Source organism: Dermacentor andersoni, chromosome 5 (genome assembly GCF_023375885.2).
Source record: "Dermacentor andersoni chromosome 5, qqDerAnde1_hic_scaffold, whole genome shotgun sequence".
Taxonomy (NCBI): domain Eukaryota; kingdom Metazoa; phylum Arthropoda; class Arachnida; order Ixodida; family Ixodidae; genus Dermacentor; species Dermacentor andersoni.
The window spans coordinates 171002865-171291222 of record NC_092818.1 but is presented as its reverse complement, the minus strand read 5'-3'; the positions used below and the strand labels follow the sequence as shown (position 1 = coordinate 171291222).

Sequence of the window (288358 nt, the reverse complement as noted above, 5' to 3'; positions counted from 1 at the left end):
TCAGTTCCTGCGGCGTCAAGAACCATGGCGAGTTTCGCTTTTCGCAGTTCTCTTCTGCACCACATGGGTCAGGCACAATCCAGTCGGGTATTTTCTATTTTCCATTGTATCTTCGTTTCGTCTTTTCACTGGGCTTTCCTCCTCGTCTGCACTACTACTGGTAAGTGTCGTTTACACGGGACTGGTATTACGACTGTGTCCTCCAGTGTTTAACAAATAATCACTGTCTCGTTACAGCTTCTGCACTCCTGTTTTAATTGTGGTCCACAAGCGTACCCAACGCGCTCTTGCACGACTCTACGGTCTGCGCTCCAAAAGATTACTTCGGGCACGAGCATCACCTGTTCCAGGAGCGAGTGCTATTGCTTCTACATTCCCTCGCCAGTGGCGTCCTGCTGGTAGACTGTGCTTGTCTCCTTGACCTGCACTACTGGTAAATGTCGTTTACACGGGACTCTTATTACGACTGTGTCCTCCAGTGGTTAACAAATAAGCACTGTCGTTACAGGTTCTTCAATTGCGGTCCACAAGCGTACACAGCGCGCTCTTGCACGTCTCTACGGTCTGCGGTCCAAAAGACTACTTCGGGCACGATATCACCTGTTCCAGGAGCGAGTGCTATTGCTTCTGCATTCCCTCGCCAGTGGCGTCCTGCTGGTAGACTGTGCTTGTCTCCTTGACCTGCACTACTACTGGTAAATGTTCTTTACACGAGACTCGTATTACGACTGTGTCCTCCAGTGTTTAATAAGCACTCTGTCGTTACAGGTTCTGCACTAATGTTTTCGACCGCGGTGGGTATACCTAACGCGCTCCTGCACATCGACTCTCCGTTCTGCGCTCCAAAGGAGATTACTTCAGGCACCAGCATCACCCGTTCCATGAGCGACTGCTATTGCTTCTACGTTCACTCGCCGACAGCGTCCTGCTGGCAGACTGGACTTAGCCTGGCGCCCTTGCACTTCTGGTAAATATCGTGTACGCGACTGTACTGCGCCTGCGTGTTTTCGAATGGCCAACAAACAGGACTTGTCATTTCAGGTTCCCAGTGTTTGCTGTCGCTTGTGGCGCAAGAGAAACGTTCCAGCACTCTCATTTACAAGAACATTCCTGGCCTCGCCTCACGAGCAACTATCTTCAGCCCGGTCGTCCTGCCGCGTGCTCTACACAAGCTTCCTCACACTAGTGAACGCGTCGCACGCCTGTCTTGGCGGTGTCCTGAACTGTGTTGACGGCGTGTTCATGCTCTGAAGGACTGCGTGTGGTCACCGTCCCGAGACCGTCCATCGGATGTGCTCCTACAGTTCGCTGTTGCCTTTTTCCGCAGGCATGTTTAAGTTTTGTGTAGCAAGCTTTTCTGTTTTGGAAGAGTGGCACGTTGCTCCGCGAATGGATAGCGCTTCTAGAAATCTGCTTATAATACGAACCAGAGCAGTAAAGGTCGGGTTAAGTGGACACCACTCAGTACTTAAGGACTGTCGATGTTTTCATGAGCCGATCTGTAAATTTTTGGTGGCGAGAGTAATGGACATTCATTCATTGCGCTCTTTCGTAGTGTGTGTGTGTGTGTGTGTGTGTGTGTGTGTGTGTGTGTGTGTGTGTGTGTGTGTGTGTGTGTGTGTGTGTGTGTGTGTGTGTGTGTGTGTCCTACTCTGTGCTCTTTTTTTTTTTCGATCGAGAACGTATGACATAAGCTCCGCTGCTACCTGGCGCACTTCGAATATTTTGTTTTGGTAGCATTTCCAACGTGCTGATAGGTTTGATCGTTTACTATCGTCTATGTGCATGCGCTTTTCGACTGTTCTAACCGCTGGCTTCTTTGGCTTTGGTCCATGGGTTGACCTCTGTGCTCGTTTCAGCATTCAGCGGATTTGTTCAGGCGCCTTTCTCGGGCCAGAAACGGTTTCACACATTTTCGGTTCTTCCACGTCGCTCATCACTGACTCGAAAAGATTAACATGCCACTACAAAAGGACACAATGTCAATGAATGGGAAAGGGGAGGGTGGTTATTCTCGCCAACAAAGACTTCCTGATTTGCTCATGATGATAATGACGTCCATCTTTAAGACTGGTTGGTGGTAATGGTTACCGGGTACGCTGTTTCTAGTTTTTTGGTGTCCTTGACTCATCAGATGCTTTGATGGATCTACAAGATTCAACTTGTGTATTACCTGTCGTTTGCTTATCGGACAGTGCTACCCGCTGTCGTCGCTTGTTCACCGCTTACACCGCGCCGTAGTTTGATATTTGTGTCCACAACTATCGCGTACTCTGCAAGATAGATAATACTTAAGCGCCATGGCGCCCTTCACGCGGCTTTTACGTCGTTGCCTGCTGGCTGTAGTTCAGATTACGCACACTTGTGTAATTTCGTGATTAAAGTTCACCGCGTGAGCCATTGTCAAACAGCTGCTTCGAAGGGGCTACATGTACTCCCATTATGCCAAGTCGTGTGTAAACGTCTTGACAAGTGACGTACACGAGCACGCTCAAAGAAATCTTGATTAGAAAATGTGTCCGCTTTACTGGTATTTATGGTGTTGAAGCGAATTCAGTTTACCAGAGCTTCCCCCGTACTTTTTTTTTCTTGCTGTACGCTGTGTCTTTCCATTGCTCTTCGCATGCATCTGAATGCGTTTGCGTTGAGTAGTGGCTGAATTTGCACATGCTACCACTTCTGTCCTAATCTCGATATAAGGACGCACACTTGATTTATTACGAATTACTTCCATTGTCCTCAACCTGTAATAACCTTACCTCTGCGTTGCTCGATAACCAAATAAAAAATAAGCACCGTCCTTGGTAGATGGTTACGTATGCCGCATTGCTCTGCCTTTTTTTTTTCGCTGCTTTCATACGCTGTGATGAAAGTCGAGCAACCACGCATGCGCGGTTGTGCTCGGTCGAATGCATTTTTCTTAACCTCTAACATACACGCAGCGCAATGGAGCCTTACTGTAGAAAGTATTTTTATTTTCCATCTTCAGTTATACGACAGTCCTGCAGTTGCGCCACACAATACTCGCAATCAGTTCACGATACGACCAGTGTGGTGATTTGGACTTCTTGATATGCATCCGCCGTGGTTGCTTCGTGGCTATGGTGTACGGCTACTAAGCACGAGGTTGCGCTATCGAATCCCGGCCACGGCGGCCGCATTTTTATCGGGGCGAAGTGCGAAAACACCCGTTTACTTAATTTAGGTACACGTTAAAGCACCCCAGGTGGCCCAAATTACCAGAGTTTCCCACAGCGGCGTGCTTCATCAGAATGTGGTTTTCGCACGTAAAACCTCAATTTTTGTTCGTAGGTGTCATTGGAGGCTCTTTTTTTTTTTTTGTCTAACGCAACTAGTACGTGGACACAGAAAAAAAAAAACCCACACGGCACTCAATAGTTCGCAATACGACAGCGATGCACGAAATAACTGCACATTGAGGTCATGATATTGGAGGATGTGACGTGGTCTAAAAATGTTTTAGTCCCTTCTGTGCGTTTCGCATCCAACTGGGGAAGTTCGAACACTTGCGCGCTTTCTCGTTTACTGAAAACAAATGCCGGAATCGTTTTTTTCCATCTCCCAGCGAAGGTGCTCTGCTGCACTTACCCATTTCAGATAAGTTTTACAGTTTAAAGGTATTTGAACTTTATTTTATGCAAGGAAGTCTGTTACTGCGCCTTGACTTATACTGTTATTTACGGTTTCCTGATGTAAGAAAACTGTTCTGTTTTACATTATTATACGTCGAAGTATCGTGAAGATAAATTATCTGTGCTATGTAAATTTCGGCATGTATTTAACATGTATTTCTGTACAAATGCATAAATGTATGTTAATGCACTGTATATATGTTGCTGTTTGCAGTATCTGGGATTAAGTCCAGTCAAGTAGCATTTAATCGCTTTTAATTCCGTTTACTTAACAGTCATGTTTCGCGCTGGTTGTATTGAGTATGCATTGCATTAAACTGCACGTTGTCCAAATCATCTGTCAAAATAAAACTTATTCTTGCTGCCCGTCTCACAAACTCCATGTAGTGAAGACTGTCATGCCAACCAGCCGTAATGGCACATCTGCTGTCTGCAACTGGTCAAGCGACACCGACTGAATGGGAGCATCACTGGGAGCCATTCCGAGTGTAGGAAGACTGACTTTTTATGATCGCTCTTTGTTCTCCACCTTTCCGTTGCGTTGCTAGCAAAGACAGAATGCTGGCGTTTTAGGACACTAACATCCGGAATTAAAATCGGATATCCGGACACAATCTTAAATAATGGTTTTCTTTCACGCACGTGGATAACCGTGACAGGACAGTACTTTCACAACCAACCAGAGGTACTGTACATGTAACGCCCAAAGGTGTACCTGGCCCGGTGGCCAGTAAATGGGACGTAATATTGTGGGCAGCTTCGGCCATAGCATGTTAACGGGCGACCACACACACACACAGTTTGTACAATTCTTCTGTCGTGCCTTTTGCATCAAGGTGCAAAACCAACTTATCCATGTATCCATCTAAATAGTTATGCACATCTCGATTTGCAGCTGCTGCGGTAGCCCATGAATGCGGGGAGAGCAAAGTCGCTAGGGAAATGATTGGGGGCACCTTAACGAAATCGACAAGTCAAAATCAAAAACCGTCCACGACGGCGTCTCTCGTAGACGCTGTGCGATGTTTGGACGTCAAGAATGTGTGCCGACTGAAGAAAGGCTGCTGCGGGGTGCTTCCGACGATTACCCTAGCTTGTTCACTCCTTAGCATAAAGAAAAAAAATCTTGTCAAAAACCCGAATCAGTCGTCGCTCGTCGCGACTAAACGCTCTTCGGAAAAGTCATTTCCAGGCGACGAGCGGCTACGCTTTATCAAGAACACCGATAACGCTGGCGGGACAAGCATTGTGGCGAAGTTCAATGCGCAGGGATAGGTTCTAATTATTTTATTTTTGTTTTGTTGCCCTGATCAAGCGTCACAGGGGGAAATTTGAAAAGTTTAAGGTCAGTACGCCACGTGGTGGCATTCACACGAGCTAAAACCTCGTGTCCAGAAAAGCTGGATAGGAGGTGAAGATTTCTCGCCAAAAGTTACGTGGAAAATAAATTGTGGGCTTGCGTCAAAGTAAACCACGATAACTGTAATAAGGATTTCCTAGCATTCAACAAGCTCTGCATTAACGTGCTCTACATTTGGGATCAAGGGCTAAATGATAGTTTCGTTACGAAAAAACGGTGATGCAAGTTCGAGCCGTGCAATAACCAGACATCAAGCGCAGAAGCAAAACCAAAGCGGAGATGCGTGAGCGATGGCGTTAGCCTTAGCTGCCAAGTCCCCCAAATTTTTCGTAATATGTACGAATTGGGCTCGTCCTATAATTTCACGAATGTTTCCAAAAGCTTTAGGAAAGATAGATTTTGTTCTGAGGATGTTTTAAAGATGTCGAAGGATGGGGCAGCTCGTAATACCCGTGCTGCCTTTATAGCCTCCGAAATAGACCGGTTATGTTTCAAACAAGTTTATTCGGTCATGTTCCTGAACGTGGCGAGATCGGCAATATAGATATCGCTGAAGTCATTGTCAGGGGCATAGCCAGATATTTCTTCTGGAGTGAGGAGGCACTTGACCTGAGGACTGCGGGGACGGAATGTTGCATGTTCTATTATGCCAGGCATCGTGACACGGAAAGCTCGGGGGGGGGGGGGGGGGGGGGGAAGGCACGTGTGACCCCCCCCCCCACCACTCTGGTTATGCTGCTGGTGAATGTTATCGAAATACAATGCGTTGCCTTTCAGTCTTCGCTGTTCCCAGCTTCCCACTAAATAAACTGCGTATATAGCCCACGAAAGGTGCGTGCTCAGAAGCTTTTAAAACATGCTGATACCCGTCCCCCCTGTCACCCCCGCTGCATTCTTTTTAATTGTAATGTTCGCAGATTGGCGGGTACGGTGTTAGCGCTTCTCTATTAAGATAAATCAGACAGTCACTTCATAATACTACGGATTTTAAGCAGAACTTAATATTAAATATAAATGCACGAAGTATTTTAAATAATATTGTACTGAGGTTAAACTTGTAGAACTCGATCCGCACGTAACGACTCTTACAGAAAAGGGGCTTAAGAAGCGACAAGAGCGATGACGTGGTTCTTCAATCTTGCAGTGTTTTTCGTAAGGACAGGACAATTAAGGGAGGAAGTGTTGCCGTTCTTGTGAAATCTTCAATCCAAGCAGTTATGTTAGGTAGCGTCACTGACCTTGAGTGTTCTTGCATCAGGATAACTCGTTGGGGTCCCTCCGCTACGCTGTACGCGTTCTACATACCGCCAGACACTGCGCCTATTGCCAGAGCATGACACAATTTGAGAATAAGAAAATTATCCTTGTAGATGATTTTAACTCTCCAAATGTTAATTGGAAACGCCTTCAGCCAAGCCGCAAAAGCATGCTCTGTCATGATTTAGCTAAAATTGTGAGAGCCTACTCGTGGACAAGGTTCTTATCGTTCACTATTAGGCCTACTCTTTTTATGTCGTGATTTTACTGAGCACACCATCATAACTGAAAAAGTCTCTTTGATCATCATCTCGTAAATGTTACTATACCCCTTGTTGACTATCTATCAAACACACTAAAGTACAGAGCTTCAGGTATTACTCGAGAGCTAATGATGCCTACATTGTTGAATACATGGCAAGTTGCCTTGCTGACTCTAGTGAAAATGAGGGTGATGTTGACGTGTTATGGAACCGATTTAGTATGCGTAATCACTTTTTAAATACATTCGCACCAAACGAGCGGAAGAACGTTTCTAAACGTATGCCTTGGATCACGAGTAAAATTATTCATCCAGAACGCCAATCAAAACAAAGGAAAAAGAGTAATCCACAGTCTAGTGTCATTAAAGAGCTTCAGTTTAATGTGGTCTGCCCTTTAAGAGAGTCAAAATATTCTGTTTTAGAGCAACACCATCAACCCGTCTTTAATGACTAGTACACTCCTAGTAAGTTTTCGAGCTACTTAGATGACAGCCAAAATAAAAAAAAAAGGGGGGGGGGGGGCTGAGAGGTGGTGTAGCACACGTTGTATAAAGGTATAAAGCACACGTTATAAACAGGGATAAGCTGCCTGAGAAGGCTCGCCAACATTTCGATAGGAGGACCTATATTCGTTAAAGACAAGACAGCAGAGGCGGCAGTGACAGCGGTGAGTGCAAGAAGCATGTGTGTCAGATCTTATTCAATGGAAACATAGTTACCAATTTATAAAGCGTTTCTCAATATTTCAACAACTTTTTGCATGACGTACGTTTCCTTCAAAGAAATATTCATGGTGAGTCTCATCAAAGAGTGTTGTTCAGACCCGCAGACGTTGCCTTAATTTCTTATTCTGGTGTGGTTTCTATGATTCCGAACTTGAAAACCAAATCCTCTTCTGGTCGCGAAGGGCTACCTAATGTATTTCTTCTCCACTATGCTGAAGTTGTCGCTCAATTTCTCATTTTGTTGTTTCAGTGTTCGCTGTTAACTGCAAAACTACCCAGTAGGTGTAAGATGGCTTGCGTTAATTCTTCAACGCATTGTGGAATACCTCGAACAAAACTTTATACTAACAAATTTTGAGCATAGATTTAGAAGAGATTATTCAACCATGAAGCTGTCAGTTACAGTAATTCATACATTCGCGGCCGCTCTGGATAAAAATAATCGCATCGACGCCATAGTCTTATATTTTAGCAAGGCATATCACATAGTTATTCATCAAAAATTTATTCTAAAAGATAATCTGCTCGACATACTAATAGCATCTATTGAATATTACTTGACAAGACGGGCTTAGTTCGTCTGGGTGGATGGGCACAATTCGAGCCGTCTTCCTGTCTCATCAAGTGTGCCCCAGAGCACCGTTCTCGCACCTTTGTTGTTTTTACTTTATTTAAATGATATTGTTAACATATAGTAACATCCTGAACACTAATCAGACTGTTCGCAGACGACTGTGTGTTATTCCGTGAAGAACTTGTACTGGTGATCAAAACAACTTGAACTCAAGTCTTGATCCTATTACGGAAGGATAAAAAAGGAGAAAGGAAGAAGATCGCGAGACAATAGCTGCTGCGTGTTGTTGCTGGTTAGCCATCTTAACCATAGAGTTTCTCACTATAACACCTAGAGGGAAATCTGGCGCCACCATGTATGGGAGTTTCCTAAGAGGTGCTGTGCCGTCATAGCAATGACGGTATATGCGTCTGCGAGGCTTGCGTTGGTTTGTGTTGAAAGAGGCTTCGTCTAAAACGTGGATATGGCTACAGAAATAACGCGTTCTCAAAGTGAAATCTTCATAAAAGGTTTTCATTCAACCATATTACATCTTCCAGTGAAGTTTACTCACCTGTAATGCATAACCAAGGGAAGAAAAGCAAGAACAGACGACAAACTGTTCCAAAGCGAGCGCGAATCTTGTCGTCTGTTCTCCAACTTTAGCGGTCCGCTGATACTTTACACGTTTCATATAATTGTACATACAATAACAAGTTCTTATAATTAAACAAAACATTTTTTTGTGTAATAATAGAGCTAAAACAGCTTTTTACGTGCTGTTTTAGTAGACAATGAATCATTGTGACAGACGGAACGGTGCTTGCCAGGCAGGTGTCCTTGCCTCCGAGAACGATGCCGATCCGAAGCCACAATATACCGGCATTCCCATGCATACCCCAGCGCAGCAGCGCCAGATTTCCCTCTAGGTAATGTAGTGAGAAACTCTACGATCTTAACCACAATGACTCTGCTTGTATATATATTGTAAATACAGTCTGTCTGTGCTCCCAACATCCCCGTAACAATATTTTAGATGATATTTGAGAAGCTGAAAAATAAAGACTAATTATCTAATCAGGCGGAAAGAAAAAAAAATTGGATATCTCCAAGCGACGGCAAACAACATTACCTTGCTTCTGTCCAGCTACGTAGCTGGATGTGATGACATGTACGTGGCATTCGCATACTTTTAGACTCTGGCTAAAGTTAGCTGGGACACCCTTATAAGTTAGCCCTTGGCCTGAGAGTACATTTACCTCCTCTGTTCACATGGAACACACTCAAAAAAATTAACACTACATGACACCATCGCAAAAGACGACACAAATTACACGATACTATCGAGTCCATTCTATAACTCGGATTTTGATAAAAACACTTTCCAGTTTTCCTTGCTTCCACGCACAATATCCGAGTGGAAACGTCTATGTGAGTATTACTGATTATATATAGATTGCGAATTTATTTATTCTGTCGTGTATACAATTCGTTAGTGTCGTCTTTTCATTCGTATATTGTACTTAACTAAAATCTTTTACTCATTCCCTTTCATTCTGTTTTCAAAACTTCCTTTCATAATTGCCATTTTCTGTTTCGTACGTTTTTTCCTGTATTTGTATTTGTATTTTCAACCTTTCTTTTTACCCGGGCGCCAGCATTCGGACCTTAGGCTTGCTCCTGGGCATGTTAAATAAACTATTTATTTATTTATTTATTTATTTATTTATTTACTCATTCATTCATTCATTCATTCATTCATTCATTCATTCATTCATTCATTCATTCATTCATTCATTCATTTTGTTGCGCCGCGACTATCGCCTCCAAAGCAGGCGAAGAAGAAGATGGTCTCACGTGCAGGTAGCCCGAGGAGAGAACACGCCAGCGCGCTCGACTTGAGAAGCCGCGGTGTCGGCCGCTCCCGATATCCCACTGCACCGTGGCTGGCCGGCCTAAATAAACCGCGGTCACGGCGGCTACCTATTCGCGCAGCTTTCCCACAATTTATTTATTTATTTTGTGAGGTGGTTTATTGGAGTCGTCATGCGATAGCCAGAAAAGTCGCGGCTTCTAAAAGGAAGAAGAACGGCTCTCGAAAGTTGCATCGCGTGTCGTGCGACCAGTTCGCCCGCCCAGCTGAGCTGTCGTTGCTGCCGCTGTGTTTGTGGCTATCGCTCGACGACTCCAATAAACCTCGTCACAATATTTGGAGGTGCGACTTACGCCCGGAAACCTGGAACTTTCTAGTGCCGCTCTTCTTCCTTAATATTTATGTATTTATTTATTTATTTATTTATAGCAATATCTTCGCGCTCCTTATATTGTTTGCCGTATATCCCATGACTTCTACTTCCTGTTGTCTTTATAAAATTGTGTTCTATTGTGTGCATTCCACTACTAGATTATGTCTCTGTAGTTTGGGGCGGAACGTGCAAATTTATTTCTGGCCTCGTTGAACGCGTCCGGAATAAAGTGATGTCTATTTTCAAACAACGCTATTGCCATTCTGACGACCATAGTCCAGCCCTCTGAAATATAGGTCAACTCACTCCCCTAAAATCAGCACGTATTAGATCAGACCTTTTGTTCCTTTATAAGGTAATCGATGTCATTACACATTGCCCAAATCTTGTTGATCATGTACAATTTTCTGTGCCGCAAAAGTGTACCAGGCAGCATTCAGCGTTTCCTGCGTGGTCTTGATGCATGAGGGACTGTCTCATGGCTCGACTGCAAAAAAAAAAAAAAAAAAAGAAAAGAAAAACATGTAATGAGTATTCTGCCTGTATTGACATATCTAGAGTTTATTTCCTGTGTTTTGTATAAATGTAGATAAACGTATTGTATGATTGACTCCCTTTTACGGCCGCCTACTTGGTTTCTGTTTCCCTATTTGTTTTCCTATCTCACATTTTTTTGTCTAACACATTTGCCTTCTATGTACATATTGTCTCGCGTATTACTCCTTAAGTGCACCAGTACGAAGGCTCCGTAGCCGTTACTGAGCACTATAATAAACATTTCATTGGTTATTTTATAATTGTTCTTACTGCTGTTGTTGCTATTGTTGTTGTGGTTGTTGCTGCTATTGTTGTTGCTGTCGTTGCTGTTTTTGTTTAAACGGGCTCACTCTAATGGAAAACCAGAATTCTGTCATACTAGCGTAAATCTCATACTATCGTCTTTCCTTATTTTGTTCATCGTGCAATGTTGACGAGTGTTGTTGAAGTAAGCGACCTGGGTGTGCTTCTTGATTGTACGTTAAGCCCTCAGCCCCCTCTAAGCGCGTAACATATCTCAAGGCCTGCGCGAGCTCGGTACCGTCTGCAGACTTACAAGAGATTTCTGCACCCCACTTCCCTTTCCCAAATTGTTTACATACATCTGTCTCCCATTACTTGAATACGTCCCAGTGGTGTAGAATGGCACAATCAGTTCAACTAACATTATAATTGGGTGTGTGCATAAGAACTGCACGGGTATATATGAACTTCATTTTTTGACCTTACTCACCAACAACTTTTCAATTCTGAATTATCGTCCTACACTTACGCTGAAGCGTACATAAAATTGTAGGCTCTCTTAAGAGGTGAACGGCGAAAGGCTGCTCTTCCTCCTCTTATCATTCGCCTCTTTTTGTTTGCCTCTTCTCTTTCTCTTCTTTCGTTTAGTTATTACTGCTCACTGCTAAGCATTTTTAGTCATTTGTAATCAATTGTGGTCATTACAAGCCGTCATTAGCCATGTTGGTCATATATTAGTCATTAGTAGTTATTACAACTCATTTCAGTCATTATTAGTCATTATTGGTCATTACTAAGCATTTTTAGTAATTTATAATTAATTGTAGTCGTTACAAGTTGTCGTTAGACATGCTGGTCATTTCATAGTCATTACTAGTAATTCCAAGTCATTTCAGTCATTATTAGTCATTACTGCTCACTATTAACCATCTTTGGTCATTTGTCATCGATTTTGGTCATTACAAGCCGTCGTTATACATGCTTATCATATCATAGCCATCAGTAGTCATTACAAGTTATTTCAGTCATTATTAGTCATTACTAAGCCTTTTTACTCATTTCTAATCAATCGTAGTCGTTACAATTCTTCGTTAGACTTATGGGCCATTTTGTGGTCATTAGTAGTCATTACAAGTCATTTCAGTCATTATTAGTTATTACTGCTCACTAGAAAGCATTTTGTCATTTGTAATCAATTGTGGTCATTATAAGCCGTCGTTAGAGATATTGGTCATTTCGTAGTCATTAGTAGTCATTTCACGTCATTTCAGTCATTATTAGTCATTGCTGTTAATTACTAAGCTTTCTTTGCCATTTCTAATCAGTTGTAGTCGTTACAATTCGTCGTTAGATATATTGGTGACATTGTAGTCATTAGTACTAATTACAAGTCATTTCAGTCATTATTAGTCATTACTGGTCATTACTAAGCGTTTTTGGTCATTTGTAATCAATCATGGTCATTACAAGCCGTCGTTAGCCATGTTGGTCATATGTTAGTCATTAGTAGTTATTACAACTCATTTCAGTCATTATTAGTAATTACTGGTTATTACTAAGCATTTTAGTCATTTCTAATTAATTGTAGTCGTTACAAGTTGTCGTTAGACATATTGGTTATTTCGTAGTCATTACTAGTCATTGCAAGTCATTTCAGTCATTATTAGTCATTACTGCTCACTATTAAGCATCTTTAGTCATTTGTAATCAATTGTGATCAGTACAAGCGGTCGTTAGACATGTTCGTCATATCATAGTCATCAGTAGTCATTACAAATCATTTCAGTCATTATTAGCCATTGCTGGTCGTTACTAAGCCTTTTTAGTCATTTCTAATAAATTGTAGTCGCTGCAATTCATCGTTAGACATATTGGTCATTTTGTAGTCATTAGTACTCATTACAAATTATTTCAGTCATTATTAGTCATTACTGGTCATTACTAAGCATTCTTAGTCATTTCTAATGAATTGTGGTCATTACAAGCCGTTGTTAGACATATTGGTCATTTTGTAGTCATTAGTAGTCATTACAAGTCATTTCAGTTATTATTAGTCATTGCTGGTCATTACTAAGCCTTTTTAGTCATTTCCAATCAATTGTGGTCATTCTAATAAATTGTAGTCGTTGCAATTCATCGTTAGATATATTGGTCATATTGTAGTCATTAGTACTAATTACAAATCATTTCAGTCATTATTAGTCATTACTGGTCATTACTAAGCATTCTTAGTCATTTCTAATGAATTGTGGTCATTACAAGTCGTCGTTAGACATATTGGTCATTTCGTAGTCATTAGTAGTCATTACAAGTCATTTCAGTTATTATTAGTCATTGTTGGTCATTACTAAGCCTTTTTAGTCATTTCCAATCAATTGTGGTCATTCTAATAAATTGTAGTCGTTGCAATTCATCGTTAGACATATTGGTCATCTTGTAGTCATTAGTACTCATTACAAATCATTTCAGTCATTATTAGTCATTACTGGTCATTACTAAGCATTCTTAGTCATTTCTAATGAATTGTGGTCATTAAAAGCCGTCGTTAGACATATTGGTCATTTCGTAGTCATTAGTAGTCATTACAAGCCATTTCAGTCATTATTAGTCATTGCTGGTCATTACTAAGCCTTTTTAGTCATTTCCAATCAATTGTGGTCATTACAAGCCGTCGTTAGACATACTGGTCGTTTCGGAGTCATTAGCAGCCATTATTAATCATTACTAGTCATTACTAACCTCTACCAATTTCTATTGTAACGTTATTCGCTAATCGTCACTATCAATCATTTTTCATTCTTCAATCTGTCTTTAATCTGTCTTCATATGGCGTGATGACGCTTCGGCGGACACTCACGTGGTCGGGTTTTCTGACACAAACTTCGCCATGAGCCTAGAAAGGCTTTCGCCTTAATATTCGTCCTACAAAGTGAAGCCAGCGGCAGCCCCAAGCTTTTGATCCCCGCTGCCAATGCTATTCATCACACTAGCGTTGTGAAAGCAAGGGCTCGCGGTCAGCTAGTGAGATCAGTTCATGTTTATCTACGCGCGCGAGACAACATGCTTGTTAATTTAATTTGTAGGCGAATGCTTACTGCAGTTGATGCCCCATGTAAAACTAAGAACCTCGCTTCGTATAGCTGTCCAATACTACAGTTGTCAGTGCTTCGAATTTCAAGCGAAACTGTGGTTTTCTTGCGCTATAACACGTGCCAACAGACAGACTGCGATCGTTGCTATATGCGCTTCGGGGTCGCTTCGTACAATTAAGTTTATTTATCATCATCTTCGTGTGTGCACGGATTCGTCCTTCTTTGCCATCTTTCTTGTCCTTTATGCCCTTTCACCGTCACCCAGTATAGAGTAGTCAACCGGACATTTGCTCTGGTTAGACTGCTTTCTATCTGACACATTTGTGGCTTCCTCGAATCATGTTCATGTCTCTGTCCGTGTTGTTCGCCACATTTCGTGACTTTATTTTGTTTGTTCTGGGACGAGGAGTAGCCGGTGCCACCTGAAGTCGCCAACCTCTCCTTTAAAATCATGTCCATAAAGGAAACTCCCTGCCTTTTCTCTCCTGCTTCAGCTTATGCAAAGTTCTCCTGTTACAACAACGAAACCGGCACGCCACTCGACTCGATGTGACATCACATTTCTTCATTCGTCACAGTAATGTTACTTCAGCGATCTCGTAGCAACAGTAACGAGAAAGAGCTGCGTGTCTACACATGCGCGCTGTTTTATCTTTTTTAGGCGACCGTTTTTCACCATCTAACCGCTCTTACAAAGTTCGCTCGGCGCAAGACACGCGTACATTCATCCGAAATTTCCAGAGTGTTGTCGCTGATCCCACAGCAAAATAGTTTTATCTGATCAGGTTGCTGGCGCGCGACGCGAATGGTGGCGTATATACATCCTAAAAAATGCGCGCGCGCACCAGCAATTACGCTGTATTTCACGATGAGTCATGTATAAGTAACCGGTTGCACTCGAGCCGTCAATCAAATTTCTGCGGCCGACGACTGTGCTCGCCGCTGTCATGGTGCTTCGTCACTTGTTTATCTGGACACGAGTTCACTCAATAGAGCTACGTTCGTGACTCGTGGTTTACGCGCTGTCTGCTTTCTTGCAGTCACTTCAACGTGACAACGTTTCTCTGCGGTGATAATAGCACGCACACCACGCCGAATGTGTTAAGCAAGCCCTTGAACCCCAGCGCCGTCCGTTCATGGGCGGAATGAATCGACAGGCAGGTGCGTCGGCCACGCATGGCAAGTTCGCATCGCTTCTCGTCGACGGCTGCTGGGCTGCAAGGAGGGCGAAGAGGTGGGCAAGGCCGGCAGTGCGGCCTTCCTTCTCTCCGCGCGCAAGTGGCCCGTCAATGCAAGTATCCGCAGCCAAAGGGGTGGCAGCGTTGGCCGAAGGGGAATTTCTCCAAAGCCAAGCAAGCACGAAAGAAAAATGCAGATTGGCTGCGCCCCGCAGCTCCTGCTGTGCATCGGCGAGGGCCGCCGGCCTGTCCCGGGGATTAACAGCGGCAGCCGTCTGGGTGGAAGAGCAGGGTTCCGTGCATGTACGCTTGACGTTGGACGAGGTCTTCGCATATGCAGTCCTGTTTCCCCGGTAGCCTGGACGACGAGACTCGCGGTGCGTTGGCGAGGAGCGAGTCACGTGCGCCCGTGTTCGATTCTGGCTGATTTGGAGAAGCAGTGCTGTTGACGACGAACAGGGCGACGCTGCCCAACTGAGCAGAGCACAGCCGAGTGTTCCGCACGGCGTATTGTAGAAATATTCGAGTTTGGGAACAGCTTATGCTTGTTATTTTATTTCGCCGTCCTGGAAACGTTGAAAACTGATGATATGAATTATATTTGTTTATTGCTTCTTTTGTAGAAGAAAAAAGTGAAGTTGATGAGGCGCCTACTACGTCAGTTTCTCCACAGCAGTTGAATTACAAGAAAACTATAAGTGGATTTGGGTGTGGCATTCTTTTTTATCTTTATTTTTGTGTTTGTCAGGCGCTGCAGAAAAGTGGCGACTATAAGGACGTACAACACCCAGCTCTGCCCAGCTCTGCTATGCGTCACTGTACAGCTGACTGGCATAATAGCTGTTGTCAGTTTACAAAATAAATGTTGGAGGCCGCCTTCATATCCATGAAATATTGATCAGCTTATTTCCCAGAAAACGGTGTGTGCGGCAAACTAATCTGAGCCACGTGAAAGAGCACCAATATCCTGCGCGCACATCGATGCAGCTTTACCAAATAACTTAAGGATCGGAGATTGAGCATATGTGTCCTCACTCTCTCATTCTTTCTTTCCATCCTCCGAAAGAGAGAAGGTGTAAGGTGTTCGCCGCGGAAAGAAACGGCAGCGCCCGTCGGATCGTCCCCTCCTCTTCTTCGGGAGCCAAACCTGTTTGGAATGCCGCAGCGTCAGAAGGGGCCGACCGCCGCAACGCTGTACGGTCAGGTCCCCCGCCCTTTCCTCCCTCCCCTACTCACTCGCCCTCTTCCGTCTTGGCCGGCGGGGCCGCGAGGAACGACGCCGTCGCCGCCGCGGGAAGCCCAAGAAACGAGAACCAAAGGACGATAATGCCGGGTGAGTTCGGCTCCGCCAGCCGCCGTCGGGTCCCATGGCGACCGCCGAGACACCGCCACCAAGCCCTTGCCTGAGGCGTTCTTTGCCGCACCTTGGTTCGAGCCGTGTGGTGCAGGACCTCAGTGCGCGACCATGAGGATTACGCTCGCCGGCGGGTGCATCGCCGCGCTGGCCGTGGCGTGGCACCTGGTCGTCGTCGCGAGCGCCGATGCCGCGGTCGCCGCTAGCGCTGGGAAAAGCAGTCCAGGTGAGCAGGTTTCCGGCTCTTGCTTCCGAGCTAGACGTGCCGCTGCCGTGGCCCGTCCCCACTTGGGCCGCCCCTGGGAATATCGACGGAGTCGCGCGGGACGGCCGACGCTGACCGCTGGTCGCTTCTCGACGCAAGGGCGTCACGACGGCGGCGCCTCCATGTCGCGGTCGGTCACTCGGTGTCACGCCGTGCGTGAGGAGCGCCAGCGTCAGCTTCCTTGAGGGCTGTTGCGATGACAAAAGCAATGCGCACACTTGCATCTTCGGCGCCCCTAGATAGCAAACGATGTCAGGACTTTCAAGAACCCAATACATAACTCTGAAATAAGCTTTCGGAGAGCATCAGGGGCTGATTTCAGCACTGCAGAGTTATCACTTCCGAGCGCCCTTGTTAGGAGCATTCCAATTTCATCGTGCTCACTTGATTGCGCTGTTCAAACTATTCCATACTGCTAAAAACTAATTGCCATCAATACATTGGTGTCGCTTTAGCTTTGATGTTCCGTAATCACAATCAGAAAGAATAAACAAGTTTGGTCGCCGGTGCGAAGGAGCTACCTCGATGACCCTGGGTATCTGTGGCTCTACGAGCTGCTTCCTGCACTTGAGTCGTGCGGGAGGACTATTACTGCATTTTTCTTTACTTCGTGGATGTGAACCGACGTAGGGGCAAAAAGAAACAAAATAGAGCATGTCGAGCGGCAACGATGCTAATGCAACTGAAATGGCTAGGTCAATAGGCAAGGTTCTCAAGCAGAACCTGAAACCAATGCAAACAAACCTTCGTTCTATCATTCAAATGGTTAGGAAGGCAAGGACAAGCCTCTCTACATATATATATATGCAGGAATGACCACCGATCATCGAACTTAATTCCAGCCCTTCATGTGATATTACGGAACAGTACCTGACTGAAATTGAAAAGTTCACAAGTGCTGCCGTTACGAAACACCAATTATTGAGTCAAACTGTAATTTCGATTAGTCACAGTTACAATACGCCACATGGGATACGGTTCTGTTTTTTTTTTTTTTTTTTCGTATCAAGGAACGTTCCTTTCGTGTTTTGCGCACTGGCACATATCTGCCTCTTTAGAAGTAAACTGAAATGTACTTCACTGCACGGCTAGTGCACACCTGCGTTGTTGAGATGTTCGGTGATAAAAAAAAAAAGGTGTAGAAAAAGAACACCTGCGCCTTTAGGCGCTGTTATAACCTCAAGGACGGGCAGCCGGATAAGTCGCCTTCAACAGAGAGAGCTCGTGCTTATATATATATTTTGCCCTTGACCAAAAGTATCCTTGTCTCCAAAGGGTGGACGTTTGTGACGGATGCTAAGCATCTCAATTAATTCAACTTGCGATTCTTGAAAGGCGTAAAAGCTTGAAGGGACTTTGTGTTCCTTTGACAAGATGGTATAGCACGTAATAAAATAGAGAACATGAACGTATAGTCTTATGTAAATGAGAATTAGGTTCTTTCTTTCGCAAAGGTGTTGCAAGGAAAGGGAAATAGAAAGCTTTGCACGTAATACTACAAATGTCACATATTCACATGCAAAACAAACAAGGGCCAGATTCAGAAAGATTTTCGTTCGTAAGTTCTCCTTGCCTTTGGCCGTCCCCCTTCACTAATGATAGGCCCAATAATACTACGAGCAGTTCTAGGGTAAGAAGTGAATACGGGCCCAAAAGTCATTAATAGGAGATGATCGAACTCGTTAGGGGCATATGATATGACACAGAATGCAGTGAGTTTAATCCACTCGCGGCTACTTTCACATCACATTTCCTTCTATGGACGCTGCATGCAGAGGGCTGACTGTATGCGAAGTGCATGCATTAATGTCGACTGTGAATTTGGTACAGCTGCACACACTGTGCGCATATATCAAATATTTGAATTGGCAACTATAAGTTGCGCAATCAAAACATGTTTTTGATTATCGTCAAAAATTAAGTGTTAATGTTTTGTCACCCTCTCTTGCTCGAGGTTGGTCTCCATAGCCTCTTTCGGCGTCTGACGATATCTTTTTATACAAGGGCAATTATATTGTCCCTTAATTTATGTTCACAAGGACGTAACATTAGTATGTTGAGGGAATTAATCATACATAGACATATGTTAGTGACATGTTCCTCTACCTGTAACAGCGCTTGAAAGTTGAACGCCAGGCGCCATTTGCGTTGACAACATGCTTATCACGTACGACTGATATTATCATTCAGCAATGACACATCCGATGCAAGTAAGCAAGTTGCTGTTGATTAATAACAATACACCGATAGGAAGGAAGGATACGTTAAAGCCGGCTATCCCAGCACACTGTTTATCGATTTCTCTATGAACAGTCACACACGTGCCAGAAACAAAGAAACACACAAACTCTACGAAAAATAAGTATAAACAGTAGACAAAACCAAACTAAACAAGTAGAAACGACACACACGCTCTAGAAGTCATTGTACACTGTTCAATAAAAGCCTTACTGTATACGTAACACCGTAATGCCATTTTTTAAAGTAGTCTATACATCAAACACTCAGTTTACATAGTTCATAGAAATGTACAAATCAACTCAAATAAATAAGGTTGCTGTTGACAGGAAAATTCCGTAGAACGGTCAAGGCACATCTCGCTTTAGCGTGGCATGACCATGGGCCAAGCATTTTTCTAATAGAAAATTTATTTGTCCAAGTGGCTTATCTCGAAAATGGACTCACTGTTGATCATATTGTGGGAGGTCTGTGAGCAAGTGCTCCACGGAAACGTCTGGAGTGTTCGAGCATGCGCATTTGCAGGTTGTCTCCTTTCCCACATGGCGTAAAAAGAGAAGTGTGTAGGCCACGTCCAGTAATAAACGGTGCAGAAGGGTATAGAATTTGCATTCAATCTTCAGTTTCACAGCAAACCGCAGAGTCTACTCGACGCAGACAATGACATGTTTAACCCCTTCTCCTCACATAGTTGTCCTACGCATCTTACGTAGAACGTTCCTGGCCTCAAATTGAACGATTTCGAGAAGGGTTATCACATTCCAGGAGTAAGCATCCGTTGCCATCCGGTCGGCTACCTAGTTGCCAGTTATACCAGTATGACTGGGAATACATTGCGAGTGAACTCTATGGCATGAATATGAATTGATGGTCAGTGTATTTGCTACTGCATACAATAGCGAACAGGAGCTGGCATTAAAAAAAAACAGTATCGAACCAAGGACTTAGGGGCTGCAATTGAGTCAGAATATGTGACCCAATTGTTATTTACTCCATTATCAGCAATGTATGTTTTTGCCGGGAGAATCCCAAATCGTTCTGCCGAAGTAAAAGACGTCTTTTGCGACAAACGGCAACTGCTACTTACGTTGTGCGTTGAGACGTAAAAGGAAGATGTGGAACTTGTCTCCGTTGTAGATCCATCAGTAAACGCGAACGTGTTGCGTCTCGCAATCGACCGATGTGCAGGAGCGTCAGAAATTTTATTTATGGTGGATGCACTGCCGATTTTTTTGTCAATTTCTGGAATTCTATTAGGCACAAACGGTATCGCCGAAATGCCAAGGCGGAAAATCCATGTGTGGCCGAGGTAATTGACTTTCCTGGGAAATAATGCACTGGTGATGAGAGCAAAATGCGTTGCATATTCGGGCAGATCCTTGAGGGAAAATAGTCTGCGATTTATTATTATCGTGTTGCGTTTTTAAAATGACCAATTGTCGAAGAGCTTCTTCAACAACTAGAGCTTGAACAGGTAATTCTCTGGCCTCAACTATAAGAGAGCAAGCGATATTAAGTGAAAGTACTTCGCGTAGCAGGGTTTCATCAAAATGGTTAGCTGTGACCTCCCAAGAAATTCACGCTCGGAGCTCTTCAGCACTTGATGTACAAAAATAACTGAGAGCTAGAAACAAATCGACTGAACTTCTGCGCATGTGTCATGCAGCCCCTGGCAAAGTAATTCATGACACATATGCGTCCGCTTTTAGAACAGCTTTTAATAAACCCGAAGGCAGACCTTAACGCAACATACAGTTTCATTTTCATTCCAGGCACTCACCTACGAAGTGTCAAAGGTTTGCTGTAAATCTGACTATTGATAATTGGCACGCAAGAATTTGTGTCTTCTGACACAGCAGTGTACGCTGCACGGGGTTCTGCCATACCAGGGCATGATGTCATTTTCAAAAGCTATCGATGGGGCTGGCTTTCGAATCTCGCAAAACTTCATACACGGAGCATATGCCAGAAGCAGAAGCGTCATCTGTTTGAGTTCCCAACAAACTTCTCAGTTATACGTCCATCCGAGCAGTATATTTGCGCTTGACATGTGCGGACTCACTTATTCGGCTTCTAGAACCATCGATAAGTATGGATTTATACTGACTTCAAGGGGCGAGGCTAGAAACGGCATTGCTTGACGTATAAACACAGCTTGAAGTCTTACATTCTCTAGAAAGAAGTTGGACGGTCCTGCTAAAGAAAAAACGTCGAGGAAACCTGACATTGAGTGGGTTCGTTTGCCAAAAACAGCGAATTGCGAAAAACGTGCGCTCAGGTTCTTACTTTTCGTCTCAGTGGAAGCGGAGGTTGGGCGGAATGAATCGACAGGCAGGTGCGTCGATTCATTGGAAAAGGGACTGGTTGAGCGAGTAGCCGCTTGAGACGTTGGCTCAAGCGGCTACTAAAGTAAATGTAACAGAAAAAAGTAACGCCACTCTGCTGGACATCCGAACATTTTTGAGTTGCACTTGGACTAACTCATACCAGCATCTTCAGCCTGCTTCCACTCGCAGATTCTTGAGCACATCAACACTCAGTGACAGCCTATGAATTAAAAGAATGTATGTACGCTGTCCAACTCAAACAAATTTGCATGGATGCGCCAGCCAATTAGGTTCGCTTATTTACCTGACGTCAAGCGATTGCGCTTGTTTGACACAACTGTTTTCTTCGTACAAGTGGGTCTTCGTGTCAGTGGTTTTAGGATGAAACCTGAACGCCTTGGGCAATTTTATGGGCGTTCGTTATACATTTGCTTAGCCATAGGTGACATTTCTTTTGGAACAAATAGCTGTTCATGATTACGTGGCACTGAGTTTTGCACTGGCAGAAATTAAAGAGAAGGAACTAGGACACAGAAAGACAAAGTGCGAAACTACAAACTCAGTATTTTTGTTAGAGAACACGTTAATATACAAAGTGATCGGTCTGTGTATTAACGTGTTCTCTAACAAAAATGAAGAGTTGGTAGTTCTGCGCGTCGTCCTTCTTTGTCCTTGTACCCTTCCTTGTAAATTTTTGTAAAGTTTTCCGCGTTGTCGGAAAACTTAAAAACAGAAGAAAGAAACAAACGCATTCCGCGCAGCTATCACGCTGATGTTTTTGTCGGCAATTTCTCGAATCGCGTTCCCATTTGGTGGCTTAATTTGCGCCTGCTGTCCAACCTCTTTCGTTGCAGCGAAGTGAAGAGCGGAGGGGCTTACTCTCTCCCTCCGGGAGGAACCTGCCAGTTAAACACTTAACCGCAACGTTACTCCTCTCTCTGTGGAGGCCGGTCGAAACGAGATGGGACAGTGCTACCTGTCGAGAAGGACAGATAAGACCGAGGGAGGAAGAAGAGCCGGGACGACGCGCTGTGTCGTTACGCGCCGGGTTACGTCGGCGTCGACGCTGAGCGATGACCCGCGACCGTCACCGATGAGGGGCCGCAAGGGGAAACATCGATGAGCGTCCCGTTCACGGTGCGATGCGCGCGCGCGCCTCACCGGATGCACTTCCCCCCTTGTCCGCATTGCGCAACCGCGAGACTCTCGCTCGTTGGCTGGCAACCCTACGGGCACCACTGCTAGAGGCCGCGTTGGGACCCGCCCAGAACCGTACAGAGAGAGCGAGAAAGAGAGAGAGAGAAGCGATAAGGGAAATGCAAGGGAAGGTTAACTAAGCCGAGCCCAGTTGGCTAGAGCCTGCACTGCAGGGAAGTGGGAAAGAAGAGTGATAGGAGAGAAGAAAATTTCACAGTATGCACGCATGCCCGCACAGCCATGCACAAGCGTTCATCTTTCAGTCAGTCACAGGCGGTCATATGAGCTGGCAGACCTCAAGAAGCGCGTAGCAGAACTTTCGTGGTCTTCCCCATCGCAGACGTACCAAGTCAGGGTTCCAGGATTTTCTGCTTTGCAATGGGCCTGTCATCTAGTTTTCCTCAATTTTATTTGAAGCGCGACAACGGAGACAGGAGATGTAAAACGAGGCTTCCAACAAAATTCAGCACGAATCGCCATCTTACTGTAGTTTTCCTAGAGCAGTCGACGATCATGAATCTCATCTTCGTGTCACAGGCACTCACGCAACAGGTGATTTAAAGAATATCCATCTTCCAAAGGCGCTCGGGTTCAAAGCTCGTGGGAGAGCTAACTGGTCAGTGGTCGAGATAACCAAGAAACGTTTAGAGTACCAGTTAAAGAAAATCAGGAAGGATCTTCACAGGCGTAGGTAACTTTATGAGATGAGGCAGATAGACCGTGTGCTAGATTACGATATAGTAGCACATAGGTAACTTGCAAAGGCTAGGTGGCTATTTGTCGCCACCCAGATTTTAAGGTGTCATTATAAATCATCAGCATTGCCCTTCTTTGGGTGTGGCCTTGGACCACCTAAGGAACACGAATCAAATGAGCTTTACATGTAATACGCTCTACACCAGCCCCGCATGATGTCATGATTCAATGTTCTGGATTAACCTCGTTAACAAGTTATAGCCAGGCTAACCTGAGCAGTGTGAAGGCAACGTGATTATTTCCTATAGAGCCTTGTAGTATTGTTAGACAATTCACCTAAAACGCCACCTTGAGCTAACTAGCTCTGCGTACTTCATTAATCTTTAACAATCTTTGTCTGCCACTCGCGTGGCCTTTGTTGGGAGCATTATACAGAGAGATGTTTTTTTTTTTTTTGCTTTTTACGTTGGTCATAACCCTTTATGTCCGCGAATAGAGTGCAGAGTCCCGGATCGATACAGAACAACGCAACTGTCCATGCGATGGCTGCTAAGGGCACTTCTGTTCCCTTCATTGTGTGCCACGACAAAGTGGGCATAAATTGTTATCCATAACGCATAAAATGTTCCACCTATGCTGTGAAGCCTGCTTTGTGTGTTGTATTAATAAATCTTTCGTGGCATCTCAACCGGCGATGGTAGCGACGATTCACGAAGCGCATAAAAGAAGATTAGATCCGCGCAGTCATGAATCAAACACTAATGACGAACGAATGAAACAGCAAACACTAGGTGAGTGACGCCACCGAAGAGACTAACTGCGACGTCTGATAGTGCAACTGGAGCAAATCGCATGCGAGAATGGATAATTGCAAGGTCGCAAAGTGAAAATAGGCGTATGTTAGTACTACTGTACTATCGTAGTGAAGGCTTTTGATGATGACAACGAACACTTCAGTTTTATCCACCTTGCTGCATCAAAGCAGCAGCTGAAGTGCATATGTGTACGTACTATATGTACTATGCTCCCAGATGACAGCGAGGGACGACGTCATACCATTGAACAATAGCATAACAGGGAAGACAAATTATTTTCGAGAGCTGGACCATATGCCGAGCAATCAAACCCTTTTAACCGTCACCTTCATAATCTTGTGGACCCCAGAAGAACGTTCATAAAACATGGAAGATATGCGAATTAAACGCTTTTTTATATATTCAGTTAGTCTTGAATGTGCGGTTTGAATTAAAATGACTTTAACTTCTTGTAACGGATCATATTCATTGAAATGCACTGAAACGTATTGTTTTCGTCGCCGCTTGCCATATGCGGAGTTGACAATAAGAAAATGTTTTAATTTGTTCTCGTGGCTAGATCATTTTAATTCTCAGCTTATTGCCTTGCTGCTGGTTAGTAAATAAGTGTGTCAGAACATGGGCTTTCCGCCTCTATTCTAATTAAACTGGCAAACTAACGAAAGTTGTCACGTTCTATATTTTCCGCATTTTGTTTCGGAATTCTTTCTAAAACTCGGATTTGTGCTCACCTGAGGCAAACAGTGTAAAAGGGAACAAATGGAAAGGTCGTTCCCTCAGCACATGGTAGTGAAGCAACAGGGGCACTTGAGCGATGCGACACGAGGTTCGTGTGTACGATTCACGTTCGCAACAGTGAACAATCATTGCATCCCTCTTGCAGCGGGGGAAGGTATGCGCACGCTGACGCAATAGACCCATAGGCGCTGACTGAAAAGAAAAGAACGAAGTCCACAGAACGCCTTCTTTATCTCGCGTGACCGCTTCTGCGGTATGACAGAGGCACAGGCGCGAGCAGGCAATCCGCTTCACTCGGCGCTCCCCATTCGACCCCCCCTCCCCCCGATACGCAACCGCACGGGGGTTTGAGGTTGCTATCCGCGCTCGCAAGCGCAAAAGCCGCGCTCTGCTGCGCGCACGGAATATGGAGATGGGTTTGCTGGCGGGGGACTCTGAGATCTTCCGTGGCGGAGAGACGCTCCAATACACGGAAAGGTTTCCTCGGCGACGGCGCACCCAGAGACGACAGCAGCAAGGAAGGAAGCGAGGACTGATAGGAAATCGTGAGAAACTTGAAGGAAATGTTGCTCTGGTGGGTCACCCACTTGGATACTTCACAAGCAACTTTAACAGCACTGAGGACGTGACGCCACAGTAAGGCTCGCCACTGAACAGACATCGTGGGAGTGCCACAGCGAGCCTAGAGAGGCGTTGTGATAACGTCATTGTGATAAGTAACCTGGTTGAGTGGGCGAGAAAGGAGGAGGAAAGAGAAAAGTAGAAGGCAGGGAGGTTAACCAGAATAACGTCCGGTTGGCTACGCTACACTGGGGGAATGGGAAAGGGGAAAACAAAGATCACAGGGAGAGAGAGGAGGAAGCTTTCGTATGTGACAAAGGGGTGGAGTAGTACAGAAAACAGGCGGTGTGCAGACTTTCTGAGTCCATGGCGTATGCAAAACAAAGGGCCGCGATAGAACAGCGAGTGACTGGTGGGCGTGCCCGACAGCGTCCTTTCTTATCAATCTAACAAGAAAAATTATTGTACAGTGCTCCGCAATTGAAACGCCATACTCGGAGCACGTGATGCTGGCGCTTTTTGCGCTACTGAAGAGAGCTGGGAAAACCTTTGTGACGTATTGTGACTGCATTTGATCTCCTAGTGATCACCCAGCTCTCTCCGGTGGCGCAAAGAGCGGCGGCCGTCATATACGGTCTGGGTATCGCGTTTCAATCGCTGAACGCTGCACGCTTAATGGTTTACAAGTTATATCTTACCTGTTCGTGCAGTGGATAGGCAGTTCGAGAGCTTAAAGAATCCAGGTCACGCGGTTCATTATACTGACTGTGCTGGCGGGCTGTTAAGCAGGTGAAACAGAAAAGGAACCACAACACGATAAGATGTTGTGCACGCTTCAGCAAGATAAGAGTTCGGGGATTAGGATCCCAGGGGTCTCGCCATGGTCCCTTTTGTCAGGACAAATTTTAAAAATAGTACTAATAAAGAGACATGAGACAGCGCACACCTTGGCAATATCGCAGTGTGTTCAGTCTGCCCTTAATCTGGCAGGAAATGTCCACACGACATCGCCCTTGCTAGCTCGCGTGTTGCTTCGTGACTTATATCAAATTAGGTATTGATTCGACCCTCAACGAAAAAGCACGCATCCAAACACTATCGTGCAAGGGTCAGCATGCAGCAAGAGGAACTGCCCACCCCATCCTATACATTGACAGCCTCTTCGATCCGCAGCTGCTACGCGTAATTTGTAACCGGCCGCAGTGCTGCACGCGCGGCTCGGCACCGCAAGTCGTGCGTCCGATGCACCAATGTCAAGCGCGGCACGCCCGTTTCGCGTCGTCGTGACCAGCGAGCAAAGACAACACCGTAGCTGTGTGCAGCTGACGCCCCCCAACCCCTCTTCCTGCGGATGCGAAGTCGTGCCGACGAATGACGCCGACAGCGGGAGGTTACCGCGCCGTCAGGTTTCCTTCCTCGAACACCACCACCCTCGCCACCTTTCTTACTCACCCACCTTCTCACGTGCACACACCCAACTCCCCTGCCCTGCAGGACTTCCTGTACGCCGTCTCAGCAGCTCCATGCAGTGTAGCGAAAGCTGCAGGTACCATCAGCCAATCGTAAACGAAATCCAGAAGGACTCGCCCATGCTCGACTCTAATCTTTCCGTGCGCGACACTGTTTGAATGGAACGATCATCACAAGATCAACTACGCGAAATTCTCAAGCCCTTCCTCTTCTAAGGCGCCGCAGCCACTACTACCAGTTAGCAATGAACTGCCGGTACAGGTAGCTTTGACTGCACTGCACGCAGTTGGCAAGGAGAAGCCGACGCTTCCTTCCTTCCTTCCTTTTCTCTGCGAAGCACTACATCTGGGCGTCCCGCGTTCGTTGTCATTGTTGTCTTCCTTACGGCCTTTCCTCTTCACTCTTATGACTGTTTACGGGGGCTTGTGCGACGAATCGCAGGTCGACGTCCTCACCCCTCGACGCTCTCACGTAAAAGCGAGAGTGCGACGAAGAAAAACGCGTAAGTTGCGAGCTTCCCTTTGTTTTTGCCGGTCTGCGAATTGCGAGTGCAAGTGGGGGGGGAGGGAGGGGGGGGAAGAGAGATATGCCAAGACGATTTCAACATTACGGTCTGTGCGTTCACGGTACGCTCGATATTCATTCTATACGTATATAATATGCGTGCGCTACGTGCTGGAATCGGTATCGCGGGATGTCGTGACGGAGTCATTGAAGGGAATGTTTGTAGATGGAGCCAAGAAGGAATACGCGGGACCGAACGTGCAGTGCCTTTATTTTCGCCCCATTACCTATCATTGAGATGTTCGTGATCGAAATCGCGCTTGCCGAAAACGGTATACGCAAGGACGCCGCAAGCGATAGCCAAGTCGTGACACTTAAGGAATGTCATTTGCTTGGTCCCGTGCTTGTGCTAACCTTGAGCGTACACCGGCCTGCAGCCAGTGTCGGCAATCATCATTCTCGAATGCATGACCCTTCGGGATCGCTTCGTTGCAGCTATCTGTGCTTGCTTGCTCCTACAGCTTTAGAAAGTTTGGCATGCTTCATTTTATATTTCGTTTGGATATGATTGGCTCGCTAACGGTTCTTAAGTTGTATTCTCACGTCTTTATAGCTTATGACGGTGCGTGAGTTGTATGCGACACACAGACAGACACACGCACGCACACGCACGCACGCACGCATGTAAGTTTACAGCATGCGGCTATCGGCAAGGCCTGGTTGTACGGCAACACATGATTTTAAGAGTAGCATTGTAACAAACTTCTCATGGTTGTGACAATAAAAATATATTAAGAAATATAGTAAACAGTATAAAATGAAAACAAGCAGCATAATTTTAATGCCAAATACACACACTATCAGTCAAACAGAGAGGCGGAGAGACAGAGAGAGAGGCAGAGGAAACTGGGGTCATACGGCTTCTTCCGGCCGTGAACCAAGGCGCGGCGTCGCTTGAATCATGTCTCTCCCTCCAAACTGGAATTCGGCGTGACGCCAACTCTTCGTCGCGGCATCGAGGTCGCCGATACTACGACGACGACGACGAGCGTCTTCCTACACGCTCGGTTTCGAGGTGAAGTTCAGCGTTTTGAAAGAGAAGTCCCGCTCCTCCGCGACCTGCTTGCCGAGGCAGTCTGCGTACCAGTCAGAGAGCGTCGCTGCGCCCTCTTCGATATTTGTGGACTACAGCACAAGTCCTGCTTCCGTTTCCTATACGTCCCGATACCACCTTAAAGAGCCAGCATGGGTCAGAGCCATCATTAACTACACTATTAACATGGGCCTGTATTCAGAAAGAATGTTTTTACGCTATAACTGTTCATAGGAAAATGCACCAGACAATCGTGATGTTGGACATAATATTTACGAAGGCAATTGGCCAATGGCAAACAGTTCTTACGAACGAAAAGCGTCGTGAGTTTCACATATGGTCCCTTTACCTTCTGTCGTCTTCTGTCACCATGCGTATATTAGTCTCGGAAGGATATATCAGCGCGGACACTGAGGCGCCGACACCTCTTTTTTTTCTTTTCGCCGGGAAAATGTGAATAAACCTCCAAGGTAGCCTGCCAATTTGGCGGTCGATGCTACAGTTGTGCGCGGTAGCGGCTACATTTAGCGCTGGAACTCTGGCAACCAGGCATCTTGAACTTTTCGACAACCTACTCCGAACGACAACCTACTCCCTAATCCTCTAATGCGGGTTCGACCTCCAGCTCGACCAATACTGGAGAATTTCGCTTCGCTTTTTAACCAGTGACGCCTTAGGTTGACGGGAATGCGGCCACTTTCTTTCGATCGAGCGGCCGTGGCGCTTCATTCTGAGTTTCTTGTTAACCGCAAGGAAGGAAGGAAGGAAAAAGTGGAGAAGGAAGGCATGGAGGTTAACCAGTTTAGCTTAACCGGTTTGCTACCCTACACATGGGAGCGGGATGGGGGGATGAAAGATGGGGAGAGGAGATAGAGAGAACATAACATGGCACACACATCGTTAGTTACAGTCTGTCACTCTTGCGCGATACGTGACACCGCAAAGTACTACACGGTGCCCATATGGTGCCTTCGCTCTTGCACTGGGCTCGAAAAAGAGCGCAACTCGATCAATTCATGAAGAACCCGTCGACGCAGCACAGTAACGTTGTAACTCACGATGAAGCCCATCCTACTAATGGCAAATGTGACTGTTACCACGCAGACAAACCCTATCGAGAACATCAACAGGAACACAGGAACAGTGCTATTGCAAGTGCGTACACCAAGATGAAGTGGTTGTTATTAATGTACAGAGGTCGAGTTCGCAAAGCTTTTCGCTCGTTGGAGCTGTTTCCAATCGACAGGCCGCTTGACTTCGCTAATAATATGCCCAACGTGGTGATTGGCTGGCACCTATACTTTTACGAACAGAACCTCCCTGCCTTTCCTGTCTTCTCTCTCTCTCTCTCTCGCGCGCGCGCGTAAGGTTTTTTTTTTTGTGTGTGTGTGAATAAAGGCCAAGCTCAGTATAGTTGCGGCCCGGTTCGTTCTCTCTTCGAGAAGCAGCCATACCCCATCGAAGGTTAAATATCAATCTTTTTTTCAAGGAATGTCTTATTTAATTTTAACTGTGCTAGCAATGTGTTACCAAAATCACAATCTTATATATGAGTCCTGGGATGTAAATTGTCTTGTTGACACTTTATCTGTTCAACCACGCCTCATCTGTTCATCTGTCCGCAGTCGCATGTGAAACGGAAGCTATATACGACCACATTCCACGTACAATGTGTGTTTGCAGCTGACCTCGTGTGCGTGTATGCGTTCAAGCGTACGGCATTCCTGCGTGCTCAACGTTCACTGGAATAAATTTTCACAGTAGGTAATTGTGGGACCACGTAATCACATATAATTCAGCCGGCAACGCTGATATACAATCCGCTCACTTAGCTTCGGGTTTTTCTTGACCTGACCTATCCTCTTTGTGCGTTGGTCCTTGTTTACGCAGGAAATGAGTGGATTATTTCCGCAATGCATTATAAAACTTGCTCTTTCTCTGTCTAGATTTTTGTCGTTTTTTTTTATAGCCAACGATGCTTAATCGCTCTCACCGGAACAATTTACAGCGTCCCACAAACATCTCGACTTGCGCTATTAATTTGTGCAAAACCACAGCCGAGAATATGTTTTCATGAGGTCACAATAAATGTCTTCTAACAAATTTATAACGTAATCATCGCTTTCCATGATGACCAGTTGTAAGTTTTCCTAAAAGGGCTGGACACCCTGCTGGCATATTCTTCCTTTGCATACGAGGACTGCGTATGGGCGAAGCTGAGCATAGCGTTATGGTGTAAGAACGGCGAACTTTTGCACACTTGATGCTTTTCGTGTAAAGATAATTAAAAAGTACACGTTTTCAGAATTCAAATTAACTTTTAAGGTATAAATAAATTGGAAAATAAGACACTGGTTGGTTTGCTCACACTACGTGTTAATTCCCACTACAATTCTGGTGAAGTTCTGGTAACGAAGGGATCGCAGAGCGTTCACAGAAGAAAAAGTATTGAGACCATGGACTCGACTGTCATCCGCTCAGAGGGTCAGAAGAGCGCTGTTGCCCGTTTTCAAGGCGTATGAGCTCTGGGACCACCTTTGATTGCAATTGAACGCTGTTGTATGTACATGTGCATCACTTATTATCCCTTTCCTTCTCTCTTTCCTTTTTTCTGCCCCTCCCCCAGCGTAGGGTAGCAAACAAGGTGCAACGTGGTCAACCTCCCTGCCTTTGCTTTTCTTCTTCTTCTTCTTCTTCTCTCTCTCTCTGGCGAAAGCAGTTAGCCTAGGTTGATTCGTATTGCTAAGAAACCCTATAACGTTATTTACACGCAAGGCGCTTGTCACATTCTAAGATCGCCTTCGCAGTTTCACATCGAAGGCATGAGGGGCGCGGCAGACTGCAGTCTCGTGTATCCGAGCCGCGCAGTGACGCAGCACTGCGGATGTCATTAGCAAACAATGCGGACCCAGCGTTGCGTCACACATTGCAGCGGGACGCGGAAGAACAGCGGTGCGTCCCCACTCGCGCACACAATCGGATACGTTTGCGCCATCGAATGACGCGAACGCTGCCGCGTCCGTTGTGCCGCGCGGGGTACGAGGAAAGTGACTGGACACTTCGGTTACGTGTGAGGCTGCGGGTCAGCAGGGCCGCGCACCTGATGACAGTCGATGGAGGCATGTTTGCCGGGTCCTGACACCGTGCGCACGGAGCGTGGCCGGCACATCAACATGCGATGCCCTGGCGGTTTGCTTTCGTGCCGACTTCCGTGTGCTTATACGCTTCGTCTTCATAGGGACACCAATTTGACCATCGTACGAGGCATGTTCAAAATTCGAGGACTGTTTGGTCATAAAAAATGTATATCTTCGTTAGTAAAAGCTTTTATTGAAGGTTTTAGTTTCGGCCAAACCTACTTCACTTTTCTACATAATCGCCGTTAACTTCTTAGCACTTTTTAGCACATTGTGTAAATAGTGGTGCATTCGAGAAGAGGAAATTTATCAGCCAGAGCACTAATTGTAAATCGTCGATCAAATTGCAGTTCTTTGTCCACTTGCTGAACGATTTCATCGACCTTGATACTGGGCCTGTCCCTCCGTTTTTCATCATGCACATTTGTGCAGCCATTTTTTGAAGCTTCGACACCATTGTCAAACCTTTCCTTCACTGGTTTCTGTGGGTCCATAAAAAAGTCACAACTCCCGATGAATTTGGGCAGCTGTGATCCTTTTGGACACAAAAATCGAATACGGCACATAATTTGCAGCTGGCGGGAGCAACGAGTTTCGCAGACATTGTCGTCAGCATTCGCTGACAAGTGGACGACTATACTCAATCAAAATAACTTTCAGTGCCTTCGGAAACAATCAACAATTGGCGCTGCATGTGTTCAATTTTGTTCTAACTCGCCAATATTTAAATGTAAGAAAACGGTTTTTACTTTTCGAATAAGCCTTATAATTAAGAGTACCTGCGAATGAAGGATTCGAATGAAACATTGATGGGTTTTAACGTATCAAAATAACGTATGGTCTATGAGAGGTGCCGTATGAAGGGCTTGGTGACTCTCAAGGCGTCCCTGTGCAAAAGGTTTGGCGCTTCAACTCGTCATTCCGACTGGCCAGCCGTGGGTTTCAAATTGAAACCTAAATTTAGTTCGAGACATTGCCAGCAGAGAGACTAAAGCCAATGCTCCGCTCAAGTCGGAAGAATCGCTACGTAAAACCTCACACAGCATCTTAGAATGTCGCGTCACCCAATATCGAAAGTTAAAAAAAAACACAAATTATGTAACTCAACGTAGAGCAATACAAAGGCTACGAGAGACGGGGTAGTGGGGGGCTCCGAATTAATTTTGACTACTTTTATAACGCGCACCCAAAGCATGCTGCTCGACTGTTCATGCCTTCCGCTTCCCTCAAAGTACACCTGTCGCGGCTGGGAATTGAACTCGCGACCTCGTGCTGCTGATGGCTGGAATGCCGGTCCGGATGGTTGCCAGTCCAGCGAAAGGTTCGTCAGTTGAAGTTGGCCTGTCATTTCAACTATTCTCAACGTTGCCGACTATCGAAGCGTCCGCTTCGGGCCACCTGTGCACGAGGCAGCCGGATTCGTACTGCCAAGAGCCTCCTTTGTTTCTCTCCTCCAACTGAGTTCTCGCTTCTTTCTCACTTTCACTCTTTCTGTCTCGAAGTGCGCCGCCAGGTCTTCTTGGTTCAGAAAACCAGACGTGCAGGGAGGGAGGAAGGGAGAGGGCATTACCACGGCAGGTCGTTATGAGCTGGCTCCCGCCGGTTAACTTTTCTTGTTTTCCTGTCTATGGCGTGCTGTCTGCGCCTGCTGGGTGGCTCGGTTCGGTCATAGCACCTCTCCCGGCGGCATCTGCATAAACAAAGATTGGCCAAGAAGGAGGAAGGCGAGGAGGGGAAGATCGCGAATTCCGCGCGTGTCGTTCCGGCTATTCGCCGCGACGACCGCAGCTGCGTGCGACGACGAAATAATCCGGCCCGCCGCCTCACGGCTCGCAGCCACGCCGGCGAAATTCCTCAGCGGGGCGCCCGCCGGGAGCAGCCTGCTCTCGGCGGTCCTCCGGCTGGTCGCCAACCTTAGTGACGACCCTCACAGTCAGAAATATAAAAAAGCAAAAAAATAATTTAAACAAATGTCGCTGTTCCTACAACCTGGTCAGTAAGAGTAATGAAAAAACATTGTTTAACGTGGTCTCAAAGAGCTATAATAGTTGGCTTTGGGCGACGAACTCGTCCCGCAGTGTTGCCAGTAAATGTGCTAATAATGACGCATACAAGCACGATTACTCCGAAAGTGCCGCGTGCATGTACGCCGACAGCTCAAGCCTCAACCTCGTCGCTGTATCATAAACTCGCCCAATTAGCTATCCTTTGAACAAGCGTCCTTTGAAGCTGCTTACAGCGCTAATCAGGTGGCCGAGGTGCCTTACCTTTAACTTCATGTCGGGCACCCAGAATGGAAGGGCACCATGGCTGTCACCTTTCAAAGGCAGTCGCCGCAGGTCTTCCACACCAGTTTTAGAGTCATTTCCCTTACTGCACTGCGAAAACAATAAAGAAAGGTTCGGTAGCCCGCCGGTTCAGAGGAAGAATGTCGTCCGTGTTGAAATCGTGATGATTCTCCATAGTTACGTAATCGGTCAGGAATGTCGCGCCTAATTTTTCTTTGTCTCATTATTGTCCGACCATGCAAGGAGAAATGGCAGGAGGAGGGGCGGAGCTAAGGGCTGAAACTGCACGAAAGGAGGGCCGCTCTAGCCGGAGGACCGGACGAGGTCACGCTCAGCGGGGGGTCGAAAGCGTTGTCCGCGCGCGGAAATTCCGCCAGATTCGTGCCGCAACGAGACGAAAGAGAACCAGAATGTGAGAAGAGAGAGGCAGTGCTTCTTACCCGCTCGTTTCGTGTGTTGCGTGTTTCGGGCCCGGTCTAATGACCCAAGGCCGCCGCCAAGGAGGAGCTGTTGACACGGCAGGCGTCAGCGGCCCGGCGCCGTAACACAATCGGCCTCACGATGGCACACACGCGGCTGGAAAGTCTGCAGGCCTATACGATGGCTTGTTAGCTCTCGCTATGTCGCGTGGCTCCGAGCGCGCCTGTAATTGGTGGAACTCTTAACGAGCGCCCGCGGTGCAGGGAAAACGAGAATGGTATCATATGGCTAATCTTCTGCAGTGCGCTGGCTGAAGCTAATAATTGGCTGCGATCCTGCAGAGAAGCGTGTTTGCTACACCCAGCCGCTCCAAATGCGACGGAAAGGGCATTGCTATATAAAAGACAGACGTGTTATAACGTGCCCCCAACAGCTCGCCACTGTTGTTTCTTTTTCTTCTTTTGTGCATTAGACGCTCACTGTGCACGGCAAGCATTATACTTGGCTATGCTTCAACGTAGGGTTGCTTCTAGCTGTATATACAATCTCTCGCGCGTTCTGTATACTTCTCTGTGGAAAAGAACAGTTTTCATTCCACTGTGTACATGTGTAACTGCTTGCTGGAGCTGCGATTTCGTCCTTGCTTCAACCTCTAGCCAATTTTTCATGTGCCAATATAATGACGCATAGGCACTGGCTGTTTATTAAGTACGGCGCGTATGTACGGTGACACCTCAAGCCACAACTGCCCCCCTCCCCCCCTCCCCCAATTGTTGACTAAAGAATGAACGCTGTCCCAAGAACCGCTTGGTGCGGCATTTATTCTATATACCTATACTATTGCTCATGGCAGGTACTTTGTTACCACTTTACCTCCCCCTCCCCTCTCTCCCCAGCGTAGGGTAGCCAACCGGATCTTTTTCTCGGGTTAACCTCCCTGCCTTTCCCCTTTCCTCTCTCTCTCTCTCTCTCTATGGCAGGTAGTAATAACATGCTGTTGGGCTAGTTCGTGTAGTATAACGTGTAAAACGAGCAGCGCGAACAAAGGTGTGTACGAAAGACATGCATTTACCATCTGTTCTTCCTTTTTCCTGTATCTTTGTTCGAGTTACCCATTTTAAATGCACAGGCGCGTCACACGAAACGACAGCACGGGCACACAACGCCGGCTTCATCGCGCGAGCGATATAGGCGACGTCGACCAGCAGTCGTTTACGTTGAAGCACAACACTAGCTGTACTCGCAGAAGCGCTGAACAAGGTGCAGCCGATTACTAGAAGACCGCCAGAATAAAAGGAAGAGTCACTGGCGTCACAAATTCCTCCAGTGTTGCGGGGGTGAGAGAAATCATTGCACTAACTCTCCTGCCCATGTCTCCATGGCTTGTCTCCTCCCCCGTATTTTCCCGCAGTTGGCGTGATTCATAAGCAAGCGGCGGCGCTTTTCTCTACACGCACGCGGCTCCATTTAAAAGCGCCGTCGACGCCCGTTCCCCTCCGTTGGGTCGAGGGTGACAAAGAGGCCCAGAGGCAGGGCCTCACGCTTTCCCTCTGCTTATGCAAGCATGAGCGCTCGCTGTAGACTCTAGGAAGGTCTAGAGGGGCAACGAATGTTGTCTGAATGACGTTGAGAGACTCTGGTGCATGCAACAGTATTCTGGGTTCTGACCGACGGCCGAGAATCGGAAAAGGCCAGTCATCGGCATCTCTATACTGGCCCCTTGTGTACTGTCACGGTGCTCGAGCTTTAAGGTTTAAGTAGAAGCACTCAAAACCGAATGCTCGTACATGATCTCTCGCCAGCCGGTCTCGGTGGTGCCACCAAGGCCAGCGAGAATAACGGGCAGCTCTCGCAATACAGAGCTATAGAGAGAATTTAGAAGGCAGGGAGGTTAACTAGAAGAGAGACTTATGGTTTGCTACCCTATACTGGAAGAACAGCAAGGGGGGAAGAAAGGAACGGAGAAGGAAAGAAAAGTTATGCAGATCCAATGCACACATTGGAATATCTGTGTGAAGCGAAGCTTACGTGAAGCAGTTAATTATAAGTCATTCATTTTCTCCACGGTGTTTTCCAGCATGGCGATTACTTGCCTGTCGGGCAAGAAGGCAAGACGCAGACACGCGATCCAAGCGACCGCAGATTACACTGTCTTCTGGGTACCGGCCCATTTTACTATTGGACTATCTCCAGGATCGGCCCACTTGGCTCGGCGAAAAACCTACCGCAGTAAAGGTAGCACCGAACAAGCTCAGGGAGTTCAGACAAAGAAGCACAGAAAGCTTCGCTTTAGTAAAAATCATTACGCGCTTGAAGGCGTACACTTGTACCAATGATATTTACGTACCGCTTGTTATTTCACTGCGTAATCCTGCACAGAACACAACTGGCCATGGGCACACCTGTAGGTGATGTACGTATGGGGCCACCTATAAGCCGATTCGCGTGCTCTCCTACTTGTCATCTATTGGGAAAGACAGCGGCACCCAGCACCAGCTGCCATAGTCACCAAAGTCTGGGAGGCCCCTAAAAGAAAGCTTCACCGTAAAGAAAGCGCGTTGGTAAGTTCTAAATATTCCCTATAGCGACATATATGAGCTCGTGAAACTGCGGGTGTGAGCGGGATTGGGTACATTGTACTTGTATTATTTGCGCGCTTTGTCGAGTGCTCCGGTGCACCCGTATTTTTTCCCGCCATCCGTTATTTCTTTGGCATACTGCAGTGCAGCAATCTGATACCTATAAATATTCCGCTTGGTTTATAGTACTGCGGCGAGAAATAGCCGAGGCCCGGTCCTCCAGCCTTGCATATATGCCGCGGCGAATAAAAGGCCTGCAGCGGCGATGTCATCTCGCGATTGGCGCAGTCGTGGGTCGAGGGCTAGCTGCGACGGGAGTCGTGTGACACTTAGGACGGGGCAGGTTGTGTTACCGACCCCGCGGTGAAGGCGGGGCGTCGCTTGTCGGACAAAGCTGCCGGAACGAGGACGACGCCGCGCGCGCGCGCAAGCCGAGGATGAATCGCCGAGGTGCCGTCGCTAACCTGGTTGTGCCTCCATCGTGACGCACGCTATTATGCCGACTCTCTCCGGCGGCAAGAAAGCGCGGCCACTCACCTTCGGCGAGGGCTTCGTGGGGGCGCGGTCATCTGAGGCGCGTTACTTCAGCTCGTTCGTACGGCGCCACGAAGTATTCCGCAGTAGAGAAACTTTAGCATGGAAAGACTGGGTGCACGCGTTTCCGGCGGTGTATATAGACTATTTTATGGAAGTGTTTAGGTACCGCCATCGTGGGCTGTTAACGCTGCTGTTTTCCGTCTATAACGACGAAGTGTACGTAGCTACCGTCGATTCGCAAGCATGAGAATAGTAGTATAAATGCATTCAGCGTTTCATCACCACGTTACGCCACTGTACATATAATAAAACACAGAAATAGTTTGCGTAGCAGCCCAAGATGGCGGCGCCCGTGAAGCCAATATAAGATCGTGTATACCGTATTTAGGAATGATCGATGGTAGCGCGTCCACCTTCAGCGCAGTCGGCTTGTGATGCGTACTCACAATACAGCGCCGTCACGCTGCTCTCCATGCGTTAAATATAGGATTTCATTGCACGAAAATACAAAGATATCGAATGTTTGTGCCTCGCAAAGTCCTCGAAGAAATGCGAGTGGCACTCAGACCACTGCATTTCTCGTTTCTTTTTTTTAGTTTCAACTGTCTACTGCGTGGCTGATAAATACCCCAGCGTTTTTCATATGCTATGTCAGATGCCCTCACCTATTTTCACCTGTTACTATCAGTGCTTGCTACGCTGCTGCCAACTGATTAAAATACTAGTGTTCCACACGTTTCAGTATATGACTGAGTCAACTAAAAAAAAAGTGCTCCTCTAGCTTTTTGTGGCCCTAAACCAAGAACAAAACCAACCGACCGCAACAACAAGCGCATTTAATGAGTTCAGCATATCTTACTAAGCTCATAATAGCGGCCTGTAAAGGAGCTTACCTTCCCAGCTTACAGTCACGTATAATAGTAACAGCAACTCGTATCGCGTTATCACGGAAGACGTAACGCGGCTGTTGCTGACCGTACCATTAGCCAGCAGCTAACGAAGTCAACGCGTATAATGGTTACGAAGCGTCCGGACGAGCGCGGAGGATCAAAGGTGTGCCGCTTTAATTACACTCCGGGTGGATGAAACAGCTTCGGTTACCGTCGCTGTTCGTACATGCGAACCGCGATTCACGACCACGCATTCCGCAGAAAGAAATAGGCATTGGTTGCTGTGCTCGCGCTACGCGGCCTTTTACGTACGCAGAGTCGTGCAGACACCGCACACAAGAGTGAACATATGCGTGCAATAGGCAAGCATAATCAAAAGAAAACTGCGATATAAAATAAAGGAGTACAACCGAATGGCCAACCCATGCGCGCAAGAATGCTGACTACGCGCGCCGGTTCACCCTTTCGGTGAGGGTGAAGGGGTGGGGAAAGGGACGGGGGAACGAACCAGTTCACACCGGTGTCATGATGTGGGCCACGAGCGTCCATTAATTAAGGCCGCACAGGAATGGCCCTGAAGGCAAAAGGAAAGCGGAGAGAGAAAATAAATCAAGGCTTCGTCGAGGCATACGCCTCTTACACAAAGCACCGCGCGCGGTCAGCATTAGCAACTCGCGCGTCCGTAGAAAAGGAGACCCTGAAACGTGCTACAAAAGAAGTAATCCCGTGGGCGGCGCGCGACCGGACATTATTCGCGGAGCTAGAAAATTAGAGGCGACGTTGCTGGAGCGTTATATAGTGTGGTTTTCGTTGTGTGTGGGCGTGCGTGTGGGGGAGGGGGTACAATTTTGTGACTTCTTTGTATGCGTGTGTGTGTGTGGACTGATTTATATAGGTAAGAACTCCCTCAGGACGTAATAAATGAAGTGCAAAGTGCTTGATAAAGTCGTGAAGCTTTGCCTCTTCTAGTAGGTTTCACTTGACGTTGAAGCGTCACTTCATCGTTCGAAATTGTTCGATGTCTAGGCTTAGGCCACTAGCCCGCTATAACGGGGAAAAAAAAAATACGCCAGCCAAAGGGCCGCACTATATCTCACGCACTAAAAAGGAAGCGACAGCTCTTAGTTTGTTTCCATCAAGTACACAGGAGAAACGCATGAAGGTTTCCTTTATTTCTATTGCTTGAAGACGATTAGAATTATTTTGCTGCACTTAAAAGAAAACTCCGCATCCTGGCAAATTAGAATCATATATGTTTGTATCTATTCGTAGCGACAATCCTCCCAGTTAAACATATTCTATCTTTCTACCTTTTTTGATAGTTAAGCCTGTCTTGGGTAACTAATGAATGTAAGTGCATGATGACTACAGGCAGTGCAAAACAGACGGAAACAGCGATTAGATGGTCATTTATCACACCTCTAAGTACTATTTATATCCACTGAGCTTGACCTTCTATCTCTATGCAGGCTCGCTTATCCCATTCATCCATAATTTCTTTCCTTCGGAGAAATAGAAACTTAAGATCAGACGGACGAAGCAAAGAACCGATGGAAAGGTAGAAAAGGACACTCGTGCGAAAGACGCGACACTTTTTTCAACATTCGTCCTTCATCATTCCGTTAGAACTAAACGGGATGCTCGCGACAGCGGGACCCTTCTTCCAACAAAAGAAAAGGTGGAGCCGGGGGCGAGCAACGGGCAACACCATCATCGGGGCAAGGACACCAGTGGCGTGCGGGCGGACAGGCGGTTCTCTGTGCGTACATAAACAAATACACACACGCGCGCGTGTGCGCGCGTGTTTCGGGCAAGGGGATCCGCCTCGCATTCAGCTCCAGCGGCGCGTGAGCTCGGCCGCGGAGTCTTGGGAACAACCGTACGATTCCACACAACGGTGGCGGCGGCTCTCGGCCGGCCTCCGTGGCGCGCCTACCGCGCCCGAAGAGAGGGCTCGACTTGCGGCCGAGCGTTGCGACGCGCAGATTGAAGCGCCTCGACGAGGGAGATAGTGCGGCATTGTTGGCTCGAGAGACGACGCGAGGGCGATATCCAGAGGACAACACGGTCTCCTGCGTTCAGTGGCGCCAGACGAACGCGATCCCCGCGTGCTGCGCCAACGCGCAGTTTTCGTTCTTCTGTGTCTGCGCGAGGCCTGTGTTTATCAGCCCGCCTCTGTCTGTTGTTGTTGTGAGGAAGCGTGCTAAGGAGTCTATAGTTTGCGAAGAACATTGCGATTACGAACTCGGTAGGCACGCAGTGTGCTGGAGATTCACGTGCGGTATAAGTGACACAGCAGACTTCTGAGATGTCATGCGTGCAGGGCTTGCTGGCTTTTCCCATTCCGTAAGCCATCGTATAGCTGAAGGCGACGAAGGGGTTAAGGACAACAAGCCTACGAAAACAGTTTTAGCCATAATTAGTGCTGCGCGGGATCCTGTGCTGTGCCGGTGTGCGGTGATCGTGAGCGGCTGTGACCGTGTGTCTGCACCCCCTTATGACTCTTTCTCCATTTTCTTCTTGTCTTTCTACCCCTACCTCCCCCGTACCACAGAGCAGGGTAGCACACTGGATTTTCTGTTTTCGTTAACCTGCATCCTGCATGCTTTCCTCCTTTCATTTGCTCTCTCTCTCTCTCTCTCTCCGTTTCCGTAGATGTTCACCTCTCTCTCTTTTCCTGCGTAAGCAAAGTTTACTTGCACTAACACAAGTCAAGAAATACAAGTATTTAATGTCGTCAAAGAGTAGCCTTCGTCTGATGTCGGTTCAGAGTTACCTGTATATAGCGTTACAAATGAAATAATTATCACTTTCTTATTAATTAGGAAAAAGTAGGTATGTGATATATATATACGGGTTCAGGAAGGGTTTGTCATGTGAGACACAGCTTTTAGAATTCACGACTGACCTGCATTTAGACATGGACCATAATGTACAGATTGATAGCCTATTCCTTGACTTTTCCAAGGCGTTTGATCGCGTAGCCCATTGCCGCCTAATTTCAAAGTTAAATGCACTAAGATTGGATTCACTGACACTAACTTGGCTCCGGAACTTTCTTTCTAATCGCCGACAATTTACTATCGTTAACAACCTTTGTTCGCCCCTTTCCTATGTCACTTCCGGCGTGCCACAAGGTAGCGTTCTTGGGCCGCTACTATTCTTAATATACATTAACGATCTTCCTAATAACTTAACATCCCGAGTGCGAATATTCGCAGATGACTGCATTATTTACCGCCCTATAACCAGCCCCGATGACCACCTCATTCTTCAAAACGACCTTCATCTCATATTGGATTGGTGTAACACTTGGTTAATGAATCTTAATTCGTCTAAATGCAAAGTAATGTCTTTCACCCGTAAACACTCAATCTCTTCCTTCCAATATAACGTAAATAATAAACCAATTTCTGTAGCTACTTCCTACAAATACTTAGGCATTAATCTCACACCAAGCCTTTCCTGGGCCCATCACATTACTACTATATGTGCTAATGCTTCAAAATCACTGGGGTACTTACGCCGAAATCTACGTAATTCGCCCTCTAACATCCGTAAGCTAGCTTATCAGACGTTTGTTCGCCCCCAGCTCGAATTTGCCTCCCCAATCTGGTCACCCCATCATAACAACCTAATCAGCTTATTAGAATCAATTCAAAATAGGGCCGCCAGGTTTATCTCGCGTAACTACACTTACAATTCAAGCATCTCACAAATAAAACTTGATATTTCACTTCAGCCACTAAGTACTCGACGCGATTTTGCACTCATATCATTATTTCACAAGTACGTTCATGCGGATAGAAAATCTTCTTTACGGCTTGAAGTCGCACCTTTCACATCTCGCAGATTACATAATCACCTCAGCTTCACACGCATCTACGGGAGCACACATGCATTCAACTGGTCGGCGCTTCCTCGTGCCATTCGATTGTGGAACGCTCTTCCTGATTTCATCGTCTCTGAACCTCATCCCGATAAATTCCGCCAGCTCATCATTTCATATTCCACCGCGTAACTTCAATAAAGTGCACGATGCTTTTTTCCTTTTTTTTTCCAGTTATGTGCTCTCTTGTTTACGAGCTCATTTCGCTTATTATTCTTGTATTCTTTAGTATTGTTTAGTATTTGTACTGGAGTGGCAACATTATTTTTCATTGTTTATTAAAGAAACTGTATCGTTTGTTTTTTTTCTAATATGTACACTCCAGACCTTGTTATGTTGTACAATGCTTTTAATACTTGTATAAGATAGGCATATATTTTTTTCACTGTCAATTAATAATGTATGTCTATTATGTTTTTTATACGTTCTATATACTCTGTTAATATTATTGTAACGCCCCCCTTACCCAATGCCTCATACGAGGCCTGTAAGGACATTGTTAAATAAATAAATAAATAAATATTGCATGAATTGCAATAAAAGAGAGCGTACGAACGCACTGATGGTCACCAAGTTGGTCAAGGTTCTGCATGCTCCCTATATTTGTGTAAAATTTAGCCTTTCTCTAAATGCCACGCACAGTACAGGATCTCTAGACGCGCAGCGGGAACGAGCAAGAATTGCAGAAGGACTTGCAGTGTGTTATTGCAGTGTAGAATTCTGATTATCTCGTGACACGCCAATACGAACGTGCACGGCTTCTTTCCAACGTATCCTCCGTCGCGCTCAGCCGAGCACAAGTGGCTCCAGCTATTCAGCCAGCGTCATAACACGAAGGCAGCTTTAACGACACAAAGAACCAAGCGGATGAGGAGCTTGATCATGATGAATAAGATAAACCTAGACTGCTTACGCCCGGCTGGAGCTATGTGAAATAGGCACTGAGGCAAGCAGTGTGTCGTGCTTAACAGATGAAAGCGGAGACGAAGAGAACACAGGGGCGCCTGATACTACGACGGAGGAATATCATGTTTGCCAGTGCAATGTCGCCGGTTCGTTTCCTTTGCCAGTATCTCACGCGAGAGCTGACCTCGCTGCACCTATGTAGCAATGTTTGACTTGTTTACAAAACATTTGTTGGCGAGCGTTTTGGAGCTTTTGCTTCGCGTCTTGGAGTTTAAATGGCGAGTAGAAATATGTTTCCACAGCGCAGAGCCGAGAAGCCACTAAAGATTACGTACCTCATCCTTTAAGAAATTACGGAAGCTAGGTGTACTCTATAAGTTACATTTTTCGAACGTACAGAGACTCGCTTAAAACAGTAGTTGCATCGAGGGTAAATGCAATGATGTCATTACGTAACTATCTACGGCTCCCAGAGCTAAGGACAACATCAAGACACAGTCTTTGCTGTTTTACATTTCCTAACAGTGTTAACGTTGTGCCGGGAACACAGAACCTCTGCTCACAAACTTTTTCGTACGGAAATGCCATAATATTGGCCTCCGTCAGGGTGATCGTCATACGCGTAAATGGCGGGTGCCCAAAAGTGAGCTATTAAAGAAGCATTCTGACGTAGCAGGCGCTCTGCGAATAGTCCCTGGTTTAGATGACAGCACTACTTTTTCAGTGGCGTCATCTGTGATATACGGTCGCCACACAAACAGCGGACAAGTTCGCACCTTCCGGTAACTTCGCAGCCGAAAAAGCGCAGTCACGCTCTCAAACCATTGCTGTGCTCAAGTTCTTTTTTTCTTTTCTCATACCTTCAAACAATCAATCGATCAAGCAAGCTTATAAATGGACGAAAGAAAAAGCTGCAAGGAGAGAAACTGACATTAGTCCCAGAGCGCCACGCACGCAATGATGTAAACACGGATATCTGGCGCTCGCCTGCAGGCGGCGTCAGCGCCACTTGGTCACCAGAGCGGCGCGCAAGGATGCGATCTCCGAGTACGCGCCGGGAAGCCGTCCGATTGAGTGGCCGATACACGCCAGGGCTTCGAGAGGGGAACGCGAGGACCACTGCACGCGCCCAGAGACGGATGCGGAAGCGAAGACGCCGCCGCATTCCGAAGGGCGCGCGAGCGGGAACGCGGTTCACTGGGTCTCGCGACCGACCTCCCCACCTCTTCTCCCCGAGAACCCGATGGGCGTCTTCCGCTGCCACTGTGTTGTACCAGCGCATTGGGCGAGACACCGCGGCGATGCGTACGCCCTGCTGGTGTGCTCGTTTTTGCTGCGCTCTCTCGTTACTTGTTCTTGCAGTGAATAGTTTTCAGTGGTTCGTCACGCGAGATCTTCTACGGTATGCGTGCGTGGCGATCATTTCGAGAAAGAATCGATTCATGTCCGTTCGCGTCGATATTTATTTAAGTCTGAGATGCCCGGTAGGTAAATTTGGGCCAACAAGCGGATAGTACTCTTAATTGCAGGCGCAACTAAGCGACACAGATCGTCCGAAAACGACAGAACAAACGGAATACTTCACATACATATTATATCATTGTTTAGAAAAAATTCAATTAGAATTCCACGTTGTACACCAAGTTTCTATGTACGTCTCGGAATCTAAAAAAAATTCTTATACGCATTGAGAAAAAGCAAAAATACCAGTAACCGGCATTCACTGCAGCGTTATCCTGCTCATATATAATCAACGATATTGACAGCTTTATATATACTGATAGAGGTATCACATGCACTCAGAGCGTGAGGCCTGCACCTAGCCGAATGTTCTTGTTTGACACTAAGTATTTTGCTGCGACATCATGGAGTCTCAGAGATGTGATCGGAGGGATATTAAAGAAAGGCGATGACAGGACCCCAAAGGTAACATTTCTGGAGCACAAATTAGTACCACCAACAAAGATATAACATCATCGCGGGCCAAATCACAGCTTTCTCTTATGATTACGACTTGCGTGCTTTAGGCATACTGCTGACGCCACACGCCTGTTATTGAGAATGAGTTTTCTGTTTAAGCTATGCAGTAAAATGGCTTAACTGATCTGTGCTTGGACCACGACTTCAAAGAATTCGTAAGCCCAATTCACAAAGCTTTTTGTTCGTGAACGCTTTTTGCCATTGGCCAGGGTCTTCGCTAATATGTTGAGCTTCAGGATTGGCTGGAATTTGCTCTCACGAACAATTCTAGAGTAAGAACATTTTGTGAATACATGCCCAAGATCCTAGCCCGTATTCCCAAACATCATTGTGCTAGAATTGTGCGGAAGAGCGCAGACACCGGCCAGTAGTGATGTAGGACACATTAGCCACGGACGACCGGACGAGTATTAGCGAAAGCAGGCTGCCGATAGCAAGCAGCCCTTGCAAACAAAAATCTTCACGAATTCGGCCACCGATCTTCACTGACTGTGTTTGTGCAAATTTCCCCGGACACAAATGTGCGCATACCGTAAGGCATAAGCTGGCACTGACCTACGTACAGAACATGACACTACAGGAGACCTCTCTGAACTGATTTTACCGCACTCTCCTAGTGTGTCAGATCAAAAGGGTAAAAACAGTCTCAATGGTGTGAAAGATGACACAGGTGCCAGCAAAGTATGTGCGCTGATAGCTACCTTCTGGACCTGTGAAGTGCAACACAGCTAAAATCACTTTGGGTCGCCAGCTTCTCAAGTTGGCGGTCAATCGAACAAAAGCTTTCTTTGCATTACACGTGCACGCTATAAAGGAAGCCACAGGCAATGGAGCGTGGCGCACGCGTTTATGGCCTCAGCAAGCGTGAGGTTGGCACTCGCGCTTCCGCTTAGCCCGTAATGATGGTCGATCTGCTACGGACGCAACAGTCTAGTGGTCGCTCCCAAGCGCATATATATATATATATATATATATATATATATATATATATATATAGCTCCCATCCAGTGAATGAATGCATCCGGGCAGCCGAACACGAACGCAGGGGACTGGGACTGACTTCTCTGTTATATAGTTCTTGCGTGACGACTGCCATTGTTCTTGCAGCGTTCTTAACATGAACTGGCTGGGCAAAATTAGAATTCAGTGCTCTATTAAGCGCGTGAATGGCGTCATGAACGCTTATCGACATTTTCCTCATTAAGTGTGCATATGAGCCGTCACTAAGCAAGGGAAGAGAGCGGACTAGTTCGTGTTCTACAAGTATACAGTTGAAGCGCGAAGGTAGGATTAACAGAGCCGGATGGACGGACGCCCTGGACAAACACTAACTTCTAACAACTTTATTTTTAAAACGGCACGAATATATATACACGGGGGACAAACAGTAAGAACCAAGAAAATGACAGTCACTTAAGAATGCTTACCTGATTTTAATGCGAAACATGACTTCTCTAATTAATTAGTTGCGTCCATGATACGTGACGTCATACACACATGTTCTTCACAAGTCTACCTTAATCCATTTTGCTCTAATTTGTACCAACCTTAATCCACACCACTTTACTCCATCATAATCCATCTTAATCCACCTAGTTTTAGTTTATACCAACCTTATAAAGCACCTTAACCCACCTTGCTATAATTTGTACCAACCTTAATCCACCTCAGTGCACTTTGATCCACATTATTTCACCTTCACTCACTTTAATTCACCTTCATACACACCATAGGTCACCTTACTTTAACTTGTCCTAACTTCAATTCCCTTTGCTTCACCCAATTAACATTCATTCACTTTAATTTGCATTAGTTACCCATAATTACAACTGAGTAACGTTGCTATATAATTTACTATCTTCTGTATTACTGCTGACATCACACAAGACGCTGATAACGTCATATTCTTGTTACCACACGTTGCCAACAACGTCGGCTTTTCTGCCTCATGGGACATGTAATGCTTTCGTATTAAAAACTGGGGAGAAGGAGGACCAAAAGAACAAGCTCACTCCAGCACTACGGCACGGCAGAACGCTAGTTCCTTTCGAGAGTCCCTTTCGTGCCGCTTTGTGTATTTGTGCGGTTACTTGGGTGAGTCCGGGCGCCGTGGAAATGACACATAAGGATTCTGTCTCGCTGATGCATTCACAGCGTATGTATCGGGTCCGCTGTTTTTCATCGTCATAAGGAATGTTTCGTATCCTCACACCTGTTTTTGGCATCTATCTACCTCGTTGCTGTATGCGTGCGTGCGTGCGTGCGTGCGTGCGTGCGCGCGCGCGCGTGTGTGTGTGTGTGTGTGTGTGTGTGTGTGTGTGTGTGTGTGTGTGTGTGTGTGTGTGTGTGTGTGTGTGTGTGTGTGTGTGTTTCTTTGTAGGCTAATCAGAGTACGGACAAGTCCTAGCCGCTTCATAGAGTTACGACACAGCTATCACATACAACAGCCCTAACTTTTTTAAAGCGACAGCTTTACTGGCCGCGAACTTGCGATTTCGCCGGGGCGGTGCTCCAAGGAGGCACATGACGTCACAGCACGCGCCTCGCCGCGGATATTCCTTTCTCTCTCTCCCTAGTCACTACTGCGCATGCGCCACTAGTAGAACCGAACCACAGTTGTTCCACCGCCGCCGTTTGGTATGACATCACACCGCGTTCCTCGTCGTTGCGCTCGCCTCCGCTCGCTTCGCCAGCTGCGTCGCATGCCTGATAAGTCGGAGGATTGAAAAGGAGAGCTCGCGTGCGCCGCAGCCACAGTTGAGGCGGCAGTGTGGACGGCGACAATTCTGATAAACAGGAAGAGGCCTGGAATCGACATCGGAACGAGATGAAAAGGAAACGAATCGCCCAGGAAACAGAGCGCCGAACGACTGGCTAAACGCCGCAACATAGCTAGACAACCAGACTAACCTGGACTTGCAATCAAGATTAACCAAGGCTAACCATGCATGCTATGCCTTAGCGTTCGCTATGTATATCCTGGCATAGCCGAGCTAAGCCACTGCCAATTTTTTATCGCCTTTAGTGAGCACGTTTTGTCTGACATCGTGTCAGTAATAGCACAGAAGTTTACAACCATAACAAAGCACACAGCACTAAAAGCAAATATCGTCCGTTATAATCAACAGACCAGACTATAGAAAGAAAAAAAAACTGCACAAAGTATCATACTTTGTCCGAATGTCTTTCTATAGGTACGAATTGCTACACTCACATGCGCGTAAGTTGTGCAATCGTCCATATAATCCCGGCCGGTTATACACAATTCTTGCAGGTTAAATAATCCGAGTGCTTCCTTTTCTGCATAACGGGTAGCCAGAATGCTTGCCAAAACCACACCAAGCTGTCTAATGTCTTGCTTTTTCTTCCCTTCTTTTTCCTAACTCGGTCAGTCGGCCCAGGCCAACCGCACCATCAGTGCGTGCCCATCCATGCACCTCTGAAGCGTGACGAAGACGGAAACAACCGAGAAACATGCAAATATTCTTCATACCTGTATCTATTGACCTACACACCTGCTTAGCGGTTCGTGAGGTCTGTTTTGTTTTGGTTTGGTTTGATTTAGAATTCTTTTTCACATGCTGAACCACCGTGTTGCCGGTAAGGACGGCGCTTAGCGTTGGGCTCCGAATTAAAGGGCTTTTAAATCTTGTTCTTGTGCATTAGCGAAATGGCGCTACGCACTCTGGTGGATCGGCCATGGATCGGGCGGTGAGAAAACTTATTATTAATTTGTATTTATTATTATTTATTACTATTAGGGAAATAAAACGAAATAAGTGTTCTGTGAATATGAATTCAAATGTCTACTATTACAGATATGAATGATAAATATCTAAGTATTACAGTAAACATTACGTGATCACATGAAGTGGAAGAACGACTTTAGCATGCGATTCCTTTTGTCTCGCGCAAAAAGTTGCAGAGGGCTTCACAAACGTTCCTGTGGCTATAACCCAGTACGGTAGCCTCAAAGGAATTTACCGGAAGAGTCACATTAGGACCAAGGTTTTGGAAGGTTCTTTTAAAAACATTTTTCGTTGAATAATGAACCTTAATACGTGAGCGCTTTTTTCCTTTTCTTTTTGTGTCTGTGTTTGTGTTCGGCCACACATATAAATGCCATCGCTGCGGCCGGAAATTGCACCCTCGACCTTTCCACTGTCTGACCACCTCCGTAGCAGTCGCAAAAAAAATGTCACTAATATATTCGTCCCGATAGTGCATATGCATACCGCGCTAAGATACGCTTCGTTTCCTACTCTTTTTTTTTTTTTTTTGCTCAACATTGTCGAATCAAAAGATCGAATGTGTGGCCAGTTACAAATAGTGTTCTGAAATAAATACTTGTCTGTATAGAAATATACTTTTAACGATTTTATCTATGAGTAGAGGTCGTCCCGTATAATGCGCAGAGTTTCAAGCAGCAATGTTAAGCTGTCTGTTCGCATTAGTTTCAAATTTAGTTCACTAATAATTTTAGGGATGTTTTTAAGACCTGTAAATTTTAACCCGCCTCCAATAGACAAGCAACCTTGAAACTTCTCCAGCGCACGCATGAACTTGCATCTTGACAAGCACGATCATTCTCGAATGGCAAACGTTTTATTGCACCAACAAGCATCATTGGCTAAATTCAGATTGGCTAAATATGGATTATTTCGTACGGCTCGTAAAAACACAACGACAAAATACATAAAATGTGTTCCTCCTAATTCACACTTCGTTTTACCTTGAATTGCTTGACAGTTCGGAAAAGACATGCTATTGCATACCCCATAGTGCGCCAAGGCGTAGTCAACAGAAGTTTTATCATTTCTAGAACGCCCGTTCAATTACCCCACAAATGTGTAACATCGTTCAGATATTACCTTCTAATGCCCCACATACTATCTAAATTTTATGGCGTCTGTAGCTTCAATGATTCTCTCAATAAACGATCGTCCACATTTATTTCAGGATGTTTGGAGCACACGTTCTGATGTGGGTCGATGTTCTCCACAGCATACAGTTGCAATACGAGCTTCATTGCAAGAACGAGGATAACCACAAATCTATAATCAGATCATGCACATCTCACCACTATACCGCATAGCGCACTATATATCATGCACGCGCAACGAAATATCTGCTGCGATATATCGCTAGCTCCCACACTCTGCTCGAGCCCATGGATGTCTGGCTCGGTCCTCGCAACAGCGTCGCCATACGCCAAATTATATTACGGCCTCGGTGTAGCGCTGGAGCTGACGAACGACCTGAAGCTCTTGCGCAACTTAATCGTTAGGAGAAACGAGCACCAAAAAAAAAAGTAAACTCGGGTGACACCACAAAAGTGACGAGTTTCGCGAACGCTCCTCGGGCTAGGTGGCGTTGGTTTCTTTCGGTCTCCTTAACCACTTCGCCAGAGGCAGAGACGGCGCCTGGAGAAACTATAGCCGCGAGGAGACACGCAAGAACGTGCGCCTTTGCAAGACGAAGCCTTCCGCGAAGATGTGCGCCGCTAAATATAGGGGACGACTGCAGTGTGCGGTGTCTTCCTCCCATTCCCGTTGTACTTTCGTGTGTGGCGTCTGCGAGGAACCGGTGCGGTGGCTGCGAGGAAACCGGCTCTCTCCGGTCGCTGGATCTGGCCGTGCATGCATAAGTTATATGTCCGCCGGCGCCACGCACCGCAGCAGCCGAAACGTGGCTCGCGTGCGTGTCCATACGTGTGCGCTACGTAGCCAGGAAGCTACCCGTCGGACACGCCTTTTCTCGTCTTTGCTTCGTTTCATCTTGTTATCCCGAGACGCACCCAGACCGTTTCGCTTCTCGCGCGCCGTAGTGCGCGCTCCATATTGACACGCCAGCTGGAGGGCCAATACCGGGGCCTTGTAATTGCGTGAAAACTACACGCGTGTATTCCTATCGCAGCGCACGTAACCGCGCGTTATTGCCACGAACTGGTTTCGGCCGCAAGTGACTCGCTCCCCCGACAACTTATTACGCCAAGACGCCGGCCGCGGGGCACGGTGACGTCACTGTTTCTAATTTTGTAACTGGTGAAGTGGCTCGGGGGCCGGATTCGTATAGTGTTCGTTGACATAGGCTGCGCCCAGAATGAACGTCGTGAAAACCTTATCGAGGTAATGTGACAATTCCATTCCGATTCTTTTCCTTTCAGAGTTTCGCCACATGGTGTGAGTGCCACTCCGCCTTAAAGTCCCTTACTCCGCCTACGTTATCACCGCTATCTATCGGTCGTGAGCGGTGGATGATAAGAAGATAAAAGAATCGAGCGAAAGGAACCTTTACATTATACCGACCCTTGTAACAGTCACATGGATCGCCGTTCAGTCCAGATTAATACGATGGCACCAAGCAGCATGAAATGGGGTCGGCGCGGTGCCGTGACAGAAATATGAGGTTGCTATAGTTGGCAGTTTCTACGAAGCACAGTCTTCATTGTTATGCGCGTAAGTGGTTTGTGAACCTTGGGTCACCTATAGCTCGGCAGCACGTATTATGAATATCGGGTAAGCTTGAATCTGGGGTCGGTTGCAGACCTTGTGAATCTTAGGACAGAGGCCTGGATCAGCCTCGGCGCACAAATTGTTAAGGACAAAAAAAAAAAAAAAAGAAACGCTATTCACGGAAAAACGATACTCTAATTTCCAACGGATGTTTCAGCGAGATCATCGTTCACAGTAGGAAAACTGATTCGAAGTGCAATGAGCGAAGGCGGAGGCGCAGCGTAGTACCATCATGGTGTCCTCTCCATTTAGTCTCTATCCTGTCACGCTGCAATAGCCACGTTCTGATATTCTGTAAGATGGTAGCCTAGTGTTCTACCATGGGAATGCACATTAAGATTGAGCAATCTTCCTCGGGCTGACCTCCCTACTCCGCCCACCATATAAACGTTCTCTGTATCCCTCTTGGAACTGAGATTTAGCAAGCCGACATCTGAGCTCTAGAATGAAGGAAAAGCAGGCACTCTCAGGCTTTTGTTTATTCAAATTATAGCTTACGTATCCTTCGTTTTGCGTTCAACACTTGCTGGATATCATCATAGCAAATTGTATCACTATTCAGCCGGCAACAGTTTACCTTTCATAAAGCTGCGGTTAGATGATATAAAATAAAAAAAACTAAAAGACCCGGGAAGCAGGGGACAAACCGTTAAAAAAGACGGGCGCGGTCTGTCCGAAACAATGTGCTATTACCGCGAGCGAAGCAAATCGAGCACGGGTATTACGTGAGTGCGAGCGCTCGCATGTGCGTTCGTGCGTGCGCGTGAGCTAAGTGAAAGCTACGCGTACAGAAACACAATGGCACCATCATTGAGGCGATGTCGCTTAGCGTTGCGCTGCCCCAGTTTTCGAGCCGGCGAGAACGTCATCAATGAGTTCGCGTTTGTTATGAAGTCATGCTATGTACTGACGTGGCTTTGTATATGCAGAGGGCGCTGAAATGAGTTGGCCATTGTCCTGTACAGGCAAGAGAAGTTGACCAACGGTGTCTTTAGTTTGCCCTTGCCTTCGCACGGGACCGATTGCCTTTCCAGCTGGTGTTCTACGAACTAATCGCCGGACGTTAAAGGAGATATTGATTTGCTAAAAATAACAATGAAAGGTATTTAAGAATAAAGAAAAGCGGAAGGCAGGAACAAGTGGGCAGAACACTGAACAAATCACACAGAGTAAAGAAGTTCGGAGTGTATATAGGTAGCCGCCACTAAACACTTGCTGATTTGTTCCAGGCGTAATCAAGCTACGCCTATAGCTACCCAGTTCTAACGAACTAAGGCCACGAAAGCCGTTTCGTATAGTCAGCGTCGCTTGTTTGTGCACGGCTCTCAACTGTCACGGCTTTCGATTTGTTACGGCTCTCCCAGGGCAGGGTGGCACGCACAGCGACGACTAAGAAAACCGGCTCGTAGATCCACTTACGCATTTATGTAGCCTGCCAAATCAGTCAGCATCTTGTTTTACTACATTTCCAGGGGTCGAATTCACCATGTTTTTTGACGGTAAAGGCTGTTTGCTATTGACTAGGGAAGCGTCGTAGTACTGGAAATTTTGCGCCAATAGATGTGCGAGAATCATGCACGCAAACACAACATGCAGTGACAACGAATGCTCACATGGTAGCAGGAGGGCCTCCATCAAGACCGAAGAGGGCTTTCAGCGTTCGTGCATTATTTCCCATCGACGTAGGTTAGATCATGCCTTCCGCACGCCCTTTCATCGACGCACCAACCGAGATTTAACGCTTAACTACAGCCCTCTCGCCAGTGAGACAGCTAGCCTTTATTTTTTTTTATTTTTTTGATAAGCGGAAGCGGAACTCTCCGCTGAACCGAGCTGGCCGCGTTCTCGAACAGTATAACCAGCCAGAGCGCCGAAGTTAACCTCGACATTCTCGGAACCAAGAGAGCTGGCATGCCCCTTTCAATGACTGCGCAAGAAGCCAGTGTGGTTTGGCAGAGCTTAACGCCACAATTAGAACGTCATGCCAACCGCTGCAGTGTTGCACCTATAGGGAGATTGACACGCCCTTCTGGCGAGTGCGCACGGAGGCCCTGTCGGTTACCCGAGCCGGCATAGGGCACCTACGCGCAGCCGGCCCGAAAAGAGGAGGGCGACTCTGCCGGCGGACCTGCTCTCTTTGTATCGCTTCTCGGACCGGGCCGAACGTTCGGCCGGGGCTCTCCTTTGAGACTGTCCGCGCATTCTCGGCGACCGCTCTCGAGTAACAGCGGTGCGCACGCGGACAAAAGAATCCCTGGTGTTCTTCTCCTCAGTCGACCGAAGACAATCGGCGATTCATCAGATTCTATCGCGTGCCCTTCTTGAGAGAACGAAGAAAGGGGCCGCGGAAAAGCGAAGCGCCTTTCTCATTCCCGCAGCACAGCGTCCGCACTATTGGCGACAAAACATCGCGGAAGCGGGAAGTGACATACTGGGCAGAAGATGGGGGAGAATAAAGAAAATAAAAACAATTGCACTTTCCTCGTCAAGCGCGGCGGTCGCAGGCTGCATTGTGTCGACGCTCCGCTTTGTTATGCGAATCTGCACGTCCCGGCAGTGTCATAAGTGGCGCGGTTTTTCGCGAGGGACAGCGGAGCAGAGACGATGCTTACTCGATATGCTTCTTGTTTGTGGGTCTCAGGAGACGAAGAAGATGCGAGGGGTAGTTGCGTATGCCGAGCAGTAACTTTCTGGTGTTGCTATATATATACATATATATTTCGTCTCGAAAGTTTTCTCGCCCACAGGCAATCTCTCTTCGCATGCTTCAGACGGGGACATACCCGTCTTTTTACAGTCATTTTACATTTAAAGTCCGTCCGTCCGTCCGTCCGTCCGTCCGTCCGTCCGTCCGTCCGTCTGTCTGTCTGTCTGTCTGTCTGTCTGTCTGTCTGTCTGTCTGTCTGTGTGTCTGTCTGTCTGTCTGTCTGTCTGTCTGTCTAATCTAATCTAATCTAATCTAATCTCCTCGTCCCCCGCCCTCCCTACACAAACAGGTCCCCCCCCATTTAGCGCTGTGCTCTGTTACTAGAATAGAAACGGCTTAAGCAGGCGAACGATATTCAGCTTACGACCAAGAGCAGCCCAGTAGAAAGTAACTGAGTCGCTGAGTCACTGGCGGTGAAGTGCCGTAACCGTAAGAAAGTATGTGATGAATGGAAGAATACTGTCGTGTGAATATTTTGGCGCATGCGGATGGTTTTTGATCCCAGTCTCTCGATCCCTGTCTTAATCGGCGAGTTAATCAACGGTCTCAGAGAAGTTAGTGTTCGATCGACGAATGAACTAACAGCAGATATACAGCTGGTCAACGACAACAACAAAAAAAAAAACATTCGCACAAAGCAGGCCCGTAATAAACGCTACTGGTACTGCCCTTCATTATGATTTGACTATTTGAATACGCATGTTTATGTCGTCTTTCAAATACCGCATCACTGCATCTGAAAGTCCCCATACTTGTTTTCCTATTTTCCTCTTCTTCATTCGTTCTAATTGTCGGACCGCTTTTGCATATAAAAAAATCAAGAACATTTTTACGAAGAGACAGACATCCTTAACAAGTACCAGACTGAATAGTCACAGGATGATACTATAACTTGCTTCTACTATTTGTAATTATTGGCGCTTGTATATTACGTGTTATACTTTTTTTTATCCTGTGCTTGCATTATTTTAACTCTGTGTAATTTCTGATCTGTTTATCTGCTCATCGCAGTCTACATCACGGCCGCTTGTGTGTGTTCGTGACTTTGTTTACAAGCTCATTATGCTGCAACTTGCATTTTACTTTTATATCGATATATTCATGGGTGTATAGGACTGTGTGCTGTGGATTTCTGACCCTATGACGTGGTTTCCTTTCATTTTCTAGCATATATGTTTATAATGTTGTTTCCGCTATGCGAAAAGGAGTAGCCGTCATCATTATAAGGTGATTACGTCTCTTTCTGTTATTTTCATTTCAATAAAAAAAAGAAAGACCGTGCTTATACGAAGATAATGGGTCATTTAAGAATACGAGCAGCATAATTTTTATTGTTCGTACAACACTTCTATTCTTTTATGTCAGAATCATCGACGATCTGTCAATAACAGACTCCTCAGAGAAGAAACATCGATGACGCAGATTCGCGAGTTTACAAATTCTGAACTTTTCCAACCGTCAACTGCAATTGACGTTGCGATCCCTCATGGTCCGGCTCCAGCGGTTGAATTTCGATGGGGGCGAAATGCCAAAACACTCATGTACTTAGATTTTAGGTGCACAGCAAAGAACGTCCCATGGTCAAAATTAATTCGGAGTCCACCTGTACGGCATGACTCATCATAAGATCGGAGTTTCGGCACTCAAACCTCCATAATTTCATTGTTGAAATTTTAAATACAGGTGAGAGAGCAGGCGGGTATAGCTGATGTTTTAGTGGATGCTAAGAGGAAGACGGGATCTTGTCGCATGCCGCGTAATGCGTCGAACATACAACTGATTGTCCACTAATATAGAGTAAAAGAAATTATGTCAAGGCAAGGGAAGCTCAGTCGACCACGGTGGGTCGAGATTAGGAAACTTGCAGGTACGGGCGCATTGTCATGGTGAAAGACAGGGGTAATGAGACTTGCTGGTGGAGGCATAAGTGGCATTCATACTGTAGTGAACATGAAATAATAAAGTTACGATCGTTTGACGATTCAACATCTGTTAAAACTTCACTCTCTGCAGATAACCTCACTTATACTGTGGCTACCGTCCAATAATTATGCATGTTGTTGCCTTGCGGATATAGGGTGTTGCGCGCATTCAGTCATAGAGGATGATACGTTTTATTTTGCAAAGGGGAGCGAAGAACTGCAGCGGAAAAAAAGGAGACCAAGACATGAAAGCCGCTCTAACAACACATTTTTCGTCGTTGCAATTTTGCCGTCAGTCAGGGCGTATATTCTTCGGTCGACATAAGTATTTGGGTCACAAGTTTGCCTTTGGCAAGGGAAGATCGAGTGACAGATCTTTCAGGAATGACGAAGTACAAATGGCAGTCAAAGTTATATTTTCGCTCGCAACCGCGAAGTTTTATCCTGTGTTCAAAATATGGTATATTTACCAGGAGCTAAAGAAGGCCTCCGTGTTTTTTTTTTTTTCCCGTACAAATTTGCTTGTCCATAGTTTCAGCCTGTCTTGTACCCCGTTTCATCAACTGTCTGCAATGCAGCGAAAGCTACGGGTCTCGTCAGCCAACCCGAAAAGATAGCCGACCAACCAAGCGAAAAGCCGACCAACCAACCAACCAACCAACCAAGCGCCCTGCGTTGTCTAGGCGGCAGTGGTCATTGGGTGGAAACTCAAATATATATAGTCGAACAGTCAGCAACTTTTTGAGGATAAACGTCAGCCATAAATGTTAGAACCAGGGCCACCAAGACCACATCGCATTGCAGATTTTACACGGCGAGCAATACGAGAGGCGGAATGGAGAGGAGGAACGAACGCCATGTATACGCGAGTCGCGGGCACCGTGCACACGACGTGCGTCGCTCCCAGACGCCGTGTTTTGGCAAAGGCCGGACGGCGAGCGCATCCTCGCTTCTTCCAACATGCCGCACGGCCGTCAGCGGTGCGCGCATGACGTCGTCGAGCGCCTCGCACAGCACCGTTTCGCGGTCGCTGCGAAGGTCAGCATCGCCGACGCCGCCGAGGAAAACGAGGCGCCGCGGCAGCAACAATGAAGCCGGCGGGCCGCCTTTCAGCGCAAATGATGGGTCGCGGATGTGGGTCAGTGCGGTGCGCCTGCTCTCGCTTCTCCCTTCGCGTCGAGAGGCTGTGTTTATACGTTCCGCAGTCACGGTAAGCCACCGCTCGCGCATGCATCAGAGGAGCGTAAGGTTCGCGCGGCCGGATTCGGCGACGTTCCGAAGCCGTGGTTCCTGACCTTCCCGCCGTCGGCAGACATTTTGGGCTCAAGCAAAAACACGGCTAGCGCGACCGTAACAACGTACAGTTCCTCCTGCTGGCGCTGCTTGTGTTGTGACGTGGTTGCCTTGTGTCGCATAGGTCTTCAGCATTCGTTCGGTGTACATGCTCGCCGGAACAAGCAACTTCGTAATAGATGTCAAAGCGCGCATACAGGTGCATCGCCGGCTGGGAACAAGTCGAGCTCATTTTTTTTTTTTTTTCTGGCGACTACACGCACAAAAAAAGAAAGGCATGAATGGTGATCTCCGTTACAGACGAAGCAAAAGCGGGATGAAGTACCTTTTACCAGACCCACGTTTGACTTTTCTTACCATCAGAAAACTAGTGCATAGAGCGTAAAATTTCAAGTGCGAATGAAACTTCGAAGGAAATGTGCGCTCACGCCTCCTGCTTTTTTGCAAACGCCACTATGATATTTTATGCGGTTGGTTGCCCCTCCTCAGGGGATAGCAACATAGCTTGCTCTTCGTTTATAGAGACCAATCTACTAGTGAATAATCAATATAAAACTAAAAGTATTCGTTCAGTGACACGGGGGCATTATTCGAGCGGTCAATTGAAGACTGCCAACTTTTCCTTGTTCTTGCGCTGAAAATTGGCGTAGGGTAGAACATTCAACTTTCTTGGCAAGTAACAGCTACAGCGATACTCCAACTTGCACTACTGCCGGAATCATTACTTCTACGCTTGCTTACCTGGGGCTGAATTCACAAATCTTCCCATTCATAAGTGCTATTTGCCATTGGCCGGCCACCTTCGCTGGTCCTACTATTGTATGACCAGCATAACAATGGCTGGAATATTCTCTTACGAACAATGATAGCGTAAGAGCTTTTTGCGAATACGGGCCCTGATGTTCATTTTCACACTGGACGCCCCTGAGGAGTGCAGCAGAATGTGCACACAGCGAACATGTCTCAAGTGGTTTGCGCGCAACTAACTGACGCTAGGCGACTATGCGTTCAAAACTCACTCACTGACGTCTACTGAGCTATTTGCGCCCAGAATGATGCACTGCGTTTTACCTTGTACGTCTTTGCGCACCTAACGTTAACTTTCTGTCTCGCGTGCTATAACGTTTTCACTCGTAGGGCCCCGCAATGTGCCACTTGCATCTCTTCTGTCCGGCGCACTTCTAATGGAAATTGAGAGCGAAGAAAACAACCAAAACGACCGCGGCGATTACATATATCGTACATCTAGGCCAGCCGAAAAAAGGTGCAAGAGAGAAACACTGGCCGCAGGCGTTGTTGCCGCAAAGCTTGTAAGCAGTGCACGCGGCACGATCTGCGACGTTCTATGGCGCCCATGTAGGCCGTCGAGCTCGGTCGTTCGTTATGTGCGCGGGCACCTCTCTCTCCCTCCCCATCTCTCTCTCTCTCTCTCTCTCTCCGAGTGCGTGCGTTTGCGTCGTGCGAACACAAATGTGCATACATATATGTCGATGCACGCACACGCTGGAGAATATCAGCGGCAACGTCACTCGCGGTCTTGCTTCCACCACCGGTGTCCATTCCCTCGCACATGCCCGAAGAAAGCAGGCCAAACGGGTACACGCGTTTAAGAAACAGCGGTCGTCCGCCTCGCTTGCGACAAGCACGGCCTTTGCGTAAACTCGCACGCGATGTCTGCTTTCGGCGAAATCCAGCCGGGCGGCCGATTCTTGCTGTTGACGATGGGGCTTTGCTTTTTCACTATACGTATATCACTGCATTCGCGTATACGCTGCACCGTCGGCTGTCACGCCTTGACTCCCACTTTTTTTCTCTCCCACTTTGATATACGCTTTGTCATAAGGTACTGACGACGTTTGTGTGCAAGCGCTGAGGAAAAACATGGACTTTCTGTTTCTTCGATACCCTACTTTTCTTTTATATTCGAGTTTTATTAGTAGGTTTTTCTGTAGAGGGTTTCCTGTGCACCGAGCCAGCAAGCATACGTCCATACGTGTTTGTGCCCGTTGAGAGGAAAATCTGTTACAAACGTTAAGGAAACGTAATGCACAGCCTGCAAGCAGCGCGTGAGGCTCAGATATAAAAGAACATTCGTGTTTATTTTTTTTTTTCGTCTTTTTTTGTAGGTACTTGAAAGGCGTAAGCGTTGCTGAAATAAGGCCAGTGGTTAACCGCTGCTTTCAGTAAAGCGAACATTAGCGTATTAACAATACGCATCGGCTATTTTTGGTGGGTGTTCGCACAAGAATTTGCCTGACTGGGTGAGGCTTGCTCAAAGCTTGGTACGGTTAGTCGAGAGCAATTTGTTTCTTCGTGAATCGCAACAGCTTCTTATTAAAGATACCACAGAGATTATATACACTGTATGGAGTATGTGTCGGACCCACATTTGCAAAGGAATTTTTGTGCGCACACTGAAAATTGTTTGTTCGAAAATGCGCCGATCAAGCGCTACGGGCGACTGACGCAATCGCAAGGGCTCCAGGTAATGCCTAGCAATTTTTGCGAACAAACAAAATTGCAATTGCTAAGTCGGCCGCTGTTCTTTAACATGAGCTCATATAACGTAAAATAAAGAAAACGTCTAGCAAATAAGAAGAGTTATTAAAATGTCAAACGTTAGCTATAAACCATGCCCGATGTCTGTTTGTGTATTTAGTATGGTGCGAAGAAAATAAATTTGTTTCCTACATTTATTTATTTTGTTGTTTTTTCAGGGACAGCTGACTTAGAAGCAGTTCCCGCAGAGTCATCAACTTCATCAACACATAGTCAAGAAAGTGAAACCGTGCCAGAACGTTTAAGGCCAGTCGCTTCAAAGAACTCCTTATTACTTAATGACGCAGCTTCATTAGAACTTTCCAGTTCTTTTTCAAGTGTTCATACATCGTCTGTCACCACAGTTTCCGAAACATCTAAACTGCCATTGGTGCTGCGCACGGAAGGATCTCAGGAAACGGACTTTACTTTGCATGATTCAAAACGCAAGCAGCACTCTGTTACGAATGAGCCATCCGTGGCAGTAACTGTGGCAGATAAGCCACAATCAACGACTGAACATGCGGCGCACACCAGTCAAAACAATCAAGCGAGCGCGGCTCACCCATCAACGCTATCGTCGTCATCCAGCAATGGAGAACGGGAGCAAATTGTGGGCTCTATCTCCTCCTCAGCTGAACCGAGTATTCAAGACGAGCTGTATAACGCACCCATTGTTCCTAGGAGTACTGCCAGCGTAATGTCGGCTATAGAGCTGCGTGTGGCCGAAGTCACAACGCTACCGTCTTTTACCGCGGAACCAGAAGGAACAGAGCCGCAGCAGGACGATTCCGAAGATGCTTCTCTGCGCGTACTTCGCAGCATTCATCCATCCAGCGCCACACCGGCCCACGTGGTCCACCACAGCCGGAGCCGAGAGGCGACGCCCGTGTCAACGGCTGCCGCTGCCACCGAACGGACTCGGGGCGGCGGCAACGGCAGTGGCGGGAACCCGTCCATCGACAACATCCTCAGCGGCATCATCCAGCTCCTTGGCGGCGACATGAACCTCCCTCGACCTCCGTCAATGCGATTGCCGCCTCCTCCGTTGCCACCGCATTCCCCTCAGCAGCACCATCACCACAAGCCGCCGTCGAGGATCAACAACCGGGGTCCCCCCAATTTCAACTTCCCGCCGCCCCCGCCCCGGCCGCCGCAGCTACCGCCGCACCCGCCCCACCCGCCGCCGCACCCTCCGCACCCGCCGCACTCGGCGCCGCCGCGACCGAGACCAAGCCTGCCGCACCTGCCACCGCCGCACCCGGGCCACTTCGACACGATCCCTCGGCCGCCGCCGCCCAACTTCCACTTCCCGCCCGTGAACCATCCGAACCACCCGCACCACCCGCAGCAGCACATACACATAGTGCCTCTGCCACACCCGCCCACAGTCTACCCGACGCCGTCGGACGTGAGTCAGCTGCTGGGACTCAACGAACCGGACAGGCAACAGCGGCCCCATCACCACCAGGACGACCACCAACGGCCGCCGCCACCGGCGACGCACTACACCGACCAGTACGAGGCCACGCCCGCCTTGTCCGAGTCACCTCCGGCCAACAATGAACCCGAACAGCCTACCATGCACCGGGAGACTGTTCGTGACAACGGTCCAGAGGTGATGGCAACAGCTACCGAGCACTTGCCTCCCAGCAAATCTACCATCGTGCTCATCCACGAGGCACCTGTGTCTTCGTCGCCGGTCGAAGAGGTGACACCGACGAGCGCGAGTGACGACGCCGCGGTAGAGGAGACGAGATACGAAGGGGACACCAGGCACGACGTGAGACCTACGATGACGGAAGGTGATCTGGAACCATCTGGCAAAGTACCGTCGGGACCAGTGTCGGGATGGCTCCCTGTGTTCTTAGACTCTTCTGTTAGAGCCAATAGTTCCAGGGTCAGTGTCAATACGGCCGAGGAGCCTGAAATTATCACAGAACCCACTGAGCCTTCGGTTTTCGATATTACCGTCATGCATTCCATTGGAACCGTGAGCAACGTCGTGACTCCTTCTCAGACAATCCGACCCACATTCTCGACCACTGCGCCGTCGGTAGAAGTAGAAATGAGTACAGAAAGCAGCTCGACCGATGCTGACGAAATTGAGGCGACGCAGCCTTCCGACGGAGAGGCCGAACCACCGTCTTCATCGCCCACCTCGAAGACTTCAAATGCAGAGAGGGAGCCAGAAGTGATCTACGGAACTCCGAAGCTCGAGAGCACGCCACCGACAGGTCCGACTACTACGCTGCAACCCAGTCTTCGCTCGACGACGACGGTTGTGCATTCAAACACGCATACTGCCAGTGAAAATGAATCAGACGTGGTGATGACTTTATCTGGAAAGGGAACACTCGTGCCGGATGTGACCCACACCAGGCCGCCAGTGAAGCACAATCAGTCACCCACAGGAAGACCGATAGTGATCCCGGTGGAGATCGAAGATGTCAGGCCAGTGATCGGTTTTCCTCCGGAATTGTCTCTCGGTTTGCCGAGACCGCAGAACGGCCACGGTTCGCAAAGACCTGGCGGAAGCACGTCTCGTCCACGGCCCAAAGAACCAACGGGTCCACCGCGCAAGACTACCTCGAAGCCTGGGTCTTCTCCACGAAGGAGACCTGGCTACCGGCCAAAACATAATGCTACCTTGGTGAGGTAAGTGTTCTAGCGGAATATTGCACTACACTCGAATACAGTTGCATCTTGTGGAAACAAATACAATTCCTTCCAGAGCAAAAAATAATCAAGTTTATGTTACTATATGCATATCTAGCACAAGCTTTGTCATGTTGGGTAACTTGACGTGAACGTTTTAATCATTGCTGTAAAGCTTGCTGGCGTATAATAATAAAAAAAAAAAACTTACCCCCCGCCCTTCTCTCGAGCCATTCTTGCTATTTGCTGTACTTAGCCTATAGAGCGCAGACAGCTTTTGAACGTCGCGTATTTGACCATACAGTTCATAACTGTAACCTGTGAACAATTGCATGAGACCCACGGCGATCAGAGCGTATATAGGTATAAGACGAGCAGAACTACTAAATGTTTTAGTGGAGTTTTATTGAATACCGAGAAAAAAAAAGTATTCGAAGCAGGAAACAGATACTGGCCCTTTTGGGCAACGTTATACCGGCCATAAGTGAGCCAAATTCACAATGTCATATTTTCGCTCCCAGAATCGACACCTGCATCGTTGGTGACGACTCGACGTGCGACTCACAGCTGAACGAGTGGTGCAAGGCCGAGCTTGGCGTCAGTTCCTGCCACTGCAGACCGGGCTTCACTAGGACAATACCCAGGGGACCTTGCGGCCGTTAGTACCATTACTTGTTTTTGCTGCCACGAAAATACGGGCATGTTTAACTTATTAGTTTCTCGCAAGGAAACAAGGCTTGGGGTAGATGCACAAGCCAGAAAATGTCATCCACATAAACTTAGCATCAAGCTAAAATGAAAACCAATGCGCGTTCGCTAGTGTAAGAAAGCTTCCCAGTTTGACGACTTCGGATCAGAACGCGTTCTTTAACTGCGGAGTTTCCTTTTCGAGGAACCTGCATAATATTCCTCGCTAGCTTATTACCAAACAAAAGTGAATAGCAACTTTCCATGCAGTGATAAATAGCGGTCGAACAAGGAAAATCTCAGGGATGGGAAATAAGGAGCACCTTAACATGGGGACTAGTTCACCGCGTTCAACAAGTCAACTTGTGGAAACGTTGGCTTCAATGACACCCTTCTTGGACGACTGTTGATCAGTTCAACTTTCCTCACGGAAAGTCAGCTGGCGTTGATTCCGCGTCAGTCCAGTATTAAGCTTTGTTTCCTTCACCATTGCCGAAAAATGCAAGTGTCAACAATTAGCGTTAAACGCGCATGTACCATCGCGCGCAGGCATTCATCAACAGAGCGCTCCTAAAGCACAGAAATGTAAGCATCGTTAACTGCTGTTTAGAAAGGCAACGTCATTTTCTTTCATCAACATCGGGAAATAAGGAGCACCTTAACATGGGGACTAGTTCACCGCGTTCAACAAGTCAACTTGTGGAAACGTTGGCTTCAATGACACCCTTCTTGGACGACTGTTGATCAGTTCAACTTTCCTCACGGAAAGTCAGCTGGCGTTGATTCCGCGTCAGTCCAGTATTAAGCTTTGTTTCCTTCACCATTGCCGAAAAATGCAAGTGTCAACAATTAGCGTTAAACGCGCATGTACCATCGCGCGCAGGCATTCATCAACAGAGCGCTCCTAAAGCACAGAAATGTAAGCATCGTTAACTGCTGTTTAGAAAGGCAACGTCATTTTCTTTCAAATCAACATCGTTTCAAAGCAATCGTAATCATCACCACACGAATATGTTTCGCTAGGTTGAATCACTTTCTGTTACTGAGCAAAGCTCCATTGCATTGCCTTAGCCGCTTTGACAGCCTTACAAAAATGTACAACGCAGAAACGGCTACCACTGCTTGAAATGAGCGACTAAACGTCTTTATTTCAGCACGATATAAAATAAAAGGGAAACGAGGAATTAATGGATGTCTCAGTACCTATGTGTTCATGTAAAAGATTACATATCACGGAACAAAGGAGGCTCCAGTAGAGGGACTTCCTGTGCAATAGGTACTAGTCCTCTATATCTCGCCCTCTAATCTACGGAAGGACTACAGCGAGAATTTTGGCACTGCGTTACATCGATGGTTCTTTACTGTCTTGCTCTCACGAGCTTTACGTTGAGTTGAACGGAGAAGAAATTCTTAGTAATTTCGTTTTGTGCATAATTTCGCAGCTGTTATCAACGTTGGCCTCACATTGAAACTCGACCGGCTCGGTGATCAAAAGCTGGTGTTCACCAGACATTACAGAAACCCGGAATCGGAAGACTACCGGCTGCTTGAGTATGAAGCAAAGCAAGCGGTAAGTTCTGTGACCTCTTTTCTATCTCTCTATTTCTCTATTTCCTCAACAACAAGGTGCTATAGCAAAAAAAAAAGCCACGCAAAGTGCGATGTCGAAAATTTGTTAGAATAATTGCTGACAAGCTTTCTGCTTGAACCTGCGCGTTAATTATATGTCAGCAATTTGCGACGACCGCATTTAGCTTCGCAATGGTGAAATTATCTTCGTAATGTATTCTGCTGAATCGTGTTTGCAGAACTAGTTAAATAGGGGCCCTGGCCAATCGTGATATTAGGAAATGTTGCGTATTTGAACCAGCTGAAGGGACGTCAAAATTTCATGTGCCCTCGCATTAAAAATATTGGAGAGGCCTGCAAGTTGAAAATGTTGGCAGTCCTTTACAGAACCATAGTCTCTCAACAGCAGCCCTTACTACCTAAAACCTGAAACTCTGGACGATGTTGGTAGTATAAGTCACAGAGACTTGCTGCACAAATCTGTTTAAACCAAGCTAGTTTCTGAAGCAAAGCTTCGGATAACACGTAACAAGTTTCAACGGACTCCTGCATAACCCTGCATCAATAACCCGTTGTTTTCTTTTCCCTCCATGCCTGTCTCTTGGCGTACTGCAGCTACACAGCCTGTTCAGCAAGTCCAGCTTCTCGCGGCTCTTTGTGGACGCGACAGTGAACAGGTTCCAGTCCGCCGGCAGCAAGATCATGATGAATGCCACTGTGCAGCTGGAGGACAACGACATCACGCGCGTGCCTTCGGTCAAGCGTGTTCTCCAGCACGAGGTGGTGAACATGATTAACCGCCGAAACTCGAACATCGGAGAGAGCAGGCTTTACGTCGACGGGCTTCTCAACTCGGGACTTTCGGTGGACGGTGAGAAAACGATGAACGTCTTTCGGGACCTATGCCGCAGGCTAGATATCGTCTCATATATATATATATATATATATATATATATATATATATATATATATATATATATATATATATATATATATATATATGTGTGCGTACTTTTGTTAGTTTCTCTCGCTTCAATGTATTAGACGCTTTTCCCTCAGCTTCTAGCCTTAAGATGTTACACAATAGCGCTTCGCCTCCTGTAATATGGATATGAAATAATCGCGATGGGAAACACAGTTCTAGGAATCATCCTGGAAAACCTAAACGGGGAAATAAGCGATTATATAGATTTCACACTCCCTGCCAACCTTGCAGCATTGTGCCGGTTGTAGAAATGTTGGGTGAGTAAAATTCAGTGGTTAGTGACGTCCGGAACCACTCTATCTATGAATAGAGAAAAGTCAAAGAAACAGGCCAACCCAGTAGCAGTCTGGGAAAAGCGAATAAATTTAGGCTGGCTAGACCACGGGAAAAAAAAATGAGGCATCAGTACAGGAGCAAAATAGTAGCATACAGATAACGAATGAGGACTTAACTGAAATAATTTCAGACACCACAGCTGAAGTCTGAGGTAGCGCTCAAGAACAGAAAACATCCAAGGAGCCCTAAGCAACGAAGTACCAAAGAATAAAATGACGGAACATGAAGGACCCCAACATTAATGATCAGGCCGAATTCGCTGAACTGTCAAAATTGATTAAGAGGAAACAAAAATCGATATAGTAGCATTGAAACACATTAGGAAGAAGCAAGCGTGGAAATCGATAGATCAGCAAGAAGCTGGAAGACTGGCGTTCGCAGGGAAAAGATGTGCGCAGTGAAATACTGAAAAAAATGTCATCAGTGATTTCGATTAGTATATATAACAAAGGCAGCAAAGCATTGATATGCTGAACTGTACGATGCACAGGAAATCAGCGTAACTTCAGGCATACAGCCCATAGTTGCCAGGGACGGGAGGTCAAACAACATGCAAATTATCACATGATTCAGATGACCCACGAAATAATTTTAATAAGAACGATTTCCCCGGTAGACTATAAGTCTAAAATTTTCAGTTGCTAAGAGTCGCTCTGGTGCAAAGGATAATAAGCTTATTTGCTAAGCGTGAAGCTATAAACAGTAGCGAAAGGGTCCTTGTATTTCCTTCCACACACGCAGACGTGAACGAGTGCAACGACGTGGGTCTCAACGACTGCTCCAAAAACGCCGTCTGCGAGAACGTGTTCGGCACGTTCCGCTGCACTTGCAAGGCGGGCTACACGGACAAGTACCCGGACACCAAGTGGAAGAGCGGCAGAACCTGCAACGGTGAGCGAAAGTTTGACACTCTACCTCCCTTTTGGCCGCTGACGTTGCTACATGCTGTCGGTTGATGTGCGTGACAGATAAGGCGGCACTTCGGTCGCTTTACAGTGCACAATCTTAGGCATATGCACCGTATTTAGACGTCCCCATTTCGGACGTCTAAAAAGGACGCTAAGGCTTTTTAGAGTGCGAGAGTGTGCAAGCGGTTCCTGGAAAGTTAGAATAGATCGTCAGAGTGCAGCGAGGTGTTCAGGAGACTGTCGGGGATTTTCCAGATAACGGTTCAGTGCAGCGATACTGGAACTTGATGTGACTCATATACCGTATTTTCGCGATTCGAAGCACCCCCCCCCCCCCCCCTCTCTATTTTCGCGAAATGTTTGGAAAAAATTTACATGCGAATCTGAGCACCCCCATATTTGTTAGGAAGAACGCGTAGCCAAGGCCGCCAAACGCGCTTGCTCACCCTGGAATCATTGCTCGGCGGACCTGCAGGCACGCGGTCGATGCTTCTGTTGGACGCGTTTCGCGGCCATCTGACCCCCGGAGTTAAAGACAAAGCTTTGGAACATCAATAGCGACTTGGCTGTGATTCCGGGTGGCATGATGCCAGTGCTGCAACCCCTCGACGTTTCAGTCAACAAGCCCTTCCAAGCCAATCTCTGACAGGAGTACGAAGAGTGGGTGCGAAACCCTGACCGGAAGAAGACGCCGACGGGAAAGCTGCAGAAAGCGTCCCCATCAACCATCGCAAAGTGGATTTCGGACGCTTAGAAGAGGGTCCAAGTGAACGTTGTGGTCTAATCATTTAAGAAGTGCTCGATCACAAACAACTTCGACGGAACGGAAGACGACCTGCTGTGGGATACCGAGAGCAGCGGTTCAAGCGGTGCGACGCACTCGAGTGGCAGTGATAGTGACTGAGCATCCTACACAAGCGATGGGTTCACTGTCAGCACTGACTTTTTTTTAATGTTTGCAAAATAAACTGTTATTTCTCGCACCCGTCTCGTCGTGATGTCGCAGCGAAAAGAGGGCGGGGGGGGGGGGGGGGGCGGTCATTCTTGATTTTTCGAATCTAAGCACCCCCCCCCCCTCACTTTGGGTATCGCGATCGTGAAAAAGGGGGTGCTTAGAATCGAGTAAATACGGTACTTCGTATTTTGATACCTAATAGAAAACGTTCTTTATCGTTCCTTTTTAATCACTTTTCTGTGATCCACGTTTGTACGGGGCCGTAGTTGCACCATTGATGGGATGTTCTGAGTGGGCGCCTTTTTAGCTAACGTTTAGTTCCCCAGAACTACTTGTTATTGGTCGGCAACTCTCGCTTATGTGTTCAGTGTCATGAGTGACCGGCGCCTTTTCTTACAAAGTCCCTGTCGTACAATTGCATTGTGGACATGGGCTCCGAGGGCGAATTCACAGAACATTTAGTGCACAGGAACTGTTTGTCATTTGCCACATGGATTCGCTAGTATTATGTGGATTACAGTTGATCGTTGCTTGTAGTAAAGAATTGTTTTAGCGTACGAGCTGCTTTGTGAAAACGGGCCCAAACATCTGCGGACTGGAAACCGTAATGCGTGGCCTCACGAACAGGATATGAATACACGGAGTCTGGCTCACAAAGTTTTTCGCGCTGAAGGCGCTCTTTATTATTTGCCTAAATTGGCGTGCTGACCATCACTTATGAATAGTTATAAATATTTATTAATTGTTATGCAAATCTACGTCCAGGCAGTGTGCCGAATCCTACCCTTCATTTGAACAACATGGTCGTCGTCACAAAGACCATCACTGCTCGAAACAGGCGCCCCTGTGCAACCTAGCCACCGTGTCTGAGGTTGGCACCAGGGCATACAGACGATACCACGATAAAGTGTGCGTTCAGCCCGCTGACAATGCTTGTTTTTTTTTCTTCCATTTAGCCTGCGCACCGGATTACTGCAACAACAGAGGTGACTGCCGTATTGCGAATGGACAACGTGAATGCAGGTACTGGTTCCAACCGCACCATTCATTATCTACGTTAACTTCCTCGTAACGACTTCGTTTTTGTAAATCAAGTCACGTCGAAAGCCCCATTTTGCATGTATTCTACGCGATGTTACAGAAATCACACTGAGTGAGGAGGACAAAAACAAAGGAAGCAGGGAGCTAATGCGATTAGTGAACGATTTGCTACCCCGTTCCCAGTGAAGAAGAAAATGATACAGAAGGACAGTGAGAATCTGTAAGGCCTACAACGTCACATAAAGAACATAGGGAACAATTGCTTGCGTTGTTAATCGTGCTTTGTTGTGGTAGGCGCCGTGATCTCCCTCGCGGACTTAATTTTGAAGCTGCGAGCTATTTTTCAGGCGCATTTCATGTCTCGCTACCACATCGTGTACACATGGCGGTTGCCATCTGACCAGTATAACGTACTCTCGTTTACGTACTCTCGTGCGAATACGAGAGTAATAGGCTCCACATGTGTTATGAACCGAAGTGAAGCAAAAAAGATCGCGTCAATAATTAACACACTCAAAAACCCTTTTTATGCATAAAAACGCATAGTTAATTCGTATTCGTCAAGAAACATCTGCCGTCCCAACTCACATTACCAAACGAAACAACCGCAGTCGTGCAGCGGACGCGAGATTCCAATAATATGAAGCGACTCAGAAATTTTGACAGCTGGGTTCATCCCTGTCAAGTCCAGTTAAGGGTTTACCCATACTCACCTCATTGGCAGGACATGCGACACATGCGTCGTCGTGGAATATTCTTGGAGAAGACTGACCTGTAACGGAATCACGATTCTCTTTGCAGTTGCCGTGGAAAGTACATCGGTTCCAGGTGCGACATTGACGGAGAGGTGCTGGGTGTGGCGCTGGGAGCCTCGGTCACGGCGGTCATAATCATCGTTCTCACCCTCGTCTGTCTGTGCCTCTGGAAGTGAGTGTACTTGTACGCATACGCATATAATCGGCGTTCTACAGCCGAATGCTATACCGCTTCAAGCGACGCCGTGGCAGAAGCTAGCGGATTAATCTGGTCAGCCTGTGTGTTACTTCCATTGTTCTTATGTAAACCGAAATTTTCACGGGCGTTCCCCCATCAACCTTGATAGGAATGCGGTCGCCACGGCAGAGATTTAACTCGCGACCTCTTGCTTATAATAGTTTGTGGAACGCCCAGTCATTGTGCCACTGTGGCTAAGAAAAAAGACTAAAATGAACCTTGCGATGGCACAGATTTTACAGAGCGAGACGGCGAAAACGGGCGTCAAGTTCGCTACAGCCGTTGCTAGGGTATTACAGCAAGCGCTGGCAATCTTATCCGATCAATGCGTTCCCTTATCGCTGTAATGACTGTTCCTCGCTTCGCTCGCGCCAGCCACCTGGGCAACTGCCCGGCAGTTTTTTTAGCGAAAAGAACGATCTCGTTCAAACAGCGAGTGACGGAGCAATTCGATGGACGCCGTAGATATGAAAAGCCCCGGGTGACGTGCACTTATCATCGTCTCCTATGTGCGCAGCCGTCGTTGGAAGCGCGAGCAACACAAGGCGGAAGTGATGTCGGCCCACTCGGTCGGCAGTCTCGGCTATCTCAGCAAGGCATCTACGCTGGGACCGGCCTATCGCGTCAGCGTCGAAGACAGACTACGCTGGCAGCACATCGCCGACGCCATGGGCAACATATACGTGGTAACGACGTGCTGCTTGGCTCTCATGGAGGAAGGAAAATGTTGGGAGGGAGCATCGCGCAAGGCGATTGAAGCCGGGTGTCGTAGCCCAACACGTGATGGCTCGTCAAAGTGCGCGGTTGGTTTTAGTGTTCCGGCTCTGCAGACTGAGCCACGGCGGGGCAGCCGAAGAAGCACGCACCAAATAAAGACAACTGGCATAGCTACTGGGAACCAAACGTCTCAGCAAATCCCGACTCTTGCTCCGTGATCTCGACGCAAGAGCCACCACTGTGTAACACTGTGTTACACAGTGTTACACAGTGGATTACACCACTGTGTAAAGGTTTGGCTTCCCAGAGCGTTCGCTTGCCAAGGCTGCAGCTGCGTGACGTAATGCTCTCTCCTAATTTTTCTTTCCTCCATGTTGGCTCCCCTCTTATACATGTGGCGAACTTCTTAAATATAGCCTTCTTTTTTAGTTGTTTACTTCGTCTTGAGCCTGAGCTGTTTGAAACTAATTAGGGATGAAAACATTTATGAGGACATCTCGCTTACACCCAAATTTCGTTTATAGCCATTCATCCACTATAATTCAACTTTTTTTTTTTGCTTAGTAGTAATACGACGAATGGTATAAATTGAGTGGCATACTGTAGATCATTTTTATTTTGCCTCTGCGGACTTTTGACACATGCACGTGCATTGCAGAAGTTATGTTGGGGATTCAGAAATAGTGGAAAATAAGGTGCCGTCTTCTAGCTACTACGCCTCCACAACGCTATTTGCCACTGACGTAAAAATAATTATAAGTGCCTTACAGCCAACCAAGATGTTCTTTGTGTCGGATCTATATTCAGGACTGCGAACTGCCCAAGTCACGACGATACGATTACCTTGCGCCGCAAGATGTTGGACTGGTATGGGACTTGCGCGCCTTTTCTGCGAGATACTCTAAGCGTATACCTTTTTTGATGCCTGGTACAAGGTTCAGGGCACCAATAGTGTTCCGCTGCAAGCTCCTATAAAGAACGCTGCAGCCTTGTTCACAGGATACAAAAGCGATGTGTTTTGGGATTATTGACAATACACCACTGCTGCGTGTGCCACGTTGACAACCTATTGATTTTTCAAGTGTGAAAGAAATACCTGCGCCAAGAAATAGGAGGAGTCGATACTCCGTGAAGTTAGTTACAGCGGAATATATATATATATATATATATATATATATATATATATATATATATATATATATATATATTATAGTATAATGGTACGCTTCCTCAGCCTAGCAGCGGCTATATTTCAGTTGATACGGGAACTATCGAACACACTCTCTTCCTCTCCTTTTTCCATTTTAGCACGCACCCGCATTGATTTGTATCACGCTCTCACCACAACGTTAAATTAGCCGTCATTCAACAACTGGGGAGCATTACTGCCAACTAAAGCGACGGACAAATGACCTATCGATAATTAATGGGAGGATACATGCATAGGATGAGCAGACTTTTTCTCGCTGAAAACGACTTGAACGTCTCTATGTTAATTGTACTGCGTGCCTGTACTTCGCAGCAACCCGAGGCTTCGGCTCCACCGAAGACACCTCCCGGGTTCGCCACCCCCGGCCGAGTGCGCAGTCCGAGCCCTCAAGAGGAGAATCACTACAGCCACATTCAGAGGCCGCGCTCCAGGGGGGCCATGTACGGCCCACCACCGGTAAGCAGCGTGATCGATACGAACTCTACGCATTGACGGCAGCTAACGCACAAAACAATCCGAGTTCACACGACAGTCTTTCTCTGCACTGACATAACTTTCGATGAAATAGGTGCATGCATGCCACAACGTTTTCATTACACGCTGCCGAACCGAATTCGTTGCACCGGATGCAAACTAAGCAGACGATACGCATCCCGCCTTCTAAATTTTGTCTGTGCTTCTCTGCGCTCTTATGACCAGAACTACGAAAACGCAGCAACCATGGCACCAAGAAATATGACCTGACACCTTAACTTCGACATTATGAAACCTTCATCGAAGCAAAGTTTTTAATGTGGCTGTTACTTACAGTGTAAAGAATGCAGTATCAATTCCGTAAGTGATCTCTTTCTCGACATTTTGCTAGTTAAATATATAGGCTAAGCCCCATATCGCCTTTCATCTCTTTGTTTGCTGTATGTTTCTTGTCTTTTATCACTAACGCGACCATGCGCTAAACCAGATCAAAAGTGCATTACTGCAAAATTTAACCCGAGGTCCCGGGTTAAAACTGCGGAAGCAGGGCTTAAATTCTGGTGCCTCAGAGAAGCTGAGATCCCTCCCAGAGTGGAGAGATGAGGCGAGCAATGGCGTAAATGTTGCTAAGGGTACACCCATAAAATGTTAAAATGTGTTAGGGCCGTCCATGGCCGTCGCTTCTACATGTTGTTTCGAGGTCTGTTGTTCCGCGTACGGGCACAGTTCAGATATGATTTTGAATTCTAATATACGTGTCATTGAAGTCTAAAGCCATACCTGCTACTGGGATATTGGCTTTGAACAGTACGGTGTGCGTTTCTCGTCTTTTCTTCGTGCTCTAGCCATCTCTTGAAGTCTCCAGAGTTACATTCCACTTCTCTTCGTGTTCTTCACCCTCGCAGAGTCACAACCCGTACGAGTACGAGCCCCAGAAGAGGGAGATGTACGCCCCGGTCACGCCATACTACAAGACGGCGTCTCACCACACCATGTATTCCTGAGCGCAGTATTGCCCGGCGAGTGCGCCGCATCTCGCAGAAAAGTGACTGCAGCAGTTCGACGTGAGCCAAATGCGCGCGTGAAGCGACAGACGTGCGAGCAGATCTACGGGAGCCGCGAGTGCAAGGGCGTGGCCCTGTGGACACCATGTGTCCCGACTTGCTTCCATCGACAAACGATCTGGGACTCCATAGTGCGCGATCCCGGAATTGCTACAGTGCGTCGTCCATTGACGGGACGCAGTGCCATCGCTGCAGACCTATCGGTGCTGCTGAGTATTTATGAACCACGAGTGCAGTGAAAGGAGCACAGAAGTGGGACGACATGGCGGATCTTAAACTTCTCGCCTGCTGCAAAATCGCGTTGGAGTGTGCCTATCCTGTAAGGTATAGCATAGAGAACCGGGTGGACCTATACACTATAGTGGATATGGTGATTCGACAGTGAAGCGACGAAGCTGGTGGACAATGGGATCGGGGATGAAAGCTAAAGGGCGACAGGAGTGGTCAAAAACTGCATTTCCCTGCGGTTCTGACACGCAGTTTTGCATTCTGGGGCGCATCATGGTGGCCGCAGGCAGAAGCTCTGACGCAACCTTCCATTTCCAGGCTGAACGTCGAGGTTTGTTTTTCATTGCCGCCATGGCCCGCATACGCTGTTTTCATCCGTTACGGGGTGAACCGACACGCTTGTTCGCTGGAACGTCTCCATAAGTGATGTGTGACGCCACGTGACGTTTTCATTCCCTTATTTCGGCGTTATAAGCGCACAATTGCAGGCTGTAACAGTAGGCGTAGGGTACACGTTTGGTGTCCCAACCGTTAGTGAGCTACAAGTACATCACATATTTTCATGGGGGCTTGCGCAGTAAAAAAAAATTCGATGTAGAATTTCAGTTCTGTAGATTCGTTGTTAGCGATTTCACAAGCACGTCCTGGCTTAAGTCGACAGTGGAGATTATTTTAGAAAACCGGTGATGTATGTTTCGTTCTTTCACTGCCACTGAACCGAAGCTCATGACAGCACTGTGCTGTGCAACGACTTCTTTATTTATTCTTTTCGCTGTCAGGAGCGTTACAACACTGAAAGCCTAACACAGAAAAAGATTAAGACTGCCAAGTATGCGCTGCATGGTTAGCGAGAGAGAGAGCCGCGTAAGGTTAGTCTAGGCTGTAACAAATTGCCATAATTGGTATATAATTTCGGGACTGAACCTACCCCGAGCAGAAACGCCTAACCTATCTCGCACATCTCCGCACATTCGCACATCTACGCTTAACCACTTCTGTGCTCCTTGAGAAGCGCATGCTACAGTGTACAACTGACTGCTGCAGTTTAAGCAGTGTATACATGTGGTCGAACGTACTACATAGTCCCAGAGATGGCTTTCGTACGAACCAAGACTGTGGCTTTCAACAAGCGTCATTTTTGTGGACCTAGAAAAAGCACGTCCGTGCGCGTGTGTTTGGTATATGTTCGTGCGTGCTTGTCTCTGAGTGTAGTTTTTTTTTTTTTTTCGGAGTGCAAGATGTGGGCGTGAATGATATTTTATGAGGTGATTTAACCGCACACGCTACCTGTAGTCCGTGATCTAGGGGTGGTAACGTGAGTCCTAACTATCGCGTAATTTATCAGAAGCTCACAGCACGGCCTATGTGCTAGTGCAGACACGCCGAGTCGGTATCCGAGTGAGGTAACGTACAAGTATTTTACAGCGTCAGTTACTGTATTATCTTAATGAAGAAAGCCTTAGAGGGGATACAAATAAATTGTGCATCTTCACTGTCGTGCGCCTATACCAATAGGGTTGCTCCGAAGGAGAGAATGGATTCCTACGACTGCTCAGTGGACTCCGGCGCCACGAGCGGTCTGGTAGCATCGCGTATTTTTTTTTCTTTATTCTGGTATTACTTGTGTCAGTTCATGGTTCTGATTGCATTTGTTTGATACAAGTCATCGAACACCCATAAGACAATAAAAGTGATTCGCCGAACCATGGTTGCATCTGACTTCTTTAGAACTAGACAAACAACCTAGAAATTTGTTTAATAAGAGTGCACAATTATACTAGTTCTCATCAACTGTTCATACATACATATAGGGCGCAGTTTTCTCTTTGTTTTTACTTTGTCTAATATATATGGCCCCATGCAGTTATAATCCTCACTTGAAGGGCAACTCCTGGTTCTTGGGAGGTTCATAGTATTATGTGCCCTTATCATTTACGCGAAATACAAAGCCTTGGGGCATTTTGTTTCTAGGAAATTAAATTTCAAAACATCGCGCCGCGTCTACGCTTATTGCAGCACGAGCGATCCCTGTCCGTTCGTTCCCGTTTAATTGGCGAATCGACGCTGTTAAACTCCGGAAGTTTCGAAAAGATGTCACTCTCGTTTTCACCACACTTCGACCAACGCACATACTACTTGCTGAAGCAAAAGATCCGCCATTAATATGCGTGACGTCTTCGCGAGCTCACTCAGAACGTCGGCGCGCGATGGAGTTTTTGTTTTGATTCGCCCCTTGCACATGAGTCTGCGTGCATGCGCTTGCGTTGTTTTACGCCATACGTATTAAATTGGCGTGTTGTATGGGGGCCAGTTACAGAGAGAGGAAAAGCGAGGAGAGGACAGGCAGGGAGGTGAACCAGACGCGCGTCCTGTTTGCTACCCTACATTGGGGGTAAGGGAATGGGGGAATGGAAAGAGGGAAAGAAGAAGAGAGCGAGAACTGAGTGCACGTAGGAGGATGCACAGGAAATCTAAAAAGTCATTGCTCTTGAAACCTTCTAAACGCTTCCGGAGGTGCCCTTTATACCCAACAAAACACATTTCTGCTATCAGTATTCGGAACAGTAATCGTTCGATTTATCCGAATGTCGCGTCAGGTGCATGCGCGTGACAGAAGACGAATCCTATAGTGGAATGCGCGGCTAAATTTGACAAACAAGATCAACAGCAATGAAGAAAGTTTCTCACGAATGGCGGAGCGCTGACTGCGACTGCATTGCGATTTAACTTCTCGGGTCCGACAAACGCGGGTGCGCCAACATGACAAAATGGTCTGTAATTTATTTATTTATTTATTTATTTTCAAATACTGCAGCCCTATTCAGGTCTATTGCAGGAGTGGAGTTCAACAAACACAAGAAACAGACAAGAAGGTAGTAGAACATAATAACTAAAAAGAAAAAAAGGACAGCAATCTTATCACACTATAGTGCTTCTACAAAATCTGACAGTGCCAATTCACGAACAAAACCAGGTTACTCGTTCCAGCAATGGACAACTCTCGGGAAATAACTGTATTTTAGCACGTTAGTGCGCGCAAAGAAAGGCTTTAGGTTGAGGGTGTGACGACGTTTAGTTGGAAAAGCATACTCGATGTAATCGTCACCGGATAGTCGATAAAACGAGTGAATAACTGAATCTAATAGCTTCATGGAATCGACATGCCACCTTGTGCATAGAAGAGATCAATTCAAAGAATTCATTGTGGACGAGGCCGAAAAATTACGATCGTAGCGATGACAAATGAAACGAACAGCCTTCCTTTGTACCGATTCAACTTTGTTAACGTCGCACACTTTATGCGGGTTCCAAACGCAGAAACATACTCTAATACAGGGTGAATGAGTGCTTTATACGTTAGTAATTCAGTGTATTTTGGCGACTTATATAATGTTCGTCTTAAGTAACCTAATTTTTATAGTGCTATAGATGTAATGTGATCAATATGCTGTGACCACTGCATGTTGTGTGAATTCCAAGGCATTTGTACATCTGTGCCCGGGGAACTATTGCGTTGTTGAAAACGTACACATGCTGTGAAGGGAAATGGCTGTTCCTAAATGACACTACTACGGTTTTTCGAAAGTTAATGCGCACCTGCCAATTCGTACTAGGTGCAAAATCTTTTGAAGGAATCCTGAAGTAAGGTGTTATCACTAGGAGAAGAAATCACCTGGTATAGGACGCAGTCGTCGGCATAAAGACGGAGTTTTGACTTAATATTGCTGGAAAGGTCATTTATAAATATTAAAAATAACGAGGGTCCCAGAACAAAGCCTTGTGGGACACCTGATGTTGCATTTACAGTTGAGGACGAAGTGGAATCAAATGAAGCAAATTGAGAGCGATAGTCAAGAAAGTTAGCGATCCAGTCGATCAGTGGTGGATTATTTAAAATTACGTTTAGTTTACTTAGTAGATTGTTGTGTATAACAGTGTCAAAAGCTTTGGAAAAGTCTACAAATAACGCATCACACACACACACACACACACACACACACACACACACACACACACACACACACACACACACACACACACACACACACACACACACACACACACACACACACACACACACACACACACACACACACACACACACACACACACACACACACACACACACACACACACACACACACACACACACACACACACACACACACACACACACACACACACACACACACACACACACACACACACACACACACACACACACACACACACACACACACACACACACACACACACACACACACACACACACACACACACACACACACACACACACACACACACACACACACACACACACACACACACACACACACACACACACACACACACACACACACACACACACACACACACACACACACACACACACACACACACACACACACACACACACACACACACACACACACACACACACACACACACACACTACAAATAATGCTCAATGGCTATTCGTAACGCTTCCAAATAAGTCAGAAACGTTAAGACTACGCGACAAATTGCACTTAAAATGTTGCATATACCTTCAAACTATGGAACATCTGAAACGCAGAGTTCTCTTGGGACATTGGACAACCTAGCTAATAGCAGCAGCGTGGTACTTTGGAATTTTTGCTTAGGTTTTTCTTTAAAGCTGTATTTGATCAACACGCATTTACCATCGCACATAATCATGGCGTATTGTCCCCCCTTTGTTCGAAAATTTGATCTCAGTTGCAGTTGTATGTCAGTGCAGCTTGTGTGTCTCAGTGTCAGTGTCAAGATGCTTTGTTTAACTGCACCGAGGACACCGAGAAACAAGCTACAAATCTTGTATGATGCACGAAAAGACATGCGAAAAGAGGAGGGTTTAGTAATTATCTGCAACATTTGCGTTTAAAGCAGAAAAGTCATAAGTTTCGCAAAGCATTTCGCTTAAAATTTTCTCTATTTTCATGAAATTTCAACCATGTTTCGTGCTGTTGTTTTAGGAGCCTGGGAAACATTTCACTTAGTGGTAGTATGACATCCTGGAACGCTTCAATGAGCAACTTTCTCCAAAGGTTGTAACGAACCTACACAGAATAAACATTTACTTCTCATCACTCAATCAGAACATTGCTTCGTGCGTCAAATAAATAAAAACACAGGGTCCCGCATAATTTACCCAGGGTACCGGGGGAAAACAACTAAATGCCATAAAAATAAAACGCATAAAAATTGGGAGAAAATGACTATTCAGTCACTGTTTTCAGAGCACATAAGTAACCGATACAGTGCAAATTTTCGGCACACGTCACCAAAAAGTGGCCCTTCGAAATATGAAACATCTGCTGCTGTTGTTCCTGCCGGGAAACAAGTAACAGTGTAGCTCTTATTTAGAAACAGCCTCAAAATGAAATCGATGAAGTCAGAATTACCACATGCCTTTAGAAAAAATTCAAGTCAGTGTTCTATTGCTATTGAAATGGCTCGTTCAGCCAAGGTCCTGTTCACAAACACATCTACGATAAGTCGTGATTACGCAATGAGATTCGACAGTTTATGAAGTTTGATTAGGTTTTATGGTGATAAGATGGACTGCAACGCTATTATTAAATTATGGGGTTTTCCGTGCCAAAACCATAGTGCAACGCTATGTAAGCTATCTCTAGATAGAGATTGAACGATTTCATGCCGTGAAGCACACCAGTCGTTGGGCGCAGCTGATTATCATACTTTATTGGGACCTCCCCCTCGCCCGTAGGTCAAACGTAGTAAGCTGATTGTGTTTTCAAATAGGGATATAACGACCCCCCCCCAAAAAAAACTGGGCATGATGCAAGTAGCGCAACCTGACATTTGTTAGGGCGGGAACTGCCCAGCGCAAAGCCTTCTCGGCAACACGAGCGTGCATAGCGAATCCCGCACGTCGTCCTCTACAGCGCGTACTGTTGCGGTTGTAAGCACGTCCCAGTTTCCGTGAGGTCAATCCCACCGCTGACTACCACTGTTGCGAAGTCCGGGGGTCCGTGCAGCCAACGAAGTTTCCATCGATGGTGCCGTGCAAGGCGCCGGGAGAGAGCAACGTTTAAGAGAATGAAGAAAAAGGATCATCTTCAAAAAGGTACATGGTTGAGATTACAAAACGGCTCCAACTATCGGAGCACACTACGGTAGCATCTTAGCATGTCCGAGTCACACTGTTTCCGAGCGTCCTCTCCTCAGCCGTCTGTGAGCTGGCGCCCTTTTCGGTGAACCCGGTCGGAAACGCACGCACATCACTGGACACAAACAGGGAAAGCAGCGGGAACGCACGCTGACTCCGATCCCCGGCGTGGTCATGCCAGTTTGTGCGGCTGACAGGTGACAACGGACCTTCACTACGGCATGCACAGGCCAGTTTGGCCTGCTGACAGGTGTGAAGAATCGTAGCGTGAAGCGTGACAACTGCATGTCGCCGGGGTGACATGCCCCCTCTGTGCGGCCGCCGGGCACAGCAGTACCGAGGAGGCACAAAAGACAATTCTAGTTGCCTAAGCGAAGATGCGTGCTAAGAAAAACATAGCTTACGTGGCCACTCTAGCAAGAAAAAAAATTTTGCTTGAGCTTCAGTTTTATTGGACTTTCCAGCCTGCAGACAAAAATGCCTGCTTTTAAATGAGTGGGGGGGGGGGGGAATGGCATATTCTGCCCCCACACTTTGCACAGTGGGGCTGCAAGTGTCCCCCTTGAACCCCCCGCCCCGGTAAATACGCCTATGCTCTGCTATATACCTAGACATAATGCCTGTGACGATCTCGCTTTCGTCTTTGGTCGAGGGAGAGAACGTCCGCAGGTAGCTCGACCCCTCTTCGCATCACTGCAGTGATGTGAAGAAATGACAGTCATGCTTTCCATTTCTTTACTTCGTTAGTACTAAACCGGTAGAAATCAGTGCTGCAGAAAGCTCCAGAAATCCCTTTGCAACTCCTAGTGCATAACGAGAACTTCCGAGAGCCCCTTTTTTAAGCACGCACGCTAATTTTGCTAGCAGTAAACGGTATTGTATGTAGTCTGTAAAACAAGCTTCATGATCGATTGAAACACAAGTGGCACCTACAAGGTGTTTCGCTTTACTTAAGCCAAACTTTAAAAATATGCAAATGCCACGTAGCTCGACCGAAGATATTTTTTTGCCGTCACTTGGAGATACTCTGATTAATTATTGCATTCCACCTAATTACATTAGTCTTAATTAATCAACTTCTCAAGTATTATAATTAGATGGAAAGTGTCATTAAGATACTTGCAGAGCAACATGAGAAACTCCCGTTACAGCTTTCTGTTGCTCAATACATGCTACATAACGTTTATCTGAGCATTAAAGAAGCCTGCGAATACACACAAAGTGCCTCAAGCGGCCAGACGCGCGGTAATTTTGCATGTATTCGTGGGCTTCTTTCACGTTTGGAAAACCAATTTTACGTAGCACGGATTGAGTAACGGAAAACTGTATAAGGAGTTTTAAATGTGAAGCATTTCTTGGCTAACATTGCCACTTTTACAGTACCTATCTACTTATCTACTGGTGCTCTCATGGTCGTTTCATTGACTTGGTATGTACTAAAATTGCCTTAGTATGATAAAACTGTAGACGAACATCTATGACCGGTCATGACATGAATATCATGGCACGTGCATCATGTAGGTCATGAAAGAGCCGCCTACATCTTGGTGCTCTCGTGGTTGGTCCGTTAACTTGGCAGGTACCAAACTGGCACAGTACGACAAGAGTATGATGAACATGATAGGTCATGGCATGAATATCATGACACGTGCGTCATGTAGGTCATGAAACAGCTGCCTACGTCTTGGTATGTACCAAAATTGGCATAGTATAAGAGTGTACGATGAATATAAATGATAGGTCAGGACATGAATGTCGCGACATGCGTATCATATAGGTCATGAAACAGCAGCCTACGTCTTGGTGCTCTCATGGTCATTTCGTTAGCTTGGTAGGCCCATTGCTTCGCATGACATCAATTAGCACAGGGCATGGGATCTGCCGGCATTTTTCATGTTGCTCTAAAATTTTCTCAAATGTCCCCAAGTGACGGCAAACATTACCTTGGCTCGGTCCAGCAATGTGGCATTTACATATTTTTTAAAGTTTGGCTCCAGTTACGTGAAACACCCCATCTATATATATTCTTTCCGCCTACAGGTACTGCGTGCATGTTGGCTTACTATTACGAAGTATCCTGACTTTGGCTAATCCCAGGCACCTTGTGGTAGGCCATTTCCTGTCTCGCATTGTTTTGAGCCTCTTGAATAAAATCTAACCCAATTGTCCGGTGTGTGGGATCAAACCTCGGCCACACAGCGCTGACGACCTAACCGTTATGCCACAATGTTTTTCTGTTTGCTGAGGCCACAATAGTTCTTTACTGCAGATGTGGTTTTATATGCACATGTATTTCAATGCTTGGCCAACGGAAAAAACTGTCCGCCCGTTCCCCAAGACGATCACTTTCAAGATAGCGCCCATAGCAGCAAGCGAATTCACCTTCGTGCTACCTTTTGCTTCATCACGAGCTATGCGGCGAGAGAACACAGAGCACACAAAGCTGTCAGCACTCGCTGCACTGAGCCCCCATCGCAGAGCCACTTTCAAGATTTGGGACCGTGCGTCCCTCTTCAATGCAAACAAAGCGGCGACAACACAGAGCACACGGCAAGTGAAGTTATCAGCACTCTGCACTCTGTCCCCATCGCAGATTGCCTTCAAGATACGGCCCTCGCCAGACGCAACCGCCACCAGTGTGTTGTTGATCACGGTTCATAATGGTTCGATGCGGATGGATAAGGCATTGAAGAGCAATAACGGCTTATAATGATCACAACGTCACAAGCGCACCTGGCGCTGCCACTTGTAGTTTGCTTGCGTCAATTCACCTTGCGCCACTGTCGGCAGCAGTTTGTGTCGCCGCAGCGCTGTCATATACACTGGTCGGATCAAGCTTCCTAACATTGATAATGACACCAGGCTGCGTGGTTATGAGCAAGTGGCACAATGCGCATCTTTAGACAACTCCCAGGGAAGTTTCTGTGTAAATTATTTCTCTGGCTACCACAGACTTCCATTTCACAGAAACTATATGCGATCGCCTGACATGGCTCAGCATGTCTCAATATTACAGCCTGGCTTGCAGTTGCTTTCTGTCAATAAATGAGGTCATCCTGTGAATATTATGTTGTTTCTAGCACCATTCGAGGCCTCTGGGTCACTGAGCCCCATAAGAGAGGGATACCGCTAAAGGTGAACGCGGCCAGCTGCAAGGCGCCCACCAAATTGCCTGCTGCAAAGAAACAAGAACGCTCTCTGCTTCATGTGCAAGTCACACTATCTGTCGAATTCCTCAATAAGTTCCATTCGTTTCCACTGCTTATTTTCGTACCACTGTGGAAGGTAGCTTTCCTTCTCTAAAGCTGGTTCTTTATTCTGTGCCTCTAAGAAACATGCTAAAATTAAATTCTGTGGTTACATGTGCGAAAACCACAACACAATTACAAGGCATGTTGTAGTGGGGAACTCCGGATTCATTTTGACCACCTGGGGTCCAGTAACATACAGTGCACTTCAATCTAAGTACACAACCGTTTTCGCATTTTGGCCCTATCAATATCCGCCTGCCGTGGCCGGGAGCCAACCCGCAACCTCAAGCATAGCAGCGCAACCCTATCACCCTTAAGCCACAAAATGACGGGCAAAGATGTATGCCACAGCCAATGATGTGCTAAATGGTCGAGTCCAAGTTGCCCAAAGGCGTTTAGGAGTAGAAATAAGGCTTAGTGCAAACGCATACACGGATGGCAGCCTAGATCTTCTACCAAGATCGAATTAAATAGTACCAAAAGTCCCCGTGCCTCCCATATTTAAATAAAAGGCATGGGTAGTGCACAGAAAGCAGATGCAACAGTGCCTCGAGAGAAGTCAATGGGATAAGAGCATGTTAAAGTGCTTTTTAGCAAGCAAACTTGATTTGCGTCAATTTATAATACCACATTTAGCTGGTCATGCGAAAATGGTAAAATCCATATACTTGTATACAAATTCGCTGCTGGCAAACCGATGCTTAATGAGCCGCAACATTAATTTTTCGAATTTTCCTATTTTGCAAGGTTGCTGCCACAATGGTAGTTTGTACATTTGTGAGATGAACATATGCACAAATGGTATTACGTGATCATTGTAAACCTCTCAACTAGTGGCCCAGTAGCAGTGAAGGCTAACCAAATTCAGCACTGTATGGACCAGCCATAAATATGCTGTCATGGCAAGTCCACTTTAAATGCGAAGCATTTCTAGGAAAACATTTGCCGCTTTGACAATATCTATCTATCTAGCTGCCTAGGTCTAGGTGCTCTCATGGTTGTTTCATCAACTTCGTAGGTACCAAAGTTGGCACCACATGACAAGTGCGCATGAAGAACACAGATAGGTCATGACATGAATATCATAACAAGTGTGTCATGTAGGTCATGAAAAAGCCACCTATATCTTGGTGCTCTCATGGTCGTTTCATTAACTTGGTTACTAAAATTAGCATAGTATGACAAGAGTATATGATGAACATAAACTATAAGTCATGACATGCATGTCAAGTAGGTCATGAAACAGCCACCAACGTCTTGGTATGTACCAAAATTGGCATACTATGACAGCGTATGATGAACATAAACGATATGTCATGACATGAATGTTATGACATGCGTGTCATGTAGGTTACGAAACAGCCGCCTACGTCTTGGTGCTCTCATGGTTGTTTCGTTAACTTGGTAGGCTCCCTGCCCATTGCTTCACATAACATAAGATTCCCACAGGGCGTGGGATCTGCCGGCTTTTTGTAAGGGTGCATTCACAATTTTGCCACACTGTCCTCAGAGTTACATTAGCTAAACAACACCTGTGCTGCATCAGTCTTGAAGCCATTATTGGTGTTCATATAAAACAGAAGGGGAAAAAAAGGAATACACCATCACACTAGGGTGGATTGTAATTTTTTACTTTCATAACACCTACATTATGAAGGAAACATTGCATAAAATAGTGTTTTAGAGTGTACAGAGCTTCCAATACAAAACCAGCCAGCTGTACCTGGTCATCTTTTCCCCATAATGACAACTTTAATGTGCAACATATCTGCTGCAAAATATTGTCAGACAGTATACGTTAAACCAAACCTTCCCATTCGTTCCAAAATGTGGCAATTTACATTCGGCTGCTCCATGTTTTGCACTGTCAAGACCCGTGCTCCGAAATCAACGCCTTCTACAAGCTATCAACATCGGCAAACGTCTACAAGTTCCACTCGCAACAACTTAAATCACCTGTTCAACAAGACTTTTCCTAAAGACAGACCCTTCTAGCTTCCTCGCCTTGCAGTGCCTTGCAAATAAAAACATCAGCTCAATAAAACTGCCTCACCGTAGTGAACAAACGTCTACAACACTTAATCCAAAACATTGTAGAAAGGCATCCCCATTGAGAGGACCACCCTTAGAGGAGTACAATTGACAACTTTCACTGCACGATGCATCTTTGATAAGCTTTATGTTCGTGATAGACTTTTCCAGGAGGTGGCTACAAGATGCCTGTCCAAGTTCCCAGTCACATTAGCTTCAATAGGTCCGCAGCATGAAACCAAGGGCACTTCATACTTCGAGGCCGCACAGGTAGGTCTTCTTGCCCTCTAAGCAACACCAATGTTACTTATCCTCATGTCCTTCAAATTTCAACTAGTTTAGGCTACATATCACAATGCTGTCATGCTCTGTAGTTTCCACAGACATTACATTTCTTTTTCTCTTCTGGGCAGCGTGGCCTTGGAGCCAGAAGTCTTGGTCCACTCGTGTTCAGTCCATACTTCCCATCACCTAGTGTTGTGGCAGCATTTGAAACGACTGAACGTGGCTAAAACCAGACCACTTCAAACAAAAGAGGGAGAAAGGGGGCATTTGTGCATTGTCATATACGCACAACCTTGCCATAAACCTGCGTGCATTTCAATCAAAATTCCTTAGTCCATGAGGCATCAGTTCGCAAACATTGCGTCGCTAAGATCTTCCAGTCCCCAAAAGACTGAACATTTCATTTCATGGTGGCACATGAAAACATGCACATACGAAGGACTGCAATTAATCACACAGCGCAACAACGCACGGAGGGAACTGAACACTGGCCAGCCAAGGGCGATGGATATCACTCCCCCCGTTGCAAGCATACCACTCCTTCCTGCCATCATGGCATCCACTCTTGCTTAAGCTTTTAAGCACACCACCAGGTTTCACATAAACTTTGACACTTCAAAAATAGAGCACAACTATAAAGTTGTGCACAAGACTGCACCTCTGCTTCCAGCAAAAGGCATGACTCTGGTTACCACTGTTGCACAACTGCAGAGGTTATTCATCTGCATGGTCCAGGGCTACACAATCTAGGAAAAACTTTTTTAAAGGTGAAGGTGTGGGTGGAGGAGAGGGTGCCTAGCAGACAAAGAGTGGGAGTTAAAAAACCAAGAGCGCCAGTTCTGGACATTGGTTAGGGGGCAGCTGTAGGTTACTAAGAATGGTAAAAGGCACAAACAAGAAAAAAATAAAACGAGGTGTGTGAAATCAGGCAGCAAGGGGCAGCAGCAGAAAGTCTTCACTTTTCCCTGTCACCTTTTTCACTCAAGTAATAAACTGGTAATGTCGGGGGCTCTGTTTTTGTGGTGTAGTAGTCCTTGTTTCCGATGATGGCAGGCAGGAGACAAGATCGCATTGATCATCTCCTCCTTTGCAACAAAATGTCTGCAGCACAGTAGCCTAGTTGCCATCAGTTTGATGTAGGGCGGAATACTTGTTCTCCAGGTCAAGCTGTAGGTGATGCTGCGTAGGGTCCTCCCTGTTTCGAAGGCCGTGCTTGACCGACGTGAAGCTGTGATCAGCATACTCCCGCCTGCAGCAACAGCATGAAGATATGTACGACTAAAGCATGGCCACAATTTCATTACTTAGCTCTGGAAGAGTTGGTTTATATGAGTCATTTGTTGCTATAACACATTGATTTTCCATTTATTTACACTAGCACTCTATTGTCTTAGCCTTAATGCTAGAACATTTTTGAAATTGCTCAATTACAGTTGGTCTGCACTGTGGCACAACAAAAGGTGCCATTATGATAGCAAAGTTTGTGAGCATCTGCTGAACATCCACTGTTTTGCAAATTTTCTCCATTGCAGAGGTACTGGCGACCATAAACATTGGCGTTTGTGCTATTTAACTAGAGATTAAGCCAACTGCACACCAGGAACAAACATTTAATCAAGTGCCTGAAGGATACAAAGAATGAAAAGCACATTGAAAAGCGGGACATACAGTGGATGCGGTTGATCACTGGTACCATTGCTGAACATTGCTGAAGAGCGCTGTTCATGTACACTAATCTGTGCAGCGAACAGCTGCTGTGCGGTGGCCTGCCTGCCTCGACTTTCCCATAAACCAACAGACACCATAGATCCAAAATTTGCATAGAGCTGCAATTTTTGTAGTCTTCAGTTTTGTGGAGTTGCAAATAGCAAGTCCAGGCCTAATCCGGGCCTGACTGAAGTCAGGAATCAACCCGGGCCCAAATGTCCCAGGCGCGAGCCCGAGTTGACAATTGTGAGCATACCCGGCCAGCCCACGCCCGTGCAGTGCTCTAGCACACAGTTTACTGCCCCATTCTCCTTGAGTTCTTGCAGAAGTACTGAAAGCTGAACAAGCTGGTATTGATTCATATTAACTGAGCAACAACATGGGGAATAAGAAAGAATAGACATCAAAAGCACTTCAGTACTTGCAAAACAGTTCTTGCAGTTTGAAAAACGGTGTAGTTCAATATTTATAAGCATAAATAAAACAAAAAGCAGGACCTTCGACTAGTAAAATAATACTCATTTATAATGTCAACTAACAATGCACAGTGCAACCACAATCATAGGCTAGATAGAGTTGATTTAATAAAGCATGAAGCTCAATCTATTACTTTGATGCAGGCAAATATTGTATTATGGTCACAGTTAGTATAAAAGAAAACTTGTACCACGCATTCTCGTGTAGGGACCATATCTGTGTAAAGGCTGCACCCCTAATAATTTGGGTCTAAGTATGTAATAAAAAGAAATGCACATCTCAATGACATTGCGAAACAAGTGTGAAACAAAGCTTTTTGTTTTTCTGCAAAGAATTTTGCAGCATAGCGATTACTTGCCAACATGGAAAATTAGCAAGACATGGCAAATCAGCAAGGTGCAGTTTGGTATTGCAGTCTCCAGGAATGGCCCACTTTACTCGGTCAGAAGTTGACTGAGCCGACAAGCCAAATCCAAATAAGAACGCATAGAAAGATTCGCTTTTGCGCTTGAAAGTGTATACAGTCTCCGTCTGAGATCTTTCGGATTCCCTAGGGGTAGCAAAAACATTCTAAAAATGAATGCATGCCTTTTACTGTCCCAAGGGGCTCAAATCGCCACAGGCATGTCCGATATAGCTTTGAAAGACTGATAGTACACTTATTAGGCTTATCGGTGCTCGTACTGTGACAGCACACAGGCGAGTGCATGCCTGTATGATTAAGGAATACATACTGTGTCCCGTGACAGTAGCCCCTTTTCACTCTCGGTATGCTTCACCACAATACTATACCTACTCGCATAATGATTGAACTTTCTTTATCAAAAAAATTGCCGCAAATTCAGGGGTGAGATCACTACGCGGGTTAAATTTCTCGCGAAAAGAAAATAATTTTTTCATCCCGCATTTGTTGCGGGATCACAACAGGTCAACAAAGAGGCGGCTGCCGCTGTAACAGTAAGGGACACCAAAACAAAAATGACGGCCGGTGGAGCAAGCCGAACGCCTTTTATGCGTTGCATATTGCAATCACTCAGTTCAGCCCTTGGGCGCGGCCGGGCAGCCACCATTGACCTTTAGCGCAACCACGTGACGTGACGTCACGACAGCCGGAGGAAAAGCTGGGCTCCAACTCGCGCGGTCGCAGCCACCACCTGACTCCCGCTCCTCCCAACTCCCAAATATGCAACGCAATCTTGGCTTAACCAAGCTAAGCCTGGCCATTTTTTCTTTTCGTGTATACATTACGTACATTGAAACAGTTTCTTCCGTATCTGTAATGAATAATATCGTTAATATCGGCAAGTGTGTGGCAACAACGTAGCCATGTCCACTTTGAGGGGACAGAAACAGAGATGGCTGTGCTTAGCTGCTAGTGACATAGAAACATATGGCGGGTATGCTGCGGAAACTGCAGCATTTGTCTTCACTACTATCCTAATATGGCACATTTCCGCTAAGGGTGGGCGAATATCTTAGCTGTGTTACAAGCGTCGGCTTATGAATAGGGTACACTTCTAACGTATCAGTGTAAACATGGCTGCTATCATTGCCACTCACAATTTATTGCGTGCCCACGAGTGCAGACGAGAAGAACCGAAAGGCGCTTTTTTTGTTGTTGTTGTTGACCACAACCATTATAAAGCCTACAAATAATAAAGCCAAGGCAAGTTTGGTCGTAGCCTTTTTTCCTTTTTCATGGAAGTGTGGAAAGTGATGAAAGGAATAAAATGGGGGCATTTGCTTCAGAATGCTTGATCGTGCAGACTGCTTCGTATGTCTTGAAGAGTTGTTCGCACAGCATTCAAAAGCGTTCAACAGACAGTAAGCGTGATCATCGTTAGCTAGACTTCGCACACGACATATCACTGCGGCAAGTTCGGGGTGCGATCATTACACAGGAAAGAAAAAAAAAAATCAAATTTTGATGACAAAATTGAGGGGTGCGATCATTATGCGAGTGCGATCATTATGCAAGTAAATATGGTACATTGCATATGCTTCACCACTGAAATGTGGCAAAGATGACTTTTGGAAACTGCTTTTGCGCAACATGTTGTGCTCTCTGCGTTTTAAAGCAATCAGCAAGGATTACAAAGGCGGAGTTGAAGCCAGTGCTGTTTCTATAAATTTAGAGTCGGCAGAAAGCTCAGTGACTCGAAGAACAGGCGCCACGCTATCCACTTGCGTGTAAGTGTTCACGCAGCCTGAAAGCAAATGCAGTTTTTCATGGAAAGCACTTGCTACCGCGAGCTCCTGTTGCACTTCTGTAAATTTAGTAGAACATTGTTAATGAAGGTCGATTTAATTGCATAAGATGCAGTTGAATCTAATTTATAAAGAAATGGGATATAACAAAATGTTCCTTCAGCCCCATCTGTTGCCAGCCGCATTTTAATGCGGCAGAACTTCCCCAACAACAGATAGGATGAGGCACTTTTTTCCCTAAAGCAACTTATCCTTCTTGCAGGGAAGTTTGCTCTAGAGGAACGAGATGGCGCTTTCGCCAGCATGCAGGATGTTGCCTCAGCAAATGCACAAATACAAAACCTTTACCACTTCTGCCCTCCTACTGCGCGATACGCTGTTGGAAATGAAACTGGGTGTTCGCTAACACACTGTGCTCCGTTCATGCTGCACAATGCAGAACTTTAAAGGGAAGGCATCTGCAGTGGTTGTGCGCCAAAATAGTGACTTTCATATTAAGGAATAGAATGACTCTGTGTGACACCAAGTCCCCGGGCACGTGCAACATAAGGACTGCATGTGTTGCCGGCCACCCCCTTCGTGATTCGCAGCTTTCCTCGAGGACCAGAAGTGGACTCTTCCACCAGTGTTATATTGCAAACCTAAAAAAAAAAAAAAAAAAAAAAAAAAAAAAAAAAGGGGGGGGGGGGGGGGGGGGGACTTGAACCCCAGAATGCTGGCAAGAGCCAGTACCCCTCGTTAAACAGAGGCATAGGGAGTAGGACCGCTTCCTGGCACATTAAGTTTCTTGCACTTTATCTACACATATCCACCCCAACTTGCACACAAACTTACACCCGCTGTATCGCCCACGTATCAAGAATAAGTGAATGGGCTCACTTTCTAATCAATGCACCGAAGCATGGGTGACATCGACTGCACTGTGTAGTCACACACCAACGTTCACAGCTGAACATTTCACGACAGTTCACAGAGTGAAAAAGTGACTTGCAATAGCATGTCTTTGCTACAAGCTACAAGATCATCTGCGTTCCAAGCCTTGTGTGCAGCAAGAACAAACCTATCACAACTGAGCACACGCGTGAGTGATAAGGCAGAAAATAAACAATCAGATAGTGACCACACCAAGGAACTTTACGGAGTCAGAAACATTACAAGCCCTTGATTCAAAGTGATTGCCAAAAAAAGAAAGAAGAGCCAAACATACCGATCCTGATTTAATTAATAGGTGTAAAGTTTGGAGAGCTTAGAGAGCTTGGAATATATTTCTAGTCCAGCTTTTAGTACAAGCATCATATATGCTGCTCGCACTGTTGGGACAAAGCGTAATGAGCACCGAAAGTGCTGACATGTCCTCTGAAGCTGTGACCAAAGCTTTGTGTCATCCACACAGCCACGGTCTACGATATCAGCAGAAACAGGTTTGCTAAGCTGTACAGGGCATGATGCACATCCATTGTAAAACTGAGGCAAGCGATGGGCGTGTCACCATGTGATACATGGTGGCGCCTATGAAATCACCGAGAAAAGGGTCAATAAGTAACCGGCCATATTGTGCTACATACTGTTTTATGGCGATAGCAATTATATGGACACTCCAGGCAAATTTTTGCCATCACCATGACGTTCCGTATGAAGTCCAAGGGCTATAACACCGTCACCGCATGCCTTATGTTGTATGTGCGAGTGAAGGCACGTGAGGGAAGCTGACAATCGCGGCTCAATCTGGCGAGCGCAAGGGAGGACGGCGGAGAGCAATTGCGCCGTCTTCTGCCACACGAAAGGCCGTGGGGGGATGGGAAGGAGGCAAGGGCGGCGGCCCTGGGGCTCCGGCAGCAAATGCGTATTTTGCGACCGGGCGCAAGGGGAAATCAACGATTGCGGCTCAATCTTGCACGCGATACGGAGATAGTTGGGGAGGGACGGGGGCTTCTACACCTCTAGCAATGCATACTTTGCACGGTGGCGCATAGTTTGTATATTGAAAGCAATCTGCAGACGGCTCATACCTTCGTGCATGCTGGTATCTGGCTGCTGTTTGCATTGAAGCGATACACAGCATGAAGGTCACTTCGCTCACTGCTGCCACCATGCTTGCTCCCGCCAGCGTTTTGACAGCGAGTGTCCACGGCCATGGAGTGTGATGGGTTTGTGTTTGCATATGTGCACTGACACCGTGCTTGTTATCAGTTAGTAAGCGAATGTTTCCAACTTTATACGGCCGATAAAACTGCTATCCTTACTTCTTATTACTGTGTACTAATTTGCTATTGCAATTGATGCTTCGCCTTTCGGGTGAAAGTGCAACTTGTTTGATGCAGTTGTGGATGCTGCCATGCATGGCATTTTAATGTCTAGCAAAATGGTGAACAAAGTAAGCTGGCATAAATTCTGTTCAGCAAAGCTTTACAAAACGCGAAAAAACCAGCGCTCATCCTGTAGTGAATGACAGATTTTTTGGGTGCCCGATTTTTCGCACGTCTGATAATTCGGATGCCTTAACGGCACGGCCATGCACCTTGAACAGAGCCAATGTATAATGATGTCTAAAATTTCTGACACTGAAACCTTTATGCAGTCTGGACATTTTGCTGTGACTGCAGGTTCGCAAAAGCATTAATTGAAGCCATCACTGCATGAAAGCAGCGCTCTTGCACGCAAATCCACTGGCAGCCATAGTAGCCATATTGTGTTGTCGCTACCCCTAGCTGCTTCGAAGTTCACTGCGAAGTTTCCTGTTGTTCGGTGCCATGTTTTTCATCGAAAAGACTCGCTGCTGTCAGCAATGGCGTTGACTCTGCCTTTGTCATCCTTGCCAATGGCTTCGAAGTGCTGAATCACTACCATAGGTTGACGATAAAGAAGAAAGCCGCCTTTATCAAGCAAGTTGAGAGAGGCCGGTCACAAGCCGACATGAGCAAGGAGTGAGACATTTAAAAGCAGGCGATTTAGGATTTCCCCGAAAATATGGCGAAGATCTTGGAATCGGTATAACAAGTTACAAATGTTGGTCTCAGGCTATATGCTTTTGGACGCGTGGGAAGTGGCGACAACACACTCTTCAGAACTATTTTTGCCATGCAGGCTTTACACTCGGTGCTGAGAGGGCCATCTTATCTGAAAATAATGACAGCATGCCTGATAAGACACTTTCCATTTTAAATTAGAATTAAATTCTGGGGTTTTATGTGCCAAATCCACAATCTGATTATTACCACCTGGGGATCTTCAATGCGCCCAACGCATGGCACCATGGGCATTTTTGCATTTCACCCCCCATTGAAATGCAGATGCCGAGATTTGATCCCGCCACCTCAAGCTTAGCAGCGCAACACCATAGCCACTGAGCTACTGTGGCAGGTAGTCACTTCACATAGGACTTTGTGATCAATGACCTGCGCTCTGCTGGTATTGCGATTCCCACTGAGATAACATTTGAATGATTCATCGACACTACCAATGAGCTCAACCCCTGTGCAGAATTAACCCACGATAAAACTGAAAATTCCAAAACTGAAAATTAAGAGCCAGGGCCTGCGCTGCCGACGAGCTCTGAATTGACATGAGCGCTGATGACTCTGCCACCAGTGTACAGTGATGGCATGACCAGCCGAAGTTCAAGCAGACATTACGGTGTGTAAGTGGAACACCATACAAAAGCGAACTGACAAATTTTTCAACCCACTAAGGCAGTAAAAGGTGGGGCTCTGACTGGTGTTGTAGAGCCCAGTTTAAGAGGCATATCATTCTGTCTTTTTTTTTATCAGTGGCTCTTTTTTGGAGGTGTCTCAATGATGCATCGGCACAGTTGCAGTGGCCTGCTACTCAGTCCTTGAAAATCTCCATACACAAAATAGCAATAAAATGATGCGTTTCCTACATGCAATAGCTTTTTCGAACTGCCTGACATTTGTGGACATTTTAGTGGTCCCTAGGGAGTTAAAAAAATCGAACATTGATGGTAATATAGGTAGTCCACAAACTATGTGAGAAGTATGGCATATGTGAAAGTATGTTGTATGCAGATCCGTTGTAACGGGTGTAGGCTGTGGTTTTAGACAATTGAAGTTCCTTTCTTTGTCAATTATTGCTGCTTATAAGCATAGACCGCATATAATGTAAGTCACAGGACTCTAGAATTTCCGCACTACAGTTAAGCCTCGCAATAACGAAATCGGCAGAGAACAAAAAAAAATTTCTTTCCCGAGAATTTTGTTGTTGCGAAATGAGACAGCACAGATAGGTATTGGGTCACAGAATGAAACTTTACTGTCAAAATTCCGTCAGCCCACATTGGCAAGCTTTGCTCGAAGACATACAACTGCACTGCTGACAGTACGTACAAAGTGCGCTGCATGCATTGATCAGCAGTGGCAGCACTGCCGTGGAGTAGTATTCTCAGTCAATTGCTTTCAGAGATAATCATTCTTGTGAGATATTGCTTAACTCTGCATCGGACACAGAGCAACAGTACTCCACATATGCAGCAGCATTTCTGTAGCGCACGCTGCTGCCTGCCCATAGGCGCTGGTGCCGAGCACAAAAGTGATTGTATCTCGTACAGTCGAACCCGACTATATCGAACCCGTTTACATCGAATTATTCTATATATCGAACAATTTCTGGTCACGGTATAGTTACAATGAGTATATATAGCAAAAATTACGCTTACATCGAACAAATATTGCAGTGACTCCCGATATATCGAACGTCAAGCGGCGGAAAAGTGCCCCCAGAAGTTGGCTTTCCCTCGCGGTAGCGGGGAAACCCGGCGGTGCGGCTCCATCCAACCGCTCTCCCTACCGTGACCGCGCTGACGTGGGAGTGCGCACTACACAACATAGAACACCCAGACACGAACACCATGAGGGAGCAATGGGAGGCACTGCTGTCCAGCTCGGCCCTCGACGACCAGCTCAAGCTGATTAAGAGAGCTGAGAAGATGGCAAGAGCCAGCGGAGCCCTGGACTAAGGGCCCCAACCATTAGCTGTTTTTTTTTATTATTATTATTTTAATAAAGTTTATCTATCTATCTATCTATCTATCTATCTATCTATCTATCTATCTATCTATCTATCTATCTATCTATCTATCTATCTATCTAACCTCGGGCTGTTCGGGCGAGCCGTCGACACTCACCCTGTCGCGCATAGTGAAGTCTATTATCCTCCCTCTTTATCATCTTTCACTTCCCACTCCCTCTCCCCTGACGACGCTTCGCCGTGCTCCCTCACGGGTTGCAGAATCAAGCGTCCTTCCTTTCTTTAGATCACAATCTATCTTTAGATCACAGCCAATCAGAGGTTTTTGTGCGCTCTTCGTGCAAGATGGCGAAAGTGCGAGTTGTCTGGCTGCTTCTCTGGTTTATCGTGTTTGCGCCTTGTGGGCCTTCTCCCGCAGTGTTGCCGTGATGAAGCGGCAGAAATCGCCTTTCGTCGTGAAGATCGAAATCATAAATCGCGTCGAACGCGATGTCCCCGCAGCGTGCAAGATTCCGAGGAGCACTCTCAGCACGATTAGGGCTAAAGTGGCCAGACTCGCAACCCAGTGCCCATGGCGCCCGACGCGTACGCACGGCCGTGTACGAGGCGTTCTTCATACGTGCCGGTTTCCGCGTGCTCGGTGATGACTGTAAATTCTGATGAATGCGACGAAGCCGTTGCCGGTGTTGCTGAAGTTTGGAGCGAGCTGTCAAAATTTCCGGGACATTCGAATCAACGGTGGACGAGTTTGTGAGTGCGAGTGCGAGTTTGTGAGATGAGGGTGTCGCGACGACGGTAGATCCCGAAACGAAGACTACATCGCCGACATCGTACCGAGCACAAATGAAAGTAGGCACGTTGAGGAAAGCAACTACGGTCCTTTGTCCACATCCTCCGAAGTGATTGGTGCACTCGCATTAGTCCGGTGCTTCTGCGCGAATGCGGAAGGTTGCGGCCTCAGCAGACAACGTGGGGAAGTGCGTGCGTCGCAGGCAGCGAAATTGCCCTAGCAGAAGAAAATGCAGGACTAATTTATGCGAAACTAAGCTAGTTTCGTCAATAAAGTGATTTTATAAATGGTATGTGCTTTTATGACATCCAATTATTTAGCAGGCTTATATCGAATTATGCTCTATATCGAACTGATAGGCGTTTTTTTGCGAGTTCGATATAGCTGGGTTTGACTGTATACCCGAAGGCGATCGGTCGAGATTATGGCCCCTTCACGCAAATCTATGTCCAGCGCCGAACCCACAAGCGATGCCTGTCGAGTGGCACCAAAACCAGCGTTCTCGAAGAAAGGAATGTGTATTCCTGGATGATCTCTCAATCACGGACCAATGTGTGGCACTCCATGCTACGACCGCCATCTCGGGCACCATAAACAATTCCATGTCGGTGGGACGTGGATTTTCTTATTTTTGCTGCATTTTTATCGACGAGGCGCAGATTATGTACTGCAATAGGTGTGCGAAAACCGTCGTCCCATGCCGGTAGCAACATGCGTGCCCCTTCAAATAGGTGATCAACAAACAAGATGACGGCCATGACGTATTTCCAGCACACGCGGTCGCTTCTGGTGCTTGGTTGTTTTTGTAAACAAAAATGGCGGTGCCCATACAAGTGTAATGTAGTGATATTTTGCTCAATTTTAGCGCAAAGCAATAACATTTGAACACATTATGGAGTCTGCTAATTTCCGGCAAATTTCGTTGATGCAAGATTGTAGTACAGTGACATTTTGTTGTGGAGAAGCACAAAATGGATTGAATCCTATGGGCGTTTGCCGGGGATATGAAAATATTTCGTTGCCGCGAGAATTTCGTTGTGGCAGGATTCTGTTATCGCAGGCTTCGACTGTATAATAGACAACTGATAATTCCCACCCCACGAGGAACGTAAGTAAGTCCAAACTGTCAAATGTCTGAAAAATAACGAATGTATCCAAAAAAGATCATTTTATTTACGTTTTAAGGCCCCTGTGCGAGGAATAAGTGGTCGATTCCTTGCTGCACGCATTCCCGTTTACATGCAACCAAGTACGTTTGATGGCGGGAGAATGTGCTCAAGTATTTCAGCACACAACACCGTGCTTTCGACGTCTGCAAAGTCTTCAAATGTAATGGCAGCAGAAATCGGCACATTACAGCCTAGCAAGTCACCAATGATGTCCACATTTGAGCTCATTGTTGTAGGCGGCAGTTTCGACTCTTTAGTTGCGAAGTAGGGCTTATTCGGACTACGAGGGCACTGTTGGTGTCATTTCATGCGGCCTGTCTGGAACGCAAACTTAACAAACATGAACTAACAAACTTAACTAACAAATGGCAAGAGCAGCCAATGCACGGGGTTGCCGGAATCATGGCCTGAATAGCCGGAATAGGATGTTATGATCGCGATGTTGGTGCGACCTATAATTCAGGCGAAGCCTCCAAGATTGGCATTTACAGCTAAATCTCTGAGGCGTAGTGCTCCGGCCAATGCAAAGCCTCAGGGATTACTGTCTAGCATGCAATCTCTGAGGCCATACTTGATGCCTCATCGAGGTTGCCAGAGGAGTTAATGGCGGCAGAGTCGTCGTACGCTACAGCCACAGATGGAGTACAGATAGCTGAATATAGAGCTGGCGGCTGTCCAAAATATCAGCCGTCTTTACAATTTGGTGGTGCCATGCAGCGATTCTGCCCCAATTACTGAGCATATCCAGATTATCGGTGTCCAATTTATCGGCCAGTGACTGTATAACCAAAAGAACATTTATCAAAAGGCTGTGCATGTGCAAAACATCTTGACCAAGCAGCTATGTTTGTTTGGGAATCGAAGCATACGACCGGGATGTGCTTGCATTTCGTTGGTGAGGTCCTTTGCTTTCCAAATGCTTTACAGCCACTGCGAAGCATTCCGTTGACAATGCACCAAACTGCAACTTTGGCCGCTGACTCCTCAGGAGATGATGCTGTTTTGGCCCAGCCGGTGGAGGTGTCAGGGGCCATGCCATTGCAAGGAAGCTTGCCCTTGTTATATGTGGTTACCCATTGACGGCAGCGCACATGAGGCGGAGTTCGCGGGCAATCAGCCAGCAATTATTGTGACTGCATATAGCAAAATTTTACATGCGTGAATAATGGTAGGAACGGTGGAAGCTTGCGTGTGGGCAATGTTCCGCACTGACAAATTTGTGCAGCACAGTATAAACAGACAGCGTCGCGGAGTAAAGGTCGCATGTGAATGCGAGATGCACTGATGGCCACCACTGATTTCTCAGCAGTGGCGAAGTTGTAAAAACCAACAAACTGATTTTACCATTGCAATTTGTTTGTCCAGCTTGCCCAATAATTCCGGCATGTTTATGATCTCGATCATGTCCAAAAAGATCAGTCAGCAACTGTGTTTACTTTCTGCACACAAACTGAAAAAAAAGCCGAAGAGCAACAACGCGTATACATTTGGTGCGGACCACATGTTGCCTGACAAGCAGTGGGGGCAATGAGGTTTCTTTGTTGCCTAGGCAACCCCCAGCACCCGTTGAGCCAGCATACTGTCCCCCCCCCTCCCATCCCTCCCTGTTCATTTGCTCACTTCGTGTCTCCCCCTCCTCCTCCACATCACCCTTGTCAATATCTGCTTTGCCGGTGCAACTTGTTGCAAAGCGCACTCGCTACCTCGTTTGTTTGTGAAATTTTCCTGGAACCACATTACAACCGGTATTTTATCTTGCACGACGGCGCTATAAGCAGTATGCATATACATTGAGCTCTATGGGAAGATAAATGGGAGTCGGGAAAGACCTCATTACATCTAGTTCTGCGCTATAAGTCGTCCCGTTACAAGTGGTCCGTATGAGGCATGTTGATTTGTTTTTGAGTCGTTGCACCTGAACCCACTAACTCAGCAACTATAACGGCTTCAATGTCCACAGCAGGGCACTCACCTAGGTGCCTTGGCATCGATGGCAGCCCCCAGGGTGGGGAACTGCTCCTCGCTAGTGAAGTCGTAGTTTTGGCGCACAGGTCGACGGGACCCCTGCGTGCCAGAGGTACGTGCGGCGGAGGCGGCAGCACCTGAGCGCAGGTGTGGTGGCCGGTATGCACCACGGACCTCCTTGGGCTCAGTCTCTGCTGTGGAAGAATGCATCAAGAGATGCCGAAAGGATGCACACTCCATTACACTAGGTGACTTGCAACAAAATTTCACTTTGGATAAATTTGCTATGAATCACTAGCGCAGTTGAAGCCCCTTATAATATTTCAGTGCCAAGAAAATCCCATTCTTATAACAGGGTTGCACGAGACAAACAGAAGGGACAAATATCCAAACATTTTATTTAGACAAAGAAGTACAATAGAACCAACCCACTTATCGCATTGCCACCAACAATACTTGAATGTAACAATATTGGCTATAACAAATCTGGCTGCTGGGTGTATGCACTGCAAAAAAGAATAAAAGGAATGCAAAATCCAGAAAAAGAAATGAGCATGGGCAGGACATGTAATGAGGAGGGAAGATAACCGATGGTCATTAAGGGTTACGGACTGGATTCCAAGGGAAGGGAAGCATAGCAGGGGGCGGCAGAAAGTTAGGTGGGCGGATGACATTAAGACGTTTGCAGGGACAACATGGCCACAATTAGTACATGACCGGGGTTGTTGGAGAAGTATGGGAGAGGCCTTTGCCTGCAGTGGGCGTAACCAGGCTGATGATGAAAATCCAGAAAAATAAAAATAAGCAGGTGCGGCAGAGGTGTGGGGCACACAGGCGAGTGTGGCGTGCCTACTATTGCATGCCTTTTACTGCCCTAGTAGCTAGCAAAATTTGTTGATGTGCTTTTGTACGGTGTTCTGCTTGCACGTGATAATGTATGCTTTACTTTTGGCTCGGCTCAAGTCATTAGTGTACCCTGATGGTAGTATTATCAGTGCTTGCGTCAATTCAGAGGTCGTTGGCAGCACAGGTACTTGCTCTTCTTTTTTGAGTTGTCCGAACCTGCCATCATCATCATGTGACTTGATCAAATATTCACGTGCAGCCAGCATTGTCGCTGTGCGAGTAGATCTTTGTTTGCACTGATGGCAAAGAGCAGGGGTCTTTTCATTGTTGCAATCAGCGTCATTTGCCATCAGTCAAAGGTTCTGAAATCAGGAGGGCCATGGCAAGTTCATGCAAGGCCCTAGTCACATGACATTTTTGTGCCTGCCGTGTAAATCAAAAACAAGTCATGTAAGGGGTTGCTCGAAGCTAATATATATTGATGTGTGTCTACGAATGGCGTCGGGCGACACATAATAATGGCGACACATAATAAAGGCAAGTTTGGTTGTAGCTTTCTTTTTGTCATGGAAGTGCGGAAAGTGATGAAAGGAATAAAATGGGGCATCTGCTTAAGAATGTTTGGTGCGTGCAGACCGCTTGGTTTGTATTGAAGAGTTGTTCGCATAGCATTCGACAGATGGTAAGTGCGATCATTATTAGCTAGACTTGGCACATGACATCGATGCGGCAAGTTCGGGGTGCAATCATTACACAGGAAATAAAAAAAAGTGAATTTTGACGACCAAATTCAGGGGTGCGATCATTACACGAGTGTGATCATTATGCGAGTAAATATGGTAGTGGCGGCCCGATCACAGCATCATCGAATGTCGGTGTGTTCTTTATTCGCTCCACTGTGCCTTTCACGACATTTTCCGTTGTTGTCGAGTCGGCATCATCTCTCCTTGCGGAGTTTTCTTTTTCGTTGTGACCGTGTTTTGCATGCCACTACCATCGTGCGTTACAGTGATGGCAACGCCGGCAGAGTGGCAGAAGTACGAAGCCAAGAACTTGGCGACTAAAGTGGAAATTTTGCAGGCTTTGAAGAATGGCAAATCGCGACAGCACGTTATGACTAAGTACAATGTGAAGCGGAGCATGTTGGGAACGTATGTGACAAATGAACAACAGATTCTTCAAGCCTTCGAAAGCGAGAAGTTTCATGCATCAAGAAAGCGGCTGTAAAGCGCAGCTCATCCCCAGCTCGAAGAAGCTTTGCTCCAGTGGGTTAGTGACTGTCGCAACGCGTATCTGCCTTTGAGCGGACCTCTCATCATGGCACAAGGTGAGAAGTACGCTGCAATGATGAACATTGAATTGTTCAGAGCTTCAGAAGGGTGGTTCGCGAGGTTTCGGAAGAGACATGAACTCGTCTTCAGAAGTGTGTGCGGTGAAAAGGCCAACGTTGAAAGCATGGCCACCCAGCGGAAAAATGTGAAGCTGCTTGAGCCCATCGCCGCATATGAACCAAGTGACGTGTTGAATGCAGATGAAACTGCTCTATTTTTCAGAGCTCTGCCCGACAAGACGGTGACCTTCATAGGGGACCCGTGCATTGGTGGCAAGAAGTGCAAGCAAAGGATAACTGAGCCTCTTGCCGCCAATATGACTGGCATGGAGCGCTTGCCACTTGTCATCGGGAAGGCGCATATGCCATGTTGTTTTAAAGACATCAAAAGCCTTCCTGTCGAGTACAGAGCGAACAGGAAGGCTTGGATGACCTCGGACGTTTTTCGAGGCTGGCTGTAGCAATTAGACCGGCACTTTACGTCTAAGGACCGCAAGATAATTATGGTTGTTGACAACTGCAGTGCACATAACTGTACAGTCTAACTGAAGAGCGTTAAGGTAATTTTTTTGCCACCCAACACTACATGTGCCCTTCAGCCGATGGATTCACTGTACATAACTGTACAGTCTAACTGAAGAGCGTTAAGGTAATTTTTTTGCCGCCCAACACTACATGTGCCTTTCAGCCGATGGATTCACTACGTGAAGTTGAAGTATTGAAAACACCTGCTACAGCGAATATCTTATGCTCAGAAGTTGGAAAGCTGTATGAAGTGAACTTACTCGGTGCAGTACACATCATCGCCCACGTCTGGAAAAATACACCTCTGCAAGTCATCGTTGAACGTTTTCGGCACAGCAGTTTTGTGAGGCCCGAGCATGCGGCACTAGCCGACGAGGTGTCAGCAGAGTCCACCGATGATGACTGCCTGACCTTCGATGCTGTCCTTCCCAAAGATGTGACCCTTCAGGACTACATCGCGATTGATGATTGTGTCACTACAACTGGTCTCCTGACCGATGAAGAAATTATTAATGATGTCACGGGCACCCGGGAAGACCATGATTCAGGCGAAGAGTCATGCGAGGAGGTGCAGCCGCGACCTCATCGCACCTCACGAGAAGTCAGAGGCTCTTTTGATATTGGAGGACGTTTGCCTGAGCACTTCCAACAGTTTGCGGGCTGTTGGCCGCTTGGAAGAGTTAAGAGAAATTGTGATGTCAGCCGGAATCTGCGTGAAAAAGCAGACGACTATTGCAAGATACTTCAGTAAATAAAGGTACGCTTCTCCAACTTGATTTTAATGTTGCTTTTTCTGTTCATACGTTAATTCGGCATTCTGATAATTCGAACTTTTTTCCCGGTCCCGTGAGATCCGAATTAATGAGCTTTTACTGAAGCCCGGAATCCTTTCAATGAAAAACATGGCACTGAACAGCAAGAAGTTTGGCAGCGAACATTGAAGCAGCTAGGTCCAGCGTTGCACAGTGCATAACAGCACTAAACTACTGCACAGCAAACACCATGTGGCCAAACACAAATGGCTATGGCTGGATACAGCTGCTAGTAGATTGGCGTGCAAGAGTGCTGGTTTGAGGCTGCAAGATAATCAAAACAGCTGTGATGGTGGCTTCGAATGTTGCTGTGGACCTGCAGTCACAGTAAAAAGCCCGAAAGATCAGACGGCGAAGGGTTTAATCGTCTGAAATTTCAAATTTCTTTGTACAGGCGCTGACTGATTATTTAGAAACTCATAATTACGACATGCTTGATTATTCGGGCAGCTCCATAGCCTCGCCACAGGCCCCATAGAGTCAACATATTAGAACAACCAAAACTTCACACACAGTACAGCGTGTCATATATTAATCCAGACTTCAAATGAATGGTTGTGTGCTAATTTGGTCACCGAATCATACAGAAGTTGAGATTTTTGTTGCCAACCTTGTTTCCGGTGCCTCCTCGAAACCAAAGCTAGCAAAGCCTAGTTGATCTAGTACTTGCCGACCGTGCCCAAACCTAAAGACAAGCGAAGCCAGTAAGTCATAAAGGCTATTGTCACTAGAAATTCTAGAAACGTTGATAAAGGCTACATTTGCGATATGAAGTGTGAATTCCATTCTGCTCTTATCGTCCACCGTTCATGGCCGATACCAGTGATAACACGGGTGGAGCGTCGCTGACAACTGACGAAACGTGAAAGATGTGAAAAGAAATGGTATAGAAGGCATCACTGGAAAATCGAGGCTGCAGACTATTCAGGCCAAAGGGAAGTGTAGGTACGTGTGAATAGCAATATGTTCACAAACTTGGGATGCATCCCCAGATGATCACTTCCAAAGATACTTTCACTTTCATAATACTTTGTGACTAGCACCTAACGCGTGAACGGGTGGCAGTGTTTCCACACTGTGGTAAGCTAGCATGCCTGGCGATTCGCCAAGTACGCCATCACTCAGATGCCGATGTGTCTTATGATAGCGTGCTTGGCTTTGTGCCAAGATTGTCATTGTTCATAGATGCCGATGTGTCTTGCACTAGTCACACCAAATTGAAGGTATCCCTGAGAGTGATGACTGTAGAATATGGCACACCTTTCTTGGCTGGCCACTTGTAGAATAAGCTAACCAATTTTCTAGCGAATCCAGTATTTTGGAGTCCCAGTTATTTGGCCACTTTGTCTGAATTATTCGTCGGCGACTTTACACTGCCTCTATGGGATACACAGCAGTGCTGCAAAGGCATCTGAATTATCAGGTATCTCCGAAATATCAGTTTAGTGTATTTCTGCATCTCTATAAATTGATATAAGTTATACATACCAGGAAGCGCAAGAGGAATCTAAAACCACATCTCTGACAAAAAAGTTGCAGGATTTACCCCCTTAAGCCCGACTAGACTGCACTTTTCAATTATTTTCAATGTTGCCAAAGGTTCCCCTCTGGCATTATTCATGGTTATGTTACTTTCGTACAAATATGGCAATTAAAATACTGCTGTGCCAACCTGTCTTCGGTGGTGGTGCTTGTGGCTCGGGTTCAGGGGGTGGCGAAGATGGCTCCTCTGCAGCGGCAGCCTGCTGCTGCTGTTGCTGCTGCTGCAGTTGTTGCTGCTGCACCTTCCAGGGTCCAGACTGCTGGTCGCCGGCTTGCTGCGAGTCCTCGCCATCTTCGTCCAGCTGCTCCCTTGCTGCCTCTTCCTCCTTCTCTTTTTCCCTGCACAAAATGAAAGAGCTGTTAAACTTGAACATACCACAGATGATTGAGTAATGGCCTTTAACGATCCAAAAGCAGCACAGGAGCAGGAGATGCTATAGTGGAGGACTATGTGTGCTACAGGATTATCGTGCTACAGGATAAAAAAATTTGGCAGAACCCATCTCATGATGGCTGTTGACGATAATGCATGTAGCACTGAATTAATATAGCAGCACAACGTATTGCAACCATAAAAAAGAGTTACATATGAGGCGTGTACTGCAGCGAGATTCCTCTTTCCTGCTGCTATAAGAACACTCAGCACCATAGAGAGCTGTCGCCTCGAAGCCTGCGCATTGCCTCTAAAATGCATGGCGCACCGGTGTGTGTGAATGCTGAGAAACACGCCATGAGGCAACCGGGCTACTCCCTCCCCGATTCCTTTTTGGACATGCTGCACCATCTAGTGGCTCTGCCGAGAAGTCCGTGCATGGCCCCAGAGACGAGAAGTGTGGCATGCTGGTGCCTACGAATGCTGAGAATCAGTTCCTCGTTTGCAGCACACTCAGTGGCACATACTGAGTGACCCAAATTGGCCAGAGGTTCATTGAAGAGCAGCACATATCCAGTGCATTATTGGCACTGCTGGCTAAAGCATTGATGTGAAAGGCATCCACTGAAAAGTGGCAAATACGCAGGGCGTTTGTGGTATAGCCTGTTAGTGTATTGGGTTGCTGTCCTTGTGGGTTCGATTCCGCTCAGCTACAGAGAAATTCAGAAGACGTTTCTCATCATTGTAGAGCGGCACATTCCCACTGGCACATACCTAGTTACTGAAGTTGGTGTCAGAGACGTTCACTGAAGAATGGCACACACCTACTGGCACATATCCCGCGACCAAAGTTGCATTACACTGGTTCATTCAGCACAGACTGAGTGGCATATACGCAGTGTGCCAAGCTGGCGTGAAAGAGTTTCTTCAAACAGATGTACCTACCCAGTCCTACATCTACAGTGACCCACGTCAGCGTGAATGAGATTTGTTGAAGAGAAGCACGTATGTACACACAGCCACATACTCCCGTGACCCAGTTGGTCCGATGGTTGGTTTCAAACCCTGTTACACAGCAGCTCAATGCACCGCAAATTCGGCCACAGACTACCCAGAGACCCAGATAAGCAGGAAAACTGTTATACACTACATGAATAAATAGTTGGCCCCTGGAAAGCGCATGAAGTACCCTAAGAATGTTAATGCATTAAAAAGCTTGGGCTAGCAATACCAACTATCACTGGGTTATTTTCCAGTACTGACCTGCCTGATGAGTTTCCCTGTGCACCAAAATGAAATGCCGATGGCAAGCCTAGGCCTATAAGCAAGACCCTCATGGTCCTGCATCATTCTTATGCAAGATAACTGCCACTCCCATTGCCAAGGGCAGTGTCATGTCTGGCATCCAAGAACTGGGCGGCGTAGAAGTAGCGTCGAAAGAACGTTTATTCCTGTTACTTGACAGGCAGCCAACAGGTTACATACTGCGCGCGGTGGGCCCGTGCGAGCGGTCTTTTAAAACCAGCACGGGCTACCCGATAAGAGATAGCCGGGCAGAGAGCATGCGCAGACAGCACGCGATAACACGCGTGCTTGGTTTCGCGCGCACACAACATCTCCTTCCTCCTAATGAGCACAAAGTCCTTTTGCCACATTATACAATGCAACTAATGCTATGGCTGATATCTGTCAGGAGGTCGCCGGTCCCTCTGTGGATAGCGTCGCTCCCCTGGAGGGTCGGTCGTTGTCGCAGGGGCCGCAGCTGGAAATGGCTCGTTGGCGCTCTCAGGATCCCTTAAGTCTGGAATAAAATCTTCCGTAATGCTCTGCTTTGAGCTGTCGATGCTGAGCAGTAGCTGGTCTTGATGACGACGCCAAATGAGCACCCCATGATTCGTTCTAACGCGAACCTTGTATGAAACGGGGCCAGACTGCTGAATGATAGTGCCAGGGACCCATTTCTCAGGACCTCTGTAATTCCTCACGAGGACCTCATCATTGATGTTGAAAAGTCGCTCACGTGCCTTGCGTCGCACCATATCGGAGAGCTGTTGCTGAGCCACTCTTCCCCCGACAGAAGGCTTGACTGCGTCGAGTCTCGTGCGCAGTCGTCTACCTATGAAAAGGTTTGCTGGAGTTTCTCTTGTAGTCGCATGCGGCGTGTTGCGGTACGTCACCAGGAACGTCTGTAAGGTTGCCTGCAAGGAGTCTTGGGGTCGTCCTTTCCGCAACGCAGATTTCATTGTCTGTACAAATCTCTCCGCAAGGCCATTCGTGCTTGGATGGTACGCTGCACTCACGATATGACGACCACCGAAGCCTTTGACGAAGCTCTTGAATTCTTCGGAAACGAACTGTGGTCCGTTGTCGGTCACGATGGTCTCGGGTACGCCAAAACGCGAGAACAGGTCTTGGAGACACTGAATTGTGTGGTACGCCGTAGTCCTCTGCATGACATAAACTTCCGGCCATTTTGAGTGTGCGTCCACAGCAACAAGGAACATTTTGTCTTTCATGGGTCCAGCAAAATCCAAGTGAACTCTTTGCCACGGCGAAGTCGGCCATGACCATGGATGAAGCGGAGCCGGTGCTGGTTCGTTCCGTTGCTGTTGACACTCTGCACATTTCTTCACGTGTTGCTCTAGGTCCGCGTCGATACCAGGCCACCAGACGTAGCTCCTCGCGAGTTCTTTGCATCTTACGATACCGGGATGACCCTGATGAAGTTCCTCAAGCAAGAAGGCTCGGTGTTTTGAAGGCACAACTACTCTCATGCCGTACATTAAACACCCTTGATGAACTGTGAGCTCCAAACGCTTGTCGAAGAAATGTTTCAACTCCTTCTCAGCGACATGCGACGGCCAGCCAGCACTTGTGAAGTTCAGTACCTTGCTTAGTAATGGATCACGCCTCGTTTCACGAGCGATGTCTTGGCCTGTGACAGGCAGCGTTTCCAAACGAAGCGAATAAAAAATTTCGCTTTCTTCTTCTGATTGCTTTTCGCTGCTGTCGAGCGGCAAGCGCGATAAACAGTCTGCTTCCGCATTATCGGAAGATTTCTTGAATTCAAGAGCATAGTTGTAGGCTGACAGCGTCAGCGCCCAACGCTGCATGCGGGCAGCTGCCATCGCGGGAATGCCTGTTTTCGGGCCGAGAATTGTTTGCAGTGGTTTATGGTCAGTCACAAGCGTGAAGAACCTACCGTAGACGTAGAAGTGAAACTTCTTTACGCCGAATACGAGGGCAAGGGCTTCTTTCTCGATCTGACTGTAGTTCTTTTCGGCACTTGACAAGGTGCGGGATGCGTAGGCAACCGGTCGAACTGATCCATTTATCATTTTCTGCGAAAGAACTGCGCCTATACCGTACTGAGATGCGTCGCAGGCAAGTTGAAGCGGTCGCTTCGGATCATAATGGGCAAGAACTGGAGGGGAAGCCATAGCTGCTTTTATCTCCGTGAAAGCAAGCTGGCATGACGCATCCCACGTCCACTCCGTTGTTTGCTTTAGCAGCCTGTACAACGGCTGTGCCAAAGTCGAGAGACGCTGAACAAACTTGCCGTAATAATTGACCATCCCAAGGAATGACTGCAGTTGCTGCTTGTCTTTTGGAGCAGGCGCATTTAGTAGTGCCAGTACCTTTTCGGGCGATGCGCAAACACCCTCGGCGTTGATGACGTGGCCCAGATAACGGAGCTCTCGTTGAAAGAACGAGCACTTATCGCGCCGGATGCGCACACCGCGTTCCTGCAATCTTGACAAGACGGCTTCCAAGTTACGGAAGTGCTCTCGCTTGGTCTTGCCTGTGACCAGGATGTCGTCAAGGTAGCAACTGACTCCTTCCAACCCTTTCAGCATGTTGTCCATAATTCTTTGAAATATGCTTGGGGCGGACGAAATGCCGAAAGCCAGACGGTTCATAGTATACAAGCCCTTATGCGTGTTTATCGTCAGTAGTTTCCGGGAGCCTTTCGCCATAACTACCTGCTGGTAGGCCCTACTCAGGTCAATCTTCGAAAATTCCTCCCCTCCTGCAAGCGCTGCGAGAAGGTCTCGTCGAAAACGCCGCGCTAATCGTTGCAGTTTCCATGGCAAGAGCTCTATCTACGGCCTTTTGGAAGGTTAGCTTTTTGTCTTCCGTGAACAACACACGCTGAATGTCCTCGCGGAGCAGGCCGCAAACGAAACAGTCCCGGAGCGCTTCATCCAAGAAACTTCCAAATTCGCAACTCTGCACCAGCCTTCGAAGTTCCGCGACAAATTCGGTAATGGACTCACCGCTTCGCTGTGACCGCTTGTAAAATTTAGCACGCTCTGCGATGACAGACGACTGCGGTGCCAGGTGATCGCTCAGGAGTTTCAGGAGATTGTCAAACTCTCGTGACGACGGTGCGTCCGGTGCCGTCAGCGACTTGAGCAGCGCGTAGGTCTTCGCGCCGATGAGACTCAGGAACGCAGGAACCTTCTTTGCTGCTGGAACATCGTTGACCAAAAGATAGGCTTTCAACCTTTCCTCGTACGAGCGCCAGTCACTCGTGGTCTCGTCGAAAGGTTCAATGTGGCCGATGTGACTCATGACTCACTTGGAAGTTTCGGCTGCCGTGATGCCAGTTTCAGGAATTTCACCGCAGGGAAATCTTCGTGGCGGGAAGCTTTTACACAGAGGCCAGGTTCTTCACACTGCGAATTCCGTACGGCGGTCATCCCATCCTCGTCGCCAATATGTCATGTCTGGCATCCAAGAACTGGGCGGCGTAGAAGTAGCGTCGAAAGAACGTTTATTCCTGTTACTTGACAGGCAGCCAACAGGTTACATACTGCGCGCGGTGGGCCCGTGCGAGCGGTCTTTTAAAACCAGCACGGGCTACCCGATAAGAGATAGCCGGGCAGAGAGCATGCGCAGACAGCACGCGATAACACGCGTGCTTGGTTTCGCGCGCACACAACAGGCAGCAAGCCAGCATACAAGGGCTATATTTGGGATGTACTGCTCTAAACCCTAACCAATTAGCTAACCTGGTGGAAGCAGAGGAGATGAGAGCAAGTGTTGGTGGGCACACTTCCTGCTAGCCTTATTTTCATGTGATCTAGCCGCCAAGACTAATGTGACATGGAACACTGCACTGTGACAGCAGACAATGTGCAGGATGTAAAAGATGACACACAGGACACACAATAGTGAGTGTTTACTGTATTCATTTCATACTAGTGTACTTACACAAAGCTAAGCAGCTCTATTCGTTTTGCCATAAACATGAATAAAATGGGAAGGAATGCACAGATGAACTAAACAACATAATTGAGACCAAGCAAGAAATGCCACTTCCCGACAATCTCACACAGTGTACAGAGTAAAGTTGTTTAATCTAATGAAAAAAAAACTTAAGGTTGTCTGAATACATTATGCACATAACTACCCCGATTTATACACCGACTCACTTCAGCAACGAAATGAGTCCCATAAGTCACTACTTGAGCTGTCACTGCTCAATGCTCTCATTATCCCACAGAAAACCACTCTACTGATCCATCAAGCCTTTCCAGTAGACCTAAGCAAGATTAAACTCTTCCATTACTGCTGTCAGTGACATCCTGGACTTGCACGATGCCGGGATGCCACACGACAAGAGAGGCCCTGGACGTAGGGACTCTGCTCGGCAAACCATCAGCAATTCGAGCTGAATAAAGCTTTGTTCTCTCTCTTTCCTCTATACTCTCCAGTCACAGGAAGCACATTTGTGTACGTGACCTTTTTGTCTATTCTGTCAGGTGGTGGCAAAGAAAAAAAGCAAGGACATTTAGTTGTGGGTAAATTGAAGACTCTGCTTATTCAATGTGCTTCTATTTCACTTCATTGTGCAGAGTATCACAACACATGACCACTTTACTAATGGTCTTGAATACGGCAACATTGATGCCTGCACGTAGCATGTGGGTGTTTATTGACCGGTTGCCTTCACCCAAAAATATATTCTCGTGACGCCTGCGGCAGAAAGGAGATTCCAAATCCGCCGCCAAGGTTTGTGAGTGGTGGCGATGGCTAACACTCCCAGGGTTCTATTGGGAATCATAAATACCCAAGAATGTGGATGGGGAAAAGGCGCCACAGTAGCGCAATCGGTAGAGCATCGCACGCATAATGCTAAGGTTGTGGGTTCGGTTCCCACCTGCGGCAAGTTGTTTTTTCATCCACTTTAATTTCCATTAATTTATCGTTTCTTTATTTCATTTATTAAGCACAAGTAATTTACCCTATGTTGTCCTTGGTGTCAGTGTTTGTTGGCTTCTTATTTCATGATGTATGACAGTTATGGTTCACCTGAATGGTAGTATATTCATATTCAACTTTGCCAATGTTTTCTTAAAGAAATGTCACAACACAGTGCCTAAGGCAATAAGTACTCTGCACCCACATATATTCCAAATGAAAAACATTAGCTTACGCAAGATTAACATATGCCCACCCTTGTACCAAGCACAAGCTTTGACATGTAGGATTTGCTTTCACACCATATTTTAGACTCCTGCTACATGAGGTATATGTGCTGAGCAATGACGAACTGTATTATCAAGACTAGTGTTGTAACTGTTAGTCCAGTAGACAGTAGTATCGAAGAATAAGAGAGTGCTACTCAATAGCAGACTGATATGGGTGGTATTCACCCCAGCTGCTTTCAAAATGCCTTTGCCCAGGAAGCAAACTTCACTGCTATGAACTAATAACTAGAAATCAACTCTTAACAAAACATGAAATAAAATAGGGAGGCTTCTGCTTTGCACAACTATGGTGAAATGTCACAGGTGCGTGAAAATGGCAGAGCACTGTCCCAGCTATAAAAACTGGCACACAACTAAATCAAAAGATATAACTGTAGGGCCCATGGCCGAAAACTAGAGAAGTGTGCACCTCATAGAGAAACAGTGTCCTGCCTGAGAGCGCTTACAAAAAAAAAAAAAAAAAAAAACGTTCTGGATGCAGTGGACACAAGACACTTGCATGCAGTAAATTGAGCTTACCAAACATAAGAAATAACATTGGCAGCACTACTATACTCACTGAATTAAACGCAACAGGGAAATTTAGAGTAGAACACTGAATATGTGCAACTACTCAAGAGTGCGAAGTCACATCGCTACACATCTGGTCGCTAAAAGTGGTAGGAACTCTGATCTAATCATAAGCATCAAAATTAAGCCATTGTAACACTAACATTAGATGGTGGAAACAAAGGTACATGCTCTAGTCAGCCTTAAATTTATACATTTGGCTCTTTCGTATGTATGCTCACTAGCATACACTCCTTTTCAGTCCACCATTACTAAAACTTGCAAGCAGAATGGCAGATTTAAACAGAAAAACAAGGATTTCACCTTGAGTTTTCTTTTCTTTTGCGGCATCTTGTCAGCCCCCAGCAAGCAAACTGGTTACAACTGAAAGCCCTCAATATTTAAGATAAGATTTATGTGCACTACCATTGCTTTAAGTAAATACACCTGCTGACAAGTTGGTTCTCATTATAGCTAATCAGTCTGAACATATCTTGCTGGCTGATTCTGTGCTCAAAACAGAAGCTGTTTGCTACAGCCAGAAGGCATTCAGTTTGAAAGCAGATGTGTTTCAAGAAATCCCAATGTGGAGCCATGTGAAGTACATCAAACCCTGAAATGCATATTAATTGATACAAGCTAACGAACAGTACAGTTACGTTTTAAAACTTGTGAAGCTGACAAGGTGACACCACAATGTGGAGCCATGTGAAGTACACCAAAACCCTGAAATGAATATTCACTGATACAAGCTAACGAGCAGCACAGTTATAAAACGTGTGAAGCTGACAATGTGACACTAACTAAAGAGAATCAGTGGCCAGAGTTCAGTGAACATTTCACATTACTGCGAAATGCTTCCACCGGTTACAATATGCCTGGACAAATTAGCCGAAAACACGTACAAAGCTATGCGACGGCCTGTCGGTTAAACCAATGAACGAAAGCCAGCTAATTCTAAAGCTGGCCAACTTGCACACTTACGCAATTGTGAGCGCCTGAATTCGCAGACCGCTGTAATCTACTTCTTTCTCCTCCTCGAAGTCATTCCACTCCTCTTCACCCTGCAACAGTCAACACGAACAAAAGTCACAAGGATTAGCGGCCGCAGGGATGATTATCCAGTCAGCAGTGCAATAAACAAGAGTAAAGACACTCGAGGTTACCGCAATGGTGCAGTTAGACTACCCGTGTGAAGAACACAACATGCTCGTTACTCAATACACGCTGAGAGTTCTGGAGGACACATTTTCGTGAGAAAGCATATTTGTCCGGCATCGAAGAGAAGGCCAGGAAGCCGGGAGTTGAAGCGAGGTCACGGCAAAACCGGCAGTGCGCCGTATGGAGAAGCGTCGGAGCTGCCTTACCTGTGCAAGCGAAGGAATTGTGACGGACAGCTTTCCCGACGAGTTCTCCTGCTTGTCCTTGTCCTTCTTGAGACTCTTCTCGGCGCTCTCGCCGCTATCTGCCATCTTCTTGGCGATTTGTTCGGAAGTCACTTTCCCTTTAGTCTTTTTCTTGTTTTTGTCTTTCTTAGCGAAGAACTGGTCTAAACTTGAGTCCGCCATCGTGATGCTGTCGAAGTTATACGAAGATTCGCGAGACGAAAAGAGAGAGATACTCAATTTTAAAGGAAATAAATAGCCGCAAGTCGGACAGAAGAGACCTCGCAACGTGTACCATGCATTCACAGGGCCACCATATTAGATCTTGTCCGGCGGCGCGGGTGCGCAGAAAATGTGGACCGGCTCAATTCGGTTATGTTTCAGTGCTCAACAAAACATCACGTAAAACCTTACGCCTCCACAGAAACACATCAAACCATAAGTTATGTACAGTTATTAAAAATTACTATACAAAATTTTACTAGTTTATTACAAGATGAAAATACTGCCCTTCCATATTACCAGCATCACATACAGCACACCAGCTGGCGCAACGATCGGCCAGAGGAGAGGAAAGGAATTGACAAGGAAGTCGCTAACGTAGTGAACGAATTCAAGGCAACTAGTGCCTGGCTGCATGTAAACATTCCTCATGCTCGATTGTTTTGCGTCTTGTAGCTTCCGTTCACCACTATGACAACGGAAGAAAGATTCAACGCGGCTGTTGAGGTGATCCGTGGTCTACCAAAGAATGGCAAGTAAACACGATGGTCTTTCGCGAGTAACCCATTTAGAACCTGTCGTTGAGGCATTGATGAAAACTAAACCAATAGCAAAAGAACTGCTGAAAGAGCGGTACGTATACTGAAAGGAGTCCGTTCGTGCTCCGGAACACTTGCATTCAGCGTGCAGGCTACGAGCTTACAGCATGCTACAGCTGGCTGTGAAGATGTGTGTGTTGGAACGAGGAAAATCGTCAAATCTACCCGTGGCGTCACCAGTTTGAAGCCGGTTTCCTTGAAGCTCTCTATCGCGCATATCACTGTCCTTGCACCGCATCTGGCACTTCGGTCGTTTTCTATCTATCTTTATATCCTTTTCATGGCCGCTCTTTCTTAATGAATACCATGCGCATGGCTGGTATAAACAATGGAGACTGCATTGGTGTTGACGTGATAATTCTCGGTAACTAAAACCAAAAATGTGCCCTTGCTTCGTTTTGCATTGCTGACTTCAAAAGGCCCGAAGTAATGAAAGCTGTTTTCCTAAGAAATAGTGCGCCGCTTTTTAGCCACAGAACAAAGGAGGCCCCGTGAGAACAATCGCTCGACGTTTAATGACACGCTTGCGACATTTCATTCTTTGAATGCAGGAAATTTCATCAATTTGGCGGGCTACGCAAGACTCTCGTGCGCATGAGACAGCCCGAATATCTAGGTTTTGTACGTGTCCCACAGGCAGAAGGTTTCCCAGGGCTAAGCTAGGAAATGTTCAGGTTGTATAGAAGGTCGTACTCTGTGTGCTTTGTCAATTTCCGCGTTTAGCGTCATTCGAGCGACTGGACACCGCTGCGGTAATTGAATATTGCAGCTCTACAGATTTTACAAATTGTATGCTTGGTAACCATTCATTGCACTACTTGTAGCACTCACTGGACTTTGCAATCTCGTTCTTTGCAGGATCATTTCAGCCTTCACACGAACTTCAGCTCAAGTTCTATGCCTACTACAAGCAAGCAACACTAGGATCCGTAGCAGAATGCAAAGTGCCCAAGCCAAGATTCTGGGACATCGTAGGCAATGCAAAATGGTATTGAGTTGGATTTCCTTTTAGAAAAAACACACTGCTTTCAATAAGGCTGATGAAATTGTTTATCATAGATTATTTTTCTTATCCTTTCTAAGACTGGAGTGGACTAAATACCCATGTCTACTTTAAGGCACATGAGCATGCTTTGATCTGAAGTGAATAATTCACGCGATCATCACATTACTGTATCCTAAGACTTCTCCTAGCTTTTTAACTGACCATTTAACTAAATGTAATCCAACAGGCTTAGTATTATATATAGCAGGCAACGCTCTCAGTGCCTGCATTCGCAAAATAAAAGAAAATAGTACATCTAGGTATGGATCATGTAATTCAATGCAATATTAAGCCTCATGCTTTTATGATGCAAGATAGTACTTCAATATTACATGGAAGGCATCACAGATGTCAACCTATAGATGCAGTGGCTTAGGCAAGAGATCAATTTTCTGATGAATGAGGGGGGGTGTATTAATAAAGAGGGAACAGAGTACCCTAACTTTGTTCATGGTCAGTGTCGAGGCGTTTTTCAAGTGAAAATACAAGTTCCTCCACCTTGCTTCTCCCTCCAGGTGTGTATGCCGATGTCTCGTATGTAAGTACAGACTTGCGCCACACTCATGCATCTCCTCTCACGAGACGTGCAACAGGCACATAGTGATTACAGAACAGCATAGAGAGAAAAACTTAATTGAAGGAAAGTTGACAAGAAAGTAACTGTCTGGCTGAAGCAGCCACACACATTTTTCTTTGTTGTAAGAATGATGGTATTCAAAAAAAAAGAAAGAATGATGGTCTTATTGTTCTGTGGAGAATGACCACACACACGCACACACACACAGAGGGAGAGAGAGAGGGGGTTGTGAGGGAGACTGATACTGTATCGATCTCAGGGAAAGAGGGGGTAGCAACTGCCCCCTCCTCTTCCGAAATCAATCTCTGGCAGTGCCACTGTATTATTGGAACAGCACGGTGGCAAGCTGCGTCCATTGGCTTCACATGATCTGTTAAATCACCAAACGAGCAAAGTGACACAATTCTGTGACCGGCGACCACAGTGCACTGCTTGTGCTCACGGCCAAAACATACTTTGTACACTGCATACATACTGGCAGCACAAACATGCACCGATAGTGTGTGATATAACGTAAGTTTATGCCCACAAGTTGTAGTTGTAGCATATGAAGCAATTATTCTGTAGAAAGTGTTGCTGATCAAAAAACAATTCCATTGTGAAAAACATGTACTGAGACTTCTATATCAGCACTACTTGCGTAGCGTAGCTTCCGCTACGTTGGCTGGTATGTATGAAATGCAGTATAGTTCCCAACATTGTTGCTATGTAAACATAAAATTTATAAAAGCTATGTCATTAAGTCATTGTGCTGAACTTAACATTCTCTTGCACTGACTGCCTTCAAGGATTTTGCTTAGGCAATAGAAAAGGTTGAACTCGTAATAAAAAATCAGCCTCCATTCCACCTTGTGAAAGTGGATGTACAGTGAAGCTGTTGCCGATGGTGTTTTTGTAATGTTCCTGCTTTGTGCACATTACAGAATATAAACGAATCAAGACTGTTGTTTTTCCACTCCTTGCTATTATTTTTGCACACTGAAATAGGCACTATGGCCACTTGAACCTCTGATCCCTTTACAATGGAATCAAGGCGACGGCTTTATGATGGTAACAAGATTGCAGCGTTGCCTCAACGCAGAGCAATAGAAACTCGCGCAATTCGCGGTGCGATGGCGCCTCCTGAAGTCCGGTTTTCTACAGGATTTTTGTGAACAGCACACTACAAGAATGCGATTTTCTCAAGTTGTACATTTCTTTCAAAAATTTCCCTACATGATAAAGGAACACAGGAGGACAGCAGCAAAAAAGAAATCGCAAGTAGTTATGAATAATTTGACCATTCTAACCGCCGAATTGCCCCTCAAATGAGTGGGTCACAAGCCGGAGCAGTGGGTGGCGTTTCCCCCACTGGCCACTGTAGGGAGAAGGCTGGTGCCGGTCAAAAATTCAGAACTCCTTTCATGAAATGATATTTTGTAATGAATTCTTTGGTGATTTTAAATATATACAAGATGTGAGTAGTAAACTCACTAGTGTATGAAAATGCTAGATAATAAGGACCATGTACATAGAATAGACATTTCAGAGCTGATGGCAGTTTACTCCTGTTGCAATTCCTTGATGCTACAGGTTCATTTCAGAGAGATGCCCATAGCACCAAAAACTGTCATCACTGTGAATGCTTTCATGCAAAATAAATCTTTGAAGCTTGACGACTCAATTCATTAAAATCCACACTTTTGCAACAAGCATGACAACATATGACTGGAAGCCATCATTTTCACTTTTGTTAGACTAACAGACTTGCTAGGCCCTTTAGTGGCCAAAGAGTGATGAGGATAGCTGGATAGCTTTCACTTTGGTCATCTTTTCCAATGGGAGTTACAGGTCTGAATAAATGCTCTAGTCTCTACCTTGAAGCTTGACCATGCAAGAGGATGCATGAATGTTAATCAAATCACCATGTCCTTTTTCTGGATTACAGAAGCTTGAATGCCAACAAGGTAAAAAGAAGACAACCAAGTGAAAAATAATTATAAGGATACATATTTAGCAAGCCCATATCCACTTAAAAGCGTAGAACTGGTTGCCCTGTATTCCTGACTGTTCGTGAAATAAGTGCCCTGCTCATGTGGCCCTATTGCTAACTAATTAAATCAAAGCGACATGTGCATATGAGAATGAAAACAAAGAAATAAAGGTCTGCAGTTTTGTTTAATGTTTGTGTGGCTGCTTGCACAGGACCTTATTCAGGTCTTGTATGGTTGTCCCAGCCAACACGGAACATGTTTTAAATAGAAAGCAAAGCCTTCTGTTAAGATGCAAGCAACTGTATTGATTTAGCAGGCCAGTAGTCTTTTGTTCTTAACTGATTAGCAGTGGTGAATTACCAAACTTTCTAATTATTGAACTTTATGGCTACAATGTCAATGCAAGGTTTGCAGAGCACATTTGAAGACCACTTTCTGTTGTTTCTGAGACAATATCTTGTTCATAGTTAATTTTGCTGCATGTAAAAGAAAATTTGCTGTGGCTCACAAGTCTCTCTTTTTTTTGTGTGGGATTTTGCAAGGTGTCTTTTTTTTTTTAAGAGCATGAATAGTAATCCATCACAAATAGCTGAAAGCGATGCTTTCAAATGACATTACAAACATTGTATTGACTTCATGGACAAAAAGTTAATTAAAAGGTTGATTAATTAGCTAGTGCTAATTTAATTTATCTATTAATAAGAACACACAAAAATATTGAAGGCTTCTGCAGAAGGTTGCTAACCACTGGTTTTATCTGCACAGAAGGCTTCTTTATCTTAATTTTTAACCAAACACAATGCCCTAAATGCCGAAGTAAAGTTTAAGCATTTCCTAAAACTCGAGTGACTTTCTGCTTCGCTACTTGCAGGGATGCTTGGATGAAGCTTGGCGACATGTCAAAACAAGAGGCTATGGAAAAATATGTAGAGGAACTTGTCAAGGTATTGCTAACTTGATGCAGTGCTGTCAGGACTGCCAGTATTTGGAGCAGTCATGTTACTTTGCGCACCATTTATACATGCCTTGCTGCTTAGCAGCTTGTTTAGTGCCTCAGTGTTGTGCATTGTGTCCCTGCACTCTCCTCAGTTCTTGCATGCACCCTTTTGTTTGCTCTTTTAGTTTTGTTGTTATATATGTTTCAAGAATCCCTTAAACCTTGCATGCATCCGTCGTGTTACTGTCTACAATTTTGTTTCTCTTGTATTCTATTTTGTTTTTCTTGTATTCTATTATTTTGGTTTTTGTTTGTTTGTTTGTTTTATTTTCAGGTTGTTAAAAAGTGTCAAGAAAATGCCACAGAGGAGCAGGTATGATTGTGCACTTGGGGAACATTAAAAGTTAAACCTTAAAAATGTAAGAGACAGAAGAAGCATTGTGGTGCTGAGCATTCAAAGACTGAAGCTTGCTGCAATCAGAGGTTTAGGCCTGAAATAAGGCATTGAAACCTTTTAAGCTTGTACTGAGTAAAGGCTTGTAGCCCAACCGGAAGATGGACAAAGTGGAATATGGAAACACATGACATCACCAGTCCAGTGTTTTCCAAAGGCTTTTTTGTGCTTATTCCTGTTGTTTGGCAAGTCAGTTAATTTAAAGAAAGAAAAGGTTCCCTGGGTCATTTTGAAATGATGCCAGAAGCATGTTCTTTAAAATACTGTATTACTTTTACTGACATTTCATTGCCACGTGCTTTCAAGGTGCTTTTGGCTAATCCTCACAGTAAAGGCACAAGGGTCTCGACAAGCAGAAGGATAGGCAGAACTAACCTTGTTCCATCTTTGCATCTCAAAGCCTATGTTGTTTTCTTTTGATCCCCACTTTGCATGAAAAGAAGTCTTGAATTTAGCATGTTTGAGCACAGTTACTGGTTCTCTACACTCACGTGCATGCTTGGTGTGAGCTTTGTGAGCCTCATTTCCTTGCGCATGATCATCTTTAGGTACTTTCAGTGATTGCGGGCTGAGTGCATCAGCGACCATCTTGCTGGGAACTGAGCTGCAAGAAACACTTAAAAAGAGGAGTCTGCTCGGCAGTGCAGCAATATATAGTTTCACAGGTTATTATTCTTGGAGGTGTAAACACACAGTAGGATGTACAACATGGCACACAACATTCCAACTCATGCAGCACATGCGTTTGATCAGCCAAGCTAAAGCTAAATTGCTGTTACTGATAATTTCTGTTACTGTACCAGCATGGGCACTGCTGGCAACCTTTTATCTTTATTGGCTTCACCACTTTTGAGTCGCCTGTTGTATATTTACACATTTCTTATTATCTTTGCTTTCATCTGCAACACTTCTATAGTATAGGTTGAGTTAACCACTCACTCTCTCTTAGCTTCATTAATGAAAGTTATGCTAAGATGCCTTGAAGCCACTGTTGCTTTAAGGGTGGTGACAGGCTTTGTCCACCTCTGCTATTGTAGTTAATAACTTGTAATTGTTTGTGCCCATAGAGAAAACCACAGTGCATAAAGAAATATTGAATACTACTTCCAACTCGAAAGTTCATGAGGCATGCATGTTTGGTGTACACATAAAATTGAATTGTTACAACCTCAAGTGACAAGAACTTAACAAGGTAGAGGTACACGGGATGATGACAACTTAAATGAACAGTGGTGGAACAAGGGATGTCACTGGCACCAAAGTTTTGACGAGGGGATGTTTTTGTCAGATCAACAGCCATGTTCCTTGGCAATGTTTATGTGTAGCTCACTCTGCCCCACCTCCAGTGGGGGAGGAGAATTACATGGTGTGTAGAGAAGTTGAAATGCTAAAAGCGGGAGGACGGTATTTTTTTGTGTTACTGAGGTTGCAGGAGAGGTGTTTTGCTGCTGGTTACCAGCAGTGTGAGGGATGTTGAAACGCTTTGAAAAAAAAAACAAAAAAACAGAGGAGTTGTTGCCCTGATAAAGGCAAATGCCCATGTCAAAATATTGGCTTCAGAGACATCCTTTGTTTTAGTTCATTATGATGACAGCGCAAGGGCGACGGCGACACAGAGAAAAGGAAGCGCACTGGACAAGTCCCTTTGTGTCCATCTTCTGTGCTGCTGTCACAATGAACTTGAACCATCTCACCCAGTTTTAAACCTTTTGTTTGACCACAGTGTATCATAAGAACCAAACTGTGACAGGAACCCATTAAAACACCTACAGAAACCAGTGCTCAAATTTGGTTATCTTGCATTTAAAATTACAAAAAGCTCAAATAGAGAAGCCTAGAAAGTGGCACTGTGTAAGCACATCTATGCTGCAAATCTGGTCTGTGGCAGCAGTGACAACTGTGCAAGTCTCGCCTTACTGAGTTGATTACACATTGCACACCATCAGCCAATGAAATGCAAAAACGTTCGTGTGCTTAGATTTAGATGCACATTAAAGAACCTCAGGTGGCCAAATTAACCCGGAATCCCTATTAAAGGGCCCGTCACCAGGCCCCATAGCAAATTTTGGTTATACGCTGGAAGTTGTTACATGTCCTCCAAAGAGCGTTCTGCCGTAAAAAAATTTTCAAATTCGCTCATTAATAGCCGACATAGAAATATTTCAGTGACGTGAACCCCTGATTTCAGCAGGCAGACTCCACTGCAGACTCCCTCTCTACTTGCCTTGTCTAGCCTATGCAAACAAAATTCCTTCCCTGCGCTCTCCCATGCCGGACCTCGAAGATTGCGTGACACATACGTCACGGGCCCCGCCTTAGCTTTTTTTTTTCTTTTTTCAGTGATGCACACTTCTGCTGGTTTATCCGCTGGCAGCGTTGCGCACGAGCTGTGTTCGTTTTGCGCAGCACACGATTTTGTGCACTGTGCACAAGGACACATGACTAGTGGTGTAATTCAGTGCTACACGAATACTGAGGCAAGAACAAGCGTATCGCAGAGTATGATCGCGTGCTGTAACACATTCAGAAATAACAGTTTCAATACTTTCGCAGGTGACTGCACCACTGTGGGAACTAGCAGAGGAAACAGAAATACATCGCTCTTGCTTCGGTGCGAATTAAAACAAAAGAACACGCAGACATTTTGTTTGTGTGTTGTATTATGTCTCTAAACCTCAATTCATCAATTCAAGCAACAGATCACACAAATAACAGATGTTGCCTTGTATAATTCTCGAAGTCGCGTGTCACCACCAGCTACGTCACACTGCGGATACGATTACATAGGCGCAGGAGCCTGACTACATCACCGTTCCTCTCCGGGCGGAGTAGCCGCGAGTGAAGGGGGAAACAGTGTTCAAATTGAAATTTCAGGCATTTCTGTAGCGCATAGCGATGTAATTCTTTGCAAACACGATCGTTGGTGCGCATTGTATGCTCTGCGCTTGTCAGCCCAAGATGGCTGGGGCCCTTTAAGGTGTGCATCATAAACAATTCACGCTTTTAGCATGTAAAACCCCAGAATGTATTGTATTAATATTATATTGCACCGCCAGCCTTTACAAAGACAAGTGGCATAGATGCATTACATGGACCATTGGATGCTGGCATCCTTTGCTGGCTGAAAAAACATCTGTTGCTTTGCTGTTTCACCATCACATCTGCTGGGATGGTAGAGAATTCCAGCATTCCACATGGTTATGTGGAACACACTCATTCTGTTCCATTCATGCCTTTCTGTATGCTTTCTTATCCCGAAGTTACTTGGCTGGCGCTAGCTGGCACTCGCCCTCTTTTAAGTGTTTCTGGATGCATGTTTGACATGCTGCCTGTTTCTTTAAAAGCGTTCTGTCTTTCTGCTTGTGTTACAACTCGTACCAGATGCTGCTCAGTGGTTTTACATCCCACATGACTGTATTGCTTGAAAGCTGTCGTATACTTCATCCTTTGTCATTCAACATGAAGGGAAACTTTACAGAAGTGAATTGTTAGCATCACTAGGCAATGCATTCTGAAAATAACAAAAGAAAGCCATCGTGTTGTGGAGTTTTTGCAGCTAAGTGTAGTAAACTTCATTACCCTATTAGTAGCCTGTTACTAAAACCTCTTAAATGAAGTGAACAAGTACAATGTGATCGAACAGGTGAACAATGTTGACATTTTAGCAGATATTCTACTAGACATAGTGGAGTTTAGATTGTTTAGCTGCAAGAACTTGTTTTTGGCAGATCAAGGCACTAATACAGTAGACATTAGGTTAATTCTAGAGGTGTCCGAATGGTGTTTTTTGAGACCGAATCAAATACAAATCGGATAGTGCCAGAAGCAAATCAAATAGTTCAAATAATGAACAGCCGTTGTCACAATTAATATAAAATAACACTCACGTCCTAGTATTCTTAAAGTTAGCAAGTTTCTGTCATTATTACATAGTGTGTTATAATGTGTTGTTATGTAGCATTAGGAGCAAATGTAGCATTAGGAGCAATCAAAAAGTTTCTTCGCAGGCACATGACTCTTCAGAGGGTATGAATGATTGCTGTATAGCCTTTAAGGGATGGTACCCAAGCGACGTAGCCTGCTTCACTACACAAGTTCTCATGTTTTATGTCAGTACTATGCGCTCCGGAAGTAAAACCTTGGAGTACATTTGCTCCAATTTGATGTTTAATTGGGCACAGTTGACTTCCTAAAATAAAAAAATATTTGCACTTCTGAATAGTGACTATTCAATTCGAAAACTGAATCAAATAGAACAATATTTGGTTTGTTATTTTAAAGTTTCAAATATTCACACACCCCTAGTTAATTTGGCTCCGGTTAATTCGATTTTTCAGTTAATGTGATCCCGGCCTGAAGTCCTGGCCAGTGCCAATGCATATCTATGGGCCCAAACGTTTGCTATATCGATCCTAAAATCACATTCGCCTCATAATTCAGACTTGACAAGTCCGCACACACGCGCCTGACCCATATGGTGGCCCCAATAATGACCCCTGTAATGGCAACCTCTGTCTCGGTGGAACTTGGGGGGCAGTGAATGTGTAGAACACGGGTCATCTACCATCAAAATCATCAGCCCTTCCACACTGTGAAGAAAGACAAGCAGCAAAGCTGTGGTGCGTTTTACCTCATTTGACGCACCTATGTATATTTAGGTATTATTATTATTATTATTACTACTACTACTACTATTATTATTATTATTATTATTATTATTATTATTATTATTATTATTTTTATTGAAGGACACAGACAACGAATACAGTCGAACCCACTTATAACAATATTCGGGTGCCACGAAAATTCCATTGTTTTAACTGGGTTGCATGAAAAAATCTAAATAGGGGATGACAGAGCTATTGTGAGAAAACTATAATGGCAGGAAGGCCAGTGCCCCTCCCCACCACCCCCTTCCCTGTCCTACTGCGGCAGCCTGCCCTACCGCGTCATCGCTGCTGTCGCTATCTGATGCAAGCACATTCGCGACGATCGCCTCATTGGGCAGCCTGCCCTACCGCGTCATCGCTGCCGTCGCTATCTGATGCAAGCACGGTTGCAATGATCGCATCATCGGTTAGAAGTACTTAGTTTCCTAATCTACAGCCGTGCGCTTTCTTTTCACCGGCAATGTCATGCATTGCCGATGATCAGCAGGTGAATTAGCCATTTTCTGTTTCGGCAGCGAGAAACCGCGTGGCCAGGAATGATCTCGACGCAAACAACGAAGACAAGCACGAGCAATTAAACTGTTTGCAGGACTGTGCTGAATGAGGAGCCAGCAAGCAACATGTGAGCAGAGCAGTTGACGCGGTCCATTCGTGTTTCGGAGGGTGGGGCGGTATAGAGCTGTGGGTGCAGCCGAGCTGTGCGTGCAGCCCATTTGTGCTCGGAGTGGTGGAAGGGCGACGGGAGGGAGGCACGCAGAGATGGCTAGAAAATGAGTGCACGGCTGCTGTTGGAGCAGCTAAAGCCCCTGCATCCACGTGCCACCGCCGCTTTCTTAAAGGGGTGGAGACATCAAAATTTTCGTTCATGCGTTTGTTGATTCAAACATTGCGTCATGCTTCAGGGAGCACGATACACACAGCAGAATTCATATATATCCGATAAATAATTTAATAATAGCATTATTATAACGAGCGATTTCGGTTTCGGTTTCTGGGCTCCAGCGGATGCTATGACGTCACAGAGGAGGAAACGCAACATGGCTTGGTCACGTGGGCCACAAAAAATAGTGACGTAAAACGATGCTGCGTCGTCTGCTCGCGCGTACGCTTGCTCTCCCAGCAGAGGTAAACAACTGGCGATTCGAAGTGCGTGTCGCGATTATTATAATTATTGCGAAGAGCGACAACAATGATAAGAATATATTGCGGCTTGTGAGAGTCAGTGATTCATTCCGAAGCGCCGTAAGTTTTAGCTTTGAAGTGAACCGGAAAAGGCCTAGCGACGATATCGGCGGCGCCGAACGATCAGAGGCGGTGAGGCTGCTGTCGGTGCCACAATGACCACTCCTCGGTCGCTGATTGGCCGCTTCACCATACGGCTGCCGCACAAATGGGTCCCGGGCCCGTCCTCTCTACGGCAAGGAAATCTCGCCGTTCGCGAGCAAAACCGCCGTCGCACAGGGGCCCGCGAACGGCGTGCGGCGAGTCTCCGTGCCGGTAACGTGGACGGGCCCTCACATTGAGAAAGGCCAAGCGAACGAGAGACCACTCCGAGCTGCCGAACTATGCGACTATGCGAGGAGAGAAGCGGACAACACGAACGCCGCATACCCTTTCGGAGTCGGCCGGCTAGTGTTACACGCAGTTTGCCGTTCGCGGGCCGCCGTGTGGCATTCGTGTTGTCCACTTCTCTCCTCTTGTGCCCGCGTCTGCACGCCTTACTCCTTCTTTGCATTAAGAAATGATTTCTATATGCCTGTAGCTCGGTCATAGTGGAGGCTATGCTCGGTCGCTCGGCTCAGCAGGCTCCGTAATCGGCATTTCATCGCTACTCATCATACGTCACGTTTTTGTGCTAGTGTGCTATGACGTCAATATTTTCGTTCCTCCTCTGTGACGTCATAACTGCCGCGCTAGCGATGGGTCTCGACCACGAGAAGGAGTTTTTAATGACTTTTTGGAGCTGAATTAAAATTATTTTGAAATGTTTGCAGCGTCGAATACCTCGTTCTGGGTGTCCTTGCATACGGAAGCAGCCTACAACATGCTTTTTAAAGCCTCAAAATTTGGTGTCCCAACCCCTTTAAGTAGTGACAACCTTTGTTGTGCGCCGCCTTTCCCCTCACACCAAATCCAGTTCCGGTATATCCGGTTCTGGCATTTCCGGTTTAAAAATTTCCGGTTCCGGCGTTTTTGCTTCCTGGAGTTGCGTTGTGGGAATTCCCGCTTTGACTGCTGTTAGACGATGGTGAGACGCCCGCGTGTGCTTAGCAGAGCTGTGGCAGTCACCATAAGAAGAATGCAAAGGGGACAAGCTGTTGTATTCCGCTGAAGTAGTAGTTTGCGGTTGCTGTTTTCCAAATGCACGAAAAACGGCAGTGGTCTCCAAGCGCCCAGGCACTACATTCCACTTTAAGTTGTCGCTCGTGCCACAACCCGTCGCAGGTTGACGCGAAGCAGCGAACACGAGCAGATCGCTGGTTACAGTGGGCGGTGGTTCTTGGATGGAATCGCATTCACAGTTTCAACCGCAGCTCGTGCAATTAAAGCCTCTCCAGCGACGCGAAAGTAAACAACGCTAAAAAACAAAGTGTCACTTCCACTCGGAACAGGAAGCTGCAGCTACGGAAGTTCCGCTTGACGCCGGAAGCTAAGGGGGTGAGTGGGAGAGGAGCGTGGAGGAGGAGGGCAGGTTGGCGGTACTTAACCTGGTCGGCGGAAACGTGTATGGAGGGGCTTTAGGAGCAGCGGCCCATCGTGCAGCGGCCCATCGTGCAGCGGCTCGAATTTCTTGTTCTTTCCTTTTCAAGGATTTCACATTTCACTACCTTTCGGCTTGGACACGCAGCAGCCAAACTTCATCGTTATAACCGATAATGCGGCATCGGGGCATTGCAGTAAGCGGGTTATTTCACCAGGGAAAACATACAAAAGCTGATGGTGCAGCAGCTTCTCATTGCTATAGCTGATATATTGTTAAAACCGGCATCGTTAAAAGTGGGTTCGACTGTACATTTTTTGACTGTGGAGTGATTTATTGTTATTCTTTTATGAAGTAGGGATGTGTGCAAGTACCACTACTTGGCAGACGTGAATTCCACAATATTTACAACTTCACTGTGCACTATGTAATTATGAAAAGCATATGAAACTCGGCGTAATGTTAGAGTCGTCTTAGCGGCTAATTGTCATATAATTTGTTTCGTGATAGTTTCGATAAAACAAGAGTTACAGCTGTTTTCTGTAACCATACTCCCTCTGTAGATGCCCATGTATTGACAGCAGATGGGAATTCTGTAACGCTTACAACTTCACTGTGAACTAATTATGACAAGTAAATGAAACTTGGCGTAATGATAGAGTTGTCCTAGCGTCCAATTACAGCATGGTTTGGCGGGCTCGCTAGACCTACGTGGCGTTAGGCCCAGCGTGGCGCCCACGTGTGATGGACCGAAAAGAGGCTATAGAAGTCCAAAAAATGCTGGCCCACCTTGTCCAAAGGTATCCACCGATTCGGGTTAACCTCACGAACCCAATGATCAGCTTCAATGCGTGGTCCTGCCAAAAGTGCCTGCAGAATCATTCAAAAAGACGGAACCGATGTGGGGCACGTCCACTTTTTTCTGCTTCTTCTTCCAGATTAGCAGAGGTTAGCAGAGGGGCCCGATTTTTATTAGTCATATCATAAGAAGCAAACAAACACTGACACCAAGGACAACATAGGGGAAATTGCTTCTGCTTAATAAATTAAATAAAGAAACGATAAATGAATGGAAATTGTGGGTTCGGTTCCCACCTGCAGCAATTTGTTTTTTCATCCACTTTAATTTTGATGAATTTATCATTTCTTCATTTCATTTATTAAGCACAAGTAATTTCCCCTATGTTGTCCTTGGTGTCAATGTTTGTTGGCTTCTTATGATATGACTAATAAAAATCGGGCCCCTCGGTTAACCCCCTTTCTTCTCATTAATTACATTAGATTGAGAGCTACAAAGCATTCGCGAGAAACTGGGGACAAAAATGGCAGGTGGCATCTGACGCAGATGCTGGAGGAGAAGGCTTGAGTTTTGTGTCAACACATGGACACGATCCTGGAGGAAGTAGCCCTCAACAGCTTCACTGTAAAAATTTATATTTTCGGCCCTGCCTGTAGAAGATTTTCAAGCAATAACGGTAGTTCACAACGTCTGATACGGTATTTACCCAGTTCTAACTGGCACTTTCCATGTTGCAAGGAAAGTGGGCTGAAAGTTTCCTGTGCAGTAAAATCGGATATGAAACTAAAACTGCCTTTGCACCAATGCTGGCTTTTGAAAACTGGCTGCCATTCTAAAAAAAAGGTGCACATTAGATTTCCCCTTTGGTTAGAAGCTTTAAGTCATTTCTATGTTAGGTTTCTACTTCTGACACATATAAAGTTGGCGCACCTTTGATTCCGAGGCATGTTAACTCGAGTAATTACTGCCAAATGAATCGGTGGTGTGTTGTCGTGTTTTTTGTTTTTTTTTCCTGTATCTTGTCGAATATGACTCGCCAGATAATTCGATCAATTTTGTCAGTCCCGTCATGGTCGAATTAATAGAAGTCGACTGTATACATAGTGAAATTCGAATGATTCTGGCATATCTGCATGACTTCATGCGAGGTTAGTTAGGTAGTTTCTATTGTAGTACAGACTCATCATGAAAGCAGGGTGTTTCTTAACATGTGCTACGTCATGCTTTCTTACTGTTATTATAGTGCATAGATTATATTGGTGACAGATGCTACATATGCTGGAGAAAGTGCCCTTAACAGCTGTCTCTCTAAGGATCTCTGTAAGGATTTATGTGTGCCTCTCCAAGGAAAGCTGAATTTTGACTTCCATATTCCTTGAGTCTTCCTACTTTGTAGACTAAGTTTTCCTACTATGTCTTCTTCATTTTATTATTCCTCCTTTCAGATTGTCGAGGCAATGTCGTACACTGACCATGTGGCCAAGTTTGTGGATCTTCTTGGCCCCTTGTTTGACTCTGTGCCACCTCAGATGGCTGCTATGTTGCCACAGGCCAAAGTGAACGGTAATCGGGATTCTGAAGATGACATAGAGACAATCGAAGGTAAGCACATATTAAATCAGGAAAGTCCCACAGCTTCGTCAGCTGTGTAGCCTCCACAGGTGATTAGTTAGCTGGTCATTTAATTAACACTCGCTATGGTGCCTCAGTGGCTATAGCATGCTGCTGTTTAGCATGAGATCGCAGGTTTGGTTCCTGACCAAGGTAACCACATTTGAATAGGGTGGTATGCTACAATGCTTGTGTACTATGCTATGGGTGTATGTTAAAGAACTCCAGCTGGTCAAAATTAATAGTTAATCTTTCACAGCAGCATCCCTCATAGCCTACTGTGCAGCTTTGGTATGCTAAACCCTCCAATTAACTCTTTCAGGTTCAATGATGTAAATATATGGCGCCGTAAACAAGTCCAAAATTGTTGATGCCGTGTATCTACGGCGCCGTCTGTATGTTTAAGAAGCACGCCAATTTCCTAACTTTTTCTTGTCTGGCATGTACTGCCACTATGTGGGGATACAAGGAATTTTTTTCTCGTGCCTCTTTCTCTCAGTTTTCGTTGCATGGTTGGTTTGCTCCGGCGCGTCTACTACCGCTCGTGGTATTGGCACGCATGCGGGCACGTGGCGGTTAGTTTGGGTCTTGTTCCGCAAGCAGTTTTGGCTTCTTGGCCTTGTAAAACTGATGACTGTCTCGTTACTAATCGTTCAAAGGGTGACCACCTGTTGCTCGCTTGTTTTTGTTCACAGGGGTGCCATATGAAGGATGCCGTTGTGCATGTATTTCCTTTTATGGAGACTCGCGAAAACTAATTGCCTCTGGTTGGTGATAAGATGAAGGAAGAATTAGCTGTAGTTTGTCACAGGTTTTCCTTTTCTGACGGGTGCACAACCACACAGTTTTCTTGAGTGCGCTCACCTACGCAGTTCGATTACGCTATGGATGTAAATATTAGTAAGAGGAGGAACATTTTAGACTTGCGAAATATACTCGTGTGCGCATTTTTCTAAGCCTTGAATAATGTGTATAACAATGCATCAAGTTTTTAATTCTTATAAGTTGATTTCCTATTTGTATTGTTGTTATTCATGAATAAACAGTACAAATGTACCAACACAAAATAATTTTTTCTTACTTTACAGTCACCCTAAAAAATTTGAGTAATTTTTTTTTTTGGAAATAGGTCCGTCTGAAAAATTTTAATCTGCAATAAAGAAGATCGACCCTGGGCGGTTGCAAAGGGGGAAGAAAATCGACCCTGGAAGGGTTAAAACTAAAAAAATATGAATGAGTGTAATACGTATCAGCAATTTGCTGCCATTCTGTGGTTTCCTTATTTTATTGGTTCTACAAAGCTGTTTTGATGGATAGCTCACAAGGCTGCTTTTATATTTCTGGAACATCTTATTTGATGTAGACCCAGTTGTCCTTTGAGTTTAATTCTAAATTTAGCTGTGTCTAATAAATGAAACAGTCCGTGCTTTGTTTTTTGTGTATTCTGCCGTGGTTCAACAGGAACGAGAAATTTGACATCAGATCCAGAATTCGTGTTCAGCTACATTCAACACTCAAGTTTAAGGGCACTGCTAAATGTGACAATCTTTGAATGAAAGCTTTACTGTGCATGCTAAAAGCAGTGATTAAAAAACGTGGCAAATGCAGCATGTTCAGGTAAAGAAAAAAGAAAGCCACCAACGCAATGGAATTTTCATTCACTGAACTTTTTCACATGGAGTTGAATTCAGACATTTTAGCAAGTGGGTACATTGACTTTTGAGTGTGTGTGCGTGTGTGCGTGCGTGTGTGTGTGTGTGTGTGTGTGTGTGTGTGTGTGTGTGTGTGTGTGTGAGTATTGGCTCCTTGTGTCAGTACAAGGTGGAATGTACTTTCGTGGCACTTTTGTGGCAAATGTACATTGCTACTCTTGTGGCAATGTAATGACAGGAACAGTTCTTACATTTTCTCGTTGCATTCTCTTGGCAAACTACAGTATATGAGTTACTCTGAAAGAAAGCTTTGTAGTTGAAGAAAAGTTCGTCCTAGTCCAGGGATTGAACCCAGGACTAACGCCTTTCGGGCAGTTGCTCTACCATCTGAGCTAATGGGAAGGTAAGCATATCTCAAAGTGAGGTTGAATTTATCCAGAACTTGAAGTAAAGAAACACTGAAATATGGCAAAGCAGTAGGAGCAGCTTTACATATTGTTTTTTGTGTTTTCTTTTTAAAAGTGCTCATTTTAAACTGCTTTTTAAAACCGAAGCTTTCTTTGCCTCTTCCTTCGACTTTCTCATTGCTGCTGCTGTCTGGCACACCTCGTCGGGGGGCGGGGTGTGCCACACAGCAGCGCGTGTGTACGTGGCAGGAGCGAGTCGGAAAGGAAATGCAAGAAACTCGTTTGGACCCCACCATGTCGCATGTGCACAATGCCCTCTGGAGCTCCCTGGGCATTGCCACATTAGCCTTTCGACAGCTGTAATTATCCATGATCCCTTTCAAATGCATTGCAGAAACTGCAGTGCTTTCCTTTCTACTAACGTGCGAGCCCAGAGGGGACATAGATAGAACTGTAGAGAGGAGGGAGGAGAAGAGGCAGTTCCCACACAATTGGGGAAAAGGGCTAACATGAGGAGGCAAAGAAACCCTACTACTGTATGACAGTGGGGAAAGTGGATAAGCTTAAGTTCATGGTACAGTACACAATGTTCCTACTAGTTCTGAAAAACAAACGCCACGCAAATATGTCAAGTGGACAAATTACACAGGGCGTGCAGAAGCAGTGACGCATTAATTAAAGTGCACCGCAGGGTCCAGGTGACACTACGGAAGCGGTCAACCTTCAAATCAACACCCCTGTGCCCGCCGCGGTAGCTTTGCGGCTATAGCATTGCTAGAGGTCGCAGATTTGATCCCAACTGCAGCAGCCGCATTTCAACGGGGACGAAATAAAACACGCATGTGCACTTAGATTTTGGGACACGTTAAATAATGTTGCAGTGTCATAATTAATTCAGAGTCTGCGACTACGGCTTGCCTCATAATCCGATTGTTGTTTTGCCACGTACAGCCCCATAATCCAATTCAAGTTTAATACTTCTGCCATGCTGCGATGTGTTATGCGAGGCAATGACAGTGCTCAACCCTCTCAGAGGTTATGAAACATGGCATACAAGAACGCCTGAAGCAAACGCAACACCTCTCCCTATGTGCTCTATGTACTACACAGACAAACAGCAGTGGTGCACACAAGGTAATGTTTAACATCAACTCGCCACTCTCGTGCTAGACTAAACGTTTAGTCGAAGAAATTAAGCTTTCCCCGTCAACATCATCACTAATTATTGTCAAACAAAGCAACCAGCACAGAAAGCTTCGCTTGCATCGATTCCCACAATGTGTGTGATCTGCATAATTTTTGCGCAGGTCTTGTTTTTTTAAGTTTTGTCTTAGGCCCCCTCCCCTTGTGTTTGCTTGTTTTTTTGTGGTGACTTATCGTGCACACGAAAGCTGCACTAATGGCTTTGTATGTTTTCTTTTTATTCCTAGCTCCAGAGCAGGAGCAGCCATTGTACTCTAAGGCAGACAAAAAACAGAGTGAAGAGAAACCAGAACGTAAAGCAGCAGGTAAAAATCTTGTGCCTGGTTATTGAGGAACGAAACTCAGCAGTTTGGCCGCTTGGCCATATTATTTGTTCTGTGCTCTGATGAAGTACACTTGTTAAGGGCAACAGTAAACACCCTGAAGGGAAGCTCCAGTGATATTTCAGGACTGTGGATCTCAAATTCTCATTGTATATTCTTATGGGCACTTTGGTGATGTGTACAAGACAGTGCAGTTGAGTGCTGCATACTTTTTCCACAAGTTAATGTTGATACTACTGTTGCTGTTCCTACATATAATGACATCCCTCTTGTTATTTATTTCTTTCCTTTATTGGTTTATCTGAGGCAGTCGCAACAAGATTACCTTGAGCTAATGCTAAAGGTAGACTGTTGCCAGATTTAGCAGTGACAACATTACAGCTGCATTGGTATGGCAGAAGCAGTATTATACGAAAGCACATAACACACGAAACACATGAAAATAGTGCTTAGGCAGAAGTACTTGTGTGCCTCAATGAGGAAGTAGCCAAATAACCCAATATTGTAAGCTGCTCTTGTGTTATATTTAGACAGGCCGCCTCCCTTGGTCTTTGCATCACACTCTGTTCTGCTTTGATCTCTTAGAGACTTAGACTCATTGTTGAGCTGTGTGCTTTCTTTTGTGTGTTCAACATAATGCATTCATATTTGAAAAAAGTATGTTTTGTATTCCACTGCTATGTTCTCAAGCAGGACTGAATGGCCATGGATCTGACTTCGAGAGTGATGAGGAGGAGGAATTTTCAGACACCTATGACCACATGGGAGACGTGAGTGCTGTCCTTGCACTAAATTTAACTTCACTGTTTCTTTTTAATAATAATGATGATTTATTTCGATGTTTAAACATTGTGATGGAGGAGGCAGGAAAACAACTGGTTAAGGCTTGACAAGGTTCCTACCACCTGTATGGTAGGCAGTGGCAAGGGACTACAATTGTACCACTGTGATCACAGAATAATAAACCAAATACATATTGGCATGTCATAACAGGCATAAACCAACAACAAATGAAACAGAAAGTACAGTCACTTGTCAGTAGAAATCACTGATTAAGATAATGGGTTATGCAATTTTATAATATGCAAGATTTATACCCTAGAAATTCTGAAAAATTCTTGGATTTTTTTTCTGCAAGAACTTCTGCGAACCATGTAGCCACACTGTTATAGATTTGCTTGAAGAACTGAGATAATGGGACATGAGTCCCACTTTTTCTCTTTGAATGTTTCTCATCCTTTCTAATTTGACTTTTTGTGAGCAACCCCTTATCAAGTACATATTTGTAATGCTTTAGCCACAATGCAATTTATTATTTTGTTGTCTCCATCAGAGGTTTAACATGCAGTTAATAGTATATTTGTTTTACTTCTGCACTCCTGGTGGGGCCTTACCAAGGCCTGCAGTATATATAACAAAGTTTCGTGTATGTGAAACCAGGAGGATGAGAGTGGATCACCCGAGCCACGGGAGCAAGAGGCCTCGGGCATGGTGGCCACTGCAGTGAACGAGGCCCTCATGAATGGCTCAGGCCGGGTCTTGGTGCAAGACAACAAGAGCCAGCTTTGGGCTTTCTACCCGGATGGGTCCAAAAAACCCAATGGGGAGCTGGCCTTTGTGCGGGGAGGTGGCGACGACAACCCTCACAGGGGTGCACCACTGCCCAGGTCTGGGCCTGGGGCTGGACGCCTGCCCCGATCACATCGTCGTCGAGGCGAGTGGCATTTAATTGCAATAACACTGCCATCTGTGGTCATCAGGTGCATTAAGCTACGTGAATTCGGCTGCAGATACGTACATGATTAAGAAATAAATATTTTATTTAGAACTCCAAGGAATTTTCAATGTGGTGTAAGTGTTCTGCATTGTATATGTACTTGGAATGATACGAGGCCCACAGTCTAGTTTGTTGTATGATTACAAAGACGGCGCCGAATAAAACAACACACGAAGAAAGGAGACACGAGACAAGCACGTAGGCGCACTAACAACTGAGTGTTTTATTTCTTGACATAGTAATATATATCTGCTGTCAAGGATCAAAACAACAAGAATAAACAGGGCAGTCATCTGCATCGCGCAAGGAAGCCAAGATACAGAATAACTTCTAAGTGTCGCTCTCACGCTACGCCAGTTCCTTTGTCGAAAGAGAAACTGAGGCTTCACTGATACAATCAACACCACCCTTCTTGATCTCAAGCGCTTCCAATATCTCCCTTGTCAGTTGATCATCAGCTCTGTTCAAAACACAGGTTCTATCAAAATCTGGGATGCACTTGTGAGCCTTACAATGCGCACTTATATGACCGGAGAGCTGGTTTTCCATCTTATATCGATGCTCATGCAATCTGTCATTCAGACATCTGCCCGTTTGGCCTATATATGATGAACCACACGACAAGGGAACTGAATAAACTACTTTCTTTACACATCCGACATGTTTCTGCCCATGTTTTTTTGCACACACCTGTTTGTTTTCCCCGATTTCCTGCGTTCACTTTGGCACACATCAAGCCAAGACGTTTCGGAGCGGAAAATATAACCACAACACCAGCTCGTCTACCTACTTTATTGAGATTGTGAGATATGCCGTGAACATATGGAATGATGGCACACCTGGTTTCAGAAGGGCCTGCTCGACCCTGGTTTACAACGCTAGGTTGCTTGAGCTGTTCGAGCATTTTTTCCGCAACAGATACGATCACATGGTGAGGATAACTTGCTCCACTGAGGCGGCTGATGTGACAATGAAAACTGCTTTGCAGCCGATGCACGCATGACTTGACCGATGCACGCAGAATTGGAGACCCAGTCATCATTAGTATTGTCAGAGTTTAAAACAGCCTTGTATCCTCTAACCCTGACCCACGAGCTTCCGGCTGATAACTGTTTAAGATTTTTAGATTTAGAGTTCATTTTTTCATCGTGTCTTGTGTGCTGGCAGTTCAAGCCAAGGGCTAGCAAACCCATCCTCTCCTACCATTCAGCTCATTCAAAAGTAATAAATCGAGGCATCATTCAATCATGTTTAACCAACGCACTTAACAAGGCATGCGTGCATCGGCTGCAAAGCAGTTTTCAGCGTAGGTGGCGCTGTTGGCCGTAATGCGATGCATGGTACGCGCCGCTGGCTTTGAGCATACGCAAGGACGCAGGCCTGCCGGCGCGCAACGCGTCGGCCTTTCAGTGATGTTGTTGCAAGCAATGGTTTAGCTCCTTAAATGCTAGTCGAACGTGACTACGGCTGACAGAATGCAATTTTAAGCCGTGGTGGTGCAGTGGTTAGGGCGCCAGATTGTTGTGCCCCAGGATGAGGGATGGCATCCCGGCTGCGGCGGCCGCTTTTCGATGGAGGCGAAAAACAAGGCGCCCGTTTGCTGTGCGATGTTAGTACACGTCAAAGAACCCCACCCCAGGTGGTCGAAATTTCCAGAGTCCTTCATGCCTCCACTACGGCATCTCTCATAGCCTGAGTCACTTTGGCACGTGAAACCCCACAAACAAAACCATTAAAATCGAGTGGTTGCCTCTGCAATACATCTGCTGCGTAACACATCGGCGTATCTAAAGCGTTATTCACGAATCCTTTCAGTTTCAGGAATTGAAGGGTCCGAATGAGTCCCGTGGGGTCAAGATAGTGCATGACGACAGTAGGAGACGCAGACCAAAAGAATTAGGATTGAAATATGTTTCGGGTCCGTGCGATTGCATTTTTTTAATAACGTTGTTTATTGCCTCGGGGCATAAAGAAATATGTAAAAAGGAAATTAGAAGGGGTATTAAATGAGAGAAAGAAAGGTTGGCTCTTCTTTGGCCGGTGCCTTCCAAAACTCCTTAAGTTTTAGTAATATGAAGCGTCAGCTTATTCCTGAAAAATGTGAATGGGGTTTAGAACAGGTAATACAAAGCATAGCAAAAATTTATTGCACATCGTAGTAATAGCAAAGCACTGCACATCATACATTCAGGGTAATTCAATATACAAGATATCACATTTACACATGCTTCTGTGTAATTTGAAAGAAAAACATTAAACATTGAACACCCACTAAGAAATGGGGAGGCAAGGATATCACTTTCCACTAAATAAAATATAAAGACGTTCGACCTTGAAGAAATATGCAACTTAGAGCACCCTCCTAAGTTTAGAGCACCCTCCCTGCTGCCTCGACTACACATAGCCGGAAGTGCTGCCAGGGGCGAAGCAGTGACGCTGCCTCGCGTTTTCTGCGTTGGAATTCATCTGTTCGGCGAAATCCGGCACTCACATTAACATGTCAGCAGCGAAACACATATTGCCATAAACGAGAGAACACTTTGGCAGCCGCGAAGATACAGGAACGCGGTCGCGCCGGCCAGACACTGCGGGAAGCTGCACACGCGCGCAACTGTGTGACTGCATCGCCAAGCTGACCGCAGCGCCACCGCGGCCTTTGCGGCAGCGCATGAACGAGAGGATCGCGCTTTCTCGGCGGATATGCCGGCGCTGGCGTCACCTCCCCCTTCTAGCCACCATAGCGAAACTTCGAGCTTTCGAACGATACCAAGATGGCGGCGTTCGGTGGCGGGAAAGACGGGTTAGGGCTCTGCGAACTGCGGTGATTTTATGCGATTTAAAGCTGTTTTCTCGCCCTACGCACTGATAAATTAATTTTTTTCAGGCACTTCTGGTGCGTTTTCAGTCAAACCATTTTGATACAATGTAGATTAGGCATTGCAGATACCGAAACGCGTCGTTGCCAAAAATCTGTCTTTTTTGCGATTTTCGCGATCTGATCCCCGCGTCCCCCCTTAATATACTATTATGTTAACTGGTCCCTCAACCTCAACAAGCGAAGTGCACGCAAGTGCAAAGCAGCTTTTAGGCGCAGCTGAATAAAACGCTTTGGGCACTGTGGCCCTTGAAAACAAATCACAGTATGCTTACATGCCTACTGTGACAGTGTATTCAATTTCTTGCACAATGTCAAGACACCAGAGATAAGTCCGTCTGCGTCATGTAAGGGAAGAAATAAATAATCTTTCATTGAAATAAAATTGCTGGTAAGGTGGAAAAACATTGTTTTCTAAATCTTTTCATTCTCCCTAAATCCAAATTGTTTAAATCCTAATGAACTGGTTCAAACCAGTTTGAACTGTTCATTTTTCCTCTGGAGTTCAACCTGAACTGAACTGGAAGATATGCAGAAGCCTGAACCTGAACCAATACCACACCCAAAAAAGTTTTCGGTTCGACACCCTGGCTTCCTGTTTCATTTCATTTCATTTATTTACTCTCAAGGTCGTACAGGCATTACAGAGAGGAGTGGCAATAGAAAAAGAACAAAAAAAAAAGCTAATGAGGCAGCACATGGTCACAGATAGCCGACTTGAACACATGGATTCTGTTCTTGTGTTGTCGTGGCTTGAGGGTCGTTACCCGCCCTTGCAGAAGCAGATGGTGGAGCCGAAGGGCCTGCGTGGCCTACACGGTCAGCTGGGCGATTGCCTGGCGCGACAGGTGGCATGGGCAGCGGTGGCGGCAGCGGTGGCCGGCCCCAGCTCGCCCTGGAAGTGAGCGAGCAGCTCGCAGTGGCTGTGCTACGGCTGCAGCAAACCATGGACGAGGTAGTGGCCCGCCTCGAGGTACTTGAGACCCTACTGCAGCATGCCAAGGTAGGTGACCCCTCCCCTCCTCTTAGTTTTTCCTGGCAGTGGCAGGGTCAGTATTGCGAACTTTGATAGCCAGGCAAGGGTTCAACCAGTAGCCAGTTTTACCATGCACATTCTTGTAAGGGCTGCACTCCCCCAACCTGGCAGCCTGAAATTTGGAAATAAAGCTTTCCATTGGAGAAGCAAGTCGTGTTTGGTGCCCCAATGCCATGCACGTGCGTTGGCAAATTTTCCAGCCCTATGTACTTCCGCGTGCCGCTACTAGATGGCGAGAGTTGAGCGTTGACCTCCGATGCATTGGTACATCCGGAGTGCGCAGAAGTCGCTGGCTACGCTGGCACCATTTTGACCAAGACGGTTTCGTCTGCACCTCCTCAAAAATCCTCAAAAAAAAAAAAAAAAAAGTGCGGCCATTGCACGAGTCTGTACGGTAATTGTTATAACCAATAACACGGCATGGGAACATTTTACCAAGAAGTTTAGTAATGTGTTAAAATTAGGAGCGTCAAAACGGAAAGAAAGCACAGTCAAACCTCAATATATGGAACACGAATATATCAAATTATTTCGTATATCGAACACTTTCTATATCACCTGGAAAATCGCATGCATTTAAAATTTTTTTGTTTCGAACGGGGTCGGACGTAAAATGGATATGTCGAACTCTGCCACCCCAGACCACGTGTGCTCTGTTGACAGGGGTTGAGCTTTCTCGCAACACCCTCGAAGATAGCGGTGGCACGATGGGCATTCTCAACTGCTGCGATCGCGCCAAGGGCGCCATTTGAACGTAGCAGCATACGCACGTGGTAGCTTGGCTAGTTGGACAATGTCAACGACGCATTGCATTTGCTGCGCTGACTCCTCCTCGGTGCTGCACTCTGCGCGTGCAGCGCCTCGCGGGGACTGGCGGTTTGCATCCACAAAGACGCGCGACAGCACACGCTCACTGGACTCGCTCATAGACGCCTTGGCAGACGCCACTTACTGCTTTGTTATTGACAGTGTTTCAAAATGCTTTGATTGACGGACCTGGAGATCACAGCAGAAATAGCGGCCAAACGAAGGCGCTGCCGAGGTTGATCCCGCAAGCGCTGATGTTGGCCCGCTCCTGACTTCAACTGGTGCTGTAGCTGCTTTGGCCCTTCTATGCCGCTACTGTGGCGCAATCGAGGGCACCGGCCTATCGCTTGTGGATCGTTTAGACTATGTTGAGGAGTCTGTGTTTAAGCACGCACGCGGCTGCCAATAAGAAGCAGGCTACACTGCTGCAGTACTTTCAGCCAAATAAATAAATACTTTGTGTGAAACTTCAAGTGCGTATTTACTGTGCCACGATTGGGGCACAGTCGAGGATCCTTGTTCGGAGTGCGCATTCAGTTGTGCAGCACGCGATTGGCCTAGGCCGCATCGACTTTGTCAGCCGTGCGAAGTCGGCGTGCCGCAATTGAACGCGCCCTCCGAACAATGATCCCTGATCATTGATTGATTGGAAGTTTTTTATGCGTTTTTTACATGATCTTATATATCGAATTCTGGCTATATCGAGCGATTTCGCAATCACCGCGCTGTTCGATATATTGAGGTTCGACTGTATATGTGTGAAGTGTGAGAAGCCGGTCACGTAGTAGAGGTAGAAATGGGATGGAAGACCACCGTCAGGTGCACTTTGCTCCTCGAAGAGGCAGGTTGTGTGTAGAGTGAGCTCCTGAACATTATGCACTGTGTAAATCGTAGATCCGGCACCATAAAGAGCTGTGATGTAATGCTGATCGATTTCTCTAGCATTTAGCACTAAATCTCAACAGATTTTTTTTTTTACTATAGAACATACACAAAAGTTCACGGTGCCGTGGCTGCTCATTATTATACCCAATATATTGTTAAAACTGGTATTGTTGTACATGGGTTCAACTGTATATCGGCATTAAGGCGTCAGGCACCCTATTTTCATGTTGAATTACAGTCAACATGGGAGTTTAATTTTGAGTTCATATGCTGATTGATGAAGTTCAAGTTCTTAATTGATGCTTGAATTTGCGAACGTTAGAGCACCATTACGAAACACGTAACCAGTGCCCTCGGCTAACTGGCATTTATTTTGTCTTGGCAGGCACCACAAAGCCAGCGCTGGTGGCTCTTTGGAGGTGTTGCACCACACGTCCTGGTGCTCTTGTTTGCCTGGCCTGTGATGTTTCAGCTTGCCTTCTACATCTTCAGCCATCGGAGGCGCAGACATCTTAGATGAATGCTGTATTTGAAGCCTAAATGGATGCAACAGTCATGAACAAAAGAGATTGGCATTCCTTTCACACAAAAGGCCGACTCTTTAATTAATGTTCCAGATTCTGGTGCAGTTTTCATGTGCACTGGTTATGTAGTAGGCTTGTTCTTTTATATCTTGTGCTGCGAGTATTTGCATGGCCACAGCCAGTGAAGTGTCCGACGTACAGCTGTTTGCGGCAGGAATCATTGCGTGCAGGTGTTGATGCTGGTGCATAAGGCAAGAGGCTTATGAAACTGAAAAAACAATTGCGTTTCGGCGTACCTTACCTTTTAAATGCATTGTAGTATTTCTGTTGCATTGCCCACAAGTATGCGAAAGCACCGCCGCTTCTTCCTGCTGTCAGCACAATGTCAATCCTGCAATTTGTAGTTGTTAAGAGAGGTGTTGGAGCAGCATCATTTAATGTGTCCGCTGCAATTGATTGTGCTTTTCCATTGAAAACGATCTTTGAGGTCTTTTTTCTTCTTAATGCCTGCAAATTGATTTGGAAGAAGTTGGACGTACTGTTGGGTGACGTAGCACCTGAAGCATTAGCATGTGAAAATGATTATGTAATATACAAGCTCCACAGATGCCTGCACATATTTTAGAGACTGTTGTTACAAGAAAGTTTGTTTGTTGTTATGGCATTAATGACTCAAGAAGTCGCAAAATCCAGAAGCAACAAAGCATTTTAGTTGCCTTTAGGTACTATCTTAATTAATGCATCACCCTTGGTTTTATGAGTATGTGCAATATGTAAATGACTTGTCTCTATGCTGTATGCATTAAGTTTTTGTATACACTGTACATTTTCTTGTCATTATAAGCAGGCATTCTGAAATGTAATTTTGTTAGTAATTAAGGAAAGTTATTGTTCTTTGTGCTTTTCCTCTACTGGTTTGTGCAAAGTATTAGCTGAGAAGTACTACAGAATCTCATTTCAAAGGAACATCAAAGCCAGATATTAGTCACGCTATATTGATAGATTAGCGTTTCAATATGTATTAAGTGTGTCATTGTCATTAACATGACTTTCTCAAAGGAGAAAAAAGGACATTAACATGAAAGAGGAGTGGGACCACTATTTCAAAAATGCGAAATAATTAGGTAGGCTCCCACTCATGTGCCTTGTCCTAGCCACAATTTGTAAAGGGTAGTCAGAAATTGGGGATAAAAATTGATTGACTCGTGGGATTTAACTTCTCCCAAAGCAACTCTGAGGCTTTGAGAGACGGCGCACTGGAAGGCTCCGAATTAATTTTGACTACCTGGGGCTCACTAAAGTGCACCTAACTCTAAGTATACGAGTGTTCTTGTGTTTCACCCCAGTAAAAATGCTGGCATTGCGGCCAGGAATCGAACCCTCGACCTCGTGACAAGCTGCAGAGTGTGATGGCCACAGGGCTGAGCAAACATGGCAGGTGGCGATAATAATCAAAGTGCATTATATTGAGAAAGAAGATGCAGGTTGTGTCACTTCTTTTCCCATTAAACAAAAAATAATTTCCTAAAGGCTCTCTGATGTGGCTTCTTCACACTGCTCTATTGGAAGACACTAGGTGCCTTTTGCCTGGTAATGCAAAGAGCACTGGAGCATGGAAATTAAAACAATTTGTGGAGCACAGAAATATTACACTGTGATGATGTGTTGATATGCATTGCTCCATTCATGGGGAAATTTAATCAAAATGCCTTCATTTGTTATTTAGTTTGCTGCTACAGTAAGTCATGTAGTCTATCACTCTAGCTTGACTCAATATTTGCTTTTGTGTCCCTCAAAAAAAATTAAACTGCATCTGGTAAGGCTTGCATTTCTTGAAGAGAAGTGAGCTTTTTGATAGAGAAATCAGGGGTAGGAATCGTGTGCCAATTGTGCCAAGCAAATTGCTGTACCAAATTGTGCCGAAGTGGAAAAATGACCGAAACTGCACTGTGCTGTGCAACTTTTGGCAGCTTTGGGCTTTGGCAGGCATCAGCATAAGATCGCCGGCACAGTGCAGGGCGTTATGTCGTTGGTCTCGGAGTGTGCGTAAAAGTAACTTTGTCATTCTGGCCGTCAGTGGGCACTAACATCCACAACCAATTAAGCCATCTGAATAAAACTAAAGGTAGCGACATTCTTTCATTTTGCCGTCTGAGCGAGGGCAAGCTAGGAGAGCTGGGGCTTATCTGCGACTCTTTATCTGCGACTCGCATGGTCGTGCTCGCGCTGTTTCCACAGAAATGCACACGAGCGACTGCATGCTGCCGGCTGCGCCTTTTGTTTTCTTGTTTTTGTTTTGACTCAAGCCGACGCCATGACAGCTGCTCTCGATTGTGATGCGCAGCCCTATGGTCGTGGTGATGGTGAATCCTGATATCGTGTTGATTGCATTGCTGTACAGCGCATTTGGCAAAATAAAAAAATGCTAATTGCAAGGGTGCACTGCAAGGGAAGGTGCTTGTGGCGAGGAGTCTCGAAGAGGGAGAGGTCTAATTAGGAGGAATGTTGCTTCCTTTAGTTTATTCGGAGGGCTTACACCCAACCATTCAACGTAAACTCCAGTGTCTAGGTACTTCTAGCGAGTCTAGTGAATGGCAAAGCAAAGTCAAGTAATGTGCAGAATGTTGGTTTGAGATAGTTGGTGCTGTCACATTGCCTAGAAATCTCGGGATAAAGCACTGTGATGTTCACTAACCCTTGCTCCTTCACAACTTCTGTTGAAAACAACTTTCATCACTTTGCTAGCACTCAATACAAAAATAGTATGAAAAATGCCTTTAGGCTGCTCTTCAACACTTCTTCATTGCTGCAAAATGAAAGGTTTTGCGACTCTTACCCCCCTTCAATATAGTACCACTCTAAATTGAAATTTGCAGGCTCTGGACTGCTCTAATTAAGAGATGTGTGTGCTACAGACTGCTCCAAAATTAGAAATCGTCTGCTGAAGTCACTACAAAATTACTTTGGACATTTTTGGGCCTTCCCACCGCTGAGAAATGTATCTCAATTTTTTTCTCCTGTGTATTGCTTTTTTCTTTCTTTTAATGATAGCTTCTTATGCTGAAAAGTGTCATTCGTTAGCTGCACAAGCGTTGTTATGACAGCATTAGAAAGCTTCTTTTTTATGTGATGCTACAGTCAATTCCGTCCGAAAGTATAGCCATAGCATAACTGTTGTTGATTACTTTCAAAATTTTGTTTGAAGATAGTTACTTCTTTCCGAATCAAAAGTGGTCAAATAATGACCTAATCACTATAACTTTGTTTAGCATAAACTATAGTGTGGGACCAGATACCAGCAATGTGAAAGAACAGCTGATGGACTCTAGCAGCCACGTTTTAAGTGGTCACCCTCAGTTGAACTTATTCAAGCCTAGAATTTCACGACAAAGCTTGGGATGGGGAAGTTTCGAGGTTAAGCACTTTATCTCAACACTTGTGTCAGATTTTGATGCAAGTGGCTAAAGGAAAGGCATGTATGATATGGTACCCCAATATTGACAGTACACTTGAAGCATAAATGTGAGAATGTGGCAATCCCGAAAGTGACTACCCGTCTCTCATTTTCATTGTGCCGACTTTTTATGGAGCAGCATATTGTGTAGCAACCTATCAAGCCTTATGGATTAACGAAGTAAGACTGCAGGGTAATGGAGTAAAATTGTTTAGCGATGTAAAAAGCTGTGAGGCAAGCAGCCTCTTTGACTACTGCTGTCAGTACTGTTGCTTCTGTGAAAATGGTAAACGTGGTGTTTGACTACACTATTTTAGGCTGCCCTGGCATTTGTAAAGTTGTGGGGTTATATTTAGCAGCATGCTTCTGGCATTCATAAAAAACGCTGCAGCTTGCACCGAGTGCAGAAGTGACATGTCTAATATTTCCTCTATTCATTACCCAACACATTCCAGTGTATTTTTTACCCCATTAGTACCTTGACAAACTGTCTTGCAAGTGCAAGATGAAGAGAGTTCGTGTGGCAGTGACAAGCCCGAGAGATTGAGTTGCTTGAGCACAAGATGACCATTCAGGCAGTGCTATATAAGCCCAACAATAGCACTGTTTCTGAATGTTGTGAAAGTTTGTGGAGATTCGCTTATGCATGGCTTGCGATTTGTAGAAATATGGCAGCTGCAAGGAATAGTACGCTTCTTGGAGTATATTTGTGTACGCTGAAGGCAAAAGGTGAAGTTGAAATGAGAGTACTGTTCTAAAATGACAAGTATGTAATTGTTGCCAAGAGAACAGGTTCTGTAGACAAGTAAATAATGGAAACTTAATATACTGGTTATGCCACCAATTTTAGAAATGCGGAAAACAAGCTGCTGCTGTAACTTGCGGTAATTTGTCCAGAGTGTTCAATGCTATTAAGAAGCAAGCTGCATTGCACCTGACAGTGAAATGAAATGCACTTTAGCCGCTCGTATGGGATCTTCACTTGGAAAAAATGTTACTGCGCCAAAATTACTTTGTTGGCGCTTTTGTGTCACCTGGCATAGAAGAGTGGCAGGGTTTATTGGGTGTAGCAGCAATTTAGAGGCTAATCATGATGTGCATTCACTTTCAATCATGGCTTATTAAACCTATGGAAATATGAGCTGTCTTCACCTGATGCAAAGAAGTTATTTGTTGAGAAATATTCTGTGGTACAGTCCATGCCCATTGCAACAGATTCGCATGCACCTTCGGGTATAACAAACCATTCTTGTCACTTACTTTGGTCAGCCTATAATAATGCTAGGAATTCTGCTACTACGGACAAATTTTTTTACAGTATTTGTATGCATGATGCATATACAACATTTTGCTGCGGTGACGCATCCATGCAGCAGTGGACTGCATGCAACTATTTCCGGCTACTTGTGATACGTGCCAAAATTAAATTTTTCTTAAGGAAAATACTAGTGGCAAGATTCCCGCAACTGCATGACGCCCTGCTGATTAACGTAGTGTATTCAGGCCAACCAAGCAAGTGGCTTACCGGTGCCCATTGCTGTGGGCTTGGTGTAGAGCAGGTGCTGCTAGGCCTAACCCACTTCATTTTGAAGCCGTAGCATATGGCGCTTTAAGCACTATCACGAACTGCATCATTTTGAGAATGCTTCAATTTCTTATTTGCATATGAAAGAAGATATGCTGCTCTTAGCAGCATGCACATTCTGTAGCATGTGATGCTGTCGATTGAGCCACCGCGCACGCATTGCAGCGGCTGCCAAATAGGGCTCCGAGTTGCAACCTGTAGCTCTCATTCATGCTACAGGTTTGACATTGGTCGTCGCTTGTCGGAGATGAAATTAAGAAACAAACTTATTCTAACCTTTGTTTTATCTAAGAGAGAGAGAAATAACTTTATTGGGTCCAGCGTTTGTGCCATCGGCAGCAGCAGTGCACTTGGGCCGAATGGCCAGCAGGGGAGCTGGCCGCAACAGCAGACATATTGCTTGAACACATCTTTTTTTCTTGCCAACAGGAAAATCTTGCCATTGTATGGAATAGAAATGCTCTAATGTGGGAAACTGCCAACTATCAGTAGCTAGCATCAGGAAAACAGTGGACATCAAGACACTGTGTCGCTGGTTTGCTTGTATATCCTGCCACAGCCTCAATCCACTGATTTATTTTAAGATCACCCCCGGGTTCCAACAATCAAACAATAGAGAGCAGTTTATGTGAAGTTCTGCCATTTCGCAACATACTGTGGCCTTAATTTTGGTTAAAATGGATTTCAAATATAACGGCTTTCGCTGGGTTATTATGGTCTGTTTTAACAAGCATCGACTGTATAATCACTTCAACTAACTATTTTATCTTCAGCATCCCCCATGTAGTCCAAGGTGGTGTATTCCATGCAAACGTTTGCAACATTTTTTGTACTTTGTCATGTACTGAAAAGTTGTTGGATATATAGAGCACCATGTAAAAAAAAAACAAGAACAAATGGGTGAAATGTCTATTTTTGCCTAGTGCCCTTCTGAAGATGCCTGCTTTGCACAGGCACTAACACGAAATTGTGCTCAATGATAAATGACAGCAGAGTGGGGATTTTAAGTTTTGCTGTATTTGAGGGGCAAAATGCAGCATTTCAGTCTCTGTACTTTCTGAATAGCAGCCTGTAAACATTTTTTTTTAAATGTGTACATTATGCTCTTTGATTCAGTTGCAATCTTTTTGGATGGCATGTTTAGACTTTCTTCTGTTGATCGTACAGAGGTTTATATGTGTAGTACTCTATGTGCTGTTTTAATAAACCATGTTTTTATGAGAGTGCCTGGAGATAATTTCAGAATTGTGATTCTGAGTGTGGATCGCAATCAGTAAGGAAGACTGAAGAGAGATGTCGGCCACCCACCGTGGTTGCTTAGTGGCTATGGTGTTGAGCTGCTAAGCATGAGGTTGCGGGATCAAATCCCGGTCACGACAGCCGCATTTCGATGGGGGCAAAATGTGAGAATGCCAGTGTTCTTAGATTTAGGTGCACGTTAAAGAACCTCGGTGGTCGGAATTTTTCAGAATTTTCCACTACGGCATGCCTCATATCAGATCGTAGTTTTGGAACATAAAACCCGATAATCTACTAATCTAAAGAGATGAGTTTTTTACATACAACATGCGTGATAAATGCCACTGTGTTTGCACATACTGGTTCCCATGTCGCATGGGTGCAATGCTAGTAAGAGTCTAGGACCTTAGATTAGTTAATGCAGTTATTTCTAAAGTTGCTGCCACGTGCATTTTATAAATACACAAATTATTGCAAAACTGGTCCAAGAAGTGCCCCTAAAGACAGCAAGAGAAATATGTAGAATTATTTTGCGTTGCATAAATCTATCATGTGCGACTGTAACTGCCACCTTAAAAGTGACAGTATGCATTCAATGGCTGAATGAGCTATGAGAACACTGCAAGTAGCATTAAGTTTTAATGGTTTTAATGCCATTAGGTATATCTGCATGTCAGCGCATGAATGGCATTACACTTTATAATTTAATTCATCAGATAGTTTAGTGCTTAGTGTCCCCTGTTATTCTTTATGCCTTTGTGACACAATTGGATAACTTGTCCCGTTTCCCTTCCCTATGCCCACAGAAATGCGCTAGAAGCAGTTAAACAAAACAATGACATCTTTATTTCAAATATTTCAAACACTGGGTGGCAAGTCCAAATTCAACCCACACAGTGAAAAACAAAATCTGGAGGTACATTGCACCCTCTCCCTTTTTCACCTTGCATTTTTTTTGTGGTCAGACATCTACTTTGGAGTCCGACATAAGGGGTTATACATAGCTACAAAACTGAGTTGTGGCAAGTAATCGTCATAACTACTGTGCTCAGTTTTTATGGCGTTTTAACACAAAAGGGTGGAGATAGTTATGGTTTTGGCATGTAAAACTGCAGAATTTGATTTTGAGTTTACATGTCACAATGACCTTGGACTGCAGTAACGAACTAGAAATGTGCACACCACAACGTGAATGATTTGGGTAGGTTGTGATGCATGGCTGACAGGAATAGTGCAAAACTGACGAGCAAATTCAAAAGTGATCACTACACAGTTAAACATCAGCTGACATAGTTCAATATACAGTTCAGTTAAACCTCTATATAAAGAAATTTTCTATATAGCGAAGTATTTGACGTTTCACAACATCTTGCCCATGGACCACCATTTAGAACCTCAATATAACGAAGTGTACATGCGATTTCATAACAAAATTTCACTGCCGCTGGAAAGGAATGCCGAGACAATAAATGGAAACTTCTGCGGACGCAGATGGTCAAATGATTGGTGCCAAGACTGCGTGGCACCATGTAAGCTGTCTTACCGCGAGTTTAGTATTGGAGGTTGCGTAATCTATAGTTTCGGTGACCCATTGAAGCAAGAGGCAGACGAACCATTCGCTCCCCGCTGCCGGCGTTTTCCCTGATAACGTCGTCCAAGTGCGGGTTACACTATCAGCCGCGGGGGTGGAGTGCATGCAAAAGTGTGGCTGGCTTTGCTTAATTCGTAGCGTCGAGAAGATATCGTCGACGTACGTGGCATGGAACAGTGTCATTCGTCACAGACTCCCAAATTTATCAAAATGAATTGATTTCTCATTCAAATATGCTTTTTTCGGTTGTCTGATAATTCGGGAAATTCTGCGGCCCCTTTTCGTGTAAGAAAAATTGATTGCCAACTGTACTTATTTGCATAAAAGGTGAAATTTCATTACAATGAAATTTTGATAGAACCAAACAAATTGCCGATTTTACATACTTCATTATATCGAGGTTTAACTGTATTTGCTTCCTCCTCTGTTTTCTCTGTTATGCAATAATCTTTTCAATAATCAAGTCTCTGCTCCATTTCACACATAGGAGGCATTGCTATGAGCTAGATAAAATTCTCACAACTCCCATTTGCGATCAGTAAATGGTGCATTTATATCAAAGACATCTTGCGAAATATGACTTAATACACAAAAGACAACTGATGTGATGATAATTGCCACCAAATGAAAGGAGTGGTATATTTCTGCAACCAGTGACCTCGGCACACCGCTCGTGCTCGCAGCCAAAACATGGTATGTCAGGTACTGGAAGCATAAAAGTGCATGAATACGTAATTTGATGTAACCTCCTTACATGCACAAGTTGTAGTTTGAATGTGAAGTCATTGTTCCACAGAAAGTGTCGCACATCAAGAATATTAGCACTGTGAAACAAGCTAAGTGAGGCTTCAATGACCATACTCCTTGTGCAGCTTCCATAGCATTGCCTGCTATGTATGAAGTGGAGTATAGAATTAAAACATGCACCCATTATTACACACTTTTTATCTATCCATTCTGCAGTGTTGCTTTCTGTTAGAAAATGAGCCATGCCACACAGTGTACAGAAGTTACAACAGTGTAGAGTATAAAATAACATTAGCACAAATGCACCCTTCCTGCTGGCTCTATCTCATTGAAAGGTCTCTTCTGCTTGGAAGCCAAGGTAATTTGAAAATTGATAATCTTGCTGATAAGTTGGCTTATTAATTCAATCCCTGTAAGTAAAATGTGTGAGCTTCTGGTACTCACCAGCAGGGTCAAAGTTAAAGACCAAAGAGAATTAACACCCGTCAAACTAGTTCAAATGAAGCATGAAGTCGTTTTTTTTTTCATTCTGACGTCTTTCTTTTGTGACTTCACTTTCAAAGGCCAATTTCCCCCATTTGATGAGCTGGGTATCAACACTGTTTTCTGGTTTTGGCTTTAACTACCGTAGAAAGAACAACAGTAAATAAAAAAAAACATTGCATGGGCTATTGATAATTTTCATAAGCGTCATCACAGCAGCATTCCAGTCATTTTAATGGGAGCAAATCTCCAGCAGTTCTTTATAGTTTACACACATGAGGGGCCTTGTGAACATATTCAGGAAATTCTGGGACGAACAGTCACATTAAGCTTTTCAATACAGGCAATGACAAAACTTATCACACATGACGACCAGCATATACTCCTTCATTAACATACACTTGACATGTGTACTGTACTTTTGACACATCTACGCACAGACCTTCAGTTTCCAAGTTGCGTAAGGATGAACACTTTGCATCTTCACCCTTTCTAACAAAAAAGCACGGTACTGTGTTAAAGAGAAGAGTATGGTCACACTTTTTCACACAAAGTAATAAGAAGTGCAGTCCTTATAAAAAAAGTATTTACAGACACCGACTAATTTGAAGAACAGTTCATGGCAGCTCCCCGGCTGTTCATAAATTTCTGGAATAAAGAGAGAAAAAGAAAAACAATGTAAGGATGAGCACACAACAGCTTGCATAGTCTGCTACTGCACAAGTTAAATGAAAAGCATAAGCAATTCCAAATCTGTACATTGTGCAAGTACTTGCAGATCCATCAAGACAAAAAGCTGTTTTAAACTTCGATTCTGCAATGTGCATTCATGTGAGGAGACAAAAGTGCAATCCTCTTATAACCTGTCGGATAAAATTGCCTTGCCATGTGCCTGCCTGCATACTTTTGCCAAGACGTTTATTGAAATATTTGTAAGCAGCTTAAAGAACAAAATTACTTGAAAAAATTCCACTGGCAGAGCAAACTGGCTTGGCAAAGAATTTCGCTAGTACAGAGTGCCTGTTATGTACTTGCTGAGAAGGTATCGGTGGGCTAGTTGGTTGGCTGTTGTTCTAAAGGCAGCACACTTGTTGGCTCATGGGCGAACACTACATTACACAATTACAAGCATTGAAACGTTTCTGCGATTGTTTTGTGGGACTTGTCCATATGTTCACACAATGCTTGTGTTTGCGTCATTTTGTCATGGCGCTATTAGGAATGTAGCTAATATAACAGTCCCAATGCAGGTTGTGAGTTATGTGAAGACCAGATATTTGAATTTCAGAAACTCAAAAGAAGTTGGTTACCATCAGCTGAATAGTCAGAAATCAATGGATGTTTCTTATTTGTAATGGTCGAAACAACACATTTAGTGTAATTCAAACACACACACACGTCTGCCACGTATCACCTCACTTCAATAGGAAATTGAGTTCAACATTCAGTTTAACTTGAACATCAATCATGTGAATTTATAACAGAATACAGTACACAGTCGTCAGCATGCAATCGGAGTTTTGCGTTACAGCTATCAACAAAATCATGAGAAGCCAACAAACACTGACACCAAGGACAACATAGGGGAAATTACTTGTGTTTAATAAATGAAATAAAGAAACGATAAATTAATGGAAATTAAAGTGGATGAAAAAACAACTTGCCGCAGGTGGGAACCGAACCGAAGGTTGTGGGTTCGGTTCCCACCTGCGGCAAGTTGTTTCTTCATCCACTTTAATTTCCATTAATGTATCGTTTTTTTATTTCACTTAATAAACAAGTAATTTCCCCTATGTTGTCCTTGGTGTCAGTGTTTGTTGGCTTCTCATGATATGACTAATAAAAATCGGGACCCTCGGTTAACCCCCTCTCTTTTCAGCTATCGACAATGTCACTTATATAAAGCAAGAAAAGTAAAAGTCCCAGTATGGAACTCTGGAGTACCCCTGATATAACCGGTAGAAATTTAGATGGAAGTTCTCTGCAAACGACATATTGGGGCCAAGACATCAGGTATGTATGAAGCCAGTTAAAAAGCAGATTATTTTTTAGTATGCTACGAAGTTTAATTTGCAGTTTCAAGTGGAAAATGTTATCAAAAGCTTTGGCTAAGTCCAAGAACACTACGTCTATTTGACTTCATTTGACGGTAATTTATAGCTGAGGAAAAAATCATGCCTCAGGCAAAATTGGGCAAAGTCAATATAAACTTGAAGCAGGGTACCATCAGTCCTGTAGGTAGCGATTTCTGTTGCTTGTATATGCAAAGATTCGAGCAGCAGCCTCGTGGTCGCATTGTTTTCTTTTCCGACGATTGAAGTTTTGTCCCATTTTATTATGCGATTGTACTTGTGCATGTGTTCCGCCAGTGCGTTCGACACGTGACGATTTTTCTCGACATCGCGTTTATGTTCTTTCAATCGCCTTGCAAGATTGCCAGTTTCGTCGAAGAATGAGAAGGCGCACTCCTCGCAGGGTATTCTGTATACCACTCGCCTTTATTTCAGACAGTTTCCAGTCATCTGGCAATGCACCTGACGACAGGAATGCATTGAAGATAACTGACAGAAATTTAGACGACCACTCAGTGTACCTCTTTAAAAAGGCATTGGGTATTTCATCTGGTCCAGAGGATTTTCTCTCATGTTAATTCAACAAAAGGTTAAACGCACCTTGTTCAGTAATTTCCAAATCATCAATGGCAGGCAGGATTTCAAATTAGGCAAAATGAGGTGCGCATTAGCTATTGCATGTGAAAAGTGATTTGAAACGATTGTTGAATGCATCTGAGATTTATGTTTCATCAGACATTAAGCGATTGTTATCACGAAGGTATTGCCACAAGATGTTCTTGGCAATATGAATCTCCAAAACTTAGCAGGCGGTTCCTTTATTAACCTACTTAGGTGAACATTATAAAAGGTGTTCCAATCTCGATGAATTTTAGTATTTAGTTTCGAGAACAAGACCTTGATTTCATTGCATAGGCTTTCAGTGTTGCATTTATTCTTTTGTTTTTTTAGGCGGTTAATTTTTATTCTTAAATAACATCTCTCGTGATCCATGGATTAGACGCATTAGGTTTCCTAAGTTTAAATGGCACAAAGACAAATACAAGCATGCACAGTGTTCTTTAACTTTAACCATATCGAATTTACATCATTAGAATCGTTACTAGCACTATTTAGAAGTTCAACAAATGGTATCTCCAATCTATCTATAAAGCTAACATCATCGGCAGAAGAAGAAACTGGCAGGCAAGTTATATTAGTTGACTTTATTTGTGTAATGGAACTAAATTGAACTAAGACAGCTTTATGATCTGAAATACCATCAACGACATCGCACTGAATATCACTGGGGATGTTGCTACGTACAAAGACAAGATACAGAACAGACATACTGGTACCCTGAATGTGCATGTAATCTTTGACCGGCTGGTTTAAATCAAAGCAAAACACAATGTCAATGAGTTCTTCATTATTAGCGACATCACTATTACCAGCTGAAAACGTAGACTAATCAACAGTTGGGATACTGAAATCGCCACACAAGATAATCTTGGTATTCGTGTTTGTACTGTTCATAATGTATTTTTTCAAATGCTCTAGCACTTCTAAATCGGAACCTGGTGATCTGTAAGCAACACTACCATCACACAGTGTCGATCACTGAACTCACTGAACATCTTGCAAAACAAACCTTCGAGGCTAGGTGGGCCATTCATGTGCACAACTTTCAGCTTTTTTTTAAAACAGCAGCGCAATGCCGCAGCCCCTATTGGTGCGATCCCGACGATAAACTTCAAAATAAGGAGGCACAAATTCACTTTCGTATATCCCATCATGAAGCCAGGTTTCGGTAAGTGCTACCACGTCTGGGTCATGAATCAGCTTTGAGCAGTTAGAACTCTAATCTATTATCGTCTCATTCTATGCATTCCCGAAGACATTTCCCTGGGCCAGTCCTGAAGGCAGTAATATTATACTTCTCAGTACACATGCATGGAGAAAATTAATGTTAGGCAAAAAGCCCAGCTATCTGCTGTAAAAAATACTGTTCAGTTAAATTCACCTTATGAACAATTACTTTCCCCTATGCTTTCCTTGGCTTCACTGTCTGTTCGCTTCGTGTAGTTGTAGCAAAAAAATAGGAGAAAGCTCCTCGTGTTCTTTGAATCACATGCATAATGATGCGGTTTCTGCTCCCAATTTCAATCCCAATTTCTTCACTATTCTTACATGTATATTAAGAAGAACATTTAATTTCCCCTGTACTTTCCATGGCTTCGTTATCTGTAAGCTGCTTGTGGTGAAATGAATCTCTCTCGCAGACTTATAGTTGCCCTGCAGTGGTGATGAAATTGATTCCTTAGTGCTGCAGTGCAAGATTTATTTTCTTCATGCCCAGGGCATTAAGAGTGGCTCTGTCAGTCAATGATTATCGTAATTTACATAATGTTTCATTTTCAGCATAAGGGCTTCTTTCTCCTACACATGAGGTTGATGTGCAGTCTGTGCAAGGAATCCATTATGTATTGGTGCTAATGTGCTATACAGTTTTTCATAATGAGACACTTTTTGCTTTGGGATTACAAGAACTGAACAATAAGTCGCACCTTAACATACCATAGTCATTGTTTTTGTAACCAGACACTTATAGTAAACCATTTGGGACTGAGCACTCTGAAATTTACTGCAACTAGATATTTACTTATAAGTAAAATTACCCCTACTGGCTTTTGCTAACTCTTGCCCATTGGAAAGTTAGTTTTCAAATAGGTAAACAATATTTCATTTTAATATAGTACTTTAGGATACGCTGTAGGATATGGGAATGTAGCTAAGTAAATTCTCTCTTTATGTGATGTCAGTATCACACTAACTATTAGAGCAAATGAAATTTGTTGAAACAAGAATTTCTATGCACAAAATTTTTAGGGAAAGTTTTCTACAGTAAAACCTCGTTAAACCGTACCCGCTTAAACAGTAGTTTCGGTTTAAAAGTAGTGAAGTCAATTCCCCGACTCAGCGGCCATTGAACATAATGTATTTTGTATCTGCATAAGCCGTAGCAGCTTATTGCGTACGCATTGGTTAAAACGTAGCGTTTCCACTTTTCGTCGCGCAAACACGACGGTGCGTCGTCTCCACCGGGCGGCCCGGCAGAACAACAAGCCTCAGAGATCGGTACAACGGCCTCCAAGCGCCCTGTGCGTTTGCATGTGAAGCTGCATCAACATTAACATCATTTCGACGCCGTGCCAGAGAGCCAGGCCCCGCACACTCTCAAGTTCAAGAAATGGCCACAGAGGCCATAAAATTCGACCGCGCGCCGCTGCTAATGAAACAAGCATAGTAGAAGCACTCAAGGGATGCTCGGGTTAGTTTCAATATCTCCCGCTAGGGGCGGCGTAATAAGCGCAATTTTTTCTTACACACTTTCTCCTACAATTACTGAAGCATATTTATTACATAAAATAGGCCATAAGATTATCATTACTAATTAGATATTGTACCTTTGATTAGTAAGTTTACTGTTTTTTGTCATTATAAATGCAAGTAGCGTTCAGCATCATTGATCTTGCACGTGACCTCTGGCATGGATTTAAAATTTTTACCGGTATTTTCGAGTGCATGGCGGCACGGATTCATTCGTTCGTACACTTAGACTGGTTGCTTCTTTATTGCTAAAGCTAGTTTATTGCACTTCGACGTGTCCCGTTATTTAACTTGTGGTGAAAGGACGTGTTTGCAAGTGGACATGTAAGCCCGAAAGCTATGTTTCGGTCGTGAGCCATGCATCTGCATCGAAACGGGAACCGTATTCTGCGACTGAGGACAGCAGTACCGGTGAGTCGTTTAATATCGCTGCTTCAATCCTTATGTAATATTGCTCTCGTTAGCGTACAGGTGGAGACAAGTTAACGAACTAGATGCTGCATTACATATGGGCAGTCAGGACCCTTCGTTGCTGTTTGTGAAATAAACTTTTAGTTGCGAATTCACGAAAGAGAAAGCGATATCGGAAAGCGCGTCACATTTTTTATCTCGTTGTAGCTGTAGCCATGGGCGACAGAGTAGCCTTATCAATGTATTTTTTTTCGAGTCCGCCTGCAAGTTCTTTCGTCCACAGAACCGAATAACCCTTTGATAAGCTGAAGCTAAAGTACTGAATTTAATGTATCAAACAGTTTCACGCATGCTAATTCACCCATATTTCGTACCTGTTGGTTCCAAATGTTCTTGCTGTGCAGTTTGGTTTACCTGAGGACATTTATTTTTGTAGTAGTGAAACGGTGCATCACGTTTATGCAAAAAAGAATGCATCATTTCTAACAGCTTCATGTCTTTCATGCATTTGCTTGTGAAACCAGCAGTGTGATCTCTTCTAGTGCATAAATGAGTGCACAAATGTTCTAATTTGTGATCTTAATAATACTTAAGCTGTTGACATGTGTTGTAGTTAGGCAGACATCAATTTTATGGAGAGTAGCAATATTTATTTACCATGCTGCTAAGCACCCTAGAACAAATAGTGTACATTTGCATGTGCTCTGTAGTCCATTACAATGTTACCATTACAATGTATATGTCACACCTTGTCACATTTCATATTTCATATTCAATAGGGGAAAGATTGCCCCACAGGCTGCGAGAATAATTAACAAAAGGCAAACAAATGTTACATGTTACATTTATTGGTTCCTGGCGCACCTTGGTTCACTTGATGGCATTCCTGTCAATCCAAATGAATCGGCCAACAGCGTCCGCGACCTTACAGACCGGGCCGCTTTTACATATGGTTTTGTTTCTGCTGGATTGGAGAACTTAGAGAGATACGCTCATTACATACAATGAACTTACAAAACATTACTACATGGGAAGGAGGGAGTTTCCACCCCCTCACTATAGGCTAAACAGAGCACAGGCAGTTACACTTAGGCAATTACAGACAGAGTCTTATTATTCACCTGCACAAATAAAGGAATGGTATGCCATTGAAGACATGAATATTATATGCAAAGCATGCAAAAAGGAGATATGCACACTTGAACATCTGCTTTGGGAGTGTGGGTCGCTCGGCCCTGGCATTTCCCGGAATCGGTTTTTAGGAATGATCAGATCTCCAGATCATATCCCCCAAGTCCTGGCTGTCCAGTACGCCCGTGATAGGGCTAGGAGGCTTGACCTCCCGGTCCCAACATGGGACTATCCAGGCAGGTGGCAACATCTTGTACAGGACAAGAATAAGGTTTTTTCCTCCTCCTCCTCCTCCTCCTCCTCCTCCTCCTTCATATTGCAATATTGTGCTTATTCAATTTCTGATGCAGCCAAAATTTCTGTTCCAGACATGCAGTAATGAGGATGGCACCAGTATAAAGCAACAAACTCCACGCACTTAAGAGAAGTTGCTGCCTGCTACAACAAGGTCATTGTTTGGACTTTGGCTGCTACCACAAGGTAAACAACACCTGGTTCAGAAATAAATATGCTTGATATACTCTGTATTGGCTTGCTAGTCTTAGGTACATGTAATTTGTTTGTAGCAGATGATATGAACGTTTGTTCATATTTACAGTTCAGTATAATTGGTTCGAACATAAGAGAAAACACTACATGACTTTGGATAATCTCTGCTGTATCTCATGTGGCACTGTTCTGCCCCAACAGTCTGTGCCAAGCACATCTTGGTCATCACAGGAGCCCCCGTCTACACCAACAGGAAGGAGCTGAAGCCGAATTCGCAAGGCTTTAGACCACGAACAAAGAAGTCGTTCTAGAAGTATTTGGATGAGATATCAAGCCTACAGACGACTGTGTCAAGAGTGAAAAGAGCCTCTGCCATCATTCCACCAGCACAGATATTGGCCGAGTCATCCAGGTACCTCAACCACAAAAATTATGTCTTCAGATGTACCTGCAACCTCTGAACAAGCACAGACAACGCTGGCCAAAAGAGTTCTGTCAGCTTGCCCTTCCTTAATGAGCTTTCTGGCCTTGCCAAATACCATTTGTACCAAGTATAATTTTTTTTCAATGAATGCAAGCTTTTTAATTCCACATTCTTGTTAAAGATCATTCCTCTTCCTCATCCAAACATTAAAGGTAAACCAATTCTTTGCTCATACTTAATACCAGTCACTGCCTAGTAGCATAACATATGTGTAGCAGTATTTTCTAGTGTACGTTGCCATGTGCAATTCCTCTCCTGAAATAGCTGATGCGGCATTGGTGTGTGTCTTGCATTAACGTTTGCACTGTGTGCTATGTAGCATTAAACTTTTCTTAATGTTTTTGGCCTTCAGTGCTTGCAAGGTAGAGTGGCTTCTTTCTTGAATGCAAGCTTTCTCATTCCTATATTTAATTCCTAGTCTCGTTCAGAATTGCTATTCTAGCTCGACAGCCTGTGTTTCTGCGCAAGCTACATTGAAGTGATCTATTGCGGAATCTTGTTTCGCTGCTGTCCGACTTGGTACTCATCACCGTGTTACGTTTCTTGTATGTGGGAGCCTGATCAGTTGCATTGGGAAACAGTCTCTCGCGGTAAGCACCTGCTCCTGCAGTCAGCGCAGTGACATAGATTCCGAATTTACATACACCGTGATTGGTGCTCTCCATTCCGTCCTTTCCTGCTGCTGCCATGTGAAAACTTTGCTTGTGGCCTTCCTCGGCCATGACTTGGTGTCAACGGAGACTATCATACGTTATTACATGGTCCGAAGTGTATGAAGTTGATATCTACATGGGTGGAAAGGCCTGCAAAAGTGGCTGCAAAGTGGCGATGCCCACAAAACCGACCATGCCCATATTTGGAGAATGTGGGGCACCAAGTGTGAGTTACACATTAGCGGCACGCGAAAGAACAAAAAGAAATGTGCAGGATAGAAAGGAGGTAACGCTAAAATGCCGGGTACTTCATGTCGCTATGTTGGCTGCGGCAGCAGATGCTTGCGTCACCCGATTGCTTTGCAATGCAAGTTGCTCATCTTCAGTGGCAACTGTCAGTGCAAACAGGTAGGACACACTGAAATCTGCTTGTGCTGCTGGTTGTTGCTTGTTACCAGACCACCATGTGCGACGAAGGCAAGCACTATGCCTGCAGTCAGACGGTTGAATGTGCCGTAAACGACCCGTGTGTGTGTATGCTCACTGTTGTCATGTGGATAATAGCCAATGTATAGTGTATCGTGCCAATGCGTTATGTTAGAGGTATGCTGAAGTGATTTGATTGCATAGCCTTATTTTAATACTGTACCACACGATCATGGTTGCTGTGTTACATTTCTCGGATTGGGCAACAGCCTCTCAGGGTAAGCATCTACTCCTGCAGTCCGCACAGCGACATAGACTCCCTGTTTACACGCACCGTGATTGATGCTCCCCGTTCCGTCCTTTTCTGCGGCAGCCGTGTGCAAATTTTGCTTGTGGCCTTCCTCGGCCATGATTTGGCGTCAACGGGGGCTATCATACGTGATTACATGGTCCGAAGTGTACGAGGTTGATATCCACATGGGTGGAAAGGCCTGCAAAATGGCGATTCCCACAAAACAGACCATGTCCATATTGAGAGCAGGTGGTGCACCAAGTGCGAGCAACCCATTAAAGGCCCACGAAAGAACAAAAAGAAATTTGCAGGTTGGAAAGGAGGTAACGCTAAAATGCCAGGTAGCTCATGTCGCTGTGTTGGCTATGGCAGCAGATGCGTGCATCACCCAATTGATTTGCAATGCAACGTACAGCGACTGGCGATGCAAACAGGTGGGACACTGTCCAATCTGCTTGCGCCGCTGGTTGTCATTCGTTACTAGACTGCCATGTGCGACGAAGGCAAGCACTGTGCCTGAAGTCGGATAGCTGAATGTTCTGTAAGCGACCTATAGTATGTGAATGCTCATTGTTGTGATGTGGATCTTAGCCAATGTACGGTGTATTGTCTGAACCTTATGCGGTGATTGAATGCCAAGTCTCATTCGATCATGGTTGCCATGCTGGGCAGTCCATGTCGCTTTGCTGGCTGCGGCAGCAGATTCCTGCGTCACCTGGTTGCTTCGCAATGCAAGTTACGGTGACTGTCGATGCAAACAGGTGGGGCACTGTCCAATTTGCTTGCACTGCTTATTGTCATTCGTTACCAGACCGCCATGTGCGACGACTTAAGTGACCTCAGCGTATCTCGAGATCCAAATTTTATTTCTGCTCTTGTACGAGAAGGTGCACTGCGTTTCTTCTGCCAATAAAGTCGCACGTCCTGTTCACTCACTTGTGGGTTGTTTGTATGGGCATCAGTAGAGGCTCTTTGGTCTCGTGGCAATTAGAACGCACCAGCTACGCGGCAGCCTAGGCAATGAGGCATGCCGCACAGGCAGCAGGGCGAGCACTGGCAAAAAACGGCCATATTGGATTTTGCTCTAAAAAAAAAAAAAAAAAAAGAAACACTTCCGCTTCCTGGTTGAGCATCACCATCTGGCGTCCACCCCGCTAAGTTCCATGCGCTGCCGCTGCTTATTTTCGTATCACTGCCGAAGGTACAGTTTCCCTTCTCTAAAGTTGTTCTTTATTCTATGAGAGAGGGTTGTGGCCTCGGCCAAGGAGGACTCGCGTCTTGCCGAAGCTCGGATAAAAAAGATGCCGGGTGCTCACCATAGAAGAAAAATTAGACGTCGTCCGTGCTATCGAACGTGACACGAAGAAGTCGGCGCTGGCCCGCGACATGGATCTGCTGTTGACTACAGCGTGTGGCATTTGGAATGCGAAGTTGCTCGGCAGCGCTGCTGTGACCGCGAAGAGATGTCGGCTACGAGGTTAGACTTTTCGCCATCGTTGCCTCTGTTGTTGCCGAAGTGTTGACTAGCGACAGTGATGAGGACGACACGGAAAGCGACAGCACGGGCAATTCAGGACCGACAGTGGCAGAAGCTGCGCGTTACGTCAGCCTCGTGAATGCAATCGTCGCAACGAGAACAGGGGCGCAATAACGTAACTATTCCAAATGAAAAGCTTTCCGAACTCCGGCACCCGGCAATGAAAAAGGCGCCCCGGGACTTATGGAGCACTACTGCGCGGCGTGCATGGAGAATATGTAACGCCAACGAGGAATCTGCCGTGCGAGTGTTTGCCAAGAGGAGGAGGGCTGGCTGAGAAGCTGGCACGCAGCTTCAGTAAGTTTGAGGCTGCTGTCGTCGTGCTAGGCCGCCGCGGCATCAAACGAAAATAACACTTATGTAGCGCGAACTGAATAAATACTGCATGTTTTTTCCCCGCACTCTCTCAGAGTTCCGTTTTCGACAGGTAAGTGGGCGATCTCATGCTATTTCAGTTAAACAGTACTACCGTTTAGTACGTACTTTTTACGAGCTCCAGCCGATTACGATTTAACAAGGTTTCACTGTAACAGTAAGTGAAATTGCCAACTGGAAGGCAGCAGTAAAATTGTAAAATATAGACTTTAGGCACTGTTATTGGCAAGTTTTTGGCTTGAGTATCTAGCTTTCATGCTACAAAAGAAAGAAAGTAATAGCAATCAGCATGTACATGCACCAAATGAATTACTTGTGTTCATGAAGCACAGCTATATATTGCACAAGTCTAGCAGAAAGTGCTTGTTTTCTGGTTAACCTTGTATTCTAGTAGTACATCTTGTAATTTTTGTTCCAAGATCTAGCAAATTTGGCGCACTTTGCCATCTGATTACCCATGCTCCTTTATAGGTCTGTAACGTTCAGAAATGCAATAAACGCTTTGAAGTGCCTTCTCAGGGTTACTGTCGAAAGAGCAAGTCCTGAGTAGTTTTCATTGCTCCAGTAAACAGGCAGCGGCAAACATTGCAGGATTCCCATATAAGTGTTAAACAGCGATGACAAATTCATGATCCCTACTGGAGCTGGATCCATTTTGCATAATGGTTAAATACTGCACTTACACGCAGCGAACCCCTGATTAGTGCATGTGTCGCTGCTTACAAATCCATACACTGTGAAGAGCAGTAAAACAACAAAAACAATAGTTTGCTCATTTGTTAAGTATCACATAAGTTTGCTTACACAATCGAAGCTTATTATAACAAGGTCGCATCTTACATGAAAATACCTTTGTTATATTTAACATCCATTATAAGAATATATTCGTTACACACTTATACAGGCCTGAAATATGTTATTACGCCCAATAATTTGTTGTACCCAGGTCTGCCATAGAGGTTCAGCTGTATTTTTGCATACCATATTTACTCGTGCAATTCATGCCCGACGCGCCCAGGCTGGCTCACCGACACTCCTTATACCTTTATCCAGAGTCGATGCTGCAAGAGAGCTTCGCAATCTCGCTCGTACAATCACGTTAGGTTGCTGGCATACACCACAGAACTCTAAGTGTCGTTTACACAGCCTCGACCCATCCCTGAAACTTACATTACCAGCGAACCTTCCACGACGTGACGCAACACTGCTGTGTCGGCTGTGGGTAGGAGTAGCATTCACCAACTCCTACAGCTATCGTATTGGAATGGCGGATTCACCAATGTGCGCTAAGTGCAAGTGTGAAGAGACCATCAGTCACCTTCTGTGCCACTGTTCTCGCTTCGATAATGAACGCGAGACTCTCCAGTGTGCCTTAAATAGACTGGATGACAGGCCATTTACAGAAGCGAAGATCTTGGGAGCCTGGCCTCGCAGTTCATTGGCCCAGAAAGCAGTTTGAGCGCTTTTTTGCTACCTGAGGGCAACAGACTTGAGTGCCCGACTGTAGACATCCTACACCTAAGTTCTCTCTCTCCCTCTTTCACTCCCTATTCCCCTCCCCACGTGTAGGGTAGCAAACTGGACTCAGTCTGGTTAACCTCCCTGCCTTTCCGTCTTCCCTTCTCTCTCTCTCTCTCTCATGCCCTCATGTAATTTGTGTACCCTAGCTTTATTACCCAGGTTTATAATGAAGGACACATAAACCTCGATATAACGAACTTCAATATAACTAAATTCTCGGTCTAACGAAGTACAACTTTTTATAACATCTTGTCCATAGAACACCACGTAATTAGAACCTCAATATAATGCAGTGTGTTTGCATGCGATTTCAATATTACAAAATTTCGCCTCCGCAGCAAAGGAATGGCGAGACAATAAATGGAAACTTCCGCGGACCCAGATGGTCAAATGATTGAATTACAAGCGGCTGCTTGCAAACGCACCTCTCGAGTCGCGCGCGGCGCAACAAGTGTTACTGCCAAAGTGAAGCCGCATCATGTTCGTTATAAATTGTCCAAGTGCGATAAGATCCCATTGCACCCCGCGCATATTGTGCTTTAGGCATAAGTGAAAGTGTGCGAAGGTGAGAAAAGAAAAGGTGGTGGCATCACGCACGAGTGCCGCTTCGCCGTGCGAGCGAAGGGAAAGAGGGGGAAGCGAGCTCGCGGTATCGCGATCAAGCGCGTGTTAGGGACGGGGGGTTAAGTTGGCACGCGCCACGGCTGTGGCTGCGCATGGCTGTAAGCGCGGCTGAGTGCGTACGCAGCTGCGCACCCTGCTTTAGAGGTAATCTGCTGCGTATGCAAAGAGTGGGCATGCCAAGACGGCATGGCACCCTCCCGCGCGTTTAGTATTAAAGGTTGCGTTATCTTGCGTTTCGGTGACCTGTTGGAGCCAGAGGCAGACGAAGCATTCGCTCCCCGTTGCCGACGCTTTTCGTGGCCTGGAAACTATCATTCATTGCCGATTCTCAAATTCATCAAAATGAATTGTTCTCTCATTCAAACTTGCTTTTTTCAATTTCCCGATAATTGGGAAATTCTGCGGCACGTTTCTGTGCAAGGAAAATAGATCGGTAGCTGTACTTATTTGCATAAAAGGTTGAATTTCAATATAACGAAACATTGCTGATTTTACCTACTTCGTTATATCGAGGTTTAACTGTACTTTTACTGTGCTCGCATATTTCGCGCTCCATGTGCTACTCCATGCCAGCCCTCCAGCTTGGCATATGGACTCTAGTATTGCGAGATATGGTCTCTACCAAAATCATGGAGTCGAGTTGTAAGAAAACTGGAGTCTCGTATGTGCTCGACGTAACTGAGGACATATTGTTTGGGACACCAGTAATGATGATCATGGCTCAGAGTCCCCTGGGTTGGATGACGGTAGGTCCAACTCAGATGAGACGAAGTAGGTGCTTTTGTAATATGATGGCCTTTTGGTTGTTATAATCTTATTCTTCTTTGTATAATGCGTATTGTGACCATTGTACGCATGTTATCGGATGTGTATTCACAAAATCCCCACATGCTTTGTGCACCCCCTGTGTAAAGTCCCAAACTGGAGCAAAAGGTGCACATATTACTTGAGTAAATACAGTACCATCTGTTTCATTTTACAGGCAATTGTTGTAACATAGGATCGTAGTGGTGAATTGTTTACTTTAAGTGGCATTACTGTAAACTGGGCTTTGCTGTGGTGCAAACTAGAACTACTGCACACACAGGTTTTTGGAGCCTGCCCACTCACTTGTTCTTGTGCTGCTGGGAGAACTTGCGTGCAAGCATTGACTGTTTGGCTGCATTGAGGGGCAAGTTGGACATGTGGCGGAGGCCCTGGGGCGAGGGTGCTGCTGGGGGTGGTGGAGGAGGTGCGATCCAATCACTGGCGCCCACAGCTGAGCTGTAGTGCTTGCTCGATGTCTTGTTGAAAACGGGCAGCATTTCGTTGGCCTCATTGCTCAGTGCCTGCATCAAGAGCATTTCATAGAGTTAAGCTATGCAGGAGGCACTGAAAAAGAAGAAGCTACATTAATATATTATAAAAAGAGAGAGCTATCACTGTTTGACCTTATGTTGGTGTCCATTTTCACTGGACTGGCACTGCTGTCAAGTTATCGCTCGGTGCATCTCAATGCCTGCTGTATCCGAAACTACACAAATGTTGTCGCTAGTTCTATAGCAAAAAAGATACACGTGATCAGTTTAAGCGTGCACTGTGAACAGTGTGGCACGTTCTTGAGTGTGTGTGAGCACCAGTGAGCACTCTTGAATGTGCAGTGAGAAACGAATAGCAGACAGACTTTACCTGTAAGACCAGGTTGAATGATTAATGACGGTGCTCTGGAGCGTTATTTGTCTTTCTTGGCATAAGTTCACCCAATAAATAGATCAATTCTTAACTCACACTTATGGCAGTGTTTGGTTTTTAACACTACGATGCGACAATATTCAGTACCCAATCGTTAGAGAATGTGTAGCATGTGTGCTGAGTGTAGTTCTTTTATCCAGAGCATACATTCATACAATAGATGCTATGGCAGATACTGCAACTGCAGCTTCAACTGAATTGCCTGAAGAGGCAGATACATATTAAGTATTAAGATATCTGCAGTGGGAAACAGAGTTATAACCAAGCTTCATTAAACCGAAAGTTTTGATGCATGGTAGTTGCCATTATTGAATGGTGCCATTAATATTGTACATTCTTGCTATGCTTCTTTATTGGCAAACGTGTTGCAAGTGACCACTACACATATAAACAGAAATTTTGACGCTAATAACAGGTCTGAAGACAGGCTATCATTTTGTGTAGTTGTGAAAGTGGAATTCAATCACGCATAAATATGTACATTTGGTCTGCAGTCAGTTACAACAAATGCATGCAGCATCAGTTCACTACTTGTTGTGGTTCTTCTCCTTGCGAGATTCTGTGCAAGATTATTCATGAAGTGCAGTTATTTCTTGCTTGCCTATAGGTGATATTCAGACTTAAGGTGGATGAACATAGACAGATGATGATCAATCATACCTGAGAAAATTTGCACCTGCCTTTTCCTAAATATTCAATAATCCACTTTTCAATCACTGCAATTCAATAAAGCGCTATTAAAGGGAGACACTTAAGTTTGGTAGATTACACTTTCATGATTAACAAACAACTGCAAGCAGGGAGGCTTGGCATGCCAATAATGATGCTATAATGAAAGATGGATGGCAATGGCATACTGAAATGCTCACACACCCCAGCTCCCCTTGACATTAATTTTGAGAGAAACAGCTTGAAACTATTTAAAGCCGTTTCTCAATAAAAATAAAACTGACATTGCATTTGACAGCGAGCCAAGACCTAACCCTGCTACTTTTTCAGACTTTTACAGCACAGACTCAAATACGAGAAGAAAACGCTTAGAAATCTATGACGTCGGAATGATGCTATCAGCACCTTACATAGTGCACAGAGCTCCAGCCTTCATCATTGTATCACTAAGAACCAAACTTTCCTGGCTATATAAATGTACAAAAATTTTGAAAGAGTAGTCTGACAGTCTAAATCAATTTTGTGTACCTCTTTAGTGCCCATTTAATGGCCAACTGCAATGAAACTTCGCCTTGGCTAAATTGGTTATAAATGAATAGTATTTACTATTGTAGCAACCTTGGTAAAGCTGCAGGGCTGGTAATTGTCTAATTCCTTTAATAATAGCCTCTAAATTGTACCAGAGCTGACGACGCATGCATGTGGTGGTAGGCAGATACGCTGCAAATGACAGATGATGGCCTCCGAGACTTTCAGTGTGCTGCGGCCGCCGCTCAATATCAGAGCTCATGCCAAGGAGCCATTATGGATTCTGTGCAACTTCTGGCAAGCGGTAATGTGGGCATTTTTTCCCTCCACTTTAGGCATCAGGAACATCTGTTTTTGCAAGCCTTTTCTGACACATTCACTCACACTTCAAATAGAATTTGGCATGGAGACTGCTCAATACGTTCACTATCTCATACTAGGCTTTTTACGCAGGCCAAATTTTCATTGCAGTTGGCCTTTAAAGCTGCTGCCTTGATTATTTCATGTATGTAATACCTGTACAAAAGCCTGAGCACGTTTTTATAAGGCAATTACCTTCAGGTATATGAGAGCATCAGTTCCGTATCCTTCACAAGAGTTCAGGATCAGGTCCCCACGAAAGTAGCGGGCATATAGCCGAGACAGGGGCAAACCATAGCCATAGCCAGCCTGAAACCATGCAAATGATAAAAGCAGTTGTTACAAAGGAAGAAAAAAACTGCAAGCACAAGATTAGCAAAAGTAAAGGTATAAGAACATTAACAGGTTTACTCGTAACTACAGATTAAACTTTAGGCACGTGCCTATTTTTTGCATTGTGTCAGTTTCATCTGCTTTTGAAAAAAAGACATCATAATGATTTTCGCTTTTGGATGTATGTTGTAGACAACGTTGCATAGAACACCAGTGCAAGATTTTACTGTGTTCCAGAGGTCTGGTTTAGGTATTTACCAATTGCAGAAAGACATACATGATCTACAGATACTATTATAACCGAGAAGCATATGCAACATAGATCTATGCTAACCTGTTGCCCGCTCAACTACATGCATTATGCAATGCTACCTTTTACCCTTCTACACATGCAGGCTACTCACGGCAGTCTGCTCGATAACCACTGTTTCTTCCCAGGGCAAATATGAAGCGGGTATTTGGAACTAAAGAGAGATCAAAACATATCTTCAAAAAAGTTTCACCCTAATTCTACACGTTCTATGAGTTGGGCCTTTTCATGGCTTTCAGTATAACTCGCACTTTGACTCGCACAACATGACCACAAAGTGTCAAATGCTGTCTTTCTCTCTCAGCTGCATGGAGACATGAACCTGGAACTCTAGAATAGAAACGTTGGTGTAAAATCAAGACGTATTTAGAAATTAAGCTAAGCAATGCCAATTACGTATCTACTTTTGGCACAATATGCTAGAACAATTTCTATATGCTTGCTGACGAACAGTCGGCTTTATCCACAATGAAGGTTTCATGCTTTCTTAAAACTTAGTGCATGTTAGAGCACTGTTCGATTAATGTAACGGCCACAAGGCCACCAGCCCTGGTCTAACCCCTGAAAATAGCAGAGGGATGTCCTAACAGATCGTAACACTATATATATAATATATAAAAAAAATATAATAATAAAAGTGGGTGAATTACATAGGAATTAAGAGAAAGTATATATATATATATATATATATATATATATATATATATATATATAAAAAGCGCTATTAAAGGGAGACACTTAGTTTGGTAGATTACACTTTCATGATTAACAAACAACTGCAAGCAGGGAGGCTTGGCATGCCAATAATGATGCTATAATGAAATATGGATGGCAATGGCATACTGAAATGCTCACACACCCCAGCTCCCCTTGACATAAATTTTGAGAGAAACAGCTTGCAACTATTTAAAGCTGTCTCTCAATAAAAAGATTATATATATATATATATATATATATATATATATATATATATATATATATATATATATATATATAACTATGATAATTATAATTTTTAATTTATTTTCACATAAGATGCAAGAACCCTTACTACAACACCTGTTACTACTGATAGCATCTGCCACACTGCACTCTCGGGAATACAACTTACATCAGTTTTGAACACTTCAGCTCTTGCCTGATCCTGCTGTTTCTCCCACAGAGCACAAACAAGAACAACCTCAGGCTTCCCCCTTCCTCCTTCCCCCTATGATTAACAGTGTCAATTAGGCAACTAAAAGTATAAGACATTGCTCATTGAACCCCTGCATAGTCTTCCTTTTTTTCCCTGTTTGTAATGGCACTAGACAAACTAACAAGCTCCCACCTTGTCTCTATTGAAACGTGGAATTATCCATGCGAGTTGAGCTGTTTGAGCCTGTAGAATACAGTTTGACGAAGTCAGATGGAGACTATATTTATGTATAGCTGGCAGGCTAGCATTAGCATAGGCAACAAGATTACAGCTTTAAGATACTCCTAGTTCCTGCATATGTAGGTCCCACGCTGCCTTTTGCACTGTATCAGCACTCCTCCTATCAGTATCTCACTGATATCAGGGAGGAGCATGCATTATTTACTTCATTATATTAATTAATTTGTTATATTGAGGTTCAACTTTATTCCAATACATATTGGGAGTTCTATTTCAAATGTAGCAGGGCTGTAGCTTCAGCAATGGCATCACCCAAACTGAGGCACTAACTAGCACTACTAAAAAGATGCATGACCAGACTGGCGAAACACGCAGGACACAACACTAGTGTCCTGAGCCTCTCTCCATTTGGTTCTGTGCCTCTTTAGTGCTAGTTATAATCCTGGAGCAAGTACTAACTAGCGAAAGTTTTTTTCCTAGCATGCATCAAAATGTCCATTTATTTTCAAGTTTTTAGGACTTGCCTTTGAGCTTACTTAGCTGAAGCATCCGTGTAAACATATAAAAGCTGTACAAGTGACACTGGTTTGCAACTCGGCCATGCTTACCAGAGGTGCAGAGTTGAGGCCAGAAGCTGAAGGCTGTGGAGCAGTGGAGTACATGTACTGAAACAACAACTCTATGCAAGACCGTGGGATGCCTCCACCTTTGTCACACAGCTGGAAATATGAATTGCAGCAAATGGTCAAACAATACAGCTAAACTTGCACAGATTTAACAGCATTTGAGATTGTGTGCAAAAATGAGCAAAAAGAAAAATAGAGCAACAACAAACAATACTACCCTACTAGTATATATTGCATTTCATAATTAGCAGGCAATGTTGTGGAAGCTACGCAAGTAGTGTAGTCAGAGAAGTCTCACTGCATTTTGCAGTGCAGTTGTTTTTTATCTGCAATGCCTTTTATGGAATAGCTACTTCATGTATGACAACTATAACTTGCTGACATAAGGTTATACCACATATTTCTGCACTTTGAAGTTTCCAGTTCAAAACAAAGTGGCACACCATGGTTGTTGGTCACAGAAACGTGGCACACTGCTCATTTGGTGGTAAATAGGTTAGTTTCCGTTTCCTTCCTTGTAATCATTTCACCATGCTCGAGATTTAATGAAACTTCATTTACATCGACTAACATGATGCATACCTACATCTATCTTTCATATGTGACGCACTATTTTTCAGTCACAAATGCAAACAGTGAGAGAAACTTCTCACTTTCATAGCATTGCCCGATATTTATTTATTTATTTATTTATTTGTTTATTTGTTTATTTATTTACAATACTGCTACTCTCATTTGAGAGCGTGGCAGTTGGGCGATACAGTATACGTGTATATCAGTATGCATCAAGGCAGAACAGCTAATCGAAAAAAAAAAAAAAAACCACAAGAACAATTGCCCAAGGATGGCAACATAAGAAGGAAGCTGAGTTTAGCAACACATATCTACGAAACAGCGTATAGTTGGCCCGCTGCTGTTGAGGAGGGTGGTTTGTTTTATGAGATGGACGTGGTATGTATGACACTGGATGCAAAAAGATAGCTTTTTTTTTACTGTGGTGCCCTGTTTCGAAGAATTGCTTGATTAACCCCTTCAGTTGCTATATGCAGAATTGATACTGCACAAGGCACTGCATCAAAAGGAAAAGCACTGATGACAATAATTATATTTAAAATCCCTCTAATACTATTTTGTTAAATCACCGCTGATTGGACCTGCACAGTAAACTTTATTATTGAGAGTAAAGTGTTTTAGTAAAACAAATCGGAAGGTAGACGGCTGGGTGCTTGCTTCCGGCGTCAGTGTGCTATCGTGTGGCAGGTTCACTTCAATTGTTGTTTTTCACAATGTTTTACCTCAGGCATCTTTGTCAAGTGACTGGAGATATCTTTTACAGATGCACTAAACAAGACATACTTGATGTTTCCATGTCTGACGTTCCTGTAAAGAACTCTCGTACGGAGTCCACATTATGTCAGCTTGACAAAACTTACTGAAGATATAAAAATTATTAATCCATTATGAAGCTGTACGCTTTCACGATTTTGAATATGCAAGGAATGTGGTGAAACTTCGTTTTCAATGCACAGAAGACTGATTGGCTCCTGAAGGGAACCAATGGCTTTGCTAAAAGGCTTTGCTAAAACACTCAGCATAAAAGGCACTGCCAATTTACCATACATGCCAACCTGCAACCTTTGAAATTCGTAAAAACCTTGCAGACACGATTGAAGGTGGAGGATAGCACATATCCTTTCAAGCTTGTTTTGAGCATATGTCTTTTATGATGCACATTCACACTGTACTAAAGATTTATCTCTAGAAGCAGCACAGAAACAGCAAACTTGGCACTATTTTTCTATTTTCTCTACGCGTGATTTATTGTAACTTTCCTCATGCCTATCTTTTCTCTTCATCTGCATCTTTCGCATGGCCACGGGACAGTTCAGATGTCTACTGAGAAGTGTAAGGAAGAAGAAGTGCGCCGTGCCGGGCTCCGCAGCCGGATCGCCAGCGCTACTGAAGTGGGGCTCGGGCTAGACGCTGTTCCGGGTGTGACTGGCTAAGCCTACGCTGTTGCGTCTTCTTGTCCGCGTCCTTCGTGTCGTCCACAGCCGTGTCGGACTTCTTTGCCATAATTGGTGGAGGTTTGCTGGGTCTCCTGCAATCCTGGAATTGCGCAGCTGGACTCTCCCTGCCATCATGACCACCGAAAGCGCCATGAGCTTACCACCACCTGCTCCCCAGTCTACCGTATGCCCTGGCACGTTCCGCCAGCGGGACCCACCTATCTTCAGCGGCACTGACGACCACGACGTTGATGACTGGCTCTCATCATACGAACGCGTCAGTCGGAACAACAAATGCGATGACATCACGAAATTGACCACCGTCCCTTTCTACCTCACCGGAATTGCCCACTTGTGGTTTCGGAACCACGAAAGCGAAGTCCCAAGCTGGACGGTGTTCAAGACAAAGTTCAGCGAGGTCTTCGGCCGCCCTGCTGTTCAAAAGCTTCGTGCCGAACAGCGTCTGCAGTCGTGCTCTCAGCAGCCTGGTGAGAACTTTACCAGCTACATCGAAGATGTCATCGATCTCTGTAAACGCGTCGATGCATCCATGACTGAGGGCAATAAAATCAAGCATATCATGAAGGGTATCGACGAGGACGCGTTTCAGATGCTCATTTCAAAGAGCCCCTCTACTGTTGCCCAAGTTATTGAACTGTGCCAAAGCTATGACGAGCTCCGCCGTCAACGCCTCCTCACCCGCCGTCGTGTTCCCCATCAGGAATCGTTGTCCGGCTTGACCTCTCCTTTCCCAGATGCCACCCTCCTCTCGCAAATCAAGGCTTTCGTCCGGGAAGAAGTTGCTCGCCAGCTCTCCCTAATCTCTAACCCACTGGAGTCAAGTTCATCCCTTAGTCCGACCCTACGACACTTTATAGAAGAACAAGTGTCCGAGGTCCTTCCTCTGGAACGGGCGCCTCAACTCACCGCCCCATTGACTTACGCCGACGCCGTCGCACGACCACAACCACAGACCTTCCGGGCTCCGCCTCCGATGCCTAACCCTGTTTTTACCCCCACGCCGCCATGACCTCCAGTTCATCGAGTAATTAATCCCTGGCGTACAGCGGACAATCGGCCCATCTGCTATTCGTGCGGTATTCCCGGTCACGTTGCACGCCTGTGCCGCCGCCGTCTACTTCATCCACGTGACGACCCACGCACAGCCGCGTACGACCATCCGTTGCCTTACGCTCCTGACCGCGATTTACCCCTTCCCCGCCCAAGCCTTCATCAAGTTTCTGACCGCCGTTCTCCTTCTCCTCGTCGTCGCTCGCCCTCCCCGATGCGTCGACGTCCCTCTCCTGCTGACACGGAAAACTAGGTGGCGCAGTTCCTGAGGCAAGAACTGCGTCATCGCCGCAACGCTCAAGCCCTCTTCTTTCGCCGACCAACGTTATTGATGTCGCTGTTGAAGGTGTCTCTGTGCTTGCCCTCATTGACACAGGTGCCGGCATATCTGTAATTGCCGAAAAACTTTGCCGCTCAATACGAAAAGTCACGACACCTTTCTTCGGTCCTTTACTCCGCACGGCCACAGCACAGCACGTCCAGCCGGTGGCTGCGTGCACCGCCAGACTTGAAATTCAAGGAGTGCTCTACGCAGTCGAGTTCGTCGTTCTTCCCCACTGTTCCCACGATATTATTTTAGGTTGGGATTTTCTCTCCCGTCACCAAGCTGTCATTGATTGCTCCCGTGCAGAAGTCGCCTTCTCTTCCCTTGGCAATGCCATATCTGATGACGTTTCGCTTTCCTGTACCAAGTTGTCCCTCACTGACGACATCCAAATACCTCCACACGCATCCGTTCTGGCACCTGTATCCTGTTCCGTTGCCTCCGACGCTACCGTACTCTTCACACCTTCGACTGCTTTCGTTCATCGCCACCTCTCACCACTCCCAACTGCACTGCTTGGCCTTCAAGCTGGCGCGACTCACCTTCCTGTATACAATTACTTCCCATTCCCGATTACGTTGCTTCGCGGTGAATCTCTCGGCACTGTGGAGCCTTACGACGCCATTACCACGTTGCAACTTCCTACAGGATCGTCAGAGGTCAACACCCTCTACTGTAGTCCCGTGACGTCCACATCGCCTGAAGACGTTTTCAACCATGTCATCGACAATGCCTTAAACCCCAAGCAACGCCATGACCTTCTTCGTCTCCTCAAGAAATTTCGCCCTGCTTTTGACAGCCATACCACTTCTCTGGGCCGAACGACGACTGTATGTCACCGGATTGACACCGGTTCTCACTCACCGCTACGGCAGCGACCATACCGCGTATCGTCGACCGAACGGTGTGTCATTGATGAGCAAGTAGGTGACATGCTAAAGCGTGGTGTCATTAAACCATCCGACAGCCCATGGGCATCGCCAGTAGTTTTAGTTAAAAAGAAAGATGGCTCGATCTGCTTTTGTGTGGATTACCATCGCCTAAACAAAATAACCCGAAAGGATGTTTATCCATTGCCGCGGATCGACGACGCCCTAGACTGCTTACAAGGCGCAGAGTTCTTTTCCTTCCTCGATCTGCGCTCTGGTTATTGGCAGGTGCCTATGGCTGCAGACGATAAGCCTAAAACTGCTTTCATCACACCAGATGGCCTATACAAATTTCGTGTGATGCCATTCGGACTTTGCAACGCGCCCGCGACTTTTAAGCGGATGATGTACACTATTCTCCGAGGCCTCAAATGGAACACGTGCTTGTGTTATTTGGATGATGTAGTAGTGTTTGCACCAGATTTTCCTACTCACCTTCATCGCTTGGAGCAGGTTTTATGCTGTCTCAGTGACGCTGGCCTCCAACTAAACCTGAAAAAATGTCACTTTGGCGCACGCAAGCTGACAATTCTCGGACATGTCGTGTCGAAAGACGGCGTTCTCCCTGATGCCGCTAAGCTCCGTGCTGTTACAGAATTCCCGAGGCCAACGTCACTAAAAGACTTGCGCAGTTTCATTGGCCTCTGCTCGTACTTCCGCCGCTTTATTCGAAATTTCGCTTCGATTATGGCACCACTGACAGAGCTTCTTCGAGGAGACCCCAATCTTTCCTCATGGTCCCCGGCTTGCGATGATGTCTTTGCAACGCTACGTCGCCTGCTCACAACACCACCGATACTGCGTCATTTCGATCCAACTGCTCCCACGGAAATCCATACGGATGCTAGCGGTGTTGGTCTTGGCGCTGTGCTCGCCCAGCGAAAGCCCGGCTGCCAAGAATATGTTGTTGCTTACGCGAGCCGCACTCTGACGAAAGCTGAAGCCAACTATTCCGCCACAGAAAAAGAATGTCTCGCGATCATCTGGGCCATCACAAAATTTCGCCCATACCTGTACGGCCGGTCCTTCGATGTCGTTACCGATCACCACGCACTTTGCTGGTTGTCGTCTCTCAAGGATCCCTGCGGCCGCCTAGCCCGGTGGGCACTGAGGCTCCAAGAGTACGATATCCGGGTTGTCTACCGCTCAGGCAAGAGGCACGCTGATGCCGATGCTCTTTCGCGCTCGCCTGTCCACGCCGAAATTGTCAGTGTGTCCGTCCTAGACGACCCACTTCTCCCATTCGCTTCTGTCGACATGGCTTTGGAGCAGCGCAAGGACTCCTGGATTTCATCTTTGATAGATTACATCTCTAATTCACCTACATGCCCACCATCCCGAGCATTACGCCGACAAGCTTCGCATTTCACCATCCGCGACGGAATTGTCTATCGCCGTAACTACAGTTCCGACGGCCGCAAATGGCTGCTTGTAATACCTCGGCAGCTCCGCACTGATGTATGCGCCGCTTTCCACGCCGACCCTCAGTGTGCACACGCTGGTCTCTTCAAGACCTACACCAGACTACGTCATAGGTTTTATTGGCGTGGTATGTACACATTTGTGCAAAAGTACATTCGCTCTTGCAGAGAATGTCAACGCCGGAAGCCTGATCCTTGCTGCCCTTCTGGACCAATGCAACCTTTGCCGTGCCCTTCGCGACCCTTTGACCGCGTTGGGATAGACCTCTACGGGCCTCTGCCATACACAGCTGCTGGCAATCGCTGGGTCATTGTAGCTGTAGACCATCTCACGAGGTATGCAGAAACGGCCGCTCTGCCAGCCGTGACGGCTCGTGACGTTGCCTCCTTCTTCCTCCAACGCTTCATTCTACGTCACAGCGCTCTCCGCGAACTCCTGAGCGACCGTGGCCGTGTCTTTCTCGCCGATGTCATTCAAGAACTTCTCGCTGAATGCCGCATTATTCATCGCTGTACCACCGCATATCACCCGCAAACAAACGGATTGACAGAACGCTTTAACCGGACTCTTGGCGACATGCTTTCGATGTATGTTGCCTCCAACCACACCAACTGGGACCTCATCCTTCCCTATGTCATGTACGCCTACAACACGGCACCCCAGTCAACGACGGGCTTTTCTCCCTTCTTTCTTCTATATGGCCGCGAACCATCATTTCCCATTGACACTATTCTCCCTTACCGTCCCGACTTATCAGAGGGTACACCGGTTTCCGAAGCCGCCCGGTATGCAGAAGAATGTCGGCAACTAGCTCGCTCCCTTACAAGGCAAGAACAAGCGCTACAGAAATTTCGTCATGACGACGGGCGCCCCCACCACCAGTTTTCGCCTGACGCTCTTGTTTGGTTGTGGGTGCCTCCTACTTCGACACAAGGTGTCTCCTCCAAGTTTGTATCCCGATACCATGGACCTTACCGGGTTCTACGCCAAACTTCTCCGGTGAACTACGTTATCGAACCTCTGATGCCCCCTACGGACCTGCGTCGCCGAGGCCGCGAAATTGTGCACGTAGATCGGCTCAAGCCGTATCACGAGCCCTTCGTCCTCACGACGCCTTAGGCCTCCTGTGCGGCTCCGTCTTCAGCGAGGGGGGAAGTTGTAAGGAAGAAGAAGTGCGCCGTGCCGGGCTCCGCAGCCGGATCGCCAGCGCTACTGAAGTGGGGCTCGGGCTAGACGCTGTTCCAGGTGTGACTGGCTAAGCCTACGCTGTTGCGTCTTCTTGTCCGCGTCCTTCGTGTCGTCCACAGCCGTGTCGGACTTCTTTGCCATAGAAGTGACACTGTTACAATGCCTGTAGCCCTTCTTTTTCTACCTACTACTACTACTACTATTACTACTACTACTATTACTAGTACTACAGTGGAGACTGACAAGCAACACATTGTTTTTAGATTACAGCAACTTCTGTAGCAACCTTGCTGTTTTGAATTTTGCTTGCTTCAGAAGCTTTATCAACTTTCTTGAAGAAATTACTCCTCTGGTGTTCTTTCATGATCACAAGACTTCCAACGGTAGTGTTGGAGAATGATGAGCAACACTTTCCCGTGCACAGAATTTATTTCTTATAAAACTTGACGCAACATTCATAAAATCGTAGTTTTGTGCACAGAATTTATCTTTTATAGAACTTGACGCAACATTCATAAAATCATAGAACGAGCTCAAGATTTTAAACTTTACGGAATACTTGGGACAGTTGGCAGAGATCACTCATTTTTCCTTATGCTCATTTGCCTCATTTTTCCTTAAATTGAAAAAACTGAGTACCTCTAATATTAATAGAATAAATAGAATGAGGTAGCATAAGAAAGTTACATATAAGCTGTGCATAGCGCAATGAAGTGTGCACATCATTTATATATTTTCAATACTGCCAGTCTCTTTCCGAGAATATCATGCGGCTGTTTGTCCTTCATCGCACACATATGAGCTTAAAGATGTGTATGCATGGCGAGACGCGTATCTCATACTCCGTGTAGTAAGACCTTCATAGTTACAGAAAAGAAAATACTTACAGATAGAAAAGCACCATTATATTTGAATGAAACTATTAAAAAGGTGAAGAATAAGCACAAAGCAATGAGTAGGACTGCTGGTTAGTACTATATATACGGTGGCTGTATGTGAAGGTAAGTTGCAAGCTTCAGTTGCACTTGCTAACTATTGGATCAGGCAGTTGGTTCCATTCATCTGTCGCATTAGGTGGAGATTAGGTCTGATGATAGGTTTTGAACACGAGCTAGCTCTTTGACATGCTATGTCACATTGCACCGCCTTCGAGATCAGCCCAGTTAAAATCCAGACATATCTGGTGTTGTATTTCTATCAGTGGTGCCTTGTGTGAGCGAGTGTTTGTTTTCTCATTCTCTCTACACTGATGTGCACTGCACCCATAAAACCAGTTGTAGGCAAGTGTTTGAAAGTGATTTCAAGCTTATTAAATGCGAAGCATTTCTTGGCAAACATTTGCTACTTTGACTGTATCTATCCAGCCGCCTACGTCTTGGTGCTCTCATAGTCGTTTCATTAACTTGGTAGGTATCAAAATTGGCATAGTATGACAAGAGTGTATGACAAACAAAAATGATAGGTCATGGCATGAATATCATGACGTGTGTCATGTAGGTCATAAAACAGCCGCCTATGTCTTGGTGCTCTCATGGTTGTTTCGTTAACTCGGTATGTACTACAATTGGCATAGTATGGCAATAGTGTATGACTGACATAAATAACAGGTCATGACATGAATGTCATGACATGCGTGTCATGTAGGTCATGAAACAGCCACCTACATCTTGGTATGTACCAAAATTGGCGTAGTGTGACAAGAGTGCATGACGAACATAAATGATTGGTCATGGCATGAATATCGTGACGTGTATCATGTAGGTCATGAAACAGCCGCCTACTTCTTAGTGCTCTCACGGCCATTTCGTTAAATTGGTATTTACCAAAAGTGGTATACTATGACAAGAGTGTATGATGAACATAAATGATAGGTCATGACATGTATGTCATGACATGCATTTGATGTAGGTCATAAAACAGCCGCCTAGGTCTTGGTGCTCTCATAGTCGTTTCGGTAACAAGGTAGGCTCCCCGCACAGCGCTTCGCATAACATCGATTCCCACAGGGTGTGGGATCTGCCGGCTTTTTCTCTCCCTCATTCTCTCTCGTACACAGCAGATGATATATGCGTCTAATTCAGCGCCATGCCAGTGTCTGTGCGGGTGTTTCCTCATCTTCACTGCACTAATGCGTCTTCCATTGTACTAGAGATGCCGTTATGTGTTCTACTACACATGGCAGTGGAGACATTCGCATCAATATCATGCAACAACACAGGTTGCTTGAGGGTATACATCCGCCTGCTTCTAATGGCCACTTAGCGAGCCCAAATGCCAGAATTGGAATGCACACAAAATTAAACATTCAAACACTTCATTACATGCATTGCGTAGCAAATGCTTTGCATTAGCACAGATTTTTCACATTGAGTAGGCTCTGCATAATTTTTTTTTAATTGAGCAACGGCTTGTGTTAACCTATAGTCGTGTGGCGTACTTCCGCACTAGTGTTTCCTCTTTCCCACACAGCACCATGCCTGTAGTCTCGCCATGCTTCACCCGTGCGAGTGTCAAAACCTTCCCACTGAGCCATTAAGGCAAAAAATCCAGCAGCCAAATGATTGGCCGACTGACCCATGCTAAACCCTAGGGACAGAGGCCACGAAATTAAGCTTTGCTTCAATAAGTACCAAATAACTTCTTGTTAAAATTGAGACTTGCGCAGGACTTATATTCAGTAGTTGTACACTTACTGCAGCCTCTTAAATGCAACCTCATGTTCTGTTTTACACTGATAAAGGATAGAGTTTAAGGTATTAATACTGATATCTTGCATGGAAGAATCACATCTGCAGAGCTTTTGTTACACAGATGAAGATATCTCCAGTTCTCATCAAATGTCCGGCACTCTGCATGTCTGATGAAGCAAGAGCACGAACATGGCCGCTAAAATCTTTAAGCACAGACTGTGCAACAAACCTTAATGGTGAGGTCTTCTCGTCCTCGAGCAATGAGCACTTTCAGTGGAGGCAAGTCGCTGGATTCGGTCTCAGTCCCGTGGTACTCAACTACCGCTCTCATGGAGTTCTGTGTACGTAAAAGCAAAAAACAAATTGAGCCCCCGATTAGTTGGACAGGTAGCAAAATTACACATCTGTCAAGTTTGACATCACACGTTCCTTCATGATGACCTCAGCGCTTATTTAAAGTAATTAAATTCCGGGGTTTTATGTGTCAAAACCATGATCTCATTATGAGACACGCACTCCGAATTGCTTTTGACCACCTGGAGTTCTTTCACGTGCACCCAATGCACACTACACGAGTGTTCTTTGCTTTTCACCACTATCGAAATGCAGCTGCTGCAGCAGCCAGGATTTGATTCCAGGACCTTGTGGTTAGCAGCACAGTGTCATAGCCGTTAAGCCACCAAGGCGGGTGACCTCAGTCTTCCGTGCTACTATGTGTTCCTTGTTCAGTGCTCTTGCAGTACATGCCGGAATTAGCTGAATTTTGATTTAACAATTTACTAGATATAATGAAGTAAATGTAAAATATTTCTTGCTAATATCAGTATGTAACAAATGTATGTTTATAATGAATATAGGCTATAATGAAGGCATTTTCATTAATTTACTTGTTTATTACCTAGTGTCCTCAACACCTAGAGTCCAGGAGAAGTTCAGTTGTAGTACTAAGGGCATTAGAAGAAGGATCCCATATAGAAGATGCATTGTCCTGATGAAAGTTTTGAAGAGTAGCAAATTGAGAGGAAGGAGCAGAAGTAAGGTTACGACGGTGACAGCCTAACAAGCAATTAGCATTGTTAACTGTGCTATTGACAAGCAGTGTCCATTTAAGGTTTGAAATAATGTGGATGCCAAGATACCGGTAAGGAGGAACAGATTCTGGAACCATATTTTTAAGAAGATAGCAGGGAGAGGCAGATGTGGTTCGCGTTACAAGCAAAGCTTTGCACTTGTTAGGGTTCAGTTCCGTAAGCCACATGTTACACCAGTTAGATATATGACGTAATAGTTCAGCAGAAACCTGTAAGGTGGAGAGAAGTAATTAATTAATGGAAATGAGACATCCACCCTTTGTAGAAATTAGCTACGTCTGGGTGGATGTCTCATTTTGCCTTTATTAAACACAGTACTTCTCTTCACCTTGCAGGTTTCCGCTGAACTGTTACGTCAAACTCTTGCCTTTGCTTCGAGTTGTTGATGAATTCGACTTCGCCCTGCCATCTGCTAGTCGCATGGTTAGCTGCCTGGTTAGCAGCTGCCTTGGAAAGGTGGTGGTCCCGGGTTCAAGTCCCGGACCAGGACAAATTTTTCTTCAGCTGTGAGGCTTTTCTTTCGAGGAACCTGTATGGGTTTCCTTTGTAGCAATCAGCTAAGTCTGGGTGGATGTCTCATTTTCCCTTTAATAAGCAGTTAGATATAGTGCCACAATCACTTTGTAGAGCATTAGCATTGTTATCACCATTAATAATTTTGCTAAAAATAACACAATTATTGGCAAATAAGAGAATGTTAGAGGAAACGCAATCTGGAAGGTCATTAATATATATGTTAGGAATAGAAGGGGACCTACCTAAAACTGACCTTGTGGTACATGACAGAGCATTGCACTAAAGACAATTAGACAGGAAATACTCGAGCCAAATAAGAAGATGGACGTCTACATTTAATTCATTTTGCTTAATTTACAGAAGAGTAGTTTGTGACATACTTTATTGAATAGCGAGCCTTTTATCTGATTACTTGATGCTGAATTTAACTTCTTACGCAACCGCCTTTGATGTGCAAATGCCTGGTCTCATTTTGCTCATATACACATGCGTAACAAGAGGATATATATGTACATTTTTATCTTTCCATTAAACAGTTCTAAGTAACGCTCGTCTTTGTCCACCTTTCTTGTGTATTTAGTTTTCATTGCGCAAAGGTATTAGTTCAATTTATCGAATGCAGTGGAGTAATCAAGAAAAATGCAACCAGCCAATGAGCTGCAGTCCAAAATTAGGTGCAGTCTGTGGGAGAGCTTGTGGCTCAACAGCAACTTCGTTATAGCAACTTTCGGCTATTAGAAGATTCAGAAATATTTACAATTCTGTGGCGAGCAAGGACTGCATGTTTATATAAACAAGCGTTGAACTGTTCCAGTAATAGAAACTAGCCTAAAGAAACAAACTTCGAGGTACGAAAGAGCTATTGCAAAAACAATGTTTCCACAATGCTCACCTTGAAAAGCTCAAACAGCATGTGATATAAATGTGACGGCACGTAGTCTATGCAGATGGTGGAGTTTGGGGCTATCACTAAAAAAAAAAGAGAAAACACAAAGACATCGAAGTTTGAAAAACAGCTCACTATGCCACAGTGCTGGAAGTGAAACTTGAACACAGTGGAATGTGACAAAAAGCAACAGTGAAACATTGAAAAGCTTATGTGGAACACTTACCATCACACTGTTCAACTACGAGGCCAGGAGATGTAAGATAATACTGGTCGCATAGGAACTTTGCATTTTCATAGGCATCTGAAAATTTTGAAATAACATTCAGCTTGACCACAACAAATAAGTTATTTCCAGAACTGACTGTGGCAGTGGCCATCAGTTCAACATAGAGGAACACTGAACTTCATAGAGGAAGACAAAAACAATGTACATAAGTTTACAAGTATTCAAGTTCACACTTTTTTTGCAGAATTACAAACTGTAAACAAGCTTGATATGCATGCAGACAAGCTTATACAAGCAGCGGCCATATACACTCAAACCTCGTTATTATGAAATCGCATCCAACACAGAATTACTTCCACAATGTGTATTCACATATATTCATTACATGCTTGCATTGATGAGAAACATTTATGTTGACTTCATTATACTCGTGCTCGTTATATTGAGGTTTGAATGTATATTGCCTTTGTTGTACAAACGGGTTGTAGACAAAACTTGTACCACAGTATTACAAGTTCAATTACAAGCACTTGCAAGAATAAACATTTACCTTCAACTATACTTGCAACATTGCAGTTGCGGTCGATGGAACCAATATTGCGGGGATGAGTGTTGTTCTCATTTCCAAACAGGGAAGCTGAAGAGAAAGGAAATGATCCAGAAACATAAATACGGGAAGTACTCTGCTTATACAAAGGGAAAGCTGAATGTTCAACCTCTACAGGCACCGTTGTGCGTAGAAAGAATGTGTCAACCAAATGAAATCCTCAATAAAGTATAAGGATTCACGTCACCATGTCATTTTCACCACTGCATTCGTCTCAAGCGTACAGCACTAAAATAATGCCATGAGAATTCCTAGGCCCAACACAAATAAAGTAATAAATGCCGAGTGCCAGTTTGTACAACTAACGACAAATGCAAAAAATTGCGGCACAACCCTTCCCACAATGAATGTTGACGTTAATGCGATTAGCATTGAAGCAATGTTGCAACATGCCACTGCTGCAACATGTCACGTACCGGGCATGTGTGCAGCTCGGCTCCTTTCTTGCGCATCCGTCTGGATGCCCTGCACCAGCTTGCAGAACCGCTGCAAAGCTCTTAAATGGCACATATGTATATATATATATATTCAGACAAGATTGTCTGAATATATATGATATGGGTTCTATTCTACCTAACACCAGAGAAATTTTAAATGATTTTCTTTTTATTGAAGAGTGGCACATACCGGTGACCTAAGCTGGTGTTGGAAAACGTTAAGTGAAACGCGGCACACACCCAGTGACCCATGTTGGCGTGAAAAAGGCTCATTGAAGAGCGACACATACCCAGTGTCACACACTCAGTGGCCCAAGTTGGTCCAATGGCTGGTTTCAAACATGGTTCCCTCAGCACAGCAGCCCGGTGCTCTACCCATTAGACCAGGGACTACCCAGTGACCCAAGTTGGTAGGAAAGAGATTAGGCACGGACAAACAGATGGATAGACATACCGCAAACTCGGCGAACTTCTCAAAGAATGCTAATCGCATTAAAACTGCTAAATAAACTTTGCAAGAAAGAAGCACACTCAATATTTACCTGTAGCTTATCATCTGTAATGAAGTTTGCATGGAGCACGAATCTTCTGTAAATTGCTGCCAGTTTCTATACTGGCTGCGGTTTTTGAGCCCTTCTCAACTCTCTGGCACCATCACTATGGCGAGTATATATATCTGTAGGTCATTTAATAGTAGCCAACTATTGTTAACTTGCCTTGTTACTTCTTTGTATAAAATACAATCGTAATGGCCTCTTTGCTGATGTAGCTTTTGGTCTCTTCCCACTGGGCAAGCATACAATCTTGGTTGTACCCTCTTCATGGCTTTGTCATGTAATAAGAAACCACCTTGCCAAAGCTACTTTGGCAGTTCCTTTAAAGTTTACTGCAAATGTCAGTTGGCAGCAATCTATTATTAACGTGTAATATTTCACATCAACCAATTCTTTTTCTGCAATTCCTTATGCTATTAGATATTTTTGTGTTCATGCATTCCAGAATGCCTAATAATAATGACAATAGACAGAAATTATCTTAATTATGACATCAGATCATTTTAAAAAAACATGCCAATGAATGTAAGTAAATTCAGAACTAAATTTTATGCGACACAGTAGGGTTTTCTGTTTATTGGTTGTGTGGCAATAACAATCTATTACTGTAGCAAAATGTGAACTGTGCCCAACATTAAAAGTAGATGCAGGCCTTACTGTGTTGATTTATGAGCATTCTGATCGAAATCCTGTTCATGTAGAAGCGGTCCAGGAAGTACTGTATACTGTGCTCCGTTTTTGGGTCCGGCTCATGTGACTCCTTCAGCTCTATGACACCCTGGGCCATGGTCTGAACGACGTTTGAATGGCGGTTTCTAATCTTGATCAGTGCCTCACAAAACCTTAAACAAGAAATACAAAGAGGCAAGTGTTTGCACAGCAATTGGGAGCAATGTAAAGAGCATAAGTGATAAAGTGAAGTACAAGAAAGGGCAGCACATTTTTGAAGGATGAGCAACAGAGTCATATTTTAATGCGTAGCTGCCATGTGGATCTACAGAATCCCTAGTGCAGATATGGCATAAAAATAAATGTTTGTCCATTTAGCTTTCGTATTCAGAAATGCATCTTAAGTTGAAGCCCATGCTTGACTCGATATAAATGACACCTGGTGTGAATGTGCCCAAGACGCTCATCGCATTTCCTACGGTGCATTCATGACACGAATCATTTAAATTAAGACAAGTGTAAGCTTCAAGTTAAGATGCATTTATGAATATGGGGGTAAGTCTATCACAAGCTACTTCAGAAAAAAAAAAAGAACACCTCCGTCACATATTAGAAAACATGGTGCTACGTAATTGCCATCATGTGACCTATCCTCAAATGTAAAGAAGTCCTATGTCTACAAAAAGAAAAAAAGAGGGGGGGAGAGACTGAAGAGCATACTGTTGGTCTAACTTTGTAACTGTACATGCACCATAATTTTGGAATTTAAGACCACACCAGCCCCAGTCACCACTTACAGTTAAAATTAAATCAATGTTTCATGAGCAAGGAATCGCTAGGGTGTTTTAATATATTCATAGCAGTGTGAATGATCTCAAGTCGGTGGCACAATAGCACTCATAAGATATGTAAGGGTTTCCCACAGTAATGGAAACAGCTTACTAGAATTAAATGCAGTGCAACTTAATTTTTATGCATCAAGAAGAAAGACGTAACAGTCTATTAACAGAAGAAATAATCTCTACATGCCTTCATGACAATGTGAGCCCTGCATATTGATAAAGTGTTTCCCCCAAGCGGGGACAACCCAATACAGCATGGTCTGCACTTGTAGAACATGCCTAGTTAATATTCCAGCACTGATTACAGGTCGGTCTTTCTGTGAAAACATTAAGACTCAACAGACAACTGCAAATGCTTTATATTAGTCACATTTTTGAACATAGTAGATGAAATGTTGAAGCTACATCAGAATACTAATGAGGTGATCTGTCTAACTGCAGACTGTACTTATTCGTATAAGAAAAAAAGCTCAATTACTGCAGGTCATTCAATTCACATCAGTCTAGAGCTAAACGTTGGTATGGCAGATAGAATTACCCCATTGTGTTCTTCAATGTACTGTGCTTACACTGAAGAACATGAAAATTACATTAAATGCATCAGAATTTTAATGCACTTAGAGGAAATGCTCAATTTGCCAAAAACAAACAGTCTGCTTAATGATTTCTTTTTTTCTTTAAATGTTAAATTGTTCTTTAAATGAACATTTACCAATATTTAGTGAAGTTGTAATAATCACTGTGCTGTGTGTGAAGTGTGTTTTCTTAACAACTTACTTTATCATGGCTTTTTGATCATCATTCCCAGCATTCTCAAATTCCAATATTTCCTCAAAACTCCGTTCATACCTGCAAAGAAAGATGTCAGTGACAAGCAAAGGACATACTACATAGGTTATTACAAAACACTGACTCCACTGTCATATGTTCACTATGTTGAGAACATTGTTCAATAATTTCATGCACTGCAGGAAATGGTTACTCAACCGGGCATAACATTATGACAAAATGTGTCCTGCATTATGCAGTGGAATTAAGACATGCATCATTTCTTGAACATGAGCCTAAATGAGCAAGCAACCTAGCTCATTATCCATGTTATGTGACAGACGATTGCTCATATTTTGTAATGTTTTATTTCATTTTTCATTCCCTCTTTATTATGCATTTGGCTGAGCAGCTGACACTAGCAATAAGTGCAGTGCAGCAATACTTGAGCCAATGAGAAAAGGCCAAAAATAATGTAAGATGAAACGAATAATTTGAAAATATGGCCCCAGTGGAACATACAAGAAAAGGAACGTTCAGCACAATAGTGTTTCATATTTTCAATATACAGCTTTGCTGAATATGATGCCCATTGTGTGGACTACGAGACAAGCTGCTTTTTTATAGGTACCTTCTATAAATGGCAATTTATTGCTTGAAAAAAAAAAAAGAAAAATATGTTTTGTATTTTCAAGAACATAGTTAACCTGCTCATCTTAAAAAAAAATGGCTGTGGCTTAGCTAAGGTTAAGCCCAGGATGCGAAGCATACTAGCCTTTGTTTTAGTTGTTGAACCACTGTTTAGCCTGGTGAACTGCTGTTGCTTGGCTATATTTGGTTCGGCTAGACGAAGAAACAACTCATGCGTTACTCTGCTTCGCCTTCAAGAGTGGAACGCGACAGCGTTCCCGTCGACCCGCCAAGGGGTGTAAGACAATGGGCTACGGCGCAGCGACTACGCGCCCCGCATTGGACGCGGTGAGCGTCGAGCAACGCAGCGTTCGGCGCGGCAACGAAATGTGCGCCTGAGCAAGCGACGCACGCCTGAGCCTTAGAAACAGCTCGTTTCTAAGGCAACACCGCATTCACTAGAGGCGCTTTTGTACCGCTTTGAAGCATCGTACTCGTGGCTCAGTGGTAGCGTTTCCGTCTCACACTCCGGAGACCCTGGTTCGATTCCCACCCAGCCCATCTTGCAAGAGTTGAGCCAAAGCCACCTAGAAACAAGCGCAGCTGCTTATATACCGCCACGACGCGGCGAGCGACGGCACGAGTTGGAGCCCCGTTTCTCCTCTGTCGTGACGTCACGGTGTCACGTGGTATGGCATGGGGTCAAAGGTCATTGAAGGCGACACCACCGCGCCTGAGGAGCTGGGTTGAGCTCTAGTAATATGCTTCGCATAAAATGAAAAAGAAACCTATGTGAACCAGATTTGTCTGAAAGAGCATGGGGACAAGTGAAGGTATGCATGATTCTCGTACCTGACTTGCTGTCCGCATGAATATTGCATATAAAGCAATGTTATTGAATGTACGGCTAATAACATTCAATAGTGCTGCAGCCCCTACTGCTGCATGAAACATCACATTTTTCTTTCAATCATTTGTTATATCAATAACTTGCGACTCTGTAATCATACTCAGATGACATGTCTACTCCAGATGTTTTTCACGTGGCAAGCACAAAGCCTTACTTAATTCTGACAAATAATTGGCATCAAAAATCAGGCAAAACATCTTTCTTAGCTTTGATATTGCAGTTTCTTCTTTTATAACAATGCCTTGTTGTTGCCATACTGAGCTACCTCACCCAATAACCCTCAAATGAGTGATGCTGTGAAATCAAGCAAAGGCAGACAGTAAACAAACATTCTCCCCCAGGTGCTATCCAAAACCTGCTGCACTTACCAGCTTCTGACAAGTTCCACAGAGGGCATGCTCAGCAGATTCTCTGGCAGCAGGTGAATCTCCTTCATTATGTTGGCCAACCGCACTGGCAGTTCTTTGCGCAAGAAGAGAAATGACGTCTTTTCACAGGCATTTTCACCTATGATGACAAAAGAGAGAGAGACAGCGATGTCACATGATTGTGGCAAACATAACCACTTTGCAGAGAGCTGGTATAATATTGCTCGTTACAAAACACAGGATGAAAACATAAAGGCTTAATTGCATTTGTAGCATATATCATTCATCGTGAGTTTGTCATTGCAAATTTGCTGCATGCAGTTTATTTTGACCTGCGAGACACCATTTGTCTTCAACTGTTTCCATGGCTTCGAACATGTAACTGTGTAACTGCTAAGGCAATCAATTCAACATGTTTCTCACACCATTTCCTTGATGGATAATTAAACGACTGAAGGGCAAGATTGCTCTCATGGTAACAGTTATATGAAACTACCTCTATAAAGAAAGACCGTATGCCCCAAACTCCTTTACTTATTATAATCCCATATTAGATTAGAAACATGGGATTTTTAGTAGGATCTCATATGTTTTATAGTAAGAGGTTATTGGACATGGGGTTTATGTGTCTTTTTGATACTGCATGGACCCAACTAAAGGTGCGAAAATATACAAAACTTTCAAATAACTAGCTGAATCTTTGTAAATATGAATATTTTTCTCATAGTGCTTGAACGTGTTAAACTGCCAACTGTGTGCAATGAAGCATCAAATTGGAGCAAAGGTGTGCTAAATTATATGCCGGTGGCCATAGTAGATATAAAACACCAGTAGTGGTGGGGCATGCTACTTGGCTCAGAGACTTTCCTGGCTAAAAAGTATGTGAAGATTGTTTTATATTAATGGTGAGAATGGCACTTTACTGTTACGGAACTATTCAAGAAGCATTCAATATTTTATTCGTATTCAACTCAGTTTCAAAAATTACTACTTGCACACTCCTAGTTTCAATGTTCATTGTTGAAACGGCACCCCAGCACCACTGAAGAGGTGCTGGGGTGCTGCTGAAGCCCACACGACAGCTGCCGACTGTGTTTGTAGCGGTTGTGCCTGCAGTATCATGCTTGCACTGACTGTTTGCACTAACTGTGTTTGCGCGTAGCTCCAACGTGCGTTCTTGCGGCTCAAATTGTGCGACAATGTAACGCCACCGGGAGAGGGTAAAATGGACGGCGGCCGTAATCGCTCTGCGGCGCCGTCTGCGGTGTGCGAGACCATGGGGCGGACGAGTCTCCTGACTGACCTTCTAGCACTCGGCAACGCGGAAACCGGAGCTCCCGAGCACGTACCGCGTCCGAAGCACACCCACTGAACGGCCGCGCGGGCCGGGCCGTTCGTCTAGTAACACCGCTTGCGGCAGAACGCAATTACCAGCATTATTCTCGGTGTGACAGCGCAGCAGATCAACGTGGTGCTACCTGGAGCAACGCGAAATCAGACGTGGCGCGGACGTTGCACGGCATGCGGAGCCGACCCAGATATGTTAATCGCTCTGTGGCGTCGTGAAATGAAGAGGGGGAGGAAGGGGAAGGTGGAGGCGCCCCTAGACGCCGCGTGTCGTTTCGCGACCTTGGACGGGGCTGCCAGCGGCTCGTGAACTCGCGTTTGCGCGCGGCGGACATGCGCTGTCTCCGGCAACAGACAGACAAGCGGTGACGTCGCGCCAGTTCGCAGAACGGGGACCGCAGTATTGTGAGAACGCCGAAACAAGCAATAGCAAGCGCACGGAGTTGAGCACGAAGCGGCTACGTCGCTGTTTTCGCGATTTAGGGGGCCTAATCCGGAGCTCCCGCGCGGAGGTGACGGCACAATGGCGGCAGCGTCGAGGAAGACCAGCGCAAAGAATGGCTATATATGTTGGCACCAGACTGAAAATCGTGCATGAAGAAACGAATACAACCGTAGCGTGAAACACAAGAAAGGTGACAGGACGAATGGCTACACACAAGATGGTTTACATACAAGAAGACGCAGAGGAACACACAAAAGTGTCCGCTGTATACAAAAGACGGCTTAGCAGAACTTGTTCATGAGCCAGTCGTTTCATATTTAAAGCAATAACCGTGCATCAAATCGCTCTTGTATAAACATTTCTATGTGTAGCGTTTGCCCTGTCACTTTTCTTGGACCCGTCTTAATTGTGAACGGTCCTGACACTGGCCAGGCGGGGCGTCCGCGCAGCGATCGTCAGCGCCTCTTGCGACACCTTCCGTCAAAACTGACACTGACGGACCACGCTACTCAGGCTGCCCACGCGGATCTGCCAACGTGATTGCATGTTCATGCTTGTTTTGAAACGAACAAATGGCGCAAGTTTTGCTGTGTGGTTTCAAACCAATATCAAAATTAGACGGTCGGATACGCCCTGCCATTCGTCGTAAAGGGAAAAGCTCTAAGCTGCCGGGCACGTTCACAGCGTGAAAGAAGTCGCCGGTGTGACTGTGCTGGCGAAGTGTCACTCCCAGGAACGCAAACACAACTACAGCGTATCTCTGGACGCGAGTACACTCAGCTATCATATTATGCTTTGATCAAGCAGCCACCACGCAGTACGCTTCGTACAGCAAAATAAATAGCTCTAAATGATATGGAGAATTTACAAAAATATGTAAGTGGGCTTCCCGGCAAGACTCTTTCTCGACCAAAAACTTCAGTCTATTCACTAAAACACTTTCTAGTGCGAGCAAGGCAGATGACGATTATCGTTGTGGGCTAAACAGACACCCCAAAGGATGCAACTATTTTAAGAGTATGTTGTTGAGGCTTCCATGCCGAAGAAATTATACTTTGCTTTTAGAAGAACAACAAAACTGTTATTGATGGCGAAGCGTCTGTCCGCATCGCCATTCTATGTATACAACCGGTGATTTCGAAGGTGCCGGGAGTAAGGTGCGTGGCGTGAGCCCTTGAATGTTGGGTATGTAAGAAACTTGGCGAGACCAGATCGTTAGCTGTGTGTCCCGTGGGGCCTTGGTCTGACGTTCCAGAGTAGCGTTTAGAGTATTTCCAGAGCGCAGACTATAACGTCTTCCTCGAAACCGAGAAGCCCAATGGTGAGATAATCCTCAATATTGTCGAACCGATCGAAATTGGAAAACTTTGTTCGAAACGCACACTTCGCACATATCTTTTCGCTAGCAATGAAACTTGCCGATTCAGCGCCAGTCGGCCAACAAGCAAGAGCATTGCGAACAACGGCACAGCAAGCGAGTCCCATGCGTGTAACGTCTTCGAACTTTTGAAGCTAGAATAACAGCACTGGAGGGACACGAGTTCGCTCCAGCGATTTTGAGCAGTGCAGACGCAACAGGTGGTCGACTAATGTGTGTGCCAAGGAGCCAGCTGTTATACTTGCGGTGAATCATGTTATCTTGACAAAGGCTCCAGCTAGTCAACGTTATACGGAATGAGGTCAACCCTACCGTGACTACGCGCATTCCACAACCGCGCGGCTGTCGAGAAAGCAGTTGTAGAGCACTGACCTGACTAATAACATTCAGCGTTTCCCCCCCTAGCTGTATCTCAGAGCGAAAGAACTGTTTATCAAGACAGCCGCGGCGGCAAGCGTGGTTATATCGCGCACACTATGGCACATTGATAACGGGAGCGGTAGGTTACCGCTTCTGCTTACAGTCCGGTTTCGCCTTGCGTCCGGTTCTGTGTTTATGCGGGTCGTCAGTGATTCTCACACTGTGATGACGGCCGCTCGCAGCACACAAGATGTATACAATTGTGGGTTTATGCTGGGCAGCTTCACAAGAGGTACACAAAATATATTGTACCCGTTCAACAAGATTCCTGGTGAAAACAATCCGTCCATAGGACATCCGAATCATGTTCCGATGTACATGCACCAATATCAGTGAAATAGGACATCCGCCAGACATCCAGTTTCGGATATCAGAAACGCACATGGATGTCCCAAGGTTATCCCACATGGACCTTTTTTTTTTGACGTACACATGACCATTTGTCCTCCAATTGAGGCTTTTTATTTGAGTTTGCTCGTGGGAGGTCCGCAGGACGTATTCGACACATTCCTATGAGTATTCATGTCTTGGCAGCGGATGTCCACAGGATAGCCATAGGACGTGATTGTTGTCACTGGGTTAATTACTACTGTTTTGACTGGCTTCAAGTTAAGACTAGAGAGCAACACAATAGTCAAGGGTTTCAAGCGGCAGGTACTTCGAAAAGGCCACTGCAAGTATACTCGACCAGACAGCTCGATAACGGTTGAACTGCTTGAGCGACTGCTCCTTATTTGGAATAAAAACAGTGTGGAATAGTTTTACATTATCGCGTACATCGCTACGAAACGGCAAACGGAGTTCGGTTGTGTTGCTAACCACGCTCGACAACACATTCTCAAAGCATTTCGCAAGCAGCAAACGGGACTGGCTATAGTATAAAACTAGAAACGAGAAAAGAAAACAGCAAAAAGGAGTGTTAAAGTGTGACTATATTAAGCTCTTAAACATTAATTTATGGGGTTTTACGTGCCAAAAGCCGCGATCTGATTATGAGGCACGCCGTATAGGGGGACTCCGGAAATTTTGATCACCTGGGGTTCTTTAACATGCACCTAAATCTAAGTACACGGCTGTTTTTGCATTTCGCCCCCATCGAAATGTGACTGCCGTGGCCGGGATTCGATCCCGCAACATCGTGCTTAGCAGCCCAACACTATAGCCACTAAGCAACCGCGCCGGGTTGTGTTAAGCTCTTCCGTCAACAGTGCAGTGACAGAATGCTACCAACACGAGATACCACTGAACACGGACACACAGAAGATAAACGTTTGAAGAAAGAAAATAGGCACAAACGCGCAACTACCGAGACGTGTGAAGAGTCGCGTAGACCGCACGCGCGAGACAGAAAAAGAAAACTTTATATCGGAGCCAAACACGCGCGCGTTCCTCCCACCGTCCCAGCGGTCGCCAGAGGTCCTCCGAACAAGACATCCTGAGCAGGGCAGCAGGGACAACGGCTACCGTTTATTGATCGACGACGCGCGCCTCGCAAGGAAGAGCGACATGCTGAGTTTTGGAGAAAGCAGACAGGGGAGGGAACGGCGGGGGGGGGGGGGGGGGTGAGGGAGCTTGGCCCACATGCGCACGAGTCCGGTTTCGCGAACGCCCGACTACACCGCGGCTGCCATGGCGACGGGCCAAACGCCGTGTCCGCGACGTCCTGACGTCACGACGCCGCAAGCAACGGACGGATGTTGACAATGCGGTCGGGAGCCCGGTGTTCCACGTTGCCTCATAGGATTTCCAGCGAATTCTTAGTGCTCGGGAGATACCCTCAATAACAGAGATTAAAGCGCCTACGAAAACACGCTCGGACCTTTTGTTGTTCTGCGTAGTACACTACTACTCGAACAGCAAAGCGCTCGCGGTAGACGGGGACGATAAATCAGTAAATCAGTGATTACATCAGCATATAATCTATTTTCTCAAAATTCGTCGCACGCCCTAATACTGCAGTCTGTTTAGACAGAGGCTTCGACATTTTCGTGAAAGTGATGAAGTCGCGCTGTTTCTGTTGTAGCTGCAACGTTTATTGAGCTTCCTCTGGATAACCGCCGCAGAAAGAAGACAGTGAAGCGACCGAGATACGGCGTAACTACAACTATATGAGTATATCACAGTTGCTGAGTATTTAATTTGCGAGCGTAGACAGTAACTTTAGACAGAAGGGCTGAGCAGTGCTGACTTATTTTGCAAATAGCATGGCCGGAATTTATTACGCGAATCTCCATATGGTTCCTGCGTGAGCGCATATATACTCAATAAAGGGAAGAGCAGAGAAGACGACTGTATTGTGGGGTTTCAAACGTGCTCTTGGGACAAAGGAACGACAACACATTAGTGCAGACAGCCACAGGGCATTTATTGCGCCTTTTATACGCCAATCTAGACAGCCGAATTATCGCCAATAGAAAGTGAAATGGGGCGCGCGACAAATCGAGGAAATCCCGACTCCCCGCGATCGGATAGCCAGCGAATACGCTCGCCTTCATGCTGGACACTACGGTGGCGTGTTCGAGCGATCGTGTTCGGGCGTTCCATCGTATTCTACTCTTATCAGCCTTTCCCAGGACGGTTCCGCGAACGACCTGTGAGCGATGAGCTCGCGAAATGTCTACACATCTAGCCGACCCGAAGCCAAAGAGGAGCAGGCTGATCCCACTTGCGCCCGAGTAATTCCGCCGTTAGGTGGCGTTAGCAACGCAACACTCACACTCACGCCATATCTCGTGCTATCTCGTACACTCTTACACTCTAAGAACAGTTTACACCCTTTGGAGTGCCCCTTCTGCCACACAACAATAATCGTCATCTGCCTTGATGCGTTTCCTTTCTGTAACGCTGCGAGCCTGGTACTTTCCAGTAACGAAGGACACGCACGTTATCAGCATGATAGCATTGCCGACAGGAAATGCTATCATGCTGATAACGCGCATGCCATTCGTTACTGGAAAGTACCGGGCTAGCAGCGTTAAAGAAAGGAAACGCATCAAGGCAGATGACGATTATTGTTGTGTGGCAGAAGGGGCACTCCAAAGAGTGTAAACTGTTCTTAGAGTGTAGGCAAAATTACACCATTTTGCCACACAACGGTAATCGTCATCTGTCTTGTCCGCATTTCCTTTCTTTGACGCGGCGAGCCCGGTACTTTCCAGTAACGAACGGCATGCGCGTTATCAGCATGACATAGCATTCCCGAGAAAAAAGTAGCGGGCGCCGCGATTTCATGAAAAGAAACGCAAGCAATGCAGATGACGATTATCGTTGTGTGGCAGAGATACACCCCAAAGGGTGTAACTTTGCCTAAAAGAGTGTACCAGTCTGCAATTACACCGAATGCCGCCGGCGCAAAGCCACGCGGCGAAGCTGGACTACACTCTTAAACAAAGGTACGCCTTTTGAGGTGTATATTTGCCACAGAACAATAATTGTCATATGTCTTGCTTGCGTTTCCCTTCTTGAAAACGCTGCGCTCGCTACTTTCCTGTCGAGAATACTTTGTCATGCTGATAACGCGCATACCGTTCGCGACTTGGAAGTACCGGGCTCGCAGCGTTAAAAAAAGAAAATCCGGACGAGACAGATGATGATTATCGTTGTGTGGCAAGATACGACCCAAAGGGTGTAATTTTGTTTAAGAGTGTATACGTAACTATTCCCAGTTGTTCTCATAATCACCATTCTTTGTTAAAATCTTGCGAAGAAATGTGTAAAACAGCAAGTAAGCGGTACTCTTGTCAAAGCGTGCCAGCAATGGATTGACATCTTCCCGGCAGGAAACACGAATAGGCGTGAGTGGGACACTGCCAAACTGTCGCCATTCTGGTAGGCGCTCAAGGCGAGCATGTGCGCAAGGAAGCGGGCAAGGAGGACAGGAATGTGACAGAAATGACAGCGGCCTTGGTTTAACGGTTCACTTCTCGGTATGACACACCAGAACACGACGCAAGAACAGCAACAACAAAAGGAAACTGCCGGGAAGTTTTTTTAACAAACCGTTTCGTTCTTTGCTTTTTCGCACAGTCACTGCGTGCTGAACGTGTCCGCGCGGCGACAGAGGGGGTAGTTTCCGTTCCACTTCCCGGTTAACGCCGTTAACGAAAGTTAAGCATGCTCCAACTAAGCAGGCCTTTGGAAAACGAGGTTGGCCGTCTCGATATCGTGTCGCTCGCTCTTCAACACTCTCTCTCTCTCTTTTCTAGGTACGTGTGGCATTATAGTTCGTGCTTCCCGGTTCCATTGCACGCCGACAGTACCTGTGTCATATGATCTTCCGGAGTCGATAAGATGGCAACTCTGAGCTGGCATGAACACTGCTGCTGTACACTTATCCGGCCGAGGATGACACCAAACATATGACCAAACGCTCTCTGTCCTGTCCAGCCGTCATAGCCCGTTTATGTGTGTGCATGCAGCGAACGGAAAACTGCCTCTGTGCCTACGCGATTACTCTTGCGACCGCTTCTGTTCAGCGAGAGGATGTTGCACACATGAAGGAACTGGCGCTTAAAAAAACAATAATGTCGCCTTTTTTTAAAAAAAAAAATCTGGAACCATCTTCAAGCTGCTGGGGCGAAAGCTCAAAGGACATACACTCCAAGCACGAAGATCGCACAACCGTCTCGAAGGTAGTAATTAAGCCGCACACTACTGGGTGAAATGCAACAAGGTTTTAGTCTGAAATTAGCAGACGAACGCACGCTGTTTCGTAGCGATCTCGGTTATTCGAACGCGCATTCGTCACTCCTGCAGATCAGGGGAGGTATTCTGTAAGAGTCCACCTAGTGGACATTTCGCCTGCTGATGAAGTGCGGATTGGCTGTGGCGCCTGGGCGCTGTGCATGCGCAGCCCACCACAGCCAATCAGAACTTCCAACAGCAGACGAAATGGACATGTCCACTAGGTGGACTCTTACAGAATACCTCCCCTGACCTCCTCCTAATGTCGCTGTCACCATGATCAACCGTAATTACTGCACATTCATGAACCCAATAGTCATCTCTGACGGAGCGCAAATGACACGCAGCTACACAGTAATATGAAGTGGTGCTCACAGCAGTTTCCCGAATCGAGCTTAGCAGCTGAACTGCAGAAAAAGGGCGGACGAGAGACAAAACAAGGACACCACTGCCCTTTACCTGCACGTCAACAGTTAACCTAGAACCAAACTACGAACCAATCAGGTCAGCTGAATGCCACCCGGACATAATTTCTATCATAAGAAGCCTCCGCAGCGCCTGTTAGAACCCGGTGTGAAAAACTGGCGTGAATTTTGGGATTTCCATCAGGAAACCCACTACGTCACGTATCAAAAATAAGCAAGCACCTGCTGACGTCATGATCTCTTCCTGTACTGCGACGGCGGCGCCAGATTTCACATTCGCTAACCAAATAGGAGCGGTGAGAGGAAACCGGCGCATGTGCCTATGGGTTCGAGAAGGTTTGCTTCCGATGCCAAAAATAAGCGCGGCGAAGAACCTGTCTCCAAAAAACGAATGAGAAAGAGGGGTAGTCAACTCTCGCTGGATGGCGCCACTCATGCTTCCACGATTTGGCAATCCTGTAGGCGATCTAACCGGAAACAAAAGAAAATCGTCCAGGAGAACTTCTATTCAGTGATACGGGGCCGCGGCGCTTTCCCGCCTTCTTTTTTGATGTACACTTTACCTTCAGCGCAACGTTTCCTTTGAAATGTACATTCAGGTGGTCAACCGAGAGCGCGATATTGCAACTGTCGCTCATGAATTTGAAAGGACGTCTTCGTATTTGCAGGTGATTGTTGCGACAGTGCACGGAATCGACCATCGACTGAATATTCTTTCCGCATAGAAGCGAGAAAAAAAAATGATCGGTACAACACATAGGGAGGGTTTCGACGATTCTTTCATCCAAAAGAGCACCACACAAACACACAGTTTAACAGCAGATGCAACGGTCAAAATCGACAGAATATTCACGTCACCAATAGCGTCGTTAGATTTCTTACACAGCATCGTCAATTCCTCCGTTAGACTTTCAAAAAAACTATACTAGCCTCGTGCCAGGGTCATTGACAAGACGACATCACAACTTCAACTTGATGCCCTACTTTGCACGCACTAATATGTTTAAATTAAGCTTTTCCCCCTTGTTCCACAGAAGTCTGCAATTCCTTACCTGGGTCTATTCGCCCATGCTCACGCCAAAGTTTTGTATCTGCCATCCAGGATGAATGGTCCTAGCAAATCACCCTCATCGTTGTATCGTACTTTTCTCTGTATAATTTTCCTCTGTTAATCCACTGCTGCTATAGCGCTATTGTGCTGCAGTATGTACAGATAAATAAATAAATAAATAATCATTTGGTAAGGAGGCGGGTGGTGAGGAAGGAGTTGAGCGAAAAAAGAAAGAAGAGAGAAGCCGGGAAGTATAACAGCTGTCGCCGAAGAAACAGCTGACACAAAGATGATAGTACAATTCAATATCGCTTGGAAAATTGTAGTAAGGTAAGCGACCAGGCTAGTTGGTGAAAGACAGGCTGAAAGCACACTCTGCGCCAAAAATGTCGTAAACGAACAAAGCAGGACGCTGCCGAGAGTGATGTGAAAACACACGACGTAGTGGGGGAGAGGGGTGAGACGCTGAGAGGTATAAACAAGAGCGGAATCGTGTCTGCGTGCACGTGGGCATGCGAACGTGACCCGCTGGATAGCGTGCGGGTTGTTTGGAGGGGGATGCCATCGGGGTCGCGGCGACGGCGGCGAGTGACGTCAGCGGATGACTGCGTCACGTCAGACTTGGCAAGGAGCCGGCAGCGGTCGTATCAAGTGGTACACCCCGCGAGGCGCAGCGGCAGTTGCAGCATCCACGTGCAGCGAGCGCGAGAAAAAAAAAAAAAAAAAACAACTCAAGGTGGACGAGGCAGACGGAGAGTGCAGGAGACCGGCGCGGTGGCCATTTGACAACTGGAAGTGCTCGTCTAGTGCTCGCCTAAAAGTACACTAGTTCGATGGATGAAAGAGTGGAGCGGCGAGAAACGAGACACACAGTGCTCGCAAGAGGCTTTATTAGATGAGGTACAAGCACTAAACGGCCACAGCTTGAATGGACGATGTAGCCAGGTTTAGGATCGGTCAATACGAAAAAGGAAACCACATCGAAAGATATAGTTATTCACAGCACAATGTGCGTGAGTTGAATATTTATCGCCAATGCCGAATTTGCCCCGTCTGCCACTGCTCCGCTCAGCATCTTTTTTCCTAGCCTACAACAAAAAATAAAAAAGATGAAATAAAAGAAAGTAGAAAGTTCTGCGGCTTCTGCACACTATACTCTGCGACAAAATGGTAAAAAGGTCGCGTGCCACCGTTCGAAAAACGTGCATGACGCAAAAAATCCCAACAAATATCACTTCGGCAGTGCTGCAAACGACTTGTGCCCACGCACAGGAAGGAGAGAAGGCGCGTGGGCAAAACACTGTGGCTAGCGCTGCCGCTTTTGAAGTGTCTCCATGGTACACTGCTTTTCCTGGAAGGATGTTACTCGGGGCAATGCGGCGGGGAATCGCACAATGAAACGACAACCCAGTAAAAGGAATAGGACACTTCGTAAGGAAAGCAGGGACGAAAAGTGGATGGGAAAGAAAACTTACGGAAATAGCGTCGTTAGCGCGCAACGCCCTTAAAACTGTATTGCTGTCAGTCATGACAAGCGTTTGAGGGCGCATTTGAAACCTTCCGCATGCGCCGCTCGAAGCTCGACGTCCAGGAATGCATTACTCAGTACTGCTACAAACAACAACAAAATGAGCCGAGGAGAAATGAGAGAACAGAAGGACATAAAACAGTCGCTGCTCTTGATATCGCCTGCAAGGAGAGCTGGAGAGTGCACAGCATGAGAGGAGGAGTGTATCAGGAGCAGATTACACAGGCAGTTGGCGACGCGGAAGTAGAAACGGCGGGTCACAGTAAATTTCCACGGCGTGAGATACCGTGGCAGAAGAGATTCTCAATGTAGAATTAACGACATTCGCGCCTAAATGGACATTACGCCAGTACTTTAGTCGTGCTACACGCTTTTGTCGCACTAATTATGGACAGCAATCTGTATCCTACCGCATTGCTGATAATACCCTAACTACAAGTGGATTAAACCCGGATACTATATCTCCTCGTTCCTTTTTCACTTATTTTCTTTCGCAAGATCCCGCTGTGTGATTCTTGTACTTGTATTTGATTATTGTATATATATATATATATATATATATATATATATATATATATATATATATATATATATATATATATATATATATATATATATATCAGTATGCATGAGCATGTGTATTCCTACCTATGTGTGTATGCATATATATAGTATATATGTACGTACGTATGCACATATGCGTCTGTCGTCTATTTATATCTAGTTTGATGCGTCTGATGTATTCATTTTTGTTCTCATTTTCTTTTTAGCTGCGTTGTCACACCTTATTTTCTGAAATTATTTCGTATGTACCTCTCTGATACCGTTGCTTCATTCTTTTTGTGCTACAAAGAAAAAGAAAACAATTTACTTCCTGTGCATCCGTGTTACTATTTCTTTCTTCCTTCACATTTTCTGTAAAGTGCCTAGACGTATGTACCTATATTGCTGCTGCACACTGTCGAATTGTACCATATGGGGCCGGGCTTAGTCAAGCTGCAGTAATGCAGCTTTCTCCCGCCACCCCCCTTTTCTCTCTTTGTTGAGAGATAAAATAAAATCTTGATTTGATTTGATGTATCGTCTTTACTAATGCAGACATATCATCAAGCTCTATTTACTAGGATGCCTCATTGGCCCATATAGGCACATATACAAGTTTGTGTGGAATCTTCGAAGAGATTTCTTCGAAGAGAATGCCACGGACTGTGGGAATGGGCGTAACTAAAGCATTGTTTGGTTCCACACTCGCTCTAAACTAGCCGCTACTTATCAGTTTACTAGCGCGAATGAACGCTTAAAATGTCTCAAAGAGCTACCGCGAGCGTAGATTGGCAAGTGCTGGAAGCCTTGGGAGGCTTGCTTAGAAGTGCAAAGCCTTGGGGATTGTGATCGGCCGTTTACCCCGTGAGACCAGTCGCTCACGGAGGACGCGACAATGGTGAACGAGCCGACGACCTCGTCAGAGCCACCTCCAACTACGGTGATACATGGCAAACAGTCGGGCTCCGCCAGGAAGGGCTTGGGCGATTTGCAAGGGGACATCCTTCACATCAGCTGACATCAGCCCAAACTGCCGCGTCATTATGCTTCCATCTGTCACTGTTCGTGTACACTGATGTGCGTGTGTTTTGGGCCGAGCTCTCCACGGGTGAAAAGGCCTACCTGTCTCCACATTGGCGGGGGATGGAGCCATCCGTCTCCTGACGCCGGATTGGGGGAAGGCGACGGGACCAGGACGCCGGAAGGGTCAAAAGAGGAGACAGACGCTTGGCGAAGAGACAGGCAGCTGGAACTTGAACGCGATCACCTTGCTTTTAGTGTTCATTATTCTTGTACAAAATGTAAATATAAACGTGTGTGTTTAAAACGTCCTGAATGTTTAGCCCAGCACCACGCTTCCTCACTCCTTTACGGTGAATGAACATCTCCCATCTTCGGACCTCCGGTCGCAACAGGATAGTGCTTGCGCCTGGGGATCTTCATTCAAATCCCACAATCGTGCAAGTGCTTTTCTTGATATTTTACTGAGGGATAGCTTGCATTCAATCCTTGCTGAGTACTTGGCAAGAACCCGACCAACCCACACTTCAGCCAGGGGAAGTAGGTAAAGAAAGCGTTGTATTAAAGGGGGGGGGGGGGGGGGGAATTCTGGTACAACGTCGTATATTATGCGGAGTGTGTTGCAACTACGCGTTGTGTTCCTGTCAACAAACGTAGCCAAGCTAAAACCTCATTTGACGACGCCTCCGGGCAAGCAATACATACGGAGCACAAATTGTAGCTCTGGAGAAGGCTTTTAATGCGACTTTTAGACGTGACCACCCGCATTTATTTTCTTGCCTTTTATTATCCTCACTAGCTTGAATTGATGAGCAAGAGGAACTAAACAAGAACGCAAAAAGAAAAGAAAAAGATGCGTTTAAAAGAAGGGACAGTCTTCCACGTTGTTTGTGCACGAGGTGATGCCAAGAGATACGACAGAGAATTTGTTAGCGATCCACGCGCCGATGGCTGCGTCGCAAGCATTGATCAGCGGAGCATGCGGCAGCTAGCTGAGGGACCGGTGGTCCCGGATCCCATTTCCGGCCAGAGCTTCTCATCGCCGGCAGTACACATGGAACGATGAACACACGTGCGCAACGCATCACTGCGTGTCAACACTTTCTGAGCAACCATATTACTCGCTGCGAGTAAACATACATCCGCGATTGCTTTGCCTCAGGGATGCATAAACCTCGAACTTCTGGCGCTTCCGCCATACGTGCCACTGAGGAGCTCTGGCAGCAAGCTTCCAGACAGCGAGCTCAAGAACGGCCCTCGCATTTCAACAAGGGTGCATACTGAGGTTTTGGATCATGATGGCGATGCGCAGATGACGGCATACTTGAATAGTAGAGACGAAGAGAATAACAACAGCACGAAGATAACTCGTTACAAACGATTAGTTTGCGTGCGCGGAGTGAGTGCACCTCCACACTCTATAGCCTAAGCGCTATGTAATGCTTCTGCGAAGCGAAGAAAGCAATATTTTTGAGTTGCCGCTTGGTTTGAGAGACTATATGCTTGAGAGGAACGATAGTCATCTGGACATTAGATAGTGTTAGATTAGGGGGACACAAGCGTTGGGACCCCAAGCGCTAGGGTGCCCGAAACGCTTGCGCGTCCCCATAATCTAAAACTCTATATTGAGTCTCAAAGTTTTTAGTGCGGTGTTCTGAACTGAGTTCTTTTTTTTCGAATAACATTTTTTTTTTTAGTTGCTTCAGGATCAGTTTATTTGCCTTGCAGCGGGGGTGCTCTAGCGTCAATATAGGCAAGAGCGTGCACGCCTGTAAGCGCGTTCATGTGTAAGTGCACTCGAGTTTACTAACCAGCCTGCGAAGCTTAAAGTTCTTAAGAAATCCCCGCGGACATGACAACGAGGGAAAAAAAGAGGGTGGGCGAGGTGTACATCAAGCATTTTTTACGTGTTTGCCCGGAGCACACACTTGTTGTGAGTGCATTCGCCCTTCATTTACGACGACTTAGACGCAGCACAGAAGCAGCAGCAAACTTGGAACAGCAGATACTTACAAGGAATGCAAAATATCATGACAGCTGTTTCAGTGACTTTTCTCTTGCCGATTTGGCCCACTTAAGGAACTTGTCCTAATAAACTTGTTCGAAGCAATTAAATACCCTTCGGGCATACAGCTTCTTGCGCTGGCACAAGATCTCGGCGCCGGTATACATCACAACTTAGTTTTTGTATGCAATTTTAGCATACGCTTTCTTTTTGCATGCGTTTTTCCGAGAACACAGTTCATTTTTCGTAAATATTTGACGCAACACTCGTAAAAACGTACGACAAACCCGAATTCGTAAACTTTACGAAAAATTCCGGAGCGTTGACAGGTATGCCGTATAGGCACTTTAATGTGTACAACTCTCAAGCTTCGCAAAATGTGTGCAAGGAAATAAAGTCGCGCGAAGCGTACTTTATTTATGGTTATATAAACTGCAAGGACTGACGTACCTCGGTAAGGTGTGCTGCAGCTCTAAAAGAGAGCATGCCTCTCTTACCACAGTCAAATGACCCGAATATCTCGTATAAAAGGCAATAGATGTCAAGGACGCTACAAATGCAGAAATCCCAAGGCACATTATACTGTGTCAAGAGCGACAATGGAGCGACGGGTCGAAGCTAAATAATGATGGAAAAGCGACCAAAATTTGCGAATGGACCGCCAAATCCTGAATATCGCACGATGTCGTCAACAGTGCCTCACCTTTGGCACGAAAGACACAGAGAGTGGATAGGACAGTGTTTACCGTTCCCTTAGTCGCAAGATGCCTCGAGGGTTACGAGCAACGCCCTGTGTGCTCATAATTATTTTAGGCCATCCGAATTTTATTTAAGAAGCAGGCGCCAAAATCTCAGAATGTGGCCCTTTTTGAGCTCGGCCACCGTCTGAATGCTACCAAAGGAAAGTTTGGCATTCATGTGCGGACCACAGCACGGGCTCGGACTGACGCAGAAGTTTGCATCCGGCACGGATCGCCGCCCAGACACGGGCTGCCTGATTCTCCCTCTTGTCTCGGACTCGGGATCCATGGTCTCAGAACAATGCATAATGTCGTATGCGGCAGGAATATAAAGGTCCATATGGCAGACTTCAGACGGAAGGTGATGCGTAGATCATTTGCGGAGAGCTTCGAATGCTCAGTACGGTGCACTGTTACGATCTAAAACACCCAAAAGTGCGGTTATATCACTTTGCTGGCGCTCTTTAGCTGCAAGTTCTTTCTGAACTCACGTTACTGAACTGCACAGGCGTGTAGAAAGATGCCAGCACCACTAACCGCAAGTCGTCTGCTACAAAGCCGGGCGCGACTGTGCACTTGCCAAGGGGGAAAATTCGCGCGTGTTCATAAAAAAAAAAAAAAAAAAAAAAGAAAGAAAAGAAAAAGAAACGATGCGAGATACACTGCTAATCTTACAACGCTTAACAGTACGCTTGCATGCTGTTGGCGCTAGTGATTCGCAATTAGATTTCCTTTCCTGTTTTCGTTTAGTTTCCCCCCCCTTTTTTTTCTTACTTTTTTTCCCGAGTGACCTCGAGAACAAGCAGCAGTGATGGGGAAGCGCAGCGCTAGACGCAGACGTATAGTAACTGGCAGTGTGCAGAAGTTTTCTGCGAGAAGGCACTGCGCTACATCTACATTTCCAGGTTCGCTTTCAGCCATTGCGTCACTGCCACCCCTTGTTGTCAACGGCGTGACGATGTACAGGAGGCAAGGCGGATAAACGTGCGCGGCACTCGACGCTCACCAAGGCATTACGCGTGTTCCTACGTACGCGACGAGACTTTTGTATACGCACACAACTCAGAAACAAGTTACGAATGCCACCGTCATTTCCAACCTCTAGACACACGCATGACACTGAAAACCAATACGCTGCAGAGGCAAACAAGTACTCACTAGTTCGCTACTCTTTGCGAGTGAACGTTGCACAGCAGGGCTGGGTGTCACTTGCGAAGCATGTATTCACCAGCGATGCAATGCAAACAGCCAAACAAAATTAAAAGGTCTAGGCGAGGGCCTCAAACTAGCACCGGAAGTCGGGCCGCAGGTGTGCTAAAATCGAGCATAAATAAAGCTTCGTTGTCCTGGTACGAAGCAAAGATCACTTCTTTGTTTGCTTATTTTAAACCAATTGCTGCGCACACTATAAACTTCAATGTTGCAAGTGTTGCACAATGACTGCGACAAAAAAAAAAGTATCCTCTAAGGTTCACGGACTTTTGTCGTCAACTTACGCACTGTATATACGCGTCCCTGCGAGTCGCACTGTGGCATATTCCGGCCAAAGGCGAAAGCGTCCATGCTAGTTCAACTTCACTGAGTGGCAGTAAATACTCAGGAGCGTCACACGGGCCGTGTTTTGAGACGTTCGAGCGCGTGGGAGTGCTTGCGAAGTAGCTGAAATACATTTTCGCAGCTACGTGGTTACCATATACGAAAAGTTGCTGCCTCAACGGAGCCCGCGTTGAGGAATTGCCTGCCGTACCTGCGTCAGAAGCTGTCGTAAGGAAAACAGACCCTGCGCGGATTATGTCAAGCACGTGCCTGTGGTTGCGTGGAGGTGTACACGTGTATATATCGTCACGGACGCTAAGTGAATTCTGTAACCTGCGTCCTAACCCAACAGGGTAAACTAATATTAGCAGGAGGAAAGTTCTGGCACCACTCGCAGGATAACAGGAAATGATTTCAGAGGAACTCTTAAACGCGCTCTTTTGATTTCATTCAAGCAAGCTTACCGTGTCCGCCCTCTCGTTTGTGTTCTATGCCGTCGTCTAGTTTGCGCCGTAAATTTCTTTGAATATCATCTACGAACTAGCTGAAATAAAGATTTTGGTTCTGTTTCGTCCATATCACCGCTCATATCTGTATACACTACTAACGCCGTAATACGCATAAATTCACACATTATTGTTATTTTTTTCTGCTCTACGGTTGCTGTCCTTTACTCCGTCATTTTGTACTCGATTATTCACTCTGGACACGTACAGGTGACAGGTTTAGCGCTTGTCCTGTCTAGTCTTTGCGGATCGTCCTTTGCGCGCTAAGCTTCCAGTGTAACTATGTTTTACCAACCAGCCCAAGCATATATACTATTCTACAGGTGACACGGCTGACGAGGGACGCCGGTATTAGTGTGATCCACTTCCTCAGGCCATGCGAAGTTCGCTCGGACTTCACGTTCTCTAGTCAGCCCTTCTACTGCGACATCATTTCGTTGCAGCGGCAGCGTGAGACAGCGGGCGGTCCGAACACCATAAGCTCTTTCCAGTAGCATTTTAGCCGAAGGGCATATATATGGGACTGGTCGAGTTGGAAGTGCACGATACAAGCTGTAATTGTATCAAGGCTAACCGACGGTGCCAAGGGCGAACACAGTAAAGCAGCAGCCGTAAGGAGCAGGCGGACACATATAATAAGCGATCACTGCCATAATTCCTCTCTCGAGAAAACACAGCAATGGTCCTTTAACAGGTTTTTCCCATTTCGATCATTATAGCCCTGACTGCCGAGCACAGTACGTCATCGTAAACATTGTGCACAGGGCAGAAAAAAAAAGCAAGGCCAATTATCTTGCAGAAAAGCGCTGGCTGGACGCCTTGCTGGCACACTATACAACTGACACGTAGCACAGCAGCATTGTGCGCATACGTGACGGACGCCACAGCAACAGAACACCGGCATCTGGGGTCTTCGTGGAAAGCCGCTGTCTGCCGCGCCTTATAACGCCACCGAAGGAGCACTCTACGTATTCGCTTCGGCGGTAACGATAAAAAACAAAACAAAAACGTACTTATTGAGAAGCGCATCGCTAGCATAATGGAATACAGCACCCGCATACAATGTCCCGCTATTTACATTCCGCGCTGTGGACGTTACCGAGGCGAACAGCGCATATCCAACGCGTGGTAGACGATGTGATATAGAAGAAAGACACAAGGAAACAATACGCTCGCGCTCGTGAGTGAACGACTACAAAGGGAGCGCGCAGAGTTGCTGATCTCTGTTCGTCCACTACGGCAGTTGTCTGCGACTCGCATACCGCGGACACGTCATGCGCATAGAGAAGGCTGCGCTAACGTCGCATATTCGCATGAACGTGGATGAAACGAAGAAAGAGTTGGACCTGTCGGTGCAAGCAAGGGGCGACGGGACGGTCCGACACGAGGTCGGCTTAGGGGAAAGCGATGCAAGTCACTCGAAAAACGGAAACATATTCGTGCCACAGTATGAGTCAGAGGTCGCAACAACCAAGGGAGAAAGACAGAAAGAAAGAGAGAGAGAGAGAGAGAGAGCTGCTTGCATGATTTCCAAGTGCCTTGTAGTCGCGCGATGCCGTTGTTACCTCACGTAGTTGATCCGCCCTCACTTAGCGCTATACTTAGTCGAAATGTTCGGCTGTCCCTAAGTCAAAGTGTGTGCAGCAACGGTCTATACTATATACGTACGCCAGAGGTCGCAAAAACTACAGCCACCTGCCGTGGTAGCTTAGAGAACGTATATGTTCTGCTGCTAAGCGCGAGGTCGCGGGTTTGATTCCCGACCTTATTACGATGGAGGCGGAATGCAAAAAATAATCGCGTCTACCGGACTTTGCGTGCGCAGAAAAGAACCCCAGACAGATCAACATCAATTAATCCAGAGGAATCCATTACAGCGTCTCAAATAGGCTTCGTGTTGTTTTCGGACGTTAAACCAGCGAATCAATAAACCTGCATGCAGCCATTGCTCCGCCATATTGACACGTAGCTTCCAGCCGGTCGTGCTTCATACTAGAAGTTCGACAAAGGGGGGAAAAAGTTTCCTGGGACCGACGTGAAATACAGCTGAGGGGGAGACAAACACCAAGTCTGGGGTCATGCGGATCGCAGACAAAAACTCTGGCCTGTATGCAGGCCTCGTGTTCGTGACCCCTCGATCAGGTTCGCTAAACAAGACTTCAATTGCACGATTTTATGAAACTGCACTTCCTTCCACTCCATGAAGAAAAAGAAAGGAAAAAGTTAAAAGAAAGCAGCGGCAGTAATGTTTCTCACAGTATATATACCACAACGCTGAGGGGCAGAGGGCGGCATTCTTAGAGGCTGCACAGGCTCCTTCATACCACTGACTGCTTTGCGTTAGCAACCCCGAGACGCCGTTTTGCAGCCTCGACATTTGCAATTATAGGCGATGCCGTTGTAACATACACGCATGCTCATGTTATAGCTGCTAGTTCGGCACACGGTAACAGCCACATGATTGTATCTGATAAATATACTTGGCCCCGACTGACTGTGCGAGTTGTCAGATGGCTTCTCAATACGAAGAGAGTTCAGGTGTCGGCGTTATCTACTGCTTAACGGTATCTCAGCGCATGTTAACAGCTCTGTGCACAGTCATCCATAAATTCCGAGGCCAAGCATAGCTGTTTCGCTCAGTCTGCAGGCTACCAAGTTCCTGTTAAGATTACAGCACGTATAGTAAACTGTAATTGCTAACTCTCGAGAGTATTTCAGCACCGCGTAGAAGTGTATATGGCCGAAAGACGAAGACGTGTCCTGGAGCATTGCTGCTGTTCCACAACATACATTTATGCCATGTCTACAGTTCAAAGCTATATGCAAGAGTGAAGTGCTATTGCGATGCCGAGAGGTACCCACGATTCGCTAAAGTGGTGCCCACTGTCGGTGCGATGAGAATTATAAATTACGATGAAGATATTGTGCTGCGCGAATTGGCTGCATCTGGATAAAATGGGAAAAATAGGAGAAAACACTCTATGTGAAAAAGGTGATACCTGCTGATACCCTTACGCCTATGAATAATTGAAAAACAGCAAGCGGCTAATGGCTCTATGACATCCCTTCTGCGCCTTCGTGGCAGTAAAAAAAAAAAAAAAAAAAGGCTGGCAGGCGCGCGTCCAGGCAAAACTTTCCCCATAAGCAGAAATTCCCCCTAAAGCTGAAAGGGCAGTATACCAACCCGTCGTTCAAGTTCCACCGCTGTGAGACCCCTGATGGCTAGCGCAAGAAACAACGTGATAAGATAATGCTACACTACTATAAGCCTTTATATGTGTGCACATTTTAGGATGACTGTGCAGTAAAAGAGTCGTCGTTTTTTTACGTTTCAGTTATCTTTTGTCGGGTTCAAAAGTAAACAACAGCTACCGAAATAAGCGTGTTGCGCGTAATTTCGATTTCCTAGCGGCCCAAGAACGCGTAAACGTGCATGTTTAATAAGCGGTTACGATAACAAAGCGAAAGCGCTAGATTCGCTCGACCTCCGCCGTCGTTGCAATACATGGGTGGAGATTATATATATATATATATATATATATATATATATATATATATATATATATATATATATATATATAAGCGAAACCGGAGATGACCGACGGCCTGTTATCGCGTGGCCGCCGTCGTTGAAGGCGCGTGCGACCTTCCACGCGGGCAGGTGACAAGGGGGCACGCTGATAACGTCGACAAGTGAGAGCACACAAACGCTGACGGATGACTCTTCCGGCCCCACCGTGGACTGCGGCGATTGCCATTGGTTACAGCTAGGCGGCGTTGATTGTCCTAGGCTCATAACGCTCCAAGCCAGCATTAGCAGAGAGTAAATAGAGAGCTTTAGTTTAGGGGACGCAAGCGGCTTGCGCACGCAAGAATTAGGGGCGCCGGTACTGCGCATGCGCAGACACGGACGTAGGGGCCTGCGCATGCGCACTACCATCGCCCCTAGTTCTTACGTACGCAAGCTGCTTGCGTCCCCTAAACTAAAACTCTCTAATAACTTAATATTTTCGTGCTCAGCACAGCTCAGCAAAAGACTTCGCAAGAAAAGAACTATATATATATATATATATATATATATATAAGAGAGAGAGAGAGAGGACTAAGGTCTCTTCGCAAAAACTGGGACTCAAAGGACTTGTAAAAGCAATCTCACGTCTCTGTTGTACCTGGTGCTGCTGGCGTAGTATGCGATCTTGCTCATGAATCGCCGCGTCAAAGGCACATTGACCAACCTGCGCTAGCTAGTCTACATATACTACGTGCTTTATTCAAGCCTCTGTGTTTACTGCGGTGTAATATTGTGGCGCCATCTATAGCAAGCGCTCGGCGAGCGACTGCTGTTGCCTTCGAGGTTTCGGTGCGGACGTTTGTGCTTTTCCAGTCATTTTTGCGTGATTCGGCATATGACACACAACAGGTTTCAGACACGACGACACGAACAGCTAGCTTTCGCAAGCACAACGCCAGCTCAGCGCACATCTCAGATGCACATATGATGCACAAGAGCACGGCCTCACAAACTTGTGCAAACACAGTACGAATTCCTTTTCGCAAGTAACTAAGTACATAGGTATAGAGCGCACTTCAAGGAAAAGGAAATTTCGCACATTAAACCTGTTGAGCACTCAAGTAATCTCAGTTTGTGATTTATTCTAAAAAAGAACACGCGTAGCTGCGACAGAAGATAATTCTGACCTCTTGAGCGATAAGATTTAAAATAAATGTTCCTGTTGCACACTAATTGACCATGGTAAATCTAGTAGAATACATTCAATCAGTCACGATACTGTCAGGTCTCTAACATCTCTAAGTTTTCTGTCTCTAAGTAAGCTGTGGAGTATGCCTTTCAAGTGAATTATAAACGTTGCTGATTTCCTTTGGACGTTCTCCATTTGGCTGATATTAGACTTTATAAATGGGTCCAAGATTATAGCCGCGTATTCCGGCATCGGTCAATTTACACATGCAGCAAAATGAGAACAATTTGTCAAACTTCTATTTCTGGCCACGGAGAGTACGTTCGTTCGAAAAACAGTGCAATCTTTATGAGTAAATAATTTTTAGTTTACTAACTAATTTGTATATGATTTCCTTAACTATCCACAAGTGAAAGCTTGCACGAGCATGCAAAAAAAAAAAAAGATTACTAGAAGCTTTCCGTTAACTTTCCCCTGCTTACATCAGAGTTTTGAGGTGTCAAATTGGGATATGTGGGGATATATAAGATTTGTATACAATGAGTTTAATTTCCGTGGCAAAATTCTGAAGTACTGTTCTTACGTATCCAAGTTTCTTCAATGCGTTATTCTGAACGTTGGCAATGCCTTCATTCTATATCAGGTCAGACGACAACCCAGTAAGCACTCATCTACAGCTTGAAACTTCAACAGAACACTTATTGCCGAGAAAGTAAGGAAACTTCTAACAACTAGGTAGGTCAAGCTTATGCGTACGAGAATGTACGACAAGCGAAATAGCTTTATGACACGCTTTCACTGCGTAAGACACGTACGTTGACGTACCGCTTGACGAGTGGTGACCCTGCCTTTATTATTATTATTATTATTATTATTATTATTATTATTATTATATTTATTATTATTATTATTATTATTATTATCGTCATCATTATTATTATACAGTGTACGTTCCGTCATTCCTAAACGGCCTCAGAAACATCGTGCTTTCCTCGACGCAATGGACGTCTTGACGTTACATACCGTATTACGCAAACTTGCGCATGCAATGAACTGACTAATCTGAATTGCGCTTGCGCAGTAAGTTCTGCGTACACATGCGCTTTAAACCAGCTAATAGTGTACAGGAGGCTTTTAACGCACGCAGCACTCCTTCTACAGGCGCATTTCATATGCATGGAAGACAGCCAATTAACCACGTGACCCTATGCAAGAAACCGTCTCGATACGAAATCTACACAAGCGGCGAGATCTCATGAGCGCGAGTCAACGTAACCAGTATCGCAATAAAAAAAAAAAAAGGCTTCCAGTGAACTGAGATGCGCCGCGCCGCACTAGCAACGATGCGTTGTACTGACAGGCTCGCAATACGCTTGGCGGTTTCCGCAGTATAAGCGCGTACTCCAAAGAAAAGGATTAACCATGGCAGCGTGAGGCGACAGCACAGTTTTCACGAACGCTAAACGCAAGAGAAGCGCAGTTTGGAGGCGCTTATCACGGGCAGACAGCAGGGCCCGTTTTGAACCGCTTCCAGCCGGAAAGACTAACTGTATGACTATGCACTGCTGATCCGGCGGTCTAGATGGAAGCCGGCGAGACAGTAAAAGCAAAGTGAAGTGAAGAAGTGGAGGTTTAGCTATGATGGATGAAGCCGCGATGGATATCGTATACATAAGGAGACATTCCACTCAGTCTGGAAATGTCTGGATGAGACACGGGTGATGCCGGTTCACGTTCACAGGCGTTTTTGTCGTGTAAATTCAGAAGTGCTGCCATCAACGACATAAATGATTAAGTTTGAAAACGGATGTCGAGATCTATACTAGAGGCATAACTTCTTGATTCATTTATTTATTTATTATTATTTTTTTGCCCTGGCATATCTTCACAGGTGACCTAAGCACGCTGCACGCTCCGTTTCTTCTATGCACAGTGCGAAATGATTTGAGGGCCATGAGACCCTCGATGCTGGTTGTTCACTCCTATACAACGATAAGCTCTGCGGCTGGAGAGAGGGCACATGGAGGTAGTGAATCATCGCAATCACGAAGGGCTCACTTGAGTATATAGGTGAGATCGATTGAAGTTCCAGTGCCCACTTTCAGTTCGCTTTAGAGCGAACGTGCGGGCTGGACGTGGTTTGACCATAGGTTTGGACCGTATATTAATTCTGTAAACTTAACTACCTGCCTTCACTTGGCAAGTTACACGTTTAACATACGAGAATGAATAAGAAAGTCCCTATATTTTATTAGCCAAAATAGTATTTTTGTATTGGAGGGAATAATCAGTACCGGGAGTGCCGTTTAATAAGAAAGACAAGCTCTAGCCTAACAGCCCCGCTGTCACATGCTTCTTTCTCTATTCACTCTGTGCGGAATTGCCTATTGATTGTCTATACGGTTGACCGTCCAGAGTAAGCGATTCAGGAAAGTAAACACCGGGAAAGACGTACTAGCCATGTAGCCAACGTCTCTTAGTTAAACGGCAGCAATTAAAAAATTCAAGAATAATCACGGCCGGTTAACCCCATGGCGAATGGACGTCTGGAATTATAGCATGCACGCGCACTGTTAGCGCAGCAGTGAACGTGAGCTGGAATGCAGAGCTGAAACAGCAGGATAAAAGAACGAAATCTCTCGAGAATTTCGCAACTCCCAGCTACTACTGCAGTCAGGAGAAACGACAGGGAGATGATGATGCTCGTCCCTCGTCTCGCCGGTTGGTAATCTTATCTCGGGGCATGCGTTCAAGGAGCTGAGACATGCTAGGAGAGTTGCAGCCTGGTATACTAAAGGGAGGGCGAGATTGCGTCACGAGTGGCCATGAATGTGCCGAGGGAGTGTTGCCGCCGCGCTGAAAACTGCAGTTAAGAAGTTATAAATATTTAGTAATAACACTAGACGCGCCCAAAGAGCATTTCGCAAGTACAAGGAGGGGACGCGCAATTGATGCAGAAATAAACTAATGCAAGTTTGCAGCGTGAACACACAGCTCTTAACAGGCACGAGCTAGGAGAACGATTGGAAAACATAGAATAAACTCGGAAGTTTTGCACCATATAGACTAACAATGCAAATGAAGCTACGGCAACGCGCTTGCTTTCCGAGGTGTCACAAAGGGGAGAGAGAGGTATGCGAAACATATGTCCCATCGACGAGAAATCGAACTGCAGCGCGATCGCGAGTCCGGTGTATTCACACATTCGCTGCGAACTTTTGCAACCGCAGCTTGTCAGGCGAGGCTCATACACGCCTATCCTCAACGTCGTCCTTGACAATGCAGTATAGGACAGTGAAATGACAGGCGATCGTCGATAGCACCGTTTGTTCCACGATATCAGTACATAATTCCGAAGCCTTTTTCAACGGCGACACCACAAAGAAATGAGGCTTTTGTCTGAATGTATATTAACAATATGCCATGCAGGCTGCTTCATTTCTTTAAAGGCTAAACCCCATTAGCGCGATTTCGTGCGCGACAGCGACGAGCGACGGGTTCGCGCGACGGATCGGGCCGTCGCTTGAACAGATCGCTCGGTCTTGTCGCGCGATCGCTCGGTTTTGCAAATCTAGAATTCGTCGCTCGTCGCCCGGAAGTGCTATGAGCGACTAGCCAATAGCGCAAAGCCGGAACTGGATGTACATAACTCCAGTACTTCCGATTGTCGCACGGAACGAGCAAACGATTGAATTTTTATAGGTGCAAGGATAAGAACCTACTGCAAGACTTTCAGAAATATTTTATGCTGCTTTTTACAGTAAAATACATCAACTTAAGTTAATAAAGCACGCGTCACGCTAGTTTCGGCGCCTATATTGCTGCTCTCATACCGGCAACACTGGGGAGACGTCGCTCGAAGTCATCGCTCGCATGGGGTGCAACTTGTAGGCGACGAGCGAACGCGACAGCCATCTCCATCGCGTCGCTTGTCGCTGTCGCGTGCAAGATCGCTTGCATGGGGTTTATACTTAAAGCTGCATGGTTCATCCACTTGTTCCCACTATATCTGAAACAAGGTCTTGGAGACCATACTAATATCGGAATCATGAAGGCGTCATGAGTACGTTGAGAAGACTTATCTATAATTTCACGACAGCAGCGGAGCTGTAGAGGGCCTTGCGACGTACAGCTGATCCAGATTTTGTGAAAACAAAAGCCTCGACCGCAAGGAAGTCCACATATTTCACGCGAACGGAGGAATACGCTGCCAACATAGCAAAGATGCGGGGCAATATACCACTGATTTTTCACTTAAGTGGTCACCTGGTCGGTCGCCCTCTATGGTTCTCAGTACTTCAGCATCGTGAGAAGCTCAAAACCCTGATAGGCTGGATGTACGCGACCGAAGTGCCGAAAACGAGCAATGCAAATAAAAAAATCGAAGCTCTACTCTGCACAAGGAGAAACTCGGTGACGTTCGTTATGAAAATTAACAAGTTCTTCACATTTCACGCCACGAGAGGAAGATTTCTGAGGCGTACTGCCTATTCGACGAACCGTATGTGTACATCATCAGCCTATTTTATGTCCAGTGCGGGTTATAAAATGTCCAGTATATGTAGATGGGTTCGTAGCCACACAGAAATGAACATCTGTTTTGCCACTACTCTGCGTACTGTGGAAGGCTGAACACGTCAGACTGATTTCGCGCTTTACAGAAAACAGTGTTCGCTAGCACCAGGACTCGACAGCAAACGTGCGGATGTAAACTCCGGGAAGGGGACAGGCAAAAAAAAAAAGCAAGAAAGAAAAGCGTATCTTACACCAAGAAAACTGACAAGTTCTTTTTGGAATTTATTACTTTTACTAACACTCTTATTTCTTTTTTTTTTAATTCCGGCGTGCAATTGCGTTCGCTGTTCGGTTGCGAAGAAAGAAATTGACATATTGTTGACATACAGTCGATCCTATAAGCACGACGGATGTGCAGCAAGCAGGAAGTTGCCACGGCTGTAACGACAACCCGGTTTTCTCAAGGTCATCGTTCGGAGGAGGCCGCTTGTTTGTAAACGTACACATGTGCGCCCGCGTGCCGCCTTCACACTGTCCCGCCGACGGTACGCGGTGTAGGCTCGTTTTGAATATACGGAAGGGGGGCCGATCGATGAATGTGACGACTGCAACGACGGCGAGAACATTGCCTCTTTCAAAAAGTACAAATTTACGCACAACCAAAGGGCGGTTTCACTCTATTTTACTTTTGAGTAGGCAATGTACGTACACGTTGGTAAACATATCTGTTTGTGAACAAACGGGCATAGTACAGGCAAAAAGCCGGCGACTGCGTTGACACTTCAACGGTGTTCGCCGCTTTCAAGCACAATCATTGCTAAGTAAGTTTCCAAAACTCGGCCAATACTATTTGAATCTTGCCTGCCGAGAAAGTTTACCAGTGCGTATTTTCCCTTTTTTTTTTTTTTGATCTCATGGAATGCGACGGCCACGCCATCACATCGTCATGACATCACACTCTGCAGTATGTCACTATAACGTATTGTCTTGTCAAGATGACATCACAGTATGGCCTGAAACCTTGATGAGGTGTTGGCTAGTACTGCTGGCAAAAAAAAAAAAGCTTTGTCAGAATAATTAACGCAGCAGAGGTTATCATAGCTGAACTGAATGTTTTCGAGATTTCATCCACTCAAAGACAATATATGATGATGGGACGTGACTCCCAAAAGAAGACTCGTTTGTGTGCGAAATTTTCTTATTTAGGCATCCTTTCTTTTTTTTTTTTCTGAGCTGGTACAGTTATAGAAGCAGCAGAAAGTTACGTCACTCCGCAGCGATCAATACTCAAGATGTTGATATCTTCTTTTTCCTCCTCATTTTCGCCCCCACTGTGCCTCATTGACTTATCGTACCGAGATTCACTTGCATTTTTTTTCTGGTTATCGCGGAGGAGAGACACCTCTCATTTAGCGATGTTCAAGCGCGGCAGCTGAGTACGAACGGCACTCAACGGGGCTCCACTAGAGATAACCTAAAATACCTGCACTAGCTCAGACGCCGCACGCGAAGTTAGCAGAGTGAAACAGTGCAAGGCGCTTTCTCCTTGGCACACGGGTGAGCCGCCAGGCAGCGGCGCGGGAAGTGCCTGTCAGCCGGTTTGCTCCACGGGAAACTAGACCGGTCAAAACCGGATGGCTGCGCCGGCGACAAGCTGCTTCCACAGTCCCGGCCATCACCTGCTGTAACACAGCTGCAACGGCAATTAAAGCGCTCGCACGTTAACGTGAGGGCGTATTACATGAGAAATCGTTTGGATATGATGCTTAGAGGCACTGCCTATTTGTGAACAAACACGCGCATTGCACCAGCTGAACAGTTGTTGTTATGCTGCACGCACCTATATACCGTCGGTAACGAATTACGTGTTAACAAATCGTAGGTGCCCTAATCCCACTCCTGCCAGTATGTGTTATCGCACCAAAATAGTTCTCGTTTAAAGCATTTTTATTTCTCAAACCGCTAATGAATTTGTCCTGTAACTCCTTGCTGCTGTATGCCGAGTTGGCTAGAGGTTGAGTACGAGTTGAGAAGCATCCAGACGCGGAAAGCACTCGCGCTGACCCCGTAGCGCAGGTACCTTACGTTTGTTGTAGGAACGTAGCATGGGAATCAAACGCCCTGCAGGAACAGTTGCTTTTGCCTACACGTTTCTGCTCGTACGTACAATAACAAAGCAAGAACATGAAAACGGCAATCTGGGAACGACGTACCGAAGGTACAAGAAACAAGCAAAAAAATAAAATAAAATAAAACCTTTCCAGGAAGTTTATCTCAAGACTCGATGAACGCGCATGCTTGAATAACTGTGTTATTATTTCTAAACTATAGTCTGGCATACGGAAGTTCAAAGCAGCTGTTCACAAGAATGCATAAGAAAATGAGAACACTACTATATATAAAAAGTGAAACACGCATAAATGCTTCAGCAGTTGCATGTGTTTCCTTGTGTCATGTTTATGACAGCTTTCAAAGCCTGCGATTATGCAGGAGTTAGGAGTAGATGCTTGTTTACAAACCATGCAACGGGGCTGCTGTGTCGAACAGCAACAAAGAATCGCGACGTTGCTCTGAGATCGTTGTGCTGCGCGTTTACGAAAAGGCTTGACTATCCAGCAAGAGTGATAGTTAATCCTCTGAAATGACGCAAGGAAAATGAAATCAAAAAGGATAAACAAAGGAGCGATTTCTGTATAAAGCAACCGCTTTATACGCCGGCTTCCTTACCAGCAAGATTAAATTACGTGTTGCGTCAGACTGCTGCCGTGGCCTCCGTTCGAACGACGCTCTGAGATGCCCCAAATATGATCGAGCCGCAATCGTCGACGGCAGCGGAAACAAGAGGCCTGTGATCGTCGGCGTAACGCGAGAATCATAGCGAGGCGCAGCCCATGTTTTGCTACAACGAAACGCTCGCACCAACACAGCTGAAGATGTTATGATATTGCAACATATATTGCCATTGCCCTAAGAGTAAATAAAAACACGTCGTAAACATGGAAGTTTAAGGCGAACTGCAGCCTCTTTGGTGAGCAGTTCAATGCAACACGGCACTGCTACCTACTACTCTCTTCACGAAAGCAGACAGCAGTGCTATGATACTGCTATGTTCACGAATGCAGCCACTTGATGCTCAGCAACATCCGTCCACTTGCGCGCAAATGATGGAACAAGACATGAAACCGATCAAACTACCAACTACAGCACCAACACGAAGCGGCGCTGCTCAGCGAAGCCAGATCACCTAACCCCCACGAAAAGGAGCTGTAAAATTTTCCATCCCGGGTGTGTATCGCCTTAAATAGCGAACGAGTACTTACCGAAATCGATGAACTGCTTGATGGACAGCGGCGACGGGTGGAATCGCGAGTATTTGTCCAACATCTTTCCGATGTCCTTAAGTAGCCGCGTTGTGATTCTCATGTTGGGCTAGGCTGGAAACGTTCGTCAGAGAAGAGCACCACGAAGAATTTCTTGCATTCGGGGAGCGCAGCCCTGCAGCGCGATGTGGGCAAGCAAAAAACGCTCACTGAGTCGGGGCCACCTCACCAGTGCATTCGGATGCTCATTGTAGCTGCTTGACTACGCTTGTTGGGAATGACCAGGTGAATGTAATGTGTCAGGTGTGACCTCGACGTCACTGCAAGGCTGTCGTCGGCGCGCGTAAGCAAATCAGGAGGAGGTGTGTCTACGTTTGCAGTTGAGGATTGGTCCGTCTCGGCAGCTGACGAAAGGGGTTCGACTTTCCACGATTGATCGCCCAGGCAGCCAGGTTCAAGATGGTGTCCGCCACCTTAGAATCTAAAATTATAAAAAAATGCTTTGTTAGACTTACTAATGCAATAAAATATTAAAATATAGAGATACGTCATAAGATTCTGCAACAACTAAAGAATTTTTGTCCGTAAACTTGCAATTATTGTTAACAGATGGCAGCACAAAGCAATGTGCGGATGTTCAAAAGTGGCGCTGCGAGCGCGTCGCTCAGTGTAGCAGACAGCAATTTCTTTACCGGCTATTTAGGCCGGTGTTGAAGCTAAACAAAACAATTGTGTGCTATTCTATTTACTTAAACTTACAGAGGCTACATAGGTAGCACTCCACAGATTTTTTACCCGAACAGTCGTCTTCCTGCCCATAGCAGTCAAGGAAATGGCTGATTGCGCCTAAAACAACACTCATACGTTGTACTCACCCTGCTAATATGCATATTAATGCAAATAAAATAAGCTTCTGAGACGCACAGTTCGTTCAAATCCTATTAAAAAGGGGCTGAAATTTTTCAGAAAATATTGCATGTTTTTTTATTTGTCAATTTGATGGCAGTGGCGCCCATACACATGCGCGCGTCCCCTCCGAGTGAGTGAGTTAGAACTTTATTTAGATCCTGAGGGGAAATCAATCCGGCGGCACCATCCAGGTCGGGGCCGGTAGACAGAGTCCTTCGGCGACGGCCCGGGCCCTCTGGACAGCCTTGAGCTGAGCGATGAGCTCTGTGCTTTTGAGCGCTGAGTCCCAGGAAGACTGGTCGGGAAAGCCCGTGCTCGCGTTGGCAGGGCACAGCCAGAGCATGTACGTGTTCGAAGTTGTTGTATTTGTGGCCGCAGTGTGGGCATTCAGTAGGAAGGTCAGGATTGATCCTGCTTAGTGTTGTTGGTGTGATGTATGTCCTAGTCTGCAACTGTCTGTAAGTGACGGTCTGTGCTTTTTTGAGCTTTGGGTGAGGAGGAGGAAAAATTCTTCGTGATAACCTATGATTTGAAGTGATCTCGTGGTATGATACAAGCGGGTCTTTGTTGTCTAGGTCCCTCCAGGCTGGATTGAAGCAAGAGGGCGGACCGCAGACGTGGAATGTGAGCTCTCGCGCCAGTTGGTGTGCCCGCTCGTTCGGATTACAGTCCTCTCCGAGCATCGATCGTTTCGCAACGAAAAACAAAATGGATTCAGAACCCGCGTAATGAGCATCATCATCATCAGCCTGTTTTTATGTCTACTGCAGGACGAAGACCTCTCCGTGTGACCTCCAATTATCCCTGTCTTGAGCTAGCTAATTCCTGCTTGTTCCCTTGGCAACAATTCTGTAGCTCTAATTAGCTACCGTAGGGTAGCTACTGGTTAGCTACCCTACGCATTACATATGACCTGCCCAGCTCAGTTTCTTCTTTTTTTTTTTTAACATCAACTAGAATATCAGCTATCCCCGTTCGGTCTCTGATCCACATCGCTCTCTTTCTGTCATGGGCATATTCTCGGCTAAATTGTTTCTTAGGTTCAACTTTTCTTTTATACCGTCAGGTGAAGTTATCTAAGCTCGAGCTAAGGGCACAATTAAAGGGAATAGTATTCTCACCACTATAGTATCCAAGTTCAGATTATGAAATATTCAGGGTTCGACGTTATAAGGTTTCACTACCATGTGAGGATGGCGAATGTAAGCGCCAGAACAGGCGCGCGATTAATGTTTGTCTTTTTTCTGTTTTTAAAGGTTGCCATTCCTGTAGAATATTGAGTATATGAATTTTACACACAGTAGCGTAGCGACACTTTGTCAGTGCACAAAAATTGCTCTTACAATGACGTCATACATCCACGAATGTGCCGCATCACTTCACTAGAAATCGCTTCGAGTGGAACACGTGCTTTCCGCAGACGTTACGTAAGTGCAAAATTAAAAAAAATATATTATGGGGTTTTACGTGCCAAAACCACTTTCTGATTATGAGGCACGCCGTAGTGGAGGACTCCGGAAATTTAGACCACCTGGGGATCTTTAACGTGCGCCTAAATCTAGGTACACGGGTGTTTTCGCATTTCGCCCCCATCGAAATGCGGCCGCCGTGGCCGGGATTCGATCCCGCGACCTCGTGCTCAGCAGTCCAACACCATAGCCACTGAGCAACCACGGCAGGTGTAAGTGCAAAATTAACCAAGCACATTTACTGCCCACTGCATAGATTACCGGACTTATATATGCTGATAAGCGTTATTGTTTTCAGACACTTCTGTTAAGCAGTGCGAACTATCGAGCGCCGCTCTTGATCCTGGTTTTCTTTATACAGAATAAACTTGGCGTAACAATTACATTTTCTTTTCCATTTGCAGGAAAACGTTTCCATCGTCTGCTGATACACTATTTATCTCTGCAGAAAAAAAAAAAAAAAGATGAGTGGGGGGGATAAAAGAAGGTGGCACCTTGTTGCGGTACTTGGGAAGCCTGATCGAAGTAGAAAATTTTTCACTGGGAATTGCTTCCCTATGGCTGAGAGTGCAAGCATTCGCGATGGCATGCGAATGCTTGCACTCGCATGCAAGCATCTCAGCCATTGGGAAGCAATTTCCCATGGCTGAGAGTGCAAGCATTCGCGATGGCATGATTCAGTATTGCTCCATGCACTCTCAATTCCATGAAGTTCGTTGCACTGTTCAGCAGTCGGAGCACCGAAGCTGCTGCGTACATTTGATTTGAATAATTTCAACCGCCTGAGGGGTCTCTAACGTGCACTTAACTAAATCTGACTGGCACAGACGTTTGCGCATTTCGCACCCATCGAAATGCAGCCGCCGTGAATCGAACCCGCCACCTCATTCTCAGCAGCGAGACGTCATAGCCGTCTAAGCCACCGCAGCGTGTGGAAGAATAAGACGATTCGAGAGACTTGACTTTTTTGAACATCTACAACCACATGATGAAAACAGACAATAAATCCACAGAATGTATACATGGGAAATTAATTGCTATTTTTAATTGACATGTAGAAGTAATGAGGAAAAGGAAAATGAATGAGGAAGAAGAGACAACTCCCCGCAGGTGGGAGTCGAACCCACGTCTTCCTCGTACGCGTGCGCGGCGCTTTGCCAGTGTTAAGTTATCGCGGCAGTAGTTCTCCAGTCCACTTTCTTGGGTATTGTGTGTATGTTCGAGATTACTCTATAGCGAGTGTTTAACGAGCGCCAGTAATTTGGTGAAGCCGGTGGCGCTTAAATGGTACAGCACCGCGCACGGGTTTTCGAAAACAACCACAGCACAGGCGCGGCCGTGGCGTTCGTTTTGGAAAGATGCGCTCTTTAATATCCGCAAGCGTCCTCCTCCCTCACCACCCCAGAAAGAAAGAAAAAAAGGAGAATTAAATACGCACAACCAGCGGAAAGCTAAATATCATCACCGAGCGCACTCATTATTAGAGCGATAACTCTACCACTCCAGGTACAAAGCCAGAAAACGCTTGTAAGTCTGACCTTCAAGCTCAGTCAAGGTCAAAATGGGAACCGGCGGCTGCTGCGTACGCCACGCGGGCGCCCATATCTTGAAAGCGATCTGCGATGTGGACAAAGTGCACCGAATGCTGGTAGCATCGTGTGTGCTGTGCTTTCGACGCTTAGTTCGCGTTGAAGCGAGACGCGGCATGAAGTTCAATTCGTTCGCTGCTACTGCCGCGCCGAGCAGCGTCTGTGTGTTGTCTTGTGGTGCCACTGTAGCTGCCGTAGTTGCTGACGGCGCCGAGCAGCGTCTGTGTCCTTTCCCAAAGCAACCAAAACGGTGCTATCGCTCGACAAACTTGGTTTCACCGCGTTCAACCACGACAATTTTTATCCTGCAGGGCTGTCGCTTGCAATACCTATGCTTATTGTGGCTCGTATGCACGAATAAGAGCAATATTCGCGTCGTTACTTGCGGTGCAGTCATCAGCCGTTGTCAAGGAGCTCCAAAATCCCGTGGATTTTGTTCACCCCTTCCCCTATATGCGACCAGATAGAAGACGTCGAGCAAACTTGCACGTACAACAGTTCACTTGGTTATCATCGCAAAGGTAAGCCCTTCCTGGAAGTTAGTGTGTAACGCGTGGCGTTTCAGGAAGCGCCCGACTTAGCAGGAAAGGAAATTTTACTTCTACCCGTCGTCTTCCTGCTTGACGTACATTGGTCTTCTCGTCTTTTGGTGACCTTCATCTGCACTTACGTAAGAGACGTTCAAGCAGAAGAAAAATCGCCGACATGGGCACTCTCAAGGCAAGTACGCTTGTTAGATACTATAATAATTAATGCACTGATACTTGTTGGTACTGTAAAGCAAAGAAACACGATCTGTACTTCCGTGTTAAGTGTAAGATGTTTTCGAGAAGCGGGAGGCTGTACGAAGCGGCTGTCTGCGATTAAAGATAGCATTTCTTAAACGACTGGCATCCACTGACATCCTTTATTACAGTTATAAAGCACAGATAAACCTTCTTGTTATTTTCTTGGCTTCGTTGGCTGTTTTAACTCCATATGGTTGTTGTATTACCAAGAAATTGAGCCCCTTGGTCTATTTGATATTTCTTAGGTTTTGTCGGTTAATGACTTTCGAAGGAACAGAAAAAAGAACCAAGAAAATAAAAACGCATGGATGCTGTGGTACTGCCACCCGGTGATACCGCTGCACCCACAATAGCTGTCCACATGTTGTCCCTGATCTGAACGGGGCAGTATACCTGCGAGTGAACAGGACTGGTGGACAGGCAGTCGCAGCGTTTGACTGGAGAGAAACGATATTATAAGGAAGATAAATAAATAAATAAATAAATAAATAAATAAATAAATAAATAAATAAATAAATAAATAAATCACAGGTAAACAAACACAAGAAAACGAAGAGAGAACAAAATAGGAAACAATTAAAAGGTCACATCGCACTTTCGATGCTAAAAAGTTGCAAGAATACAAGATCGCAGATGAATGAGTGCTTTCAGCCGGCTGCAAAAATGTTTTGATGCACAGAATTCGCGAAAAAGGCTTAAAATATTTTTGCAGCCGGCTGAAAGGCTGCACAAATATTTCGGTGCGCAGAATTCGCGAAAAAGTTTGAAGCGAAGCAGTAGAGAGAAACACCAAAAAAGTTTAGACGGGTGACTACCATTTCGAGAGTAAATGATTCTTAATTTTGCAGTGAGTGGGTTGATAAGAAGAAGAAAAAACAAATCCAGGAATTATGGACATTGAACGTTCGGCATTCTGTGGAATTTCACGGCAGTGCACAAGCGTAACTGAACGAGCACAGCCTTTTCGAAATTATAGTTCAATATATCAACCGAGTTTCACAAATTTCAACTAACAGCTCCGAAAGGGTACTCGCTGCTAACAAAATATGCATATACGGCATTTAGTAGGGGTGTGCGAATATTTGAAGCTATCCAAAAACGAATCGAATATTCACTATTGCTAAGGGCGAATATGTTTCGAATACTTTTCGAATATTTCAAAACGTCAACTACGCCTAATTAAACATAAAATTGGAGCAATAGTACGGCAAGTTCTCTCCCCCGCGGACATAGTATAGATATAAAACATGAGAATTTGCGTAGTGGAGCAGGCTACGTCGTTTAGGTAGCCTTACTTTACAGGCTGCACAACGATCATTGGCACTCTCTTAAGCCCCTTGGATGCGAAGAAACTACTTGTTTGCCCCTAATGCTCCATTTCTGCTTTTAATAAACAAAGCTTCATAACGCACTATGCAATGACAGCAACTTCCTAATCTTAAGAATACTAAGATGGGAACATCGTTTTATATTAATTGTGTTAACGCCTGTTCATTATTCGAGAAGTCTACGAAAACTATTAAATATTCGATTCGATTCGATTCTGGCACTATTTGATTCGTATTCGATTCGGTCTCAAAAATCACTAATCGCGCACTCCTAAAACTTAGTTGTTACTCTGGTGCTGCGTTAATGCAGTGCTTTGGTCAGGGATGAGCGGTAATGCCACACGACTGGAGCAAATCGCTTTGCCGCCCTCCCGGTAGAGGGCACATCCAGAGCGACATCTGCAGTTTCGAGATATTATTTTTCAAAGTGCGGACCGAAATACATGGGTGCTTGATTTACTTTTGTGCCTAGGTGCATAAAAGAGCGTTTTGTTAAGCAAGTAAGTGGAACACCAATGCACGTTTACGGCAAACTTGATGGCGCATATCTACAAACTGACGTCATTCTGAAAATTAATTCCAAGTGGACACGCCTTGCAATCTTACCGGCACAAATTGCAATATGTGCTGAAAAGTGATTATACCTAGATGAAAATTATAGGATTTTTTCAGCTTGGTTGAATATGTGTTTTGATTTCTCGGGCACGTCCGCCTCTCTGAATAATCCAGCTCAAGAATTCATCATTATTTTATCTGCAACAGGCTATATTTAAGCGATCACCAACCACGAAAGTTTATAAAAAGAAAGACGTTTCGGCTCCCGCACGGGAGCCTTGTTCACAATGAAGTTCAAGGCGGAAATGGCCCGGTTATGTTGGCTTTAAGATAAGACGTAGGCCGTTATTGCGATTAAGTGTGTGCTCGGTAGTCTGGATTGTCAGGAATTAAAAAAGCCGAGAAGTCCAGTTCTTTTCGTTTTTCCAGTATCTTTGCGTTGTCCAAGTCTATTTCATGGCGAGTCACGTTCTTCCTTCTCACGTCGTACATGTGCTGCTTTAGTCTTTGCTGTAAATTGCAAGTCTCACGTGGTCGGTGTTCGTTTTTAACTGTTGTCATATATAATCCCGACCGGACGGGTTTCCATTCAATATTTTATTTCGGGCTATTTTTATAAATTCTCTAGAACTCAAACATGATCATCCTGTATACTATGTCTCTGTTATGACAGTGGTTTTGTGCCTGTCAAGTGCGGTTGGGTTCAGCCAGCGGCTAGCCGACAAAAGCAACGGCACGCGTGACATCTGTTCCCATCGATGTGTGGCGGCGCAACAGCTGTGCATGCGCTCACGGTCCCTTATAAGAGAACGTCAAGCCTGCGCTATCGTGCGTTTGATTGTTAGAATTCAGTATTGACGTATATTAGGGTATCACCTGATACTTGGCCGGGTGACAGAGCTTAACAGCTGCGCAGAACCTAACGACTATATTGTCACGTACTAGTGACGGTGAAGAAAGCAGCGAAACTGGGAATGACGAAACTAACGTTTTACTGGGCGAACTTGTGCCCTCAAAAACAGGCTGCACTCAAAGATCGGCGACAGCGGCGAACACAGTCGGCGATGGACGAACATCTTATCAGCGGGTCAAGCGCGTCGGCTTTTATACATCAGTCATCGAAGGTTCCAGAGTAATCGCTGGTGCCCGCGCGTCTTCCATAAATTTCTACACCACTCGCGTCGCGCATACATGAAATCAGATTATACAAGGTTCAGTGACAACAGCCAGCAAAAAGAACCGTTGATAACATTCGAGAAACTTTCGATACGTGCGGGCGCGTCCCGCGCTGAGTGATAACATTTGCCAGACGGTGAAAAGCGGTCACCCGAAAAAGGCAAACAAGTACGCGTGTCAATGTGTGAATAACCTCCACGTGGCTGTCGCAGTACGCCGAGATATTGCTTAGGTCGGCGCGAGGACATAGGACGATGTTGTTTCCTGCTAATGTCGCAGCTGGTGGCGGTGCCACGAGGTCATGCAAGGTTGTTTCAGCCTCTTTCTTATTCTTTTTTTTTTGCAGAGAGAAAGGAACTACTATACATAGAGCCATAAGTTAACGTTGTATACGGTAAATGTCGTTCTCGTAACTAAGTTGATGGGACACCAAAGTATTCCGATTCAATTGACACTTCAAATAATTTATGGGGCTTCACGTCCCAATGCTTGCAATACAGCGGATGCCACAGCGGATGGCTCCATATTAATTTTGACTGCATGCGCCTAAAGCATGGTACACGAGTGTTGCTGCAGAAATGCGGCCGTCAGGGTAGGGATTCCAACCCGTTACCTTGCGCTCAGCAGGTGAACGCCATAGCAAATGAGCCGCCTGAGCAGGTCGAAAGCAGCGCTTTGTAGGGCGGCATGCTCGGAGAGCTGTACACACATGCACCAGCATCCAGTGGCGTAGCTAGGTGGTCTGGCACCCGGGGCCCATAGGTCTACTGTCACCCCCCTCAGGTGTATCTTGCGGAAAGAGGGGTGTCTTCAGACGTATATGACACCCCCCCCCCCCCCCCCCCCCCACTGGCCCCTTGCACCCGGGGCCCACGGCCCCCCGGCCCCCCCTGTTGCTACGCCACTGCCAGCATCACCTTCATTTTGGAACGAAGCCTCTTTGTTGTACTTGCTGTAGCCATTGGCATGTATGCGGGGTGGATTATTATGTTCACCCGTGAAAGTTAGACTATAGTATAATGCCAGTCACCTCGTATTTTTCGCGCGCCACCCTTTCTTGTTCAATATGGTAGCACCCACTTGGTCACCTTTGTTATTAATTTATGTGTATTAAATGCTATAATTGCTTTCCCATCAGTTTAGCGCGGCGGTGTCGTCACCGAAGCGTAAGACTTACGAAACGTTGCGGCTAGCATTGCAATTACAGCGTGGGTAAGACTATTCTTCAATGGCCGCTGTTAGCGCGGAACGCGTGAAGGGCGCCAAGTTGTGCAGATGCGGAACAAAACTCTCGAGAATAGAGTCGGAGCGAATTTCGCCTGTTCAACCTAGCTCGCTAATGAGTGCTAGTTAGCTTTGACGTCTTTGTTACGGCGCAAGCAGACGGAAGATAAAGACACGTGCACAACGCAGGCTCCGCAGCGCAGCTGCCTTTGCGCGCCTTTAAGAGCGATGTCGTACTAACTCGCCAAATTGTTGCGTGTGCTTCAAGATGGGACGTTCTGCCGACCTACCAGTACACACTTTGACGCATCGCTACTTGTCACCCGGGGGACAAAGCTATTGTCTAGAGCTCAGGCAGTTATTCGGGGAAATCTGCAAGGTGCAGAAAGGTGTGCAAACCAGCGCAGCAGACCTTGCGCGATCTCGCAGCATCACATACCAATTTCCAGGGAAGCTGTTTCTTTCAAGCAGTTGAGTTAAGCTTTTTAATTGCCTGTCATATTAAACCTTTAGCACGTTGCCCGCATATGTGTTATCACATGGGCTCCATTACGCGCAAGTTTAAATTCGGGGTCGCGTTTAGTTCCCTCATTGTCCGGAAAACACGCGTGTAACGCTAGTGTAATGTCGTAATAATTAACTCGTGTGCACACATTAAATTTTGCCTTAACATCAGATGTAAAGGCTCCCCATATTTCCACCAAATATGAAGTTGGTGCCACTCTTAGTTGTCCTAGAACAGTAGGTGAACACTCTAGGCGTTTCGTATAGCGCTTGAAAATAGGGAGAAAATTATTATTTAGTAATTATTTCCAAAGCTCATAATTAATTAAGCCGGAAACCTTAAACCAATTCGCTGCACATCACCCATAACGGGCCACAATTTTCCACCAAATTGGAACTCAGCGTCACGTACTGTCCTCCTAGGACATTGGGAAACATCGGGGTTATCGGCCGCATATTGATTTCAAGCTATTAAGGGAACATGAAAATGAAGCACCAGATCAGCTTATATCGACAGTGTATTCTTTCAACACTTTATATCTTGTAGTTTCGCGGTGAGAGTTCGGTTATTTGAATCAAAAGAAAATGCAGGTCAAAACTTAACTTTCTTTTCTTTCTTTTTGTTTAATATCGCGCCGAAACCCCAGCGATGATGCGTCACTCTGATGTCACAGATTTCAAACTGTTTTCTAGTATTTTTGGCCACGCGTTGTGGCCAGGTAAAAGTTCGTGAATCTTGTCATTGTTCTAGATCTGGCTCTTGTGGAATAAAATGCAGCCTATATTTACCGACAGCAAAGTGAGCTATAGGCCGGAGCAGATGCCGTAAATGTTTGTGACGTCACAGTGGACCTGCGCGGAAAGTTCAAGGCGGCGCCGCCACCCGTCTTTTCGTTCTTGCTCCTTTTCTGGTTTCCGGAGCCTCTTCTCACGGTATCGGTATTTCGGTACTTGTTGTATAAGGGTAAGTTACTAATACAGCTCAAATATTTTGTTTTTTCTTTTGTGTCCCATCTGACAAGTTTTCTGAAAAGCCGTAATTCGACCACTCGCATTTAACCTCGCATGCAGAGTCGGCCACAAAGGGTTTGAGGACCACAGGATCTGAGCAAAAGTTGAGTATCTCGCAGCCTCACGACGCAGCGTTGTATTCGCATTTGCAGCCTCAACTGTATGTGGTGGACAACATCGGGATGTAGCGTTTTACCGACTATACTGTTACAGGCTGCTCGGAAATTCAACGTTTACTGAGATTCCGCGGCCCGTAAACTTCTGCTGTCGACTGTACAGCGGTCATTACGTTTTCCCCATTTTTCACCAGATTTAATCTTGGTGACAGCGTGCTAATAATACCAGAACACAGTTATAGTGCACCCGAGTGTTTATTCATGAATGAGTAATTTACTTCAGAGGCCGCCATTAATACGCGCGGTTTGAACTTTGCCTACACACCACCGGAAACCTGCAACCCTCTGTTTCCACGAAAGTAAGGTGCCTCGTTTGACGCATGAAAATATATAGAGAGAACAAGTGTGTACTAATAATTTGCGAAGCTCATAATTAATTCACAAGTGTCAGACTTCGCCACTTTTTCTTCGGCTGAAAGCTGTGACAAAACAGGCCCCTCATGTTTGCAGAGAGGCAGAAGCGGCTTTTGACGGCATACTTTCTTCATTCACTGAATCTTTTATAACCTCTTGTTTTTCTTGCGTTGCTACAGCTGTATCAAATTTCGTGCACAATATTGCACCGCCATATGATGCCGCGGGCAAACATGGCAATTTCCGAAAGAAAGTGGGAAAAACTAGCCAGATTACGCTTTTACACATTCCTTTTCTTGGCCTAAATCAGTTTTTCTTGCATTTGAATTTATATTTCCTCCTTTCATCTACTTTCCCGCCCATCCTGGGTCGAATCCCGGGCGCCCCGCCCAACCTCAACGAGACAGCCCATGACGCAGCGCGCGCGCTTATCGACCGAGCCGTCACCTCCGGGCAACCGCTTCTCGATGAGTTGGAGGTGAACAGGGATGCCACAGTAAGGTACAATGAAATCACCAAACACTTTTACTTGAGACGACGTGTCTTTCCGCCCCCGCACCCGAAACTAAACAGGCCGCAGGCGCCAGCGCTACGCTTGTTACAAACACATACCTATCCCAACCCCGCCACCTTACACATCATCTACCCCGACGATGCGTGCCCCTCGTGCGGGGTCACGGCGACACTCGCACACGTGCTCTGGGAGTGCAGAAACGCTCCGCTCGACTCTACCTTCGACAAGTGGGATAAGATCCTACGAAGCCCGCTCGTACAAGACCAGCTATGGGCCGTCCAGTAGGCTCGCGCAGCTGCCGCCAGGTACTCCCTGTCGGTCCCTGCGTCCATGGGAGACGCTCACTGCGCGCTGACGTCCTTCCTGCAGGACCTTTGTTAAAGTTTGTCCAAACCAATGTACTCCTCGGTCCTCGGCCTTTATATAGTTTCAACAGTGGGTATGTGCCATTTTTTAGAGCCATATCAACATAATCTTCTCATGGGCATGCGGTAGTGCTGCTGAAAAAAAATTCTCTAGCAGTTCCGTCAAAACTTGGTATGATCACTTTTCAATAATTGTTTTTGTATTTATTTATAATAAACACAAAAATATTATTTCAGTATGAGTAATACAGCCTGTTAGCGGGAAGGAAGGCATTCTATTATCTTTCCTTGTCGAACCTTGGCCTATCCTCCTTCATGGGTACGTGCCGTGCGTCGAAGGTGACGACAAAAACAAGGACGGCGACTTCACTGAACATGGCGCGGGACTCGCGGAGTTTCTATCGCACGACGGAGTTCAAGGTTATCGCGTTTGCCATCGTCAGCAGTGTCATTTTCACGTACGGAACCATGGAACTCTTTATCGTGCCGGACCCGCACGACGCCGCCGATGTCGAGCGCCCCTGCCGAAGCTCGCTTCCGGCGAACTTCACTGTCCCTGCCGCTGTGCTCAACGCCAACGGCTTCATGGAGTTGTACCGCAGCGGCATCTTAAGGCGTCGACGATGCCGACGGACTGTCATCAACCTCTTGCTGTTCCACAACGAGGTGGACTTACTCGAAGTGCGTCTACGTGAGCTGGGCAATGCCGTGGACCATTTCGTCGTGCTCGAGAGCACGAGGAACTTCCGGATGCACAAACGAAATCTGCTCCTCAAACCTCTGCTGAACACGCCGCGGTTCCAACCGTTCCGGGACAGTCTCGTCTACGACTACAACGCGGATTACCCCGAGTTTCCCGAACACGCCGACCCTCGCTCCGTCCGCATGGCTCTACATCGCATTTTCATGGACGAGCTAATGGCCACTTTCACAAAGTCGTTTCTGCACGTCGACGACGATGCCTGGATCCTGTTCACCAGCGCCGACGAGATACCCAGCGCGTCTGTGGTCGACTTCCTGAGCCACCACGATGGAATACCTGACGTCGTCGCTTTCGGATACGAGAAGAGCGTCTACAGCTTCCGAATGCCGCATGCGCAGGGTTTGTCGAGGGAGCGGACAGCCACTACGTGGCGCTGCCTCCGCGATGACTTGGCTACCTCGCTGGACGCGCTTCGGTTCGCTACCGCGCAAGCGGTGGCGGAACCGTGGGCTGTGGGGACGCGTGAGGAACCGGCCGGATGGCACTGCTCCTGGTGCCTCGGTCCAGCAGGAGTCTTGGCCAAGATAGCGAGTGAGCCCGAGGCCATCAACGGCTCCGTCGACGCCGAGCTCACTGAGCGCTTGATGAGAACGGGACGTCTTTACAGCGGCGAACTCGTGGCCAGTTCCGAGCCCGCGAAATCGCGCTTCGGCCTTCCGGCCTTCGTCAAGAAAAACCCAGGGAACTTCAAAAGCATACTTCTTTCCATGTCGCGAGATCAAGCATAGAAGTATATTTACAAAACGTCACCGCCGCGCCTCAGTCGTGGGCGTTTTTCTTCTTCTTTTGCTCCTTTTATGATGATCATAGGTTTCATCTTTACGGCGTATAAAGACTGCATAATTCACGTGAATTAGTGAGTGCAGGTAGTTTTTGTATGTAGTAGTTATCATTATTAAAACATTTAGCATAACAACCAACGTGCACTGCGTGTTTCAAATTTGCCTGACTGGCACCTTAGACGGCTGAAACAAATGATCTTCCGGCCATTTTATTAAAATGCTCCCTAAGAATTCCTAGTGTAGATTACAGTGGATAGCAGCACAGAAGCGCTTTAGACTGCTTTGTTTACAAGATGCAAAATATCAGCAGCCTTCCAAACTCAGCACTTGGGACACGGTACGTTCTACGTTTTATGGTAGCGTTTAAAAGCTGCTTGAAAGGATTCTGCCTCTCGTAATCTACAGAAATGTTCCAGTAGCTGGTTGCAAAACTCAGTAAGTAGCGAACTCTTCTCATGACGTAAGACGGGATGGTATCAAATACACCTGACAACTCCGGAAGCTGAAGCAGTGATCAATGTCGCATGTGTCGCCAAATGCATTATGCTTTTGATATATGGTATATTCACACCTTGAACATTTAGAATACGAACCGAATACTGCTTTTTCGAGTCGAAGTAAGCTACGGGAGAGTAATTATTTCTCGGATATTTGAATTATGGCTGATTATACTTCGTTACTGCTAAGATTAAGGGATTGTAGATCATGTAACTCGTAGAGCAGGTGACTTTACGAGTAACGGAATGGGTGCGAAGTCTGCAGGTCGCTATAGCCGGAGTAGTGATGTTAGGCAAGTCGCAGAGCGAGTATGCAGTCTGCTGGTGAAAAGGTAGGTTTATATGAATAACGCTCTATAGGAGCCTTCGTGCTTCAGGGACACCAAACATGAAGATGTTGTTGTCCTAAGTGGCTGTGGCACATACCCATAGTGGGGGATTGGCCATGAATTGGTTGGTTAAAATAGATGTTTAAAAACAAGGGAGTTAACAATTCGAACCTTGGAGCTTAAAAAGTAAACATTTGTTTGTGGGGAAAGAAAAAATAATGAGAAGAAAACCGTGTATATATCATAGGCTTAAGTCGAATTTTTGCTAACGCCTCATTCTTTTTAATTGACTAAATGGGAAATATGCGTGCGAATATATTATATTCCTTGTTTCAATTTGATTTATGAGAGATTATTTACTTCAAATAATTAAATATGGCCTTGGTGGTGCTCACTCCGCAGGGGGTAAGCGCGAGTGCTTGGGAATAAAAATGGAATAAGGAGATAGGGGCGTGGCTGCGAGAACATATATTTATTTGTTTATTTACTTATTTACTTATTTATTTCTTCTAGTAATACACTATGGGTCATGTACATTATAAATGGCAGTGGTTACGTCATTTCAGAAACTAATTATTACGCAATTTTAGCTAATACAATTTCGTTAAAGAGCTATAAAGGATGTTTTTCCCAAGGCTGACAAAAATTCCTAGCAATACAGTTAAAAATACGATTTCTTAGAAACCGAATAATCGGGGACAGTGGATGTCAGCAATCAGGTCGTGTGTTCTAATTTTCTCGCAAGTTAAGCAACTACAAAAATTATTCTATTCAATTAGCGCAGTTACGCGGCTATACTGACAATGCAATTTGTAGCTATATATACTGACCGAGGTGACCGCATATCAGTTTTCAGATTTCACGAAGAGTCCTTCTTCTAGACAATGTAGCCTAAGAAAGTTTATAACTTTTAAAATGGGAAACAAACCTTGGAGCAGTTGCTGTAGGGTTGTGCGACTAAGCCCAAGGGCGTGGGATCGAATCCCGGCTGCGGCGGCCGCATTAAGACGGGTATGAAATGCAATATAACGCCCATACTCCGTGCATTGGGCGCACGTTAATGAACCACATGTGGTCAAAATCAATCCCGAGTCCCTCACTACAGCGTTTCTCATAAATCGTGGGTTTTGGCACGTGAGACCCCCGGTATTTAATTTAAAACTGGGAAACAAACCGAGTGCTTGAAGAACGCGGGGAACCACGTGTACAAGAAACTTCAGCTATATCGACGTCTTCTGACGTCCCCCGGTCTGCGTTTCTCGGTCTGTGTCTTTCTTATTTTGACGTGGTGAGTACTGCTCGCGGCATGCCCTGGTATTCACTCTGACGTCGGAACTAAAGAACATTGGCCAGGAACTGTCGTTGGCAAGCTAGATACTACCTTAAATTGTTCACAAATGATGCGATCATCACTCTTTCAGGCAAAGCAGACATACGTGACAAAGAAGGGAGAGGAGAAACAAGCGAATTACTTCATCTTTTATCTAAAAGAATAAACAGTAAAAAGAAAGGCCTTATACCACGCGCCGCCAAGCAAAGCTCTAGGCAAGCGTGACCAAACAGGCAGTGTGCTATAAGCTTCGTTTTGGCCTAGCGATGCCGGAGTGAAGCAAGCGCCCGCTACGAGCCGTAATCACCTCGTCGAAATAAGAAAGATGGTTCGGTTTGCGTGATGCAGACCGGGAGACGTGATAAGACGCCAACAGCTGACGTTTCTTGTGCGTATGATTTTCTGCGCTGTTCAAGAGTGTCCGGTTTCGGTTACCCAGTGATAGAGTATACAAGAAACTGTATCGTGCTGCAGTACCTAGGGGAAAGACTTATCGCGCAAATTAAAAGCTGGTATGAGGTCACCTCGTCACTAGCTACAAAGCTTACATCGTCGTTAGCAGCGTAACCGCGCTAACTAAATATATTACTTATTGTGTTTACTAATTGGTCAGAAAATTAGAACACACCAACCTAGCTGCACGCTTCCTAATGTCCGCATTTTAACCTTCCCGCGCAGACCACAAGTGCACCACTGATACCGCGACAGTGATATCGCTAGAGGTTTATGTGTGTTTGCGTATGTGCCTGCGTGTGTGTGCGTGTGTGAACGCGTGAAGTGCACACACACACACACGCACACACACACGTACGCACGCACGATCGCACGCACGCACGCACGCACGCACGCACGCACGCACGCACGCACGCATGCACGCACGCACGCGCACACACACCTGCATATACGATGCTTTAAGCTCTCCCATCCCCTCTCTACCTCTGCTACTTGACCGGATTCCAGATATTATTGCCTAAAAAACTGTGGCATAGTTTGCCTGTTATTCTTAAGAAGTTAAACAGAAGAGGCCGGAGGTTCCATGCAGGACAAAATGACATCCGTGCTGGCTTCACCGTGTGTTAGTAACAGGAAAGAGTAAACGAGTGGGGAATTCTCCAGACTTTCCTATCGATGTGAACGACACAGCCTTCTGCCGGTTTAACATGACGTGTTGTCGGGCAAGCTTAAGAAGGTAATCGAGCTCAAATGAAACAACGACGGACATAATAGGCGCCAGTTGTGGAGCGTTGTCTGTGCCGCCCTGCGTTTTATTTGTGCCGTTTCAATTTCTTCATCGTCTGATAGGTGTAAAATCGGCTGGTCTAGCAAGTGAAGCAGAGCTCAAGAAATTTAAAGTTGGCGCCCCCAACCTTGCTCGAGCTTTTACAGAAAACCGTGAGATGGCGCTGGAATCTCACTAACCGTGAGATTTATTAGGCAGGAAGTCAACAACAAGACAACAACATATCCTAGACGAAGATGGAAACAAACTGGAAGAGGAAGCGGCAATAAATTATATCCGAAAAATAACAGCCGAATCTTTAAGGCAATGATGAGGTTGTATTGGAAGAAAAAAAGAGCATGAAAGAGAACCTGGTGGAAAAGGAGCTCGTGCTCACAAATTACAACTGGAAGAAAGCCGCAGAGAAAATTCCTAAGCGCACAGCCACAGGGCTAGACGAGGTTCCCGTTAGGCTGATTAATGAACTAGGGCCAAGAAGTAAGCAAGCTCTGATGAAAACAGTGAAAAAAAAAACTGTAAAAGGTAGACGAGTACCACCAGACAGTTGGCGACAAAGTAGAATGAATTTAATTTGTAAAGGTAAGGGCGAGAAATAGAATTCCCTCGTATAGACCGTGGACCATTACATCGGTAATACAGAGGCTAGCAATGCAGGCAATCAAATTAAAGCTTCAAGCATGGGCAGAGAATGATGGCCTTTGGGAGAACTTCAGAATGGCTTCAAAATATGTAGGCATTTGGATGATAACTTATTTGTTCTTACTCAGTGTATTGAAATATCAAGAGTAGAAAGCAGACCGTTATATGTGCCCTTTTTACACATTACAGGAGCCTATGACAACGTAGAACGCAACATTTTGTGGGATATTCTGGAAGGGGAAGGCTTAGGTAACGATTGTATACAGCTTTTGAGAGAGATTCACCTATAAAATACCGTTTGCGTGCAATGGGAAGGGGTGAGGAGTGAGGTTGATATCAACAAGGGACTGAGGCAGGGGGGCCCTTTATCCCCACTACTGTTTATGATGTACATGGTGATGATGGAGAAGGCGCCGGAAGGAAGTAATATCGAGTTTAATCTCTCATACATGCAGGAGGGTACAGTAGTAGAGCAGCAGCTTCCAGGTTTATTTTATGCGGACGACATTATGTTGCTAGCTAACAAGCAAAGTGATTTGCAACGTCTGGCTAATATCTGTGGACATGAAGGCAAGAATTAAGCTATGAACTTTAGTGTTAGAAAATCAGGTGTTATGCTATTCAATGAAAACACTGAACAGACAGTGGCAATACAGGGCCAGGAAATACCTCGAGTAAGAGAATATAAATACCTTGGTATATGGATAAACGAAGGCAATAGATATGTGGAAACGCAGGAAAAAAGAATAACAGTGAAGGGGAAGAGAAATGCAGCCATAGTGAAGCACAGAGCGCTGTAGGGATACAATAGGTACGAGGTGCTCCGGGGTATGTGGAAAGGTGTAATAGTTGCAGTACTTACTTTCGGAAATGCGGTTGTTTGCTTTAAATCAGTGGTACAATCAGGACTCGATGGGAACCAAAGGTCAGTGGATCGCCTCGCATTGGGCGCTCACGGAAAGACTACAAATGAGGCTGTGCAGGGTGATATGGGCTGGACTAGTTTTGAAGTGAGGGAAGCTCACAGTAAAATTGATTATGGAAAATGACTGAGGAATACGGAAGAAAGTGAATGGGCTGGAAGAGTGCTGAGGTATCTGTACAGGAAAAACATCGATTCACAGTGGAGGAAAAGAACTAGGAAGCTTACCAGCAAGTATGCGGCCTGTAGGGTGGGCAACACAGCAACAAAGAACGTCAAGTGGAAAGCCAGAGAGACTGAAATAATCTCATGGGTGGCGGCAATGGAAAAGAAACCTGTCATGAGTAACTACTTAAGAGAAAACACGAAATCAGGAAAGAAACAATTTACGATTACTCAAAGGGAAGCTCATTGCTTTTCGAAGCGAGATCGGGATGCCTTAGAACACGCACCTATAAAGCGAGATATAAGAAGGAAGACGAAGCATGTGCTTGCTGTGGTAACCCTCCCCCACAATCGTTACTGCCAGCTCCCTCCGAGGAGGGTTGGAACCAGCGGCTGACAAGAGCAGACAAGAAAACGCAACTGGCACTCGTCTCGTGGGCCCAAGACGTCGCCCCCACCTGGGAGTCACACTAGGCCTACCTGCCTTAACTTCCTACCCTGCAGTGGCAAATAACATTGTTTCTCTCTCTCTCTCTCTTTCTCTCTCTTTGTGTGTGTGTGGTAAAGCTAGGGAAACGATGGAGCATGTTTTATTAGAATGTGAAGACGTCTGCCCAGCGGTTGATTTAGGCACCACTGACCTCCTTGAAGCCCTTGGGTTCAGCGAGAGCAGTGGAAAAGTAAACATGTCCCCAATAGGGATTAGTAAGAGGCGATTGGAAGATTGGTGGAATAAAAGTAGGGAAACCACAAAAAACGGAGACGTACAAAAGCAAAGTTCGCAATAGGGGGTCAGAAAATTTGGTTGTGGGAGTTCATAGTGTTTTTTTCTTTCTTTTTTAACCTAGTTGGGACATTAGGCAGTATAATAGCAAGAGCTTGGTGGATAAATAATAATAATAATAATAATAATAATAATAATAATAATAATAATAATAATAATAATAATAATAGTCACCATTACTTAAGAGTCTCTGCGTGAGCATATGCAGGCACTCTAACTGCTCTGACCAAGCTTAAGGGGTTGCGCCATCGTAGCCCGCGGTTTCCTTTTATATTTCGAGCAGAACTTAGGTTAAACAAATGAATGTTCAGACCGTTCAAAGTAAAGACGACAGGAAACAAAGTGTCGTTCTTCGGCGGGAAATCATAATCAGAAAGTGGTTTTGGCACGTAAAACGCCATAATTTAATTTTTTTTTCGGCGGTAAATGACAATGGGAATAACTGACCCTAGTCTACGACTGCGTAGTGTACCAAAAATAGGTCCAGGACGTTTGTCGTTTGTGAAACGTTTCGCGCATGCCATGTGAACTTTCATAAATGTTTGGCACTGCCTGTGGGGGCTAACAGCAGGCGCGCTCTAGTAGTATATGGCAAATCTTATTTGCCATATTTGCCATGTGCGCTGGTGCGTTTTCGATGACAGCGCTACTGAAGACGGTGGTGCTCGATGCAGCGTGGACAAACCTGTCGTCATCGACATCAACTTTACGGTCAACTATAAAAGAGCAGCCACTACCGGTGGCGCCTTGTGGGCTCGGCGGCTGTGCACAGACGCAGATCGCTAATCCATTCACTCTTGTCATGCAGGTTGGTAAAGCTTACAGTCTTTTTTCTAAGAAGTCTAGCAGTTATTTCCTGCTTCAGCTGCCGAGCCCGCACTGCTGCCTTCTTGTCGCTCTTGAGTGTTCTGATGTAATTCGTGCCTTGATGATGATGTCGGGCGATATCGAAAGCAACCCCGGCCCGAACTCCGATGCTTTACTAACTGAATTGAAGAACTTGTCTGCTGGTCAGTCGCAATTGATCAGTCAGGTTCAAGACCTGAAAGCTGATTTATTGTCGACGGACAAAGCTATTGCTGATATGGGCAAACGCAGGACTGATCTAGAGGGGCATTATCAAAATCTTCTCTCCCTGCGCTCTGACTTTGAAACCGTGAAAACGTGTACCGCTCAAGTAGCCACTGTGGTACACAGGCTGGAAACGCGTATTGATGACGCCGAGAACCAGTCACGACGCAATAATCTTATTTTTTATGGCCTCCATGAATCAACTGGATCAGAGGCGTTTGCCCAGACCGAGCAACTTATCGTCAAGCACTGCCACGATCATCTGAATATTTGTATCGAGCTGAAAGAAATTGAGCGCGCACATCGTCTCGGTCATTGCACAGGTACTAACCGCTACCGTCCTCACATACAAAATTCGCCTTCCATAAAACAAAAGAATTGATTCTTTCTAACGGCCGCAAGTTCAAAGGAACCAGATTCAGCGTTGGAGAGGATTTCACTCGTTCCGTACAAAATGCTCGCAGGCACCTCATTACTTTCGCAAAAAGCAAATCATTACCTTTTTCTTTGCGATTCAAAGCACTGCATATGAGCCATAAGCGCTACGTCTACGACGAGCAAACGCAGTTTGTCAAAAACAGAATATAGCAATTTCCCGGTCGTAAAACTTTCTGTTACACTCAAGCCCAAATCTAACATATCACTGTCTCTAATCTTTGCCAACGCACACAGTTTCCCTCCCAAACGTGACGCTTTTTCCAACCTTGTTTTATCATCCAACAGTAATATAATGGTGATAACCGAAACGTGGCCTACAGAAGATATAACACATACAGAAGTACTAGCCGACTTACCGGAATTTCATGTCTATCGAAAGGATCGCAAAGGCATGCGGGGGGGGGGGGGGGGGGGTGTACTGATTGCTGTACACCAGCAGTTATCGCGCTCCCTAGCCAAAAACATCACTTCTGATCTTGAAGTATTATGGCTAATTATTCATGCTTCCCCCCATACTATCATTCTAGGTGTTTGCTACAGGCCTCCGAATAATGTTCCAGATTTCACATTTAAGCTTAATAACAGTTTGAGTGACCTTAGTATTCAACACCCGCAAGCAGAAGTCCTCCTTTCGGTGATTTTAATTTTCCTCAAGTAGACTGGAGCAATGACGTCCCCATAACCATGGGCAGTGAGCCTGCCAGAGATTTTGTGGATTTCTGCCTTAATTTGAATTTAACCCAACTTGTATCAGAACCTACACGCGTTACACTGAGCACTTCTAGCATCTTAGATCTAATCCTAACCAGTAATCCGGAAAGCTTACCATCAATAACATATCTACCTGGAGTCAGCGACCATAAAGTAATTCACGCCACATTTTCGTTTCAACCCGTAAAACGCCATTTAGTCAGCAAAACAATCCGCCTGTACAATAAAGGTAATTATGATGCAATTAACAGGGATCTGAGCGCATTTCTTCCTACGTTCGTGAGGTTATGTTCTACGCACTCTACTAATGAAAACTGGTCAATATTTAAAAACAAACTAGGTGATCTCGTTGATAAGTTCATACCGAGAATAACGTTCCGTGGAAACCGAAACAAGCCATGGTTCACTAAAACGCTTAAGCGACTTGAAAACAAAAAGAAACGTCTCTTCCGCTCAGCCAAACTAAACGGACACCCCTCTGCTTGGGGGAAATATCTCGTGGCCGAAGACGATTATCTGAGGGCTATACGGAATGCTAAATTCTCCTTTTCCCCGATGAACTGCCTAAAATGCTTACGAACAGCCCTCGTCAATTTTGGCAAATAATAAACCCACAGGAGGCGCGCATGATCAGCGTGTTAAATGCACATGGCGAAGTGGTCAGCGACAGCGAGTGTGCTGACATTTTTAACGCTGCCTTTTTCTCTGTATTTACTAACGAGACTTAAACTCCAGATCTTCCCACATCTACTAACATAACTGCGCGTATGTCGCCAATTATATTCTCGGCAGACGGAATCACCTCGATTATTGATAACATAAAGCTTTCATCGTCTGCAGGTGTAGATGATATTAGTTCCAAACTCTTAAAAATATTAACCATGTATCTGCTGCGTACCTAACTTTGTTGTTTTCGCAGTCACTCTCTACAGGCATCTTACCATCCGACTGGAAAGTGGGCAAGGTCATTCCAGTCTTCAAATCAGGCAACAGAGACACCCCATTAAATTATCTTCCTATATCATTAACTAGTGTCCCCTGCAAAATCATGGAACACGTCATATACTCGCATATCATGAACTTTTTAGATTCAATATGTTTTTTTCATCCTTGTCAGCACGGATTTCGAAAAGCCTATTCTTGCGAAACACAGTTGGCAATTTTCCTTCACGACCTGCATGTTAACCTTGACAGTAACCTTCAGTCTGATGCCATATTCCTGGGTTTTGCAAAAGCATTTGACACAGTTCCTCACAAACGTTTGCTGCTAAAATTGTCTCACTTAAATTTACACCCCGACGTACTAAAGTAGATAGAAGCATTCTTGACTAACCACTCTCAGTTTGTTTTTGCTAATAACCATTATTCTAGCAGACTCCCCGTAACATCAGGCGTCCCCAAGGGATCCGTCTTGGGACCACTTCTTTTCTTTAATTTACATTAACGCTCTACCAACGCATGTATTATGTAACATTCGCATGTTTGCAGATGACTGTGTAATCTACCGCAAAGTTATCAACACATCTGACCACACATTCATCCAGAACGATCTCAATAATGTACAAGAATGGTGTAATCGCTGGCTAATGAACCTAAATCCTAACAAATGTAAACTCGTGTCTTTCACTCGCAGCCGTAACCCTCTCACATTTACCTATACCATTGCTGATGTTCCAATAGAATCAGTCCTATCATTCAAATACCTCGGTGTCGCCCTATCTTGCACGCTACTAACATAATCTCAGCTGCTAATAGATCACTGGGATTTCTTAGGCGACATCTGCGTCATACCCCACAATAAGTAAAAGCGTTGGCCTATAAATCATTTGTAAGATCGAAACTTGAGTATGCATCTCCCATCTGGAATTCGCATCAGATGTATATAATAAATGCACTTGAGGCTGTGCAAAATTGTGCTACTAGGTTTATTCAATCTTCATATTCGTACGATATCAGCATTTCATCGATGAAAGCGGTATCTGGCTTGGAAACGCTTTCTTTCCGTCGACAGGCTGCCACCCTCTCTCTCTTCTGTTCATTTTTTTTTTTCAGCTCCCTAAATCACCCACCGTACATCACGCCCCCTTCTTACATATCTCATAGCACCAGTCATCCGCTTCAAGTTGCACGCACACGTGCCCGGACCACCACTTTTCAAGCATCATTTTTTATTCGAGCATCAAGGGACTGGAACGGCCTTCCACACGCCATCGCAGCCATCACAAGCCCATCTGCCTTTACCGAAGCTGTTGTCACCCATATCTCAAAATGAACGCCTGTTCCTAATGTTTATTTTATTAACCACCCCTTATGTAATGCCCTCCAGTGGGGTTTTTAAGGTAATAAAGTGAAGTGAAGTGAAATATGAGACAGAAGTGAAGAGGGTCAACGAGAGAAGAACCAGTACTTGCGAATTTTAATTGTGCGGTTCGCTGGAAGGATCAACGTGCCAATATTCTGTAGGGACACGTATGGGGTATTTAAAAGCAGGTTAGGAGCATTTGTGCTGGTCGGCTTGTTGCTTTGTGATGAGCTAAAATATCAAGTTGCACAAAGACGCAGCATAATGCCTCAAGCGTGCGCAAACTCTGCATTTGCACACAGCAAATTGGTAAGCCCGCGTACGTGCATGAATAGTGACGTCATACGCTCGGGAATTAAGTTGCAAAAACGAGTCAATGATTCTGTCAGTATAGTGTAGGGGCATATCTGCTTGTTAATCTATGGATGGCGGAACGTGTCGCGTTCCAATGTATTCAATGTATTGTCCAATGTATTATCCTACCCCATGTGACTAACGCTTTTGATATGCGTGATGATGATATACAGAGGTGCGCTTTGATCATATTATTGTGAAAGAATTCAGTCGCTTCAGCTCCAGCTGTTGGCGGTAGCGCGCAAAATACGCTCACATTGAACACAATATTCACGCGGCCATCATTCAGTGCTCATGTTTATTTCAGAATTGCCTTGTGCTCACTAGTATGGCTGTTCTACCTTAGCATGTTGGTTTCGCAATCAATAAGGTGCATGAAGTATATATCACTTGTTTTTTTTTTATCGATTCTACATGAAGCTTAGATTCTCGACTTCGCCACAGTGGACATGGACGACAAGGACAGCCATCGTGAGTGGCAGTCAGTGCACTGCTAGCTGTTAACCATTGCTTATAGATGATGGCACCTCCTCACTTATCCACTAAACAACGAGTTAGTGATTCTTACTTTCTGTTATTCGCACTTGTCGATACAATGCCCTTAGTTCAAAGCCTAGAAGCCCTTAGACCTGACAAGGGTGAAACTTCGTGGTTACTATAGGCACAGGCCATGTTAGCCGTAGTTCCTTCGAAGGCTCGAGATACTGGATGGCCACGCTTTCTACGTCTATGCTTTAGTTCTTCCCGTAGAAGCGTGATAGTTGCGGCTGATTGACACTGGGCCTCTTCTCCATCTTGGATATTTCCGACACGTCGTACAGGTCGTCCTCCCAGACCTCTGTCGGCGGCCTCTTGATCGTGGGGGACGACGCCGCTGAGGTCAGCACGGGCGGCGTGAACGGCGGTTCTGGAGGACGGGGTGGGGCCAGGACTTCCACTTGGGGTTTGTTGGTCGTGCATAGAGCCACCGCCAGCAGGAGCACGAGTGCGCACAGTACGCCGATGATCCACACGTGCACGCGACACGTGAACGCCACCATGGGTTCCATGTGCTCCATGTACGCAGACTCCCGCGATACGCGAGCGAAGCGATTGATCACGAACGAGCTGCTGTCACTACTCGGAGGTGCTTGGACCGCTGATGCTATTTTCGGTCGCTTGCGCGCCGTGGATGAAGGTTTCAGCGTCCGATCGCTTGTCGTTTGAGTAATGTGCACAGTCGTGGTTCTCATAGCCTGCGTGGTCGTCTTCATTATTTTTGCTGTCGTGAGGGACGTCAATTTTGTACCGAAAAGCACCTTCATAAGCCCGTCTGGCTTTGCGTCGGTTGTCATTTTTCGTTTCGGAATAGCCTGTTGAGCTGTGCACTGTCCAATGTTGTCATCAGCGCTCTTGGCCAGTGTGGTCGGCTTGTCCTTGTCCGTTTTCTCCACCATGGATGGAGTACTACTGGACGTCGTTGCTGCACTTTTAGCAGATTCATCATCGTTGTTCGGTGCAGGGGCGTCGATTTGCTCTTCTTTCGTATCGATTTGTGCTTCACCACCTTTCGATAGGAATTTCGGCACCCACCTGTGGTACGAGCTCAGTTCCGCTTGCTGGTCGTGCTCGTCGGTCTTCTCAGCAGCGTCTTGTCTCTGCACTTGTGACAGGAGCTTGTCCATTAGCCAGTCTTCTTGGTACGCGTGTACGACACGGGGTGCCTGCGTCGGGTAGATGTCTTCGCCGCCCTCCTCGTCGTCGTCACCGTCAACGGCGTAGGCGACATCATCGTTGTGGCCAGGCTCTAGCATTTTGTGCCATCGGATGCCCCTGCGGCCACGTTGTGGTGGTGACGGAGCACCGGCATGTGGGTGCACCTTTGAGCCGGGCTGGTGTTCGGCGGCCGCGGACAGCGCGAAGCAGGACAGAAGCCAGAGGACCAGAAGGCGCCGGCGTACACCGCCGGACGCCCCCATGGCCTCCGCGGCAGCCGGTCTCGGCTCTCAAGGCTCTCGCGCATTCCCCCCAAGCCCCACTACTTCTTCTTCAGCCCTCTACAGCCATGGCAATAACTTTATTGTTGTTTTCTATCAAGCATGTGGCTCCTACCCACTATGGATGATTGGCCAAAAGATGAATGCATTATTCAAATCGTAATGAAGGATAAATTTCGAAATATCTGTTGACTTAGCGCTGTAGAACACTTGTAAGAGACTTGGGCCGAGCTACGACATAGTCATTTTCGAAGCCAGCCTATGTTGTGACAAAGTGATAACCAGGCGCAGTCTAACTTCTAAAGCAGAATTTTTTCTTCTCGCTCCGATTTTCGTGAGCATCATTTGCCGCGCAGGCATGTTTTATTCTTGTGTTGTTTTCCATTACCCTCATTTGTTGATTCTTATCTTTATCCTGTTCTTCACTTACTATTCTCCTTCTATACGTACCTTGCCTCTTCTAGAGCCGGCAGGAATCGTGCTCCTTGTGGTGACAGTTGCCAGCTGGCTGTCTTTTTTCTCTATGTGATTGTTTTTGTGTGGGCAAATCCCATACGCACCCGCACACTCCCTCCTCCGAAATCCGAGAGCTCTTTCGTCGCCTCATCGAGTAAAGACACGACGTCACATTTCAGTGGCTCTCAAGCCACTGTGGCCTGATGGGCAACGAACATGCCGATGAAGCAGGTCGATCTGACCATGAATACGGCGTGTAGAAACCAAGGAGGTTAAAGAAAAACTGCTGGAGTGGAGGGAGCGCCGGTCAAACGAATTGGCCGCGTCGCCATCTTGCGGGGTGGGGGGGGGGGAGGCAAAAGCACGCCAGTCGCCGCAGCTTATGTGTTTCGGGTCGTCGTATCTTGCCGTGCGCGGTGTTGTGCGGGTCCCAAAATGTGCTAGCGCGCTCGGGTATATTTAGGAAAGTTGACGTACGAGCAGTTGACACGTTAGCGTTATCCTTCTCATTTAAGTAAAATTGCAGACTGCCTTGCTCTAAAATAAAGGAAAATTTCATATTTCAGGCTGAAAGAAAATGGCCGCCACTAAAGTTCCGGGACCCTCTATGAAATGAGAATGATAAAGCACCGGCAACACCTGATGATAATTAAGATAATAATGAATACTTATGCTTGTTGCATGTGCTGCTATTTCTCATGCTACGTTTTCGGTTTTGATTGCTTTTTGTTCTGACAGCTTTCATGATTGCTCAAATTATGCAGTGCATTAAAGAAGGCTAATGAACGCTAATTATTCCGCGAATTTTTTTCCACTTTGCGGCAGCTGCGCACTCATGCCGATAGAATGAGACAAATGCCCCAGTACTCGGATATCTGCGATCCGGAGACCCCCAATATGGCTCGCTTCATCGCCAACAGTGTTGAATTATAACTTGAAATTCTGTCAAGCAATTAAGAACCGCTTTAAGAGTCGGCGAACAGCGCTGCGAAGCTCTTGGCAGGCCGCTTCTTGTTCCCCGCAATGTGGCCGTCGCCGGCTTCACCCGAGTCCATAGGCCAGTATAGGCGACTTCCACTCCAGTAATTTTATTTAACTTCCTTGGCAGAAACAAATTTCGCTGTCAAGAACAGATGCAGCAGTGAAACTTCGAGTGCTTGCAAATGATGCCACACTGTCGCTGTGGAACACATCTAGCTTCCAGCACACACGTCTGCATCGACTGGACCTCGGTCTTCGACTGCGTCCTCCTCCAGGACTACCCCGACCCGAGAGAAAAGTACTTTGCCGACTGTGGCTTGGCATCGCTTTTACCAACTCCTATGCTTTCCGCATCAAAAGGGAAGGTAGTGCTGGGTGTGACCACTGCGGCAGGGAGAAAACTAGTGAACACGTGCTTTGCCGTTGTCCCCGATACAGCGCGCACACGCAGTGACTCGCGACCGTCTTGTCGAACGGCCACCTCTGAAGCAGAAAGTCATAGAATCCTGGAACGCCTGCCTATACAGTCGCCACACCACAAGTCGGTCAGGGCGCTCTTGAAGTTTTGCGTTCGAGTGGCATATTAGAGAGACTATAGACCCCGCGGACGTTCCCCAGCTCCTCTATTATTTTTGTGCGTTTGTTTTATCTCCCCGCTATTCTTTCCGTCTTTCCTTTCCACTTATTGTTCCCCCAGTGAGGGTAGCAAACCAGAATCTCTTCCCGTTAACCTCCTTGCCCTTCCCACCCAGTTTCTCTCTCTATACCGGGTGCTGCTGTCCTGCCGAGTAAACAACATAAACAACAACTTGGTCTACTAGGCACATACGCGGAATAGACAACTTCAACTCCTGAGTTTGTGTCGCCGAATACGTGCATAGGTCATTGGTTACGCACCCATTCGTGCCCATCTATCCAGAATCGATATGCTCCACCTGGTTTGTGCCTGAATAGACAAACAGAACAAGAGACAAAAAGTAAAGAAGTCAGCAGCAGAAAATTGAACCTGGTTCTAGGTCGCAACGGAAACAGCCGAGTGCAAAAAAATAAGGAAAATATATCAATTGGGACTATAGAGCACACATTCAGTGAGGAGCATTTATCTACGGAGAAATGAAGGAATCGGCAACAGAAAATGAAAGCAGTCGGCAAGAGAGAAGTGCGTAAAGTTACGTTTCACTGGCGTCATTTTATGCAAACGTTTCTATCTTTATCTTTACGTTTGCATAATATTGTCGCAGTCCAACGCGGACAGTAGACAGGGAGACGTTCAAGAGCCGCAGGACAACTTGTTCAACATACAAAACAGGCCAGAGCCACGTCTTCTTCGATCTCGCCGAATCCCACTGACCCACTAGACGAAATTGTTGTTGTTGTTGTTGTCCTATGTGGCCGTGGCACATACCCACAGTGGGGGATTGGCCAAGAATCGGGCGGTTTAATTAGGTGCCTAAAAATAATAATGATAACAAGGGAGTTAACAATTTGGGTGTGTGAGCTTAAAAGTAAACGTTTTGTGTCTGGAGAAAAAAAAAAAGATAATCAGATGAAAACCGGGTATAAGAAAATAATAATAATAATAATAACAATAATAATTAATAATAGATAAGAAATAAAAGAAAGCTATGGTAGGGAGGGAGAACGATCAATCTAACATGGAAAACGATTGGTTTCAATTAGGTAATTTTGGATCGCCAAGAAATCCATTAATGTCCCTATCTTCGTTGTCGTCTGCATTGAAGAATAGACGCACGCGTCAATATTTGCTTTAAAATTTGCGCAAACTATAAAGAAAGCTTTAGTTCACACAGATCTCTACATAACCGTTTAGTTCCGCAGATTTATTTTATGATGTCCTACCACTTATTCAATTTCAGCACTTCATAAACAATATAAAACAATATAATGGCGTCCATCTTGTAATGTCACTAAATTATGCTCACGTTTAGTAATATTCCTATCAAGTGCACCGCTGCAACTTTAATTTTGCACTCTGCCGGAAGTGTAATGAGGGTTCACTGAAAGTGTTAATAACATAACAATAATGATAATAAAACAATCCATAGGTTTATTCAACGCGCCCAGGAACAACCCTGAGGTCTGTTAACTAGTACACGAGCGTAGCAGAAAAAGAACTTGGTTATAAGAACGGTAAGAAAACGTAAATAAAAGGACAAAAAGTTTGCAAGGACCACCGAAAATTCCGGCTGAACCCATGTCAACATGACTATCGGCGTTAATGCAATTACTATACAAGATGATGCCAACTGTATGACGACGGTGCAATGACGATTGTACAACGGCGACAGCGTGACGATGGTGGCATGAGGACAATGGAATGCCGACGAGTGGATGACGACGATGACATGACAACGCCAGTGTGAAAACGATGGCGTGCAATGGCGTGGCGACGACAATGACGACGACTGTACGATAACGATGGCGTGACGAGAAAGGTATGACGAGAATCGGATGACGAAGCCGGTATGACGACAATTGAACGACCGCGATGACATCACTATGGCGGTATGACAACGAATGCATGGCAACGACTGTGCGACGACGACGCAATGCTGACGATGGCATGAGAACGGCGTCATAATGACGACTGAATTACGACAGCATTGTCACGATGGAATGAAGAACGAATGCTGTCTATGGAAAGACGAAGGCGGCGTGACGACCATAGCATGGCGAGAATAGGATGACGTTTCTTAAGCAGTGTCGATGGTACGGCGACAGTCTACGTAACGACGACTCCATGGCGAGAGTCGGATGACGAAGCGGGAATGACAACAATGCAAAATGACCCCGACGGCATCACGACCAAGATACCAGTGGCTCAAGCTAGTAGACAACTTGGGTCACGGTATCGGCGAAAATGATTAGAGACAGGCACGGACATAGATATGGGAAAGTGCGTCAAATGTACTAAGAGCACTAAACGCTCTAAATAGGGCACAATACACGATGAAAACGTATCAAAATTCGAGGCAAATTGTGAAAAGGTACAGTGCATTCGACGAAACGCAAGGTAAATTGGATATTCGTATAAGATGAGCCCGGAAAGAAACCCCAATGATCATGTTAAACAGTCATTCTACAACGGCACTGGTAGACAAATATAATAATTACTTTAAACAATAACTATTCGTATTCAAGCACATCTCGAAACTATACAAGCAGCAATTATCCGTAGCCAAATGTACTGTGGAAATACACGATGCAAAGTAATGGTTCAGGAAAAGACATCTTGCCGTGCACCTACTTGTGGCAGAATACTAAAGAAAGGAAACTTAATAACGAGTTCTTCGAAATGAAAGTTTTACTTTTTAGGAAAGTTCCAGAAAGAAAATCACAGGGACTCTTAAGATCTCTCTTAAGAGGTGAACGGCGAAAGCCTACTCTTCCTCCTCTTATCATTCGCCTCTTTCACTTTGCCTCTTTTCTTTCTCTTCTTTCTTTTCGTCATTACTGCTCACTACTAAGCATATTTAGTCATTTGTAATTAATTGTGGTCATTACAAGCCGTCGTTAGACATGTTGCCCATATTATATCATATGATATGATATGATATCATATCATATCATAGTCATTAGTAGTCATTACAAGTTATTTCAGTGATTATTAGTCATTAGTGGTCATTACTGAGCATTTTTAGTAATGTCTAATCAATTGTAGTTGTTACAATTCGTCGTTAGACATATGGGTCATTTCATAGTCATTAGTAGTCATTACAGTCATTATTAGTCATTACTGCTCACTAGCAAACATTGTTAGTCATTTGTAATCAATTCTGGTCATTACAAGCCGTCGTTATACATATTGGTCATTTCGTAGTCATTTTAGTCATTACTACTCATTATTAGACATTTCTAGTAATTTCTAATCAATTGTGGTCATTACAAGTCATCCATTAAAAGCCATCGTTAGACATATCGGTCATTTCGGAGTCATTAGTAGTCATTACAATTCAGTAGTAGCCATTATTAGTCATTAGTAGTGATTAATAACCTCTACCAATCTCTGTTATAACGTTATCATTCACTAACTGTCACTACAAATCATTTTTCATTCCTTAATCTATCTTTAATCTGTCTTCATATGGCGTGATGACGCTTCGGTGGACACTCCGGCGGTCAAGTCTGCTGATACAAAGTTCACCATGAGCCTAGAAAGGCTTTCGCCTTAAAAAGAAATCGTCTCATCATAGATTGTTTAGAGCAAAGCTCTTGAGCACCAAATCTTGCGGTGAGCGTCGACGTCGTACCTCGTAACCCTGTGAACGGGCACAGCGAAATATGAGAGCGAACGTGCAGTGCAGCAGGGGATGAAAAAAGCGGCGAGAGTGAAGAAAGCGCGAGGAGGAAAGCGGAGGAGGAGGGTGTGGCAGAAGCGTGAGAGGAAAAGCGTAGTGCCGCGCACGATGGGCTTTGCGGCGGCGATGGCTACGAGATGGCGCCAGAATAGCGCGCGTCATCCGTTTGGAAACAAAGCACTGCATGAGCCGAAGTTGTGTGCGGCGGCTGCTGCGAATCGCGCACACACGCCACCCATATGCTGGCTCTTGCGATCTCCTGATTAGCGAGGGAGTCGCGCCACACATCGCTCCATTATCAACGTGCCACACGAGACAGATTGTCCACGCAAGCCATTATATCGCGAAATGAAAATACGCAGTGGCTGTGCTCAAATTTCGCATTAGGGAGTATCGTAATCGCCGGTAAATCTTTTTCTTTGCGCCACGGCTCTTATAGGGGTTTCTCTTTGTAGAAATACGCTTCCGTCACCAAAACGAGCAAATTATTTTCGTCCTAAAGTAGTTTTTGAGACACGGACAAGAACCCAATAACACAGTGGCGTAGTACAACAGTGGCATGTATTTAAACACGATCGCACTACGTGTTTAAATACATGCATGAAATGTTATTTAATAGGCCACTGCCTAGGGTCCATTCTGTTAAGAGGAAGCTTTAGCTCGGGTCCAACTCCGACGCGGCCCATTCAAATACATGTAAAAACGCAAAAACGTTTTTCTGAGAGAATTCCTAGACCGATTTTATGAAATTTGTTGCATTTTAGAGAGCAAGTTGAATCCTAGTGATTGTTGGTCGCGAAATTTCTATTTATGTCCTGAATTTTGTTAAAAAGATTTTCAAAAATGCGAAAGTTTGAAAAAAATAGAAGTACGAAGTTTACAGATTCATTGCTCTGCATAAAAAACAGATATCTCGGTTCTGTAAACGGTATCCATTAGATCATTAAAGTCGACAAATTCGATACGTCATTTTATATCTTACGTGAATTTGTTACGTTGTTTACAAGGGTTCTGCAAAAGCTATATTTCCACATTACTAAATTTGTTGAGATTCATGTGTAACACAGCAATTTTCTCCGCTTTAGATGTGCTATTAGATGCAATTCACGGAATTATATTATCAGTTATCGTTGCTGAGTTACGCAGTTGTAAACTTCATAGTTTCGTTTTTTGAAAATTTTCGAGTTTTGCCATTTTTTAATAAAAAATTGACGACCTAAATAAGAAGCCTGAAACCAACAGTCGCTATACTTTAAGTTTTTCTTTTAAATGCAACAAACCTTGTCAAATTTGGTGCAGTGGTTGCCGAGAAAAGCGAATTCTCCTTCTACATGTATTTAGATAAGAGCACCCAAGCTAAAGCTTCCTCTTAAGCACAAATATGACAGTAAACGACCAGGTTGTGAAGAAGTGCATTTTTTTTACAATCATTAGAATTTAGAATTTGTTGATCACATCACCCAGTACTTGAGTCTGTAATCATCGTGGTCGTCCTGCCTTTCTACGGGCTTGAAAGTAGTAGTCGTCGGAAGAGGCTTACGGGTCGACGTGATTGGTACGATGAGAGGCTTGCACCTTGTCGTCGTCGTACGCGGTTTACACGTGGTCGTGGTAACCCTCGTCGTCGTAGGCCTCGGTTTGCACGTGGTCGTCGTCGTTCTCGTAGTCGTGCGCGGTCTACACGTTGTCGTTGTCGTAGTTGTCGTCCTCGGCCGGCACGTAGTTGTCGTTGTCGTAGTTGTCGTCCTCGGCCGGCACGTAGTTGTCGTTGTCGTGCGTGGCCTACACGTCGTCGTTGTGGTGGTTCGCGGCCGGCACGTCGTCGTCGTCGTCGTCGTTGTTGTTGTCGACGTTGTAGTTCGCGGTTTGCACGTCGTAGTCGTGGTGGTCGTTGTCCGTGGCTTGCACGTGGTGGTCGTTGTCCGTGGCTTGCACGTGGTGGTCGTTGTCCGTGGCTTGCATGTCGTCGTCGTTGTCGTTCGCCTACGCGTTGTCGTCGGCTTATGCGTTGTCGTCGGCTTACGCGTGGTCGTCTCGGGAACCTCGCAGCCTCCGGCCGCTGTCACCTGGGGTCGCATCCGCCGGTGCAGACTAAGGTGCCGGGACAGGCTGTCTGCGATCCTCAGGCGGCTGTCGCGCTGGATGCGTGGTAGTACGCGGTCGAGGAACCAGTCCTCATAGTAGCGGTTGTTCTGTAGCCTCCGGTTGGGAACCGGCTCCGCGTCTCCTAGAGCAGGCTCCTCTGCCAGGTTCTCCCAGACGACGGCGCGCTTTCCCCGCTGCCGTGGTTGGATCGGTCGCGCTTCAGCGGCGGCCAGCAGAAGGCAGCCCAGCGTGAGCACGGCGAGCCGCGTCATGCTGCTGCCGCCCTCTCCGGTCCTTTCACGCAGCGCCCCGATGCTAGCCGGCTCCTCGGCGACGACGCCCTTTCTTCATCAGCGCCGGAACGGCGAGAACGGCACGTGCATCCGAACGGCGACCTCCTCTTCCTTTGACAATGTTGGCAGGATGATGCAGAAGTCATCGCCATTAAGAGATTTGCTTTTCAAAAGAAGAGGTACTAAATTATGCAAATCCCGTGCACTTTGGGAATCGGTGTTCTGTTCCTCCAGGGAGATATGGGAATAAACGCAGAAAGGTAGAAAACGATCAGGTGCTAATGATGGCGGCGCTATACTATGAGCGCCCGCGTATGTTCACGGCCCCGTAGTGGGATTGAGCCATATCACGCAGGATCGACCAATGAACCAACTTTGCAAAGACTGCACTACGGTTCTTTGTCGTAAGACAGGTTCAGCTTCGCAAAGAACGGTGAGTCTCAGTGTTAATTCTACCTCAAAAAGTCGGTTGTACGACTAAATTTTCTGAGCACTTCAATTGCGATGAACAAGGAGTGTCGCTGAAGCTGCGCGTACACAAACGCCCCTGCCGAAAGCAGTTGCTGCCTCGACGAAGACAAGTTTCCTTGTCGAAATGTTAGTTCCATGGAGGGACATTCCTTGTTCGATAACAATTATTAATATCGGAACGAGGCACCTAGGAAAGCAAGGGAAAGTGGGTTCCAGGCATCGTGCATGATAATTAGGGATGTTTGAATAATGAAAATTGCGAATCTAACCGAATATGAATATTAGAGATAAACTATCTCCAAATGTTGAATCAAATATTAGGTACTTTATTTCCAAACACAATGAAATGTGAAGTTTACGTGCAGTCCTCTTGGTAAAAGTCGCTTATATTGACATTATTTACATGACATATTTACAGACATATTTAAATGCACGTAATGCCGTTCGCAAATGGCCAAGCGGTCCATTGAGGAGATTGTAAATGAGAAACAAATGCTTTCATTTGTGTGGTGAGCCATTAGCGCACCCAAGATTTTTGTCTAGGGGAGATTCTTAAAAGTTTGCATGAGTCATGATTTATATGTTAAGAGATAAAGAAATGTTTATTTAATAGAAAGATTTCCTACAGCTCAATGACGGACCAACCCCGACTCTTTGCCGCGTGCACTACAACGCGAAGTCCAGACGCCCTGGCTTCGTTGCCAATTCATTAAAAGTCTCATTCTCATATACAGAAACTTCACCGTGTACGCCCAACAACGCTAGAATATTCTATCTCAGTGCCCCTGTCGGGCTGCGTACGTAGGTTTTCAAGCGTCTCAATGTTGAAAAAGACCTTTCACTTGTAGATGTCGTCACTGGGAAGGTCGCCATTGTTTGAAGCAGCTTTTAAATCCCCGGAGAAACAGAAGCCCCAAAAAATCAGTTCCGGGAAATCAAGGCGGGAAAAGGGGTTAACATCAACCCCCCCCCCCCCCCCGCCCCCATTCCCCACAGTCGGTGCGCCACTGTGGTGAACCATGACACTGACAGTCATGTAAACCGAAATGCGAAGACGGAAACTGCGCACGTCACTAAGCGCGCGTAGAGAGTTCAGTTTGTTCAAGGAGAGAAGTGTGATACTACAGAACGGCACGTCGTTTGAAAGGGATGGAAACACAGTGCGAATGACCAGATAATAAATTGCCTTGCCTAAATCGGGAGACAGCACATTCGCATATAGACTGCCTAAAAATGAGGCATTCATAATTAATGAGCAAAAGTTATAGAGCAGAAGTTATCTGATCCGTGCGTTCGCTCTGGAATTGGTGCGACAGCTCCCCTGCAGCAGAATAATTCGGCGGAGTCCTCACTTCCATCGCTCACTCTCTGTTTTGAGATTCCACTAAGTGGTGTTATCCCATACATCTTCGAGAAAGAAAGAAAGAAAGAAAGAGAGAGAGAAAGAAAGGGAGAAAGAAAAAGAAAAAAAGAAGGCCCTCCAATATTCGCAACTTTGAATTGTGAATAGTGAGTTGTGGAATACGAATTTCGAATAGCGAAAACTGTACATATATATATTTTTAATTTACAATACCTCCAATATCTCTGTTGAAGGGGCTTTACATGAGGGGTGGACAAGCTTAAACGCACAATAACCTACTGCAGAAAGCTGAAGCTGCGTTGTAAAACAAACGTTGTAAAAAGAAGGGCATGAAGGTATTAAATGTATAAATTGGCAAATATTGAATAAGTGTGTACAAAAAGAAAAGGGCGGTAACAAATTACTAGGTATAACGCATGGTAAGCCAAAAGGCACAGAAATCGATAAGCACCAGTCAGGCATTGACAGAAACAGGGTAAAGAAAATGCTACAGAAACTACAGATGACGTAATCAGGCAATGAGTGATTTAATGGCAGACTTAAAACGCGCAGAGTCAGCATGAACAATAGCGCTGTCTGGAAGATTATTACAGTCGATGTCAGTTTGGGTAAGGAGAAATGAAGATGGGCAGTTGTCTGTGCATATATACAGGGTGTCTCAACTATCATACACCAAAATCTAAATATATGCAAATGCCACGTAGCTGGACAGTACCAAAGTAATGTTGTTTGCCGTCGCTTGGAGTTACTCAGATTATATCTTGCATTCGCCTAATTATATAATTAGTCTTAGTTCATCAATCAACTTCTCAAATATTATATTTAGATGAAAAGTCTCAATGACAAAATTGTAGATCAACATAAAAAACTCACGATGCAGCTTACTGTTGCTCGACATGTGCTACATAAAAGTGTTTTTCAAAGCGTGAAAGAAGCCGGCGAATACTTGCAAAATTTCCGCACGACTGACTGCTCGAGTCACTTGTGTATTCGCGGGCTTCTTTCACGCTCTGAAAAACACTTTTACGTAGCCCGTATTGAACAAAAGAAAGCTGTATCGGGAGTTTTTGATTTTGTTCTAGAATTTCCTCATTGACAATTTTGATCTAATTACATTATTTGAGAAGTTAATGAATTAATTCAGACTAATTATGTAATTAGGGGACATGCAAGAAATAATCCGAGTATCTCCAAGCGACGGCAAGCAATATTACCTTGGTTCTGTCCAGCTACGTGGCATTTGCATATTCTTAAATCTTGGCGCATGATAGCTGGGACTACCGGTATAGTGGAAAAACAACTTTATGGTGGCTGATACGGCTTGAAACACGGCATGCTGGTTTGACAAAAGCGTTGTCGGATGAAAGGTATTGTACAGTTCGTGCCAAAGGAAAAGTCTTAATATTCTGCAGCACTTATCTAGTTTGGGAAGGTCACTTTTTGATATTAGTTGAGTGATACTCTTGTGAGTGGTCTGAAAAGCTGATCTGGCTGCATGTTTTGGATTGATGTTCGAAAATTACAACATTCCCAAACACCTTTAGAAATACGACAAAGACATGTCCGTGTGTGATCTTTTGCTACGAAACATAAAACAAAAAGAAAAGAAAACAGCACTCTGCGGGCGCAGTTCCTAATAAGGTTGAACACTGCAGGAAAGCGTAGAGGTTGTGTCTATTCAGGTACAATAATTGCTATTGCTAACACCACAATACAAGTTGGGAGGCCTTGGCAGTGGCTTCGTCATTTTTTGCCATTGCTACGATTCCTGCCATTTTACCATTTGCTACTGCTTGGGAGTTCTTTCACTTGTACGGACTATTTCATTCATCAACAGCGATCGGAAACAGAGGTGTAGCTCATTCGACTTAAGCCCGCCAGCGCCAAGTGCGCCAATCACACCTAACAAAAGGTACGACGACCTCAGCAACTCTGACAAAGAATTCGGCACAAGAGTTCTGAGCTGGAATAGTTGGCTTACGTTCATCATGGCGAAACAGCGCCGACGACGAGATGGGTGAAAGCGACGACACAATGCGCTGTGTCATCTATTTCACACGTCCAGTCGTCTGCGCTGTTTCGCCACAATGAATAATTCGGATGACGTGGAACCCCAGCTGATGCAGCCAGTTCGCCTTGCTGACTCACGCGGGATTCTGCTCTATACCTCCATGCAAGAATATATATATATATATATATATATTTTCCCTGTTCCGTGTATGCGATACGCTCTGAGAAGCTGCATTCCTTGACATCGCTTACATAACAGAATTTTCTTCTGATGAAACGGCTGGGAGGTAAGCCTCGGCATCATGTTTTCACCGGCTGAACAGCATTAGGGAGAATAATGGGATATAAAAAGAGAGAAAGTGAATAATAATGATGAAAGGGAGGTAAGGTTTATCAAGGGTGGCAAATGGGAACCTCTAGACGCCGATACAGAGCGTTTGTTCTCTAGTTAAAGGGATGCTAAATAGAAAAAGAAGTAATGTGAGCTGTATTAGTAAACTAGGATTATATTTAACGACAATCACTCTTGCGGTGAGAGGAGGCTGAGCAAGCTAGAAAAAAAAACAAAAAAAAACACAAGAAGCTGCGGACGAGAGGCGACGCTGCCTTGGCGTTGCCCCACCAGCTTGCCATGACGTCATGGACTGACGGCGTCTGTGCGGGACTAGTTAATTTGTTGGCGGCAGAGGTGGAGTATAGTACTTTCTAAAAAATGCGAAGGCTTAACTTAGCAATCTTCAAAGACAATTAGATACCATGGCTCAAATACGAGAAAATGTTTTGAAGCCTGTGACGTCAGACTTACGTACGGGCGCTAGTGTATCAGCGCGAAATTAAAGAAAAGAAAGCTTTGATGTCCATTTTTTCTTCTAACAACCATACTACCGATAAATTAGCTAAAAGAGAGTTTTTAAGAAGGTTTTATTAGTCTAAGCTGCAAGCGTTTCTCTGTAGTGTCCCTTTAATGGGCGCACTGATTCGTGGCACGCCGTAATATGTAGGGTGTCCCAGCTAAGGTTATATACATATATATACATATATATATATATATATATATATATATATATATATATATATATATATATATATATATATATATATATATATATATAGGCGCCACCATGTCCATCGTAAGCTTTCAGTGGGAGCGATTCATTCACTTCACGCAGGGGTGTGTCAGAACGGGAGGGCAGAAAACATTCTCCAGTGGGTGTTGAGTGCGAGAGCGAATTCACAGCCGATGCTCTGTAATTGGGATAGCCCTATTTGACGCGCGCTGTATGAGGGCCCACAGGAGGAAATAAATGTCTAGCGTGTGGAGAGTTAGCAAGACCGACGTCGGGAGTGCGGGTGGCGATGGTAGAAGGTATACCTAGCTGGTGAACATATATGGCGTATAGTGTTTGCATTCGTAAGTGCGGATACGCTAGTCTAAACATAGGTTTCAATTTTTGAAGACGGGGTGACAACGTTGCCGCGCCTCTCATTGTTACTGTTCTTTCTTTTTAAATTATAGCCACTAAAATCAAATAAAATCCTTGTTGCACCCCAGCAGTTTACGGAAAATACTTTTACACAACATTTAAAGATATTCATACAGGTCCTAGCTAGGGATATTTACAAATAAAAGGGTAAGCAACCATACGTAGGAAAGTCGCACAGCGGTTGACACGAGTAAATGCTGCGAAATCCGTTCGTTGCAAAGACCACCTTCGTTGTTGCGCTACTGGATTGACAGAAGGAACCAGAGACAGACATTCATACGGACAAAACACGCAACAGCTGCTCTCGTATACACAGTGCTGCGAATGGGTCGCAGTTACAGACCACGTTGTTGACGAGTGGCCGACGGTGAGCGCTTGTATCTTCCTCTCTTTTTGTGATGCATGCCATCGCCTGAATAGGGGGGGGGGGGGGGGGGAGTCGTAGTATGTTCATTTCTTGAGGCAAAACGCAAAAAAGTAAAACAAAAGGAAAAATACCAGGACAAGAGAAGGCAAGGGAGACACAGCGCTACTAACAACTTAAGTTTTATTGCGCATGGTTACCACGTATACACCATCGTACAACTGGAAGAAAAACTTCACTGTCATACATAGATTTCTTTCCGGCAAAATAATTCACTATAGGCCGCTACTGCGATAGGAACATGATTTTTTTTGACAGCGACACAGATGGGCAACTTATAACGTTTCTGATCGTTTCGAATGCCTTGATAATCGCCCTAGTGACTTGATCTGGGTTCCTAGATATCACTTGTGATTTGTCAAACAAGGGTTTACAGCCACAACGCGAACAGTGTACGGCTAGATGGCTAGTCTTTACCACATTATTAACATTGTTGGAGTGTACCCGTAAGCAATAATTTAGGCGCCTTCCCATCTGACCAATGTATTCCTTTCCGCAGTCTAAAGTTATACGATACACCACTCCTTCCACGCACGAAACAAACGCTTCTCGGTGTTTTTTATTGCAGTCACGCCGCCTCATCGTAGTATTGTTAACTTTCGCGCGAAAACAGACATTTTCAAAGGGGCTGAAAAGACGACGTAAACGCCAACACGATTCCCAATGTTCTTCATATTATGGCTAGCTTGGTGCAAGTACGGCAAAGCTCCGTAGTCGGAGAGAGAGCCGACGGACTTGAAGGGGAAGGGGAGGGCGTCCGTCCTCCCGCAACCGCCGCTGCGTGGTGCGAACCAGGGCGGATCTTGGAGGAGGTACCGCTAAGTATGGACAGCTGGGCCAGTTGGTTGTGATTAGCATTATGAAACATCGTTCCAGCGCACAATTGAACACGGACGAGAAGAGAAAGACAACACGAACGCCGGACTTCAACTGAATTTTATTCATAGAAAACAGGGATTTCTGTACACAGGGGGAGCGGGGGGGGGGGGGGGGCGGCTAGTGCGCAGGACCACCCAAAAATATTTCCTTGGTCCAGGCAACAGTCATCAGAAGCGTCGAAACCAAAAGAAGCAAGGAATAAAAGCAAAAAGTGAAAAAAGGTGAAAAAGGACCTTTCCCTCTCTCTTTTCTTCCCCTCTTTTTCACATCCAGAAAAGGAGGGGAAGAAAAGACAGAGGGAAATGTTTTTTCACCTTTTTTTTATCTGCCCGATTATCCGGGCAGATCAGGGCTCTGCGGCCCCGACGCACCTTCACCTTTGTAGCTTTTCGTGGAGGGGAACTGTCGCTTCGCTGCTCACTTAGGGACGGGTCGGCTTGAACCTCGGGTTCCTTGCTGATGCTTGCCACAGCTGGTTCGTGCCGCCTTCGCCTCCGTCCGCGCCAACGGCAGTTACCAGGTTCCCCATGGTTGTTGTCATTGCCGCAAAACAAGGCCAGCAGAAGGCCTACCTTATACGTGTCTTCTTTTTCGTTCTCTAACAGAGGCCACTGGCTTTGTTCCTCTTTCTCCTCTGTCCTTTACAGCTGACGACGACGACGACACAACAACAACAACAACAACAACAACAACAACAACAACAACTTCCACGATGACAACGACTACCTTTTATTTAAATATGATTGCCCCGCGTGTCGTTGCGAACTGCTATTACGGAATGTTTCACTTCACCTATCGTCGATCTTCTTTCATTAAACAATTTAATCTGGAGAACTGTCTTTTACATTCTAAACTCAATAGACATCAGACATTAAGGCTTGTACAGACGGGTGCATACCCAAATTCCCTACTTCTTTACAAGATTTACTCCCAAATTCAGACAACAAATGCATGTGCACTATGCAACGACTTAGGGAACTTAGATCACGTAGTCTGGCGGTGTCTCGCTTTACGCGTCGATGAAAGCAACACTTCACGCTGGGATGCGGTTCTACGCAGCCCCAACCTCGAAGAATAGTTATGGGCTGGCCAACAGGCCCGCGACGTGGCGGAAAGGCTCGGCCTTTCTGTCCCGACGTGGGAGCGGCCCACTGCGCGCTAACGCGCTCCCTAAAGGACAACAATGGAGTTTATCCATCCATCCATTCATCCATCTGTCCATCCATCCAACCCGGCCGCATACCGTACTTGTTGCGAACAGTTACAATCAATCAATCAATCAATCAATCAATCAATCAATCAATCAATCAATCAATCAATCAATCAATCAATCAATCAATCAATCAATCAATCAATCAATCAATCAATCAATCAATCAATCAATCAATCAATCAATCAATCAATGTCTTATATAGGACGCGACGATAGCCAATAGCAAGCGACACTTGCGTAAGTTACCAGGGGCTTCGCACGCTAAAGTGCTTTGTAGGAACAGACGCCAACCCATCGTGATAACGGAACATATTTATGAATGCCTCCGGTTGCTCCAACCCATGAGAAAATGTTATACGGCATGAAACCTATGTGCATACGGCCCATGGGCTCGTGCTCACGAAAATCTTTTTACGTAAGGGCCGTCTACGATTGGCCACTACCGAGGAGATCATCTTGCGACCACGAGTGGCGTGCGCTGCAACGCCGGTCAAGGATGAATCGGCGGTATGTTGAATGCCTGAAGGGCCGTTGACTATACCAACGACTTTATGTGACTTTTTATGATTGAAGTCTGTGTTTAATCACCTCCCACGTTCTTCTGTGCACCCAAGTTAACGAGACGCAGGTCAAAATTCTGGAGAGTTGGCGGTTATTCTTTTCTTTAAAAGTAAGAAAGGAAGAAAAACTGGTGATTTTATTAAAACTGAAAATGCAACCGTGACGCTTCGCTCCTGCTGTTGTGGGTGCTGACATCTAGTGGACACGCCGCCACCTATGCGGATTTTGTGAGCGGAGCTGTCTCGAGGGTGCGCTGAATTCTAATATAGGGGTAGGGAGCTCCTGAAGGAGCTTTCCGACAAGTGATTTCTTAAAACAACACTTGCACGAAGGTTCCCTAAATTTCACGCGAACGCTCGTCATTATTAATTTACGATGAGTTTCGATTTTATATGCAAGTCTCGCACATATATATATACATATATATATATATATATATATATATATATATATATATATATATATAGATATATGTATGTATATACGTTATATATGTTTCTTTTCTTTTTGTGCGTCTCTCTAATGGATCCTATTACAATCCTATTTTTAACTTATCGTATATGCTCTATATGCCACCAGAGCTGAAAGTTCGCGTGATAACAGCTGCGCCGTAACACACAGACTAGCAAGCGGAGAAAACAGTTCTTAGTACGATGTGCTTCGATTTTGCGGCAGCAAGTTTACCAATACATGTGTCCAGGGTCTGACTTGACTGGGCACCGGCGTGATGGAATGTAGAAGAACGTGTGCTCCTTGGAACACGCATTGCTATAGATATGGTATAGATATATGTATGGACCGTATGGTCCCCTATGTGGTCTCCCTACCATGAATACTTAATCCGCATGTTAAAAGCCATCCAAAACCAAGCTGGCCGATTCATTACCCGCAATGACAACTACCAGTCAAGCATTACTCAAATAAAACTCGACCTTTCCCTTCAATTACTAAGTAGCCGACGTGACATAGCACTCCTGTCTTTGCTCCATAGATATATTCATCAAATGAAGCCATCAAACTTGCCACTGGAATGCGAGTCTTGCACATCACGGCGACCTTATAGTGATTTAAGTCTCACTCGCATTTATGGCAACACTAACGCATTTAACTTCTCGGCTCTACCACGAGAAATTCGATTATGGAATTCGCTTCGTAACAGCACTGTCGCGCAAATGAACAATGATAAATTCAGACTACTGAACCCGCAGTTTTCATCATAACAAATATATTCATCTGTACATATGTCATGTCATATAATACGTGTCATATATGTGCCACGTCCCTCTCTGTCTCTCTCCCTCTCTTCAATGCGCCATTCTGTACGCCGGGTTTCTGAAATGTCTCTCTAAGCATTCTTATTCTTTCCCATTTTTTTCAATTCGCTGTTTCAGTTTTGTTGTTTGTTTTATGTGCTCGCGCTAAGTGCGTTATTTTGCATGAGTGATGCGCCGCTTTTTATGCTACCGTGAACTGTACTTTTCATTCCTTTACTGACAACTCTTTGTATTGCTTGGGGTTTTTATATGTAACACTCTTTTGCAAGCACGTTATCTTTGTAAACATTTTAGCTCTCATGTATCGGTTTTCTGTTGTCATTTATTCAACGACGCCCCCATTACTAAATGCTCCCCTTGGGGCCGGTAAGGTACTCTGAAATAAATAAATAAATAAATAAATAAATAAATAAATAAATAAATAAATAAATAAATAACGTAGATCCGAGGCCCGACTACATGATGCGATGGAGGAGTCAGTTATGGTGAGGACCATACACCAACACGAGGAGGCCGCCATGGTACTGAGCGACATGTTCGGTTGATGGAGGGTCTTTCTATACGGACCACGGCATTTAAAGCAGTTGAGCTGCGTTGACAGGTCCTTCTGCGCTATGGTATATTGGGGAGGCATACTAAGGTGTTTTAATCTAGTGTGAACGCCAAATTTCACGAAATAGCTTTTGTGTTTAGAGCACGGCTATTATGGAGAAAATTAGGCAAGCTGGCGTGGTTAATAATAGCAGCGCGACGAAGGCCGCTCACCTTTGTCTTCGTTGCCCTGCTGTTATCAGCCATGGGCAGCGCTTGTAATCACGTACCATCAGAGAAAGTGCATAATACGGAGACAGAATAGTCAGTTTTCACCGGGGCTCATTGCAGTACAAGTTTGGGTTCCTGTATCTATTGGGCCAAGTGCATTCGGCACCTGCGTGACAAAGAATGAGAAGTGTAACAAACGGCGTGGTTTTAGCTACGACGACGTGCACAGAATGTGAAAATGTGTAACTTACGGACTTTAGAGCAGCGAATAAAGCACTACGAGACGTGCTGAGTTTTTGAGGCTCGCAGTCAGGAGTGGTTTATTTACCGACCTTAGCCATCACACAAATTGACAATCAGAGGACAAAATGGAGTTGAAACCAGTAGGACGAGTTGGCGTTTTAAGCCGACATAACAAAAAAGTTCTCTAAGACGGCGCATACACCGGATCCTAAACTGCTCAACGTTTGCGTTTGTTGGCAAGCCGGCACTACGAAATGTCGTTCCTCATGTGCTCTCTAAATCGGGTTGTCATGTGAAAATAAATATAATGCTGAGTGTATTCGGCGATTGTATACACTGCGCCATGCTGCTAGGAATGACATTTCTGTTAATATTCTGCTAAAACAATATATATATATATATATATATATATATATATAGCCTTTTTACTTTGACAAAGGCTGGTCCACCAGACGAAACGTCAGTGAAATATACTGTGCTAATTCAACGTACGGCGTACTCTCTCTTCATTTTACTACCGGGGCCAGCGTGATTTCCTCAGCGACAACCATATATATATATATATATATGTATATATGTCTTGGAATTCTCGGCAAAGAAAGTCTTCGCTGACTGCATATCAGCAACGAAGATATAGTCCTCGCGGTAGGAGATATGAACTATATATCCTAGTCACAGTCACACTTTGATATACTTCTGCACGTCGACTGCATGACTAAAACCGAGCCTCTCAGTTCTGTGTAAGCTTGCGCATTTCTAGCGATGAGCTCATGTTTACGGTTTACAAATGTTTGCTAGTCATCAATCCTTACCTTCGTGTTTCTTTATGCTGTACAAAAACTTGCCTGAAATCACAATTCTTCGGGTCCTCGATAGCTTGAAACTCCATAGCTACCTTCCATGTACGGCCGTAATTGATTACTAATTAAGTTTAGGTTTTGGAAGTGGTTTGTTATGGGACATTTTCTCAGGTAGTTCAGTTTGATGAACACGTTCATTCAGAATACCGGTACGAGTGGAGCGTTCTGGTGAATTCACTGCACTTCGTGCTCATCCTATTAAGTATAATTATTATAATGGACGCAATTAAGTTTTTAGGAACTAACTTTCGTATTTCTCATGATGTAGCCAGTCTTGTTTAGCGCGGTGCAACTGATTTTTTAAACTTTAACCGGGAGCATGGAAGGGTTATGGCAGAGTTGCAATGTATTATTTGTCTGGTGTGGTGCTCTCCTTTCGTAATATGAATTTCTTGGAACTCTGATTACTTCTTCACGCGTTGCATATTGCCGGATGAAGCAAATTTAATAATAAATGACGTTCCTAGAGGAGCGCGGCAAGCTCTAAAGCGGTGCTGAGAGTTCGCGCTCCTTCTGAAGAAGACACATATATGCTCTATAACACGCATACCCGATAATCCCATTTAATAATATTGAACCCCGTATAAGCACTTCTAAGTTGCCATTATAAATTTCAGCTTATGACATGTGGTGTGTTCTATGGGACACATGATATTGTTTACAGTTTTGAAAATAAAGGTTCGGGCTCCCTTTCACGGTGTCTGAGTAACATTTAGTGTAGGGCATTTTTACTAGTACTTTTACGTATTAATTATATAAGGAAGCCATTAATGTGTGAGAAGAATGCTTTAATTGTAATCAAGCCCATGAGAGAAATTCTGAAAACTCACTTCACGAAATCGGCCCGGTACGCACTAGGAAATTGGCTGAAGTCCTTTTTCTACTGATTAACCTTACCGCACTAAATTGTCAACAAAGCTATTTAACTTTATTCTTATTTACTATTGGAGCGACATCCGCATTGAAATATTACAAGTGATTCAATTAACGGCCCATTGACCAGACATGGACAAGGAAATAGAAAAGGAAGGCACTAGCGCCGTATTGATTTATCTCTTTCCGAATAATCTAACAGCGTAGTCAAAGTCTATTTATCACGTTCTTGATTATAATTATGCCTTTCGATCTGTCCTAAAGCTGAAGATGGACTAACTGTTGGCGTATAGTTGGTACTGCATAGATGATGAGGGAAACTGGCACCACAAAAGGCACACACAACGGAAGGGAGACGGAAACAAGTGCTACTTACAACTACTTATTAGCGAGAATCGTTTTGCGTACACACACACACGCGCGCACACGCACACAGACGCACATACATACATACATACATACATACATACATACATACATACATACATACATACATACATACATACATACATACATACATACATACATACATACATACATACATACATACATACATACATACATACATACGTATCGATCTCGTGTTAGGCTGCTGAGCACGGTGTCGCGGGATCTAATCCCGGTCACGGCGGCCGCAGTTCGATGGGGGCGAAATACGAAAACACCGGTGCACTTAGATTTAGGTGCACGTTAAAGAGCCCCAGGTGGTAGAAATTTCCGGAGTCCTCCACTACGGCGTACCTCATAATCAGAAAGTGGTTTTGGCGCGTAAAAGCCCATAATTAAAAAAAAAAAAACATACATGCGTATCGATCTCGTCATGCATGCGCACACACAAAATACAAACTGCCACAGCATGACGCATGTACTACATCAAAAACGGTTGATCAAGAATTCAAATTCTGAGGTGTGCTGCAGTGCAATTTACGGCTGATTTATACAATACACTCCACACGTTTTTGATAAAATTGGTTTACAGCGCTAAGTCTTGACCAGGTGTTGCCGCTGTTACCCAGAATTTGCCTCATCAGCTGGCCCATAAGCTCGGCGCGCGCCTCCACAGTTTGAGCGCCATGGCTTACGTTATAAACATTAACGACATGTCATTTTGTATTGCTATGGCGGCTCTGGATTAACACAAAAACTAAGGGTGGCGGCATCCCGTGAAGAAAGCAATGCTTGCAACTATAAGGAGCGAGAGGGAGAGAAAGGGGAAGGAAAAGGGCAGTGAAGTGGAATGACGTAAATGTAACGTTCCTGGGCTGCAGCGCTTGCGATATAGAGTACGGTCGCCGCATAACTGACAACGTTGACATCTTGTTGTTTATACTGTTTGTTAAGCAGAAGTAGGGCGTTTTGTTCCCATATGTACAGTATACGCGTATATGTATGTTGTTTATGTACATTAGGCTTTATGCATATGTTGTATTTGAAAGACTAGAGTGTATAGCAGCAGATGTGAAAAACACGACCTGCATGAGTCAAGGAATAGCTGGCACCAGATTCGCGCGCTAGCGTCTCGTTTTTATCATGCCAATAAAAAAAAATCACAGCGCGAACATGCCTCCACTTGGGCCAGCGTATATATATATATATATATATATGCATGCTATTATGCCTTTGCAGTTACACTATGCCTCCCAGACTGCCGTACACGCTCTTTGATGTAACAACATTCGGCGGGTCGAGGCTGCTTGCTTTTGACGCCAAGCGTCTTCGGTGTGTGATGATGTGAGCGCAAACTGAATTCTTAACCGGCGCTGTTTAGTTCCTCAAATGTCACTGGCAGTATTCGGTGCAGGAAGGAGAAAAATAGCGACTTCTCTATGTACTCGAGCTCTCTGAGCACTAATCTATATGCATTGTGCAACATACTGTGCTCCCCGATTTCGCTCCTCAATATTGTTACTTGTACCGACTGATACCATGTTTAGTACAGAGTTAATGTATCAGTCTGCAAAGTTAATTCGCCGTGATGGCGCTGGTGTCATGGCCTGATGCTCAGCACGAGGTTGCAGTTTCGATTCCCAGTGGTGTGGTGGTGGCAGCGCGGAGAAGTTTTCGTTGTTCTAGCAGTAATGTTTGAATTCTTCTTTCTGCCAAGTGATTGGAGTTGAAGTTTCCGACAAATGTTCTTTTTTCAATATAATATGCCCGAATGTTTCCCTTTTGCGTCACATTAAGGGCCCTGCAAAAAAGTGGTGACGAATGCCGTCGAATTTCGGATAGCGATGACAATGATGATGACGACGCGAAAATGACGTTGGTAACGGTGGCGACGACTCGACCACGGCACGATGGCTAACACATCGCGTTCCATCTACAGACGCAAAACTATCGATAGTGCTATCGATAATGCTATCGATAGTTGAGTCATTATCGAACTATAGATAGCACAGCATTAGTATCAATAGCAATCTCTATAGTGCACAGCCAATAATATAAAATCAGGCGACGTACTACACGAAGACACTGCAACATAAGATGTGGGACAGCTACCGAACCTGCGTTGCATGAATTAAGTGTTTTTGATAGTAAGCTATAGCAAAAATTGCTGGTAATATCATTAGCCAAGAACTGCAAACTCTCGATAGCACTGTCAGCAACAAACTATCGTCATACTATCGATAGTACTATCGATAGTAATACTACCAATAGTTTTCGTTGCGCTATCGATAGTTTCATAGTAAACTATCGTTACAATCGATAGTGCTATCGCTAGTAACAGTATTGATGCTCTTTTTCACAGTATTGATATCGTAAAAAGCTGTCGTTACTACTGATAGTCAATTTGCCGATAGTTTTGCACCTTGAGCTCCTGGATTCGAATCACGGATGACCCGGGATTTGGAGAAGTGGTGTCTTCCATATAGTTTTCTACAAAAATTATTACAGGGAACTCTGGCGCTAGTGTCGAGGGGAGCTGTGAGTGTGACAGTTCAGCCAGCGTGGACGTGATGGGCAGTACTTGAATTTGCATAAACTTCATCCTCCTTGCTCCAAACGGCTCTAAGGCTTTGCAAATTGATAATTTGCGACAAACTGTTGCTTTATTCAATTCAATTTTATTTTCCTTTCTTACAATACAGATGGAGGGGTTGCAGAAAAAAACAAAAGTACGCCAGGGCAGCGTCTAAGTGCAACGATTGATTTGCACTGATTGCAGAGGTGTGAAGAGGCTAATTGTTTTGTTTTTAGGACACTATGAGTGCTTAGAAATTTAGAAAGATAAAACGTAATAAGCAACTTCACCAAAAAAGTTTGAAGCTACAGGCACGAATTTTAGACAAGTCCACTTGCTAACAACCATCATTCTCGGGGTAGCTGTGAGATCGGAGCGCCAGAGTGCCCTCGAGCAATTTTAGTACGAAACTCTGTGCTGTCCTAAATCGACTTCGTGCGTCGCAGAAACGTAATCATTATGCATAAAAGGTAACGACCATGGTACTTCCGACGCGTGCCTCGAAAGTTGCCTGAAGTACGCTTAACAGTCACCGCTGTATAGAAGGGCGCGAATCGCGTATGCAGCAAATTGTCATTCCAAGAAAAGAGCGCGAAACACCCCTAGAGGGATATACGAGTGATATTGGCGCTGCTTGGGGGCGGAAAAAAGGTCGAAAGGCGTGGGGTGGTTAAGAGTCGGGTTAAAACCGATAGGGTTAGTAAACATGCTGTGAGAAGAAGCAGTGCGGTGAGCATGCGAAGCATGTTCGGAGAGGGGGCCCCGAGGAAATCAGAACCTCCTCAGAGTCTGCAGGAAGAGAGAACAGCGGGGAATCGGGCTCGGTGCTGTGCCAGTCGAGGAAGCCATCACCGGAAATAATTGGGGCAGCGTGGCGGAATCCCGTCTCAACAGAAGAGAGAACAAGAAAGAAAAAAAACAATGAGGAACAAGAACGAGGACGACGAGGCGTGCGAAGTATGCCGGCGGCCACTATTCTGGCCCTCAATCCGTACGGCCTTCGCGCGCACGTCGAAGAATTCCTTCATTGGCGATGCCGATGGGGACCGCGTGAAAAAAAAAAAAAAAAATTTGAAGGGCCTCGGACGGCGCGTCGAGAAAAAAAAAATATGTCGCTTCATCTTGGTACTCAGTCGCGAGCATGCTTCGACACTATATTTGTTTTCCTTCTGTTCCCGTCGTTCCTTGCACGCTTATTCTAAAGGCGAGTCTTCCGCTTCGACTCGGCTCTTTGCATTCCTTTTTCTTCTTTTTTTTCCACTGATGCGTGTTCGTCGCGCGTCGGAAAGAAAATTAGCTATTATTTCACGTAGTATCCTTCCTTATCGAGGGCGAGGGCACTTCCTTTCACGGAATTTGCGGAAAGTGAGCTTTTCTTTCTTATTCTGTCTCAGTCTGTGCAAGCTCAGGCGAAAAATCGATGGTTTCTTCTGTATTGAACAAACGTTTAGTTTAGTTGAACAGGATGCTTCCGTCATGCGGCGCCTTACCCCCAAGATGGATGACTGAAGAGTTGGATGCGGGAGCTCAACGCTCTACTTGCAGCGGGGCCGTTATAGTCGAGAGAACTTCGCATGAACCAAACGAGGTGGAACTGATGCCCGTTGCGGCGGTAGGAATTGTTTAGGCTGAAGCTATGCGCGACGTATTCTTCGCGATTTGTTAGTGCTACGTCAAACGGACCCAATATGTGTTTTATAGAAGTACTCCCGGCGCACCCGGTTCGGAATGTTCGGAATGAACATACGTTGGACGTTCCCACTCAAAATCGCCAACGGGAGGATTGTGTTATTTTCCGGTTAAGTGCTGCACGGCGTGCACTCTCTTTCTAAAACGGTATCCGCGCAAGCATCTGGCTAACTTTTGCAGCACACCTTGAAGACGTTCACCTATACAAGGTGTTCCAGCGAAGGCGTTGAATTTTGATTTTTTAGTTGCCTTTGGCAAGTAGCGCAATTCTAGTCCATGAGCTAGTTTACTCGAAGAAGTGGACAGTACTTGCACAAAAAATTGAAATGCATAATCGACTAGTTAACAGACATGCACTAATAAAATTTTTGACTTCCCTTGTGGCACATATTGCAATTTGCAAATTTCAACGGGTGAGATTGCACGGCATATCCACATGAAAAGAATCTTGTAGATGACACCATTTACAAGATATTCGCTGTCAAACTTGAGGTAAAAATGCAGTGTTGTTCCGCTTACTTTCTTCACAGAACGTCGTTTTATGTATTGGAGCACAAGACAGAATGGAACGCCAATGTATTTCTCCGCAAAGTTCGGGAATTATTTTCTCAAAACTGGTGTCATCCTCAGAATTCGTTCCAATTGGATCCACTTAGAGAACTCCCCGGCTAGAATGTATGAATTGCAATATGGCCATAAGGTAATTAGTTAAGCGTTTAATTAGATATTTTATATAGTCGATTATGCATTTCAGTTTTTTGTGCAACAGATGTCCGCCTCTTCAAGTATAGACCAGCTCATGAAAAAGAATTACGCTATCTGCCATAAAAAAATTAAATTTTTTTTTTGTTGAAAGTGTTCGCTGAAACACCCCGTTCGCGAGTCTGAAGGAGCGAAACGCATGATATGTACTCGATTAATCGAGGTTACAAGTAATCATTACACAGCTTTTGGTAGACATGCAGGAAGCCTCAGCGTCTGTGCCATTGTAGTGAGTGTTGCAGAAATGGGAACGTTGGATGTACAATCGCGATCAAAAGTGCATAGATACCACGGCATTATCTAAAAATTTCTTCTACTCCAGCCGTGCAACCTCGAATTATCTCAACTACTTGATTTCAGGCTGTATGTCTAGATGACGACAAAAGAAATGAGTTTTTTTTAATGACATCTGTGGTCCTTTGACTTTTGCTTGCAACTGTACGCGACTCTTCCAGCTGATAGAATGGCTGGTTTCAGCTAAGGATTTCCTAAAGTAGTAGCGTTGTACAGTGGACTCAGTTTAATGCCATTTTTGCGAATACTACTTGTTGCGTGTGCCTGTTCACTGTAAAGCCAAAGTGCGCCAGTGAAACTGTCATAAGGTATATTACGATTCCATCTCGAACCTTTCCCTATATCAATGCATGTTGAAATTCCTGGTCATTAGCTTAATCTATATAATGTAAATATTCTTGAATAAGCCTTCAGGTCGCATTAGGAAAGGAAATGCGTGAATACAGTGAACTCTCACTTGAGTGAACTTCAAGGGACCGAAGGAAATAGTTCACTTAACTGAAAGTTCACTAAACTGAATATTCACTGGCATAAATTGACTCTAAAAAAGCAGTAGTTGCGTCATAGCTTTGTGAGACTTGACCCCACCCCCTTCCCCCGGCGTGTTTCGATTCATTTTTCATATTTACTAACCCTTATTCTTCCATGTCACATGCCAATAGGATATAGCCGGTGAAGCGTCATGCACATCTTATTTTCACCTTTCACGCGTGCATTTTGAATAAACTGATAATAGATTCTTAGATTCAACGAATGCTACTTTGCTGCCATTTGTTAACTTACTAAAAAAAAGTATATGTCTCTATATTGACACGTGTACTTATCTTTATCGGGCGACACGTTTCGCCGCCTAACAAATGTTATCGCACAGCGCGGGACGCGCCTGCATGTATTTGAAGTTTCTGGAAAGTTATCGATGCTTCTATCCACTGTCTGTTGTCGCCGAACCTTGTGTTATCTGATTTCATCGCCTGACGCGAATGGTGTAGAACTTTGTGGAAGGAACTCGGGTCCCAACGATTAGTCTGGAACATTCGACGATTGATGTATAAAAGCCGACGCGCTTGACCCGCTGAACAGATTTTGACGATCGCCGACTGTGTTCGCCGTTGTCGTAGTTCTTTAAGTGTAGCCTGTTTTTGTGGGCACAGGTTCGCCCAATAAAAGTTAGTTTCGTCTTCCACAGTATTGCTACTGTGTTCTTCACGCGTCACTCCACGTGACAATATTGTGTCGCACATTTCTGTAATCTGGCGGCGTGACGTTCTGCGTGAAGTATGCACCTATTTGAAAATATGCGCACAGCCCGTTTTTTCTTCTCTGACAGAGACGGGGCCCCGGTCAAAACGTTAGCGAAAAGCTATATTTTGTGTGTGTGTCCTGTAACTGATAGGACCCCGACAGACGAGAAAACGGGTCGAGGAAGGCCACGGAGGCCCTTGATGGTTCGATGTTTAATGATCATGCGTGTAATGATCGCCTGCGTGCTTGCGCGAGTGCGAGTGCGTGGGCGTGTGTGTTAACAGTGGCAAAGGGAGCCCCTACATTATTTATAGCCGCCAGGAAAGCTTGGTGGCGTATGTGTGCCTAGTGGAACTGGTGGAATCCGCACCTCGAAAAGACGCTTATGAAACGACTGCAAGGAGGAGTCGTATTTGAACCGTCACAAACGGAAATTGTAGAATAGTAGTAGTACCTCAGTAATGACTAATTATTGGTTTTTACTGTACAGGTGAGCAGCCCTGAAATGTGGCCTTATACTTTAGTGAAGTGGTTTCGCCAGTATCCGCAACGGCCTTTTGCGCATGCGCTGTTTGCGCCTGACCAGTACCGAACTTATCAGTGTTGCCCGCCGTAGTTGCTTAGAGGCTTTGGCGTTAGGCTATTAAGCACGAGGTCGCGAGATCGAATCCCGGCCGCGGCGGTCGCACTTCGATGGGGGCGAAATGCAAAAACGGCCGTGTGTGATGGGTTGGGTGCAGTGGGTGCACGTTAAAGAACTTTAGGGGGTCAAACTTAATCCGGAGTCCCAAATTACGGCATGTCTCGTAACCCCATTGCGGTTTTGGCACGTGAAACCCCAGAATTTAATTTAAAATCTCAGTGGCGCGCCGTAAAGGACAGCCAATGGTTTTCTTTTCGTTTTTGTTTTAGCTATGGCGCCCCTTTTGAAAGTTGCACTACCACCGGTGTTCACCAACTCTACGAAATAAGCGTCCGTACTGAAATATCGGTAAATCTTTAAGAACGATCGCATTTCAATATTATTGAATCGTTATTGTGCCCTCTAAGAGAGATAGAGCGAAAAAGAAAAAAATATTTATTCGTGTTCAAGTCTTCCCAACATGCGCTGGTTTTCAGAAATATGCGTAGATTTGTCACAAAACAGCACAGGGGTGCGGAATTATGCACGAAGTAAGGAGGATGTGCGTAGAACTTAGTTTCGGTAAGTAATATTAATTATACATCCCCTGAAATGCGGTTTACTAATCCAGAAGACATAGCTGGCACATTTATTACTCATTCGAGGCAAATGAATTTTGTGTCCTAGAGAATTACTCAAGGGATACTGTAATACGAAGCTCTATAAGCTGTTCAATATGTCATTCTCGGTAACAACCGTTAACTATAACTTTTATTATTTATTAAAGCGGCCGCCCGAAGCTGCCGTGTTCCGGAATGCGGCTAGACAAAACAATGGCCCCTGACAGGTATAACGAATCACTGGAGAGTTTATATTTTTGTTGAGTATCCATCGCTGCTTTCGAGTGGGCAGAGAATGCAGAAAACAGCGCTTCCACGCTTAGAATTTTCGGGCGTTAACGAAATGCCACGACTAACACCCATACGAGCGTGGAATATCGGTTGAGTGACATACCAATTGTTTAACAAAGCAACAGACAACAATCTTCTGGCTTGACGTATTTCAAGCACAAAAGGAAACTCGTCTGGAAAATTTAATTACGAACACATCTCACGGGTTACTGCTTGGCCGTGCAATGTAGCGTCGCTACGGGGCTCCTTACTTAACGCGATGCGGTTTCTATAAACTTGACCGAGTCTGAAAACATTTTCATTGGACTCGCTCGCGTTTCATTTTCAGTCGCTGTATTAGCAACACAAAGACAGTTGCAAGAGCAATGCGTTATGCTAGCACACGTGCTGTTAAACGTATAGCTTCTCAAGATGTTTGACATTGTCGTTGCGTCTTCCCCAAACTCCGAGGCATGGAGAACGTTCACGTCGAGCTCCGAACCAAGGTGTCAGAACTCTGTGTTGCCAAGCGATAATGTAACCCGCGGAACATAAGTCGAGATATTTTCCTGAAAAAAAAAAACAGGCTATATTAACTGCTCGTGTTATATAGTGGTCTTTAGCAAAACGACAGTAGTCGTCTGAGATCTTATGGCGTGCGCGTTGGCGAATGCATAGCTAAAGCCGTATCCATATCCGAATTTGTTGGCATTTCTTTTTTTCTTGTTGCTGTGTTTTCTTGTGCGTCCTTTTTCGATCGACCTCGTGTTGGAGTTGCTTGATTGTTTTTTGTCTGGTGAGTGATGAGTGGCGGCACTCGGAGATAGTAATCAACGGCGTTCTAGATAAAAGCTCTTGACTTCGCTGAAAACGAACGGCAACATGGCCAACACGGCCGCTCAGCGCCAGTTGGGCTATCGTGGCGTTTTTGAAAAAGTTCGGCCGCATGTTACACTCCTGCAACACGTGAAGGCGAAAGCCTGCTACACACTTGGTAATACATTAAGTGTTACGATCGGAGGGGCCAGACTCCTTTCCAGTCATAACGAGCCGCAGTGGGTAGTAAACATGTGGCAAACCGTTGTCTGCGAGCTTCGACCTCCTTTCTACGCTGCCGTCTCTCATCATCGCGTTGCTGCTTTCGCAGTTCGGATTCTTCGGCTCGTTTCCGACGCTTAGCTGTGGCTTCGCGCGCTCACATATAGCTGGCTCAGACTCGCGCCGACGATGTTTCTTTCGAACTTTACGCTGCATCCTCTCAGCAGGGGAAAGCAGCACTCGCGGTCCAACGCCTTGCTCCCACCGCTTGGCATGTCGCACCTCGTCTCTCTCTTGGCGAGCATCCTCGGCCGTAGCGTACTTTCGAGGGGTTAAGCCATACTTTACTGATGGCTCAGCGGCTTGTTTTGACCCTGTTCTTTATCGAATTGTATTTTGATTTAAATAAATGTGGGCACTGTTCGCTTCACTTTGTTGAGCGCTTGAAGCCTTTGCCTCAAAGGAGTTAGCCATTGCATTTTTTTTTGCTCGCGTACGGGGGTATGAGCCATTGCTGATGATGATATTGTTTGTAACACTCGACTACACGCCGCGTTATTTAGGTATGAACCTTGGCAACAAGCCACTTAAGGTTTTCGCCTTAAAGAAAGCGTGTGATATTGGTGGGCACAAAATGTAAAAATGGCGGCGCGCAACCCACATAGCATGTCATTCCGTGGGCGTGTGCAATGCATCCTCAGCTTGAGGAGGCGCTTGCGGATATTGTGCCGGAATTTTATGCGTGGTGGCTACGGCAGACGGTGCAGTCAATTCGCTGAAAAGCGGCAGCACGGTTGTGAAAATTAACGCGTTTCGATGATTTTATTAAGGCGAAAGCATAAGTGCACTGTAAAAAAAAAGCTGTTAATTTAAAGAAAATTTACAGAAATTTTCTGTATCGCAAAAGAAACTTTCTCTGAATGCTCTATAATAGAAGCCTGTTAAAAGAAAAGAAAAAACAAATTTTTGCTTCTTGATATCTAGCCTACATAAATCGAGTCAAAACTAAAATAGAACCTTTTTAAATTATTCATCATCAGCCTGGTTACGCCCACTGCAGGGCAAAGGCCTCTCCCATACTTCTCCAATAACCCCGGTAATGTACTAATTGTGGCCATGTCGTCCCTGCAAACTTCTTGATCTCATCCGCCCACCTAACTTTCTGCCGCACCCTGCTACGCTTCCCTTCCCTTCGAATCCAGTCCGTAACCCTTAATGACTATTGGTTATCTTCCCTCCTCATTACATGTCCTGCCCATGTCCATTTCTTTGTCTTGATTTCAACTAAGATGTCATTAACTGACGTTTGCTCCCTCACCCAATCTGCTCTTTTCTTATCCCTTAACGTTACACCCATCATTCTTCTTTCCATAGCTCGTTGCGTCGTCCTCAGTTTATGTAGAACCCTTTTCGTAAGCCTCCAGGTTTCTGCCCCGTAGGTGAGTACTGGTAAGACACAGCTATTATACACTTTTATCTTGAGGGATAATGGCAACCTGCTGTTCATGATCTGAGAATGCCTGGCAAACGCGAATTATTATAACTGCATAAAAACTATAAAATAAAAATTTAAAGATTTTTTTCTTTTCATACACGCCGTTTTTTCAATATAGTACCACGCACGACGTGCTGTTTGCGGTACTGCTTTGATGCCCCGTGCCATAATCAAGGTGGCTGCTCTTCGAGTCAACGCATGTCGGCACTGCTCCGTTTCTGTTTGTTTTCGAAAATCGTAAGAGGTGAGTGGTTTCCTTTTCAAGTACATTACAAACAGAGCACGACGTATTCTTCTAACCAATATTTTTCGCGTGTTCATGACATAGACCAGGACTACAACGTAACCCGCAAAGAAAATTTAGGGGCACAGTGACAAAATTTAGCAACTACGTGTTCCGACATTTCAGCGAACGTTGCGCTTTGTGAGGTAACGTGGAATATAGGTATTAAATTTAGCTTTAGGTTTTGTTGTAACACACGTAAGGGCTATGTAGTGGGTTTCACAAATGTATTATTGTCTATTGCCTTTTCGGAATTTACTTGTTTTTGCTGTGCCTGCGAGACAAAAAAAACATGCTTGAGCTCTCAAAAAAAGCTTACTCAGCGACGTTAGCTCCTAGCTACGATCAAGTGTTTAGTTTATTGAAGAAGTGACTGCAAAGTGCGACTTTTTTTCTGTTGTGTAATATTTTATTTACTTTGATGCTGGCATATGAACCCGCCGCGTATGAGGGCCCATGGTATCCAGTATTGATTTTGTTGCGGTTCGAGTGTTTTAGTGCGTTACCATCGCGAAATGATTTTGCCTGGCCACTAAGTCGCTTCATCTTTAAAATAGTTAGCGGGAACACTGGACTGCGTGGCTTTTTGTACTATCTGCGCATTTTAAAAGCACAGCGTGGAAGGTGCTAGTATCCGAGCCGCGAACATATGCTGTCATTACGCTCGTGGCCACGAAAAATTGCTCGCATGTTGTCTGCTAGCCTCACTTCCTGACTCCGACAAAAAATAACCGAATCTATGAATCGTGAACTGCAAAAATAAGAAATAAATGGTCAAAATTTGCATTAATTGAACTGCAGCAACACATTTAATAAAAGAAGTAAAAAGGTTGCATGTGTCATTGTTTCCCGTAACTAATACTGCACAGTTAACGTAATGTGTCCAGCGCTTTAAGTTATGAGGGCTATCTTTTTTACCTTGTGCCATTATGCTAGGCATTGTTATGAAAACAGCTGACGTGTGATTTGTTTGCGACCGCGCATTTCGCGACCGGGCGCAAGGGGAGCTGACGGAGGCAGTGAGGGAGCGAAGGGGGGCGGGGAGGGGGGAGAGGAGGCTTCGATTCCACCAACAAGTATACGTACTTTGCGGGCGCGACAGCGCTCCGCGTCTTGAAAGTGATCTGCAGACGCCTTTGGGCGCGCTGTGTTCTCGCCGCTCTTGCGTTGAAGCGATAGACCGCACGAAGGTCACTTCGCTCGCTGCGGCTGCCGCACTTGCTCACACCAGCGTTTTGACAACGAGTGTCCGCGCTCATCGAGTGTGATGTGTTCATGTATGCTTGCGCGCGCTGACAACATGCTTGTTAATTCAGTTAGTAACATAATGTTTCCAAGTTTATACTGCCATTAAAACTAGTATCCTTACTTCTTATAGCTGTCTACAAATTCGCTAATGCAATCGACGCTTTGCCTTTCGGGAGAAAGTGCCACTATCTGTTTAGTTCGAAAAAAAAAAGCGCATGGAGCATCTAGCACAATTCGGCCTATTGATATGGATTACACGAACAAGTGAACTTTACTTGAGACACAGACTGCAATGTTCAGGTTGCTAGTTAAAACGATTCACTCAATAACTTCGTAAGTACTTTATTTGAAGCATATGTACGAATTCCGAAATTGAGGCGAATAAGTAATCAAGTCGTTGCATCACTTCTCCACTGATCGGCTTCCATTCCGCAGTTTCAACTTGTGCCATCAAGTGAATAGCATGATTAGTTTAGAAGAGTTATAAAAGAGGAAGTCATGAGAGAATGCACATATTTGTTTTTGATATCACCTTCTAACTTGCTGCATGGTTTAAAAAACGTTTCAACCATAGTTGCACGAACGGTATGTTAATACTTTCATGGATAGGTGACACGCATACAAACAACCAACAAAACGACCAAGATAGTGGGAGGGTGGTAATTACACCTGTAGCTGAACCGGTGGAGACCAACCTGAGATCTTTCTTTCTTTGTCTTCTTTGATTGTTGTACCTTTAAAATGAAGCAATAGTAATTCTGAATGCATCGCCTTTTGTATGCTTAACTGTAATTAAAAAAGAAAAACACAGACGCCTCAATTAACCTGAGGTTTACACATTCTCTAGCTTAGTGCGTATTGGCAATAATAAAATGAAGCTTGTCAGTGCAATGTTTTGTATAGGCTTCTACATTTTTGAAACAAACAGCGATCATCAACATGGAGTAGTGTGCATGTGTGTGTTTTGTACGTATTGTGTCCGCATGTGTTGTGTGTGTGTGTGCGGGGGGGGGGGGGGGGTGAGGGCGTGTACATTTTGTCCCATGGGGAGTGCTGTTTGTTTCAAAGTGTATACGATGCCACTGACTGGCCACATAATAATATTCTGCAGTTACCTGAAACGAAATAGTTGTCTGGCTTGAATGAACATTATTCAACAGTGGCCTCCCACATGTTACTCAGATTCAGATTCAAATTCAGATACACACCTAATGCAAGGCTTTGTTGACCGCTATTCCCCCCCAAAAAGTATTGAGCTAAAGTGCTTCACTGAGCTCTGTACAATAATGCTACTGCCATATGTATATTAACGCACCACTGTTGTTTTCAGGTCAGTCGCAGCATGACTCCCTGAGAGAGGAACCAAGACCCAGCGCCCAAGCAAGCAGCACGGCCTTGCAATAAAATTTGTCTCCATAATCAGGTGTCTTCACAATTGCGTTTTAAAGCAAGAGCCTTCATCAACGTAATGCCAAAGCCACTTTGAGTTTTCTTAAGCACATTTGGGGTCTGATATATAAGCTGGTTCTCTTGCGCTGTAGTAAGAAGTTCGCTGTTTCTGTTTTATTTTCATGTGGCTTATTTAGTCATCAGTTATTCTTGCTTTAAAATAAAGCACTTTTTTATTTTTGTACGAAACAAACTGTAGCCTGGCTCTTCTTTGTAGCATCGTTTCCCGCATTGGTAGTACTGCCCCCTGCTCTTTGTCACGCATGACTCCATGAAATGTCTAGTTTCTTGGTTTATCGAGAAAAAAAAACACCCATAGAGGTGGCTAAGCGACTATAGTGTTTCGTTGCTAAACACAAGGTCGGGGGATCGAATCCCAGCCTCGGCGGTCGCATTTTGATGAGGGCGAGATGCAAAAACCCCTCTGCCCCGTGCATTAGGGGCACGTTAACGATACCTAGGTGATCAAAATTAATCCGGAGTCCCCACTACGGCCTGCCTCATAATAAAATGGTGGTTTTGGCACGTAACACTCCAGAATTCATTGACACACACATACACACACACAAAAAAAAGCGTTAGAGAGAAATTAGGTTAAACAATTTTCAGGTGATAAATATTTTGCGACTCAGATACGATGGTTAAACCAATATCTTATGTTACCCCACAGTTCCTTCTTACACGAAAAAAAAAGCATTCGATTGTATCCGTATTTTGAAAATACGCGCATCTCTTCAATGTGCAATTCACAACACCTGCACACTGTGACATAATACATGATGCATCATACACACTGCACACCCACCTTGATGCTAGTGTATGTCGCAACTTTGCGCATGAATACATGCCTTGGCTAATTTAAAACAAATTTACTGACAGGGTCGGGGGAGTTCTGTAAATTGGCCATCATTGCCTATTATACACAAAGATGTGCGTATTTAATTACTTCGCTTGCACTGCTTTGAAAGGGCACGTATTTTTTCCTGTACTTCCTCCTCTACGTACGCGTGTGATCCATGGCAAGTGGAAGCTTATCTATAGCCTGGAAAATTGACTTTTGAGCTGTTATAACACCTGGAGGAAAAGCGATGCTGCTTGTTTTCTGAACCTAGTGCGCATAAGCAGTTCTATTGTATGCCTGTTTTGATATTTATCTTTCCAGTGATGTTTTGATGTAAAATAAAACAAAAATAAATTTTCTACTACGATGTCCTAAATTACAAATTATTTCTTACAGCCACCGAGAGAAAAAGTTGACCATATTTAACAGCATCGCAAGAAAACTGAGTAAAGTAAAAACGGAGACACCCACGAGCGCTGCACCCACCTTTGTCTTTTTGCGCTGCAGTTGAACATTTTCAGCTTTAAGCACATAGCCTAATTTTTGTTTTGAGACCAGCTACATATTTACATGATATTTGTTATTTTACAATGATTATGTGACTTGCTCTGGCCATGCGGTCGGACCCACGCCAACAAGAATCAAGACTCCGCCAGGCTACAAGAAGCATTACGCAGCACGGACCTGGCGGAGCAGCTCTGGGCCATCCAGCGAGCCCACGATGCGGCCAGGGAGTTACAACTCTCGGTCCCAACGTGGGAGTGGCCCGCTCTATGGGGCCTTGCGCCCCGTAGCTCGCAGGACCTTTCAGTAAAGTTATTCCATCCATCTATCCATGTGACACGCGATACGAAACTCAAATATCAGAGAAGTTCACATAAAAATGGGGGCTAGAAGTGATAAACAGTGGTTGAACAAGGAATATCGGCTGCAGTCAACGTTTCTACAAAGAAAATGCTCTTCGTGAAAGCGGAAACTGCCCTCACGAAGGGTAATGCCCTTTCAAAGCGTTGGCTGCAGCGCCAGTCCTGGTTCGCCCATTATTCATCACGATAGAAAATTATCGTTGCGCATCACACTGCTGTACAGTGGCAAAGAAAAAAGTGAAGTAGCAGAAAAATGTAACCAGAAAACAGAACATTTTCGTGCCTCAAAATGGACAATTGTTTTACGCATACTTTTGCCGCGAACTAAACCAGAAAATATTAGTAAAATAACAGAAAAATTTTAAACAGAAAACAGAAATTTGCCTGTGATACAAAACAGGTAACTGTCTTTAAGCACAAAATTTCTCTTAATGTAAAATAGAAAGAACTTGTTAAATATCAGAAAAAGGAAAAATGGAAAACGGAGCTTCACAGAAATTTCCTGGCAAGGCAGCTGCCAGAAAATTTCTGTTCTTCTAAGGAAATTTGTTTTACAGTGTGGTTCATATCCGCGATGGTGTGGAAAACACACCCTGCAGTACAGAAAGTCACGTGAGCTCGCCTCGCGCAGTCACGTGCTCGTGCCACTGCTCGCGCGTTCGTCGTCATCTTCTTCCACAGCTGGCTATGCACTCGAACCTACGACCTTCGGCAAGAGTTGAACCCTCTTGCGTATGTGGAAGTCAAAACCAACCACCTTTGGTGTTAAGGCGAAGTTAACCAAGGCACAATTAAATGTTGCAGAGTTAATTAAGGCACTGAAACCCGCGACGTTTGGTATTAATTAGAGCGAAGTTAATCATTGCGTAGTTAATTAAGGTAGCGTCAGTTAAGCCACTCGAACCCACGACGTTTGGTGGGAGAAAACAATAAGAAGTTACGACGAATTCGAATGAGAATGTCAAGTAATTTCATGAATGTCTCTTGAACGTGCAGGCTGTCGCCTTCACCCTCTTTGGCGTATGCTAAAGTGACCGTCAATTTCTTTTTCTTTTCTTTTTCTTTAACTTCAATATAAGAGGTCGGCCTATCATCCAGTTTATTTCGTAGTAGCCAGAATGCGTAGGCGCATTGAAACGTTTTTCGTAGTCATTTTTTTTTTTTTTACACGAATGTGAGGCTTTATTGCGTCCTGCATCGCTAACCGAAGTGCGGTAAGAGCTCACACGTAAATCACCACATGCGTAATGTGGAATATATCGGTTCGGCTACCACTTGCGGGGAAGTTATATTTTCGTCCACTTTCATTTACCTCATTAGTGTTTCTACTTTTGAATCAAACGTAACAATTAACTTTCCCCGCGCTTTCCCTGGCTTCATTGTCTGTTTCTTGGTGGGTTGGTGTCCAACAAAAAATCACCCCCATTGGAGCCATTATTTTTCTCGCTCAAGTACGGCAGATCATATAAATGAGGAGGAACGAAAGAACACCTTGAAAGAATACTGCATTGATGCGCTAAAAAGATTCTTCGGTTTTACATCCCAAAAAACCGTGTTCTTATTATGAGGCACGCCGTAGTGAGATTAGTTCGTGCCAATATTAATTTGGTGCCATCTGGACTTTTTTAAACGTGCACAAGATATCTAAGAACACGAGCCTTTTTGCATTTCGTTCCCATCGAAATGTGGCAATCACGGTTGGGACTGAACCCTCGACTTCGAGCTCAGCAGCGCGGTGCCGTAACCACTGGGTTACCGCTGCGGGCATATTCCTGCACTGAGCGAAGATAAAGAACGCGCATTTTCTTCCTTCCTTTCTTTCTTTCTTTCTTTCTTTCTTTCTTTCTTTCTTTCTTTCTTTCTTTCTTTCTTTCTTTCTTTCATCTAGAGTCATTTCTCCTATTTTCGTTTTTGCGCGGAACCAGCCCCCGTGGATGGCCTTCTTCCGTAATGCCTCGACACAAGAATGGAGCTCACGGCACGATTAAATTCAGAACGGAGAGCCTTGCTCGCGACGCCGAATTGGGAAAGAAGGCCACGAGGGACCAAATGGTCGCCGTTTCCCCGCTTGTATTTTTGGGATTAAATCAACTGAAGCCGTCGCGGAACAAGTCTGGAAACGCTAATTATGTGCTCCCGGCCGTCTTATTTCGTATTCAAGAAACGAAAGTTCTGCAATTTTCGTTTACGAGGGAGAAAGAACGAAAGAAGTAAACGGCACGTTCTTGGGATGACGCTGCTGCTGCTGCTGCCACCGTGGCTCCCGTGAGCGTGGTGGAACGTGAAAAATTGAGCCCAGAGAACAAGGGAACAGCGACGGCATTAATAATGCGGCGCGTACAGTTAAAATCCACTGAAAACGCATTGATGTGGACGCGATTACTGAAGTGCGATTAAAATTTTCGCTGCGCGTTAAATTCAAGATTGCACAACTGGTACGTATATGAATAAAACGACGTACTTTTACTTTCAGAGCCGCAAAACGCAAATGAAAGATTTCGCAATACGCTGAAAGGAGAGTTTCTTGCGGACCTCCGCCTGTATTTAGCGTGCTGTCGATATTGAGCAGCACTCATTCTTATTACAGTACCAGTTGCGTGCATCTAGGGCCATCGTTACGCATTGTAAAGCAAAGCTTTCTCTGTGTCTACCCCATATTTTGCGGACGCTGGCTGCTTGCTGCCCTTATTGTCTTGTCGAGTAGACAACAACTAGGGTCACTGAGCTTGCGTGCATTATTGGCCAATCCCCCCAGAATAGCTATGCGCCACTGTGCCAGCAGGGGTGTAGAAGCCTAAACTGGTATTGCATCTGTGTGCCAATTCACTTGTCACGAACATTATTCTCATTGGTAACCATCGTACACCACCTTCATCCTCGTGACAGACGGATACCACCTACAGGCGGCCAGGCTGTGCTCATATTACCCGTTACTGCTGCGACTTCGCCAACTCAAGCACGAACCAACTACCCCAGCAACAAAATAGCAAAACTGAGGAAAGCATGATGTCACCAAGACTCTAACATTGTGTCGGATCTGCGGTTCTTTTAAACGGCGAATGCTTCAGCGAAAGCTACAAGTGGACAAAAGAACGATTTAGGGAAGAAAAGAAACGAAGAAATGAATGATATTGTCATTTCTTTTACGCTGGGTGTTACGTAGTCCTGTGAACACCTCGATACGTCTGTCCTCGGCGTGTCGAATTAGTCGGCTGGTTTGCTCAGGGGGTCGTAACCGAGCCGTAAGGCATGTACTAATCAGGCAGATACGGGTAGTCACGCCGCAACGCGGTGATAATCAACCTAATCAGGAACAAGTAATTTTAGTAAGCTATAGCCCAGTTTCAGAGGCCATCGAAACAGAACTCGTGTGTGCTCAGCCTATTTGCATAGTGCTCCACCATATATTACATGTATTTGAACGGGAAGAGCTTAAGGTATCAGCCTTCTGCATGCCTGGGCATTGTAGCCGTACATCCCGCATAAACGCCTGACCCCGATAATCCTGTTTTCAACGCATATATAATTATAGAGATCATCTGCGCCGTGAGATGGGTTCGCGCACTTCGCGCAGTTGCCAGCCTTCGGAACACCCCTTGTATAGCATAGATTTAAATTACAGCTTCAGTTGGTAAACATGTTTACCAGCACAGTAGGGAATCAAACGAGTATTCAAACACACACACACACGCACGCACGCACACACAGACACACACACACACGCACGCCATTGAGACAGTTCTGACTAGAGGGGCGAAACAATATTTGTGAATTACTATGCTTTCCACGAAAAAAAATGGAACAGCAGAATTCGGCTATCAATAGACAGTGTACTTCACACGATGGTGCTTCCTATTTTCTTCAGCGATGCCTTTCTCGAACTGCTACTACAGGCTCCACAAATGGTAGGCTTGCTTATTCCCCACTTCTGCGTTTCGCATCAATGAGCCGTTTAGTGTCCTTGGCATGACAGCTGTATCTATAGCGGCGGCGCATATACTTTAATAGCGTCGATTATAGTCGCATAGCGTCCACCAACTCGACTTATACAGGTTGTTCAAGAGTAGTGCGAATGTGAGTGTCGCTGTCATCTTGCATGTTTCGGGCCTTCTTTCTTTTGTTTTTCTAAAATCGGTACCGTAGCTGCAAATTTTCAGGTCTTGAACGGATTTAATCTCAATATTACTTTTGGAGAATATGGAACCTGTTTTTACATCAGGGCAGCTGAAGAGAAAAGGCACTATTTGTGAATACCTTCAGCAATCAGCATTGAAATACGGTGGTCTGAATAATACGAACTTAAATCTTTCATGATTGGATCAACGCGGAAGACAATGGCAACACAAAAAAATGAAGGACACAGGACGAGCGCTGTTAGATACTGCAGCTTGGGGATTTATTCTGCGTGACCTAATGACAATCGCACCCAGACGGTGTCTTCCTTTTTTACGTTTCCTTAATAAACTTCACTTGTTAGAAAGCACTCATCCTGTGTCCTTCCTTCTCGCATTGCTATCGTTTTCCGCGCTGATCCAAAGAATGCATCAGTTCCAACCTCCACAGAATCACATCCGCATCGGAATGTAATGAAATCATACTACTTAAATCTCTGAGCTCGGACAAGACCATCCGCTGGCAAAAAACTTCAGAAGAGCAACCTCCGTATCAAAGGAAGCCGAAACAGCGTTAATTAACGCTATACTATACGCAGAAAAAACGAGCACTATTTGACGCTATTAGTTGCAGTATAAGCATCATTAGCGGCACCTTAACGATGTGCGGGCCCGTCTGAACTCTGGCGATACGGAGGAAAACGAGTGCTCGTTTCAGTTTCCGTGAATATCGCTTTCGTGATGGTTGGTGGGTTTATCAGAATGTAATGAAATCATACAAAATAATATACGCCAGTTCTTTTTCCGTTTTTAAGTACTGCTGTATGAAAATAAAGTACAAATGTTCTATAACATTTGTGTTAATCGATGTTTTTTGTGTGCACTTGAAGTTGCGGACAGTGATAGCTGCTTTCCACCAAGCTCATATCCTCGCACATTCGCCGGTAACTCGTCGTTATCGCGCGCTAGGACTGGTCAATTCTAAGCAGTAGTATGACTTTATTTCGGTGTATTGGTTACCAACCGAGGAAGGGAGACAAAAGGTGCTACACCATCTAAGGCCTGCATTTCCTGTGAAAGTAAATAATAATAATAATAATAATAATAATAATAATAATAATAATAATAATAATAATAATAATAATAATAATAATAATAATAATAATAATAATAATAATAGTAATAATAATAATAATAATAATATTGGGAAACGTATTACCGTAACTTCCTGCCGGAGCTTTCTGTCTCTTATTGATTCAAGGTTTGATAATAGAGAAAAAGATTTAACACTTTCTCTGGCTCTAGTCTTCTTGGTGGTGTGAATAAGTTGATTTCATGAACGAAAAAAAAAAATTTTGGAGGGAGGGTCACGTGGCAGTCTTGAAACCTCTTTATAAAAAATTAAAGGAATCATGGGAAAAGCTCCCAAGCACGTGATGGCAGGCGGTCGTTTCTATTGGCACCCGCGCGGTTGAACTGTGCTCCTTCTCTTCCTGTAGACTGTGCTCCTTCTCTTCTTGTGGATAGGGTGAAAGTTGACAAAGGAGTGGTGGTAGGGAAGTTTCCAGGGCGCCATTGGGCTATGTCATGACCTGAGCTAGAGAAATGCTCGCGGAGAATGCACAGGGACGCAACCTTGTAGTAGTAGCGGGCGGCCTAAATGACATGCTAAATAGGAAAGGGGCAGGACTAGCCCAGCATTTAGTGAAGGGTGTAGACGACTTTCTCGAGATGTCCCCTCAGGTACAGATTGCGGTGTGCGCGGTGCCGGAGGTACCGGCACGTGATGCTATCGTACAGAGAGCGGTGGCGGCTGCTAATGAGGTGATATAGAGAGGGAATCGAGTGGAAGGTGTCAAGGTTGTGGAAGTAAACAGGGATGTGAGAAGGTATGGCGACTTTTAACGGGATGGAATCCACTTTAATCACAGGCTTGGACGAGAATTTGGTGGCTGGCGACTTGCTGGTCGCGCAATTGTTTTTTGGGGGGCCCACGTTCACTTAGGAGGCCAGGGTAAGTAGTAATGAACAAGAAGGTCCCCATGGCCTAGTTGGCCTTCTTCGCAGCCATGACCTAGTTGTAGAGTACCCGCCTCTGCTGCGGGATTTGGTGGGTTCATGGTGTTCACGAGGTTTTCGACGGGAATTAAGGGCGTAGGCTCCTTTCCGAAGCGTATCACACCTGAAGAAAGCCGAACTCCAGGCCGGGGTGCACTTGTGCCCATTTTGACCAGTGGGTACACGGCGGCGGTGAGAACCGAGCCCACAAGTTCGTGCAGCTTAGGTGGGAGCTCTACAACTAGGCCACGGTTCAGGAGGCCACGGTAAGTAATAATGAACAAGAACGTCCCCTAGGGTAACCTCAGAGTAGCATTGCTATCAATAAGAGAACAACGAGGAAAAGTAGAAAGAAGGGAGCTCGCCGCGCAATAGGGCACATACAGACATGCAGGGTGGCAGAAGAAAGGAAAGGTTGTTAGAGATTGAGGAACAGTTCAATAGAGAACAAATAGGTGTTACGTCGTTACAGAAACGCACCTAAGAGACTTAGAATAACCACAAATGATTGAGAGTTACGTTTCGGAAAGGTGCAGCGAACTAAATCGGAAAGAAAGGGGGGGGGGGGGAAGGGGCGTGGGGAGTCGGAATGCTCATACACCAGGGAGCCAAATCGGAACGAGTAAATTCAAAGTCTCAAGATGATCTTTGGTTATGAGGCACAGTGAGTTGAAAGAAAACTTGCCTGGGCGTGACGTATTTATGAACGGGAAAAAATTGAAAAGTGAAGAGTCAAGAGTTAGTGGAATGCCTAAGTGCTGATATTAAGAATTTCGGGAATGATGCTGAAATTAGCTTGTTAGGTGACATCAATGCACACATACAGGGTCTATGCGGTTACACCGACAACAACGGGATGGTAATGATATATCTCTGTGAGCAGCGTAACCTTGTTAGCATGAATACGGGGCCTAAATGTGATGGCCAGATCACATGGGATATTGGAAATAGGCAATCAACCACTGATTACTGACTGATGATAGAAGGTATTTAAGATATGTTGAGAGAAATGGTCATTTACGAGGAAGGGTATAAAAACATCGGGAGTGACCATAAGTACACCATTTTTTTAAAATATTATATGTAGTTGAGAAAGAGAGCAAAGAGCTAAGAATGGCCACTCGCAATTCAAACGCTGAACAAATAACAAATACAGTCACAAGAGTCGAGAAAGAACTTGGCAAATGGCCAGGCGAAGAAAGGGAATTTAGTGAGCTTCCAAGTGTAATGACGAGAGAAATGAGGAAAGAGAAGCAACACAGTTGGAAAGGAAAAATGAAACCGAAAAGCTGGTGGAACAGCGAGATACGGGAAGCGATATCGATGAACGACGGAAAGCATCACTAGAGTACAGACAGGCAAAAATATTTAAATAATAAATAAAGCGCAGTTGCTGCAGGATGAAGCAGACAGAAAATTGGAAATATAGCGGGAGAAAAGAACTATAGTTCAAATACTGGTTCAAGCAAAGATAAAAGCTGAAAGTGAACGTTGGTTGTCACAAATACGTGAGAAAAGAAGGCCGCACCTAGGATATTTTAGAACCACATAAACTTATTATTAGGCCGGAAGTCTGGAACAATACAACGACATATCCTAGACGAAGATGAAAACTAACTGGAAAGGGACGCAGACATTAAATTATATCCGAAAAGTAACATCTGAATCATTTCAAAGCAATGACGAGGTGGTTTATAAGAAAAAATAAAGAGCACGAACGAGAACCAGATGGAAAAGCAGCTGGTGTTGAGGAATTTCAACTAAAAGAAAGCTGAAGAGAAAATTACTAAATGTACAGCCACAGGGTTAGACGAGGTTTCCGTTAGGCTGACTAATGAACTAGGACTAAATATAAGGAAGCTCTGTTGTAAGCAATATGAAAAAAAGCTTAAAAGATAGGCGAATATGAGATAGTTGGCTACAAAGTAGAATGAATTTAATTTATAAAGGTAAGGGGTAAAAGAGGCTTGTTCGCGTTTCCTTTCTTGAAAACACTGCGCTCGTTACTTTCTTGTCGAGAATGTTTTGTCACTCTGATAGCGCATGCATATTGGAACTTGGAAGTACCGGGCTCGCACCATTAAAGGAAGAAAATGCGGGCAAGGCAGATGACGATTACCGTTGTGTGGCAAATATACACCCCAAAACGTGAAACTGTATTTAGAGTGTATGCTATCGGTATGGTAAGCAACATCGTAACAAAGCGTGAAACGCAAAATTAGAGAGGCTGATACAATTTTATGGGTGGCGGCAATAGAAAAGAAACCTGCCATGAGTAACTACCTAAGATGAGAAAACGAAATCGGGAAAGAAACAATTTATGATAACTCAAAGGGAAGCTCTTTAGTTTTCGAAGTGAGATCAGGATGCCTTGGAGCGTGTTATTATAAAGTTAGGTACACTAAGAAAGAAGAAGCATGTGCTTGCTCCGGTAAAGCTAGGGAAACAATGGAAGATGTCTTATTAGGTGTGCACCCACTTATTGGTTTGGGCTCCTCTGACCTCCTTGATGCCCTTGGGTTCATGGATAACAGGAGTCGGTTAAGTAAACATGTCCGCAGTAAAGATCAGTAAGAGGCCATTTTTTCTAAAAAGGAAAAGGTTGGGCATTAGGCAATATAAGAACAAGAGCTTCGTAGTGAGACGTAGAGGATGGTAACGGCGTCTACTGATAATTCAAGTTTGACGAGAGCACGCGGCAAACATTCACCTCCACCAGCTGACATTCACTTCCATTCACCTCCATTCAAACATTCACCTCCACCTTTGCTGCCCTCTAGGCCCACGGCCATGCCAGCGGACCCTAGTGGTCCTCTGCGCCATGAAGCCAAGAATTATAGGGCCAATGAAACAGGTGACACTACGGGCAAGCAAGGAAATGAACACAATGGGAAGGAGAGTGTACAAAAAATGCTGAAGCACCTGGTTGAGTCGATGCACGTGATTCTCGGTGGTCTCGAGAATCCGGCCGCTAAAAGTACCCTACAAGTGCTCGCACGTGCTAGAGCCGCTTATCGCAGCTCTTTATATGCTATAAAGCTCTTGTTTGGCGCTTGTGCTGTTCACGCAGGGGCGGCCCACACACCAGCTTCGTCCTAGCGCCTTTATTTTTAAGTTCACTTGAATTGGTGACTACAGACTTGATACGAAACCTGATAGTGGCTTCATGGATGACATTTGAGATTGTTTATCATCAGAGTGTTGAACTTGCTTTCACCTTTGCGCATCCC

The 288358-nt window shown here is 45.3% G+C and overlaps 5 protein-coding genes, 2 long non-coding RNA genes and 1 pseudogene across 11 annotated transcripts in view; 6 read left to right on the top strand and 2 right to left on the bottom strand.

Moving 5' to 3' along the window:
* The window catches only part of LOC129385150 (uncharacterized), a 7128-nt gene extending 3098 nt beyond the window's left edge, over nt 1-4030 (top strand). Inside the window, exons 1-5 of the long non-coding RNA XR_008612738.2 lie at nt 1-160; nt 238-433; nt 509-695; nt 769-967; nt 1042-4030. The exon at nt 1-160 is cut by the window's left edge and continues 3098 nt beyond it. This is a non-coding gene — a long non-coding RNA (uncharacterized lncRNA). The remainder of the gene's footprint in view (nt 161-237; nt 434-508; nt 696-768; nt 968-1041) is intronic.
* An 11607-nt stretch (nt 4031-15637) lies between these two features.
* Nucleotides 15638-75494, top strand: LOC126531616 (uncharacterized). Its single transcript, XM_050179225.3, has 11 exons — nt 15638-16687; nt 60146-62624; nt 63146-63282; nt 64754-64881; nt 65496-65751; nt 66943-67092; nt 69021-69087; nt 69907-70032; nt 70616-70784; nt 72338-72481; nt 73405-75494. Exons 1-11 carry the CDS (start codon nt 16573-16575, stop codon nt 73501-73503), a joined length of 3870 nt encoding a protein of 1289 aa, XP_050035182.1. The 5' UTR covers nt 15638-16572; the 3' UTR covers nt 73504-75494.
* Nucleotides 75495-84808: 9314 nt separating this feature from the next.
* Nucleotides 84809-113005, bottom strand: LOC126531614 (protein CDV3 homolog A-like). 2 transcript variants are annotated; one of them, XM_050179223.3, is made up of 5 exons: nt 112650-113005; nt 112267-112346; nt 103994-104202; nt 98816-99002; nt 84809-86758 (listed from the first exon to the last, which is right to left on the bottom strand). In XM_050179223.3, exons 1-5 carry the CDS (start codon nt 112848-112850, stop codon nt 86626-86628), a joined length of 810 nt encoding a protein of 269 aa, XP_050035180.1. In that variant the 5' UTR covers nt 112851-113005; the 3' UTR covers nt 84809-86625. The 2 variants fall into 2 exon arrangements, with proteins under 2 accessions (XP_050035180.1, XP_050035181.1); XM_050179224.3 differs by having other exon boundaries at nt 98816-98999.
* A 216-nt stretch (nt 113006-113221) lies between these two features.
* Nucleotides 113222-146006, top strand: LOC126531613 (acyl-CoA-binding domain-containing protein 5). Of its 4 annotated transcripts, none has more exons than XM_055071300.1 (10): nt 113222-113421; nt 114347-114476; nt 117955-118027; nt 118355-118393; nt 128090-128246; nt 131745-131822; nt 132534-132610; nt 133281-133554; nt 137272-137495; nt 139606-146006. In XM_055071300.1, exons 1-10 carry the CDS (start codon nt 113361-113363, stop codon nt 139738-139740), a joined length of 1248 nt encoding a protein of 415 aa, XP_054927275.1. In that variant the 5' UTR covers nt 113222-113360; the 3' UTR covers nt 139741-146006. The 4 variants fall into 4 exon arrangements, with proteins under 4 accessions (XP_054927275.1, XP_054927276.1, XP_054927274.1 ...); XM_055071301.1 differs by having other exon boundaries at nt 132531-132610; nt 137278-137495; XM_055071299.1 differs by having other exon boundaries at nt 132531-132610.
* Nucleotides 146007-146845: 839 nt separating this feature from the next.
* On the bottom strand, nt 146846-216906 carry Pdk (pyruvate dehydrogenase kinase). Its single transcript, XM_050179219.3, has 12 exons — nt 216463-216906; nt 186301-186439; nt 184402-184473; nt 182771-182955; nt 181066-181152; nt 180513-180590; nt 180293-180369; nt 178023-178130; nt 168142-168252; nt 165711-165824; nt 163338-163555; nt 146846-149491 (listed from the first exon to the last, which is right to left on the bottom strand). Exons 1-12 carry the CDS (start codon nt 216563-216565, stop codon nt 149482-149484), a joined length of 1302 nt encoding a protein of 433 aa, XP_050035176.1. The 5' UTR covers nt 216566-216906; the 3' UTR covers nt 146846-149481.
* Nucleotides 150637-159101, top strand: LOC140218630 (uncharacterized). The gene is made up of 2 exons (XR_011894847.1): nt 150637-156306; nt 156517-159101. It is a non-coding gene; the product is annotated as an uncharacterized lncRNA (long non-coding RNA).
* An 11893-nt stretch (nt 216907-228799) lies between the features above and the next one.
* On the top strand, nt 228800-229915 carry LOC126532184 (beta-1,4-mannosyl-glycoprotein 4-beta-N-acetylglucosaminyltransferase-like). The gene has a single exon (XM_050179856.1). The coding sequence runs from the start codon at nt 228800-228802 to the stop codon at nt 229913-229915; it is 1116 nt and encodes a 371-aa protein (XP_050035813.1).
* A 6597-nt stretch (nt 229916-236512) lies between these two features.
* Nucleotides 236513-237534, top strand: LOC126532183 (uncharacterized; annotated as a pseudogene).
* Nucleotides 237535-288358: the final 50824 nt, after the last annotated feature.

Bases quoted from the DNA above. Each gene is read 5' to 3' on its own strand.
- LOC126531616 (XM_050179225.3), top strand. From the start codon at position 16,573: ATGAGGATTACGCTCGCCGGCGGGTGCATCGCCGCGCTGGCCGTGGCG. The intron at 63,283-64,753 runs GTTAGTACCATT...ATAATTTCGCAG, and splicing joins ACCCAGGGGACCTTGCGGCC to CTGTTATCAACGTTGGCCTC. The intron at 70,033-70,615 runs GTGAGTGTACTT...CTATGTGCGCAG, and splicing joins GTCTGTCTGTGCCTCTGGAA to CCGTCGTTGGAAGCGCGAGC.
- LOC126531614 (XM_050179223.3), bottom strand. From the start codon at position 112,850: ATGGCGGACTCAAGTTTAGACCAGTTCTTCGCTAAGAAAGACAAAAAC. The intron at 104,203-112,266 runs GTAAGTGTGCAA...CATTTTGTGCAG, and splicing joins ATTCAGGCGCTCACAATTGC to GGAAAAAGAGAAGGAGGAAG. The intron at 99,003-103,993 runs GTTGGCACAGCA...ATTCTTCCACAG, and splicing joins AGCACCACCACCGAAGACAG to CAGAGACTGAGCCCAAGGAG.
- LOC126531613 (XM_055071299.1), top strand. From the start codon at position 113,361: ATGACAACGGAAGAAAGATTCAACGCGGCTGTTGAGGTGATCCGTGGT. The intron at 113,422-114,346 runs GCAAGTAAACAC...CGTTCTTTGCAG, and splicing joins CCGTGGTCTACCAAAGAATG to GATCATTTCAGCCTTCACAC. The intron at 114,477-117,954 runs GTATTGAGTTGG...CGCTACTTGCAG, and splicing joins ATCGTAGGCAATGCAAAATG to GGATGCTTGGATGAAGCTTG.
- Pdk (XM_050179219.3), bottom strand. From the start codon at position 216,565: ATGAGAATCACAACGCGGCTACTTAAGGACATCGGAAAGATGTTGGAC. The intron at 186,440-216,462 runs GTAAGTACTCGT...TTGTCATCATAG, and splicing joins CAAGCAGTTCATCGATTTCG to GTGAAAATGCCTGTGAAAAG. The intron at 168,253-178,022 runs GTTTGTTGCACA...TCATATTTCCAG, and splicing joins GAGAAGACCTCACCATTAAG to CTGTGTGACAAAGGTGGAGG.
- LOC126532184 (XM_050179856.1), top strand. From the start codon at position 228,800: ATGGCGCGGGACTCGCGGAGTTTCTATCGCACGACGGAGTTCAAGGTT.